Below are 238,606 nucleotides of genomic sequence, written 5' to 3'. Positions count from 1 at the left end.
CATCATTGGAAACTGTAAAGTGTGTACTTTTATTTGTGCACACTCACAAGAACAGCAGAAAGTTGTGCTTTTTTATTTAGAATAAAGAAAACAAACAGGGTGATTTCTGTTTTCTCTGTCTCCGCGAACTGCTTTTAGAAATGCGTCACTTAAATCATTCAAACTTGGTGAATACTCAGCACACAAACAGAAAAGTGGTATCTACTGAAAGCTTGAGATTTATGCTTTTAAATGAAGTAAGTTTGATCAAAAACAAATAATCTGTGATAAATTAATCTATATGAAACCAAGGAGATGTCTAGTCTATCCAGTTCCAACTAATTATCTCTAATGTGACCGCGCCCACTATTGCGAAATTCCTTTAGATATGCAAATTAGCCATGTGCCACAAGCGCGGCAAGGACCGGAGTATCTGTACGCGAGGAAACTCCCACATCACCGAAACAAAGCAACATGACTTCAAGTTCATCTTGGTTACAGTTTGTTTCTGAATGAAGATATGCTGTGAGGAATAAGACTTATATTTACCACGATCACAAGAAGGACGCGATGCAATGCAAACCCAGCAGGAGGAGACATTTACATGAGTAAGTCTTACTTTCATTTTCCTACTAGCTTTCGCTGTTATTTACTTTGACAAAACGTGTACACATTTTACTAGTTAGACTTATTCCAAACTAAAATTCCTGACTTTATCAAATGAAACATTATGAAGTACGTTTGATTGCATTGCATCTCTCAGATGCCAGGATATTTATAATGTTCTAGAAAAACGATGTGATTATGACTGTGAGATGCATTTATGACGATATGTTTATGACCGTAGAATCATACTTATTTATTTATTTATTTTATTGTATAACAGTAGGGTGTAAAAGTAATATGTGTGCTTACACTGAATGTATGTTTACATCACGTTTATTAGTAATATAGTGCTAAACGATAATTATTAGTTTCTCAGATATTACATGTCCTTTTTTACATTAGTACAAATGCTAGAATCTATGACTATATACTATATACCAGTTATTCCCCTGTAAAGGGAAGTGTGTCCAAACCTTTGCCTGGTAGTGTATGTGTGTGTATTTATTTATTATAGATGCTCCTAATATGAATAGGCTCACAGATGTTTTGCTTTTGTTGTTTTTAGTGCTCAGAAACCTGCTCAACAGATGAATCTTGCTGTCCTTTCCTTGAGTCTCTTCAAACTGTTTTCCTCTGAGAGCGCTGTACAAACTTCAGATGATACAGATAAAAATACAGTACAAATACAGATCTGTCTGTCTGTGCACATCTGTGTGGTTAGATGAGGGAGCTCAATATTGTGTCTTTGACCTTCATTATGTATGTTTTGATTATACTGTGTTGTAAATAAAATACAAATAATCTAAAAAACGATTTTTTTGAATCTTCTCACATTGTTTCTTCTTCTGCTAGTCAAGTCAGTCGTTGATGGGGCCATTAGGGAGGGCTCTTTTGTCTTTCAGGTGTGAATTGCTAAATATTCATGGGCCATTGCCACACCTATGAATAATCCCTTTCGATCACAAAACATGTTTTAGAAAATTTACATCAATATATTGTTTTTTCTGAACGAGTGAACGAGATGATTTTCACATCATTTGGTTGATAAAATTCTAGCCTACTCCATACAATTCTCAAAAGTCTTGTAAACAAATGGCCTGTATGTGTTTCATGACCTTATTTCAGTGACTTCAAAACTTTAGTTTTTCACTAACCACGCATAAACGTAGTTTTCTCAAAAACACAACCATGTACATTAATGTTGCTTACATATTATTGTAGCCCAATATGTGCTGATTACAATGTAATCAGACTTTAGCCATTAAAATGTTTTTAAGATACTGAAAAAACAACAAATGTCAGGGCATGTCAAACTTCTTCAGGGCCTTAAAACACCCTCAGGCCCCAGAGGGATATATATATATATATATATACTCAAAATAATTCATTTAAAAAAAGTATATACTTCAAATGCTCTTTCTAAAAATTGTCAGCAAATAAATAATTACAAACGTTTATTTTAGATTTTTTTTATTTTAATTATAATTATATTTTATCTGGTTTATCTCTTATTCTATATATTTTATCAGACACATTTGCAATTATTTCAAAGTCCTTCTCTTTTGTGTTACCTATATGTAATGCATTTAATGCATCTTTATAATGTATTAATGTATGTAATTTATTTTTATTTATTTAAAAAACATATTTCAAATATATATATATATATACTCAAAATAATTCATTTTAAAAAGTATATACTTCAAATGCTCTTTCTAAAAATTTTCAGCAAATATATAATTACAAAAAATTATTTTAGATTTTTTTTATTTTAATTATAATTATATTTTATCTTGTTTATCTCTTATTCTATATATATCAGCCACATTTAAAATATTTTTAAAGCCCTTCTCTTTTGTGTTACCTATATGCAATGCATTTTATATATATTTTTAAAAATGTATTAATGTATGTAATTTATTTTTTATTTATTAAAAAACAATATATTTCAAATATTTATATACTTAAAATATTTAATTTAAAGTATAAAGCATATTTCTATACTTTATACTTTATATTTAAAAATGTATTAATGTATGTAATTAATTTTTTATTTATTAAAAAACAATATATTTCAAATATTTATATACTTAAAATATTTAATTTAAAGTATAAAGCATATTTCTATACTTTTTTCCTAAACTCTCATATACTCTAAATATTGTCAGCAAATAAATTAATAAATAAATACATTTCAGATTTTATTTTAATTATAAGTATATTTCATATTTATCTTAATATTGTCAGCAAATAAAATAAATAAATCAACTAATTTTAGACTTTATTTTAAACATTTATTTATTTATTTATTTACTTATCTATCTAACCTAGATACAAATTTATTGTCTAATGTCCTGGTTTAGCACAAGGATTTTTAGCACAGCTACTAAAAGATAGGATGCAAGCAGTGGTGAATGAGGTTGGTGCATGAAGCTTTTTTTTATTATGTAATGTGTTTTACATTCAGTGTTTTCCTTTCATTCGGGACAAGCTAATTGTCCCAAACTCTGCTGCACAAACAAATGAATATCCTTTGAAATGAAACCCTCTCACAATTTAGTCTGGTGCTATATTCATGTTTTTATGAAAGAGAGAGAAAGATGGAATAGGAAAGAGCGAGTATATTCCCACCGACAGCTAAATCAATGTCCTGATGGCAGCAAAAAATTAATGCACTGTACTTTAATTGTATCTCCCGACATACTAGTTATGAAAAGAAGTTGGCAGAGCCTGTCTGCCAATTCACTAAAGACCTGCATGAAAATGTCAGCGAGGGACAGAACCAGAAGTACGGGTCGGGTCTGGTCACCACAGGGCGGAGGCGCCTCTGGCTAGCACATCATGGCGAAACTGCATTTTACAGTTCTCATTGTTCTCTGTCTGTTTTTCTTTCCCTATTTTTACAACCGAAGCCCACCTCCCAGCCACTAACCAGACCAGGACTCAAAGCCTGGATAGTTCGGGCCAACAACGCCCTACGGTCACATCACTTCAGCTGGGAAGATTCGAAAAAAAACAGGGTGGGAGTGAGTGGAAAGCTGATCATGCTATGATCTGGAGGGTCTGGTTCATTAGCGATCCGGTTTTGAGAGTCCTCCAGTCAGCCAAGCATTGATAAAGATGAAGGAACGCATATGGGCCTCGTGTGCGAGCGAGACCCAACCCGGCTGCTGTTCGGCAGAGAGGAAAACATGTCATTCCATAGGAGGGAAAATAAACATGGTGAGCGTTTGACGACAGACAGGCACACTGAACTGTCGCCAGACATGTGAAGGGAGAGCAGGCTACAGGAAGCCATCTTTACCCAGACACCCGGCAGCATAATCTACTAGCCACATATGCAGAGAGCCGTCATGTGACTCGGGCTATGTAAACACACACGTTCTGCTGTCTGCCTGTCCTTCACAGATCTGATTATTAGACCGCTTTTCACTAGCCACACAAGCGTCTTGTCATCCATGTGACTCACTTCAGTGGAGAGCGGAGATAATTGTAAAGATAAACACAAAATGTTTAGTCTAATGCTTTGAAATTCGCTCGCAAACATCTTTGACATTGTAGCAGTCATTAGCATTGTAAATTAAATGGGCTGGATACAATTAAAAGTTTGATAGAAGTACACAAAGCCTGATGAAACATTGATAACGCCCATGTAATTATAATGGAGGTATGTTATAATTATGGCAGTCAATAAAAAAGCTTTAGAATGTGAATAGTGATTTTATCTATTAAAGGGATAGTTCACCCGAAAATGAAAATTTTGTCATTAATTACTCACCCTCATGTTGTTCCAAACCCGTAAACCTTTGTTTGTCTTCGGAACACAAATTAAGATATTTTTGATGAAATCCAAGAGCTTTCTGAGCCTGCATAGACAGTAATGCAACTGACATGTTCAAGGCCCAGAAAGGACATTGTTAAAATAGTCCATGTGACATCAGTGGTTCAACATTAATTTTATGAAGCTACGAGAATACTTTTTGTGTGCAAAGAAAACAAAAATGCTGACTTTATGCAACAATTTCTTCTCTTTTGTTTCAGTCTTCAATATGAATTCATGACAGAACTGACACAGAAGAGAGGAATTTATTGAATTAAATCATTAGGGATTTAAGCGTGTAGTTGTAGGGGTTTAAGTTGTAGAGACTTGAAACTTGGAGGGAAGGCTCACACGCCCTACAACATGACCAAGACTAGCGCCAATCAACCTGAGGGGGAGCTACAGTGATTAAAAGTAAGAAATCGCTTAAACTCCTAAACTGTCATTCACAGGCTTAATGTTGTTGTAATCCTTGGCTCACGCTGGACAAAATGCACGCCTCAGATTAGAAATTTTCGGGTATTTTTTTGGCTAAACTTACTTTTGCGTTTTGGTTTTTCGCCCAATCAGAACCAAACCAGTGCAGAAAGATTCTCTGGAGAGTGAATATCAATAATTAAAAAAAAAATATTACTTTCGACTTGTCGTCGCAAAAGGGCAGCAAAATGTTTGAAAGGGGCAGGGCCAATTTTAGTAAAATGCCTATAACTCCTGAATGGAATGAGATATCTTCGCCAAGCTCAGAATACTTATGTAAGAGCTCAATCTGTGGTCACAGGTGGAAAATTATGGCGCTTGGCCACTTAGTTGCGCTGTAAGAGGGGAAAAAACATTAAAATATGGTTATAACTGCTCAACCATTTGTCCTATCAGCACGAAAATCGGTGTGCATGGTCTTGGTCCAAAGTGCCACAAGAGTCTATTGCGTATCTCAAAAAACATTGCAGCCATTGGCCAATGAATTTTGAGCACCTGTTAAACAAGGTTAACAGAGGCCGATCGGAATTAAACTTGGTGGGCCTGTTCGACTAACGGCCCCAAAGGTCTGAGAGAAATTTGAAAGCAATCAGACACTGGGAGGCAATATCGCACTTTTCAAGTTCGTAAACAATTGTGTGTCACGCAGATTTTTTGTTCTAGTTCTAGTTCTAGGTTTTTCGCTCAATCTGGAAGAAATTTCCTTTGGGAAGCTATAATGGGATCGTTTAGAAAAGGGGCCTATCCAAATTTACCCAAAATCCTATAAAGCTAAAGGAAAACTCAAAACTTCATGAAACCTGCTAAACACATGTGACAGGTGATTCTAGACAAGCATGCAAAGTTTTAAGGGGATTGGACCACAGCTGGCATTATAAAAACATATTTATATAGCGAATTACCTGTATTTGCCAAAAAATGTATAAATAAAATTCAATCATTGATTGATTGGTGGTATTTAGGCTTGCTAAACAATATGTTTTTTCCATATTTGCTTAAATGCCTTAAAGCGCTTGAACCCCAGTAATCACTGCTTGCAGCTATATATATTTTTAATTTGTTTGCGCACAAAAAGTATTCTCGTAGCTTCATGAAATTAAGGTTGAATCACTGATGTCACATGGACTATTTTAGCAATAGCCTTACCTTTCTGGGCCTTGAATGTGTCAGCTGTGTTGCTATTTATGCAGGGTCAGAAAGCACTTAGATTTCATCCAAAATATCTTAATTTGTGTTTCGAAAATAAATTAAAGTCTTACAGGTTTGGAACAACATGAGGGTGAATAATTAACAACAGAATTTTCATTTTTGTGTCAGCTATCCCTTTACACATCTAAGAAAAATGGGATTTATCGCGATATCAGACTACATGTAAATAGCAAAACACAAAGCAGAAATGAAGAATATACTGTATGGTAAAATAGTCTAAACACCATCTTTTTAAACAGAACACTAAAACCGATTTACACTTTGAAGTGTAAATTAGGCCCTAAAACACATGCATCATTTAAAGGAGAGATAACGATTTTAAATGCTGTGCAATCTCATTAATTTTCTTATCTCACTCTGAAATGTTTTTTTTTTTTTTATATATATCCGTCATCACTAAAACTTGGATATCTCATAGGGTCATTTTTTCACATTTTATGTAATTCGAATTCGGTTTAATGTTTGATATAGTGTTGCAGTTTTCGTTTTAGTTTGTGTAGCACTAAAATGAGAAAAGAGGGCGTTCAGCATGTTTTATTGTCGTTCATAAAATATATGTTCTTAAAAACAGATTTTTCTGCACCATGCAGCTAAAATCAGCTGACAGCCTTGCGGATTGGTTTTCTCCACACACATGAATCTTAGAGAAAGAGAAAGGGCCGTTGTCTGTCTGACAGCCAAGCGCCTGCAGTGGTGCTTTATCCTGAGAATAAGCAGGCCTGACCTTAACCATTGGCACAGAATTCCTATATCCTTCCGATTGCTCTGGCAAAAAAAAAAAAAAAAAAAATCTTGTATTATTTTCACCAGCCATCCCTCCTTCTTATTCTTTTTCAACCTGGCTTTCTTTTTCCAAGTCTCGCAATGGAAACAAATCCCTAAGGGTTCTTACAACAGCTTTAGAATAGTATGACGTATAATTTGCTGGCTTAAAAAAAAAAAATCCTTGTCACTTGTGCTTTTCTCTAATGTATGTAAACCATACACAGAGCTCATAGATCTTTCTCTTCCGCACCGTAATCTCGAGAACACAATTGTCTGATTGTTTCCCACCCAAATTTCCGCTGGATAAGCGCACTCCTTTTTACGAACACAGAGCCTCATGCCAGAAAAATGGATAAAGAAAAACAAAAAGTTAAGTATGAAACAACCAGAAGAAAAAAAAGAATACCTTCAGGGAAAGAAACCTGGAAAGAAAGAACAAGGCGCCCTCTATAGGACATATTTATGTGTGCCGTTACAATGCTCTCTACACTAAGAACACTTCTAGATTCTGATTGGCCAGCTGTGAGCAAAATTTAAACAAAAAGAAGAACAAGGAACCAGTAAAAGAACTTAAAATGGAGGAAGGCATATTACATAAGCCAGCTATTCTATAGAAAAACTAACTTTGACTGCAGATTAATAATATAAAATGAATTGTGTTGTTGTTGCAGTATTCATCTACGACAGCTGCTTTCTACATGGAATATTAATATTTTCTATGTGGAATATGAATATGAATATGAATATAATACATTAACCTACAGGTATAAGAAAAAATACAGCAGGCTTGTGCACAATTCAGAATTTCAGAATTGGCCGCCATTCAATTCATGAGTTGGAATTTGAATTGAATTGACTCCGACCCACAGGAAGTTGAATTTGAATTGGAGTTGGAATGACAGGAAGTGGAATTAAATTCATGGCAATTCAAAGACATTCCACACAGTCATACAACAGAAAGAATGTGTTGAATCTCACATACAATTACATTAATTTTGTAATTCAATAGCATAATTTCATTACACATAACTAGTCGCTCCTCAACCCTGCATACATTTTGTTCCAACATATAGATAATGATCAAATTCTTGAAATAAATTACTCCCTCAATGTTTCATTTCAAAGTAATCAAATAACACAATGTAATCTGTACAAGTAGTTCAAACTAATATCATTTATAGAATATGTAATGAAATCATATCTGACATATATTGTAAAGCTTCATTGTTAAACACTTCACTTATGTATATGAATTTCATTGAATTTGTATTGAATTGCAATTCTGCTTCCTTTAATTCAAATTCTAATTGTAATTCTAGATCCTGTTTTTGACATCAATTCAAATTCAATTCAAATTTAAGAATTGAATTGGAATTTAGGAGTCATTCTCAATTCAATTCTGAACTGCGCACAAGCCTGAAATACAGTCATACGACGAATGTTCTGGGCTTAGTACAAGTTAAGCTCAATCAATTAATTAACTAAATAAATATATAAATTCCACTAATTTCTAAGAATTCTAGGTCACAGTGAGGTTCTTACAATGGAAGTAAATGTTAAAGGGATAGTTCACCTAAAAATGTTAAATTCTGTTATTAATTACTCACCCTCATGTCATTCCAAACCTGTAAGGTCTTTGTTCATCTTCGGAACACAAATTAAGATATTTTTGATGAAATCCAAGAGCTTTCTGATCATGCAAATTGTGTTGCTGTCTATTCAGGGTCAGAAGGCTTTCAGATTTTATCAAAAATATCTTCATTTGTGTTCCAAAGATAAACGAAGGCCTTACAGGTTTGGTACGTTAGGGTGAGTAATTTTTTGTATGAAAGTAATTAATATTATGCTGGTGATTTAACTTCTTTTGAACTTGGAATATTATTTTACAAAATCATTATTTTACAAATCAATATATGTCTATATTTAAAACAACAGTGAAGCCCACACAATGTGCAGGTGAGATCAGACTTGTGCCTATAAGTGTAAATAAGTCTTGTCAGCCTGACAGCTGAGTTTGATCTTTAGACATGTCTTGCTCCAGTGCTGAAGTGCAGATGAGGAATATCTTTATCGGTGACTCCTGAATTCTCATCTAACCTATCCAACCTTAATGCATTCTCTCTCTCTCTCCCTCCCTCTCTCTCTCTAAATGCTTTGATGCTTGCAGAGTCCTTGAAAACATCCCTGCAGACTGTTCATTTGCAGAATTCTAATAGAGTTCTCAAACCTCTGAAACATTCCTCCAGTCCACCACTTCAGAGACTCCCAAATCTCCAAATTAGATATGTGCTGTAAAGGTCTGTGACCTGTCTTCAGTAGAGACACAGAGGGAGAAGGATTACCAAGCTGCCAGACAACTTTTCCTTTCATTTTCTTAGCTTTCTCTTGTAAAGCTGAATTCAAATGGCACATCAGTCTGAGAGTGACAGGTGGTGTCCTTGAGATGGCGTACTTCTCTTCTCTATAAAAAGTGCATTTCAGAATTACATTTAGATGAATGTCCTCATAAACCAGAACAGGTTCGCCAACATGGTAATGGATAGCTGATGTAATGAGATGAATATTCTGAACATGCAAACAGAAGGAAAGTCGAGACGAGCTGGAGTGTTTTACTAGAGAATGAAGAGAAAAGAGACATGGAGAGTTAAGACGACATGAGAACAGACAAAAAGAGAAACAAAATTAGAGATGTGGAGAAATGAGACAACGGGGGAAAAGGAGAGTCAGAGAAGAGAAAGGAAATTAAATGAGTAGAGAATGAAGTGAAATAGAATGTGGCAAGAAGAAAGGAGACAAACACATGACAAGATGAGATGAAAAGAAAACATGAGGAAAAACACTACCTGATCTCATGATGAAAACATACCTCTGGAAACTTTTTCACAAGACGCAAATATGTACCAATAAGTAGTAGTACATATCACTGCAATATCTTCCGTGTCAGCGAGCACTTGTAATAGTTTCCGTAAACAGTTATGATTACAGCTCCATATGTTTCACTTTCTGGGTGCAACAAGCTTGCTCAGTAATTCAGCTGGCACAGAATAGGATGTTGAATCCTTAGGTACGAATACTGTAAAAAACATGACTCATAATGAAAGAGCTGAAAGATGAGAGACTGAAGAGATCATGTGACACTGAAGACTAAAGTAATGGCTGCTGAAAATTCAGCTTTGCCATCAGAGAAATAAATTACATTTACATTTAGGAAGAGAAGAGACAAGACATGAGGATAGAGGAGTTCCATATAAAGAGAAGGAAGGAGAACTATAGTGAGGTAACAGTATATCAGCTGTAGCTGAAGGAACATTCACACATTGAGTCTGTGTTTACAGCTCACTGGCAGGTGTGAGGAGGAGTTTCTCTCTGTTTCACACTGGCTCTTCACCACCACTGATCCCACCATGAGATGGATGACAGTGTCAGCTGTGGCCCAACATCAAACCCTTCTACTACCAACTGACTGAATATTTCTCAGTTCATGTGTGGCGTGTGTATAATTAGGAGTAAACACCTTAGCTTGAAATGACACAACTGTGGTAACTTGGGGACTAACCGATGGAAATATACTAATGTACTCGTGCACTGTTGTGTACCAGCATCCCAGCAAACACACAAGCGACTCATTCAGTCCAAAGTGAAGCTAAAAAAAAACCTGAATATGTGAGCCTGGTTCCGCCTTCTCTCTGTTCGTCACAGAGGTAAATAAATACTGGAGTGTATTCCACTGGGGACCAGATAGGAACAGAGAGAGAGATCGAGAAAGAAAACGAAATGGAGAGAGAATAAGTGCTCATGTGGAATGGGATCCAATTGGAGCAGGAGAGGGAAACCTCTGTCGGATCTCCCCAAATCCCTGGCTTTGTTTACTGCCTCTCTGTAGCTCGACTTGAAAAAATATACATCTCTTCCGTCACAGACTCCCCGGTGGGCTTCTATTGCTCCCCAAGAGAAGGTCTTGTTACAGGCATATGCCCAAAGCTGTGATCTTCACAGAGCCCCAGCACCTGCTCTGAGAATCCATAACCAGCCATGTTCCTGTGCACATGTTTAAGTAGAAATCTCCCTCGCTTGCACTGAACCAATGCTCAGTTTCTAGGTGTCAGCCATAAAGCACTTAGCACCGAGATTTTATGCCTCAGAGCACAAATATTGCGGTCTGATGGCGGACGGAGAATAGTGAACACATCACTGTAGCGAACTCTAACCCATGTCTGGAAGCTTCTAGTGAAAAAAGGAAAGTTTGCATCTCACTTAAAGAAACAGTTCACCCTAAAAAGCTGACTAATATGGAAAATTGAGAAATGTGTTTGAGGCTTTCAAAATTCAAAAAGCAGCAAAAAGCATCATTAAATGAAAATGAGTCAAAATGAATTGTCTGATACAATATGATTATTTTGTGTGGCAAGTTGAAATTTGGCACAAATAATAAATAAATACAGATTCATTTGGCAAAGGCTACTGACACTAAATCTGCCCACAAATGTGTGGTTGAAATAAACAACATTACACAACATGCTAAACAGCAGCTCAAGCAGCGTAGATATATCTTTTTGACGTGCGAACGACCCGACTTTTGCATAACTCATTCTTTTCCTTTTTTACATTCGAAATCACATCAGAAAGGCATTTGTTTTCAATAAAAGTGAAGAAAATAATTGAAAAGTTAAAAAAGTGCTTATCAGGTAGGGTAGGTATAGGAAGGGCTTTAAGGTGACATTCATTTAATAATTTTTATAAAAATTGTAATTTACACTCAATAGTTATTATTGCATACTGTTTTATAATTTCCTACAATACAGAGGTGCAGATATCTGCCACTACTTGCAATAAGTACTATAAATAGCAGAAAATAATATTTTTACATAGCGTAAATAGCATATCGCTAAGAAAATAATGCTATTTTTACTTACTGTAAATAGAATCCAATGCTATTTGCACTTAGTGTAAATAGCATCTATCACTAAGAAAATATGCTATTTTCATTTAGTGTAGTGTCAACATCTTCATTGAATAATGACTTAAACTAATAAGAGAAATATTAGAATTGAGTGCATGAATAATATTGACTAATTATTTTATACTTTTTGAAGCTTGACAGTCACAAGTATCTCTTGCAAAAAATATAATGCCAGAATATTCTTTTTTAAAATTAACATTTTATATTCCATCGAAGTCAAATGGGTTTGGAATGAAAAAAGAGAGAGAGAGTAAAAAATGACAATGAATTTAAATTTCTGGGGGAACTATTCATTTAAGCACCAGAAAGTTAATAAATGGCATTTTTTTTACTAAGTCTGAACTAATGAGCGAGGTAATTAAGACGAAAAATATCCCTTCAGAACAGCTTGGTGGAAGTTCTCAGGTCATTTACCAACCGAGCGCTGAGGAATGAGAGTGAAATTTTTGCTCAGAAACAAATTAATTGAGCATACCTCTGCTTTTCATTCCAGTGTGCACAGAGCCTACGATGGCAATAAGGAACAATGGCAATGAAACCCAATCTCCAGGATGCCTGCAGGTCCTAGTGTTGAAACGTGTAGCTGGCCCACTACTTTACCCCAATGATCAAGCAGATGAACAAGTGCTGGCTTTGTTTGGGGAAGAAAAAGGGGGGGGGGGGGGGTTCATAGAAAGCCACTGGCACACAGAGGCATGTGGGGTAAGTTAGCCAGAGAGGTTTGGGTTTCACTCCTAAGTGCAGTTGTTTTGCCTCAGTTTCACTATGTCTGTCTATAACGCCACTATTGTTTTGACAGATTAACACATAGTTTTTTGTCTATTATGAGTGGCAAAAACGTTTTTTAATAACTACTAAATTGTTTTGTTGATTGTAATAAAGGATAACGTCACTGGTAAAGGATTTATTAAACCAAAAATGAAAATTTGTTAAAAATTCACTCACCCCCAGATCGTTTAAGATGTAGATCAGTTTGTTTCTTCATCAGAACAGATTTGTAGAAATTTTGCATTATATCACTTGCTCATCAGTGGATCCTCTGCAGTGCCGTCAGAATGAGATCTAAAATAGTGCATAAAATCGACATGACTCTAGATGATTTTAGATGATATTTAAATGTTTAGGTTTTTTTTCTTTTCTTTTTTTGGGATTAAATCTCGGTATACAGTCCATCAGTTAAAAAATTGACTGAAAACAGTCAGTAATCTGTGGATGTTGATGTGAGAGGACAACGGGGTATGGACTTTTTAGAGGAAGCGTTATTATGGATTAGTAACTCGAATTTTGACCACCTTAATGATGGATTTGTTTCTTACAAACACAAAGCTAATCAGAAAGATTCTTAAGATGCTCTTCACACGGACACATTCTTGTGCAGTTTTTAATTACTGATCCAAGCAAACATGCTACATGAACATCTTTGACTTTTGCAGTGTGTCTTTTTCCAAATGCCACTTCCACACATGAAACCTGTTAAATTGCAGTAAAATTGATGGATAACTTTTCCACTAAATGCACCACATCTGCTCTTCACACATGCAGTTGCTTTTCGTCCTCTATCCATATTGCTACCATTCACACATCAGCACTGAAACGCCATTAAAACTGTGTGATGTCAATTGCCGGAAATGACCTTTAAACAGCTGCGTTGAAAATATAGTAAGATAGTGAAAGGATCCTTTGCTGTTCCAGTAATCTGTTGACTAATTTCTTCATCTGCTCAAATGGAAAGAAGCTCTTACATTTCAGCATCTGAATTGATAATATCTTTCCAAAATGTCATTACCATGAGTTTCATCATGAGCATCACAGGCTTACAATTAAATGAACCTCATATGTATTTAAACTTAATCACACATAGGTTTTGTTCACACAAAGCATCAGTGCAGGACTTGTTTTGGCAATGTTACAACTTCTTTAAGTCTGCAGGTTTGCTGGCATGTTAATAATGGGTCCTGTTGACACAAAATGGAAAAGTGCTGTTTAAGTTTACAAAAAAATGTGTAAAAACACCTCTTGCTAAATGACTAAATGTAAATGTAATGTCTCAGGATATGTGTTCCATATTTTAAGCCTAAGCACACTGTAAGAAATAAATGGGTAAAATAACAGAAAAAGTAGGCTACTGGCAACTCATTACTGAGACATTATTCATTATTTTACTGACATTTCCATACTCTACAACAGTGTTTCTCAACTCAAAAGTGCAGTCGAAGAAACAGAGAAACAACATAAAGAACAAAAAACGTTATCAGCAGCATTGATTGCACGGTTAATGTTCTACTGAATACTTTGTTCTGCTAATTTATGCTGTCCAAGCCACACAAAAAAGTGTGGAAGCTGCTAAATCATACAGAGAAGGACTTAGTAAGCAGGAAATATTTTGACAAACTAAAGTCAATAGGTGGCATTATACTAAACTGAAGTATTATTAGGTGGTTAAAAACATACAAGATAGAATATATTAGCCTAATATATCACCTACCTGACCGGAAATGATTAGAACAAACACAAATGTTGTCAAGATTCTTGCCCTGGGACATCCTGGTTCAGTTTGGCCAACCACAAATGCTTTTTGTTCCTCAGACAGTTTTTTCACTCTTCTCCTTTATTTGTTATAGCTTTTGGCAGTCTGTAGTACTCCAAATGTTTTTCCCGATTCATACAGCCCAAAACATGAAAAATGTACCATTTTAAGCCGCAATAATGAGCAAAATGTGCAAATTTTGTTCAGTTCAGTTCATATCACTTCACTGAAAGACAAAAGAAACTATGACTATGCAACATGTAAAATAAAAGTAAAGTAACCATCGCCATAATCTAATATGCAATATAGATATTAAAAAAAGCAAAAACAAAAATGTCCCTCATGAGTTATTACACTTTATCATGACCCAGTAGAAATTATAACTGTACAAATTATTACTTTTTGGGAGTATGGGCACCACAGTAAAGGGCTGATAGTTATTAGTCTTCACAAGGAAAAGAAAAGGTTAGCGGATACTCAGGAGACCGTAGGAATGATAATTCTAGATGATAATGAGAAAAGTTAAATCCGACAGACACACGGCTGCGGCTGGCGGGTGAAGGAGGGGGTCATTGGGGTTCAAGTCAAGTAGACTCCGCAAAAAAAACGCAATGAGCTTCAGCAAGCTTTCATTTTGGTTGCTAGGAGAGTGAAGGGTAATTGTGTAGAACAAACACACACATAGGTGAAAGTTTTACATATATATAAGCGCCAATAAGAGCCATTTAATGAGGACTGTTTAACAAAAGACTGATTGAGAAATTATTAAATCTGTGTAAATGAGTATTGAAGAGCTTGAAATATTTCTGCTAATGCATCCCAGCTTTATAAAATGACTGTGCCCGGCGGTTAATGTGCTTACAGCACAGTTTGAAGAGCGTAATTCACACTGGCAGAGAAAAATGCGCAACGCAATGCCATGACAAATGGAAGTGACAAGTAGCAATGGAGGTGAGCATGGGCTGTGATACAGAGATACAGCACGAGGAGACAAGAGCAGATTTACCTTCACTCAAACTCTATCTTTCCCCTTCATCTACTGCTCCATGAAATCTCTCTTTTTCATCCAGCTCTCTCTCTCAGATCAATACCAGCCCTTTCCAGTTTGCCACAGTCCATTGTATTCTATCACAGCGAGCTAAAAATGATCTGATCTCTGCCATCGCACAAAGATCACTGGGCATTTTTCAGAAACCTGTCATCCAGCCACATCTGTTTGGTGTTTACACGTTTAGCTTTGCGAAAATTGAGCTACAGGGTCTTCCTGAGAGACTCTGAGGTCAAGGTCACGGGCAGACATACAAGCATTTCATATTTGGCTCTGTGTTACAAGACGTCTTTTGTGAAATGCTAAAACTGCCTCTCATTCATTGACTTACTGCAACATATTATTTTCAATTATATAAGTTTAAAATTACCTCTGTCGTAGTCATCCATCATTTCGCTTTTTTGTAACTCCATCATTGGCCGTGCTGCCAAAGTTAAGTTTGGATCAATATGAGACTCCGGAGGAATTTCTCAGTTATTTTTGGAGAGTACCTTCAAGGTGCATTACAAATTATTGCATAATCTGATTGTGTTTTCTGTGTTATAGAAATGCACCAAAAAGAGAGCATTTGCTGTTGTGGTGCAGTTTTATTCTCCCTCATTATATCTGGCATAAAACGCAATATTCCTTTGGTCGTTTTCAATAAATCAGCCTCCCTCATAACCAGGGTTTTATGTAAAATGTCTACCATTTCACTACTCCCAGGCGCCAATATATCTTAGCGCATACACCTCTGGTGATCACAGTATCAATCCAAGCAGGAAAAAAAAAATGTTGGGCTGCGTTTTAACGTTATTGAGGAGAAATGCTCTTAAAACTTTCATAGTTCTGCTTATGTTTTTCCTCTTTAACAATGCTTTAACGAGGTGTAGAGAGTCAGGCAATATTAGTCAAAATGAAAGATCTCTTAGAAAATACGGCAGTAAAGTCTGGACATGGCAACTTAACCACTGAGCTAGTCCAGACCGCAGTCGTGCATGAAAGACGTCCACCCTGTAAGGTGGTATGTGTAGTTTTTAACACGGAGAGCCTTGGACTTACATGATTCACAGTTTTTATGTTAGTCATGAATGTGTTTTATGTCTGTAATTGGAAAACAGACCTTATTCATATGGCACTTTATAGAATACAGATTGTTTTAAAACAGCTTCACTGCAATAAACAGGAAAAAGAATTAGTAATGGAAGCTTTAAAAAATGTAAAACAAATTTCTATTCTGCTGTGAAGCAGCTCTACAAAGATGATAGTATCATTATTCAGTTCAGTGTTGGTTCAGTTCAGTTCAATAACTTTATAAAGTTCATCAGTTATGTCCAGTTTAGCTATAAGCAGCTCTACAGAAGACAACAGTGTTGTTATTCAGCTCGAAGTTCAGTGTTCAACGTGTCTTTCGCCTCTCCTAAGTTCATTGAGTTTTAATACACCCCCTAAAGCGTACGGTGGGTTTGGTGGGGGTAACTTAGAATGAATGGGGGAAAGTCACGTCAGAAGAGGCAATGCCTCCATCACCGATTGGATATGACTGTCTATGATTGTCTGTTATTGGTTCTTGCAAGAAATCCTGCCTCATGTGTTTGTGCATGTTCCGCATTCGCAAATCAGTCATTTTGTTAGGTCAAAATAAGACTTGAAATGGCCAAAAAAACGTGATCTGTGGGACTTTTTATTGAGTAATAATCAGCTTGGAGAAATTTAAAGAAAGTCTCTGTGTGTCTGTGATCAATATTTACAAAGCTTTGAAGACTGATGATCTGAGAAAATTCAAAAATAGTTCAAATTTAACTATTAAAAAAGAATAGCTGAAAATGAGTCCACAAATAAAATATATTGTTAAATTGTTACTGCCTTGAGTTATTGGTTTGGAATAAATTTAAAATGCTTAAAAACGAGATTCATACTTGGCTTTAATAAACATTGATTATATTGTTAATGCAAAAATTTTTGTTTTCTAATGTTTATTTAACTAAGATTATGTGACTGGGAAGTGAATTTACATTTGATTTAAAAAGAAAATTGCAAAATTCACCAATTATAAGTGAATTTTGTTTTCATCCAGTCAGTGAGTTTTGTTCTCATCCAGTGTTGTCAGTGCTTTCAAATTGGCAATATTACTGAATATTAAGTGTCTTTTAAATGCTATATAAAGATTATTTATTTCATCGAACACTAAAAGGCTAATAGTAACATTTCACTGAGCTACTGTAAAAAACAGAAGAAAAAAATTCCATGTGGTCATTAATTTTGCAGACGTTTTCTGGTACACTTCCAGGAGCAGCTCCTCGACTTTTTTACATCTGGAGGAGGATGTAAAACCATGCGGAGGAGTTGGATATGTCTGAGAAATGTTTATTTACACTTATTCAGCTAAACGAGTTAGGAGGAGGTACAGCTTGGTGCTTGTATATCACGCGAGTCGAGAAAGTGGAGAGTTAAACTGAGATATGGCGTGAACATTCGCAGAACATTCCTTAAGGCTCTGCGCCATGTTACGATAACAATCAAAGAGTAGTAACAACTCACTCCCACAATCCTTCTTCACGTCTGCCGCAAGCAAGCTATTCATTACCTCCTGCCCAACGGATGGAGAGAGCGAGTGAGGGAGAGAGACAAAGACAAACAGATAGAAAAATACATTAGCGGACCACACCGGGCTCTCGTAAGAGTCGGCGGGCATGTTTCTCACATAGATTTTAGCAGGCAGAGAGGGAGAAAAAGGTGAATCTTGTTTTCATTACAGGAGAAAATTGAACTGGCAGCTATTGAGCCCCATCAATCATGAATTCCATCATGGGCTGTCAGGGTTGAGTTATCACCCTGAATGGCATTCCCACACACACAGAGGGCACCGGCTCTCACCGGCACCGAAACCTTCATCTGTCTCTTCCTCTCCTTCCCCTGCACCCTCACACCCCCAAACGCTGCTTCTTGCTTCTTTGTCTTTTCATTCTATCATGATAATACATAGTTTCTAAAAGTACACAGGTTCTTACAAAAAAGTACTGTGGTTTTAAAATTAAAATCTGCTACTGAAAAATAGTAATGCCCTGGTTTTTAGACATTGCCATTCAATTCAATTCACATTTATTTTTAAAATCTAAAATGTTACAATCCAATTTTACAGAAACTAGTGCTCATAATCCATTATGTCATGGTATTCTTTGAGTAAGGAATAATTGACTTCGGTCCGTAGAATTCCACGAAAATAATGCACACCCGAGGTGGCACCCGGTCACCACGCCAAGCGGAGTGGCCGTTCCACCTCGGGTGTGCATTATTTTCGTGGAATTCTACGGACCGAAGTCAATTATTCCACTTATACTACAGTTACCACACCTCAAGACATCGATCAGATGATATATTTGAAGACATTCGTCAGGTTTTTATCCTTAAAACGCTATTTTGAGTAGGATTAATTTCTTACGCAGCTCATATAACAGCTTCGTTGCTAGTTCCAAAACGTCATTTTAGACCTAGCAACGACGCTTGAGCCGTTGATAGCAAACTAATGCAGTTAATAATGAAGTTTAGACCGACCGACAGACAAGCAGACGGACAGAAAGAGAGAGGGAGAGAGATATTAAGTGCATGAACTACCTCTGTCAAGTCTGTGTGTCTCTCAAAGGTGACTGGCAGCATCGTCTCTACTAACAGTTAAACTTTAAGTCCATTTTCTTCAAGACCACGCCGTTGTTACCTCGCTTGTGAGAACTGCCATGTCGTTTTTAAGTTGTTTATCGTCAGGGCAGTGCTAACAACATTAGCGCAAATGCTAACGCGAGTGCTAACTGTATGTGTGTGCGTCTGTGACTGAGAGCGAGAGAAATAGAGTATGTGCTTTCCGTACATAATAAAACGTAATATTGTGGGAAAAACATGGACATAATTTGTCGTTTTTATCCTGTTGTTTACTGTATTTATTCGTTTGGCCAGTGTCATTGTGGGTTTTGCTTATTTTGCTGTTTTGGGCTGTAAGGACCTTTGAAATAACTGAAATCATGTGGCGAAGTGATATAGACAGGTACTGCGGTCAAAAGCTGCCTGGAACTACGTATACGTAGTATATCATATTCACAACTCTTTATTGTTTTATATGTTTTTTTTTCACACTTTTGCTGGTTCATGAGTCATTTTATGTTTTATTATTAGGGATAAAAAAAAAATTAATTGATTCTCATTTTTATGAAACAATATTGATTCTTAAATCTTAAGATTTATTTTCATAAATGGAACATTGAATCACACCTCCCTTTCAATAAATGGCAATAAGCTTTGTGCTTTGTTACTTTTGATATGAGACAAAGTGTCAGATTTCAAATTCTGTCCATTTTATTACAGTATTCAAACAATACACACCATTTTGGCGATGTTTAATGTGGAGCACCTCAGTTCAAGAGAAGTGGCACAAACTGATCATCTCCTATGCTTTAATGCCAGTTTCAGCATGAAATAAACATGAATAAGCATCCGAAGATATGTCAACTTACCAAAATCCATTTCTGTCTCATGTAATTGCTCAATCAGTGTTTTAACCGTGAAAAGACGTCAATATAACAGCTTGTAAACAATGCACGTAACGTCATTTACCTCAGAACATTATTATTTTTTTCCTTAGTCAGATAGAAAAATTAACTTTAGAGAGAACCATTTTGCTAAATATGCAACATACTGTATGTAACATTATCTTTATACTTTTTTTAAAGGGGTCATCGGATGCTCATTTTCCACAAGTTGATACGATTCTTTAGGGTCTTAATGAGAAGTCTATAACATACTTTGGTTAAAATTTCTCAATGATAGTGTAAAAACCCTCTTTTTACCATGTCAAAATCAGCCCTTTTTAGAGCGAGTTATTCTGTTGCATGTTCCTTTAAATGCTAATGAGCTCTGCTCGCCCTGCCCCTCTCTGCATTGGAATGATGAGCAGTATGGTTACTTTAGCTGCATTTAGGCCTCAATCAGACAGAATGCGTTTTTTGCAGTGAGAGGCGCCTTTTTTAATTGTTTTCTGTTGGCAGTGAGCGTTTTGCACACTGCTTATGCGCCCCGGGCGCCTCGCGTTTTAGCTGCACCTCGCGTTTTTGCAGGAGTGCCTGAATTTAAAAAAAAAGCAACTCTGAGCGGAAAAACGACCAACGTCATTCGCGTTTTTTCCATTGTCCAATCAAATGAAGGGAGAGGCAGGCCTTCTGTTGTGGTGACGAAAGTTTACCGTTGCTTAGAAAGTCCGGAGACTGCAATAATGGAGGATAAACTTTTGGTGTCTGTCGCGGGTAACCCGGAGCTGTATTTTTTAAGGTTTCTGCTAATATGACAGTTTACTTCATTTTAGATTTCATTTCATTTTTAGACCTCTCGCGCTATAATCCTTTGATTAGACTGACAGGACAGCTGTTTTAGTCATTGCCTAGCAACGCAGCACACTGCTCTTTTTTAAAAGTCACAAAAAAGAATGCAGTGCGCCTCATGTTTTCAGACCTAAAAAATGTGTTTGTGTGATCAGGGCCTTAGCTGTGTTTAGCCGTGTTTAGCAGCAAACCTTGCTAACCAACATATAATTAAGAAAGGCCATTTGCAAAGATGCATAAAAACTCTTAAACTCACTTCTGCTATGGGTGAAGCTGCATCACGAATGATTCGCACGAACATAGACGCATATGTAGATTGGGATCGGCGATGTCCTTTCAAAAACGAAAGTAACATTAATCCTCTGCGTCTTCAGCGGCTCAGATGTCGGGAGTAATTGACTACTGCTATGTTCATTATTACATCCAACAGCAGAACACCTCTGTAAGATACTTGAATGACAAGAGGCTGAGGTGTTCGGAAACTCTTTACTGAGTAGATGCAGCACAGAACAGAACATACAACTTGGCCAGCACCTCAAGTAATCTGACTAAAACTTCCCCTTTTCCTAGTGGGTCTCACTTAACATGCCCCTCCCCATCTTTGCTGTCTTAAAGGGGCTTCACTTATTGCAACTTATATATAGTCAATACACTACAACCTCAATCGCTCAATCTGAGACATTCTTGTCTTTTGTGAGTTTTGCATCCGATGACCCCTTTAACTGTTTTTCACTGTTTAATTTATATTTGTATAAATCCATCAAGTTTTTCTGACAGCCATCATTTAAATGTTTATATATCAAAAAACGAATTGGCGTAAATCTAATTATGTAATCATAACTTTATTATTAATTTAGGTATTTATATACAAATCAGTTAATTTTAACCTTCAGTGTTGTGTTGTAGTACCAACTAACTCTGATGTATTTTGAAGTATTAGTTGAGAGATTTTTTTTCTTGAGAAAATTTGACATGTACTGTACCTGATATATATCCAAAATAACCAATATCAAATCAAGTCAAACTTAATCAAATCACAAGCTTGTTTTAGCTTGTTTTTTTTTCTGTTTGAAGGTACTTATTTTTATAATAGGCTGTTAAGTTTGATTAATTAGCTGTATCTTTTTGGTTTTCAAAAATGAGCCCACTCTGAGAAATATTTTGTGCGTGTTATATTGCAATTCCACTGCATTAACATCTCATACCATCACTGACCCATGGCATTTCAATCAAATGTAGTATCAAGACAGAGATCAACTTGGACAAATCATTTGAACAAAAGTTCAGGGAAAGTTGAATCAAAAACAGTGTGTCAGGGTGTAATGTATAACGCGTACTTAATGTGTATATTTTATACTTTTGCATTCCAACAAACAGCACAAAAATCATCATACCGGTCCAAAAGGGAAAAAAGCCCCTTAAGGAATATGTAACGGAGACGTTGGACAGTGGCATTGATTGACAGCTAATTCAGATCCAGTCAAACAGTGGGGGATGAAGTTTTCATTGGAGACAGAACAATAGCTGGCAGGCAGTTCGCAACCCTCGTACCGCTGCGTAGAGGTAGAATTTGGCATAAAACACACGGTTCAGTCCGATGAGGAGCACATACCTCCACACCCAGATAAATAAACAGCAGCAGTCTATAGACTACAATCTGCTCCATCTTTCTCTCTTATTACCAGCTAACATCGATTTGATTTTTCATTACTCTTGTCTTCCCCACCCGCCCGGCAGAGGCAGGTGGGTGAAAAAAGGACACAGTCAAAAATATGAAACGGAAATATGGATTTCTCCCTCTCTCTCTCTCTTATATTCTTTCTGCTTTTATCTCTCCCATTTATTCTTATTTTTCCCTCCCCTCTGCCTTTCTCTCTAATCCTCGCTTGGTCACCATCCGTTTGTGCATCTGTGTGCGTACGTGAGAGGCCCGACAGCCCTCTGAATTGAGTCGTATTGATTCGAGAGCAGACATTTTATTTTGGTGATGCATCAGCCAAGATGCACGGCATCAAAAGAGCTGAGGGGATGCTTTCATGTCGATGGAGAGGGTGTGTGTATGTGCTACCGCCTGAGATCAAGGTTCCCGTTCGTGTGTGTTTGTGTTTGGGCAGAGGACAAAAAAAAAGACACACAGTGTGATTGAGAGAAGCAGTGGATGGTAAAAAAGAGGGCATGCACTACGGTTTCACGAGACGCAGTCTTCATTGCAAAAATATGAATGTGCACCATTATGTGCAATCATTTTAGCTTAGCAGTTAATGTCTGCGGGTGCATCCCAATTTGCAGTATGCAAGATGAGGATTAGAGCAGCCCAGATCATAGTACACTGAAATTATAGTGCTTCAAAAGCCACCGGATGGTACACTGGTTTGTAGTGTACATGCATACCATGCTCTTTGAGATAATATTCCCACATTTCACACTTGTGCTGCATGGGAAAGCAGCTTGTGATGTTTCATGTTCAGTTGTACAAAAATATCACATTTGTTTTAAAACGTATGACGATAAACTTTAATAAATTATCAAAGGCAGTATAAAAAGGTAGAGCAGGCATGATTTTATCTGTAAAATCACAACACAAATTGCTTCTTGTAGCACAAGGTCTAAATGTGGATAATAAAATTGGCCCAAAAACATGCATATATATATGCTTGTTTTTGGGCCAATTTTATTATCCACATTTAGACCTTGTTTATATATATATAAAATCCTGGACTCTGAGTACTTAAGCTTTAATTGCGAACTATCCATTCCTCTACCATCCATGTCTGATGACTCTGTCTGCCCTGAATGGCATTCTGAACTAGGTTTGATTGATTTCACTGAGGACATATATGCAGACTTGCCCCCTCTTCTTCCACCATCATTTGAACCCTGCCCCAAACTGCCATGCCACCTAGATTCCCCACCCACCCTCCTATTATCCCTACAGCCTCAGCTCTGCCACCACTGTCTCCTGGTCCCTCTGCTCACCCGTAGCCCACCATATGTGGCTGGAGGATCCCTCATCTCTGCCTCCATCCTCTGAGTCCTGGACTCCGCCTTAGCTCTCCAACCAGCGGCTCCACCCCGGTTCATAGCTTCCTCTTCTCCACCGTCACCTGTTGGCCCACCAGCTCCACCAGACTCCCTCGTCCCTCCGGCTCTGCCTTGGTTGGTCATCGACCCGCCATCGACTCAGGACTCCACTCCTCTGGCTGTGCCCTTCCCTCCAGCTCCACCTCAGTACTCTGTCGCTCCGGCTCCGCCGCTGACCTCCGAATCTCTGCCTCGGTCACCTGAGCCTTGGGCTCCACCTTGGTTCTCCAGATCCTCTGTGTCGCCCGGACATCTCCGCCTCGGACGCCACCTCCACTTGCTCCGCCGTTGTCGGTCGGCCACTTGAGTCGTCAGCCCTTCCTCCACCGTGGCTCCTACCTCCGTCAGCTCCACTGTGGGATGCCATCATGGCTGCGGCCTGGGTCTCGCCTGGCTCCTCCTGCTCCTCCCTCCGTCTGATCCGCCCTGGACCCTTCTCCTCCTGGCTCCTCCTGCTCCGGTTCCCTTCTGTCTCCTCCTTGGCTCCTTGGCACAATAAAACCAGGAACATGGGTGAGTGCTGATTTCTTGTGGCCTTAGCTATATCCTAATGCTAACATGCAAACAGTCCATGACTAAACAGTTTGTTGAAACAAGACACACATTTTAGGATGTAGTACAAGCGTACAAGTTATTTGACTTGCTATTTTCATTGTACTATGATTTTAAGTGTAAAATCAAGTATTGATTGGATCATGAAATTTCTTTTGTCAGGCATCTGTTGATGAAAATCTCTTTTGACAGGCATCTGGTGACAAGGGAGTGAAAAATAAGAGGATATGGTGATGTCAGTAAATTTGTTTCAGAGTCAGAGCAATGACATATGACATTTTGATGAGTATTTTTACTTCTGAATAATGTGGCAAATCTTTCACAGTAAGAGCAGGAACATGAGTGAGCTCCGATTTCTTGTGACTTTTCAAGGAATGAGCTGGATTCTAACGCTACAGTCTGTGACAAACAGTTTGATGTAACCAGGCACAAATTTGTATGTAGTACAAGCAGCAGTAGTAATAGTCTGTTAGTGATGTACCATTTTCTACATATTTAAAAGTACACACTTTCTTATCACCAGCTAGCTAAGTGCATACTTTAAGCGTGCAAGTGTATGTGAACTGAAATATAAGCACTTATGAAAGTCGTGGTGTATTTTGAAAGTCGTGACGTATTGTCAAGTATGGTCACCCATACTCGAAATTGGTCCTCTGCATTTAACCCATCCAAGTGCACACACACAACACACACACACACACACACACACACACACACACACATGTTGGGTTTACATGTTTTATGGGGACATTCCATAGGCGTAATGGTTTTTATACTGTACAAACCGTACTTTCTATCGCCCTACACCTACCCTATACCTAAACCTAGCCCTCACAAGAGATTGTGCATACTTTTACTTCATCAAAAAAACTCATTGTGCATGATTTATAAGCCTGTTTCCTCATGGGGACCTGAGAAATGTCCCCACAAGGTCAAAATCTACTGGTATTCCTATCCTTGTGGGGACATTTGGTCCCCACAATGTGATGAATACCAGGTACACAGGTACACACATACACACACACACACACACACACACACACACACACACACACACACACACACACACACACACCGGAGCAGTGGGCAGCCATTGCTCCAGCGCCCGGGGAGCAACTGCTTCAGTTCATGCCTTGCTCAAGGGCACTTCAGTCATGGTATTGAAGGTGGAAAGAGCGCTGTTCATTCACAATCCCCACCTTCCATTCCTGCCGGTGTGGGAAACGAACCGGCAACCTTTGTGTTACAAGCCCAACTCCATCACCATTAGGCCACGGCTCAAAGATGTTTCAGCCACAACGGATCAAAGTTCGGCAGTATGTATCAAGAGTGTATCAGCATGTTATCAATTATACACGAAGAAATTGGGAGGGGAAAAGTGTAATATAAACATTAAAGGAGTTTGGGCTTTAGAAGGGCTGCTGTGATCTTCGAGCATGCTCATGTAAAATTCTGATTTTAATTTCCAAAAGATCCCTTTCTCACCAACGTGTCTGCATTCACAGCACTTACACAAGACTTGCGCATGCACACTCACGCACACGTGCAAACACACATTCTGCATGGCGCCAACGAGGAAGAAACGTCATCATCCTATTAGAAAAAGGCAACTAAAGCAGTGCGCCGTTTACCGTGGTCAGGAACTATTTGACAAAGAGGGGAAGTTTAGCTATTTTACCTCACACAGGTCAACATTACACAGCAAATATCACACCCCGTGGACTAAAATACAATCAAGCACATTTCAAAAGAGATTCTGACAGACTTTGATTCTTGAATAGGCATATGCTTCAAATGCATTTTAGAGAAATGTGTTTTGGATTCTTTGGGGGGTTATGTTTTGAAATCTTACAAGTGGTGTTTATTTATTTTTTTTATTTAGGCAGGGGATATTGATTGGTTTATGCCATTTTCCTTAAATAGTCAAAATTCACATTGACAACAGTCGTTAAAGGAATAGTTCACCCAAAAATGAAAATTACCCCATGATTTACTCACCCTCAAGCCATCCTAGGTGTATATGACTTTATTCTTTCAGACAAATACAATTGGAGTTATATTAAAAAATGTCCAGGCTCCAGTGGAACACCACTCTCTCGTGAACGCGCATACAACAGTTAGTAGAAGCTAGAGATTATGGTTTATAAAGTTTTAAATATCAATATTTTTCTTACAAAAACCCATCAACATGCGTCAGAAGGCCTTTATTAACCCCCTTGGAGCCATGTGGAGTACTTGTTAGGGTGAATAAATGCACTTTTATTTGACTTTATCCATCCAACTTGATCTTAAACCCTATTCAGAAAGTTTGGAAAAAACCGGGACATTTTTAATATAACTTTGATTGTATTTGTCTGAAAGAAGAAAGTCATATACACCTAGGATGGCTTGATGGTGAGTAAATCATAGGGTGATTTTCATTTTTGGGTGAACTGTCCCTTTAAGTCATAATTTATTATCCAGTTTCAGGGGGAGGGACTCTTATTCTACAAAGCATTTGATTGGACAAAAATCCGTGAAGTACAGGATGAGTCATCAAATATTTTAGCCTGTTTTAACAGAAAAAAATCTGTAAATTTTAAATGTGTATATCTGCTAAAAGTGAGTTTTGTTACCATTTAGGAACTCACTAGCATACAGATCAGCCTCAAAGCTAACACACATGGACTAAGAGCCACAAAACTCTAATCTCATTTAATTTTATTGGATCTTTAAATGTTTAAAAACTATTTGTTTAAAAAAAATATGTAATTTTAATGTGTAGATCTGCTAAAAGTGAGTTATGTTAACATTCACAAATACATTAGCATATAGATTAGCCTTAAAGCTAACAGACTAAAAGCCACCAAACTCATTGCATCTGTTTTCATTGGATCTTTAAGTGTAAACTTGATAACTGTCTACACCGAACTACTATAGAACCCATATCAGTGATGCTGTCTACACTGGACGTGACACAAAAAATCCCTGACAGTAAACTGGGACCTCTTTCTGTTTAAGTACTGACAAAAAGTTAAAATTTTTGCAAAGGTTGCTTTGTCGCATCCAGTGAAGACAGCCTAGCTGTTGCGTCTGGCACAGACACGGTTTTACATCGCGTAATTTACGTATTTTAAAATAAATATCATATAATATTATCAGAGCATATATCTAAACAACTACAGATAAGCACTAAAACATAAAACACATTAACCACTTAACATAGGGGCCATCTTCCACTTATAAAGACACAAGGCAGCTAGCAGGCAGTACATCAACCCGAATGCTTGTCTCGATAAAGATGTGTTACAGAATGGTGGGAATACTAGAGAGGTGGGAGTGGAAAACTTGAGTGAGTGCGGACTCTCCTCTCCTCTTCTGCTCCTTCAGAAAGCCCTCTCTTCTGCGGTTATGACACTCTCTGCAGCAGAGGGGGAAGGTGGGAGTAGGGTGCTTCCTACTAAGACACTTAGATCTGAGAGAACCCAGTCTGACCCAATTTACAGAGGACGGAGAAAGAGAGAATGAGGAGGGGGGATGAAAGAGAGATGAGGGATACAGGCAAAAAAGGAGGAAAAGAATCCTAAGAAGCAGAATAGCTCTCATATCTTCACACACACACACACACACACACACACACACACACACACACACACACACACACACACACACACACACACACACACACAACAACAACAACCTTTTAAATGATTAAACTGCTAAAATACACAGCCTGTTAAAATATTACTGGTGAACATACAAAACAAAAATTATAATGTGCAGACCTGATTATGATTACTTAGTAAGATTCTGCTTCTAAAAACCTACTGTTATCCCAAATGACCTTCACCACCATTCTTTGGTCACATTTTTCCCACCAAGAGTAAAGCCGAAGTCACCAGTACCTTAAGAAATAGTTGGCCAACAGAAGCAAATTACTTTAAATTGGCGATCAAATGGCGGCATCTCGTGGTCAGAGAGGATATTACAAAAAATGCTCGTCCTCAAAGCCATGCCCAGAGGTAAAATGCTTTATTTTGAGGTCAAATCAGGTTTTTCTACCATTTAAAATACAATAATATATTCATAACTATGATGTAAATGGCATTAAAAAATAAATAAAATGCTGAATAAATATTATAAAATATATAAAGCGGTGGTGCCATGGAGCTATGTCACTGGGGTTAGCGTTTAAAAAAAATAATTTATTTTGAAATAAAAATCACACTGATGACATCACTTGACTTCCTTCATCCTATTTACTGAATATCTATGAAGAAAGACCAATGATCAGACTATTGTCTCTTTTCAGTTATCATAAATTTTCGCAATTATCTTTATCTTTCAGTTATGTATGTTCAGTCGGTATGACCTGCTTTACTGTTAAGGAATTTTAAAAAACTAGAATGTAACGTAAACTACTTAATTAAGTGAGTATACCATGATTGATGTTGTTTAATACCTTGCAGCAGCCATTTTGTAAAATGCATTTTTCACTAAAATTATCACTGGTGTTACTGTCACTAGTGTCGGCTTCCTTATGGGTAAATAAATGCACAAAAAAGATTGTAAAAAATCTAATAATGTGGTCTAAGTTTAAATCTTAGAAAAAGGAATACATTTTAAGACATCTTGCCATCCCAAAAGTGGACATTTCTGTAGAATGGCCCATTAATCAATAACAATCTAATCTATAAAACAGTGCTTATCACATAACAACAAAGTTAAAGAAGTTAAAGATTCATCAAAATCACTTACAATAACTTTTTTTAAATAGCCAGTTGGCTTTTGTTATTTCACAGCCATAAATCATGATTTGCTACTTGCTAGTCAATTGCAGTTAACAAATTTGCATTCTAGAGAGCACTAGATTGGACAGAAATCTGCATAGTGCAAGTACGTTTTAAATAGGCCTAGATTATCGGCAAAAAAGTCAGTTCTGTCATCAAGGCGCAAATAGCATATAGAATGCAAAGATAGTGGAAATGGACAAAGCCACAAAACTTCCAATTTAATTTCATGAGTTCTTTAAGACTAACCCAGCTAAACCATCTCTATCCCAGTGAGGAAAGGGAAGTTCTGAATGTGCAGTGTTTGCAAAAAAAATCCTGTGGAAAACTTTGAGCTGTAATGAGCTTATTGCAAAGCAAATAAGATGTTATGCACAGCTTCAGGCCCACTGCAAACATGAAACATGAAGAAATGGTACAGAATAATAAGAGGTGAAAACATTGTGGAATATTATTATTAGCCTACATTTTAGAGGAAAAACACAACTGATGAGGACCATACAAAGCACAATAGCCTATTGTATGATAAATAGGCTATCTTTTGGTTCCTTTCCACTGTCACGTTTGGCTTAGGCCTACTTATTTTCACTTAATTTCTTTCAATATCATTGACTTGATTGCATAGACACTATTGGAAGTGAACAACATCAACAATGAACTGACTTTAACTGAACTGTTGACTGTTTATTGTCCTCTTTTTTAGAGCTGATTTACAGCAAAATTGAATTTTGTTTGCATTATTGACACGTGTTTTTTAACACAAAAACCAGAGTTAAACCATTGGTTCGTGTAGTAAATTTTGTAGTTCTCATGGTTTTACTCCAAATCCTATAGTGAAACCATGGTTAATTCTGTGTGGTTACTATTGTTTTAATACAAAAACCAAAGTTAAACCATGTTTTTTTAGTAAAACCATGGTTATTTTGTAGTTACCCTGGTGGAAAAAAAACAGCTAAAACCAGCCTAGGTCAACCAGTCTGGTTTTAGGAAAGGAAAGGAAAGGAAAGGAAAGGAAAGGAAAGGAAAGGAAAGGAAAGGAGGTGAAGTGAAGTCTTTGCTGGTTTATGCTGGCCCTTTGCTGGTTTATGCTGGTTCTTTGCTGGTTTATGCTGGCCCTTTGCTGGTTTATGCTGGTCCTTAGCTGGTTTATGCTGGTCCTTGACCAGCAACATGACCAGCATAAACCAGCAAAGGACCAGCATTAACCAGCTAAGGACCAGCAAAAACCAGCAAAGGACCAGCATAAACCAGCAAAGGACCAGCAAAAACCAGCTAAAACCAGCATCCCAGCACCAAAACATACCTAACCAGCATATGCTGGTTTTTTCAGCAGGGTTTGGTTTTAGCCACTTTTTCAGCCTGGTCAGGCTGGTCTTAGCTGGTCAGACTGGGAAACCAACAGCTAAAACCAGCCTGGAGACCAGCTAAAACCAGCTTAAACCAGCCAACCAGCCTAGGCTGGTTTTAGCTGGGGGTTTTTCAGCAGGGATAACCATGGTTTTTATAGTAAAACCATAGTAACTACAAAATAAACATTTTAATGTTTAATTCTATAGTAACTGTAGTAGAACTATGGTTTATTTTGTAGTTATTATACTTCAAATCTATAGTTAAACCATGGTTACTACAAAAAAAATGTCGTAATTACTTTAATTTCGAGATGACAACACGACGTTCTACTTGTTATTATTAATATTATGTCTAAATACAGTGGACACTTATATATTAATGTAGTTAATTATATAATAAAAGGCCAAATAATGTCTGTGAGGGGTTAGCGTGTATTATTAGCTCTCACAACAAACATATGTGTGTGTGTTTGTGTGTATGACCACTAGAGACCACTAAAAATCCCCGTATGATTTCCGTCTCATGCTTCAGTTTGTTAGCAGGTTTTGTTTAGCCTGCACATGTCAAGTTTCGCTATCTCCAGCAGATGTCGCCACATCTCATCCAAGACAACAGGTAGATTATCGGACAATAACAATGTAATAAGAAAAATATTTGAGTCTTTCTCACAAAAGAATTACTTCTAACTTAAATTATTAAAGTTTTCATACACTTCAGATTAGTGTTATTCTATAAATGGCAAGTATGTACCATCTTGGCATTATTACTGATTAGCTTACATTGTTCATGATAATTATGGCCCTATAAGTATTTACATTCATTATGGTAAAATGTGTAGATAAGCCGTAATCAAATGATAGTAGCTCTCAGGGTTCATCTCCACAACATTTCAAGTTGACTAAAATTTAACCAGAGGAAGACCTGGAAACTAACCTACATGCTAACCCACATATTTGAACTTGATTTGACACTGACCTGTGCTTCACTCTTTGTTCTGTCCTGAAATTTTGGCCATCATCATCATCATGTCAAAGTCTAAAACAGACAAACAAACACACACACCAAAAACGTGACATCCCATAGTCATTAAACAACCTTGAACTCTAATTTTTCCAGTAATGCCTTACAGCCGCAGCAAAACTGGCTTTACTTATTTGAACTGTATACAAGCATTAGCAAAATATTTTTCAGCAAGAAAAAAAAATACAAATTTCAATTATTGAAAGAGACTATATTGAAAAATTAAAAAGTATTTATTTTATAAAAGAGTTGACATAACTTATTTTACTAGCACATACAATCATTAGTATGTACAAGCTTTTGACCTTCTCTGCTTTGGCCCAGCTTTAATGTCTGTTGCTGTCTGTCATGTGAGCCACAGACTGACTAATGATTAGTGTAGTTGATCAGATCCTGAAGAGCAAAAGGCTTCACTTAGAACTCATTTGAGTCATATGAGGTATAAAACGTGCGCTCTATTAGAAGACAACTCGCACCAGACCCACCCTAAACGTCATGAGATCTGGATTATCTGTCTCTCATTATCTATGTGGGAAACACGGGATGTGTATTATGGTAATGTTACAGCCATCTCGTGTCTTTATTTGGGTCTGGCCAAGTAACAAGAGCCTGGTTTGAGAAACTACTCAATGTAACATTGTTGAAGCATTGTAGTATGATGTGTGCGATGCAATCATGTTTACATTCCAATCAGTTTTTACATTCTTTGCCATCTTATTTTATTTTGTTTTATTAATAAATGATTAAATGCTGAATTAATAATGTTTTCAATATATTTGAGATTTTAAAGGACGAGTATCAAAATTATTTTAAAAAAATAATTAGAATGGTTGGAAAATCACTAGAATTAAAATTTACCGTATGTAATATTTGACTTCTGAGGTTTAAAGATATGGAGGTTAAAAGGTTAAATGAGGTTAATGTGCAAACCGATTGCTTGGAATGTGCACACATGAACTAGCCATTCCCATATTTTTCCATACCTCCCTCTATTAATTATGCAGCAGTTTCTAATCATTTTATGATTAGAATAAAATGAAACTACAGTGCCTTGCAAATGTATTCATACCCCTTCATTTTTTTCACATTTTGTTTTGTTGCAGCATTATGTTAAACTGCTTTAAATTACTTTTTTTTCCACATCAATCTACATCTCATACACCATAATGACAAAGCACAAAACAGGTTTGTAACAACTTTGCAAATTTATTAGAAATAAAAAACTGAAAAGTCCCCGTTGCATAAGTATTCATACCCTTTTCTGGAACACTCGAAATTCAGTTCAGGAGCATTCATATTGCTTCTAGATGTTACTACACTTCGAGTGGAGTTAAACTGTGGCAAATTCATTTGAATGAGTATGATTTAACTGAAGATAACTGCCTGTAGAGCTCAGTGACAGACTTGCGTTAAGGCAACGATCTAGGGAAGAGTTCAGAAAAAACTCTGCTGCATTGAAGGTTCACAGAAGCTTGTAGCCTCCATTATCCATAATGGAAGACGATTGGAACAACTAGGAGTCTAGAAAATGTCTGCCAGCCCCCATCCAAGCTGACAGAGCTTGAGAGGTGAAAAGGTGAGGCGAAGAATGGCAGATAATTGCCAAATGCAGATGTGCAAAGCTTGTCACATCATACCCAAAAGACTTGAGGCTGTAAAGGTGCTTCAAATATGTACTGAGTTAAGGTATGAATACTTATGCTGTCACAGATCAGGCAGGAACACACGAACAACGACGTAAATAAAAGACGTACATTTAATAAATCCAAAGGGAAACAGGCAGACACAGGAACACGGAGTGGTAACATTAAAGACCAACAAGAATACAGGGGAAAACACACACCTTAAATAGACAGACTGATTACAACATCCAGGTGACAACAATGAGGGAGAAACCAAAACACTCAGAACTGCGGGGGAAAATGGGAGAAGCCAACATGAAAGTCCGGGGGTGTGACATTACCTCCCCCTCCCGGAAGGCGTGTCCTCGCGCCGACAAATGGGAAACAGCAAACAGTCTCAGGAGGGGGTTTCGGCGGAGGACGGACTCCCGGGAGGAGGGCAAAAGATGGAGTCCAGGGTGGTGACTGAATAGTCCATGGAGGTGATGACGGAGGGAGGAGCCAAGGAGGTGACAGGAAGGGGCTGGAGCAGGAGGAGCCAGGTGGGACCCAGGCTGCAGCCAAGATGTAATCCCACGGTGGAGCCGATGGAGGGAGGAGCCATGGTGGAGGAGAGGCTGACGACTCCATGGGTCCGACCGACTGAGGCGGAGCAGGTGGTGGGAGAGCCCGAGGCGGAGACGGAAAGCCGAAGATCTTGGGTGACACCGCGGATCCGGAGGGCCAAGGCGGAACCCAAGGCTTTGGCGACCAAGGCGGAGATGGAGATCCGGAGGTCCACGGCAGAGCCGGAGCGACAGAGGGCCGAGGCTGTGCCCGCGGGAGGGAGGAGGTCCACCGAGCCGGTGGGACGGAGCGACGAGGCACAGCCGGAGGAGTATAGTCCAGAGGCGAAGGTGGGGCGACGACTGACCAGGGCGGAGCCGGAGGGACGATGGAGCCCGGTGGAGCTGGTGGACCGACGGGCGACGGCGGAGACGAGGGAGCAGAGAGCCAGGGTGGAGCCGCAGGGTCGGAGGGCCGAGGCGGAGTCCAAGACTCTGAGGCTGGAGGCGATGGTGAGGGCTCCTCCTGCCATAACACCGATGGAGACTGGCAGACCCGCGGCGAACCCACCGCACAGATGGTGGGCTGAGGGTGAGCAAGGGGACTGACAGATGACAGCGGGGATTCATGAAGGCTGGGCGGAACCAGCGGTGACTCTGGATGGCTGGGCGGAACCAGCGGAGATTCAGGCTTAGGCAGAAGAGGGAGGGTGGGTGGGAAATCCAGGCAGATGGGTATTTCCGTGAAACAGTCAATTAAGTCCCCAGAGTTGTGCTCTTGCTCACCCCCAGTGGCGGTGCAGTGGACGGGGCTCTCTACAGCCCTCTCTTGCTCCATGAAGCACTCCACCGTCGCTGATGTAGTAGCCGGCTCTCGCACCTGGTCGGAAGTTTTGACCCCATCGGCGCTCCATAACTCTGTCGCTCCGGGCTCGGGCTTCCCGTCTACGATGGGCTCATAATCCGCAGGTCGGGGTGGCTGGTTGGGCTCTGGGTCTGGAGCAGAGTATGTGAGCGGAGTGGAGCGGCAACAATTTCCCCTCCGCGCTCAGTGCATTTAATAATCGCTCCGCTCCAGCTCCGCTCCGGGTTCACAATTTCCCGCTCACGCTCCACTCCTCGCTCACTGATATCAGAAACACTGCTCCGCCTTCGCTCCGCGTCAAAAAATTCTGAAATAGTCTAATGTTTGAAATATAATGGTCCTGTTCATAACACATATTAAAAATAAAAAAAATACTTCAATAAAACAACAGGAGAGTTTGGAACACTAGTGTGCAAACTTTGTTCCTACTACCACATACCAAGCTATATAACATTGTCAGCATTAAAAGAGTATAACTACTGCTTTATGCAGTGCAAAGTTTGTAATGAAAGTAACAATACATTTTCGTCAGTTATTTTACCTATGGATCGCTGCATTTCTAACAGATTTCTGCTCATTCGAAATCGGATACCATTACATTTGTTGTAATGCATTGTCACAGCGATTGCGTGTGAATAAGTGCTGCACATGTTTAAATGAGGCTTTCAGCTGAATATATTTAGTATCTAGAAGGAACAATCTAATTCCTTGTGAACTATAATTTACCGCTCATGTCCATTCACATTATTTCTGATTTGAGTGATCCATCTCTATCAAGCTAAATATGTTTAACATGTGAATTCCTGCTTATTATGCAGTTATATTACGGACCGTTGGCATGAATTGTACTTATGATGGAGCGGTGGCGGAGCGCACTTGGAGCGAGTGAAAGCCACGACGCTCCGACTTTTCAAAAATCCACTCCTCCCTCCATTCAAAATCACACCGCTCCACTCCGCGCTCCGCTCGCACTCCGCTCCGCTCACATACTCTGGTCTGGAGTGGCACTGACGAGGTTCTCCTGGAAACGGGTGGGAAACGAGGGTTTGTTTCTCGCCAGTGTCCACTCCACAAATGCGGCGAAGTCCGCTCGAGGGCCGTCCTCGGACGACGGCGCTCTGCATGATGCGTTGAGGCTTGCATCATAGAACATACAGAGCGCGTCGTCCGGGTAGCTGGTGGTATGAGCTACGAGCTGGAACATCAAAGTGTAACCCTCGAGCGGTAAATCCCCCTGCTTCAGCCGGAGGAGGATGAATTCTGGACGGAGGAAGGACTCCATGGGGAAAACACTACGGAAACAAAAAGACTGGGAAAAACGAACGGGAAACAAAACGGAGGTGAACACGCCAAGAAAATAAACTGTATTGGTCGGTCTTTCTGTCACAGATCAGGCAGGAACACACGAACAACGACGTAAATAAAAGACGTACATTTAATAAATCCAAAGGGAAACAGGCAGACACAGGAACACGGAGTGGTAACATTAAAGACCGACAAGAATACAGGGGAAAACACACACCTTAAATAGACAGACTGATTACAACATCCAGGTGACAACAATGAGGGAGAAACCAAAACACTCAGAACTGCGGGGGAAAATGGGAGAAACCAACATGAAAGTCCGGGGGTGTGACATATGCAATGTACTTATTTCAGTGTTTTATTTTTAATAAATTTGTAAAATTTGCAAATCTGGTTTTGCTTTGTCATTATTATGGTGTATGGAGTGTAAATTGATGTGGGGAAAAACTAATTTAAAACAGTTTAACATAAAGCTGCAACAAAACAAAATGAAGGGGTGTGAATACTTTTGCAAGGCACTGTATTAACATTTCTCTGCAGATCCAGAGATTTTGACTTCAGATTCATAATAGATTATATATTCGAATAATATTTGCCAGTTGTTGGTATGAATAATAAATAAGAAAAAAGGCATTCTTATTAAAATAAGACGATAAAGCATGCATGAAAAAAATAACATTTGAAATGATATATTGCTTATTTGATGCATTATTGTTGTACTATAAAATTAAAAGTTAAATAAATTTATAACAAGAATTAATATTTATAATACATTTAGAAAACACAAGTCAAGCAGGTTTTCTTTTTATGGTGTTTGGAGTGACTGACCCTACAGATCAATCTAATTTTAGAATTCTTATCTCTTAAGCAAAGTTCTTCTACTGACCATTGCTCTCCAGATGTTTCTATCATGGTTTAATATTAAGCTGATTTAGGATATGATGACTTGAATTTAGTTAAATGCAATACATTAAAGACTTCATCACTGTATCTCAAAACAATTTCACAGTATGACAATAGCTAGAAATAGAATGGGAATGAACTGCACATGCTGTTATGTTTGATGGCCTTTGGCAATAGATGGGTTGGAATAATTTGTTGTACAGTTAATCACAGACGTATTTTTTCCAGCACCAGTTTAGGCACATTGCTAAATGAGAGTAGTTATATAAGTTCTAATGGATTCCAAGGTGCTGCACATCAAACTGTAATTTTATTGTAGCTTTCTTGTGACACTACTCATGGCATGTGAATGACATAAAGGAGATAACATATTTAGTTATTTCACTAATTTAGGATTTAGGGCAATTATATTTGCCAATTAGCTTGAAAGACAGTAGCTACTGGTTCCATTCTCTTTATGTTTTATCATCACTTTTTTGCTGTCATTTTAGTAATGCAGAAAGCTGCATTAAATCTAAATAAGAAGGAAAAATATCAGTTCCGTTTTCTAGTTTAACCCTGGCTTTCCTTTGGTCTATCGCATTGTGTTTGCGGCTTTAGCTTTGTGATTGTGATAACCTTATCTATTAAAGAAAGAAGTGGTCATCAGTCAACCATCTAAACTATTTTAACTCTATATAGGATGGAAGACCCTGTCTGAAGAACTTTTTCATTGTATTTCATTAGGTTGGCATGCTAAGGGAAATTAGATTTTCCATGCACATGACTGAACTCGTTCAATTGTAGCTCTAATCTTGAAACCAAGAGGCGTGTGCATTCTATTCAGCTATTTAGTAATCAGATTTGTGGTGCTGTAACTCTTGTCAGCTGACAGACACGGGTCCTGTGAGGTTTCGTTAATTTACATTTTACAGTATTCCCATTCCTTTTGGCCTTTGCAGTGTTATATAATGTTTTCATGCGCTCTTCTGATTCTGCTTTTTTATTTAATTTTTTATTTGACTAATAATGTCTCACAAACAAATACATACAGTTGAGGTCAAACGCTTACATACACCATGCAAATGTTAATTATTTTACCAAAATAAAAGGGATCATACAAAATGCATGGTATTTTTTATTTAGTACTGACCTGAGATATTAAGATATTTCACATAAAATATATTTACATATAGTCCACAGGAGAAAATAATAGTTGAATTTATAAAAATTACTCTATTCAAAAGTTTACATATGCTTGATTCTTAATTTTGCGTTGTTACCTAAATGATCCACAGCTGTGCGTTTTTTTTGTTTTTTTTTTTTTGTTTTTTTTTTTGAGTCCCTTGTTTGTTCTAAATAATTAAACTGCTCATTGTTCTTCCAAAAAATCATTCCAGTCCCACAAATTCTTTGGTTTTTCAGCATTTTTGTTTATTTGAACCCTTTCCAACAATGACTGTATGATTATGAGATTCTCCATCTTTTCACAGTGAGGACAACTGAGGGACTCATATGCAACTATTACAGAAGGTTCAAACGCTCACTGATGCTCCAGAAGGATAAACAATGCATCAGGAGCCAGAGGTGTAAACTTTTGACCAGAATGTTATAAATTTTTCTAATTTTGCCAAAATACAAATATAGTTTAATTTAGTACTGCCCTTCAGAAGCTACAGAAGATGTTTCCCAGAGGACAAAATAAATGCTTTACCCTGATCTTTAATTGCAAATTAAAAGTTTTCAAAAACATTGCAAAAATTCAACTATTATTTTCTCTTGCGGACTATATGTGACCCTGGACCACAAAACCAGTCTTCAGTAGCATGGGTATATTTGTAGCAATAGCCAAAAATACATTGTATGGGTCAAAATTGGGACCAATTTTTCTTTTGTGCCAAAAATCATTCGGATATTAAGTGAAGATCATGTTCCATGAAGATGTTTTGTAAATTTCCTACTGTAAATATATAAAAACCTAATTTTTGATTAATATGCATTGCCAAGAACTACATTTGGACAGCTTTAAAGGTGATTTTCTCAATATTTCGATTTTTTTTGCACCCTCAGATTCCAGGTTTTCTAATAGTTATATCTCGGTCAAATATTGTCTTATCCTAGCAAACCATACATCAATGGAAAGATTTTGTATGAATCTCAATTTCTAAAAATTGACCCTTATTACTGGTTTTGTGGTCCAGAGTCACATATGTGCATGTCTTTTATGTGTAATATCATATTCAGGTCAGTACTAAATAAAAAATAGCATGCATTTTGTATATTCCCTCATATTTTGATAACATTTTGCAGATTCTGGAAGGTGTATGTAAACTTTTGACCTCAACTGTATAAAACAAATATTGCAGAACTGAGCATAATCAGGAAAACAAATGATTCACTGTAGCAATTGTGCAATTTAAAGTTTAAAATGCTTTTGAAGATTTCTTTGATGTTAATCACACTTTGATCATTTCCTGATAATTCCAGGTTCTTCGTGATCATGTCAATCCTAATATTAACACACAAGCATAAGTAGCTTTTGTGTCAAACAGATAAAAAGGGTGCAATCTCCTGCTCAAAAAGTGTCAAAATCAATTTATGGCCCATTATCTTGAAGGGGAGAACATGCCCCTACTTGTCTTCCTTCCTAAATCTAATCAACAACCATTATTTTTCTGTGTAAAGGTAACCAAGTGCACATACAACTAAGTGACCCGCAGTGCATAAACTGACAGTGGTGTCGGATCACAATACAACAAAATATTCCAGTACAGCCCACTATGAATGCCCTCATTCATTCTCAGAAATATGACGCTGTACTGTTAAACTAATCCCAGGTATCGTTTCTGGCTCACTATAATAGCTGGCAGAATTAAATTCGCCCTATAAATAAAACTGTAAATATCTGTCTTAACCTCTGAAAAACGGGACAATCAATATTTACGATTTATCAATTGCGCGATCATGTGAAAGGAGCATGATGGGGCGGGGCAAATATACGTCACGTAGAGAACGGACCAATCGCGGCCTCTGTTTTGCGGTTGCTGATTGGCTCGTAAATAGCGAGTCTGCTGTCCATCTCAGTCAGCTCTTCAGCCTCTGAATCACAGACACCACCGACTCTACGCGGATTTAGCTGCACAAAAACGCGCCCCCTACATCCACAACCTAGACATCCGATAGCCGTCTGTGTTATTTAAAAGAAAAGGTCGTGATAAATTAAAAACGGACGGGTTAGATTCCAAAAAAGCCGTCTGCGCACATCTGCAGCCGTTAGCGCGCTGAGCTAGCAGCATCGCGCGACGCATCTCGCCCGCTAGACGTCGGGCTAAATAATTGCGTGCTTCATAATCCTCATCCACATCAATTAAACTGAACGGTACAGCAGAATCGCAGCGGGTTCGGCGGAGCTGTCCGGCTCTTGCTTGCACTGCAGGCCTGGGTGTGGGTGCGGAGAATGCTAAAGGATGAGTCAGAGGGACACCCTGGTTCATCTGTTTGCTGGAGGGTGAGTAGCGAGCCTGAGATGAGACTGATCTATCAGTGCTGTCAACCTGACGCCTCTGTTTTTTAATATATATTCGTTACATTTGGACTTGCTTGCTTTTAAAATGTAATATAAGACATTCATTGCAGAAAACAGGTTGACCGTTATAGAAGGTCAGGTAGATGCTCATTCAACGTTGTTGTAAATAATCTTACGTTACATCAACTAGCTTCTGTCAGCATGTTTTCATGCTACAAATGATCGATGCTGTATTTGTGAATGCAAGGTCATGCAACAGATTCATAATCTCCTCTGTTAGAAGTCTCTAGACGTTGCTGCTTTCAGGAAGTCTTGTTGCTTTGATGCTTTTCTTACTCAGACTGTTTGCCATGCAGATTTCAGATAAGACACAGGAAAAACTCTAGGCTTCAAGCTGAATGTAAACCTGAAGCAATACCATTTCCTGTAGCTTTGTTGTAGGCCCTAGTTTCAACTGTCAGCTTTAAACTGGATGTTTGACAGCAATCTCTAGTATAGTACAGCTATTTTTGACTCCATTCTCATTCCTGCATGTCCCTGGCTGCTCTTTTGCACTCGCATACAAACATCGTTTTCTGTTCAATCTTCGAATCAAAGGTTACTTCCTTAGTAATTTTCACAATCAGGAATGCAACAGATATGAGAAGAGTATCGCCCTGTAACAAGCTTATATCTCTGAAGGTCATTTGATGAGTCTGACCCTGGAGGGTGATATAAGGTCTAAATAGAAGCTTATAATAACTGCTAAATATGTGGGTAAATGCCCTAATGGGTCATCTATATCCTGACAATGTGTTTTAAAAGGTTTGGGTGCATATAGTTGTTGGTTGGTTGGTGTATTTTAAGATTAGTTCATTCATACATATCACATGTCAGAATAACTGGTGATGAGTTACAGATTCAAGGCTAACTGTGAGGAGTGAACAGATGATCTGCCACTGGAAAGAACTGTGATAAACAAATCGATTGTTCTGTGATAGAGAAAATCACTCAGCAGTGGAAATGAGATTCCCTTGTCAGTTCATAGAAATAATCCTGTAATTGGACACCCTGTTTTTTTTGTTATAAGTCGATTTTGGCTGCTTATTATCCAATATTGGATGATAAATAGTGAAAGAATATGACAAATGTAGCACTATTTCTATTTCAAACACCGATTTAAAAATTTTCATATTAGATTTCAGCCTAATTTTAATTTACTTGTCGCATACAAACAGTTATTTTAGTTTTGGACAAAGTAGTTTAGGTTCATAGTAGTATTTCTCATACTAGTATCGCCTCTTGGCCGTCATGTTTAAAGAGTTATGGGGCTGTAAGAATTGGAAAGTCAATGCATTCCTAAAGTCAACATGACAAATCATGTTTTTTAACTGATCAAAGATGATCAGAGCCTTTTTCATGCTGACTTTAAATGTACACAAATGCATTGTAAGTAGTTAGATAACAAATATTGCACACAAAAATACTAAAAACATATGTGTACAATACAAACATTGTGTTTATGAACAGCACCACAAGAGATTCTTGTATGGGAACCACTAAGCCAGTTTAGTCAGATGACTTTTGACTGGACTTGAGTTTCAATTTGGTTCATGTCCTGTTCAAAAGGGACAGGTTACATTATCCAACACTTTTGTTACTTTACTCCTGAGAATTACAACACTTTGAACACTGCTGTGTAAACTTCAAATGCAAACTTTTTTTTTTTGGTGCTTCAAAACTACTAATCATTGACCAGGGGACTTCACTTTGGTGAAACATTTGCCTGTTTGGTCTTGCATTTCTGAAGAAATATAATGCAGTCCCTTTCCTCTTTTCCTGCACTACTTCCCCTTTTTATTCACAAACAAAACTCCTTATATATTTTTTTCTAAAAGAGTAGAATTCTGTAAGTACCTGTGAATAATAAAAAAACAAGTGGAATTTCTTTAAAAGTCCTCTGCAGAGCAATTTAATAGGAGAGGCAAATGGGTTTTGCTCGTGAAGTCTGCATGATCATACTGTTCATTGGCCAACCACAGAGAGAGAGAATGAGTGAGAGAGTCAGTGTGTAAACCTTAGCAGCAACAAACTAGAGGGCTCCATATCTGGGACAAAGTTCACAGCTGCTCCCTGCATGTGGGTCGGTCTTTCGAAAGGCGGCACAATAAATAGACCTTTAGAGATGCAGGGTTTAAAACACAGAAATTCAATTCTGAGGTCAGCAGGTTTAATGTTGTCAACATTAAGTTCTGCTTTTGTTAACTTTACACACTCACATAATAAAAGCAGGGAATCTGTTTATGCAGCTTTCTATTAGTTTGATTAAGAGGTGTGTTGTCAGACCTTTGACATTTAGTGACATAGTTGTATCTTGATTGTAGTCCATTTTGATGCTTGGTGAAAACCTATCAAGATAAGAAGTATCTGGTTTATACACTATTTCAGGGAAGTTGTTTTAGGTCTTTTTAGGTCTAACCGTTGACCTGTTGCATGCTGGGCCCACTTTTTCTGCCCCCTCTCTCCCTGCTGTGTACATGAACACAAGCAAATACATGTTAAACTTGACCCACATACAGATGTTAGTCATTGCTGCTTTCACAAGTCTAAGCACTGTGGATGTCAGCAGAAAGAAAAATGCTTTGACACCTAAATTCAATACAATTTATGTCAGCAGCTTATTTTTTTATTAATGCCAAAATAAATTGATCATTGACAAAAGCAACATGCATTAAATGTCAGAAAATAGTGGTATGTAAAAGTAGTTGTGTAAAATGCTCCGTACATTATGATATTTAATGATGAATCCGTATTGCGTATTAAATGAATCCGTATTGCGTATCCGTATTAAAAATGTATTGCGGTTTCTGCAAAAACATTAAGCAGCACAACTGCTTTCAACATTAATATACTAAAATTATTTCTGACACTTTAGACTGCAGTAATGGCTGCTAAAAATGTTAGTTTTGCAATCACAGAAATAAAATGTTAAAATGCACTACCAGTCAAAAGTTTTTGAACAGTAAGAAGTATCTTCTGCTCACCAAACCTGCATTTATTTGATCCAAACTACAGCAAAAGCAGTAAACCTGAAAAATTTTACTCAGCTGTTTTCAATATAATAATAATAATAATAATAATAATAATAAAAAGTAATGATAATAAAATGTTTCTTGAGCAGAAAATCAGAATATTAGAATAATTTCTGAAGGATCATGTGACTGGAATAATGATTCAAAAAATTCAGCTTTGAAATTACAGGAGTAAGTTATTTTTAAAATGTCTTCAAATAGAAAAGTTATTTTACATAGTAAAAATAGTTCAAATTTTACTGCTTTTGCTGTACTTTAGATTAAATTATTGCAGACTTGGTGAGCAGAAGAGACTTTTTTTTAAATATTACAAATTTTGCTGTTCAAAAACTTTGACTGTTAGTTAAGCGGTCTAAATTGTATTAATATATCAACAAATTACCGGTTTTTACTGTATAGTTTATCAAATAAATGCAGCATTGGTGAGCACAATAGACTTATTTCTCTAAACGTTAAAAACATTAAAAGACTCCAACAGTAGAGTGAGTGTGTGTATATTTATATTACTGTTGTATTGCTGTGTATCGGTATAGAAAAAGCTGCGTGTTTTTAACTTTTTTTGCATGAATCATTTTGAAATTGTTTAAAAAGCAGATATTTTTTTCAAATTGATTTTAAATGAACTAGTTTTTTTTATTACAATTTATGTTGTTTAAATAGAAGTGTATAATAATATTTCCTCTCTGTCTTTAGCTGTGGTGGCACTGTGGGTGCGATTCTGACATGTCCGTTGGAGGTGGTGAAGACGAGGCTGCAGTCATCTTCGGTGACTCTCTACATCTCTGAGGTTCAGCTCAGCACTGTGAATGGAACCAGTGTGGCCCGCATGTCCCCGCCGGGGCCTCTGCACTGTCTCAAGTGAGCACTTCAAAACCCAACCTCGCAAAACATGGTTCATCATGCTCCAGAGCATTTAAACCAGTGTTTTCATGTTTCAAAAACAACAAGTGAAAACTGGCCAAAACATTGCAGCATATTTCTATAGGACATAATCTTTGTTGGTACCATAAAAACAAGAATCTTTAAAGAATCTTTACAATCAACAGTATTGTAGACTTTGAGTATGCAATCAAAGCTGTTCTCTGTTTAGTCTCTCCGTGGGTCTCTCTTGCTGACTGTATATTACAACCAGCTGTAGTTGACCATAGAGGCAAGAGTGTCAGAAAATTGAGAGAAAGATCAGTAATGTTCTGAATGTCAGCAGCATACCTGCATCTGCCCATGTTCTACTAACATGGTTGCTGGCCAACCATGAAGGGCAGAAGGGCAGTCAAAATGCTTTTATAGCTGTTTTGGCTATTAGGTCAACAATAACAATGTTTTGAGCCAATTGACGATACTTTTGCATGCCAAGTTATAACTAGGCCATTGACCGTGAATAAAGATAATAATAAATGAATGCATTTTCTGGGCCCAGTCAGGTCTGCTTCTATTTTCTGGCCCTTTGTAAGTAGTCTTGCAGAGAGAGTATAGTTCTCTGCAAGCCAGATTTGGCAGTATTTTGCTAGTCTGGCAAATTGTTGCAATGCTATGGTTTCTGGGTGTAGCCTTGCTGTCTTCTCCAGGATTGGAATCACTTTTCTTTTTTGGCCTCCGGCGAGCAGTGTTATTCATGCCTATTGTATTTCTCCAGAATCAGAGGGGGAAAAAAATGAAAAGTAGGTCAGGAGCAAATGAGTTACAGATGCAGTTTTTTAACAAACTTCTGAAAGAGGAATTCTAGAATAGTCTGAACATGTCTATTTCTATAGGAAAAATATGCAAAACATTAACTTGCACCTAGTTTGTATGAAGATAGTCAGCGCAAGTTCCTCTGACAAATTTGCTGAATGTGTATAACCTTTGTAGGTTGGACTAAATTACATTTTCATAGGTCAATTTTTAAGAACGACTGCTGCTATGAACAGCAGATAGCTTTGATTAAGGTACAGCTTAGGCATTGGTTCTTCAAATTACCTGCTTTGTCTCAAACCCCTCGGTTGGTCTGAATAACTTATTGGAAGATAGTGAAGCAAATGTTGAATGTCATGGCAACAACATTCATTCGGGTAAATTTTGCAGCTATCATATTATAATGACAGGGGTGCTAGTGTCCACTAAGCTTTCACATAGACATTTACATATTCTGTTTTAACTTTCCCTTTCTATCTCAGGTTAATACTAGAGAAAGAAGGTCCTCGCTCACTCTTTAGGGGGCTTGGGCCCAACTTGGTGGGAGTGGCTCCATCCAGGTAAGACCTGTATGCAAAAACACAAGTGCTAATTATAACATTACAAACTGGTGTAAGATTGTGTACTTAACGGAATTAATGAAGGGACGAGCTACAATCCCATGAAACATCACAAATGTGTACCTGCACCATAAAACCAGTCATAATAGTACATTTTTTGAATAAATACACTTTCCATTGATGTATGGTTTGTTAGGATTGGACAATATTTGGCCGAGATACAAGTATTTGCAAAAAAAAAAAATTTTAAAAATCACTTTTAAAGTTGTCAAAAATGAAGTTTTGATATATTTACAGTAGGAAATTTACAAAATATCTTAATGAAACATGATCTTTACTTAATATCCTAATGATTTTTCGTATAAAGAAAAAAATCTATAATTTTGACCCATACAGTGTATTTTTGGGTATTGCTACAAATATACCTGTGCTACTTAAGACCAGGGTCACAAATGACAATTGAAATATAAATAAATGTTACATTTTCAGCCAAATTTGCTAAGTAGTTTGAGGGCGTAGGGAGATTTTCTTTTTAGACTTTTTTCTGGTTTAGATTCTCTCATTTGTGGAGACTTCTTATTCAACAATGGTCTTCCATTGTTAAATATGATTAATTAAAAACTGTTGAAATAATGCAAATAGACGACAACAAAAGCAAATGCCATCAGTTAACAACCTCATATCTCACAGTAGAGTAGGTCTGTCTTTAGTTTAAAGAGATTGTGCACCCAAAAATGAAAATTCTGCCATTAATTACTCACCCTTATGTTGTTCTAAACCCGTTTATCTTCGGAACACAAATTATTATATTATTATTATAAATGTTCATAATGAAATCTGAGATCTTTCTGACCCTGCATAGACAGCAATACAACTACCATGGTCTAAAAGTGTATAACGTGAAAGAGAAAAATGATTAAATAAAGTTATTTTTGTTTTCTTTTCTTACAAAAAGTATTCTTGTAGCTTCATAACATTACAGTTGAACCACTGATGTCAAATGGACTATTTTAACAATGTTCTTACTACGTTTCTGTGCCTTGACCGTTGTAGTTCCCTTGCTGTCTTTTGAGGGTCAGAAAGCTCTATATTTAATCAAAAATCGTAATTTGTGTTCTGAAGATGAACAAAGGTTGTGCAGGTTTGAAACAACAGGAGGGTAAGGAATTAATAACACAATTTTCATCTTTCTGTGAACTATCCCTTAAAAGGTTTAAGTTATCCTTCAAAATCTGTTTCCCTGTGAGGAAAATAAATAGAATTTTTACTTATAGAACCTGACTGTAGCGCACCATTACCTACATATGCGCTTGACTCATGAGATGTTTTCACTTCGCCGTGGAATAATAAATGGTTGTTTTTGGATTTGTGCTCCTCACTATTTTCTTTTGGGATTTGCTGTATTTCCTCACTGCAGTTGATATGGAAAAGGAAAAAATATAGTTTTTTCCCCCCCCCCTCAAACTGTTACATAAGGGCCCGTTGGTCATGTCTCATTGCTCTAATCTCAGCATATCATCACCAGGGAATCATGTCACAGTCTTATTACAGACTAAACTAGCTATGAGCCCTCTGTTCTCTTGGTTAACTCTTGACAGAAGAGCTTGTAATTCAACTAGAGTGGATACTTAAATCTATAGTGCTCACTTAATCAGTTCCAAAACCTAGTAAGCTATGGATGCAGCTTTTTACATTAGTAAAACTCTAGGTCTACTGCGTTAGTAGTGTTTTAACGTGTGAGACTGTGATCGCATTCTCTGCTCTGTATTCACGCTGGTGAATATTTCCTCTCTCCTTTATGAATCACTCGTGCTTTTTTTCATTGACTGCAGTGTGTCATCATTATACTACAGACTAGCTGCTCTCATGCGCTCATTCACTTGAGCTTTACGTGCATCTCTGCACAGTTTAATCGCATTCAAATTGGTATGTGGGAGATGGTGTTGCAACTAAGCCACTTAAAATGTCTGTATTTCAGTGTTTGCACCCTTTTCATGCTGCAGGAGGTGTGTGTGCCTCCATCTGTGCATGTATTAGCGCTCCCGTCCTGTTTGTCCTCTGCCATCACAGCTGGAATGGCTGCCTCGTGACTGTTTGCGTTACGTAAAGAATAAATGCACACGTATGTGAAAATAAATAAATAAGGCTAGGTATGTGCTTACGCACACATACTGACGTTAACTATAGACTTTAGATTGTAAGCCATAATTAATTCCAGTTTTTAGTTTAATCCGGTTTGAGATTATTTATGTAACATCCTCCCGTGAAGGTCACGTTATTTCATTCAGATGGCCAAATTAAGCCGTGCACCAAAATACCGCATTATATTCACACAGGATTGGCAGATATTTAAGCCGGGATCTGATTGGCTGTTGGTCAGATGTGGAAGGATGCTGATCGGTTGTTGTTTTGAAGAGGCAGGAGGAAGCATGTGTTTATAAGCATCTCATCAGGAAACAAATGGCTGCTTAGCTTGTTGGCAGGTTGCTCTGTTAGACCTTAAAATTTACCCTTGTGGTGTGCGTGCGAGAATTATGTAACCTAGATTAAAGGAAAAAAAGGGGAAAAAAAAACTCCCAGTGAGGAAGGCTTAAATCCTACATCGGAAATTTTCATTTGAATAATCCTTTTGATTTTTTTTTTTTCTCGAGTGTGTTTTAGCATTTGCCCTGTCTAAGAAAAGAAATCTGGTAGCTAATACAGAACATGTGATATGATGATATGAGCATTTTGCTGCATTACCCCAGTTAGCTTTATGTCATGTTTGTTTGATTGTTTGTTTTGTATTGTTAGAAACTGTAATACGTGAGATAATGTACAGTGCTGGCCAAAATTATTAAAACACTAGTATTTTCACCAGCTAAAAATGGTTTTTAGTCAGTTATTTCAATCTTTTGCTGTAGTGTGTAATAATCCAGTCAGATTTTTGTTTGCACAAGGAGTCTGACAACAGCCAGTGCTCCACACAGTGATCTGATCTCATCATCATCCAGTCTGTCTGGAATGACATGAAGAAACAGAACAAACTGAGACAGAATAAATTCAGAAGAACTTTGGCAACGTCTCCAAAATGTTTCAAGAGACTTACCTACAAAGCTACCTGAAAAACTGTGCCCAAGTGAACCTAGGGCAAAAGCTGCTTTAAACGCAAAGGATAGTAACACCAAATGTTGATTTAATTTAGTTAATAGAAGTTAATTAATAAATCCATTTATGACCTAATTTTTGACAGCATCCTCATTTTACAGCATTTTTTACACATTTAACAAGTGCCTAAAACCTTTAACAGTACTTTTTTTCAGCTTTTCAGGTAGGTTTCTTGAAGCATCTTGGATGTTTGTTCTGTTTCTTCAGGTCATTCCAGGCAAACTGGATGATGATGGGATCAGACCTGACCATTTCTAGAAACCATTTTTTAGCTGGTGAAAATACTACTGTTCTAATAATTTTGGCCACCACTGTACATTTAGCCCTAACCCATCCATAAAAATATTTATGTAATAACATAACCGTAGAAATAATGTTTTTTTTATTTATTTAATGGAACTAATGTAGGGTAGTCATGTACACGTTTTCAAAAAGCAAAAAAAACAAGAGAATACAATGCGTTTTCCAACATAAACGTATTGGTGTGTAGACAAGGCCGTAATGTTTGTTTTTTGTTTAGTTTTGTTAGAAACTGTAGTGAGAGATAATGTACATTCAGAATCAGGGTATCTTCCGATCATTAATTTTTTAAAATTTAATATTAAAAACCGAAAAATAAGAAAATTGTAAAAAAATTGTAAGAAAAAAACGAAAAAAAAAAAAAAAAAAAACGAGAATCATGCTTGATTTTCCGTTTTTACATTTAGGGCTAGAAAATAAATAAACGACTTGGATTTTTTATCTCTGCATGTGCTTTCTGCTGATTGGTCAACTAAACATTAAACCGTGCCATCATTAGTTCTTCCGTAGTTCCACGTAGCAGAATCGTGACATTTATCTAAAATAATTTAATTCAAAAATGTAACATTAAAGATGACATACATATTTAATAAGATTAGAAAAAAAAACTCTAAAATGTAAAAAATCAACTGCCTCTTATAGCAATACTACTACTAATAATAATTGGCTCGTAATTACTAATAAAACTAAACATTTTATTGCAAAATAAATAAACACCCTGGCTTTTTGTTCAAAGTGTTATTTCAGGGGTTCGAGATGTGCTATTTTGTAGTGGCTATTTAACATAACCCCTAAAATTTAACAATGAAAAAAATAAAAATGGAATAATAGACCATATACTACATTGATATGAAATAATGTCATATCTTTACATATCTATATCGTTTCAACTTCATCTCTTGTCCAAAACTCAGCTCAATAAAACAGACGATGTGCCAAAAATGTAGACTGTGGGTGCAGATGTTAATAGGAGGACTGTTTTCTGCTACGCGGAACTGCAGAAGAACAGATGACGGCACGGTTTAATGTTTGGTTGACCAATTAGTGGAATTTCAAGTCATTTATTTATTTTCTAGTCCTGAACGTAAAATTGGAAAATCAAGCATGATTCTTGTTTTTTTTTTTTCAACAAAAAAACAACAACAAATAATCGGAAGATACCTTGATTATTCAGCCGTAACTCTACCCAAAGATTTTAATGTGAAAAACATAACTAAAAATATTTGTTCTTGCTGCAAATAAAAAGCAAAACTGTACATCACAACCAATTAATGTTGTCAATTCCTGTTTTGTCCACAGAGCAATTTATTTTGCTGCCTACTCCACAGCCAAAGAGAAGCTGAACAATGTTTTTGACCCTGACTCCACACAGGTGCACATGCTGTCCGCTGGTTTAGCAGGTAAGAGTCCCAGCTACATCTTTCATGTAAATGCATTTTTGACTTAAGTTTGCATTGGCTCTTTTTTGTTGTATTTCACACACTGAACTAAAATGATACTCATCTCTTAGTGTGCACAAACCAGAGATTGCATCATTGGGGTGTTTATAACCAATGTTTGTCAGTCGCTTTTGTTTAGCAATGACAGTCTTGTTACGATTAAAATGCTTTATCCTAGTGACCATCTAGTACAAGTGGGAGAGTTTAGCCATGGTATTTTGGGTTACCTTTTTCAAGGTATGACAGCATTTAGACCGAAAGCACAATTGAAGACTTTCAGGATCACAGTTATCTCTTTGAAGCAGACATATTTAAAGCTAATCATACTAACAGCAAATGTTCGTGTTCTCTTTTAGTCTGTCAAGACAGTTTGAATGAATAAATGATTCATTTATAGAAAGTAGTCTCCACAGAAAGACAATGTTAAATACATACATTTAAAATGTAATTAAAATTGAATTCTAAAATAAATAGGCCAACTTTCAAGCATGTTATTTCAGCTTGAAAGCTTAATAGCAGTATTGCAACAACAGGTCCTTAAAGTTTGGGTTGTGCTTTCCTTTCCCAGTTTCTTTTTTCCTTTTTTGTTTTCTTCTACCTTTTGAGGGCTGGAGGACATAAGTCATTACATGCCAGTGTGCTACTAAACAGTCTGGCTTCACACGCTGTCTGTGCTGTGTGTAGTAGCGGCCGTTAGCAGGGCGCTACGCTAACATGTAGAGTGCCATGCGCGGTGGGCAGCGGTCCTCGCGACTGACACGGGCGGGATCGGGACGCCTCAGGTAGTCACGTCTCTACTCACCGGTATGATCATGATTCTCCTAATGATGATTATTAATAATGATAATTATGGTTATTTAAATTCATGTGGCCACTGTAGCTGGCTTGCAGTTCTTTTTTTTTTTTTTTAACCTCCTTGTGATTACGCAGTTTTGACACATGGCCCCCTTGCCAGCCTGTAACCCCCTGTAAAGGTAAATTCAGTGAAAAACTACTTCTTTTTTGTTATTTAATTTCAGTCCTGAATGCTAACCTTGTCATTTGATTGCAGTATGTTATTTTGCAAGATATTCGTCATATTAAAAACATATTCGTCGCAAAGTAAACATTCCTAGCATGTTGTGTCTGTGTGTTGAAGATAAGAGAAAGAGGGGCCACATGGCCTGACAAACTACATCTTACAACACACATAGCCCTTACATTACAAAAGTGGTTAAATATAGGTCCCTGAAGGCCTGCAATGGAAAATTGGCATACGATAAGGGACAGGCTTATGAAATATTCATTACACGAGTCGCTCTCTCCTCTCAAAAGCACAGGTGATTTTTTTTTTCTTCCCTTTCTTAATGGCTCTTTGTACCAGCATCAGTTTACAGTTGCGCTAGCTCAGTTCCTGCCACCTGATGCATGTCACGTATGGCCCACACATTGTTCATCATTGTGGTTAGGTTATGACTGAATCATAGAAATAATATAAAGTCACCGCAAGGCCTCTATTAACCACGTCAGGCCGCTGAACAATCAAATGATGCAATCATACAGAGCAGTCCAAACTCTGCATTGAAAATCAATTTATTTTTGTTCTGTTATTTATTTATTAATACTTTTATTCAGCAAGGATGTATTAAATTGATTAAAATTACATTTTCACAGATTTCTGTTTAAACTAAATGCTGTTCTTTTGAACTTTCTATTAATCAAATAATACTGAAAAATGTTTTATATATTCCACAAATAATTTTAACTGTTTTCAACATTTCTAATAATAAGAGATGTTTCTTAAGCACACAATCAGCATATTAGAATGATTTCTGAAGGATGTGACACTGAAGACTTGAGTAATGGTTGCTGAGAATTCATCCTAATAATAACATTTGTGTGATTTAATTGTTAATTTATTTTGACCCTACTAGGGCTGCCCTCGACTAAAGATTTTTCTGATCGACTAGTAGTCATTCATTTTAAGCATTAGTCGACTATTAGTAGCATGTTTATTAATAAACCAATATCGAACCTTTAATTGCCCACATAGCTTAACAAGCGCTCAAGCACAAGTAAAAAAAACTTGCGAGAGCACACTGGCAGATATAATTATTTAAAACAGCAAGGAAGCCTTAACGTTTTAATAATTTGACAATCTAGTGCTTTCTTTGTTTTCATCTTAAGAGATGAATTCCATCAATACCGAATATTTGTATTCCATTTGAATTGGTTTATTTGAAAGTAGACATTTTGCTGCTCTCTCTATATATCTCTATATATATTTCATGTCTGTATGGCAAGTATACAGTGTTTCAGTTAATATTTTGTTTTGAACGCACTCAAGTTCAGAGACCGAGACGGCAGAAAGCGAATTTGCTTTCATTATTTTACAAAAGCGCAACATTTCGTTATTGTAAGTGCACACAAATAAACGTAGAGTCTTTACAGATTTGAAAGATGTATTACTTTAATCTGTATTTTAAGAGCAAGACCACACAGATGCCTCCATCTGTCATGCAGTAAGCACGGTACTATTCAGCTACCACACTCCGCACAGACACTTGAATAGCGCACATTTTTCTAGGTTATCGTTAGATTGAGCGGCCATGTAAAGTTGCTAGTACATAAATCTTTCAGATAAAAAGTCATTTATATTACCACAAAGACCAGCCGTTAATGATCTGTGTGTCATGGACTGAGTGACTTCATTTTTTTTTTTTTCTCTGCGACTAATAAAATTTTGGTTAGCCAAGCCTCTAACCTAACGGTTTACCCTAACAGTTAGTCGACTATTTGGGGGCAGCCCTAGACCCTACCCTATTTAAACATATTAGTATTTTATTATGTAGAAAAACATCCCTCTCTACTATTCGCACCAGCATATTCAACAATCTTATCAAACTCACGCTTCAAAATTGTGCTCAAAAAATGATTTTGCCAACAGGAATGACAAGGTTAGCATTGGACTCTTACATGCACTGCCTCTGACCCTTCTTAAAGTTATTATTGATATAAAGTTTGATTTTGTAGCTGTTTTTGTATCATCTGATTTTGTATCATCTGATTTTGTATGACCCAGCATTGCTAAAGCTCAGATATGATCAAGAGAAATAGTGTTACTACAGCAAGATCAGCTCTGTTCTGTACCTTAACATTTAAAATGAAAAACACTGGTCTAATGATGTCCTTTAAAACTCAAAAATTCATTTTCATCTCGCTCTATCTTTCTCTGTCTCTCTCTATCTGTCTTACAGTCTTTCTCCCTCTATCCTTTAAAAAAGAAAGGAAAATGAAAGCACTCTTCAATGTTTTAAATGGGATGGAATGGTCATTGTTTGATGTAATTGGTGGGCGGGGTTTGGTTGGGGAGGTGGGCGGGATTTAATGGGAGGTGGGCAGGGTTTATTGTCGTGTTCCACTCCCTCATGGGTTTGACTTGACTCTGAGGGGCATGTGGACTGCTGCTTGTGACTGTGGTACAGAAAAGCCTGTGTCTATTTTAGGCCTTTACTGTAGCTTTCACCCTGCGTGAGGGTCTGTGAGCCAGCCTGCTCTGCCCCCCATATCTGCAGGCTTCGTCCTGCAGCTGTGAGGAGAGGAGCTTTGCCCCTCCCCTGTGAGTACTCGTCAGAGACACACTCTCTCTCTCTTACTCTCTTGTACCGATCTGTCATCCCCCCTCCCCTCCCTTCAACAGTCAGTTGCCTTAGGCCTCTTACCCTCTCTAGAGCTTCTACTCTAGCTCAGTAGACTTTTGGTTTGTTTAGCCTAAGAAAACACTGACGTTTTACACTGTACTGTTAGAAGCGCACACAAATATTTTCATCCCCAATTGCCATTGTCTTGCTCTCTTTAGTTTATTTTGTTCTGGGATATTTTGTGCACCCACAACACAGAGCACAGGCTTTGTGCTTCATTTTGTTGCAGTTGAATAGATAAGCTAATTGTTCCCACCAACATCATGCAGAATATTTTGCTGTTGCGTTTAATGCTGTTAATACAATGCAAGCACACTTAATAGAAGTAGTTCACCCAAAATTTTAAATTTTCTGAAAATGTACTCACCCCTAGGCCATCCCAGATGTAGGACCACAAAACCAGTCTCTAGTAGCATGGGTAACTGTGTATCAATAGCCAAACAATTCATTTAGTAAATTCATACCGTAAATATATGAAAACTTCATTTTTGATTAGTAATGATCTGTCCAGGCTGGACTATTTCAATGCTCTTTTGGCAGGTCTTCCAGCCAGTTCTATCACACCTTTACAATTAATCCAGAATTTGGCTGCAAGATTAATTTTTAATGAGCGGAAAAAAACACACATCACACCTCTCTTCATCAATTTGCACTTGCTACCAATAGCTGCTCGCATAAAACTCAAGGCATTAATGTTTGCCTTCAAAACCACCACTGGCTCTGCAGCCCTTTACCTAAATTCATTACTTCAGACTTATGTGCCCACTAGAAGCTTGCATTCTGCAAGTGAACGGTGCATTATTGTGCCATCCCAAAGAGGCACAAATTCACTTTTACATTAAATGTACCCTTCTGGTGGAATGACCTACCCAACTCAATCCGAACAGCTGAGTCCTTACGCATCTTCAAGAATCAGCTAAAAACACATTTCTTCCATCTTTATTTGACCCTATAACTCTAGCACCCTCTATTCTAATTCTATTCTTAAAAGAACTTGCCCTTTGAGACTTATACTCTATTGATTTACTTACTGCTTGTTTTCTTAAAAAACTAAACTAACAATAGCTTCTCTGTTCTTTTTATATTCTATCTATCTATTTTAGGCATCTTACACTAGCTTGCATTTTCTTTTTTATTCTATTTTAATTTGATTTATTATATAATTATTAAAAAATAAAAACCTTGCTACATGTACTGCGTTAGGCTAAATGAGACTTGTTATTGCACTTTATAACAAAAAAAAGTGCTGTTATTGCTCTTTTGTTGATTTTGATAGCTTCCAATGTCCTCTTTTGTAAGTTGCTTTGGATAAAAGCGTCTGCTATGTCTAAATGTAATGTAAATGTAAGTAATATGCATTGCTAAGAACTTAATTTGGATAAATTTAAAGGCAATTTTCTCAATATTTTGATTTTTTTTACACCCTCAGATTTCAGATTTTCAAATAGTTGCATCTTTGCCAATTATTGTCCTATTCTAGCAGACCATACATCAATGCTTATTTATTCAGATTTCAGATTATATCAATCTTAATTTAATAAAAAAATTACCCCCTTTTGTGGTCCAGGGTCACATTTAGCACTGCATCACCTGCAGTGAATGGGTGCCATCAGAATGAGTGTCCAAACAGCTGATAAAAACATCACAATAATACGCAAGTAACCACAAGACTCCAGTCCATGATTTAACATCTTGTGAAGCAACTTCAAACCAGTCCTCTATCCATGATATTGCTTTCTCTAGTGAAAGATCAAGTACTATTAACAAGTGAACATAGACATATTTGTTTACACAAGACGTTAATTGAAGGACTGGAGTTGTGTGGATTACTTGTGGATTGTGATGTTTTTATCAGCTGTTTGAACTCTAATTCTGATGGCACCCATTCACTTCAGAGGACGCAGGGGAGGTGAGCAAGTGATGTAATGCAAAATTTCTCCAAATCTGTTTCGATAGAGCATCTTGTATAGCCTGAGGGTGAGAAAATTATGTTTACTTTTGGGTGAACTATTCCTTTAAATCTCTTTAAGACGCACATAACCTTAATTTGCATACACATACCTAAACAGCAAACATAAAATAATTTCAGCCATTGTTGTGCTAATGTCATTTACTAATATTTTGTCGCATCACACAGCCTGCCAGCATAATACTAGCATGGCATGGATTTCAACAATCACAGCGGTGGTATAATTTAGTGCCCATGCTGTGAAAAACAATCTTTTGCCTAACATAAAACATAAACATAACAGTTTTTTGTGATTTAGCTGCAGTTATGTAACTGAATAGTGGTTCTTTTTAACTTAAGGCTCTTTTCTAAAGATGATTTAGTTTTCACTCAGTCCATTTAATTCAGTGAAGATAGGGCTAAATATTTCAGAAGTAAAGCTACATTGGTTTCAGAGTCCTGTTATAGATGAAAAGCTGCTTAATGCTTTAGCTAAAAGGCCTTATTTACTGCTGTGGCCACTGTAAGATGTGCTTATGGTTCTCACCTGAAAATATTAAATAAGTGCCTAGTGGACCTGTAATGGTTTTCTTGACACAAGATAGCAATCGCTGTTAACGATGCTGGGCATTCCTGAAGAGAACGTGTAGTTCTGTACACACTGTTGGTGTTTAAGACTGGTATGATATGCTGAAATGAGGTCAACGAGATTCAGATTCACATTTTAAACTGAAACAAACAGGCCATAAGCATATTTTACAGATGTCCACAGCATTTCTCTGAAGTGTGGAGTTTCTTTAGGGAAAGTTTGTTTGTTTTAGAGTCATTAGAACTATTGAATGTCCTGTGCTCTGAGTTACTCTGACAATATCACTTCCAAGCCTGATCTGGAATACCTCTTTTTCCCAGGGTTTACTGCCATTACAGCAACCAACCCGATCTGGCTTATAAAGACTCGGTTGCAGCTCGATGCCAGGTAAGTTGTACTATTTGCTGTCCACATCATTCAAATAGAAATATTGTGAAATATTATTGTAATTTAAAGGGTTAGTTTACCCAAAAATGAAAATTAGCCCATGATTTACTCATCCTCAATGTAGCCTGGGGTTCATATGACTTTCTTGTTTCAGGCGAATCCAATTGGAGTTGCATTAAAAATGATCCTGGCTCTTTCTAGCTTTATAATGGGAGTGGGTGGGTTCAACAGTCCAAAAGAAGTCCAATATAGTCCATCCATCCATCATAAAAAGTGCTCCAAACAGCTCCAAAGGGTGAATAAAGGTCTCCTGTAGCGAATCGATGTGTTTTTGTAAGAAAAATATCCATATTTAAATAGTAATAATCACTTCTGTCTAGCTTGTGCTAACCATCATACGTTTAAGCCGTTCCGGGTGGATGACGTAAGATGTATGCATAGGGCATTTATGTACTGATCAGGCTCAGGTCTGCTTACCTTCAGTGAGGAACCATAAGCTGGCTAATGCATGCAACAGTTGAACTTCCGTGTACGACAGTTGGTGCAAGCTTGAGAAAAGTGATTACTACGTTATAAATATGGATATTATTCTTACATAAATGCATAGATTTGCTACAGGAGGCCTTTATTCACCCCCGTGTGGAGCACTTTTTATTATGGATGGATGCACTTTATTGAACTGCTTTTGGACTGTTGAACAGAAACACCTTCCTGCTGTCATTATAAGGCAAGGCAAGTTTATTTATATAGCACATTTCATACACAATGGTAATTCAAAGTGCTGTACATAAGAGGAATTAAAATCATAATATCATAAAAATTAATAATTATAATCACAACAATAAAAACAGAATTTAAGAACATTTAAAATGATTTAAAATTAATTTACACAGTAAAAATGATTATACATAAAATAATGCAATCTGTTCGGACGTAGCACAGTGCTCATTCAATAAATGCACAACTAAACAGATGAGTTTTGAGTCTGCATTTAAATGTGGCTAATGTATTAGCACATCTGATCTCTTCTGGAAGCTGCTTCCAACTGCGTGGCGGCATAATAGCTAAAAGAGGATTCCCCTTGTTTTGTGTGAACCCTTGATATATAAAGCTTAGAAGAGCCAGGATAATTTTTAATGTAACTCCGAATGGATTCGTCTGAAAGTAGAAAGACATAAACACCTAGGATGCCCTGAGAATGAGTAAATCATGGGCTAATTTTCGTTTTTGGGTGAACCCTTTAATATGACTTTTCTAATTGAATGTATTTTAAAATGTAATTTATTCCTGTGATGGCAAAGCTGAATTTTTAGCAGCCATTACTCCAGTGTTCAGTGTCACATGATCATTCAGAAATGTTATGTATTTTAGGGGACATTGAATGAGGGAATATTATAAAGCAGATTTCTGACGTTTACCATGTTTATCTTTCTCCAGGAACCGTGGAGAACGGCGCATGAGTGCATTTGAGTGTGTCCGGCGGGTCTATCAGTCAGATGGGTTACGGGGATTCTACAGGGGCATGTCTGCATCTTATGCTGGCATATCAGAGACTGTCATCCACTTTGTCATCTATGAAAGCATTAAACGCAAACTTATTGAGTCCAAGGCCAACGCTAACATGGATGACGAAGATGAATCTGTAAAAGATGCTTCAGACTTTGTTGGAATGATGCTGGCTGCTGCCACATCTAAGACATGTGCCACTTCAATTGCTTATCCTCACGGTAAGTGCTATATTTTTATTTCTTTGTAATAGTTCATGTTTGTTTCATTGTTACTTTGTAGTTGGCATTGGGTTATTTTGTACTACATGGTTGTAAAGGGTTAGTTTACTCAAAAATGAAAACTCTGTCATTAATTACTCACTCCCATGTCATTCCAAACCCGTAAGACTTCGTTGAGCTTCAGAAAAAAAAAAAAAGATATTTTTGATGAAATCTGAGAGCTTTCTAACCCCCATAGACAGCAATGCAACTGACACGTTCAAGGCCCAGAAAGGTAGTAAGGACATAGTTAAAATAGTCAATGTGTCATCAGCAGTTTAACCATAATTCGAGAATACAAGCCTGCTGCTTTACATTTAAATGGCTGGTTAGCATTCATTAGAGCATTTTGCAACATGCTTCAGAGTTACTCTGAAATCCTCCACCTCCCCAGCTCCACCTGTATAGATCTGCTACGGTTTATTATTTCTGCTATTGGTGCAGCAATAATATTTCTTAAGTCACTATTTTTGTTTTCTTTGCTAACAAAAAGTATTCTCGTAGCTTCATAACATTAGGGTTGAACCTCTAATGTCACAGACTGTTTTATCAATGTCCTTACTACCTTTCCGGGCTTTAAACACCATGATGTGTTGCTGTCTATGCAGGGTCAGAAAGCTCTCGATTTCATCAATTATATCTTAATTTATGATCCGAAGCTCAACAAAGGTCTTACGGGTTTGGAATTTGTATGCAATTTTTAAAAAATAAATGTTTATTTAGTTGAATTTTCCACTAATTTTGTTTCTAATATAATTTAGAAGGAAAGTTCTCTCTTCACTCTATGTCAGCTCTTTGTTAATTTTCTCTCTTTCTTTCTTCTTTCTTTCTCTCATAACAGAGGTTATTCGTACAAGACTACGTGAGGAGGGCAGCAAGTATCGTTCGTTCTTCCAAACTCTAAATATGGTGGTCCGGGAGGAGGGTTACAGAGCGCTATACCGAGGCCTCACCACTCACCTGGTCCGACAGATCCCTAACACTGCTATAATGATGTGCACCTATGAGCTGGTGGTCTACCTGCTCAATGGTTAACAGATGGAGAGAGAGCGGGAAAGAGAGGGGGAGAGAAAGACAGAGCTAGAGAGACAAACAAGGTGAGAAAGCAAAAGCTAGATGGAGACCCAGAGAGATTGTCCCAGGCTTAGACCAAAGGAAGTAGAACAAATCCTAGAAACGCATTGTCAACCCAAACCCCCAACAGGGGGCCGTAGTCTCCGAGAACAAGGGGGATTCGAGCCTGTCAGACTGGAGAGGCGAACGGCGAACAGATATGCTAAAGCTGTCTGTCCATTTGTCTCGAAAGGTTTAAGAAAGTCCGTTTTGAAAAGGACAATCAAAGAGGAGAATGCTTGAAGAAAAGCCTGAATTTAAACAAGCATGTCAAAAATAATTTTATCTGAGCCATTGTTTTAATGAAAGAAAGATTGTCAAGATTGGAAAATGACTGAAGGTCTTTGAAGGAAAGAAAAAAGAAAGCACAAGAATGTGTTTTTTTTTTTTTTTTAAGATGTGGCACAGTAGGACTACTGTAATGGATGTTTTTCTTCGCCATTTGACAAAGATGACATTTCTCCAGAATTTGTTCATTCAAGCATTCTCCTCTCGAGGTCACCTTCCACTCTTTCCAAACTGGCAGATGGTTGTCCGCACACAAATGTCCATTTGCTGTTGTTATATAGACGGTCACGTGGTCTGTGGCCCCTCATGTGCTTCAAACTGAAGTGTTTCTTCGTTAGGTTCATGTTAAGTTTAACCATACTTATTTTGTGTGTGTGTGTGTGTTTTTGATGATCATACCGTTGTCCTAATATCAGTATAGTATATACTTTGGGGTGGTATTTTTTCGAAATGGGAGATGTTGTCCTGCTTGCGTCACTGGGCCTTTTTTTAACTGAGATGGAGCTGAGTTTATCGCCACCGTTCACTGCTGCAAAGCCTCTACTTGAATCCCAAGTGTCGGCAAGAGCCAGACATGAATTTACAGATGGCTAAATGGTAGTGGCTAATGCTAACCCTGAGCATGTTGCCTACAAACAACATGCCACGATGTGACGACATTATTCGTCGTAAGGCAATAGTCATTTTTCCACTTCCGAGTGGGGAAAGCTGCAGAATTGTTTCCCACCCTATGGATTCCTCGAACAGTGGCTTCTGACTGACCGTTTATGCACTTTGTGGCCTGCCTAGGCTTGCGCAAAACTTCGTTTTGTTTTTCAGTTTGGAACAATTTTGATCTTGTATTGTAAAACATAGTATTACTATGTAAGCAAGACAGTGTTTTGCTGAACAGTTCCCTTTGGAAGTTATTGTACAGTTCAGTGTACTAAACTTTTAGTGAAGGATATTCTTGTATGTGTATATACTGTATGTATGCATATCAAATATCCAGTGTTCATAACTTAAGTCCTCTGATTATGCAGTAGTATTATTTGAATGACTGCATTTGTTTGATAGATTTATCACAGAGGGATGTCGTGAAACTCATTTTGTTGAATGTTCTCTTTTTTATGCATTTTATATCATTTTGTTTATCACTCCTCATTCTGGCCCTCGACTCGTTGCTTGAAATGGAGTCAAAAAAATTTCCAAGTGTTTTCATCTCGCTTGTTTGTTTACATTACTGTTGTCTGTACTTTCACACCCTCATGATATGAAGGATCTCAAACCGTTCATGTTAGCGATTTAGACGTTATAGTTCATAACCAACACACAGGCTTAAAATTATAATTTAAAGTAATTATATTAATCCTCTGATGTTGTTGGTAGATCCCAATAAAGAGCCTTTTTTTTCCAAGCAGCAAAAACTCTTGGTAGCATCCATTATTCATTTCACACATTTCAATGTCTTTTCTGTCCAGTTCAAGTCATTGATATCTGTAATGCTGCTAATGAAGCTCTGGAATACTGTAATGCTCATCATCACACATTGGATTTCGTTACTCATTATACACACAACATCATCCGATATTATGCAATTAATGCTGGACTCGTCACAGCTAAAGTGATCTCAGTCTGCGATTTGCTAAATATTGTTCTAACTGATGAACAAAAAGCATTTGTTTTTAGAAAACAGGCGTGATGTTTCAGTGTAATTAGAATAGACTATCGTTGATGGATTAGTAAAATTAGTGCATAAATAGTTGTGTTGTATCTAAAGTCGTAATGCCCTTGTGTTAGAAAGTGATCTCTTGCAAACATGCATGCAAGTTTGCATTCAACAAATGCACTTGTAACTTCACAGTCTCGCAGAGACTTTAATGGCATTACGAAGAAATTCAAGTGATGTTGGAATATTCAGGTGTCAATATTAGACTGAATGGACAGACCTGGACATTCTATTAACTGAGCCTAACCGACTGACAGAAATATTGAACACATTGGTCTAGATTAATCATTTCATCTTCATTTTACATTTAATGGCATATTCAGCAATTTTCATGTGTGGTGTCTTTATAGCGCAGTCTAACATGACCAACACTAACAAATTGTGTGTCACACCTGTTGTTTCATTTCATTTCCTATTTTGTTTTCTTTTGTCTTTTTTTTTTTTAAGTCTAGTTGTTTTTATGGTAAATGTGGCCTATTCTTTGCTGGTTATGTGATTTATCATACCTCTTTTTGTACAAACTGTCAATAAAAAACTATGGAAAACCTCATGTTGTCTCGAATCTCTTTTAATGGCTGAGTTTTGTTTATTGAATACATCAAAGGAAATAAAAATCGCCATTTAATTTACTGCGAATGGCTGAATGTCCAGCGCTATCTGATGGCCAATTCGTACATATTTCTAAGAATTCACTTGTACGATTGAATTTGCCACCTTGTAAAATAGAGGCTTTGCACTTACATCATGGTTTGGTCAGTTACCTGGATGCACGGCCATACTGGAGATATTAACTGGGATGTAAACAACAGCATTGATTGTTCTGCAAAATTATGCTTAAAAAAAAAAAAAACATCGAGAAGGACAGGAAGCCGGAAAGGGCATGATATTTTGACAAAGTTAATAGTTCGTAAAGATACTTATGAGAAGTATCAATTAAGATATTAGCCTAATATTTGTCCTACCTGACCGGAAATGATGAGAAAAAACACGAATGTTGTCAAGATTCTTGTTTTGGAAATCATGGTTCATTTTGGCCAACCACAAACACCTTTTGTTCTTCAAACAGTTTTTTGCACTTCTCCTTGATTTATAACTTTTGGCAGTCTATAGTACTTCAGATGTTTTTTTTTTTCAGGTCCAACCAATTAGTACAGCCCAAAACATGACAATTGATCATTTTAAGCAGCAATAATAAGCAAAATATGCAAGTTTTGCAGTAATGCCAAGTCCGCAGTTTTCCCACAGAATTGGGCTACTTTAAAACTGTTGCTGTGGGTTGTTTTTCATGTCTGCGGGTTAAAGCGACCCCAATAACATTATATTTAGTCCCTGAAATGCAAACTGTATCAGGGGATCAACACCAAAATGTGTATTTTACCCCCGGAATGCAATTTTTATTGGGGGACCCCCTCAAACTCAATTGGGGTAGTTTTGAGTAGCAATTGGGTGGGTTTTGTTGTGAAAACCTGGAAACCCTGGAGTTCTGTTCTGGGAAGTACGAGGAAGTAGTCCTATGGGTCGGTGAGACTTCTGGTTTGTTATAACGAGAAGAATAACAACATGCAGTAAACGGTAAAACTGTTTGCACTACAAACCATTGTGTTCATAATTAAAATAAAACATTTAGGTAATATGGTAAGACTCACCAACTTTCAATATCAAACAGACATACCCTTTGCATAACCAGTTTTACTACAAATACCACGGTTAAACTATGGTAAATGAGGCAAAACCACGGCTAATTTGTGGTTACCATGGTAACCATGTTTTTGTGGTTTTATTTGTAGTACTTTTTGTAAGGGTAAGAATTAGCCACCTTGTCAAATATGTACGAACTGCCATGAGATCGGGTTGATATGTCAGTTCAAAAGTCTCCTAGCTCACCAAAACTGCATTTATTTTAATGTAAATACAAAAAAAAAAGCCATGGGCATCGGAACCATTGTATGTGAAGACTTTTGAAGACCAATGATTTTGGACCCACTTTTACCATATCTAATTCGGCTAGTCTGCAGATTTCAGAGCGCCATCAGTCAAATCTATTCCACATGACGAAATCCTAGGGTTGCCAACCATTCTGGAATCATCCTGTATTTAAGGCATCATAGAAGCTTTTCTTATTAAAGCTATTCAGAATGCAATTTGTACCGTATTTAAGGCATATGCCGTATGACCAAGAATAACGGAGATTTAATGGAGATTTACAGTTTTTCACATTTGCTAAACCCATTCTCTGAACCAAATTCTGAATAGACTAAACCAATTTGTCAAATAAATCACTCTTTCTGCAAAAACCATAAACCAGTTCAGGCAGTTTAGACACTGTTTGCAGATCTCATGCACTCTTTTTGCAAAATTGTAAACATTCTCACTCACTAAGACACAATTTGCTCTGTGATGAACTTGTGATGCAAAACCCTGAACACAAGAAAGCAAAAGTTAAACACATCTTGTTTCTAAATATTTATAAGAGTTCACCACATTTAAGCAGATTCTGTGGCCACCATAATTAGTTGGAAAGTTCAAAAGAAAAATGGAAGAGACCTTTTTTTTTTTTTTTTACACTGTATTTTTTATACACTGTATTGTGGTAATTTCAGAACTGCAAGATTACCACACCACAAGATTTTTTTTTACTGATGAAGTTGAAGTCCTCTGGCTCTGACCAAGCTCTAAGACTTCTAGATAGTTAGATGATATACTGCATATAGTAAATATTTAGCAATAAAATAAATACATAAACATACACACACCATACCAAAAAAAGGGAAAATACAGACACACACACACACACACACACACACACACACACACACACACACACACACACACACACACACACACACACACACACACACACACACACACACACACACACACACACACACACACACACACACGTGTGTGTGTGTGTGTGTGTGTGTGTGTGTGTGTGTGTGTGTGTGTGTGTGTGTGTGTGTGTGTGTGTGTGTGTGTGTGTGTGCACCTGGTATTCATCACGTTGTGGGGACCAAATGTCCCCACAACGTGATGAATACCAAATGTATACCAAATGTCCCCACAAGGGTGAATGAATACCAAATGAATACCAAATGTCCCCACAAGGATAGGAATACCAGTAGATTTTGACCTTGTGGGGACATTTCTCAGGTCCCCATGAGGAAACAGGCTTATAAATCATGCACAATGAGTTTTTTTGATGAAGTAAAAGTGTCCACAATCTCCTGTGAGGGTTAGGTTTAGGTGTAGGGTAGGTGTAGGGCGATAGAAAATACGGTTTGTACAGTATAAAAACCATTACGCCTATGGAATGTCCCCATAAAACATGTAAACCCAACATGTGTGTGTGTGTGTGTGTGTGTGTGTGTGTGTGTGTGTGTGTGTGTGTGGCTTTAATCCATGTAGGAGTGACTCATGACCTGAGTTAATATTGTTGTCTTTTGTGTTCACATCAGGCAAAGCATACAAAGTCATGTTGCTCCAGGGGGAATGTTTCTAATGAGTGTACTGTAAATCACCTTACGTGACAAGCACCTGCCAAATGACTGCTCACCGTTAAGATACACTGTAAAGTCATTGTAAATTATGGTCACAGTTATGCTCACAATCCACTTTTGAGAAAATCCAATATAACAGTTTTCATTCATTTTGTAGATCAATACACTGAAAAAGAGAATAGGGCAATGACCTTGGGGTAAATTGTGAGGTCTTTTACATATTAATGTCACGGGAGATATCAAATTTAAAATTGATATCTCCTATAAAAGTGAGAGCAATGAAAGTGAAAAGAAATAGTTTCAATGCAATTCGTGTTGTGTTAGGAAATAGCATTACACTTTCTGAGGTGGTTGTTCCTACCCAATTAAGGATACAATAAACTTTGAGTAGAAAAACTTAAATATTGTTTTGACCTTGTGAAAAATATGACTGTCTGGCAGGCTACTTGGGAACAATAATAAACGTCTAAGAATGTTTTTAATACTTAATAGCCCAATTTATTCCTATTCATTTCAAAGAATTATCTTTATATATTATTTGTTAAATTGTGTATAATAGTTATTTTTATTATATATTAATAATAGCAAACAAGTCAAGGCCTGTGTGTCACTTCAGCGTTTTCCAGTGGTTTCTTCATCTCTTGAGGCTGCGTTCATGCGTCCAAGCGGTTTGTTTACTGTTCGAGGACGTTTATTCACGATTTCTAACGAACAAAATACAATTAGATACAAATTATTTTCTTCCTCGCGTTGTGTTAGCGTCAAGCGTCGATTGTGAACGCACTTATTATTTTGACCCACTGTTGTTATTTTACGTTGAAATGGCTGAAATATCTACTCCAGTTTCCCCACGTATTCCCTTATCACAATTTTGTCACGCATACAGCCCCTCTGTGTAAGTTTAAATAGACCCATTCCTCCCGTCATGTTATCTGTTTCGCTTCTCCATTCGCAGATAAACGCTTCATCATTGTGTCGGATGGATGACTTTCGAGTCCTTATGAAAATGCAAATGTATTTCCCTTCAGGAGAATGTGCCGCCGGTGGGATTTCACTGAGATGGAGGGGGATTCCTCGTGTTCATTTTTTACTTTGTTAAACGTCTTTTGTCATTCAAGACGCCATCATGTTGAGAGCCAGCTGTTTCAGTAAGGTAAGAGCCCTTGTACTTCAAATGTACACTTTTTTTCCGAGAAAAGTTTTGTCTATATCTTCTTTGATAAGAGATCTTGACAGTGGATGTTCTTTAAAAGAAATACAGCCTTTAAAAAAAAAAAAAACATTGTTATCATGGTTGCCTGAGGGTGAAAACTTTTGAACAGAATGAAGATGTGTACATTTTTCTTATTTTGCCTAAAAATGTCTTTTTTTTTTCATTTAGTACTGCCCTTCCAGAAGCTACAAAAGATGCTTACATGTTTCTCAGAAGACAAAATAAGCTAAATTTACCCTTAATATTCATTTACCTTAAAATTCAAAAAGTTTTCACCCCCCGGCTCTAAATGCATTGTGTTCCCTTCTGAAGCATCAGTGAGCATTTGAACCTTCTGTAATAGTTGCATATGAGTCCCTCAGTTGTCCTCAGTGTGAAAAGATGGATCTCAAAATCATACAGTCATTGTTGGAAAGGGTTAAAATGACTGAAGGATCCGGAAGGACAAGGAACTCATGAACAACTATCAGTAAACAAACAAACAAAAAAAGAATCAAGCATATGTACATTTTTGAACGGGGTCATTTTTATAAATTCAACTTTTATTTTCTCTTGTGGACTGTATGTAAATGTCTTTTATGTGAAATATCTTATTCAAGTAAGTACTAAATAAAAAATAACATGCATTTTGTATGATACCTCCTATTTTGCTAAAATAGTTAACATTTTGCAGATTTTGCAAGGTGTATGTAAACTTTTGATCTCAACTGGACCTTGCAAAGCCCTGTTATATACCAGCATAAAAGGTACAAACTAATCCGAATGAGCCAAATGAACCTATTTGACCTGTAACCCTGATTAATGTAGGCTGGCATCGTACCATGTGATGTGGTCTTAGTTTTACGAGGGGGACATGAAGGTCTGCTTTGAGCTCAGCTGTTTTGGGGTCCTTAGGGATGGGGCCAGATGCCACTCTAAGCCTGTTTTAATTTGGATAATTTGGTGTTGGTCTCTGTGAGACTGACTGATGCGCTGTCATAAGGGGTGGAGGAAGGCTGCACCATTGTGACAGTGCCCATTTATCTGTCTGCCTGAACAGACAGACTTTAGTCACTACCGGAGTCCGGTTATCTTAGGACAGCTGGTGACACTGTTTCTCTGAGCTTTCATTTGGTTTTTTTTTTTTTTTTTTTTTTTACAAATTTCATCAATTTGGCACATTTCAGATAGAGCAGAGAGGGCAGGAAATGATGTGGAGGATTGGAAATGTAATGAACCAAGCTCGAACTTGAATCACTGTACATGCACGAGGGCTTAACAAATTTAATTATATTTAATTAAAAAATAAATAGAAACAATTTAATACTTATTTAAAATTTAATTAATTGCTATTTTTTGTGTACTTTATTTTATTTATTTATTTATTTTTGTTCATTTTAACAGTTTAACATCTTGTATGCTATCAGTCAAAAGTTTGTGAACAGTAAGATTTTTTTTTAAATAGTCTCTTCTGCTTACCAAGCCTGCATTTATTTAATCCAAAGTACAGCAAAAACAGTAAATTGTAAAAATATTTTTAGTATTTATTTTTAGTATTATCTATTTTAATATATTTTAAAATGTAATTTATTCCTGTGATCAAAACCAAATTTTCAGCATCATAACTCCAGTCTTCAGTGTCACATGATTCTTCAGAAATCATTCTAATATGCTGATTTGCTGATTTATCTAAAATAAAAAGCTTTTGTAACATACCATTCAAAAGCTTGTAGTCATTATACCTTTTTTTGTTTCGTTTTGTTTTTTGGGAAAGAAATTAATACTTTTATTTACCAAGGATGCTTTAAATCGATCAAAAGTGATGATAAAGACATTTAAAATGTTTCTATTTCAGATAAATGCTGTTATTTTGAACTTTCTATTCATCAAAGAAACCTGAAAAAATTCTACTCAGCTGTTTCAACATAATAATAATAATAATAATAAATTTGAGCAGCATATCAGAATATTAGAATGATTTCTGAAGGATCATGTGACTGGAGTAATAATGCTAAAAATTCAGCTTTGAGATCACAGGAATAAATGACATTTTAAAATATATTCACATAGAAAAGAGTTATTTTAAATAGTAAAAATATAAAGTATTTTAATTTGGGATTAATGTATTTTTAATATATTTTACTTTCGGTTTTAAGTAGTTGTGTTGTATTTTACTTTTATTTCTATTTTTTGGCCTAGTTTTATAGTGATATGCGCTTACGGCTGTTCTGTGACTTCAAGGATCGCTTTCAATTCTGCTAGACAATGTGCATGTTCTTTTTAATCTATGTCTTTACAATTGTTCCTTTCATTCTTTTTCTTTTTAGGTTGTCGGTTATCCAAGTACTTATTAGCGAACATTCCTCTCTTTATCTTGTTCTTTAATTTCATACTGTGGTTTCACACTTGCACTGGTTTCTTTTCAATCCATTTTCCGTTCTCTTTTTCTCTTTCATCTTATTTTTCCTTTGGGAGTAATAAAATGGAATTATACGGACATATTCAGAAAAGAGACTGACAGATGGGCACTCAGTATAAAGTCTCTGCCTTTCTGTCTGTTTCTCTCTCTCTCTCTCTCTCTCTCTCTCTCTCTCTCTTTTTTTCTCTCTGGTAGAGTAAAGCAAAGCATAACGCATAAAAGGGTCTCTGAATTACACACTGGTTGGAAAATGATACTGCTGGCTCTTCTTTCCTTCCGGCAGCGCTAAATATGTCTGAGGCGTAACGGCAGAACAGGATGGGTGAGAGGATGGCTGGTCTTTGTGATGAAAACAAAGCGCTCACCCGCCTGTTCTGCGCTTCTCAGGTCGTATGTTACGCCATTGTCATACATGTGTTTTACATAGGTGCCTAACAATGCAGTACACTCTCTTTATGGAACATTTAACCTTGCCAGCCAAAAGGGCTGGATATTTTTAATTCGCTTCACTTGTTCCCTCTCTGGTTTTAGCTTTCTGTGCTTTTTCAGCCCTCTGTTTTCCCTCATCAGGCAGGCATGCTTTGAGCTACCGCTGTCAGGCACAGTGGGGGACGCGAGCTCAGCAAGAGTCCACGCCATCACACAGCCCTAAGCACACACGCATTTGCACTCCAATCCCACCCATCCAGCCTCACAAACAGCACCATTCAGCACTCTGCAGCCTCAACCCCTGGGAACCCAATGCTGACATACATTGTGGTTCTGACACTCAGAAAGTGCCAGGCACAGAACAGAGCATGCCTGACAGAACCTGTCCACATCCGCCGCGACATGGCACAGTCTTACCTAAACTATATTTAAATCGCTGTGTCACACATGTTAAAGAGAGCAAGTCGCCTCAGGAACAGATCTGATTTGTTCTTTTGTTTGTTTTGTCTTCATTAGAGCATTGTAAATAGCAATATTTCAGCAAAATGTCTTTGTCAATAGTACACCGATTTGTTAAAAGGATAGTTCACCCTAAAATAAAATGAATCAATTGTCATTAATTACTCACCCTCATGTCTCACCAAACCCGTAAGACCTTCGTCCATCTTTGGAACACAAATTAAGATATTTTTGATGAAATCCGAGAACTTACCCTACGTAGACAGCAGTGCAACTGACACATTCAAGAACCAGAAAAGTTGTAAGGACGTTGTTATAAAAGTCAATGTGACATTAGTGGTTCAATCATAAAGTTATAATGCTACAAGAATACTTTTTGTATGCAAATAAAACAAAAATAACAACTTAATTAAGACATAATATTGCATATACAAAATTGGTGCAAACTGCTGTCCCACAACCAAAAAAACACACTTAAAAAGCATTTAAAGGTGCCATAGAATGCATTGAGAGAATATTTTAAATTGTTCTCTGATATCTACATAGAAGGTATATGGCATAGGAAAGGGCACAAAATCTCCAGAAATGGTTTTACAGGTCCAACAGTCTGTTTTTGCCTTATTCGGAAGCTTCATGAATATTAATGAGCTCTGCTCTGATTGGCTGTTTCACAGAGCTGCTCGTCTCAATCATAGATATATATATATCTATGGTCTCAATAGCTCACTTATGAATTCTTAAGTTTGAAATCAGTGAGATCAAGATTTTGCCTTTTACATAGAAAAATTGGATTCAAAATACAACAAATCTAATAAATTACACTTGAAATATTGTTACAATTTAAATTGTTATTGATTTGCCCCTAAAATTTTGTTAAAATAGCAAAATAATATATTTGCAATGTAGATATAAGCAAAATTGTAATAGTTCAATGTAACCCTTCTGATTAAATTATATAATACTGTGTTTCGGTAGTGACAAATTTGAGGAGAGGACAAATATTCCAGAACTCTCTGAAAATACAATATGTGACCCTGGACCACAAAACCAGTCATAAGGTTAAATTTTACAAAACTGAGATGTATACTTCATATGAAAGCTCAATAACTAAGCTTTCTATTGATGTATGGTTTGTTAGGATAGGACAATATTTGTCTGAAATACATCTATTTGAAAATCTGGAATCTGAGGGTGCAAAAAAAATCAAAATACTGAGAAAATCACCTTTAAAGTTGTCCAAATTAAGTTCTTAACAATGCATATTACTAATCAAAAATTACATTTTGATATGTTTACAGTAGGAATTTTACAAAAAAATCTTCATGGAACATGATCTTTACTTAATTTCCTAATGATTTTTGGCATAAAAGAAAAATCAATAATTTTGACCCATACAATGTATTTTTGGCTATTGCTACAAACATACCCCAGCGACTTAAGACTGGTTTTGTGGTCCAGGGTCACATATGAGAATTAACGGCACAATTACTAGAAATGTATACCCAGGATATTATACAATTTGCATACATAACTTTTTTTTTTTGGAAAAAGACACTTTTTTTTTTAAGACGTTTTCAACTCTTTTTCTGTAGAATGGCCCATATAATAACCCATAGCTGATCTATGCATGTGGAGCTGGGGAGGTGGAGGGTGTAAGAGTACGAAGTAACTCTGAAAATGCGCTGCAAAATGCTCTAGTGAATGCTAAGCAGCCATTTTAATGTAAAGCAGCAAGCTTATTGGCTATGTATGCAACATAAACCAATCAGCATGTGCCAAGTAGTTTAACACTGTGAATATCATCTGTTTGCATTAACGACTCATCAGCCTGCGTCATCTAGAGTTTTATGACAAAACTTGGCATTTATCATGATAAAAAAAATTGATTTTCCATTATTTGACCCCTTTAGTGTTCATTTGTTACTTCTATGAAGGCGTACTATTTCCAGTGCTGCCAGATGTGTTCCTATTTACATTTAGATGACACAGGGATTACGTTTTATTGTTTGTGTCCAGATAAGTATTGTTTATCGTGATATATAAGCCAGAGTATTAGATAAAGAAAGACTAATTTGAGATGTTTTTATGTGATAGCTGTTAAATGAGGTTTGCCTGTGTCTGTAGACCTATATCATTCATCTATTTTGGGTAAGTGATGCGCGTATGATGCCTGAGCCTGTATTGTGTCAAATAAAGACAGCAAAGCTTTCATTTGTTGCAGGGTCACGAGTGATTGCTTGCCTTATTGATGGCTCACTGTTTAGATGTCTTTGAGCATCTTTATATGTGCGTTCTTGTCTGTTTGTGTTATTGACTGCTCCAATTCATTTATTTGCAGACAGGTCTCGATTTTATATCAGCAGATGGGTGTCGTGTGTGCGTTTGAGAGTTTGTTGTGCTGTGTAATTGAGTTGCACTGACGTCACTTGTATACAGCACTAGAGTGATATCACACACAGGAAGTAGCTGCCCTTAAGAGGAGACGCATTAATCATTAACAATGCCGTGAGCAGAGTTCACCAAACGCGGCACAGCCCCTTTGCTCTCATTTATTTATTCATTCATTTTTCTTCACGTTTGGGGGAGCAAAACTGGGTCAAAACCCCTTGTGCCTACATGCCAGGACTGTCTGATGTGTTATGCAGATCTTTTTGCAGCTACTCAAAGTAGATATCGGAAGGTGTTGTCTTGTTTGTGTTTGTAAATTAGGTCTATGTTTGAAAGTGATGCTTATTAGGCCCTTGTTATGAACTTAATGTCTGACTGGGGTGAACTTGACTCCTAAATGTTTACATTTTTGTGTGAGGGTTGGAGGATTTTGAAGTAAGAAGGATTGAAACCTTTCCCCCAATTTAGAGCACAGAAATAGATGAGAAAGGGGTTTATAAAAGAAGGAAGGCAGTGGCCTTTAATGTAATCTGAAATGAACCAGGAACAATGTACAAATGTTTGCCTCTCATCTCTGCTGCCTGTTTATGTGTGTGTTCATTCAGATGCACCTGCAGCTGATAATTTGTGGTAAATAAGCTGTTGGGATTTATAATCAAGCTATTTTCATAATAAATCATATGTTAAATTACACTTGGAACAGGTTCAATAGAAGCCATGACACAGATACAAAGATTATACACACACACACTAATACAAGTCAACACACACACACACACACACACACACACACACACACACACACACACACATGTTGGGTTTACATGTTTTATGGGGACATTCCATAGGCGTAATGGTTTTTATACTGTACAAACCGTACTTTCTATCGCCCTACACCTACCCTACTCCTAAACCTAGCCCTCACAGGAGATTGTGCAAACTTTTACTTCCTCAAAAAAACTCATTGTGCATGATTTATAAGCCTGTTTCCTCATGGGGACCTGAGAAATGTCCCCACAAGGTCAAAATCTACTGGTATTCCTATCCTTGTGGGGACATTTGGTCCCCACAACGTGATGAATACCAGGCACACACACACACACACACACACACACACACACACACACACACACACACACACACACACATGTTGGGTTTACATGTTTTATGGGGACATTCCATAGGCGTAATGGTTTTTACACTGTACAAACCGTACTTTCTATCGCCCTATACCTACCCTACACCTAAACCTAGCCCCAGACATGGGGACTTGTGACTTGGTGACTTGGACTCGAGTCGACTCGAGTCGCTATTTTTATGACTTGTGACTTGACTTGACAAAAAATAAAATACTTGAGACTTGACTCGGACTTGGACGTTAAAGACTCGGGACTTGACTTGACTTGAGACACGATGACTTGAATGACTTGAGTGTTAATCACTTGTTTTCAGTTTGAATACAAAATAAATAAATTATTGTAAAAAAATAAAGTTGATTTACCCAGCTGGAGCGCAGGCTGAGAATAGCGTTGTCATGACTGGATCACGACACTATAATCAGTCATGCCCTCTCTTACCTTACGCACACCACACCCACTAGATCATATATCACATCAACATGTCAGCCGGAGGGGTACCGAGGGTCATCGCTTTCGGATTCAATAATTTTTCGCAAGATGGCAAAAGTAGAACAGCGCTTTGCAAGACATGCCATATAAAAATTGCAGACAGCCAGACGACAACCTCCAATTTCGTCCGTCATCTGAAGAGCCATTCTGCCCAGTAAGTGCTTGTCTATTTGTTAATGTTATCTGGTTAGTTGGTAGTTAGCTAATGTAATAATAGCTAAAGTAGCCATTAAAGGTTGTATCAGTGATTTCAGGCCCAAAAATGGCCCAAATATAAATTATCAAATTCATCTAGTTTTATATATATTTCCCCCTTTGAATTAAAGGTACTTGCGCCGTGCTTTTGAAGCGTTAAGCATTGTAGCCAATCACAGACATGTCTGTTGAACGCATTGGCCAATCAGAGGAGACAGCACAGCGACTCATTGGCCAATGAGTCGCTGTGCTGAAGATGTGTTTAGCGCGAGCTCACCAAGTTCTACACTTTCACAAATAAGAGGTTCACTGCAAAATATTTGATATTCTTGATGCTGCTCTGATGCACTCCATTACGCACCGCTCTGTTTGTTGTTAGGAAGACTAAGGGGCCGTTCACATGTAGCGTCTTTTGCGCGCTCAAATTCGATATTTTAAATGTAGACGAGCGGCTTGCGCGCGCATAATGGAAGTGACGCGTTCGCGATGCGCACTCGGTGCGATGCGCTCGTTTTTTCCAGGCGCGTCCGCGCCGCATCGAGATAAAAACATCTCAACTTTTCAGAATGCAGCAAGCGCACCGCAGTTTGGAGCCAGAGCGCAGCTGATGGTTGCTTAGAAACGGCAGACGCTTCCGGAGCGCAAGCGCCCGAGTGCTTTGTTGAAAAGGAAGAAAGTGGCGCGCCTAGCGTTTTCCACGCGTTTTTAGGCGCGACATGTGAATGGCCCCTAAAAGTTCAGCGGTCTATCATCATTGACAAAATTAGTAAAGAGGTGAACGAATGCCTGGTAAAATTAAGTTAGATAAACATTTAACATTTTTTATTATTTATTACATTTTGCCTTTTTGAAATTTGAATGTCCTTTATTCATTAAGAGACAATGCATGCATAATTAAAAATAAAATATAATTTGCAAATAGTTAAAATTATTTCACTGATACAATAAGCCTTTCTTTCTTTTTCTTAATTCATTCATTAATTTAAATAAAAATAAACAATTTTAGTTTGGGCCCCGAAAAGCCCCGAATATCCACTGACCTTAGAACCGCCCCTGCTCTGTGTGTGTGTGTGTGTGTGTGTGTGTGTGTGTGTGTGTGAGAGAGAGAGAGAGAGAGAGAGAGAGAGAGAGATGAGAGAGAGTGTGTGAGTGAGTGTGTGAGGAGAAATGTAACAAAGTTTAATATTGTACGTAAACTCTGTGTTTGAGAGAGAGAGTGAGGGGTGTTCAGAGGAGTCTGTTGGATTTTAAGCTGTAATTTGTTTTAATGGACTCAATGTTGGAAATTTAAAACATTTCAAACACTGTTGGCAGAAGTGAAAAATAAATGATTTTATTAAGTTACAATTTTGTTTGATTCCATGATGTATTTTACTGAACATGAGTATTTACAATGCAAATCCAAATTATTGTAATTTACTCAGTAATTTTATTTATATCTTGTCTTTTCACTTTATTAGGATCAGATTCTGCAGGTAAAATTACAATAATAAGGTGACTTGACTTGGACTTGACTTGACATGGCCTGCGACTTGACTTGACTTGACTTGCCCAAGAAAAAAATACTTGGGACTTACTTGAGACTTGAAGGTTAAGACTTGAGACTTACTTGAGACTTGCACATGTGTGACTTGGTCCCATCTCTGCCTAGCCCTCACAGGAGATTGTGCACACTTTTACTTCATCAAAAAAACTCATTTTGCATGATTTATAAGCCTGTTTCCTCATGGGGACCTGAGAAATGTCCCCACAAGGTCAAAATCTACTGGTTTTCCTATCCTTGTGGGGACATTTGGTCCCCACAACGTGATGAATACCAGGTACACACACACACACACACACACACACACACACACACACCTCTTCCCTCTGATGTTTGTATGTATAATTCTATCTATAGTTTTGTTGTTTTATTTGTCATTCCATCTGTCCATCCATCTATTTTGTCTATCCATTCATCCATTGTTCTATCATTCTGTTGTGCTGTCTTTCTGTTGTTCCATTGTTCTGTTGTTCTTTTTATTATGCTTTCTGTCATTCTGTCTTAATTTATCCACCCATCCATCCATCCATCCATCCTTCTGTCTGTCTCGTTCTATCTTTCAAATTGTCCATCCATCCATTGCTCTGTTTGTTTTTCCATCAGTCCACCAATCCTCCTGTCTGTCTGTCTGTATGTCAGTCATTCTATCTCTCATTTGTCTATCCATCCATCCATTGTTTTGACACACTTTTTTCTTGTGCTTCTATCATTTTGTCTCTATTTATCTATCCATCCATCCATTCTGTTTCGTTCTCTTTCCATGTGTCTATCCATCCATTTCTCTGTCTATTTTTCCATCCATCCATCTATCCATCCATCCTTCTGTCTGTCATTCAGTCTCTCAATTTGTCCATCCATCCATCCATCCATCCATCCATCGTTTTGTCATTCTGTTTATTGTGCTTCTATCATTCTGTGTCTTTATTTATCTATCCATCCATCCATCGTTCTGTCTGTCTCGTTCTATCTTTCATTTTGTCAATCCATCCAATGCCGTGTCTGTTTTTCCATCCATCCATCCATTGTGCTGTCTGTTGTTCTGTCTTTCAATGTGTCCAACATCCATTGTTCTATCATTCATCCAATTATCCATCTATTATGCTGTCTGTTTTTCCATCCATACGTTGTGATGTCTGTCTGTTGTTCTATCTCTCAATTTGTCAAACCATATATTGTTCAATCATTCTGTCTTTCATGCTGTTTGTTTATCCATCCATCCATCCATCCATGCATCCATCCATCTGTCCGTCCATCCGTACAACCAGCTATTGTTCTATCATTCTGTCTTTTATGCTGTTTTTCCATCCGTCCATCCATCCATCCGTCCAACCATCTATTCTGTCATTCTGTCTTTCGTGCTTTCTGTTTTTCCATCCGTTCGTCTTTGCGTCCATCGGCCGTAATGCATGTTTGTTGTTCTATCTCTATTTGTCCAATCATGTATTGTTCTATCATTTTGTCTTTTGTGCTGTTTTTCCATCCATCCATCGTGCTATCTGTCTGTTGTTCTATCTTTCAGTTTGTCCAACATCTATTGTTCTATCATTTATCCATCCATCCATCATCTATTGTTCTGTCTGTCTGTATTTCCATTCATCCATTGTGATGTCTGTCTGTTGTTCTATCTCCCAATTTGTCTAACCACCTATTGGACAATCATTCTGTCTTTCGTGCTGTCTGTTTTTTCCATCCGTCCGTCCATCCATCCATCCAACCATCTATTCTGTCATTCTGTCTTTCGTGCTGTCTGTTTTTTCCATCCGTCCGTCCGTCCATCCATCCATCCATCCAACCATCTATTCTGTCATTCTGTCTTTCGTGCTGTCTGTTTTTGGATCCATCCGTCCGTGTGTCCACCCGTCGTGATGTCTGTCTGTTGTTCTATCACTATTTGTTCAACCATCAGACTGTCTTTCGTGCTGTCTGTTTTTACATTCATCTGTCCATCCATCATCCAGATATTTTTTGTTGTTGTTTTTTTGTCCAGTGAATGTCAATGGGCTCCAGTGTTGGTTGGTTCCCAGCATTTTCTTCAAAATACTTTCTTTTGGAAAAATAAGATGAGTCATACAGGTTTGGAACGGCATGAGGGGGAGTAAATCATGGCAGAATTTTTATTTTTATTTCTGGATGGAATATACCTTTAAGCTTAACTTTTAGATGGCGTCATTGAGTGGTTTCCCGCACACAGGAAAAAAAGGAGAGGATGAGAGAACGATCACGGCATTTGTTTGCACCGATAGCTTTGCTGAATCTCGGCTTACACTCCACCTCATATGTCTCTGACTAATTCAGGCAGCACCTATTGATTTCAGGCTGGGTCACCTTTAGCAACACACTACTGTGCTTCAGGGAAGAGAGAGAGAGAGAGGATAGCTGTCAGTTTGTCTCAAGATCAAGCAAGTAAAAGAGATTGAGAAGAGCTTGAGATAGGGAGAGAGAATGTAAACACTATCGAAAGAAAGGTAAAAGCAGGATTTCACGGTCTGTTCTCCTCACATAAACATTTCCTGTTACTTTCAGTCACTGAATTAATTTAAATTAAGTATTCATGTCCCTATGAGTAAAACAATTCACATAGTGCTCATTAAAAAAACACAAGTCAAGTCAGTAGAGTTCAAGTCAAGGCTAAACTAATATGCTCCGCTAGTAGAGGTGAGAACAAACAGAAGCAGTATTATCCCTCTCACAGAAAAATTGTCAGGCTGTATCATTTCATTGCTGAATAACCCTCATTAAGTCCATTTCACCTGCAGAGGATGTGGAAATGAGTTATAATGGTTCTCTGCTGGCCCACCTGCTAGCTCATGCGTAATATGTTATCTTAGCTTTATGGTCATGCATTTACAGTTCTCAGGAAGGTGTTATTTGATACCTGCAACAATGTGATAAACCCCGACTTAGGAAGTAACAGAATACTTGGAATGACGTAATGTAATTTAAAAAGGTTACTGTATTCCGTTACAGATTAAAAAAAGATTCAATCAGGTTACCTGTACTTTTCATAAAAATGAGAATTACTAGGAAAGAAATGAAGCACTCTCACTATAGGATCTTGCCAAATGCGACATGGGCAACTGCATAGGCAGCACTTTTGTCTGTTATTCTCCTTGTCCACTTTTCCGTCGACAAACAAGTATTTACACACTCTCCTTTATGCCTGCAACACTCTTTGAAATGAATTGTGACTTGGCAGGTATTGCTTCCTCCTATCTGAGTTTATGTATAACTTCAGGTAAGCCGTTCAAATGTTATTTTTCACAAAAAGTATACATGCTGGCTCTGGCGCTCTGTTTGTTTGAGCGCCAACACAGAGTGTTTACATGCACGATTATACTCTGATTATGCTTAATAGCCCAATAATGCTTCACGTACACCTCTTATTGATGCCAAAACCAAGAAAACCCCAGGCAATTTCAAAAGCTTATGTAAACTGTTGTCTGGGTTATAATGAGCTGATTCTAGTTGCGAACACATTTATTGACTTGTGCTTGTGATAAAGAGGTAATCCATAATTTAATTGAAAGTTGGTGAATTACGTTAACTTCATATTTAAAATTTGGGCGCCTAATTACAGAGTGATTAATAATTTGAAAGTGATTAATACACTAAAAAATGGCTTTGAAACTATTTTCATTTATAAATTGCTAGTAAATTTCACAAATAATTACAAAAAAATGGCAAGCAACACATTGAAGTAGTGAAATAGTGAAATAGTGTTTTCTTGCTATACTGCAATACTGTTTTTTTATTTAAAAAGCAGGTTTTAGATTGTAGAATTAATTATTTTGTAATAAGCTGCTATTGAAAAAATTGTAAAAAATCAGTAAGATTTTTCAAATGTTTTAAAGTAAACCAAATTTGCATATCTTTGCTAAAAATACAGTAAAACTGTAATATAGTTCAATATTAACAGTTTGAATATATTTTCAAATGTAATTTATACTGTGATAAAAAGGCTGAATTTACAGAAGTCATTACTTCTGTCTTCAGTGTCACATGATCCTTCAGAAATCATTCTAATATGCTGATTTGGTGCTCAATAAACATTTATTATCTAGGGCCCTATGAAATCTGTTTTATTTTTTCCCAAATTCCATTTTATTTTAGTTTTTCCAAACTTCAGGTTTAAAGCATCTGGATTCTGTTTTTTGATTGTTTTAATTTTTCTAGGCTCTGTTTTAATGGTTAAATTAAATTTGATTAATTACAAAGCATGTCTAATTAACCGAAATCACTAAACCTACAAAATCTAAAAGCAATTTATTAAAAGTTTAACAAAAATTACCCCCTCAAATATAGTTTTATTTTTACCAAATTCTGTGTTTTCCATTCATTTTCTGGATTCTATTTTAATGGTGTCATTAAATTTGAATGATCAAAAGCATCTCTGAATAATTGATTTTATAAAAATAAAAAAAACTAATTTCTTTTTTTTTCTAAAATACGGTCTCTAAAATCTGTTTTAATGGTTAAATTACATTTTATTAATCAAAAAGCATGTCTAATTAATTGAAATCACAAAACTTACACAATTTAACTGTAATTTTTTTTTAAATTTTAACAAAAAATAAATTTTTAAGGCCCTTTGAAATATGTTTGTTTCATTACATTTTAATAATCAAAAGCATCTCTAAACTGTCCGTTGGACTGTCTGCCTTGAGATGTTGCCACCAGCAGAGCCCAGATTCATCAGGATGGCCTTGGTGGTGATCCTTCTGACAAGCACAGGTGTGAGATTTTTCACAGTGCGGAACGTCTTGTATTTTTTAATAATAATTTGCACTGTAGCCACTGGAACTTCAAAACTTTTAAATATGGTCTTATAGCCCTTTCCTGACTTGTGAGCAGCCACAATGCACAGCTGCAGGTCCTCAGTGAGCTCCTTTGTCTTAGCCATGACTGTCTACAAACCAACAGCAGAGAGCTTCTGTTTTTCACCTGTTGAGTTGATTAAAACAGCTGTTCCCAATTAATCAGGGTGCTTTGGAACAGCTTGGACTATTTGGAATGGTATAGAACTTTGGATTTTCTCATAGACTGTGACAGTTTGCAAAGGGTATGATTACTTTTGGACATGCCACTTTTTGTTCAAATGTAAATAAAAGCTGAGAAATATTTTTTTCCACAATGATGCCTCTTGTACATCGTCTTATTATCTTTTGGGAGAAGCCTGTGCATTTCCGGTCAAAAAAAAAAAACTTGCTGGTTGAATAAAAGTAACTTTAAGTCAGAATTTGCCAGGGGTATGAATAATTTCGGGCTTGATTGTATATTGCAATTGAAATCTATTGGCACAAATAAAGAAACACTTAACGGTGTCTTTTGGATGTTTTCTTTCCGCTAGTCTGAAAAAACACTATGAAAAACCAAAAAACTCAAAATCTGACAGATGCATGAAAAAACTGTTTTTGCCTGCAGTGTCTCCCCTTAAGTATTCACAAAAAAATGACCAACCACCCTGACCAATGACCCTAAACTTTTGAACAGTAGTGTACATTTTTAAAGTAACCCTTCCTCATGTGTAAACTTAAAAATCTGAACCAAATGTCCTTTTGTGCTAAATTCCTGTTGCTGTCTACAAGCCTGTGACACTTTGACAGAGCTTGCCTATATTTCAGCATTATGCTGCTTTTGACACCTCTTGAGTATACGGTGCACAGCAAAATAGGAAACTGTTACAATGAGGCGACAGGAGGTTAGAAACACAGCTATCAAGCTGCCACAAAACCTGCATTTTTATTGCAGCTGTACTATCAGGGGAGTCATCAGCCCTCCTGTGCCGCTGACCGTACCCCGTGACCTAGTTTACACACTGCTCGTCATTGGTAAATTCAGGTAGAGCAGACGACGCACAAACCCCCAGCGCTCCACACACCAGAGGCCTGGAAGTGCCTAGCGCTGTTGCAAAGCCCCTTGGGAAATTTAGCGGTGAATTGACAGACCTGTTCGGCTGGGAGTGCTGCCATTGTAAGGCGACATGAGATGTCTGTAGCACACTTATTATACCTAGCTCTTTATTTGCCCTACTTTTTTGCCTCTGGTCTTCATACTTTTCTCTGCTGTCTCGCTGTCTCCGCCACACTTATCTTACCATATCATGGAAGCCATTCTCGCCATGCATGGTGCTACTATCTTTCCATGCCATCATTTCACAGTTGTCATGGAAACGTAAAAAATTCTTGGCGCAAAGGTTTCAGGGTCATGATGGAAACGAGATCCTTCATTTCCTTTCCTTTCTCTTCAGTGTGCGATTTTGAATGATTTCCGAACGCATTGATTAGCCCTAACTTATGAGCCTAATGATTTTGTTTTGTTACCTGCTCACATATTTCCTGGCTAATGCTCATCTGGCTTACAAAATAAAAATTATAGATGAATAGCTCGATAATGTATCAAGGTCAATTACATTAAAAGTAAGCCATAAAATTCTGTGGAGCCATTTCATATTGATGCTTTTACCTTCAAATATATTTACTATACACTCCCTTTTTATGAATGAACAAAGCAGCAGTTGTTGTACTTTAAATTCTGTCCTTACCACTGCTAAGAAAAAGCTTCATAACATTTAAATATTATCTTTGCATCTAGTCTGTGGCAAATTTCAGCTTCATTACTAATACATTTAAATAAATTTTTCTATTTAAAAAGACAGGTTTTTTTTAGTGTTATTTAGATAACATTATATAAATATATCAATATTTGGAATTAGATTTTAAATGTTTAGTTTTCATTTTAATTTTAGTGTTTTGGTCATTTGTAATGTGCTTTGTCGTTTGTATGATTCTTTAAAAATGCTGTCACAAGGAGGGTCAGAGACGTGCGGATCCATTTGCAGCATTTTATTGATACAAAACAAACACAAAGGGGCAGGCAGAAATCGTGGTCAAACACAGGCAGAAGGTCGGGGCTGGCAGCGAGAATCAAAACACGGGGAGGAGTCCAGGAATCAAAACACAGAGAAAACAAACACGGAAAGAAACGCTCGGAAATAATGACCAGATGGAACAATAAGACTTCGCCGAGTGGTTGTGTGTGTGAGAAGCTTAAATGCAGTCAGTGTGATGAGGTGCAGCTGTGAGCGGTAATCAGTAAAGTGAGAGCAGGTGAATGCAGTGATTAGTGCAGTGGCTTGTGGGGAATGAAGTCCATGAAGTGTGGTGCAAGAGTTCATGATGACAGGATAGACCAGATACGTGACAAATGCCTTAACTTTAACTTTTCTTATTTTATTTTTAGTCCCCATTTCTTATGTTCTTAACGTTTTATTTTTATTTTAAATGTATGTTTTATTTTTTATTTTTAAGTTTTCGACGTAATGTTTGTGTTTTATTTTATTGTAATATTTATTAAATTTTAAATATTTTTTATAGTAATATTTGTTTATTTTATATACAATTTTAATAGTTTTAATTAAAGGGTTAGTTCACCCAAAAATAAAAATTCTGTCAATAATTACCCTCATGTCGTTTCAAACCCCTAAGACCCATAAGAAAACAAAAATAACAACTTTATTCAACAATTTCTTGTCAAAGATCTTATAGATCCTCTGAGAAAGAGATGCAAAAATTTTTTTATTAAATAAGACAGTGTTATTTTAGTATTATTTAGATAACATTATATAAATATAGTAATATTTGGAATCTTTTTTTTATGTTTAGTTTTAATTTGAGTGTTTTAGTAATTTTATTTATATATAATATTAATATTTTAATATTTATTTTATTTACAATTTTAATTGTTTTAGTTAAAGGGTTAGTTCACCCAAAAATGAAAATTCTGTCAATAATTACTTACCCTCATGTCATTCCAAACCTGTAAGACCCATAAGATATGAAAGAAAACAAAAATAACAGCTTTATTCAACAATTTCTTGTCGAAGACTGACATCTTATAGATCTTCTGAGAAAGAGATGCAATTTTATTTATTTTTATTAAAAAATATATTAAATAATATAGTAAATATAGTAATATTTGGAATCATTTTTTAATGTTTAGTTTTAATTTAATTTGAGTGTTTTAGTCATTTTATAATGTGCTTTTGTCATTTGTATCATTCTTTAAAAATATGTCTATTTAGCTTTATTTAATGTATTTCGGTTTTGGTTTTATTAGATTAACTTTAACTTTTCTTGTTTTATTGTTAGTTCCCAAGGCAACATTTCTTAAGTTCTTAACTTTTTTTATTATTTTTATTTTTTTGAAGTTTTCCACGTAATGTTTGTGTTTTATTTTATTTGAATATTTATTTACATTTATATATTTTTTAATATTAATATTTGTTTATTTGTTTATTTTATTTACAATTTTAATAGTCTTATTTGGGTTAGTTCACCCAAAAATGAAAATTATGTCAATAATTACCCTCATGTCGTTCCAAACCTGTAAGACCCATAAGATATGAAAGAAAACAAAAATAACGACTTTATTCAACTATTTCTTGTCAAAGACTGATATCTTACAGATCTTCTGAAAAAAGAGATGGAATTTTATTCATTTTTATTTTAAAAGACAGTGTTATTTTTGTATTATTTAAATAACATCATATATATTCATATTTGGAATTAGATTTTTTTTATATATTTAGTTTTCTTTTTAATTTTAGTGTTTTAGTAATTTTGCCATTTGTATCATTTTTTTTTTTTTAAATATCTCTACTTAGCTTTATTTAATTTATTTCGGTTTTGGTTTTATTAGAAATTATTTTAACTTTTCTTATTTTATTTTTAGTTCCCAAGGCAACATTTCTTATGTTCTTAACTTTTTGTTTATTATTTTTAATTTTTTTTTTTTTTTTTAAGTTTCGTGTTTTATTTTATTGTAATATTTATTTAAATGTTTTATTTATTTTAAATAATAATATATCATTTATTTTATTTACAATTTTAATAGTTTTAATTAAAGGTTTAGTTCACCCAAAAATGAATATTCTGTCAATAATTACTTGCCCTCATGTTATCTGTAAGACCCATAAGATACAAGAAAACAAAAATTACGACTTTGTTCAACAATTTTTTGTTGAATAGTTGCATTGCTGTCTATGCAGGATCAGAGAGCTATCGGATTTCATATCTTAATTTGTGTCCTGAATATATATGAAGGTCTTACGGGTTTGACAGAATTTTCATTTTTGGGTGAACTATCCCTAACATGAACAACACTCATTTAGCAACATCAAACTCACTTCCTCCCATAAAGCAATTAATATTTCTAAAACGCATGTGTTTATACTTGTATACCACTGGAATCTTACTATCACCCCTGGTGCAAAATGCTAACATTTCTGCATAAATGTTTTCTCTTCATTTTTAGACCTGACCTGCATGACGAAGACATGTGACCTTTGGTGATCTCTGATCCGTGTTTGTTTGTTTACATGTGCATTCCTTTGACCATGATGGAGTATGTGCCTTTCTCAGACAACACAGATGCTCCAGCCATGCTGTTTAGAGCGACAGTCACCTTTCATCCATTCCCAAATGAGCATTCATTCACACTGTCAATGAAAGCGACATTGATTATTGAAAGGGAACGTTAACATTGACAAACTCAATCTATATCAAGCCGTTTGTGCTTCATCGTGTCCAATAAGCTAGTGTGTATTCAATGTTCAGCCTTGTTATGGTTTTGCACATCATTAATATTTTTGCCTTTTCATTAGAATATTTTTGAATAGCATTTGATCTCCATGATGGCTGTCTATGTTTCCAGTGTTTTCTGAAGGAAGAAAAGAATTCAGCTGTTCTGAAAGAGTTAGAAAGATCATTTCACTATTGAGGTATGCTTTTGTGTATTTAGTGCCATGAGGTCAACAGATTTCTGGAGGGAGTGCAGATTTTTATTTCCTTATTTTTTAATTAGAAAGAGGTGAAGACTTGAAAGAAACTCGTTTTTAGATGTGGCCTCTTAAAGGATTAGTTCACTTCAGAATTAAAATGTTCTGATGATTTACTCACCCCCATGTGATCCTAGATGTTCATGTCTTTCTTTCTTCAGTCAAAAAGAAATTAAGGCTTTTGAAGGAGGACATAACAGGATTTTTCTCCAAATTGTCAACTTCAGTGGGTTGAAGGTCCAAATTGCAGTTTCAATGATGCTTCAAAGGGCTTCACACAATCCCAGCCGAGGAATAAGTGTCTCATCTAGCTAAATGATTAGCCATTTTCTAAAAAAAAATTTTAAACACTTTTTAACCACAAATGCTCGTCTTTCACTAATTATGCAATTCTGCAACTTCACGCAATATGTAATCACATTGGGAAGGTCACATGTGAAGTAGGCAAAGGCACAGTGTTTACAAAGTGAACATGGAAAGAAAGTCGTTCGGCCTTTACAAAAAAGTTCCTTTTTCCCAGTGTTAATTTTGACAGCAAATTTTAATTTAGTTTTAGTCATAGTCTTTTGACTAAAATGCCATTCAGTTTTAGTCATGTTTTAGTCATCTGAATTGTTTTTAGTCTAGTTTTAGTCGACTAAATATCATAAGATTTTAGTTTAGATACAGTGTATAATGCATTTAGTGAACATGTAGGTTTCATATTAAGGTTTTGTCATGATAGACACAGATTTAACTGCTGTGATATGCTTTTAAATTAAAATAAAATAAAACCACTTCTCATAAAGAAACAAGAACAAATAGGCTAATTATGCATTCTTTATAACAACTTGTTTACCACATTCTTCATTCTTTCAAGCAGACATTTATTTATATAAATAAATTTAGATTAATCTTTATTAGGGCTACTAAAGTGACTCAGTCAAGAGCAATGAGTGATTTTTCTGTCTTTCTTTTGTTGTTTGATTAACATCAATGCCACAGACAGCAACTAAATTACGCTGTGGTCCTTTTAAAAAACCGAACGTACGAATTCAATGTACTGAGATAGTCTCCCAATTGTTTACGTTCACCTAAGATGTAACCGACTGAGTTTACGTGAATTAACATCAACACGGGTAATTCAACATAATTTTTTGTGTATTTCTCCTTTCATGAAACGTGAAACTTACTTGTGTGCTGTTTGAGAGGCCCTCAGAAAACCGGACCGAATTTAGTTCTCTTTTGCGTCGTCAAATTTATCCATACAGTTTGTCTGCTCTTCTCTTACTCTCAGATATTGACATTGTTTAATGTTTTGAGAGACGTGCAACAGAGGTATGCCAGCTTATGTTTACGATCTATCCCACAGGATAGATCAATAGGCTATCATATACAGTTCATATGTATGCATCAAACCTCCTTACCGCGCAGCAGATTCGTTCTGAATGAAACTCTTCCGAAATCGTCCCTCCCTAACCTTTTTGTCCCGTTTTTATTCATTGACGAAAATGTCAATACATTTTTGTCATAGTTTTTGTCATTCAAAATGAGTTTTCGTTTCGTCATCGTCTCGTTTTCGTCGGTGAAAAAATGTAGTTGACAAATTATTCGTCAACGAAATTAACACTGCTTATTCCTCAGCTGGGATCATGTAGAGCCCTTTGAAGCTGCATTGAAACTGCAATTTGGACCTTCAGCCCATTGTTCCCCATTGAAGTCCACTATATGGAGAAAAATCCTGGAATGTTTTCCTCAAAAACCTTACTTTCCTTTTAACTGAAGACATGGAGGTGAGTAAATAAGGAAGACATTTTAATTCAGAAGTAACCCAATCCTTTAAGAAGTTGAGACTCTGTATTAAATTCTGGTGTAACTTCGTTTTATTAGTTTTTAATTAAGTGGGTGGAGCTATATTGGTAACCAATCAGAATTGAATACTAATTTCTCACCCTCTAACTCAGTCTAGGGAGAGTTTATTTATCTTGTCAGAGTTTATTTATCTTGTGTCTAGAGTAATATTTGAAGGCAGTTTTCCCCAACTGTGTGTGTGTGGAGACCCTTAAGTATGTCCCTTTGTGCCCTTTGAGGAGCATTACTTTATAAAAGCCAGATGAGACCAAATGAGGTCATGTGTCCCTCAAAATGGTCGCTTGTAGTGCAAGCTGAACATATCGGGCGCCTTTTGATTATACGGACCTGGGGCAGCTCAATAAATAATGCAAAGGGCTCAGAGAACGTCTGACAGTGTCCACACACACTTATAAGCGAGCGAGAGGAGAGGAAACTACACCTTCTGCATATGCATATGCCATTGCAAACAAATGTGAGCTCTCTCTTACATGCGGACACACACTTCGTACTTGTTGCCCTTGGAGATGCTGTGGTCGGAAAGTGGATCTGCAGGCCCTCGTCTGCTGGCCAGGCAAGTAACAGGAGCCTGTGTGTCTCTGAATATTTCAGAGAAAGAGAGCGAGAGAGAAGTAGCAGCAGATAGAATTAGCGAATCAGCCATCCCATCCGCTACTCTCTGTATGTCAGGGCCCAGGGTTGAATTACAAGGGCCCGACATGACACCCACAACACGTGGCGGCTATTTGGCTTAAGCAGAACAGAGCCTATGTGGTGGTAATACTAAAAGAAAGGAGAGTGGAATAACACAAACACACATTCAGCCAATTAGCCAGGTTCTGTTTAGTGGTCTGATAAGCTCCTAACAATGCCTGACTGGAACAGAAGGTTTGATTCTGTTCTTAAGTTATATTAATGTTATTGTAAGGTTACGAAGAGGGCATACAGTCGTGGCCAAAAGTTTTGAGAATTACGTAAATATTGGAAATTGGAAAAGTTGCTGCTTAAGTTTTTATAATAGCAATTTGCATATACTCCAGAATGTTATGATGAGTGATCAGATGAATTGCATAGTCCTTCTTTGCCATGAAAATGAACTTAATCCCGAAAAAAACTTTCCACTGCATTGTTAAGAAGGCTTCAGGGCATCCAAGAAAGTCCAGTAAGCGCCAGGATTGTCTCCTAAAGAGGATTCAGCTGCGGGATCGGAGTGCCACCAGTGCAGAGCTTGCTCAGGAATGGCAGCAGGCAGGTGTGAGCGCATCTGCACGCACAGTGAGGCCAAGACTTTTGGAAGATGGCCTGGTGTCAAGAAGGGCAGCAAAGAAGCCACTTCTCTCCAAAAAAAAAACATCAGGGACAGACTGATCTTCTGCAAAAAGTATGGCGAATGGACTGCTGAGGACTGCAAAGTCATATTCTCCGATGAAGCCTCTTTCCGATTGTTTGGGGCATCTGGAAAAAGGCTTGTCCGGAGAAGAAAATGTGAGCGCTACCATCAGTCCTGTGTCATGCCAACAGTAAAGCATCCTTAGACCATTCATGTGTGGGGTTGCTTCTCATCCAAGGGAGTGGGCTCACTCACAATTTTGCCCAAAAACACAGCCATGAATAAAGAATGGTACCAAAACACCCTCCAACAGCAACTTCTTCCAACAATCCAACAACAGTTTGGTGAAGAACAATGCATTTTCCAGCACGATGGAGCACCGTGCCATAAGGCAAAAGTGATAACTAAGTGGCTCGGGGACCAAAACGTTGAAATTTTGGGACCATGGCCTGGAAACTCCCCAGATCTTAATCCCATTGAGAACTTGTGGTCAATCCTCAAAAGGTGGGTGGACAAACAAAAACCCAGTAATTCTGACAAACTCCAAGAAGTGATTATGAAAGAATGGGTTGCTATCAGTCAGGATTTGGCCCAGAAGTTGATTGAGAGCATGCCCAGTCCAATTGCAGAGGTCCTGAACAAGAAGGGCCAACACTGCAAATACTGACTCTTTGCATAAATGTCATGTAATTGTCGATAAAAGCCTTTTAAACGTATGAAGCGCTTGTAATTATATTTCAGTACATCACAGAAACAACTGAAACAAAGATTTAAAAGCAGTTTAGCAGCAAACTTTGTGAAAACTAATATTTGTGTCATTCTCAAAACTTTTGGCCACGACTGTAGAGCTGCACCATTTCAAAACATAGAGAGCTGCCTACGGAGGTTCTGACATGAAACATATTCCAAAAGGTAGTCAACTTAAGATGCCTTTTAAGAAAATACATTTAAAAGTGACATATCATTAAAATCCAATATTTTGTTTAAGTGCTGTAATCGGGTCCCCAGTGCATTACCAACCCAGAAAATGTGAAAAAGGACAAACCAGTAACTTTGTTTTGGTAAGCCTTTTTCTGCAATTTTTTTCTACCTTGTGACATGGTAAGGGGATATTATTATAATTTTACTGCCCCATAATCTGCAAGTTTTTGATTTTGTATTTGCAAGTGACAACGGTGTACCAGTTCTAACGCCATGGCAAAAGTTTGAGCAAAGAATGCTAGCTATTCTGTCATTGGCTGCACAGATGAGTCCCACCCACAGACAGTTTAAGCATAATAAGACATGAAAGAGAACTTAGTTTAGTACTCACATATTGTGTGCGTGCTTTGAATGTGTGCGCTCAGAAAATACTTTACCAGAAGTTTAAACTAATATTGCTTTAAAACGTATGATTTCATTGCGATAGACATAATCAAAACCAAACAGATGTTGTTTAAGCAGAGTAATTAAGTTATGAGCTATAAAGGCACAGCCCTATTCTGGAAAAGAGGGCGGGGAACAGCAGCTCATTTGCATTTAAAGAGTCATTCATGAAAACAGCATGCTTTCGCTTCCATTCAAAATGCCTATTTTCAAAATAATAAATGATTTGAGCTGAAACTTCACAGACACATTCTGGGAACTCCTGAGACTTATATTACATATCGTAAAAAGCATAATAGGTCTCCTTTAAAGCATAGTAAAAAAATAACCAGCAGCCTTTACTCCAATCTTCAGTGTCACATTATCTTTTACAAATCATTCTAATATGCTGATTTATTCTTATTATCAATGTTGAAAACACTTTTGCTGCTTAATATTTTGTGGAAACCATTTTCAGTATTCTTTGGTTGCAAGTTCAAAAGAGAAGCATTTATTCAGAATTTAAAAAGCAACAAAAAGCAAAAAAAAAAATAAAAAAAAATGGAGTGTGTACTTATAAGTACCATTTCCATTCAACAAATCAAAGAGAGTCACTTCCTGATAAAATGGCACTATATATCACTAAAAAAAGTCACTGAGTATAATAATTTTCATATATATATATATATATATATAAATTACTTGCACCTCAGAGCTAGCAGACGAAACACATTTATTGTGGTCATTAAATTCAGAGGTAGATGTCCACTGTTCGGGAGCTAAGTCATGTAAGACAGTTCTGAGAGGAAATTATACAGAAAAACTTTGATGACAGACTTTGCTCAGGAATTTAGGAAGGACCATAACAACATGTGTTTCCATCTCCAATTATTCGCGTTGAAAGCATGAAAACTTTTTTTTAAAAATTTGGCAGGTCCATCACTCATTCTAATGTGATACTTCAAAATACGCATATAAAAAGCTAATGCAAACACATTTACTAAATTCTTCATCTAAAAAGTCTTGTGACTTTGCATCAAGTCATGTAACTCAATTCACTCAAAAAAAAAGCTAGGAAAACACATTGTTCTGGTCATGTTTGTCTACTGTTGATTGGCCAAAATCATTGGCTAACAACACCTACTATAATTGTCTGGGCACATTCTGACTCCAGACATCTGCCACCATTCTCAAGAAAACATGAATTTGTGACAAAATGTTTGCATGTTCTGCAGGCTTTAATGTGTCTAAAGTATTTTATAATGTTTTTAAATACAAGACCCACGGTGAATTCCCTAATGGCTACTGCTTTAATTTTTATTTCTAATTTACAGCAATTTCCCTGAAAGTGATGTTTTTGCTCTCTTGAATACATTAGATGGAAGTGCTGATTTATTTGCAAATTGTTTTTGTGATCCTTTATTCATACAAATTAAATGTGCAACCTGGATGGAAACAGCTACTGTTACTGTATCCCAATCCCATCCATTCTGCTTGAGTGCATGTAGGGCTTTAGAAGTTTTATCCTCATAATTAACCCAAATGTCTGTCTGTTGAGGTATTAGGGCCAGTGAAGGTGGCAATAGTACAGAGTGGATCATCTTATTGTGGGTGGTTTTAGGGTCACACACAGATCAACAGCTGCCATGGGGGTCACAGTGGTCAGGGCTTGAGGTCTTCGGGGGAAAAGAGATGAACGAGAGGCCATTAGGCTGATTAAACCCTGACCTCTTAGCCCTCCCCTGACCTCACAAACAGTCACAGAGACAGAGACCCCCACTGTCACTGTTGTGGACCTCAATAAAAGGACAAGGACATTATGACACACAAAGACACTTAGATTAGACAGGACATGACCTCAAATGAAATGCCATGGAAGAAATGCTGTAAACTCTAAGATCCACAGAGGTTGTGACTTTTGATTCATCACAGTGAATTGAATCTGAGCACAGGGTTCACTCAGCTAATTTCTTGGTGGCTGAAACAAGTCTTTTTATTTTTACAAATGTGCGTTTTCAAGTCTACTAATGGACTTCTGAAAGAGCATTTAGCGTCATTAGCATTCTCACAACAAAGCAGATCTGTAATTTCCTCCCTCCATTAACTGCTGGCATGACATTTATCACACAATATGAAACAAGAGACTAATATTAGCTTAAATATTAGCTGTTTCAATTATGTCCTTTCGTCATTTTAATTGCGCAGGTCATCAGTCAGTTTTACATATTCATAATTCTTCTGCCTCCTTTCTCTCCTCATAGTGAACAAGATTGACTCACACAGCGAACTAAACGAACAACACACCCCCTCCCGTTCAGTCAGCAGTGAGTCTTTATTCATGAAAAGGATGATTGATTCATTCAGTTTGTTCACAAATGAGATGTCATAGTTATTGTGTTCACAAAAAATCTATACAGTCTTCAGTGTCACATGGTCCTTTAAAAATCATTCTAATATGCTGATTTGATGCTCAAGAAATATATCTTTATCAATCAAGACTTTTGCTGCTTAATATTTTGTGGAAACAAAAAGTATTTTGTCACTTTTGTGTGATAATTTTATTCAAATAGGAATTTATAGTATAGTACATATGCTATTGAGACGTTTATTTGTCCTCGTTTTATAAATATGATCATTTTGGCATCATTTGAGGGTTGTATAAGACCTCAGATGGTAGCTCTAAAATTGAAATTGAACACACTCATGAGGGAAGGAAGCTGTACCTGAAATGGAAGATTAAAGTGAGGCTGAAATATAAGGAACAGAGGAAGGAGATTGAAAGATTTTGGCAGGGAGGTGGGTTGTTGTGCCAAATGTATCATTTATTTTATCCGCCGTCCTTCCGTCTAAGCTCTGCGCCATTTCTCCACCACTTAAGGCATTGAGTCTGTTCCCTTCCCAAATTTATAGCCTGACGCTGTACTCTGCACATTCAGACGTCATATTGATGAGAAGCTGCAGAATCATCACACCCAGATCGAAGCTAAGAGAGACATCAAATGGAGCATTGACGCTTGTTGCCAGATCTCTTAGACCAGTGTTTATACGAGCAGTGTAAAAATGAGCTCGCTTCTCGCAAGTGGGGGGTGATGTCATGTGTTTGAGTGGTGTCTGAGGTTTGAGTGTGTCTGTCATATTGGTTTCTGTGATTGTGTCCTGAGAGGTTTTATTTGGAATGTCCTGTGTTTGTTGTCTGGAGTGTGTGTTTTGAAGTCTGTTTTTAGGTGCATGTTTTGTATGGTGGTTTGTCTTATTGGCTGTCTATGGTGGGTATGTTTATCCTGTCTGATTTTTTGCTTTGGCCACAAACCTTTTTGTGGACAAATGTGCAATCTTTATGTCTGTATCCGTGGGATTTCTGGGAAATTGGGAAATGCACAGCCTCTACACAGACACCTAGTACGAGATCCAGTTCGATTTAAAATATTTTAGTGAGGGCTTTCACATTAGAACATTTTTGTGTAAAGTGGTTCTAGGATAAAAAAAAACTTTGAAAGAAAAGTTAGCTTTAATAGAAAATAGCTGGTGTTCCTTCTTTCTTTTAAGTGATTGATTCATGAATTCATTTTTTCATGTTTTGTTATGTTGCAGCCATATGTTAAACTGCTTTAAATAACTGTTTTTCCACATCAATCCACACTCCATACACCATAATGACAATGCAAAAAAACAGGTTTGTAACAACTTTGCAAATGTATTTGAAATTATTTCATTGCATAAGTATTCATACTCTGGGACAGTTGAAATTTGGCTCAGAAGCATTCATATCACTTGTAGATGTTACTACACTTCGAGTAGAGTTAAACTGTGGCAAATTCAATTGAATGGGTATGATTTGGAAAGGCACATACACTCAATAAAAAGTCTAACAGCTGAAAATGCATATTAAAGCAAAAAGCCCTGAGGTCAAAAGAACTGACTGTAGAGCTCAGAGACAGGATTACAACAAGCCACACTTCTGGGGAAGAGTTCTGAAAAAAATCTGCTGCATTGAAGGTTCACAGAAGCATGTAGCCTCCTTTATCCATAATGGAAGAAGTTTAGAACAAGCAGAACTCTTTCTAGAGCTGGCCTCCTAACAAACAGCAATTGATGGAGAAGGGCCATGGTTAGACTGGTGACCGAGAACCTGATGGTCACTCTAGTTGAGCTCCATGATCATATATGAAGATGGGAAAAACTTACAGAATGACGAACATGTTTTTGTCTTTATGGCTGTGTGGCCAAACTTAACCCTGCTGAAAAAAACAGCTAAAACCAGCCTAGGCTGGTTGGCTGGTCTTAGCTGGTTCAAGCTGGAAGTAGCTGGTTTTAGCTGGTCTCCCAGCCTGGCCAGACTGGTTTTAGCTGGTGGTCTCCCAGCCTGACCAGCTAAGACCAGCCTGACCAGGCCGGGAAGTGGCCAAAATCCCTCTAAAACCAGCCTGCTGACCAGCCATGACCAGCTAAAACCAGGCTGGTTGACCAGCTAAAACCAGCCAAGCAGCCTAGGCTGGTTTTAGCTGTTCTTTTCAGCAGGGCAGTGAAGACACATGAAACACACACTTAGATTTTTCAAAAGAAAAGCAACTAAAGAACTCTCAGATGGTGAGAAACAAGATTCTCTGGTCTGATGAAACTCAACACCAAGCATCATGTTTGAAGGAAACCAGGCACTGCTCATCACCTGCATTGTACCATCTCAAGAGTACAGTGTGGTGGTAGCAGCCTCATGGCAGATAACTGTCAAATGCAGATGTGCAAAGCTTGTCGCATCATACCAGAAAAGCTTGAGGCTGTAATGGTGCTTCAGCTAAGTACTGCGTTAAGTGTATGAATACTTGTGCTGTGTACTTATTTCAGTTTTTTAAATTTTAATAAATTTGCAATGTTTTCACAAATCTGTTTTCTGCATTGTCATTATGGTGTATGGAGTGTGGATTGATAAAAAAATATTAAACATTAAGGTTGCAACATAGCAATACATGAAAAAAATGAAGGGGTATGAATACTTTTGCAAGGCACTGTATATAGTGTTACTTTGCTGGAGAAAGTGATTTTTGATTCAAATTTATTTTTGTTTTTAAAATATTCTAAAAAATGTTTTGTTCATGAATGGCTCATTTTTAACTAACTGGTTTAGTGAATGATTCAGTGACTCACTAATAACGATTCAAAAGATTTGAGCCACTGGGATAATTTAAAATCCCCACTACTATGGAAGCTCTAAAGTGCTCATAAAGAAAAAGCACTCAAGTCTGCATAAAAAGCGAGGTATATCCCTCATTAAAACAGTGGAACATTTGATGTCTAATAAGCCTTCCGATTTGGAGGTGAACCAATATTGATTATATATATTTTGTAGGACCAGCAGACATTCATCATTTCTAAATGAGTGGCAAGGGACTGCTGATGTCAACAGAGAATACACCATGTTCAATAGAAATACTGCTGATGGAAACAAAAAGGTACAGAACATACATTTTTAATTGTTCCGTTAACAGCTTAAATTTAAAGGAATTTAAGCAGTAAGAGTTTATGATTAAACTACATTTTTCAGGCATCATCTACGTATGTGTGCAGTGTTGGGAAAAGCTACTTTTGAAAGTAATGCATTACAATATTGTTACTCCCTAAAAAAAGTAACTTATTGTGTTAGTTACTTTTTATAGAATGTAATGTTACGTTGCTTTTGTGTAACTTTTTCTCACCTGGGCCAGAAAATTAGATAATTTTGACCCATACAATGTATTTTTTGTTATTGCTACACATATAGTTATAAAGAGTACTATTAAAAATATTCTCCTTGTAACTATTTATATGTAGTGCTACATACTCTGACTGTACATGTAACATTGTAACCTGGAAAAAAACATTTGTGTGTGTGTCTCTGTGTGCAGATGATTTGGTGTGTGTTTGGTGCAGTGAATGATATCAGTGTGGATCCAGCTGGTCTCTTTACACCATGCGCCCGAATAGAGGGGGGTGGCAGAGTTTTCCATGTGCCGCCACACACTGATGTAAGCGGCTATTGTGTCATACACAAAGAGAAGGGCGATACAGTTGCTTCCTCTGGATCCATCCGTCTATGTGCGTGTGTGCTGTACGTGTGATCTGTAATTGTAATCTGAAGCTTGCACGCTTGTTAATGTCTGCTTTATGAATATGTGTCATCATATCTGTCACCACACGACCCTCACTCTTTCTTTCATTCCCATTCTCTTGTTTCACTCCGCTTGCGTGTTTGCCATCTGTCCGGGGGCAGTTTTGTAACTGCCAGATGAGCATCCTTTTTGACTCCCCTCTCGTCCCCTCCTTTCCACCCCTCACCTCTTCTGTCCTCCAGCACTGGTGCTCGGACAATCGCGGGGCTTTGTTTGTGACACGTGTGTCGCTGGGAGGTGTGCCTGGCCCCCCTCCCACTCCAAAGCCCTTCTATTATACAAAGCCCACTCTGATGGAGCCCCCCTCCCGGTCCGTTGGGCCATTATCTTTTTTGTGGAAGGGGGTCCCCTATTGTCCGATAGATTAACACAAATCCCTCCCATCTCTCCTGTTCCCCCACCACATGCTGGCCCGAAAGTGTTAAAACGCCCTGAAGCAGAAAACGAGGAGGCAATTTACACAGCCAGCCACTGCACTGGGTCAAAGAAGAGAGAGGAGAAAGACAATGAAAGATAAAGCTGGAGTAATGGGTAGGAGTTTGGATGGAAACTGCAATTTGAAGCGACACTTCACAAATAAATCCCCCATTGCACCAGAGGCTCGAGGCAAGATTCTTGATGAGTGCAGTTTTCGTTGCTGTGTTTACTTTTAAAATAGAAAGTTTGGGCTATATTGATTGGCCCTTATTTGAGACTAGCCTTTAGTTTAGAAATAGAAAGAACTACAATATCATTCCAGAAAGCATTGCGAATTACGTGATCAAATTTAAAACAATGGATAAATATAAACATATGAGTGTAAATGCATGTAAATATCAATATTTAAGTAGTTTAGGAGTTGATTCTCTGATTGGTGGAGATTTCTGCAGAATTATGGGTAATGTAGTTTTTCACCAGGAATTCTGCTTTTGAACATGATTATTTAAAAAATTAAGTTGAAGTAATGTGGGCTGGTGTCTTCAACAAAACAAATAGGTCCAAATTGCAGTTTCAATGCAGTTTCAAAGGGCTCTGCATGATCCCAGGCATGGAATAAGGGTCTTATCTAGTGAAACGATTGGTCATTTTCTTAAAAAAAAAAACACAAATGCTTGTCTTGCACTAGCTTGACTTGTGTTTACAAAGCGAACGTGCAAAGAAAGTCAAATGCCCTTTACACAAAAAACCTTTGACCTTTGACAGAGCTAGTGCAAGACAAGCATTTGTGGTTAAAAAGTATATATATATAATTTTTTTTTTTTTAATGACTGATCGTTTCACTATATAAGACACTTATTCCTCTGCTGTGATTGTGTGGAGCCCTTTGAAGCTGCATTAAAGCTGCAGTTTGTACCTTAAAACCGTTGGATTTTTGTTTTTGTTGGAGGAGAAGTTCACTAGCAGAACGAAAATGTAAAAATAATTTACTCACCCCCTATGTCATCCAAAATGGTCATGTTTTTCTTTCTTTAGTCGTAAAGAAATTATGTTTTTTGAGGAAAACATTTCAGGATTTCTCTCCATAGTGGACTTCTATGGTGCCCACGAGTTTGAACTTCAAAAGTGCAGTTTAAATGCAGCTTCAAAGGGCTCTAAATAATCCCAGCCAAGGAAGAAGGGTATTATCTAGTGAAACGATTGACAATTTATATACTTTTTAACCTCAAATGCTCATCTTGTCTAGCTCTGCGTGTACTCTGTGTATTCCGGTTCAAGACAGTTCAACAGTTTTTGACAGTAGGTCAAAAAACTCCCATCTCATTTTCTCTTCCAACTTCAAAATGGTACTACATGGCTGCAGAAGTACCGACCAAGTGTTTACAAAGTGAACGTACAAAGAAGATCAAACACCCTTTACAAACCCCCCCCCCCCCCCAAAAAAAAACAATGTAGGTCGATATCAAAGTTGGAGAAGAAAATTAGATGGGAGTTTTTCGACCTATCCTAACTGTCTTGAACCGGAATAACAAGAAGAACATTTGAGGTTAAATTAAATTATAATTAAATAACCAATCATTTCGCTAGATAACACCCTTCTTCCTCGACTGGGATCATTTAGAGCCCTTTGAAGCTGCATTTTGGAAATTCAAACTCACGGGCACCATAGAAGTCGACTATATGGAGAGAAATCCTGAAATGTTTTCCTCAAAAAACATTAACGACTGAAGAAAGAAAGACATAAACTTCTTGGATGACAAGGGGCTGAGTAAATTATCTGTACATTTTTGTTCTGGAAGTTAACTTCTCCTTTAAACACGTTGGCTTGTATATTTAGAGGAAAGGTAAATGACCCCAAGTATGTCTGCTGCAGTTGATCCTACACGACTGTGTATGTTTTCATGGCAACTTGCACTTCTTTCAGACTGAGCTTTCTTAGAGAGGGGTCAGCATGTTTGAAAAGGCTGATTGAGTTTTCAGCTAGAAGGTGAGAGGGGGTAGTGCATGAGCGACTTGCTCTCTCTTTACTGCCGCAGACCTTTCGTTTTGTGTGTGGCCTTGGAGGAAATGGTCAGGAAGCTCACGTCACCCTGAAAGACTGAGTACATTCAGGGTGTCTCAAAGGGATTTGAGTTTGTTTCGGGTTTGACAGGGCTTGCAGGACAGAGGAAGATGGTGTTTATTCAAGATCTGGAGCTTGACTGAGAAGTGTGCCTGTTAAATGTTTGACCTAAAGATGGGGGGTTAGCGTTGCACAGTGGGTAAAGATCAAGTTTAGTTTGCGAAATGTCTAGAAGAGTTATTCAGACCAGCATAGGCTTGTCCAGCAGTGCACATCCAGTTGATTAGAATTGCTATTAGGTTTAAGTTGCTTTGTTGGGAAAAAAGCATCTGATAAATTATTAATTGTAAATAAGTGTATGGTAAATGACTACTTATGTTACATATTGTGTGGTTATCATTTTGATATTTTTGAGGAAAGCAAGTATCCCAAAAAGAAAGCCGAAGTTTGTTTAATTAGTATTTAATTTTTATTGAATTTTTATTTTACTTTTGATTTCAATATTTGTGAGTTTATATTTGTTTATTGATTTAGTATTTTTTTACATTGATTTTCAATTTTAATTGAAATATATTTATTTAGTATTTTTGCTGTGTTTATTTACAGTCAGTAAGATTATCTGTTGTCTAAATGTGCGCATACTCATCAAAATCCCATTTGATATATACCATGGTTCTTTGCTATTTAAATAAAATACCAGTACACTACCAGTCAAAAGTTTTTGATGAAGATGAAGATTTTTAATGTTTTTAAAGAAGTCTCTTCTGCTCACCAAGCCTGCATTTATTTGATCCAAAGTACAGCAAAAACAGTAGAATTTTGAAATATTTTTACTAACTGTTTTCTGTTTGAATATATTTTAAAATGTAATTTATTCCTGAGATTTCGAAGCTGAATTTTTAGTATCATTACTCCAGTCACATGATCCTTCAGAAATCATTCTAATATTATGATTTGCTGCTCAGAAAAACGTTTTATGTTGAAAACAGCTGAGTAGAATTTTTTCAGGTTTGTCTGATGAATGGAAAGTTCAGAAGAACAGCATTTATCTGAAATAGAAATGTAACATTATAAATGTCTTTCTTTCTATTGATCAAAGAATCCTGAAAAATGTACTCAACTGTATTAAATATTGATAATAATCAGAATATTAGAATCATTTCTGAAGGATTGTGTGACTGAAGACTAGAGTAATGATGCTGAAAATGTAGCTTTGGTCACAGAAATAAATTACATTTTAAAATGTATTCAAATAGAAAGCAGTCATTTTAAATAGTCAAAATATTTCACAATATTACTGATTTTGCTGTATTTTAGATCAAATAAATGCAGGCTTGATGAGCAAAAGAGAATACTTCAAAAAACATCAAAAATCTTACTGTTCAAAAACTTTTGACTGGTAGTGTATGTGATTAAATTCATTACCGATTCTCACTCATTTATTTTAATTGAACTCATTTAATTTTCTTTTATGCTATTTAGAACACGTTTACCCAGAAAAAGACATAAATCACATTCCTATTCCCATGAGCTACCAAAAAAAATAGATTTAATATAATTTGTGCCATAATTTCTACAGTGTTTTCAAGCAAATCTGTAAAAGCTCTCCTAACCTTCTCAGGGAAGACTAGTCCAGTTTTTTCCTAAGCAATGTTAATATTAAATATTTAATGTCAGGCATTAGCATAGCAATGCTAAATCCTCATAAAGTCGTTGCCACTCAAGCTGGAGTCAGATTATCTTTCAAAACAGATACCCGAGCACTGGAAGTAACAGGCTGGAGACTCGAAGCATGCGTGTTTATGAGTAGCTCTCGGCCGATTGGCTGAGCTGAAAGTGTGAAAGACCGTAGGGAGGAGGATGCATGAGTCGGGGGTGGGGTAAGGGGTGTGTCTTCCCTCTCTCTCTGTTTGCCTGGTGTCCCTGCTTGATGAGATCAGCGGATCGCCTTTCATCATGAGGCAGCTCTCACGCTGCTGCTCGCACTGCCGTCTGTCCTATCTCTCTCTCATCGTCCTCTCTCTTTCTCTCTCTCCTTTCCTTTCTCTCTCTTTCGGGCCACCGAGCTGGAGTTCGGAGCCGGAGCCGTGACCCAGGACGGAGTAAGGAGTGCGGAGTGGGACGGAGGCTGCCACGGCTGGGATTAACCTCAGGGAGGGGGTGGGGGGGTTACATCTCTGGGGAGAAGCTTCTTTTCTCCTTCCTCAGCAGGGAGACACAGAGAAAAGAGAAAGAACTAGTGTGCGCTCCTTCTCACAAAGAGAGGAGCTCCTTTCGTCCTTTACTCCAGCGGGTTTCCTCGTTTTTTCCCTGAGCGGGCGACAACAGGGGAGTTCTGCCGGGGAGACCATCGCAACCGGGTCGGTGTAAGCGGCGTGCGTTTGTGTTTGTTTTTGTGTGTAATGAAGAACTTGATGTGTGTTTACTTGTGTAGAAGAAACTACCCTGTGATCTTTCATTCCTTCCCTTCTTGCTTTAGGCTGTTTGGGTTACCTCAAGTGCACTCTTTCTTTCTAGCTCACGCTTTCTGGCATTCCCCGTTGTCTTTTATTCCTCTAATAGAGGTTTGATCCTCTAATTGAGGTTTGATCCACCCTGGCAAGGATACTCAGCAAGGATACAGTCTTTTCTTTGTGTTGGATGTTACAGCTGCCCGTGATGTTTCTAAACCTGGGATTTCCACACATTTAATACTTTCTGAGCTCCAGGGAGCGAGTTCGAGACCCCGAATGCTGCATTGGGCGCCCGGGTCCTGCTCTTGAGGGTAGTGTGCCTGTGTGGGTCGGAAAGAGAAGTATTTTCACCTGAACCCACGGCTCATGTTTTCTCAGCTGCCGTGCGCGATCAGATAAGGTGATTAGAGGACGGCTGGATCTTCTCCTCCCCGCGTTGCGCGTCACGGCTATCATTTGTCTTTCTCTTTCCTCTGGTTTGGTGTCCAGAGGAAGCGTTCCCACAGCGCTGGCTGACTCTTAGCCCAGGGAGCAGATTTGAATGCTTTTCATTGTGTCCCTCGTGTTTGTGTGCACACGCGGCTTGTGGATTTGCATGTGTCTGTTTGCACGCGTGTGGCTGTGTGTTTCCAGTGGTGGAATGTTTATGGAACTGGCTGTGTGTGTTTTTGTGTTGAGGGCAGTGGGGCATCTTTTACAAAGAAGTACTGTGGTGGTGTCATGGTACATTGCTGATACCAGATGTCATATCGTTGTACTTTTTTAGATTACTTGTAAAACAAAAGTCATGATGCTAAAACGCCATGGTAATACTGTGGAGCTTTGATAGTACTGAAAGAGTTTACCATGGTGTTATCATGGTATGTGTCAAAAACGTCATGGTAATACTATTTTGATAAATCACTTATAAAAAAGTGCCAAAACATACTTGGAAAACCATGGTACATGAATGTCGTGGTACCAACACAGTACTTTTTTGTAGGGGATACTAGTGCAGTACAAAAAGATAAAAGTACCATGATATTACAGTGGTAATACCATGGTTTAATGCCCTAAAATACAATAGGAATACCTTTCTTTTTGTGTTTTGAAATGCATACTATATAATTTTATTTTTATATTCTCAGTTTCATTTTTGTTATGTGCTTTTAAAATAATTTTTAAATATTACTATTTAGCTTTATTTCAGTTTTTTTCAGTTTTTTTGTTTATAATTTTTTAACTTATATATAAGCGTAAGTTAACAAAAACAACTGAAATACTAATATATTTTATAGTATGTGCCCTAATACATGGTTATAAGTCATTAATAACATGATAATGCCATGTTAATAGTTATATTCCATAGTGCTTAAATATTACCATATTCATAGACAGTGGTACCATGTCCAAAGAACATAACAATACCATGCCATTTGATATATGTGACCCTGGACCACAAAACCAGTCTTAGGTAGCACAGGTATATTTGTAGCAATAGTCAAAAATACATTGTATGGGTCAGAATTATAGATTTTTCTTTTGTGCCAAAAATCATTAGGATATTAAGTAAAGATCATGTTCCATGAAGATATTTTGTAAGTTTCTTGAAACGTTTTTGATTAGTAATATGCATTCCTAAGAACTTCATTTGGACAACTTTAAAGGCAATTTTCTTAATATTTGGATTTTTTGGCACCATCAGATTCCATTTTTTTCAAATACTGTCCCATCCTAACAAACCATACATCAATGGAAAGTGTATTTATTCAGCTTTCAGATGATGTATAAATCTCAATTTCAAAAAATTGACCCTTTTGACTGGTTTTGTGGTCTAGGGTCACGTTTCATAGTGCTGAAAGATTACCATATTCACATACAGTGATATTTATATGGTATTATCAAGGTACATGTCCTAAAATACTATGGTATTACCACACTGCTAAAAGCTTATCATATTGGTTCATGTCCGAAAACCTTGATGATTTCATGCGTCTTTTTGTGAGTGCTGCACATGTGTCCCTGTGTATTTGTGAGTGTGTGTTGCGAGCGGTGTGGGACGGGGGCACAGGGTGTGTGTGTGTGTGGGACGAGGAGGGCAGTGGGACTGCTTTAATCACTGAGTGTGTTGTCTGAGAGCAGTGGGCTGGAAAGAGCTGACTGGAGCTGCTCTGTGGGGAGAGGCTCTTCTGGGAGAGCTTAGAGCTCAGCTGTTAGCCGTGTGAAGAGCTACACAACCATTTGCCTAACCATTCAATGTCCCTCCTTTGGAGAGGGCCACTGGATTAGTGCCAGAAGCATTTGTGTGTGTGTGTGTGTGTCCATGCTGCTTAAGGGTTTGAAAGGACAGGAGGTGGGCTCGCACATCTGCCACAAGGTGTGTGTGTGTGTGTGTGTGTGTGTGTGTGTGTGTGTGTGTGTGTGTGTGTGTGTGTGTGTGTGTGTGTGTGTGTGTGTGTGTGTGTGCGTGTGTATGTGTGTGCGTGTATGTGTGAGTGTTTGTGTGTGAGTGTGTGATTACCGGTTTTGGGTTGGGGGTGGACACTTTAGTCACAGTGATAAATGGCTTTTGGGCTGTCAGAAAGCCTGGACTTCAATGGCTGTGTCTTATATTTACACTCTTCCTGCACATAGCTGCATCTGATGTTCTCGCTGCAACGCCTCAAGACTTCTGAGCTCCTAGGCAGAGGGAAATTGAATGGGAAATTATATTGTGAGATATTTGGAACAGATTAACAGGAAGTATAGAAAAAAGTCACATTTAATGAAAATCAGATTCAGCGTGGTTCTTTCATAAAGAGATTTGGGATGTTTCATTGGCTTTCTGGTGACAAATAGATGGTTAAAGTCGACAGTGTTTTATTAAATGGAGTTATACTGCGGTATTTATCATTTAGTTCCTTTGCGGCAGTTTGTAATATGGATTTGTTTTGCTAGACAGAAATAAATATGTGACCCTGTACCGCAAAACCAGTCTTATTTAGCACTGGTATATTTGTAGTAATAGCCAAAAATACATTGTATGGGTCAAAATTATCAATACAATTTTTATTTTGTAAATAAATATATCAAAAATCAATTTTTGATTAGTAATATACACTGCTAAGAACTTCTTTTGTACAACTTTAAAATAGATTTTCTCAATATTTAGATTTTTTGCACCCTCAGATTCCAGATTTTCAAATAGTTTTATCTCAGCCAAATATTGTCCTATCCTAACAAACCATACATCAATGGAAACCTTATTTAAATTTAGCTTTCAAATGATGTACAAAAAAATTGACCCTTATGACTGGTTTTGTGATCCAGGGTCACATGTGACTGGATCTTGTATAGGAAGAGCTTTTTTTGGTATTTGGAAGTGCTTTGAGGACTGTAACACTTTTTTCAGTGTTGATTATTATAAGAAATGTTTCTTGAGAACCAAATCAGCATTTTAGAACAATTTATGAAGAATCATGTGACATTGAAAACTGGCGTAATAGCTAAAAATTCAGTCAAACCAAAAATTCTGACACCAGATATAATTTTGGATTATATAGGACACTATAGTTCATTTAAGTAAGTGAAAATAGCAAAAGAAAGTAAACTGTGACATATAATACCCCAAAATTCTTCATACAGTGGACTATTAGTAAAACTGATAAAAAATATTTGGGACCAAAAATTTGATTTGACACTTTGACCTGACCATGTTATGTTACATAACTTTCTATCAAAATAATCTGACATTATCAAGATAAATTTGTATTGATACAGTTTAATGCTAGAACTCATATTTTACCATTTTTCTAAACTATAGCAAAAAAACTGTGACAATGTGAGAAATTTTGAAAGTGTCTGAATAAATTTTGATTTGACTGAAATTAATTTGTGATTATCAAGATAAATTTGTTCGGACACAGTTTAACTCTAAGTTCTTGTCATATTGTATTACCATTTTCTAAACGACAGCGAATAAACTGTGATAATGTGAGAAATGTTGAAGGTGTCTGAATAAATTTTGGTTTGACTGTACTTGGGTAAACTTAAAGTAAAATACATGAATAAATAATCTTAAAAAATCTTACTGACCCCTAAAGTTTTTTTTCAAACCGGTTTTGAGGTTTGAATGTTTAATAGCTTTTCTGGCGACAAATTCTCACAGTCTGCCAAAGTTTATTTAGTGGAGTTGTTTTGTGTTAGTTTATAACACAAACTTGCTACTCACCTAAAAGTTTTTTATTGGCATCAGTGGTTCTACAAAGAACCTTGAACATCCATGCAAACTTTCAAATGCAGAAAAGGTTCTTCAAAATGGTTCTTTTGGGAACGGTTCAGTGAATGGTTCTTTTGGGAACCAAAAAAGATTCTTGAATGGCATCACTGCAAAAACACCCTTTTGGAACTTTTATTTTTAAAAGTGTAGACAGAGAATTGAATAGGGATTTATAGTGGGATAATTAGAATACATTAACAGGGTTTGGATGTTTCATAGCTTAAAGTCTGTGGAAGGTTTCACATTTTGTTTTGGTAAAGTATGAATGAGATATTTTTGTCTCTCACACTATGTCCTAGCCAGGCTCAATGACATCAAGCTAAAAACGATTAAAGCAATCTCTTACATGCTAATCTAAGTTTGTGACCTATCCAGAGGCAACTGCAACCGAAGACAGGACATTTTGTCGGGGTTTCTATTCCTAAACTCTGGGTGTCATTGTGAACTCATTGGTCCAAAATCTTGCTCTGCATATGTGACCCTGGACCACAAAACCAGTCTTAAGTCGCTGGGGTATTTTTGTAGTAATAGCCAAAAATACATTGTATGGGTCAAAATTATTGATTTTTCTTTTATGTCAAAAATCATTAGAAAATTAAGTAAAGATCATGTTCCATGAAGATTTTTTGTACAATTCCTACTGTAAACATATCGAAATGTAATTTTTGATTAGTAATATGCATTGCTAAGAACTTAATTTGGACAACTTTAAAGGTGATTTTCTCATTATTTTGATTTATTTGCACCCTCAGATTCCAGATGTATCTCAGCCAAATATTGCCCTATCCTAACAAACCATACACCAATAAAAAGCTTATTTATTGAGCTTTCAAATGATGTATACATCTCAGTTTTGTAAAATTTAACCTTATGACTGGTTTTGTGGTCCAGGGTCACATATGTTCTGATTGGCTGTGATTGTCACAAGAAGTTCAGTAAGTTTATGTGTTGTTTACATATTATCGTCTAGGTCTGTTATTCTGACTTTAAAGCATTTGCATGACATTTTAAAAGAATGAATTGCTTTGGTCTGACTGAAATCGTCCTTTTAAAGTCCGTGTAAACGCACTTAGCGTTGACAGAAAAATTACTTATCTCATTGTCACGTCTGATGTTACTGTGTGACCAGATTTCACATGCTGTTCATATGCTGTCATTTCCTTTCTGTTCTCGTTTGAGAATATTTTATATTTATGCTCTGTGACTGGTATTTTAGGCTGCGTGAGTTAAATTAAAATTAGTAAAGTGTCGTGCGAGGGGGTTTTGCAGCTACGAGTAGCCGTGCGTACGTTGTAAACAGATATCTGACTTCTAATTGAAAGCAGCGATGTCGTAAGGTTCGCATTAATCCTGTCTCGGCTGTATTCGTAGTCTCTAGTTTCACTTTGATGTGACAGCCTCCAAGGGCTATCGCTGGATTCATCTGCTTGTGTGTCGCTTCTGAACACATCTCGCCCATCAGGACATGTCGTACGGAGAACTTTCTCTTTCACACACACACACACGGTCATAATTTTATTACTAAACCCGGCCGTTGGCTTCTTTTTATTCCAAAATGTTCGGAACAGAAAAACAGTGCAGCCTGCTTCAACAGATGCCTGTTGTGAGAGCATTTCTCTCGCACCATGTGCATGTGTGCTTGCGGTGTGTCTCCATGGGCTAAGGTCTGTTTAATTAGGACTGTGTAGGTGGACAGAGGCAGGGGGGACATGTGGCCATACGGCTGTCTGTCCTGTGCCCTCTGAACCACCTAGATGATAGAGCACAGGACACCGGCTTTACTGACCTGCTGTCTGTGTAAGTGACAAAGAGAGAGGGACAGAGAGATTGATAAGGGTGGGGGGTGGGGACAAAAACAAGACAGAGAGAAAAGATGGACAAAAATGCAGTGTTAACGCTGATGGAAAGTATGAGGCTTTCAAGCTTCAAATATGTTGCAAATGCACCATAAAAGTGAACCATATGATTTGTTTGAAAGATTTTCTTTTAATGTACTCTTAATTTGATCATGCACATATTTGCTCAAAAGTACTGTAAAAACAGTAATCTTGTGGAATATTATTGCAGTTTAGAACAACCGTTTTCTGTTTTAAAGTTAAATTTATTTCTGTGGTGGCAAGAATTTTGAACAGCCATTACTTGAGTTTTCATGTCACGCTGTCAATCAAAAATTGTCATTTTAATATGCTGATTTGGTGCTCAAGAAACATATATATCTGTGTTGAAAGAAAAAAATAGAAATCTTTTGCAACATTTTGAATGTCTTTACTGTCACTTTTAATTAATTGAATGCTTCCTTGTTAAATATAAATACTAATACTAAGAAAGAAAGAAAGAAAATTGTGCTGCCCCCAAACTTTTGAATGTTAGAGTAAAAAAACCTTCAAAACTCATATAATAACTTCACAAAATGTAGGTTGTTATTCAGTGAAAATCCCCTGAAAAATTCCCTGCAATGAGCTGCAACGAGATTGTTCAGTTCAGTTTGTTCAGTCTCTATTTCATGCTCAAGCATTTATTTACTCAAAAATACTGTAAAACAGTAATATAGTGAAATATTATTGATAGTTTAAAGTTGAATTTATTTCTGTGGTAGCAAAGCTAAAAAAAGGATCTTTAGATTTTTAAAGTTTTCTTCAAAATGGTTAATTTAAGAACTGTTCGCTGAAACTGGTTCGTCTATGGCATCACTGCATAAATCATTTTAAAGATTGTTGTTTAAAAAAATAATTGTATTGTCCCCAAACTTCCAAACAGTAACTTTACAAAATTTTGGTTGGTTTTCACTGAAAATTCCCTGAAAAATTCCCCCCAATGAGCTGCAAGCAGATTGTTCAGTCAGTAAAGATTCCATCAGTCAATCATTAAAAGAAATCATTCAAGCAAATCATTAAAAAAAAAGACCAGACTGAACAGAACAATTCTTTCACAGATCTAATAATGAACTCTCAAGACACTGCCAAGAAGAACTAGAGCAGCTGTTCAGAATATCAGTAACAACTTAAATATCAGGTCTGTTCGTCAACAGAGCTGTTTAATTCAGAAGATTTGTAATATAAATTTATACAATCCATGTGAACTACTTGTAAGAGACATTTATGGTGCTTTTGCTTTCTTTTTAAAGCTTGGAAGTTCCAGCCCTCATTCATTGCAATGGTATGAAAAAAGACCCATACAACAAAATCAAAATATCTTCTTGTGTGTTCCACAACAGAAACAATGTCACAAAGGTTTGGAATGACATGAGTAAAACTGTTCATTTTTGGTTTACCTAATCCTTTAAGGTGGTCTACCAGCTCAACCAAGGTTGACCAAGATGATTTAGGTCTGACAGTCTTAGCTTATTAACAGTCTAGACCAGCTACCTGGTTTTAACTTGATTATCCAGCTGGGAGTGAGTTAAGAAACAAGAGACAGAAAGTGTGAGCAAATGAATGACACTAGCCGCAGAGGAAAGAGAGATGTTCCCGATGAATTAGAGAGAGAGAGGATGCAAAGATAAACAACAGATGGCGAATATGTGTTCCTACTCATCAAAGCCACCGGTGGCTAGAGGTGTGCGTGTCCATCACGTCTCTGGTGACCAGGGTAACGCAGGCGAGGGGCCAGGCACCAGGCGCTCACTTCATCACAGACCCCCCACCCTCCTGAAGGGAAACGCAACCCCCGTGTGCCACAGAGCGTGCGAGAAAGAGGCCCTGCTGTGGGCCTGACGGGTGCTGAAGCATAAACAAATTCAGATGAGGATGTACACAGCAATGGCCAGTAGACTAAACAGTGTGAACACACAGACACACGTCACACAGGGTGGCTCCACAGATTCAGAAGTGTCTTATTTAAAGAGATAGTCCTCTAAAAAATTGAAACCCTTTTATTATTTACTGCCTGTTATGTCATTCCAAACCATGACTTTGTTTCTTTTTTGGAGCACAAAAAGATTTTTTTTAAAGAATGTTGGTAGTCAAACAGTTTTGGGTCCCATAGACTTCCATAGTATTTTTTGTCCATCCATCCACACATTTCTGTTGTTTCTGTCAGTTTTGCTAAGTCACTTGACCACAAAACCAGTCTTAAAGGAGAAGTTCACTTCCAGAACAAAAATGTACAGATAATTTACTAACCCCCTTGTCATTCAAGGTGTTCTTTCTTCAGTCGCAAAGAAATTGTTTTTTGTGGAAAACATTTTAGGATTTTTCTCCATATAGACCATTTCAAGGACGTAAACAATAACAAGCGCGTTGGAGCCCTACTGCGCATCTCTGGTCCTGAAGCATTTCCGGTAGCGCTATTTCTCCGATCTGTCAATACGAGCACATTCTTTTAAAATCTAGCGAAAACGCTAGTTAAGGTAAAAAAAAAAGCTGCTCATTATCTAAACAATGCTGCGTGCGTGTACACGGGAGATTGCTAAAAGCATATCACATGGATGAGAACGGAAATGTTGTGAACATTTATTCGTACAATGGATGCCATCAGTCTGAAGAAAGACAGTGCAACTTACTTCATGTTTTGTTCCTAAGATATCCGGAGATCTATTCGGGATTAATTCACTTGCATTGCGTGGTCAGTCTGTAAATATTTGTTTTCATCAGTACATTACTTTTCACAATACATATCGTTTCAATACAACGCTTAATATATGCTATTATACTAAGCGCTCGATGCTATTATTACGTATTGAATTAATTTCAAAATGTGTTTAGTTTGGTCAAGTTTGTTGCTGTGGACCAGTGCAAGAAGACGGTATGAATGCTCCGAGTCATCATGTGATCACAAATAAACAAGATCAACGCAATTTAATGCTGTCTACCGTGTTTTGCATAAACCTGTTTATCTGCAGATTAATAAATGCCAGCACAAACACACTACATACAGCATTCATATGTTTTTATGCACATATTTACTGGACACACCCACACATTATATATAAATATATATATATATATATATATATCATGTGAAACTGAATACTGGTGTAATGTAAAGGCTGATGTTAATCCAGCTTTTCATAACACATTTTTTTATAATAAAAATCATTTAAATAATTAATCATGTTAATGAACATAAAATACTTCTTTCAAAAACATAAAAAAAATACTTTGTCCAAACTTTTGACCAGTACTATATATAAACAAAGAACATTCTCTCACTTTCAACTGTTTTTATTTCCAACACATGTATTGATATGTACATATTTGTATGAACATAAAATGCTTCAACAAATGAAACAACAACAACTGAAACAACATTTGAACTGAAATGGAGTACAAAGGGGAAACAAATGTCAAAAGCAGCAGTCTGTATCCGGCCTGGTCATCAGTAGCTTTAAGTACTACACTGAATTAGTGAATACTACACTCAAGTTCTCAAACACATCTGGGTGTTCATATGGTCAGATTTGGTTAGTCACTGCAGGATGATCAGCTGTCCTTGGGTGTCTACAGATGATGGCTCTCCTAAGGATAAAAGTAGAAAAACAATTATTTAATATAATGCACAATATAAAAAAGATAATGCTATTATTGCTTAATACGTCAGTATATGTTGGAATTAACATTACCAAAGCTTATGTGATGGAAAAAATATTCACCATTAACATTTTGTAAACTACTGCTGATAACTGTTACTCAATACCACGTTCAAGTTTACTTTCATGATACTCACTGCATTTGTCAACTGACAAGATAACTAGACGACTAATATGAACTTAGTTATAGCCCACATAACACTTAGCAATAAAACAGAAATAAAAAAACTTGCCTTTTTTCATTAACGTTACACACGAATCAAAATGCAAGCTGCATGTGTAAACAATGACAAAATGCTACTTTAAATTATACGACATCATACTTGAAGAGTTAACGTAAAGATATACATATAATCAGATTAATTAAAAACGACATTTACTTGCCTGAATCGAAATGTGCGCTGTATATCCTAGAGTTGCTTGTTGTTTTCCAGCCTTCTCCTTCATTGCAGCAACTCGGGTACGTTTCTCGGAAATATACCGTAAAACGCATCTCATAATGTTAGTTCCGGCCCAGGGGAAGCATCCAACCACCGAACGACAAGAATCTAATTTTAAGTTACACATTTAAACAGGAGGATTGTATATATATGACCGCAATCCCACTGTTCATAAAGCGCTTCTCGCCATTGTTTTCAATGCGCTGGATCATTAACCGGAAACTTCCTGAGACCAAAGACGTCACTTCCTTAAGCTGCCGAATAGCGCTTGAAATGGTCTATAGTGGACTTCTATGGTGCCCTCGAGTTTGAACATCTGAAATGCAGTTTAAATGCAGCTTCAAATGGTTCTAAATGATCCCAGCAGAGGAAGAAGAGTCTTATACCTCTACAGCGAAATAAAGATTTCAAAAATAAGATGGGAGTTTTTCAATATACTCTAACTGTCATGAACCGGAATGCACAGAGTTCACGCAGAGCTAGACAAGAACAGCATTTGAGGTTAAAAAGTATAGAAATTGTCAATTTTTTTTAGAAAATAACTGATCGTTTAGCTAGATAAGACCGTCTTCCTCAGCTGGGATTGTTTAAAGTTCTTTGAAGCTGCTTTTAAACTGCGTTTTGGAAGTTCAAACTTGTGGGCACCATTGAAGTCCACTATATGGAGAAAAATCCTGAAATTGATTTTTCTTTTATGCCAAAAGTCATTGGGATATTAAGTAAAAATCATGTTCCATGAAAATATTGTGTCAATTTTCTACCACAAATATATCAAAACTTAATTTTCAATTAGTAATATGTATTGCTGAGAACTTCATTTGGACAACTTCAAAGGCCATTTTCTCAATATTTTGAATTTTTGCACCCTCAGATTCCAGATTTTGCCTTATCCTAACAAACCATACATCAAAAAGCTTATTTATTCAGCTTTCAAATTATGTATAAATCTAAATTTTGACAAAAAATAACTGTAATGACTGGTTTTGTGGTCCAGCGTTACAAATGGGTATATTTACACTTTTCATGCGGTTTTATTCCAACTGTAAATGTCCTCCAAGTCTCAACGCATGCCTTTCAGCCAATCAGATTGCATGGATAGGCCTAACTGTTGTAGCATTCAGGCCTTTAGGCGGGCAGCCTGGGGTCTGCGATATTATCATTCCTCCAGTCATGCAGAACAGCTACAAGCTCTTGAGTCCTGGGGCGTTCGCCAAACACGCAACACAGCGGCGGAAAATTCAATTACGCAGGCCTGAAAACAAAGAACGCTATCTTTATGATGGCACAAGCTAAACAAATAGAGCCTTGAGTGTGGAATGGCAAATTGAGGAAGATGTTTATTACCCAAAAATGTTGCAGATTAAAGACCGTGTCAAAAAAGAAATCCGACAAAATGTGGCAGTTTAGTCTTCAACTGCTTTATTTCAATAACCCAAGCACAGAAAAAAGACACATTTGGCTTGATTGAAGACATCACGCTGCAGAGGAGCCACAGGGCACAATTACACCAGGGTTGTTTTGACTTCTACTTCGCTTTTCTTTGACTTATAGCCATAGCAGCCCCATCCCAGCGACACGCTCGCCAGCTGAGTGCTTTTGTTTTTCTAATAGATAAGTCAGCACAAATGGGCATTTTCCCATGCGGAGACGTACGGCCCTGGCAGACCGCTTTTATATGTAGTCTTGTCTCGCATGGCTTAGCAGATGGAGACAGCACATCAGTGGTCCATTAGAATGAGGTTGTTATAGTTACATTAGTCGTGTCTCATATGGTTCGGGATCATTACCCCTGAGGAGAGCGAGTGTAATTGATGTAGTGGACATTTTTTTCACTTCTCAGCTTGACGCTGGCGTTTTATATCAGCAGTGTAACCCCCAAAGGCACGGTACAGTCATGCCATGCGGTCACTGTCTTACAGCGTGACTCAGTCACTCTGCTGTCACACATTGAAACACACCAGCTGCCTGACTGTCGGTCTGTCTATCTATCTACTTTATCTGTTCTATATTGTTCTCAGTGGTCTATCTATCTATCCCTCTATCTATCTTCAGTGCCTTGCGAAAGTATTCATAACACTTAATTTTTTTTCATGTTGCTGCCTTATGTTTAACTGCTTTAAATTACTTTTTTGCCACATCAGTCTACACTCTATACACCTTAATAGCAAAGCAAAAAAGGGTTTTAACATCTTAACAATCTCAAATTTATTAAAAAGAAAAAACTGAAATTATTTCATTGCATAAGTATTCATACTCTTATCTAGGACAGTTGAAATTTAGCTCAGGAGCATTCATATTGCTTGTAGATGTTACTACACTTTGAGTGGCAAATTCAACTGAATGGGTGTAATTTGGAAAGGCACACAGATGGTAATAAAAGGTCTAACAGCTGAAAATGCATATCAGAGCAAAAACCAAGCCCTGAGGTCAAAAGAACTGTCTGTAGAGCTTAGAGACAGGATTTCATCAAGGTACAGATCTGGGTTAAGAGTTAGGAAATAATTCTGCTGCATTGAAGGTTCACAGAAGAATGTAGCCTCCATTATTCTTATTAGAAGAAGTTTGGAACAACTAGAACTTTTCCTAGAACTGGCTTCCTGGCCAAACTGAGCAATTAATGGAGAAGAGCCATGGTTAGACTGGTGACCAAGAAACTGATGGTCAATCTAGTTGAGCTTCATATATGAAGATGGGAAAAACTTGCAAAAGGACAAACTTCACTGCAACACTCCACCAATCCAGTCTTTATGGCGGTGGCCAAACTCAATCCTCTCCTCAATGAAGACACATGCAAACCCACTTTTTGCAACAAAGAACTTAACAAACTCTCAGACTGAGAGAAACAAGATTCTCTGGTCTGATGAACGTCAATTCCAAGCATTATGTTTGAAGGAAACCAGGCACTGCTCATCACCTGCACAGTACTATCCCAAAAATAAAGTGTGATGGTAGCACCATCATGCTGTGGGGCTGTTTTTCAGCAGCAGGGACTGAGGGACTCAGAGTAGGAGGAAAGCTCAACATAGCAAAATATATAGATAGCCTTAATGAAAACCCAGTCCAGAGCATTCAGAACCTCAGACTGGGCAAAAGGTTCACCTTCCAACAGGACCCTAAGCACACAGCAAGAGTGGTTTATAGACAACTCTGTGAATGTCCTTGAGTGGCCCAGCCAGAGCCTGGGCTTGAACCCAATCAAACATTTCTGGGGAAACCTGAAATGTCTGCCAGACCCCATCCAAGCTAACAGAGCTTGAGAGGTGAAGAGGTGAGGCAAAGAATGGCAGATAATTGCCAAATTTTGATGTGCAAATCTTGTTACATCACACCCAAAAAGACTTGAGACTTTAAAGGTGTTTCAGCTAAATACTAAGTTAAAGGATAACTATTGCCAAAATGCAACCTGGGCTGTTTTTTTTTTACTGTAAACGAGACAAACATATATCTAAAAGCACAATTACGACAACCGAGCCGTTTTTGAGATTGACCGTGATTTCTTTTTGTGGTCAATGGTCGGTGAATGGGAATACTAGGGGCATAAATTTGAGCGCATCAAACTCGATATTTTTACAACACTAAGAAGGCTCGACACACCATGAAACTTTGCTCGAAGTATCGCCTGGGTCTCTACACATGAACTCGAGCATTGAGAACATTGTTTGTGTACACAGAGTTTACTAAAAAGAAAGGTTTTGAACAACTCATTTACACTGTTTGGGTTTCCGCTCGCGGCCGTCTTGCCAGTCAAGAAGTGTCGATCTCCGAATGCGAATGAATGGACTCCATAGGACGAAATATTAGGCTTATATGAGGCTCTTTTTACAACTATAAGGTTAATATTGTTTTCACTTGCGACAAAACAACGAATTAGCCATGCATTTATATGGAAATATGCTTTAGGAGCTATCCATCCTCGCATTCGGAGATCGACACCTCTTGACTGGCAAGACGGCCGCGAGCGGAAACTCAAACAGTGAAAGTGAGTTGTTCAAAAACTTTCTTTTTAGTAAACTCTGTGTACACAAACAATGTTCTCAATGCTCGAGTTCATGTGTAGAGACCCAGGCGATACTTCGAGCAAAGTTTCATGGTGTGTCGAGCCTTCTTAGTGTTGTAAAAATGTTGATTTTGATGCGCTCAAAGTTATGCCCCTAGAACTCCCATTCACCGGCCATTGACCACAAAACGAAATCACGGTCAATCTCAAAAACGGCTCGTTTGTCGTAATTATGCTTTTAGATATAAGTTTGTCTCATTTACAGTAAAAAAAAAAAAAACAGCCCAAGTTGCATTTTGGCAATAGTTATCCTTTAAAGGTATGAATAATTATGCAATGTACTTATTTCATCTATCTGTCTGTCTGTCTGTCTGTCTGTCCATCTGTTTATTCCTTCATTCATCTTTACTGTAAGCTGTCAACACAGTTGAAGTTAAAAGTCAGGCTATTTTGGGTGATAGTTGATACAGGAGGTATATGAAATATGTGATAATAGTGGGCGTAAAGTGGACATTTTCGAAAGATCCTAATGCATTTTCAGTTTTATACATTTTCAGGCTCAATGCAGTGCTTAATGGAATGAATTGATCCACAAAAAGCTTTTTGTCGTCTCATCAGTGTATTTAGTTTTTTCCTCAGACGTTTCTTTTTTTTCTCAGGCCTTGTTTTACAAGCCTTCATGTAATTACCTAATGTGAGAACAGTGTTTAAAAGTCTGTCTACAACTCCCAGACTAACAGCGTAATTATGTTTGCGTCGGTGTTTATTACAGTTATTAGTGACTACAGCGGTTTGAGTGAGGGAATGTTAGTTAAACTGACGTGCACGCTCTGAACCAAGCACAACCTGAGTGAAACGCATTACTGTGCCTCAGCACGGCAGCAAGACTGTGAAACCCTTTGTGCCCTGCCGCGGGAGCCTCTCCAGCTCTGAAATACGATACGGAAAACCTAACACCTCGACTCCTAGCACACGTTATGATAGCTGTGAGTGGCATGTTAGGGCAGCAACCTCTCTCTCTTTCTCATTCATTCTCTCTCTCACACACGCACACATTCACATTCTATCCTACTTCTTTCATGACCTCATTTATTTTTCCTTTAATATTGGTAACACTTACCCAGGATTCCGGGCTCTGACTGTCTAGCCGTCTGGCTACCCTCCTTCCTGTCTGAATTCAGCTCTCTCTTTTCCTGTCTCTCCTTCTCTGTGCCCTTAATGTGTTGAGACTGTCTGAGGTGTGCTTGTGTGCATGTACAGTATGTGTGACCTTTTTCTTTTGTGTTGGTGACCTACGTTCTCATCTGACAGAGAGCAAATGTGTTATCCAGCACTGCTGTGAAGAAACTAGAAAAAGCGACACTTCCAACTTAACTACATAAATTAGTAGCGTAGCTGAGCTGCTTTTAAATGATCAAATCTTGTCAAATAATGAGCTGTACTCTGTACTCAAACATGAAACAACACTGTTTTGTGTCACAATGTATCATGCCTAACAAGCTACAGTAGTAAGCTAATAATTAAACACAGTCATCCATCTCTTATTCAGTTTATGAAGTCTGATTGTTTAAAAGGCTCATATTTTAAAGGAATAGTTCACCCAAAAATGAAAATTCTGTCATCAATTACTCCAAGTAATTAGTTCTAAACACAAATTGAGATGTTTTTGATGAAGACCTTCTGGAGGATTTTATAAAAAATCTCTTAATTTGTGTTCTGAATATGAACGAAGGTCTTACGGGTTTGGAACGACATGAGGGTGAGTAATTAATGACAGAATTATCATTTTTGAGTGAACTGGATAAACTATTCACTGATTTATTTACATTTTATGTCTTTTTTTGTAGGGAAGTAAATGTTGATATTAAAATAAAACAGCTAAATACCACAGCTCATTTGCTGTTTATGTTTTTTTAAATGTTAAACCTCTTGACATCTTAGAAACACTGCACTTATGGTGCTGAAGAAACTGTTTGATGCTTTGCAACGGTCAGCTATTTCACATATAGAACATGTATATCTGCAAGATGTTTGTTAAAGTTCACTTGATCTGGAGTGGTCTGTAAGATGTCAGTTTTACATACATTCTAAATCATCTTAAAGACATCTAATAGATGTCTATTTGTCATCTGATAGGAAAAGTCCAGTAGATCTAAAAAATACTTCAGATGTAAATGCAGACATCAAATAGACATCTCTGAGATGTACGTGTGCTATTGGGGGAATAACACAGTTTATGTAAACGTTCCCTAACTGTCTTTTTTGTAGTCTCATCCCACGAAGGAGCTCTTTCTTATTCCAGGAAAAGACTAGGCATCACTTACGGTAGCAGGAAGTTCCTGCTAGCGTTTCATACATCGGTATCGCATCTCCAGCACACTCTGAAATGGGCTTTTAATGTGGAGGTATTTTTGTAACACTGAGGCTGATGCAAACTGAATCTCTCTCCTTTGTTCTCTCTTTATCCTTCTCTCACACTTTCCCACAGGATCCTAGAAAAAAATAATGCTGTATTTTGGCTTCCATTTTTTCTCATACTTAGGGTTATTGAGGTATATTAAGCAATCTGGTCTCATGACAATAACGTACCTCTGGGAGTGGGAACTTTTTTGCAAGACATGAAATACGTACCGCCATGTACATTTCGTGACATATTCAATGTGAAATGTCCATTGGGTGTCTCTAAAAAGTGTTAGTTTTTCCCCCAGAACAGATGAACGTACATATGGTGTGTTTTATGTGACATTGGTTGTCACCGCAGTTCTGACTTGAAATGTCTGTTGAGTGGTGCTATAATGCTAATGCTCAAAGACGTTTTAAAATAACAAAGGTAAACCTAACCGATAGTATGAACAAAAGCAAATGTGATGTAAAAACGCAATCGCAAGCATGCTGTTTTAGCTTGTTTTGATGTTATTTGTACCCAAGGATTCCGCATCCTAAATCTAATCCCATGGCGGTTAATCTACTGTGCATTCTTGTTACATTCAGAAATTGAAACATAACCATAACTAGTGGTGCAACGGATCACAAAACTCACGGTTCGGATCATATCACGGATTTTGAGTCACGGATCGGATCATTTTTCGGATCAGCAAAAAACAAACAAAACAAAAAAGTTTGTTGTTTATTAATTACTGAATGCTTACTTTAAGTACTTCTAATCCACAGCAAAAACTAGCTGAACTAATAAAGTCAGTAACAAAGAACTATCACACAAATGACAAGTGTAGATGAATACAACATAAAGTTACTAATAAAATCAATAATACTAGTATTCAGGTGCAGAAATTTAATAATTCATTGTAAAATAACTTGTGCTTCTCACTGCAGGTATTTATAGGATGCTGTCTCTTTAAGGCCTAATGCGCGTACCTAATACTGGCACGCATCTCTTTCTCAGCTGTTTCGGTTCACTCAAGACATAACCAACTGTGTTTACCAGAATAAAACAACTTGTATTTAAACATAACTTTGTATGTATGTTTCCGTTCAAGAGAAGTTAAAGAGGAATGTGAATCGCCTCTCTCTCTCTCTCTCGCTCTCTCTCTCTCTCTCTCTCTCTCTCTCTCTCTCTCTTTGTGCGCGTGCTCGCTTCTGGTGTGTGCGGCAGCAGTAAAAACAAACAAAACAAAACAAAAAAACAGCGCGCGTGTTCTTTTTTGCTGCAATGGTTTAAAATTATTTGAATGGGTAAATTGGCAAGACAAAACTTGCCAATTCTAAACTTTTACTCTATGATGGATAAATTTAACAGTTAATCCGCGAATCACATGCGTGCCGAACCGTAGGGGCTGGTCCATACAGATCACGGATCATCTACGATCCGTTGCACCCCTAACCATAACTGTGTATGAAATCGATTAAAATTGCTTGCTGTTTTACCACCTCTAGTGTTCATCTCTGTTGTAAACTGCAGAGATATGTACATATTGGTACGTATGTTTTCGTCATAAGACCACATAGGTTTTAAGGCATATATTCGGCACCTAACTTATCCCCTGCCATTTCTATTACGAACACCAATGATGCCTGAAAATTTGCATTTTAATCAGCAGAGACTGATAATTACATTTTTAGGCAATCAGACTAATGATCAAAACAATCTTACACTGGTGGAGACACTGAACTCCAAAGCAATATTTAGAGATTCTGGGCTCTTTTGACTTAAGCCTGCTTGAAATCATGCAGAACACCTTAGCAACCACCAAGCAACACCTTAGAAACCGTGCAGAAGACCCTAGCAACTGCAAAATCCTCCTGTAAAAATTACTTAGGATATCCTAGCAATTCTGTGGTAGTCACCCACACCTTGTGGCAGCAGGATTTGCATAAACAAGAACAGCTCCAATTTTCTTCAACATTCTTGTCTATTAATTTATTTATTGCATTTTTTTTTTCAAAACGTACCTTATTAAAATACATCTGTTAATTGATTGAGTCTCTTGAAATGTCAGAGTTTCAAACAGTTTGTTTGAAGTGGCTATAGCTCTTTTGAATGATACCATTTATAAGATTTTTTAAATGCAATATGTGTGGGTCTGTATCGCTCCGTGTTGACATAAGCTAGGCTGTTTTTGAGCTAGAGATGACATGTCTTGTCATGTGTGAATATGTGCATGTTCAGTGTTTCTGTATGTCATACAGAAGGTGTCTCGTTCTCACCTGCGGCACTCATTATTACATCCTTCCCCATGGCAGTCTCTCACAGTCTGTCAGGCTGCGGTTAGCCATCATCCTCTCCTTCTGCTTATCTTCTTGTCTTCTTATTTCTGTTCTTCCTTTTTTCTGTTCCCATTTTTATCCTCAGCACCTTTGAGATTAGTTCTAGATGCACTCATAAAACCAGCCCGCGACTCTTTGATCTGTGTGGTATTGCTGTTTTAATGACGTTGTATGTTGGTGTGTTTTCTCCTAGGGCTTCAGTAAGGTTGGCTCTTTCGCCACTGCTGACACGAGTTTGGGGGCCTCAAGCTGACGTCTTGGTGCTTTGATGAGGTAACGGCGGATTCCGGAAACCCAGCCCCTGTGTTGCACCACCCCTTCCCTCTCCCCTCCTCCCTTCCCCTTTCCAACCAGCCAAGCCATGGGCCAGAAGATCTCGGGGAGCATCAAGTCCGTAGACGTGCGCGGGGAGCCGTCCTACAGGCCCCTGAGGAGGGAACTGAGAGGGCCAGATTTCTTCAAGCCAGCCCGGTTGGATCTACTTCTGGACATGCCCCCAGCTCCAAACGAGCAGCAGCTCCGACATGCCTGGAACCCAGACGACCGCTCACTTAATATCTTCATCAAGGACGATGACAAACTCACCTTCCATCGGCACCCTGTTGCCCAGAGTACCGATGGCATTCGTGGACGGGTGGGATACACACGAGGACTCCACGTTTGGAGAATCCATTGGCCTGCTAGGCAACGGGGCACACATGCGGTGGTGGGCGTGTCCACGGCAGATGCCCCGTTGCACTCAGTGGGCTACACTTCTTTAGTTGGCAGTGATGGCGAGTCCTGGGGCTGGGACCTGGGACGTAACAAGCTCTACCATAACAGTAAGAACCGGCCGGCCTCTTCCGCACCAACATACCCAAGCTTCCTGGAGCCAGAGGAGGCCTTTGTGCTCCCAGATGCCTTGATGGTGGTGCTGGACATGGATGAGGGCACATTGAGCTTCATGGTGGATGGACAGTACCTCGGAGTGGCATTCAGAGGCCTTAAGGGCAAAAAGCTGTACCCCATTGTCAGTGCGGTGTGGGGCCACTGTGAGATCACCATGCGCTACATCAATGGCCTAGATCGTAAGTACACTCATATACTTTCTCCAGAGGTACATCTGAATAATTGTTTGATACTTGCTTGAATTGGAGGTTTTAGCTTGGTGGTTTTGTAAACTTGCTCGAATTGGGTTGGTGTAGTGGTTAAGGCTAAGAAACCTGATGATTGCTTATTCGATTCCATAACTAGTTTATACATGAGTAAGACATGAACCCTCTGGGGTCTGAGGGGGTTTTAGGGCCCTGGAGAAGTTTTGACATCTCCAAATAGTTTCAGGGTATAAGCTCATGGTGTCGTTCTGCATACAATTTGCATTACATTTACCCTGCTGAAAAAAATCTTTAACCATCCTGGTTTGCTGGTCTCCCAGCATAGTCAAGCTAGTTTTTAACTAGTCTTCCAACCTGGTCAGGCTTAGGGACATCCAGTCTGGCTCCTGGAGCTTCAAACTGGCCAGCACACTTTCCTGGACATCTCTAGTAATCCTGAAGACCTTGATCAGCTGCTTCATGTGTGTTCAGTTTGGATTGGAGCTAAACTTTGCAGTACAGTGGCCCTCCAGGAGCAGGATTAGACACCTCTGGTCTAGCCAGTTTACTCAAGCTGGTGTTTAGCCGGATGGACAGCTTCCAGTTTACCAGCTGGAAAGTGGCCAAAGTCCTTTTAAAATCAGCCAAAAGACCAGGCTAGAAGACCAGCAAACCAGCTCAGGCTAGTTTAGGATGTTTTTTTTTTCAGTTTAGTCCATTCAAGTTATGCATTTTATCACTATAGTTGTGTGGCAACCAAAATCTTGACCTTGCTAGTGTCATGCATTACTAGTCCAGCTACAACAACACTGTGTTCTAGGTCAACATTGCATGAGATGTAGAATTGTTGGTATTTTAACATACAGGTGTACTTAGCAAATATATGGGAGCCTAAATACTGCGTCTTGTCTTCTGTCCTGTTGGTTCAAGACCTCAATGTAAAGAGCTGGAGTCTGGTTCTTCACTCACAATGTCCCTCAGGGTGCTTGGGCATTGCTGCAGGCATGTATTAATTATTAATGTGAGGAACAATGAAACACGCAATGGGAGTGGAGGCAGGAAGGCTCAAAACGTTGCTGGTTACCTTAGCTGTTTTCTACAAATGGCATAGCTTCACGGTTACTGAAGAGAGGCTCTCGGTTTGATATTCAGAGGAAACACGTTTGGTGCATATATGGTTGCATATTGTGTTCATCGTGCAAGTGATTATGTATTAGTTTCAAGCACTCAGAGCTATCACGCGATTCACAAGGCTAAACACTGAGCCTCTGTGTTTGTAAAGGCTTGAAACTCTCCTTCACCCATCATCAGCATGTGTTTTGGAAACACTTTTTTTCTAATCCGCTCCTGCCAGGCAGACGCTGTGCGTGTATAAGCCAGAGAGTTTGTGTGAAACAGCATTTTAAAGCCAGAGGCATGTTTTTGTAACCATCTGAGCTTTGATAGCACAACCTCAAGGTGTTTTTTTCTCCTTACAACTTACAGAAGAGAGTTTCAGAGAGTCATCTGGTAGATTTAGTTCGATTTCTCGTTTCTCTTTAAAAAGTCACTCCATGTTCAAACATCCATACCTGTAGATGATTGTTGTATTTTTAGCTTACTCTGCTTCATGATGTTCCAAACCCGTATGAATTCATTTTTTTCCATGCAATGCATAAGAAGATATTTTGAAAGACTTATTGGTCCAAATGAAATTGAAGCTTATTGACTCCCACCATACAGCGTGTATGAAAAAACGTTTTTAAAAATAGCATCTTTTATGTTTCACAGAAGAAAGTAGGTCTGTATGGTTGGAATGGCATGAGGGTTAATAAATGATAATAAAATAATGAATGTTTCCTTTATTAAAGGAGAATAATAATTTAAGCATTAAGCCACATCAAAAGGCTTTGCATTACCATGGTAAAAACACATCAATGCACACCACTGAATAGCTTGCTTTTATAAAAAGCAGCAACAGCTGTATGATAAAAGCCACTAATGCTTAATAAACAATTAAAATGAATGATGATCATGATTACTAAATTCCCAGTTATTCATTTTTTAATCACTTTCACTTTCAGAACAAATGAAACACCTCTTTCCCTCTAGGCATTTCACTCCTATGATTGAATTGTCAATGTGGAAGGAATAAAAGCATGATATCCCTTTATAAAACTTGTCATTGTACATGACTTCAAAGTATTAATTTAATAAGCAACGCAGTAAGCCTATAAGCAGAATCCTATCAGTGTCATTTCAGCCCTGTTTGTATGGATTAGGTCGCTTTGGCCTCGGTGTCTCTCTACAGACTCTTCTCCTCCCTGGTGTGTTTCCGTATCAGGGGACAGAGAGCAGAGTGGGACACTCTCAAAGCTCCATCGTCTGAAGTTGAAAGAGCCCTCTTTCTCCCTTTCAGATAGAAAGAGCAACTCAGTAAGTGGTCCTAAGACCGTTTGAAATCTTTTCAAAGCTTCTAGTAAGCATGTCTTTATTTGCTGGAAAATTGTATGAAATGAGCGAAGCAATGCTTGAAAAAGAGAGAGAGAGAATTCTGTGAATCTTGAGAGGTGTTTGGCAAAGCCATCTTTGGACCGGATCACTGAGCTGCACTTGGAAGCTCACGGTTTCCAAAGTAGTGGTAAGATTTGCTCTGAGGATTGTGGGTTTATATACACGTTTTAGGTGTTTTGCACGTTTTAAGTCACGTGCAGGAGGCTGTTAAGCACCTTTCCTCGTGGAGCGCAAGAGACTGCAATAGCGAGAGAAGGGGGAAACATGGGTAATGAATGCAGTAAGAAAGATGAGGTCGGGAAAAATGTAAGCTGTGACATTTTTAGATATGTGCTGCACAGTCTAAACCTCAGGCTTAATTTTAATATATATGCAAGCATGCTTCCAACACTGACTTATTACGTATCTCAGTGCACAATAGCAAACTAGTTTCATTATACACGCACTCAGAGCTGTCTGACTGAATCAGAATCCTCTGTGGTAAATAGGTCTTGGAATAGATACTTATGAGTTTAAGGCGTCCGGGGTAAGAGATTCTGAGAGATAGAAACAGATAATGTAAACACTAGAGAGAGAAAGAGACTGTGTTAATATCGAGTGAGCTGCCTCCTTGGATATCATTTCTTAACATAAAAGAATAATAAACAGTTTCAAAATCTTTTAAGCTGCCTACTTGGACAGCATGTTTGAGGTTAACATTTATGCGTTTAGCATAAGACCTTGTAGTCCACACACCTTTTCACAGCGTTTCTGAGCTTCATAGACATGGTTTCTCAAAAAACAAAAACAAAAGGTAAACTGCCAACCAAGCAGTTTCCAGGCAGACTAAGCACAGTGTCTCATGACCTAGTGAGCTGCCTGCTGTATTTTCTGGAAAATAAGTCACACCGGGTCAAAATTGCATTGTTGTGGAAAAAACAGCTAAGTTGCATCGGGGTATAAATCACATTTTATTACTTTCAGAAATAATGTAAAATACCATTAAATTAAAATAAACACATACACACATTATAAACACTATAAACATGTATTTTATTTCCCCTCACTTTATAGCAAATCATTTCTAAGGACCAGAAGAGAAATAGAAAAAATAAGGGGTCATGGCATGGATTTTTTATAATTTTAAGAAGTTCCTTGAGGTTTACCCTCATTCTGACCCTCTGTCTAAAATGACCTGATTTAAGGGGCGGTTCCTTTAAGGCTTCTCAGTAATCGGCCACTGATATAATTGGCAAACGTCATTGCATAGACAACAGTGTCAGTGCTCCCTCACTACTGCATGTGAGTGTTTTGACAACATGATAAAAAAATGGTCTTTTCCAGACAAAGCATTAAGAAATCATTTACTTACAGTTTGTGATGCAGCTGCAGTCAGACCTAGTACCACTTCATCTTTAAACAAATTTGTGAACTCTCCATGACACTGTGGCTCATTTACAAAACAACATGCTCTGAAGGTCAAAAAATCCTCAGACATGATCTGGGATGCCATTAAAAATAAGATATCCACTTGTTTCTTATGCTGGGATCCTTTTGATATCTGTACATAGATGTGAACTAGCTATTTAGACTAAATGTCATAAAATATCATTCCATTTGTCTTGTTGACGACAGACTCAAGCATGTGGATTATGTCAATAAGCAAATGTATACATCTATATTTGTATTGTATCCAGTGTAGACAAGATAGCGGCAGTGGTTGTAATTTCTATTTGCTTTTGATGCAACGTGACATGACACTCGCATTCAGCATAATCAAGTTCAGTTATTAAGCTACTGAACGCCAGTGGGCGGGGGCTATGGTGAGAAGATGACTATTCATCGATGCCTTGCTCTGTTTATGCAAACTTCTTTTCTCAGCCTAGACGATATCTAACACTGCAAGTTGTCATAGAAGATTTAGTCAGATTTTCAAGCTCTTTCAGTTGCGTGAATTGTGCGTTTACATTCCATCGTTATCACGAAACCCATGACACATTCCTGGAACTACATAGTACGAAAGCCCCTATTGGCAGTCTAAATAGCTTCCTAATTGGGACTGCTTGATGTTTCAAAAATTGTGTGACTGCATTTTTGGGGATCATATGCATGGTGTTTAAAAACTTAGTGAGCTTAATCAAAGTACCTTTGGGCTTCATAGACTTCATTGATATCTCTGCTGTGTATTGTCTAAAAATTCTTTCTAGGTATACAGCTCTCTAGGTCAGTGGTTCTCAATCCTTGTCCTGGGGGACCCCTGGTCTGCACATTTTGCATGTCTCCCTTATTTAACAAACCTGATTGAAATCATCAGCTTGTTAGTTCAGTGTTTGTATCTCTCTCCTAATGAGCTGATGATCTCAACAGGTGTGTTAAAAAAGGGAGAAATGCAAAATGTGCAGAGCAGGGGTCCCCCAGGACCAGGATTGAGAACCACTGCTCTAGGTTATAAGACGACATGACCGTCATGGTCAGAAAAACAGTAGGCAGCTCACTAAGATTCGAAAGGCCACATTTATAACACCCATATGGGTGAGAATAAGCTATATGTGAGTGAGAGGAACTCTTCGAGAATACTTGAGTATCTGTGAGGGAAGCCTGAAAACTCAATATGTGTGAGAACAGGAACTCAGACGAGTGTGAGTGTGGGAAAAAGATGTTATTTGTGTCTGATTATGGGTGTGTGCATACAAATTCTGAGCAGGCGAGTGCAGGTTATGTGTGTGTGAGAGAGAGAGAGAGAGAGCGCGAGGAGACTGTGAGAAGTAAGATGCGTCTCTGCCTCTGTGGAGCCCACGTCTGTCTGTTCTGCTGCGTACCGCATGTGTGTGAGTGACAGCACCCTGAGAAGTTATCTGCACGGCAGTGGAATAGTGTTTATCACCGCCGCTATGATTCATCGCACTGCAAATGAAAAGCAGCAGGCAGGCCCTGAACAAGCCTCACCACTGCGCACAGTGGGTACACATGCTCGGGATGGGTCAGGATGGCTGACTAGTCCATCTGTGTGACTGGATGATTAGTTTATGTAGTTTTTTCCCTTCAATTTCTGCTTTAGCATTAATATTTTAGTGGTGGTGAATTACTGTAAGAGACACGTTTTTGTTATTAAGATATCCACTGTTGTTGATTTATAGACGTAGATTGACTTTATTGACAGCTGTGTCATGTCTTGTTGTTATAGGCTGTAGGTTTGTGCACCATTCTGAATTCAAGTTCTATTGAAAGTAGAACTTACTCTCCTACTTCCTGTCAAGACTTACTGTCCTACAGTGCCTTGCGAAAGTATTCATACCCCTTCATTTTTTTTACTTTTATATTGCTGCCTTATGTTAAACTGCTTTAAATGACTTTGTCCACATCAGTCTACACTTCATACACCATATTGATAAAGTAAAAACAGAATTGTCACAACTTCGTAAATCTATTAAAAATAAAAAAACTGAAATAAGTACATTGCAAAAGTAATCATATCCTTAACTCAGTACTTAGCTGAAGCACCTTTACAGCCTCAAGTCTTTTTGGTATGATGCGACAAGCTTTGCACATCAACATTTGCCAATAATCTGCCCTTTTTCTCCTCACCTTTTCACCTCTGAAGCTCTGTCAGGTTGGATGGGGCAGATGCACATTTTCAGGTTTCTCCAGAAATATTTGATTGGGTTCAAGCCAGGTCTCTGGCTGGGCCAATTAAGGACATTCACAGAGTTGTCTAAGCCTTTGTCCTGTTGGAAGGTAAACCTTCTACCCAGTCTAAGGTTCTAAATGCTCTGGACTGGGTTTTCATTAAGGCTATCTCAATATTTTGGTGCATTGAGCTTTCCTTCAGTCTCTGCCACTGAAAAACAGCCCCACAACATGAGGCTACTACAACCACACTTTACTGTTGGGATGGTACTATGCAGGTAATAAGCAGTGCCTGGTTTCCTTCAAACATGATGCTTGAAAATCAGGTTTATCAAAAATCTTGTTTCTCACAGTCTGAGGGTACTTCATGCGCTGTCTTTACTGAGGAGAGAATTGAGTCTTGCCACACCACCACAAAGACCAGATTGGTGGAGTGTTGCAGTAATGTTTGTCCTTCTATACGTTTTTCCCATCTACATATATGATCATGGAGCTCAACTAGAGTGACTTACAGCTTCTTGGTCACTACTAACTAATGGCGCTTTTCCACTACACAGTACCAGCTCGCCTCAGCTCGCCTTGGCTCGACTCGACTCGGCTCTGTTTGGTTTTCCACTGTGTAAAAGTTGTACCTGTACCGGCTTCCAGGTACTTTTTTTCGTACCACCTCCGGCGAGGTTCCAAGCGAGCTGAGGCGATACTAAATGTGACGTGAAAACACAGCAGACTGCTGATTGGTCAGAGAGAATCGTCACTATTCACTGCGTCGTCATTGCACGCGCCAGCAATAGTATCCAGAATAACCCCACCATTTTTAAAAAGTTTGGCCAGAGATTGCGTGACATATCCAATCCATTACATATTATGGCAACTCGGAAGAATACTCCGTGGTCAAACGAGGAGGTGCAGACAGCGGGTGTGTGTCGCGTAGAAGATTACGTCACGGCAGTTTCCTGCAGCGTCGCTATGACAAACCAGGTACTATTGTAGAGGTACAGGTACAACTTTTACACAGTGGAAAACCAAACAGAGCTGAGTCGAGTCGAGCCGAGCCGAGTCGAGTCGAGGCGAGGCGAGCTGGTACTGTGTAGTGGAAAAGCGCCATAAAGTCCTTCTCCATCAATTGCTTAGTTAGGCCAGGAGACCAGCTCTAGAAAGTGTCCTGGTTGTTTCTAACTTCTTCCATTAGGATAATGGACACTACATGCTTCTGTGAACCTTCAACGCAGCAGATTTTTTTGAACGCTTCCCCAGATGTGTAGCTGATGCAGTCCTGTTTCTGAGCTCTAAAGGCAGTATTTTGACATCAGGGCTTAGTTTTTACTCTGAAATGCATTTTCATCTGTTAGACTTTCATTAAGACGCATGTCCCTTTCCAAATCAGACCCATTCAATTGAATTTGCCACAGGTTAACTTCTTTCGAAGTAAGAAATATGAATGCTCCTGAGCTAAATTTCAACTGTCCCAATAAGGGTATGAATACTTATGCAGTGGAATAATTTACATTATTTTATTTTATTTTGTTGCTGTTTTTTGTTATTATGGTGAATGGAATGTTGATTGATGTAAAAAAAAAATGTGTAAAAATGTGTAAAATTTAATGGGTATGAATGAATACTTTTACAAGGCACTGCAATCAAAATAAAGGCAAAAATGAAACAAAGTTTGAAAAAAGTATTGCACGTCGTCAAAAGACACAACCCAGCACTCCCACCACAGTGGTGTGAGGGTGCCTAGTGTTGTGACCAGACAGTGACACTGTTCGCCATATTACATGCTCCATCGTTCACTGCTATGTCTGCGACCCATAAGTCTTTGTGATTATGAGGTCAGCCAGCCGGTCTGTTCGCATCCAGTGCTTTCATGCCATCAGTAATGAGGAATATGAACTGATTGACTGTATATAAACTTGCACTAATTGCCAGCGTCCAAGCAAGAAATGAGCAGGAAATTGACATGCGCCGCCCTGTTGTGAATGTGTAACACAGAGTAGATATAATTGAGAGATGGCGGAGAGCTTCTATCTCTCTCTGTGCTCTCTCTCTCTTTCTCTGTCGTTTGCTCTCTGACTGGCAGAAGACTGCTGTCACTGTGCCCTGTATTGTCAGGGATTAAAACACCAATTAGCTCTAGCTATGATTCATCACACAATAGTGTCTGATCCACATTCCCACTCCAATAGTATGCTCTCTCAGTCTTAGCATCAGAGAGAGAGAGAGAGGACAAGACGAGGGCAGGTATACAGAGAATGTCGAACGAGTGCTACATAGATAATTACACTGAGTCTGAGATCGAAACGAACAAGAAAAGACACAAAGGCCAACTGTCATGTAAACACAATGTGTCCAAGTGTCTCTTTCAATATGCTTGCCCATGTAGTAACACGCTGTGAAGATCGACACTGAAAAGCAGAAATTGTTGAATAAAGTCGTTATTTTTGTTTGCTTTGTGTGCAAAAATTATTCTGGTAGCTAAGATTAAGGTTAAACCACTGATGTCACATCTTTATGGGCCTTTATTAAGTTGATTGTTGTAGTTGCGTAGCTGTTTATGCAGGGTCAGAAAGCTTTTGGATATCATCAAAAATACCTTAATTTGTGTTCTGAAGACAAACAAAGGTCTTACATGTTTGAAATGAGGGTGACAGGGTTTTAATTTTTGGGTGAACTATCCCTTTAAATCGTCAGTATGACAGAATGATGTCTTTCTGTCTGTGTAAGATGTGTTAGCTAACTGGAGATGGCTGCTATATGGGTCAGTAGGTTAGCGCTGCATGGTGTTGCTGGCCTGAGGCACTTGCCTAATAAGTTGGCAGGGTCGTCTGCATCTTATCGGAGAGATTACCGTTCTCTCAGGCTCTCCTGGGAGTGTGTGTGTGTGGGGGTGTGTGACTCAGTAGTGCTGTTTGGGCCACATCTGTTCCTTAAGACCTAAGCTATGTTTGCTAAGCTGTATTATATTCTTCCCTTTGATGTCTGAGTCTCTTAAAACACCTACACTGAACGCTTCTACAGAGGAAGGCTGTCAAACCCTGCTAAAAAACAGCTTAAATCTGTATTTCCATGCTGGTACAGACAGGTTTAGTGCTGGACCACCATAGTCAAGATATTTACCAGAAAATAATAATAGATTGTGATCAATATTTGTCCAGAAATTCGTCAAACATTTGGATTCAATGTACTATGAGTCAGGACATTAAGTCTAATCTTGCTTATTGTTTAAGATGGATAGCATGCAAATTTGAATGCAGCCCAGAAATACACAAGTGTGTTTGAATTTGTGTTTATTCTCCTCTTCTGTCTCTAATCAGTGGATGACAGCAGCTGGCTCAGATTTCGTGTGTTAATCCAGAGGCTTGTGGGAAATTAGCATTTGGATAAGGGAGTCAGAGCAATGCTGTCATGCCTTTTAATTGGCCCATCAGCATCTGTCAGTCAGCAGCGGGATGGGGACACCTGCTGTGTCACACATGAACTGAACTTAAGGATGCACTGTGAATCTGACATTATAAACAGCTGTAAACCAGGCAATAAATAAATAAAAGATTTTGAAGTACCAAAAATGCCCCGGATGTTTCAGATGTGTGGGCATCCTGTCATAAATTCAACTCTATTATCCAGTCTATTGCTATGATAGCAGATGATACTGCTATTGTACTTTGATATAGACCTTGGCACTGAATGGTTATTATGTTCATTGTTTTCTCATTCCGTACATGGCGATTACATTGTACTCCGGTGTATTTCAACGAATACCGTCACGCCTAGTACAGCTTGTTTAATGTTTAAACAAAAACTTCTGTTTGCATGAAACTGTTGTGATTACATTTATTTAATATGACAAATGTTGAAATGGAAAATTCATTACAATTGGCTTATTAGTGGAGTTAGGTATTTAACATAAATGGATGACACTCTGTGTTTGTACATGATGAAAAAAAGGTAAAAGGAAAAAAGAAAAAGTTAGTATAATGGTGTTCCAAGTGTCTTAAAATGTAAATATGTAAATGGATGTCAGTATCTCTTAGCTAATTAGATAGTTATTTTGGCTTGTTTGTTAGTTCCAAGGCTCTTAGATTGAAGAAAATTGGATAAATTGTCAAGAATGCAAAGGACTCAGTATCTGTTTTAGTTACAGGACTTTTGGAATTAAATTAATGTTAGTTAGTTAGTTATTTAGTTAGTTAGTTAGTTATTTAGTTAGTTAGTTAGTTAGTTAGTTAGTTAGTTAGTTAGTTAGTTAGTTAGTTAGTTAGTTAGTTAGTTAGTTAGTTAGTTAGTTGGTTGGTTAGTTAGTTAGTGCAGAGTGTCTAAGAATATAAATTAATGTCAGTATCAGTTTAGATTGTAAATTAATGCTAGTAAGTTAATTAGTTAGTTTACTAGTGCCAAGTGTCTTAAAATGTAAATGATCTTTGTTATGTAAATAATGTTAGTATGTTGTTAGTTAGTGGTTGGTTAGTTAGTTAGTGTTAGTCAGTTAGTTAGTTAGTTAGTTAGTTAGTTAGTTAGTTAGTTAGTTAGTTAGTTAGTTAGTTAGTTAGTTAGTTAGTTAGTTAGTTAGTTAGTTAATACAGAGTGTCTACGGAAATAAAGTACGCTCAGTATCAGTTTAGATTGTAAATGAATGTCAGTATATTTTAGTAGTTAGTAAGTAAGTAGTTAGTATGTTTGTTAGTTAGCTAGTTAGTTAGTTAGTTAGTTAGTTAGTTAGTTAGTTAATACAGAGTGTCTACGGAAATAAAGTACGCTCAGTATCAGTTTAGATTGTAAATGAATGTCAGTATATTTTAGTAGTTAGTAAGTAAGTAGTTAGTATGTTTGTTAGTTAGCTAGTTTATTAGTGCCAGTTGTCATCAAATGTTAATGACTTTGGGGCAGCCGTGGCCTAATGGTTAGAGAGTCAGACTTGTAACCCAAAGGTTGCAGGTTCGAGTCTCAGGTCCGGCAGGGATTGTAGGTGGGGTGAATGTACAGCACTCTCTCCACCCTCAATACCATGACTGAGCTGAGTCCCTTGAGCAAGGCACCGATCCCCCAACTGCTCCCCGGGTGCCGCAACAATGGCTGCCCACTGCTCCGGGTGTGTGAGTGTGTTCACTACTGTGTGTGTGCACTTGGATGGGTTAAATGCAGAGCACAAATTCCTAGTATGGGTCACCATACTTGGCCTCACTTCACTTCCTTTCCTTAGTATCAGTTAGTTAATTATAGGACTTTTGGTATGAAAATTAATGTTAGTATGTTGTTAGTTAGTAGTTAGTTAGTTAGTTAGTTAGTTAGTTAGTGTTAGTTAATACAGAGTGTCTACGAATGTAAATTAAGCTCAGTATCAGTTTGGATTGTAAATGAATGTCAGTATGGTAGTTAGTTAGCTGTTATTAAGTTGGTAGTTAGTATGTTTGTTTGTTTGTTTGTTAGTTAGCTAGTTTATTAGTGCCAATTATCTTCAAATGTTAATGACTTAGTATCTGTTAGTTTTAGTTAGTTAATTATAGGACTTTTGGTATGAAAATTAATGTTAGTATGTTGTTAGTTAGTCGTTTGTTAATTAGTTAGTTAGTCAGTGTTAGTTAATACAGAGTGTCTACGAATGTAAATTACGCTCAGTATCAGTTTAGATTGTAAATGAATGTCAGTATATATTAGTTAGTTGTTAGTAAGTCAGTAGTTTGTATGTTTGTTAGTTAGCTAGTTTATTAGTGCCAGTTGTCTTCAAATGTTAATGACTTAGTATCTGTTAGTTTTAGTTAGTTAATTACAGGACTTTTGGTATGTAAATTAATGCTAGTATGTAGTTAGTTATTTGTAAGTTATTTGTTAGTAAAGGCAGAGTGTCTAAGAATGTTGTCAGTATCAGTTTAGATTGTAAATTAATGTCACTATGTTAGCTAGTTTATTAGTGTCAGTTATCTTTGAATGTTAATGACTCAGTATCTGTTAGTTTTAGTTATTTACAGGACTTTTTAATATATATTTATGTCAGTCAGTTAGTTAATGCAATGTCTAACAATGTAAATTACTGTCAGTATCCGTTAGTTTAGGTTGTAAATGAATGTCGGTATATGTTTGTTAGTTAGCTAGTTTATCAGTGCCAATTGTCTTAGAATATAAATGACTCAAAATCTCTTAATTTTAGTTAGTTAATTACAGGGCTTTTGGGATGTAAATTAATGTTAGTTAGTTGGTTAATTAGTTTTAGTTAATACAGAGTGTCTAAGAATGTAAATTACTGTCAGTATCAGTAACAGTAGTAACTGTATCAGTTAGTTTAGGTTGTAGTTGAATGTCAGTATATGTTAGTTAGTTAGAAAGTACATTAATATTAGTGTGTTTTTTTTAGTTAAATATTTAGTGGCAAGTGTCTTAGACTGTAAATGACTGTTCCAAGAAAAAAAATATGATGTCCTTCTTAGACAGTTCTGTAATCATCTATCAACAATTCCATCTGGTCCTGAGCATGAATGGAGTGCACCTGGCATAAGTAGGGAGGGAACAAACAGATGGATAAAGAGGTAAAGAGAGGACAGAGAAGTGGTCTTTACTCTTTTCAGGACAAACAGCTTGGCTCCGTGTTAATTGAGAGCCAGTCATTAGAGGATTAGTTTGCTGGATCAAGTTTCAGCTAACGCCATAAGGCCGCAGCCTCACCCACAGCTGTTACATTCATCCTTACAGTACAACAATCACACACACACACACACACACACACACACACACACACACACACACACATACATAGTGAAGTCAAGGGGAGGTTAAGCACATGCACAGAATGCCTCTGTAATGCAATGAGAGAAGCACAGGAGATGTTAGGAAACTGTTGAGTGCTTTTTTCACAGACCAAGCTGGCAAGCTGCCTGTCGTGGTGACTTGATATCTTTTTTTTTTCCTGCCCTGGAAATGTGACAGATATAAGAAGTGTGTTATTAAAGCATATCATTACTGAATGATAGAGCACCTAAGGTTGGCTCAATACTTCAGGCTCATAATATGTCGAAATGAGACTTACCTTCACAATTGCTGACCGTGCATTTTGTGACTTATCCGCCTGTGCGCACACACAAAAACTCCACCGTTGGCTTACTAAGCATCTTGGGTAATCTCCTTGAAGGCTTATTTTGTGAAAACACAAATGATAGACAGAAGCTGTTTGTTTAGTATATAGTTGGCATATGCAGCTGCACTGTTGCAACTGTTTCTGGATCAAACCCAAAAAATGACAGCCTGTTTTTATTACACCACCAAACGCTAGCAATAACCTTATCAATCACGTGCTGTTGTTAATATAGCCTGTGACCGCTAACATCCATTGCAACCATGCAACACAAAAAGCAGCGCTGCCCGCTAGTGGAACGGATTGACGTTTTACTCTTTGATTTTTGTTTTGTTCCTTCTTCTCCCCATTTTTCAACACGTTCTGTCCTTTCTGCACCGCTCTGCGATATTTGCACAGCTAATTGCCTGAAGGAGTTTCCGTGGAAACAGACATCATTCAGTCACTGACAGAGACAAAGGCAGAGCAGAGATTGAGGGAAGACAAAGTAAAGAGAGACAGTATGTTCAGTGATTGAGCTGTGGAGGCAGTGGGCTCTGTTAATAAGCCCACCTGCTGGTTCCTGACTGACTCCAGCTCATCAGATCTGGCTGTTTCTCATCCTTACACTTATCCAACAGTAAGCCTGACCACACAAATGAGAGAATGGGGTGACCGCAGACATGTAGATGTTTGGATTATATTAAGCAGTATTATCCACAGAGCTTTAAGCACAGGCCTTGACTTCCATTGCGCTTACCGTGCGTCTCCCTGTATGTGTGTGGCAGTCTTTAAGAACGAAAGAAGAAGAAATTTTGGACGCTGTTTAGTGGTTTACTTAATGAGCAGTTTATCTTTCCAAGGTGGAAGAACAGTGTCTTTGCTAAAAAAATAGCTTTGAAGAGAATGGCAATCAATCTACATTGACATGTAGATGTGTTCAATTATTAGCAGGACTTGTCTTTAAGGACAAATCTTTATTTTCAAAGTCTTACACCTACACTATAGCTGGTTGCTATTCTGTGGCTGGTTTTGGATGCTGACTCTGGTCAAAGGCTGTGTATAGAAGCTCAAGGTGACCTAGCTGGCAACATGTTGCATGGATAAATCCTACAGATGAATCGATGCAATTCAGCTCAGCTCTGCCTTTGATCCTTTTTTGCATCTTCCTCATTTATTAAGAAACTGTGTATGTTTAAGCACCCAATGACATTAAACCTTTTTAATGTTTTTTTTTTCATCTTATTTTCTAGTTAAAATATCTTTAAATCCTGTAAACAAGAATGTAATTTAAAGGTAGAAGTTCTGTCATTAATTACTCATCCTTATGTTGTTCCAAACCCGTAAGACCTTGTTCATCTTCAGAACACAAATTAAGATATTTTGGATGAAATCTGAGAGCTTTCTGAAACTGCATAGACAGAAATGCAACAGACACATTCAAGGCCCAGAAAGGTAGTAAGCACATTGTTAAAATAGTCCATGTGACATTTGATGACTCGCACTTAGGGGTGTCTGCAAATTATGAAAAAGATGTTATTTTACATAAAAAAAATGCAATATTAGCTTTGAAGTAGTAAAGATGTATTGATAACGTATTCACCCCATTGTCATCCAAGATGTTCATGCCTTTCTTTGGTTCAGTCGTAAAGAAATTGTGTTTTTTGTTCTCCATATAGTGGACTTCGAATGTTGCCCTCGAGTTTGAAAGTCCAAAATGTAGTTTCAATGCAGCTTCAAAGGGTTCTAAATGATCCCAGCCGAAGAATAAGGGTCTTATCTAGTGAAAAGTTTGGTCATTTTCTAAAAAAAACAAAAAAACAAAACTAATTAATACTTTTTAACCTCAAATGTTTGTCTTGTCTAGTTCTGCCATGCACATGCATACTCTGTGTAATCCAGGTTAAAAAGTACATAAATGTTATTTATTTTTTAGAAAATGACAGATAGTTTCGCTAGATAAGACCCTTATTCCTTGGCTAAGATCTTTTAGAAGCTGCATTAAAACTGCATTTTGGATGGTCAAACTTGCGGGCTCCATTAAAGTCCACTATATGGAGATAATTCCTGAAATGTTTCCTCAAATAACATAATTTCTTTACGATTGAAGTAAGAAAGGCATGAACATCTTGGATGACAATGGGGTGAGTACATATCTGTACATTTTTGTTCTGGAAGTGAACTACTCCTTTAAACTAGACAAAGACTACTTTAAACATTGAGCGTCCATATTCTTTCTCACTGCTTTACTTTTTGCTCTCTGATCTATCGATTCTCTCTCTGCCTCCTCACTTCTCTCGTGCTATATGATCTAAAATCCATTGGAACTTCTCTGTACATCCATTACCCGTTCCTCCAACCCTTTTTGTACATTGTGTACGCATTCTGTTTGCTTTGCATAGGTACAAGCTGTAGTAACAGCAATTTATCTGCATTGTCAAGTGCACAGAAGCCCTTATAATCATCCCAGAACTGAACCTGTTGATTAGCTGGACCACAGTGTGAGAAAAGCTGCCAACTGGAAAGTGCTCTTGAGCGGGGCTGGTGCCGTGGAGGGGTATGGCAAAGGTTCAAATGCTAAGAGAGAGGGCTTTTTGTAATGATGGCTTCATTATCTTCCTTCACCTACCTATGCAGTGTCATCATTTATCCTTGCTCCCAGTCAAGTTTGACTATACCCTGCTGAAGAAAGACCAGCGTAAGCTGGTTTGTTAGTCATAGCTGGTCTCCCACCTTGGCTGGGCTTTTGACTGGTTTCAGAGTGGTTTAAGAGACTTTCTGGGACTAGCTATAATAACTTTAGACCAGCTTGGTGAGCCAGGCTAAGAGAATCAGCTAAGACTGATTTTAAAAGAGAAGTTCACTTCTAGTATAACAATTTCCTGATAATTTACTCACCTCCATGTCATCCAAGATGTTAATTTTTTTTTTCTTCAGTCGCAAAGAAATTAAGGTTTTGAGGAAAACATTCCAGGATTTTTTTCCATATAGTGGACTTCAATGGTGGCCAACAGTTTGAAGGTCCACATTGCAGTTTCAATGCAGCTTCAAAGGGCTCTACACAATCCCAGCCAAGTAATAAGGTTCTTGTCTAGGGAATCGATCAATCATTTTTTTTAAAACAATAAAAAGTATAGACATTTTATTTTAAATGAATGCAGAGCTCTTTGAAGCTGCATTGAAACTGCAATTTGAACCTTCAAACCACTGACCACCATAGAAGTCCACTATATGGAGAAAAATTTGGAGCCATTAATTTTAGGCTTTTTTGGGCCGTTTTCACGGCAGTTCACTCTGGCTGTGTGGTACATGTGGTAACTAGGTCTGGCGGTTCTGTTGTTCAAGGTCAGTGACGTGCAGGTGGAAAAGATGTCAGTAGATCACCTGGTTTAACGGGCAGAGTGTCTGTAAGAGAGCCTTGAAATCAAGACAGTCCATCCACAGAGACTCTTCCTCCCTGCTAGCACGTCTCTCCACTGTCCCCATACAGTACAACATGCTCGCCAGCGGGAGCATTACATTCGCACACATAAATTAGCAACTATCAGCATATGCAAATGAGACTGACTGGTAGATTCTGTGGCGGCGGGACGCTTGTGCGCTCGAGACAAGAGGTGACTGCAGCTCGATGCTTTCGATGTTTCTCTCATCATTCCACTCAGGCTTGTTTACCCAAGCGTAACGAGATGATGTTTGACACCGTGTGACGACGAGAGAGAATTTCACTTTGAAAGCAGGGCCTCTAATGTTTCGCTCACTCTCCAGCTTTGATCTGTTAAATGAAATGCCTCATCCTGAGTAGCACATTAAAGAAACTCACCTCCTCAGATTAAGATGACGTGCAAATTGCATATCAATTAAAGCGACTGCTCGGGGCTCAGTGCTGTGATGGCATGGCCATCAGTCACTTTAAAGAGTATTAATACGCAAGGGGTGGGGAGACTTCTGATATGATGATATGAAGAAGTGTAGTCGAAGAGGGGTAAAGGTGAGAGATAGGAGTGCTTGCACGCAGAGAGTAACAGGGACTAGATAAGAGACATTGAGTGGCAAATTGAATTAATCGAATGAATCATGACTTTCACATCCTAACAAAGGTGTGAGCAATTGTGCTCATTAGGACACCATATCTTTGGCTATGTTCACACTACGGAAAAAATGTAGCCCAAATCTGATTTTGTTTGCTCAGATTTTACTCAGATCTGTTTTTCTCATGACAGTGTGAACAGCACAAGCCACATGGAATCTGATCTTTTCAATTCCAGTTTGTACCACTTCCATATGTGACCCTGGACCAAAAAAACAGTCTTAAGTCGCTGGGGTATGTTTGTAGCAATAGCCAAAAATACATTGTATGGGTCAAAATTATTGATTTTTCTTTTATGCCAAAAATCATTAGGAAATTAAGTAAAGATCATGTTCCATGAAGATTTTTTTGTAAAATTCCTACTATAAATATATCAAAATGTAATTTTTGATTAGTAATTTGCATTGTTAAGAACTTAATTTGGACAACTTTAAAGGTGATTTTCTCAATATTTTGATTTTTTTGCACCCTCAGATTGCAGATTTTCAAATAGATGTATCTCAGACAAATATTGTCCTATCTTAAAAAACCATATATCAATAGATGTGATATATACATCTCAGTTTTGTAAAATTTAACCTTATGACTGGTTTTGTGGTCCAGGGTCACACATGTGGTACTAAATCCGATACAGGTGAGATGTTTTGAAATGCGACCACAGTGTGAACAGAATTGGGCTACTTTTTAACTTTGTGGGACTTCACTAACGCGATATTTACCCCCCGGATCTTGTTTGAGCTAGTTTTGGAGTAGTTATGAGTAGCAATTAAGGGGGATTTTGTTGTAAAAACCTGTGAACCCTTTTTGTATCGTTCTATTGCGCATACGGGTCAAATTATGATCTGTTCACACTGGAAATCTGATATTAGGCACATTTAAATTTAAGTTTATGTGAACAGCTATACAAAAAATTGGATCTGAATTGAGCACTAAAGCTCGCAGTGTGAATTTAGCCTTTCTGGCCTGCATTTTGTTCCAGTCTAGTTCTAGTCTAGTCCCTGTCTCTTCTCTGGCTACGTTCACACTGCAAGCAAATGTGCCCCAAATTCAATTTGTCTGTTCACATGTGACTCAAATCTGTTTTTCTTATGACAGTGTGAACAGCACAAACCACAAGGAAACTGGTCTTTTCAATTCCGATTTGTGGCACTTCATATGTGGTACTAAATCCAATACAAGTCAGAGGTTTTGTAATGTGACCATAGTCTGAATGCTCATATCAGAAATTATGTGACTTTTACGTCACTCTAGATCAACATTCATCATGATTCTGCGGTCATGGTAGTCACTTCAAAGATTTTACATACCCAAGGTTATCAAGACAGTTGTAAAAGGTAGTCAGTGGAAGTACAGTGATGTGTCAGAATTCATAAGTATTAGTGACAACTCAGTTTTCCTGTGGAATTGGGCCACTTTTTTACTGTTGCCATAGGTTGTTTTTCAACTCCGTGGGTTGAAGTGACCCCACTAATGCTATATTAACCCCCAGGAACGCGATTGGGCTAGTTTTGAGCTCATTTTGAGAAGCAATTGGGTGGATTTTGTTGTGAAAACCTGGCAACCCTGTTCGTATTGTTCTTTTGCATATGCGGGTCAGTCCAGAACCATAATCTGTTCACACTGGAAATCTGATATTGTCCACATTTAAAACAAAAATGGGAACAGCTGTACAAAAAAATCGGATCTGAGAAAAAATTGGAATTGAGCATTAAGGCTCACAGTGTGAACATCAGATCAGTTTTTCTCATGACAGTGTCAAAAACAAAGACCATATGGAATCTGGTCTTTTCAATTCCGATTTGTGCCACTTCATATGTGGTACTAAATCCAATACAGGTCAGATGATTTGCAATGCAACCTCAGTCTAAACAGTCATGTCAGAATTCATGTGACTTTTACGTCACTCTAGATCATTAGTCAACATTAGTCACGATTCTGCATTAGTATCAACCCTGTTCAAATTGTTCTTTTGCACATACAAATCAGTCCAGAACCATAATCCATTCACACTGGAAATCTAATTTTGGCCACATTTAAAACAAAAATGTTAAAAATCAGATCACAAAAAAAAAAAATCAGATTTGAGCAAAAAATTGAGATTTCAGCACTAAGGCTTGTGGTGTAGCTTCTGTTTCTTAATGCTGTCCTGTGGAATGCAAGCAAAAAAGCTTAAATTCAAGTAAAATGTCAATGGATAAGTAAATTGAATTGGAAGTGTTCTAACAAGCAAATAATACATAACGTCTTGTTTAAGACATTCACAGTTTATTTTAGATTGTCATAAAAAAAAAATCATTGGAAGAAATGAGTCACTTGTATTCTACTTTTGCCCCACATTCCGTTGTTTTGTAATCTGCATCATTATGTAAGATGTTGTAAAGTATCATCTTCGAATTTGCTTTTTACAATAAGTGTCCATGATTATATTGTGTAACAATTACCATAAATTGTGTGCAAAGGAGCAAAATATTTACAATATATTTTTTATTTAAACACAATGAGTTGATATATAAATACAGGTTCAGGTACAGTTTTTTTTTTTAAGTGAAAATGTAGATAAGTTGGTATGAAATAATTGGTAACACTTTACAGTAGGTAATCAGAAGTTCTATCTCTTAATATTATTTAGTGGTTCCATGTTAATATGAACTAACAATTAACAACTGTATTTTTTTTTTTTTTAATTAACATGTAACAAATATCAATGGACCCAACTAATGGACCTCAATGTAAAGTGTTACCACCCTGGTCATAAGGGTCAATTTTGATTTATACATCATCTGAAAGCAGAATAAATAATCTGTCCATTGATGGGTTTGTTAGGATAGACAATAATATTTAGAAATCTGAAATCTGAGGGTGCCAAAAAATCTAAATATTGATAAAATCGCCTTGAAAATGTCCAAATGAAGTTCTTAGCAATGCATATTGCTAATCAAAAATTACATTTAATATATTTACAGTAGGAAATTTAATAAATATCTGCATGGAACGTGATCTTTATTTAATATCCTAATGATTTTTGGTATTTACAAATTAATGTACAATGTATTTTTGGCTATTGTAGGTCCACTGGTTTTGTGGTCCAGGGTCACAAATAATTTTGATAAATAATAGTAAAAATAAAAACAACAATAGATTTATAAACATTCATTGATAAATCACATTGATTAAATATTTGTGCTTTTAATCTTTTATCACACTGCTGGACCACTTAAAAAAAAACTTTCAATCAAAAAGCTGATTTTTGTGAAATGAGAAGTAAATGAAGAGAAATGGTGAGCAGTTGCAGAAAGCAAGACAGACATATATTTCAAGCAAAAATCTTTGTTGATTAAACATATTTACAGTTCAGAAGTTCACTTTGAGTTCATTCTGCAGCAATGCCGTGCAACTTTCTTTGGCAGCGGTTAGCTGTGGTAAACTAATTTCACCACAGTATCGTTCACATGCAGACAGCCAGTCCTCGACTGTTTTCCCCCCCTCCATCTTGTCTCTCTAGTTTCCTCTCTTGCATTTCCCTCTCTCTTCGGCTCCATTCCTCCTCCAGCCTGCTGTACATGTGCAGCGAGAAGTGCCATCCCCCGTTCTCCTTCAGCATGTCTTCCGCACGGTCTAGCAAACCAGAAACCTGCTGTCTGTCCTGAGGCGTCTTATTGTTAAGAACATGGTACCTGTACCTGCACTTCTCCATTAGCCACTGGAGACCCCTCCCGGCTGTCTGGATATGATCCTGTATGCTGGAGTCACGCAGATGGTCCCCGAGGGTGAACACAACCATGGTGTGGCGCCACACACCCTCTGTGAGGATCTCCATGCGCTTCTGTAGGGCCGCTTTCTCGGAGGGGCTAAAGTACAGTAAGGGAACGACCAGGAGGAGAATGTGGGGTCCGGGTTCACACAGTGAGAGGGCGTTAAATAGCTCCAGTTTCTCCTGTTTGGGGACCAGGTTCTCGTCCGTGCCCCATCCACAGGCATCCACGAGCATCAGCTGTCGCCTCTCAGATTCTCCATGTGCTACTGCACTGTTTGTTCCACCCCATGTATTAAATACATCCTTACCCAGGATCGTGTTGCCCACTGAACTCTTTCCTGTCCGCTTTTGGCCCACGATTAGCAGCCGCAGAGGAGGGGCAACTTGGTCATTGCCTGTGTTGGTGTCGGTAGGTAAATTAGATTTTGAGTAGACAAAAAACATTTTTCTCAATGTTGAACAGCAAACAGAGCACTAAAAGCGTGAGACACTTGCAAAAAATGTGCATGTTTACAAAGAAAAGCTATTTTAAAAACATGACAGATTAATGTTAAAGTCTTACCATTATTTTTTGCATTCACGTTGTCCATTAATAGAAGTGTTTCTCCTTACACCTGTGATTCAGTCTGAGTCCATCTGACTGATTGTCAGTGGTGTACAGTGTGTGCAGGTTTGTCAATGATCTGGTTATTTACATGAGAAGGGAGTGACCAGAAGTCTCCTCCTACTTCTGGTTTCACAGTTACAGATAAGCTTTTAGTTCCTCTCAGCTTTGAGTTATTTATAGCTATGTATACAGTATATGTAAGGAAGTTATAAACTAAAGAAAGTTTTTATAGTATTTACATTTAGTATTATATTGTGACACAAAGCAGGACACACTGTAAAAAGTTTTCACCAGATTCAACTTAAAAACCTAAGTTCGGCAGCTGCCTTAAAATTTTAAGTTAAATCAGCTTAAAACTACAAGTCATTTTAACTTATTACAATAAAAATGAGTTGTTTTAACTTGTAAGTTGAAATGACTTAAGTAGATTTAACTTAAAATTGTAAGGCAGCTGCTAAACTTAAGTTTTTAAGTTGAAACTGGTGAAACTTTTTACAGTGCAGGCTGAGTATTGTGTTGTCATTGGAATGTTGTGTTTTTAAGAAAGTGACTGGAGCTGGTTGTTTTGGTTGTAAAGTCACGTGACTGATATCAAGGCCACGAGTACGAAATGTGGCAAAACGTGACTGAGATGACTTCACTCTCTTCAGTCAAACTAAATAAACACTGGGCCTTATTCATGATGACACACCAAGACAGCAAATATGATAGTTTTTGGGTAAACTGTTATATTCAATTGAGTGGGACAGTTTATGTAAAAATGGATTTGTAAGGAATTTACACAGGAATGTATTCTGCTCATGTTTTTGTTAGCAAGGTCCTGTGTGTGTAATCTCACAGTGAGAATATTTTACCTTCACAGCAAGGACATTCAACAACAGTAATATTAAATGCAATTTACTGCATTACATCAGGGTTGTGAATTTTAACGTTTGTGCAAAACATGACCCGTTGCTGTTGTCCTTTGCCCTGTAATTGTAATTGAGTGTTTATTTACTTACTCTGTGTGGCTTTTATTATCAATTAATTATTAATAGAATTACTAACCTTAACAAAAGTAAACAATTTGTAAGCTTTTACAAGTTTCTTTTTAACTTGAGTGACACTTTTCAAACTTTCTAAATCTATCTACAGCTGAAGTCAAAAATTTAGATACACCTTGCAGAATTTGTAAAATGTTAATTATTTTACCAAAATAAGAGGGATTATACAAAATTCAGTTTTTATTTAGTACTGACCTGAATACGATATTTCACATAAAAGATGTTTACATAGTCCACAAGAGAAAATAATAGTTGAATTTATAAAAATTACCCTGTTTAAAAGTTTACATACACTTGATTCTTAATACTGAGTTGTTACCTAAATGATCCACAGCTGTTTTTGTTGTTGTTTTTTTAGTAATAGTTGTTCATCTTGTTTGTCCTGAACAGTTTAACTGCCTGCTGTTCTTCAGAAAAGTCCTTCAGGTCCCACAGATTCTGTTTTTTTTTTTTAGCATTTTTGTGTATTTGAACCCTTTCCAACAATGACTGTATGATTTTGAGATCCATCTTTTCACACTGAGGACAACTTAGAGAGTCATACTGTATGCAACTTTTATAGAAGGGTCAGATGTTCATTGATGCTTCAGAAGGAAAAACGATGCATTAAGAGCCAGGGGTGAAAACTTTTGAATGGAATGAGGATGTGTACATTTTTCTTATTTTACCTAAATATCATATTTTATTTCATTTGGTACTGCCCTTCAGAAGCTACAGAAGATACTTATATTTTCCCCAGAAGACAAAATAAGTTTAAAATGATCTGATCTTCAAATTCCAAAAGTTTTCACCCCCAGCTCTTAATGCATCGTTTTTCCTTCTGAAGCATCTGTGAGCATTTGAAACTCCTGTAAAAGTATATTATGAAATATTCACAAGAAATGTGCTGAAAAAAATCTAAAAACTATTGAAATATTAATTTTAATCCAAATCACACTGTACCAATGTCTTAGCTTTCTAACAACACTTTTTACTCTGTTTGTCTGGATGTAATTGTGCTTTATTGCTGAAGTCATTGGTGTTAAGGAACGTAAGTTCCTGATTTCCTGCTTGGAACGACAATATTTGTTTGCAAAAACTACTACCAAGAACTATAAATGTTGTGTTTTACTGCAGTGTTGTGTTTTTATGACCAATTTAACGCGTACGTCTGTTCTATGAGTTGTCTAATCGTAGCTGGTAAATGATTTCCAGTCATGCTGCAATGGTCTCGTGGCATTGTTGTGATATTAAAAATGCATTTTAGCGTTGTTTTTTGTTCCTCTCCTCACTTCCTTGTTTCTTTATAGTCACTTGCCTCTCAGTACTGCGGTAACTTATTTAAACACACCCCAGAGGAGGATCTGCACACCACGTGAAAGACAAAGAGTGAAATGATCTGTAAACAGAGGCCTGGCGGAGGACCGATGGCAACTGAGTTTGAATGACTCACATCTTTAGGAGGGAAAAAATCTTGTTGGTTTGAGCTGAGGAGAGAACAGATGAAAAGAGGATATGAGAGGAATAAGGAAGGAATATCTGTGGGCTGTAGCTCTGAGCCAAGACACATGGCAGTTACTTCCCAGCATGCACTGCTCTCACTTCTAGTTTTTTTTCTACTGTATGATGAACTTTAAAGGAGTGCTGCTTTTTTGCAGTGCTGAGATGTTGCTTTACCCTCCAGCTGTGTGTGTGTGTGCGCGTGTGTGTGTGAAAGCGAGACATTTAACCTTTATGTATAATTCGAAAGTCAGTGTCTTCAGCTCAGAGGGAGGAATTCAGTTTCACAATTCACTAGGGTTTATTTGGACATATGGTCTGCATTGTTTTAGCACAGAGGAATTATGCAAATTGGTTAAAAGGTACAAACATTCCCTGAAATTTGGTACTGAATGCAATTTGCATATAGCAGTTCTCGCAAAAACGGATTTCGTGTGCTTTGTGAATAAGACGCATACATTTGCGCTTAAATAGACTACAGCTCTAGACTGTTTTGTGTTTTCTTACACACTCAGAAATAAAGGTACAAAAGCTGTCACTGGGGTGGTACCTTTTCAAATGGTACACTTTTGTACCTATTAGGTTCTAATATGTACACTTTAAGTACTAAAATGTTCCTACAACTTACTAAAAAATCTTACTGTTCAAAAACTTTTGACTGGTAGTGTACATTGTATATTTTCTTAATTTCAGTTTTATTTCAGTTAATAAAAACTCTTTGTAATAGTTATTTTGGTTGTTCCTTTCCTATATTGTTCACATCAGGACTTGACTTGATTTTAGAGTTTTCTGTTTCTCAGTGTATACTGACAAATGTATTATTTTTGGGGTATATGTTGGTGCAGAGTGTCTTGAGTTTCACGTCTTTGTGTTGTTCCAACAGGAAACTCAAATATGAAGCAAAATATAATCCTCTTACGGTCACACACTCCTTGTGTTCCTCACCTCCCACAGAAATACACTTTATAGTTGCATATTAACACACACACTGTCCTGTTTTGTGTCATGACTCTGTGTTTCAGCGCAGTTTCCTAGATATTTCCCCAGACTGTTAACATCTGGTATTAACATCTGTCTCGGATGATCAGATCATGAGTGGTCAGCACTGAATACAGGTATAAACAGGGTCCAAAATGGTCATAGGTGGTGTAGGGTGAACTAATGGATTCTGATACATGCAGTAAAGGACCACCTACCAATGTCATATTTTGCACTGTATTTCTAAAGGGGTAGTCCACCCAAAAATGAATGTTGGTAATGAAAAAGCTGAGTATTTTTTCTATACTATGGAAGTTAGTAGCTACGGTCAACTGTTTACCATTTGAGGGTGAGAAAATGGCAGCATTTTTTGAATGAAGGTGTAAACAGGGCCTTAATGAAGCTTCCCTTTACTGGATACTCCCTCACTTTATACCCTTGTAAAGTATACATTTCTCGTAAATCATCAAAATAGGTGCATTACTTTAGCAAGGTCACAGATAACAGCTGCATCTACAGAGCCCCACTAGTGTGGTAACACCTCTTTCAAAGATTTAAAGTCTAAGCCATTTGTCACGGTGAATGCCGCTAAATGTCAGGGTGGTAAATGCTTGACAGCTTGTCTGAGTTTTGTATAGGTATGCTGCTTCATTTATTATGTCTAATATTGCACAGACCTTCTCTGCCAGTGCCCAGCGGGCTTTTGCTGATTGCTGCGTTATTTGGTCTAATGCATCCGTGTACTTTATGCACCAGACATAAGGTCTGTTTCAAAACTTGAAAGCTGCCTAGATAGACAGTTGACTTTTAAGGGAACAACCTAAGCATCATGGAAACTGTGAGCGATTTAGAGCTCTCTACATAGGCAGCAACTGTACACCAGTGTTATTTTAGTATTATTTATATACTATTGTAGTATTGATTAATATTTCAATTAACCTTTATTGTTACATTTTTAGTGTTCATTTGAATTTTTGATTAATTTTTAGTAATCCTATTTGAAGTTTTTTATTTTGTTTAACTTTATTTTAGTTTTAGCTTCAATTTTACTCTCCAATTTGCATTTAAATTTACATTTTAAGTTATAATCTGTTTTTTAAGCTTTATTTCAGTTGATGAAAACTATTTGTAAAAGTTTCAGTTACTGTGATACTTTCTTAAGCATAAAAATGCATATCAGATTTTGGGCAATCATTTACAGCAAAACTATTTTCATTAAAACTTTATGGAATTAAATTAAAGTTTATCAATCTGATATTTTTCCACAGTAGATCATATGCGAATTTCCTTCTCATAGGATATATACAGTTCTGTCTTAATTCCATTAAATCTAAGATTCTTAATTATCTTAAAAAGCAGCATAATTATGTTTTAGAACATCATTTGAGTCAAGAGTATGCATATGATTGTATGATGTGATGTTATGGTTGTTTTTCTGTTTATGCAAAGCATAAAACAATAAAACTTTGGTCTTCGTTGTAATTTTAAAAGGCTTTATTTCTAAATAGCACTTCAGATTATGATACTTATAAATGTTCCATAGGCAATTTTGAAATACCAATAATCTTAGTGCACAACTCACACTTCTAAAGGTGCGTCATTTCCTTCATTTTTCAAGTGTTTACCAATTTTTTCAAAGCATGCTTGCTATTTGAGTTTTAAACTTTTATTGATCCTTATAAAAAACAGTATTTGAACAGTACAGATGTCAGATGTAATTGCTTGTATGTACAGTATGCCTCAGGAAATGAGGCGTATGAAGGCTAGGGTGACCGTATCGCTCTCCTTGCTGTCCATCTCAGCTGGAGCCATTACTGCACTGAGGCTCACATGGGCCTTCATGTGTACCGGCCACATAAAACTTGCATTAGTGCTGCATAATGCATGATTCTACGAAGCGCTGCCCATTCTCTCATGATCCAAAGTCATTGGTATTGTGCGATTATTGCTTGCGGTGTTTAGGAAAGCGAGCAAGTCAAGCGTTCAGTACAAAGTGGAAGAATCCACCCAGAACTTTAGTTATTTCGGTATTGATCTGAATTTAATGCTTTAAAGATTTTCTCCCTTGGTATTTGATGTACATTGTTTACCAAGGTTAATCGAGCAGAAAGAAACACTCAAACGTGGCATAAAAAAGAACAGGAAACAGTAATGGTCCATTGTGGTCTGTTATTAATAGCGGTGATGGTTCAAAGCACAACAATAAGGATGGCCTGATGATTATTATGCAGTCATCATTTTCCAACAAATTGAACTTTTATATTGTAACTGGAAAATTTCTGGCTTTTAAATGCCCACCATATATTTTTGTCCCACAGGGAAATCACACACTCAAAATCCGCTGAAGGTGACTCGTTTTGATCCGTATAGTCAAACACAATCCCAAAGCAAGGAAACACGAATCTCTCTATTATCCTATCTAAACTCTCACAGTAGGTGTTCAATACTCACCTTTGTTGCTCAGAGGGAAAGGCTATTTTAAGTTAGCCCACCCCTCTCTGGAAGGAAGCAATAAAATTGTAATGCTAATGAGTAAGGTGCAGAATTAATATCTGAATCATTCAGAGTTTCCTGATTTAGAATAATGAAAGTGGGAAGCTTTGAATTTGCTTCTGGTTCTGTTCATTTATAGCCACAGGTCCACAGAGAGAAGGACGCCCGCTATTCCCGCTGCGCCCCGTGATTCATTACCTGTGGCAGATATTAGCACGTAGTGACTCATTTATGTCTTAAATTGACTATTATCTGAGTGTCTAAAAGTCAATTCTCCTGCTGGGGCATATTAACGGTTTGCTGATCTGGTATATCTGAAGTTAACGGCTGTCATGGGCCTTGGTGCTAATTTGTCCTTCATTAGGCAGTGTGACCAGGTCTGTTTGATGCATTACTGTTTAATTGTACCCTTTATTATTGCTTTTTTGAAGTTATGCTAGGAACAAAGTAGAATACACAAACCAATAATGAAAATTCTGCTATTATTTACTTATCCTCGCTTCTTTTGAAGCCTGAATTAGTCATTTCTTCTGAGGAATACAAAAAAAGAAATTTGATAGATTGTCCAAGATGCTCTTTTACATAAAATGGACATTAACTGTGACCAAAGCTGTTAAGCTATATTTAAAGAGATCCCTGGGTTCCCTTTTAGTAAGTTCCCTCCTTTAGGGAACAAGGGTTACATGGCTTAATATAATATAAATGATGTCTCTTACTGAAATATGTAGTCAAAAACCCATGAAAGATTTACATTATTTAAAAAAATCCACATCGTATTAAACATATTTTGGACTATGTGGCCGCCATTATTTCAACAATGTGAAATGGTTGCGCTCTGTGAGCTGTTGCTGCAACCTGTTGCTATTTTTACAGCAACACAACTCAGAATACACAACTCAGAAAATAAAATACTGATATGATGCCACATTGTGTGGCTTTTGGTTGTCATTTTCAGTCGAAGGGCAGCAAGAGAAGCAATGTAAGTCTTCACTGCTTTCTTAGCGATAATAAGAGGAGAACAGAATGGAAAAATGCCTGTGGACAAATAAAGCTTTCTAAAGATTCACGTCTTTGTTCACTCCACTTTAGTTCTGATGCCTTTGAGGCTTTTAGTAGACCACACTTATATCCATCGCCACCTGTAAGCTCTTTCAATAGCTGTGGGCATCACTTCAGTCTATTATTTTGAGTTGTGTTGCAGTAAAAATAGCAACAGGTAGCGCCAATAGCTCACATAGTGCAACCAATTCACTGAGTGACACATTTTTTTAAACTAACGTAAATCTGTTTTTTTTTTCTGCATATTTCAGTAAGAGACATAATTTACATTATATTAAGCCATACAAGTCTTAATACCCAGGGTTTCTTTTAAAGACAAGATTTAGATTAGATGAGTAACAACATCTATGTCTGTTCCTCACAGAAAGCCATCATAGTGCTTTAGAAGACTTTGAATATATTGCACAAACAATATTATGATGCCTTTATGTTGCCTTTTTGTCCTTTGAGTTTGACAGCTTCTGGTCTCCATCCACTATCCACCATAAACATCTCCTTTGGTGTTCCTCAGAAGAAAGTCAGTCATAATGGTTTGAGACAATGTGAAGACGAGTAAATGATGACAGGATTTTAAACTCTGAACTGAACTGTCTTTTTTTAAATTAGCTCCAAATAATTTTCAATGTCTTACTTTTCATTATGTGCATACAAAGCATTGAGGATTAGTCACTGAAACATTCAGAACGCATTTGGATCTCTATATCTGAGTCTCTGCTGCTCAAAGGCTGCTGGGAAATATAAACTTGTGCTTCCAACTTTGCCTGAGTGCTGTTGGGAATCTGTGGGCGGATGGTGTGTATCTGGCTCCTACACATATGCCTCTGTGTGTTTATGTATATCTCAGTTGCTTTGTATTGTTTACACTGTGTGTTTTTGATTAAAGTTGCAGTTTTAAACTAAACAGGCATTCAATACTGACTGAAACACATATTACACATTTCATAAAAATGCCCTGTCAGTTTTCTAAGTCTGGCTCTATTACATCCTGTCTGGATATTGTATCGGGCTTTCAAAAAGGAGGCTCTGTCATCCGTCTGAGCCTGTTTCTGGACACAAGTCTAGTCTATGATAAATCTTTCTATTACAAAACTGCTGAGTTTCCCTTCCCATGCGCCATGCCCTCTGCAAACCCCTGTCATCATGACAAAGCTGTTTACCTGGCCTCCCCAAACCCTGCTGCGTCCACTCTCCGGCCGTTCACTGGCTTTAATCTCATTCAAAGTCCAGCTGTGTTGAGCGGTGAATTCCGCCGGACGGATCCAGGGAATGAGGCTAGGGATGGGCGTCTGGCATCTGCCACGATCAATATTCGGCTGCAGTCCATTTTGCTGACTGTGTGAAAACTCAGCGGCCATTCTGCATGTAGATGGGGATCCGCAATGGCTGAAATGGATCAGAGTAGACTTGATGGCCTCTAATGGCTTTATGAAACATTGTGAATAGTAAAAAAATACCTAATGCAATAACAGATTCACAAGGACATTTTAACACTTGGCAGGGGATAGTAAAAGGGATAGTTCACCCAAAAGTGAATATTCCAATTAACTGGAATGTATTTTTAAAAATGTTGCAACTGTTTCAGCCCATACAGTGAAAGTCAGTGGGGTCCAAACCAACATTGAAGCAAGTCATATAGGTTTAAAACAGCATTAGGGTCAACAAAATGCTGGCAACATTTTCATTTTTCATTTCAAAATTACATTTCTGTAGAAAAAGTGCAAAAAAAAATGGCCAAACCCGGTCTCCGAGCGGCTGTTATTTTTGAGTATTTCTTGCTGTGTAAAATGTTGACATTCTTATCTTCCGGAAGATTCTGGTCTGCAGCTCTCTGAGGGAATGTCTGAAACATTTTCATTTCTGTGTGCTGATAGAAATTCCCTACAGCACCATCACTGCATGCAGTGAACTGGTCGATTGATTCAACTAATTGAAACATAATAGCTCAGTCGTCAGGTGGCTTCTGCGCAAATGTTGGCTTCTTTGCTTTGTGTGCGTCCATCAACGCGTTTGAGATATTTGTTCTTTTGGCTGTCTACCATGCCCATAGAGATTTCAGATCTTTTGAAGCTGCAGGGGTCAGGCGTGCTGACCTCACTGTGTGTATCTGTGCACAGATCACCGCCTCAGGGGAGAAACTGTGGACATAGGCAGTCAGAGAGAATGAGACAGCGCTTTAAAAGACTGGCCCACAGCATCTCATAAACACTGCATCACCACTGACCTTTCTAAGAGTACTTCCAGTGGAAAATTACAGCTTCTGGGACCATAGACTAATGAACTTATGACCTCATCCTGCGTGTAGTTATTATCGCAAAAATGTTTTATTTTTAATTCAGTTTTCTTTCAAAATGTCTTTTCTGACAGAACATAGGATAGAGATATTTAAAATCATGGCTGATATCATTTTCAATTCATCTGACAATACAAAGTGTGTATTGATAGAAATTTTGCTATATTGGGTGTATCGTGGTATATAAATATAATTGTGAAGCTCTGGTATGCTGAACGTTATTGACTCATCATAGCAATGAAGAAACATCCATGAATATGAAAGTGAAACGTGCTTCGAAGTCAAAAAATCATAATGCAGTACTTGCATTTTCTGATAAACACCTGAAATTATTGCACTTCAGCTGTCAAAATAATGTCAAAATACACTTTTTTTAAGTATTCATGCGACAACAGTAGGGGTCAACCAATATGTGTTTTCTGAACCAATGCCGATACCGATTATTACAGATCAAGTAGACCGGTAACCAATATTTTAAACTGATATACTGTATATGTTTGGTGCAAAAATGACAAATAATGTTAAAATGCACTTTTTTTTCATGTATTCAAGCATTCGTGTAACAGTAGGGGTCGATCGATATGTGTTTTTTATTACAGATCAATTAGACCGATAACCGATATTTTGAACCAATTTATATCGTTTTTTTTTTTTTTGTAAAACAAGTATTCATGTAACAAAAGTAGGGGTTGACCGATATGTTTTTTTTTTTTTTTTTTTTTTTTTACAGATCAACTAGACCGATAACCTGTATTTTAAAACGATATATGTCTAGTGATTTTAAAAATACATATTTTTTTTACAAGTATTCATGTAACAACAGTAGGAATCAACCTATGTTATGTTTTTCAGGGCCGATTATTACAGATCAAGTAGACCAATAACCAATATTTTTAACTGACATTTTGGACTGATATATATGTCTGGTGTAAAAATGAAAAAAAAAAAAAAAACACACACAAATACACTTTATTTTAACAAGTAATTGTGTAAAAACAGTAGGGGTCAACTGAAAAGTGTTTTTTATTACATATCAAGTAAACCTATAACCGATATTTTGAACCGATATATATATATGTCTGGTGTAAAAAAAAAAAAATAATAATGTGAAAATTAACAATAACAAGGACTCTAACAAAAAAAGCCGCTTTTGTTTAAATGCTTTTGAATTATTGTATCAGCAAATCGTTTTGAAAATTACTGATACCGATAACCATAAAAATGCTTAATATCTGTGCCAATAATCAGCCAATTCATACATTGAAGACTATGCAGTGTTTTATTTTTATATTTGATTATTACATTCCTTTTTTAAACTCTTAACTATCTGAAAAAATAAGAACTGTTTATTTCTGTTTTATTTTTCTTACATTGTATTTGTCCTATTGTTTGTAATTGAAATATTTGCATTGCATTGGCCTTCAGTTGTTCATCCAGTTCATCGGTTGTTCAGTTATTCCATTAATACAGTAAATATATACAAGTACAGCACAAGTACTCTATAGTCTGTTCCAAGCATCACATTCTACATTGTTGTTGTTACAATTCTACATTGTGTGTTTTAATTTAGTAAGTGGTTTCCAGGTATCATCTTTCACAGTCACATCAAATAAAGAGTCAAGAAGGAGCTATACTGCATACTGCATTTCTAGTAGAAAAATGGTACTGCTTCACATTCATGACTCAGTGCCTGTGTTCAACACGTTTCAGCAGGTTTGTTTGTTCCACTCTCGGCTGTAAGACAGATTACATGCTGTACGGCACAAAACCACAAACAGGCACGTGCGCATTTCTTGGAAACATGCAGTTTCCTGTTGTTCGCTGTTAAACTTCATGTTCTGAAGTATCACTAGCATTAGGCTTAGTCAAGTAGCCTACTTGATCCGGCTAAGTATAGTAAAATCCTTTGTTACATAACTGAATTATTAATGAACGTGAGTTTTATGAGTCACCACGTTCAAGGGCAGTAAAGTCTCCATCATGACCGCAGCCACAACAGCGTGTTTTAATGCGAGGTTGGGAGTACACGATGAACTAAGCTCTGAGTACATCTACACCTAATTACCTGGGTGTTACGGCTGATTTAGCTAAGTGGATCATTTATGGTTGAGCATCATCATTGCGTTTTTTGATCGGTTTGCTTTCATAAAAAATCCCAGATCTCACGCTAATGAAGAATCGCTCAGGGTGGAATGATTATTGGAGTCGATGTTCGAGTGGCACCGCAAAACCCACATCAGAGAGAGTTCATCCAGGCGGAGCTGCTGTTGGTTTTGGGTGTTATGCTGTAATGATCGCTTGTGCACTCACTCGTTCTGTGGGAGGATCACAGGCCGCTCGACATGACCACCTCAAATCTTTCAATTAATCAGCCGTAGACATTAATCAGTTCACAATGATTTAATCGAATTACACCGCTGGGTTTGATCTCCACTAACATTTTCTCTCAGGCTGCTTTCCGTAGCCTGGCGCAGAGCTTTTCCAGAAGGTTCCACGTGCCACCGCCCCCTTCTTTTCCAGGTCGTAGAAAGTGTCAGACCCCCCTTTGTGAGGCTGCAGCACCCCCGCTGAGTACGAAGAGTGAATTAATTGGATTTTACAAAATGTGATGCTTTGATATTTACCGTACGAATCCCATTGCTTGTCTTGCAAGCACAAGAAATTGCTTTTTGGAACAGTAATAATGATCATAAAACTGTGTCGGACTGAAATAGATGCAGTTCTCTCTCTTCTTCTGCAGCAGAACTCATTTATTAAGAGCCTAATGGAGGAGTCAGAGACGTGCAAGAGCTTGGCAAGTGCTGGAGCTTGATGATTTGTTAAACATGGAAGTTGGAAAAAGGGCTCCCATGTGTCACATATTGTGTTTTATTAGTGCAAGTAGAGAAACGGAATGGTTTGCATGGATGCAGTCATCGGAGAGCCATAGCTCACAGTAGTTTTAGTGTAATGACTGAATAATGAATGCATGTTTCTCCAGCTGTGGGCATTTTTGTTCCTTTACTTTTAGAAGTTGAACTTTTTAAAACACTTTTCACACTCTGAACAGTTTATTAGTCTAATAACAATGTCAACGGTTAATAGGCATCTATCGTGTGTGTGTGTGTGTCTGTCTGTCTGTCTGTCTGTCTGTCTGTCTGTCTGTCTGTCTGTCTGTCTGTCTATCTATCTATCTATCTATCTATCTATCTATCATCTGTCTGTCTGTCTGTCTGTCTGTCTGTCTATCTATCTGTCAATCTTGTCTGTCTATCTATCGTCTGCCTATCTGTCTGCCTATCTGTCTGCCTGTCTGCCTGTCTGTCTGTCTGTCTGTCTGTCTGTCTGTCTGTCTGTCTGTCTGTCTGTCTATCTATCTATCTATCTATCTATCTATCTATCTATCTATCTATCTATCTATCTATCTATCTATCTATCTATCTATCTATCTATCTATCTATCTATCTATCTATCTATCTGTCTGTCTGTCTATCTGTCTGTCTGTCTGTCTGTCTGTCTGTCTGTCTATCTATCTTGTCTGTCTATCTGTATGTCTGTCTGTCTATCTGTCTATCTGTCTAACTATCAAATAACTATTGTCTGTCTGTCTGTCTGTCTGTCTGTCTGTCTGTCTGTCTGTCTGTCTGTCTGTCTGTCTGTCTATCTATCTATCTATCTATCTATCTATCTATCTATCTATCTATCTATCTATCTATCTATCTATCTATCTATCTATCTATCTATCTATCTATCTATCTATCTATCTGTCTGTCTGTCTGTCTGTCTGTCTGTCTGTCTGTCTATTTAACTATCAACTATCGTCTGGCTATCTGTCTGTCTGTCTGTCTGTCTGTCTGTCTGTCTATTTAACTATCAACTATCGTCTGGCTATCTGTCTGTCTGTCTGTCTGTCTATTTAACTATCAACTATCGTCTGGCTGTCTGTCTGTCTGTCTGTCATGTCCTTGTCTGTGTTTGTCTCTCTATCTATCGATTGAACTATCGAACTGTCGTCTGTCTGTTTAACTATCGTCTATCTAACTATCGTCTGACTATCTGTCTATCGTGTCTTTGTCTGCGTCTGTCTATCAACTAACTATCGTGTGTCTGTCTAACCATCTATCGTCTGTCTATCGTCTGTCTGTCTAACTGTCTGTCTGTCAATCATTTTTATGATTGAAATGTATATATTTAAAGATTGAAACCGTAAAATCTATAACAATTATAAAGGCCAAACTTTTCCATACATCTTTCATGTGACCTTTATGTAAAAAATAGGGGGAACGAAACCAATTCTGTTAGTGACAATCTGACTTCCTGACTGTATAGATGACTTTAAATCACTTTTTATTATATTTTTCCTTAGTGCTTTCTATCAAGTGTCATTTGTTTGCATCTTACGTGCACTCTGTAATTATATCAGGTTGTCCATTTCAACGTTTTACTTAAATTATGCAAAATGATTTGTAAATAACAATTATCTACATTAGAAATATGTAAATTCACTGGTGCTTTCAGACCTTCTAGATTTTTCCCTAACCCATTTATAATTTTCCTATTTTTTTGTACTACAGTTTATCCATATACTGTAGTTATATAGATTTATGTGTTTGAGCCGTGCGTGTGTCATGTAGAGATCAATACGACTGCTTCTGTGTGGGAAGAAAACCGAAATCTCCCGGCATGTAGTTCTGTAGTTTTATTAGCCATTTTATTAGGTTGTTCTGAGAGTATGATAACACGCACAATGCAATCACATTGACATATCCGAGCCATGTAATCACATTTATTGTGTATAACTGGCATCAACATGATTTGTTGTCATATATGCGGCATGTAGGCAGTGCTTTAATGTGATTGAGTAGCGACGGGGAGCAGCCTGAGGATCACAGCGAGTGACAGGTCACCGTGTGTGTTGTGTATTTCACTGGCATAATTACAGTCTTCAGACTAACCTTGAGCTCGCAGGCCTTTGCGTGTTCGTATGTGGGCTGGAAATGAAAAATTATTCCGTTTTACTGCAGCAGAGCACTATGTCCGTGCTTTGATCCATCTGTCACTTATGACCCTGACTGTCAGTCACCTCTCTCTCATCCCCATCCCGCACCCGCCCACTGGGTACAGCTGGATCTCGTCTACACTTGCCATCTGCCTCTTTATGAGACATGCTGGACTCTTACTAAATATATTTAGAAGGAAGTGAGTGTTTTACCGCTATCAGAAAATAAAATTTGGTCTGCTTTGATTTAATTAGATCATTCATTAGCTACTGAATACCACATCATTATTGTGGTGGCAACACTGTTGAAGATGGAATATTAATATTGTACTGTTCTCTCAAATACTTGATTTTTAATTTCATTCAGACACATGAAATATTTGTGTATAATGACACAAATCATTTTAGAAAAGTATTTATTATATTTTATAATAATTATAATAATCAAAATTATTATTATTATTATTATTATTATTATTATTATTATTATTATTATTATAGATTATCAGTCATTACACATAATTATTATTGTTATAAAATATTTAAAAAATGAAACATTTAATAATGTTTTTTATACTAAAATTGATTGTAGGCCTTAGAAAATTATACTTTGGTTTAATGACAGTTTTTTTTATTTTATTTAATAACAATAATAATAATAATAATAATATTAATAATAATAATGATTATTATTATTGCAGTTTATCAGTCAATATATAACAACATTAAAAAATACACAGAATTATCATAAAATATAAAAATAATAATAATAATTGTAGTCCTTAGAAAATGATATTTTGGTATAAAGACAGTTCATTTTATTTAATAGTAATAATTATAATAATAATCATCATCATTATTGTTTTTGTTATTATAGTTTATCAGTCATTATACAACAACATTAATAAATTACACAGAATTATTAATATAAACCATTTTTTTAATTAAAACATTTAGTCATTGTATGATAATAATAACAATTATTATTATTATTATTATTATTATTATTATTATTACAGTTTATCAGTCATTATACAACATTAATGAATTACACAGAATTATTATTCTTATATATATATATATATATATATATATATATATAAATAAAACATTTGTTCATTGTACAATAAAAATGAATAATTGTATAATATTATTAATAACAATAGTAATTATTATTATTATTATTATTATTATAGTTTATTAGCCATTATACAACAACATTAAGAAATTACACATATAATTATTATAAAATATTTAAAAACATTTATTCATATTAATTAAATCATTGATTTTTATTAATAATAATTGTAGTCCTTAGAAATGACATTAAATAATTGTATTTAATAGTAAATTATGTATAATTGCATAATAATGATAATGATAATAATAATAATAATAATAATTATTATTATTATTATTATTATTATTATTATTATCATTACAGTTTATCAGTCATTACACAACATTAATTAATTTAATTAATGAAAAATTAAAACATTTATTTATTGTAAAATAATATGTATAATAATAATTATTATTAGAGAAGTGAATTTAAACATAAAATTATAATGCACAGTATAAAAAAAATTATATTTATTTAGAGATTTGCTAAAGATGTAACAGTGCAGTCTTTAAATATTAACTTTAAGTACTTTTTAGATGTTGTCAGTGTTGATGGGTATTTTTGGGAAAAACATTTTTGCAATTCTGTTTGGAGACGCTGGAGGCACAGGAAATGCACATTAAAAGTATTCACGCTCACTGAGTGCAACATGAAATTTCGCTTTGACGAACAACAACTTAAGCTTGAAAAACCATTGCGTTGTGCCATTAAATCATTTCACTCTGCGAAGGGCTCCATAGAGATCCATTGTTTAATTTGAACTCCTTGTTGTGGTGAAATTGTGCATTATGTGAGGGCACTACCATGCTTATGCCTTCAGTTCAGCTGCCAGGATGGAGGAAGACATAACTCACGACATGTTCTGTGTGGGACTCCATCACAGCTATAAATATTCAATGTGGGTGCTTGCATTGTGCCAGTGCAGCTGTATAACTATTCCTCTTTTGATTGTTATCCCCACATACTTACTACTAAGCATTAGTCTGTCACAGTCTCTTACTCTGATTGGCCGGCAGGAGTGAACGTCCTTTTGATCTGATTAGTCATATCAGCCCAGGTCCTGATAAAGACCTGATGGTCAGCAGAGGAGATGTGGCATCTTGTCCAGATGGAGCCAGGGCTGTTTTTGTGTTTGTCGGTATGAAATCTTGGCTGGGGCAGCGGCTGACTCAAAGCAGATGGGTGGCGGCAGACTCCTCTGTGAGCCAGCAGCTCTGTTGATGGATACTGAGCTCCAGTGGCAAGATCCATCTATTATTGAACTGCCCTGTCAGCTTATGTACAGGAGCAAGATGCCCAAACACATACACACATAAACACTGGATCACACACTGGGGCTTTTAAAGGAACAGCTTACCGTAAAATGAAAATCCAGTCACCATTTACTCACCTTCATGTTGTTCCAAACCTGTCATTTTTCTGTGAAATACGAATGGACAAATGTTAAAGAATTGCACCAGTCTTTTTTCTGTTTTCCGTGCTTTAAACTTTCAAAAAGCAGTTCATATGACTATAACTTTTAAAGGCACTTTTGTGTGAGACATTTTACATCTAAGAAGTAGTTTTGAAGTTGTTATTATTGAAAAATTGTATCTGGTATGGGAAAAGTTAGGGAGTCCAGTTTGTAAATCATTTCTTGTTCATTGTTTTAAGGTTTTTTTTTCTTGATTGAAAAAAATAAGTTGGTTCATGTAATTGGTATGAATGATTTGTTCAGGAATTGGTCCAATTGGTCGAATCAAATTGTTGAGTTAGATCTATGTGATTTTGCATTATTTTTGAAGGAATCTGTTGATGAATCAGTTGATCTGGTTCATTGAATCACTCTAAATGATTTGTTTACAAATTAGTCCAATTCATGATAAGAAATTAAATTTGGTTCATGGAATTGGTATGAATGATTTGTTCAGATGTAGATCCAGTTTGTTTAACAAATCAACTTTTTGCGTTAGACCTAAGTTTATGGTGATTTCACATCCTTTTTGAAGGAAATTTAAAATGAATCTTTTTATGAATCAGCTGATCTGGCTCATGAAACCACTCTGAATGAATTGTTCAAAAGTTAGTCCAATTCAAACAAATCATTCTTTTCTTTTAAGTCTTATTTTTATTTTTGTTTTATCCAGTGAATCAATTTATCTGGTTCATGGAACGATTTGTTGACAAATTGGTCCAATTCATGAACAAACCATTGTTTTAAGTTTTTTTTTTTGTTTGTTTGTTTTGTTTTCTTGATTAAAAAAAATTATTTGGTTCATGGAATTGGTATGAATGATTTGTTCAGGAATTGGTTCAATTGAATCAAATTGTTGAGTTAGATCTATGTTTATAGTGATTTTGCATCATTTTTGAAGCAATCTTTTAAATTAATCAGTTGATCTGGTTCATGAAATCACTCTAAATGATTTGTTCACAAATTGGTCCAATTCATGATAAGAAATTCAATTTGGTTCATGGAATTGGTATGAATGATTTGTTCAGACGTAGATCATTAACATGTTCGAGTTAGATCTATGTTCATGGTGATTTTGCATCCTTTTTGAAGTAAACTTTTAAATGATTCTTTTTATTGAATCAGCTAATCTTGTTCATAAAATAGCTCTGAATAACTTTTTTCATGAACAAAATATTTTTTTTTTCTTAATTAATTTTTTTATTTGGTTTATGGAATTGGTATGATTTGTTCAGGAATTGGTCCAATTTGTTAACAAATCACATTTTTGTTTTAGATGGTGATTTTGCATCATTTTTTTAAGTGAATCAATTGATCTGGTTCATTGAATCACTCTGAACGATTTGTTCACAAATTGGTCCAATTCATAAATTCATTTCAATTCATTTCATTTGTCTCAATAAAAAAAATTAAGTTTGGTTCATGGAATTGGAATGAACGATTTGTTCACATATTAATCCAATTCATGAAAGAAATTACATTTGGCTCATGGAATTGGCATGAATGATTTGTTCAGGAATTGGTCCAATTTGTTAACAAAACAATTTTTTGAGTTGAGTTATGGTGGTTTTGCATCCTTTTTGAAGGAACTTATTAAATGAATCTTTTCAGTGAATCTGAATCTGAATAATAAGTGAAGTTGGTCCAACTTGTGGAAGAATCATTCAGACCAATTCTGTGGACCAGATCAATTGATTCATTGAAAATTCAGAAGAATGATTTGTTCACAATATATCCTTATACATACAGTACTACAGTATGTACTTTTCTTTAGTGATCTTGTCAATGAATCAACTGAGCTTATTCGCAGAATCTGTCTACATAATTTGTTCAAAAATTAGACTGATTCCTGATTCACACTATTGTTTGACTTTTATAGACCACTGTTATGATACTTTTATGGTGCATTTGTGTCATTTTTGAATCTTGGAACACCAATGATGGGACAATTTGACATCTTTTAGCCAAAACATTGAGGGTCTCAACAGACGATTATGTTGCCTTCAGGCTGTGTGCATTTAAATTTTCCCTTTTTGAATCCAGTTCTAACAAATGCTTTTCTTTGTCTCTCTCCAGCGGAGCCTCTCCCTCTGATGGACCTGTGTCGACGTGCAGCACGGCTGGCTCTTGGACGAGAACGTCTACAGGAGATTGAGACATTGCCTTTGCCCCAGTCTCTGAAGAATTACCTCCAGTACCAGTGAGAGCGAGCACGGGCCCTCACATAGAGACGCACACACGGACACAGAGAGGAAGCCTGAGGCGCTACTATAGCGCCACCATCAGGCCGCAGAGGGAAAATGTTTACATTGTGGCTCACTGGTGGAATCTTAAGTTAGGTTTTTTTCGTTTGTTTGTTTTTCAGTTTTTATTTCCCTCTTTATGAGTTGTTTAAATTATTGATGGCTTTGGAAGAAGCTCGAGGGACAGTGTGACGCAGGGCTAGAGCGGCGGCAGCTCGACAGACCTGCAGCGCCTCCAGGTGTACGTCTCGCCCTGGAGAATACGACGGGAAGTGGCGTTTCAGAAAGCACATTAACCTTGGGATGCCTTTGAAAGCCCACAGTAATAATCGTTCCTCTTTCCCTGGGTGTAAAGCCTGCAGAGCACAGTCATCGGACACAGGAGACCGACCTGCAGCCGCCTTCCGAGTCAAAATACGCCACAGCGGAAGAAACAAACCCTGGAAGGTGCCAGTACCTTTGCACAGGACCACCAGGAGACGGTTACATGACTGACAGCAACCATTTTCCCTTTTTTTCCCGGGACGGATGTGTATTCCCCGAGGACGCACGAATACGACCAACAATCATATACGGATTTCACTCCTTTTTGTTCTCTGTGGGCTTGAGTCACTTTTCTATCTGATTTTATTGTCAGTGTGAGATTTCAGTTGATGATGATGATTTTATCAAGATGTTTGGCTATCTTTTAATTTTATTTATCAGGTTCTAGTTCCTTTTTAATGAACTGAAGATGTGCGAGCGAGCACATAGATATCGAACACTATCATACACTCGTCACATATGGCTTTCTATTTTAAACTGGGATGCTGCTTTTATTATTATTATTAATATTATTATGATTATTATTCTGTCTGAACGCTCAGATGGACGTCTGGTTTTTCCGAGGCACACGGTGGAATGTAAAGATCTTGCTAGCGTTAGCATATTTGAAATGTGAATAAAAGCCAAGTGAATGAGAAGGATGTCGTTGATAGTTTTTTTTTTCTCTCTGAGACAGAATATGCCCGGATGTGTTTCAGCGCTTTCATTGAATAAAAATAAGTGCGTTCTTGAGCACAGAAGGGCCTATTTACATAACACCACTTCTTTTCCTCGGCTAACGTTCCGCTGAGAGTTCCCTCGTTTCTCGCTCTCTCCTGTCTGACTCCCACTCTATCACAGTCTGAGGCTGAAAAGTATTATCTAACCTAAATCTGTGAAGAATTGGATCACTCTTCTCACGCTCTGCTCAGGTTCGTGGGAGGTTTTTAAACAGTGACTAACCGCAGGTGCTTTCGGTAATCCAGACCTCCCTTGTGTTCTTAATCACTCAGTCATTCACCTAAAAAAAACTTTACATTTTCAACTGTCTAATGCAAAATAGTAAGAATTTATATGAAATAAGAGAATAGTCAGAATTTGTAATACATACAGTTGAGGTCAAAAGTTTACATACACCTTGCAGAGTCTGCAAAATGTTAATTATTTTACCAAAATAAGAGGGGTCATACAACTGCATGTTATTTTTCATTTAGTACAGTACTGACCTGAATAAGATAGTTCACATCAAATACATTTACATATAGTCCACAAGAGAAAAAAATAGTCTTTTTGTTTAGTGATAGTAGTTCATGAGTTCCTTGTTTGTTCTGAACTGCCCACTGTTCTTCAGAAAAGTCCTTCAGGTTTCACAAATTATTTGTTTTTTCAGCATTTTTGTGTATTTGAACCCTTTCCAATAATGGAAAGGTATGATTTTGAGATCCATCTTTTTACACTGAGGACAACTAAGGGGCTCATATGCAACTATTACAGAAGATTCAAACACTCCCTGATGCTCCAGAAGGAAAAGTATGCATTAAGAGCTGGGGGTGTAAACTTTTGAACAGAATGAAGATTTTTGAGACATTTTTGTTATTCTGCCTAAATAACTTGTCCTCAGTGTGAAAAGATGGATCTCAAAATCATATAGTCATTGTTGGAAGGAATTCAAATACCAAATACTAAAAATTTTTGGGACCTGAAAGATTTTTCTGAAGAACAGCGGGGAGTTTACCTGTTCAGGACAAACAAGGGACTCCTGAACAACTGTAACTCAAAAAACTCAGCTGTGGATCATTCAGGTAACAACACAGTATTAAGAATCAAGTGTATGTAAACTTTTGAACAGGGTCGGTTTTTATAAATTCAACTATTATTTTCTTTTGTGGACTAAACGTCGTTTGTGTGAATTATCTTATTCAGGTCTATAAGAAAAAGTAATGAGGACGTTGAAGATCTTGATGAAGAATAACGTTTATTACAGCTTGGTACTAACAAAGTACAGGCAGCACTACAGATTTAGCGAAGTCAGAATGAACCCCGAGCATCCTAAGCTCAAACATTTTATACTGTGTTACGTTCATCTTCCCGCTCAACATGTAAATGAAGTTTTGTCTTAAATGTAAATTGCGGATAACAATGAAAGCGATAGCCTTCCGTTCCCACATCTTTGGTAGTCTTTCAGGTAGGAACAACTAAGCGTTGAGGTGATAAGATTATCTAGAATCCATAGCAATTCTATTCATATACCCTTTTGGTCAGCAGATGGTTCTTGATGGCCTACTGCCGCTCCCACGCTATAAGTGACAAAGTAACACTCAGAAAATAATATTTACATATTATTGAGATTGGAAAGAATTATCTCTATGATAATTAAGCTCTTTGTAGAGAAAGAATAGTCTACTTGAAGTGGAAGTTTGGTCTAGGCAGAATATAATTCTTACAGGTCAGTACTAAATAAAAAATAACATGTATTTTGTATGATCCCTTTTATTTTGGTAAAATTATTAACATTTTGCAGATTCTGCAAGGTGTATGTAAACTTTTGACCTCAACTGTATACTATACTTTGTCTACGGTATTTGCTAATGCAATTTTTAAAATTTTGTTACGTATGCAACTCAATGTAAAAGTTTAAGGTTGGTATTTCTTAATATTTTTCAAAGGAATAATTCACCTAGAAATGAAAATTCTGTCTTTAAGTAATCACCGTCATGTTGTTACAAACCTGTAAGACTTTTGTTCATCTTCATCTTTTTTTATGAAATCTGAGAGCTTTCTGACCCTGCATAGACAGCAACACAACTACTATGTTCATTGCCCAGAAAGGTAGTAAGGACATTGTTAAAACTGTCCATGTGATATTAGTGGTTCAACCTTAATTTTTATGAAGCTACAAGAATACCTTTCGTGTGCAAAGAAAACATAACCTGTGATGCCATTCACAAGAGTCCCGCAATGCATACCACACTACTGCCTTCAAGAAATTATTCTCCCCACAAGAACTCTGTTATGTTATCTTGAACAAGCCTACTTATTTTATGTATTAGCATAATCTAATACATTGGCGAGCCACTCAAACAACTGCTCGGCCAAATACAGCAAAATCCAACACCTACAAAATACTTTAGTAATCCACCTCAGATCTAATCTTAAGTGCATACAAATGTTAAGAAACTCCATACTGCTATTTCATTCTTCCATTAAGGTCAACAAACTTTAAGTGGCTCCTTTTTTATAGATAATGGAGAATGCTTTTACTGATCCCTTGCTTCAAATAGTGTGATAGGGTGATTTGGACTAATCTTGCCCCGTTTTAGTGTATCTAGACATGTTAGGACTGTCGTATTGGAAATCAATGTTAGACGGCAAGGCACTGTCCTTACGCTCCGGCATAAAAATTGACTTTTTTTCTTGGCTTCTCTCTTTCACATTTGGAATGAGCTCAAATGTAATTGAATAACGCAGATCGGAGAGCATAGGTACAGAGATAGCGCCCCGATCAAAGCATGGAGACGGCGAACGAGGGGCTGCGGTTTAAGCCAGGACATTGATCCTCCCTATCCTCCGTTTCCCCCCCAATCTGGTCTTAAATCACTAACAAACATGTTTAACTAATAGGAACAGACTGTTCTGTGTGTTCCAGCCTTGAGAGAATGGCCCGAAGTGTCTGCGTTTGTGTACAAAAACTTACGAAACGGCTTGGGAATCACTGGTTGTTTATGTTTTATGTCCTTCATCATTAGCAGGCGATTGTTGGAATACTTGGAAATGGGTATTGTACTGACTTCCTCCCAGTGTGATTCTCAATATGCTATGTAGACATGGGCCACTGGCTATTTCCTTAACTTACCAGGGTGTAAATTGGAGGGCGAGAGCTCATCCACCACTGAGAGGCCTTGGGAGACGGGTGTTAAAAAAAAAAAAAGAAAAAGAAAGAAAAGCGAGACTTCCTTGATGTGCTTCCTTCCCTGTGGGTGTGCGACTGTTGTGTGTGTGAAAGAGAATGAGGGTATAAATAGGGAGCCGATGGCAGTGATGGTCTGGGGAAAAGATCTTCGTGTCCTAAACGACCTCAGCTTCCACACGCAGGTGCATCCTGGCCTGTGCTGGTCACAACATCACTACAAGAAAACAGTGCGGGTGGATGTGTTCTGCTGAGAAAACACTAGAGACAGCACCTTTTGTTCTGGCGTTCTCGCTGCAGGTTTCCCGTTCATGTGTCATTAGATTTCTATTAAAAAAGGAAGACCAGGAGAACAGATTATTTCTTTGAGAGACAGCCTGGGTGAAAAATTAATGTGTAAAACCTCAACCTAATCTCATGACGAAGGCATATCTGTGGGAACATTTTTTGCAAGACACAAAAAACGTACCACCATGTATGTTTTGTGACATATTCGAAGTGAAATGTCCATTGAGTGGAGCTAAAAGAGTGTTAATTCCCCCGGAACAGATAAAAGTACATATGGTACGTTTTATGTGACGTTGCTTTTGTAGGTGTCACCGCAATTCTGACTTGAAATGTCCGTCAAGTGGCGCTATAACTCTAATGCTCCGTGACGCTTTAAAATAACATACCATCTGCACTACACTTAAACCTACCTGATAGTATGAACAAAAGTGAATGTGACGTAAAAACGCAATCGCAAGCATGCTGTTTTAGCTTGTTTTCCGATCTGTCGTCTTTTAGCTCTTTCATCGTGAGTCATGTTTTTCACGAGATTCGTACCCAACGATTTCCACATCCTAAGTCCAATGCTACCAAGCAAGACCTGAGCTACCAAGCAAACTTGTTACGTCCAGAGAGTGAAAACATATGAAGCTGTAATCATAACTGTGTATGAAAATGATTACAAGCACTTGCTGTTTTACCACCTTTAGTGTTCATTTCTGTTGGAAACGGCTGTGATATGTACTTATTGGTATACATTTTGCGTCTTGCAAAAGAGTTCCCACAGGTACGTTTTCGCCATGAGATTAGATAAAACTCAGTTATTTAGTTAGTTAATGTGTAATCTGTCACTAAGCATGTAGGAATGCACAAAAACGACGTATAAGTAAATGCAAAGTCTTTAATAAATCCTCAGGCAGGGTAACAAACAGTCAGGGATGACTAGAACACACACACGCACACAGTAGGTAACCTTCTAGCCGGACAAAGAGACATCAACTGAACCAAATTGATAAAGGGGTGCTAATTACACAGACAGGTGATGGGAATGATGCTAATTGACAGGAAAACCAAATATGGGCATAGGGAAAAACCAAATACAGACAGTCCAACGGGGGGAAACAATGGGAAAAACCAAACATACAGTCCATGGGGCGTGACATTACATCCCCCTTTCAGTAGGTGCGACCTCGCGCCGACAAAAAGAAAAAACTAAACACAAAGTCTATGGAGGAGGCTTCGGCGGAGGACAGACTTCCGGAAGGGAGGACGATCAGCGGATTACAGGGTGGATCAGATGGAGGGAGGAGCCAAGGAGGAAACAGAACAGTCCAGGGTGGTGATGACGAAGGAAGGAGCCAAGGAGGAAACAGAACAGTCCAGAAAGGTGATGACGGAGGGAGGAGCCAAGAAGGAGACAGGTGGGATCCGGAGCAGGAGGAACCAGGTGAGACCCAGGCTGCAGCCATGATGGTGACCCGCGGTGGAGCCATAGTGGAGGAAGGGCTGACGACTCCAGGGAGCTGACCGATGGATGCGGAGCAGGTGGCGGTAGAGACAGAGGCGGAGAGCCGAAGATCTGGGCCAAAGTGGAGCCCAAAGCTCTGGCGACTAAGGCGGAGATCCAGAGATCCACGGTGGAGCCGGAGTGACAGAGGACTGAGGCAGAGCCCAACCGAGCCGGTGGGACGGAGCGACGAGGCACAGCCGGTGGAGTCATGAGGCGAAGGGATGACCGACCAAGGCGGAGCCGGAGGGACGATGGAGCCCGGCGGCGCTTGAGGACCGTCAGGCGACGGTGGAGACGAGGGAACTGAGAGTCGGGGTGGAGCCGCAGGGTCGGAGGGCCGAGGCGGAGTCCAGGACTCTGAGGCTGGAGGCTAAGACTTTTTCGCTGAGTGAGCATGTTGATTTGGCATCCGACAGTTGGTGAGAGAGATGCTGATTGGATGTTCATCTTAACAAGAAAAAACAAACAAGCAAAAATAACTACTTACTTTCGTGAGTACTCCTGAATGTGCATTGAAGACCTGTACAGAAGAGAAGAAATTGATGAATGAAGTAATTTTTTTTTTTCTTTGAGCACAAACAGTATTGTCGTAGCTTCATAAAATTATGGTTGAACCACATGGACTATTTTAACGACGTACACACTAACTTGAACATGTCAGTTGCATTGCTGTCTATGCAGGGTCAGGAAGCTACCAGATTTCATCCAAAATATCTTAATTTGTGTTATGAAGATGAACGGTTTACGGCTTTGGAACGAGTAATTAGTGACAGATTAATGACAGAATTTTCATTCCTGGGTGAACTATCCTTTTAAGATCTTATTTGGTTGTGAAAACACAAACTAAACAGTAACATCTGAAATTCATTGTACTAAACGTTCACATAATCAAAGTAGAGAAAGTGCCACAGACCTTGTTTTACTCATAAATCCAAAACCATTCGAAATTCCCAAAGTGAATTAGCCTTCCCAGGTTGGCCTACAAACTAACATCGTGACTAAACAGCTCTTTTCTGTTATGCTAACACTGCAAAATTTGTCAGTCAGGGTATTTACAGCGCAAGCTTCCAATTGGCCGAAGGGATATTGGGGATTTGGACTCAGCATGGCCCAATATTGAACAGGTGATTGTAAGGATTTGATCTTCATATTGAAAATTAGTCTGTGTGGTTTTCTTCTCAGCTTAAGAGAAGAACACACAGGGAGTGTACAGAGAGATGAAACAGATTAGCGCGAGTCAACATGTTCTCTTCCTCCTTCACTCCCCTTCATTTTCTCTCCTCTCACGCTCAGTTTTCCGAGCCAGCCTGTATAAATAGCATGTGATCCATCTATTATGTCTGTGCTTCTCCACTCTCCCCGGATTCTGTTTAGCTTCTCAGCTCTCCTTGAGAGCCCTGTTGCAAAAGCAGCATTAAAACGTTTTCTGGAAGCACTTGTTACGTAGTCTGACTTAAAGGGAAAGTTCACCTAAAAATGAAGATTCTGTCACCTTTGTTCATCTTCGGAACACAAATGAAGATATTTCTGATGAAATCCAAGAGCTTTCTGACCCTGCATAGACAGCAATGCAACTAACATGTTCAAGGCCCAGAAAGGTAGTGAGGGCATTGTTAAAAAAAAATCCATGAGACATCAGTGGTTCAACCGTTACCACACGCATGCATCCTGGTACTCTTGAACGTGCATTTAAGATGGAATTGCCGTTATTTTTGTTTACTTTGTGCACAAAAACTACTCTAATAGTATTTATACATAAAACAATTAAAAGGAAATAGAGGATGCCATAGAAACAACGAGGCACAACATAAAAAAAAGATTGATGGCGGGTGTCTGGTGGCTTTGTGACATCTGCAGTATGGCACAGTGGACAACTGGGGAGGGGTGGAGAATCTCCTCCATCTACACCTCCTTTTTTTTCGTGAAATCCGATGCATTAAAACATTCTAGCCACGATGTAAAAATAAATTTTGCATAATCTTCCATGTCACCTCACCAAATGATTCCCTATTAAGCATAACAGGTTATCATGGCTTTGCTTTAATGATTTTTGCCATTTGCTAATGAGTGTTAATGTTAAACTAGCCTGTGTGTCACCATTTATTATTCAGCAGCAGATTGGACCTCAGAGTTAAAGAATTGAAAAATTATTCATATTAAGCGTGTGCAGCAGATTCAATTTGTCGTGTTCGCCGAGATTCGAGTGAATTAGGGATGTGCTTTGATATGACTGACTTGCTGTTCGGTTTCTTTTTTCCACAAACCCTTCCCCTAATGACTCCATGCAGACACAGGGAAAAGTGAAGCCCTCTTAATTTGAAAAACGCAAAGCAGGCCCTTGGGTTCATCTGTGTATGTGCTGGTGCTGCTCAAATTAGGTTAATTAGCTCTTACAGCCAGGAGAAATTCTTAATGAGGTCTAACCTACCGAACACGCTGGGTGAGCGCATATGCGCATGTGTAAACGCATCTACTTTGTGAACCAGAATACAGCCTATACCAGGGGTTCTCAACTCTGGCCTGCGAGATACATTTTCCTGCAGCGTTCAGCTCCAACCCTAAGAAAACACCTGAACAAGTTTATTAAGGACTTTAGGATCACTAAAAAGTTACAGGCAGGTGAGTTTGATCAAGGTTAGAGCTAAACTCTAGGCCAGAAATAAGAACCACTGGCCTATACCAAAAAAGTAGCGATAGGTGATAGTAGTGATTAGTTCACTTCCAGAATAAAAATTTCCAGATACTTAGCCCTGTGTTATCCAAGATGTTCATGTCTTTCTTTCTTCAGTTGAAAAGAAATTAAGGTTTTTGAGGAAAACAATCAGGACTTTTCTCCATAGTGGACTGCAATGATGGCCAACAGGTTGAAGATTCGAACTGCAGTTTCATTGCAGCTTCAAAAGGGCTATATATGATCACAGCCGAGGAGTAAGGGTCATAAAGCAAAAGTTAACATTTATATACTTTTTAACCACAAAATGTTTGTCTTGAACTAGCTCAAGCTTACGTATTACACATGACATAGGCGGAAATACCAACCCAGTGTTTACAAAGCGAACATGCCAAGAAAGTCAAACACCCTTTACAAAAAGGGGTAAAACAACAATGTCTGACAATTTTGAAGCTGGAGTAGAAAATTGACCACCCTAGAAGTCCACTGTATATTTCACAACGCACAATAAATCAGCCATATTGGTGACACTGAACGGAACGGAACTCGCGAATGTTGCTGATTATTGCTGCTGAAGATTATCAATTATTGTCATGTTTTAGGCTTTACTAATTGGTTGGACCATGAAAACATTATAGATTGCCGAAGGTTATAACAAATCAAGGAGAAGAGTGCAAAAAACTGTCAAAAAAAGGTGTTATGGTTAGCCGAACTGAACCTGGATTTCCTTGGCAAGAATCTTGACAACATTCGTGTTTGTTATCATTTCTGGTCAGGTAGGTAAAATATTAGGGTAATATATTAATTAATACTGCTCATGTATCTTTACTGCCTATTAGTTTATCAAAGTCCTATAGCCTATAAATATATGCCTAAATGATTTAGCAGGTTCCGCATGTTTTTTCATTTGTTTTGACAACATTAGCAGAACACATTTTTATATTTAGTTATATATAAAGTTTCAGTAATTTATAGTATAAATTGTTACTCCGTTGTAACATGGATTTCTATAAACCTTTTCCTTAGTAAACGATGAGCGTCGCCATTACGAATTCTAACGTCAGATTGAATGCTTTTCTGTTCCGGTTTCCATAGGAACCCATTCAAATAGGGTCCGTCTGTTTTTAATGTATCTAACGTCCGCTGCTTCGTGACACCTACACACTCATTAAAGTGAGGCACTGACAAATGACGGTCATTGCCAAGTGATGGCGCTATAGAGCCATGTGCTTTTTAAAAACATTTTAATAGGTTTAACATCAGTTATTAGCTCGGAATATACCCTAATTTGACTAGAAACAATGCAGAACGGAAATGCAAAGCATTCTTTCAGTTAAGAGTCGGACTTACTTCCGTGTTCAGGAAAAACGTCTATGGAGATCACCCAAACGGAAGTTAGAATCCATCATGGCGGCGCTCATCAGTTACTCAGAAAAAAGATGTCGAGAAAAATCCTGAAATGTTTTCCTCAATAACCTTAATTTCTTTTCGACCAAAGAAAGAATGACATGAATTTCTTGGATGCCATGGGGGTGAGTAAATTATGAGGATTTTTTTTTATTCCTGGAAGTGAACTGTAACTGGCGTTCAGTCGGATTCGGTGGCGCTTAATTGGTTTTGAACGCAACAGTGACATTTGACAAAGCGATCGGTTCAATTGATTCGAAGCTTCAAAATGTCTTGCTTCTTTTTAGCTTTTAAGTGTAGTTTTCACATCGTATATCACCAGTGATGAGACTTGATGCATACAGTGTGTGTTAAGCGCGAACTCCGAAACACACATGCACATGCTGTATACACGCGCACTGTAAAAGATGACAGATAGTTTTTATGATTCAGACTCTGTTGGCCTTGCTTCGTTGTATGAAGAAGTGGACGCTGGTGCTGGAATGGCAATAAAGGTTAATAGTGTAATAAATTGTGAGCTGTAAACGACTGGCAGTAGCCTCCCCTGGAGACTGAGACAATGTGACAGATTGAACTTTGGTCAGCAGAGTAGAAGAAGGACTGGCATGCTGCAAAAAACGTGACATTGCAAGCCCTATGGTAGGCTATGCCACTCTCTTTCTTCCTCATCATGGATTGAGACGCAAGAGCTACGCTTTAACAATACTTGCCATCATTAGCATGCATTACAAACTGTCATTAGCACAAAGTGCCTTTCTTCCAGTATGATGCTGGCTTATTATCCAGTTCTGACTCATGTGGATTGCTGCTGAACTTGGACGTGCTGAGTTGTTTGCTTTGTCACTCATTTTTCTATCTGTCTGAATTTATACTGTGCGGTACTTTAATGCACATGTGTTTATGATGTGGTATATCCATGGCACACTTTCAAAATAAATAAATATAAAATAACAAGGCGAAAATCTTTTGGTGGCATCCATGCAATTTTTTCAAATATGCATAAAAGAAAAAATAACCTTTTATTTTTTTAAAGCACTTAATTCGATGCATTGAATTAATTAATGCACACTGCAATTTACAGCCTCAATATTTATATCATGATATAATATCGCCATGATTTAATGTTGTTTCGGCGCTATTAGACTTTTTTTTTTTTCTCTAAACAGTTTCTTAGTAGGCTCTTTAGAGACCTCTAGAGGTATTCAAGAGTCAACACACCATCTCCAAACCAACTGCCTATGTTTACAGCAAAGTTAAAGGCTGCCCTCTTCCAGCTAAAGTTAGTCATTGCAAGCAGTGTGATATACAGTGTCAGTCACTAATACGCCTTTAAAGCTTTAGTAAAAGTATAAAGAATTAGAATACCATAGGTGCCATTTTCCAGTAAAAAAAAAAAGAGGGGAAATGCTTACATTGTAATTATAACGATTCATTTTATACTAGTGTTATATTTAGTATGAGTAAATTCACTTCTTAATTAAATTAAATAATTAAAATAAAAGATTGCAGTATGTAAATGCATTTAGTCAATTAAGCATTTAGAACACAGTATCATAGAAATCATAGAAAGTTTGAGCTTTAAGTAAATCTTCCACTATACTTACTCGTAGCCTATTGTATTGTTGTGACTGTGTTTAGTATTATATTACCTTTTTGCAAGTAACAACAGAATTAAAAAAAAAAACATAGCAGTAAAACACAATATAAGCAAAGGCGTATACGCTATAGTTATATAGCTATAGTATATATGCTATATATAATTTAGGCTTTATTTAATGTATATTCAGTATTAACATAATGTTCAGTGTGCTTTCCAGAAGGAAACAAAAATACAATAATAGTATTAGTCTGTAGTAAAAAAAAATCCCTTAAAACTAATCCTTCATCATCGAAATTACATTAAATGTTTTTCTTGTGAAAATAATTTTCTTACGCCTTATGACAGCTTGAATGTAACTCTATTGCCTCATTTACTATACGTGGATCTATGAATATGCAAATTGGCCCCGCCTCCACTCGCACACACCAGCCAGACTCTCCTTATTGATATAATAGCAATACACGGATAATTACTGATAAAACTATTTTTTCTACTAGCGGACAACTACAGTGGATACTGTAACATTCGTTAAATATACTTAATTGATGATGTGTCCTCAAAATGCTTCGAGTGCAGCCTAGATAATGATTCCAGTTCGCGCCCGCGAGCATATGCGTCTGAAGTGCATTTTGATAGCAACTTGTACTTTACAAATTCTATTTTAATGAATTATGTGCAGTAATAAACATGCAAACTAAACTTCTGAAGAAAAAAATATTAGAAATAACATAATTTACTAGTGGTTCTGACAAAATGTTTATTGCTTAAGTCTTTTAGTTTTAAAAATATATATTCGGACAATGTTTAAAAATGAAGGAGTCAGTGTCTCAATTAATAAAGACTTCTTTCAATATTGAAAACTTGTATAATTTCCACCAAGGATAAGTGGTACAATATACGTACAAGTGTTAAAGATGCTTTCGTTTTGATCGCTACTGAAAACAATAAGTGTTTATACCCAAACTATAAACTTTTATCCCAGGACTTCTGTTATTTAAATGTCTATAACACAGAAATAATGATCATTATGTGGTTAAAAAGACTGTTTGTGTTGAGCAGCATGAATGCAGATTCCTTAGCATGTGAAACAGTGGTAATAGCCACAGCTGAATCGATGTTATTCAGGAATACAATCACGTGGGTGTTTGAATAGAGATCTTTGAAGGATTAATCCTGCAGCTCTATTTAAATATTGCAAAATATTTTGAGAGGATATTGTCACGTTCTCGCATGCCATGAGATCTTGTCACATCCCTAATACAGGTACAGAAGCAGCACTGGATACAGAATGATACATGGTGCCATTATCTTAAGGTTTTGCAATCAAACTACCAAAACAAAACAAGTAAATTCCTGCAGCTCCTCATATACCTGGTGAATTGATATTTAACTGATTTTGAGTGTACAAAGAACTCCAAAGGTAATAAATATACATGATTAAACAAACCCAAAATAAAAAAATAATTCATAGTTAAAAAAAAACAACAACACAAAAATAAACACAATACTATTTATATATATTAATTGGTGACAAGATAGTCTATTATATATTGATGACTGGAAAGTTTACCAGCCACAACCTATAGAAAAGCACATAGAAATATTTGCTTTTCTTTTGTCTGTCTCCTTTGACATAACCCTATAATGGAAACATATCATTTGGAACACAGAAGAACATTAGAACACAAAAGAGCCAAGACCAATACTATGCTGAAGATTTTAATTTTAATCACCACAAACCAAGATACAAATTATGAGATGCAATTAATATCACTTTATTTCAAAGAACTGAAGAAACATAGAACTGAAACACATTTATTCATTTGAATTGTATCATATTTTCTTCTTAAGTCTTAACGTTTACAAATTTGCATTAATGACAGCACAGATCACTCAACATTGAATGCTGTTGAGGTAGGGGCTTTTTCAGTCCTGCCTAGCATAAATGAATAATGACATGGCTAACATCTTTTCTAAAGAGCCCTCTTAATATCCAGTCTTGTCAGCGTGTTCTTATATAGAATCTTAGGAATCTTATTCAATAAGCAAGCTTCATGAATAAAAACAATTTAGGATTTGTCATCACAAGTACAGTGATATATTGATAAATTGCTGTAGTGTGTTTATTTTACTCCTATAAGCAGTGTTGGGCACATACCTTTAAAAAAGTAATTAGTTATAGTTACTAGTTACTTCTCACAAATAGTAACTGAGTTAGTAACTGAGTTACATCATTATAAAAGTAACTAATTACCAGTCAAAGTAATTATTGCGTTACTTAAAAAATCTAATTAGTATAACTGTAAAATAAATATAAAACATTGTACACTAATCTACACTAGTTTAATGTTGTTGTGGGACAACGTGAAAGACAACTATCAGATTCAACATATTATTATAAATATTATCATTACTATAGTGGAACAATAAAGCACAAATAAAGATGGTTTAGAACTTTAAATATCGTTATCACCTGCGTTCTAAGCCACTAATTTTGTGGAGGCATGTGACGATGTGAGGTGCTTCATTTTAGAATTACTTGTCACAGACACAGAGAGACTCTTTTTTTCCTGCATAAGTTGCACGTTACATAAATATTTTTGCCTTTCACCTCAGCGAGGGAAAAGTATGCTTATACTTCCAGTTTTCAAAAGCTACCTTTGAACTTGTTGGACTTGCCATCGTTGTGACTCCTGGATGTCGGCGTGTGCGACTAAACGTGCGCATGCTTGTGTGTGAACACCCGCACTACTCTGCCTCTGATTGGCAAACAATGGAAATTTACTCAATGTAAGCCAATCATCGCGTTCTCAGTTACACCACGTTTACAGCCACACCAATCATCATCACTGGTTATGTGTCCCGCCTCAGCCCCGAACATACACAAACACCTCAGAGAAAGAGAGGTCCTATGGCTGAGAAAGACGCTGCTCGCATGAAAACCGCTTCAGTGTTCTCAGTTATAGTAACGCGCATTTTATTGTCAGTAACGGTAACGGCGTTGTAACGGGAGAAAGAGTAATTCGTTTGATTACTCGTTACTGAAAAAAGTATCGCCGTTAGTAACGCCGTTTATTTATAGCGCCGTTATTCCCATCACTGCCTATAAGTGACCTAAGGTCATATTTAGAAACTTGCAACCTTTGTGAATTTAATAAGATTACCAAAAAGGGAAAATTAAATAGCCAACAAATGCATTGTGGTTGTTTTCATTATCATACACTCTAAAAACACTGGGTTAAAAACAACCCAAATTGGGTAGTTTTTAACCCAGGGGCTGGGTAAATATAGGACAGAACCCATATGGGGTTAAATTAACCCAAGAAGTTGGGTTATTAATTTTAACCCACCAAATGGGTTGTTTTTCTACCCAAACTTGGTTATTTTTTACTAAAATGATGGGTTAATTTTATTTAATAAATGGGTTATATTTTCAAATAATTTATTTTTATGCCTTTTAAAATAATCTTTTAAAATGAAATATACCACATAATGAATAAAATGGTCAACATTGTATTAGCTTTATTTTTACATTAATATTTTTAATATATACAATAAAATTCGATTTATATACAGCATTCAAAACTATTTCTTTGTAGTTGTAAGATGAAAAACTGCAAATGTTTTAACATTTAAAAAATTCATGAACTCCACAAAACCCAAGGTTTAGTAAAACAGTTTGCAAATTAATCCATATGCACATGAAATTAAAACTATAATATATCTCAAGAACAACTGTATGTTACAAAGCAGTATTGTTTTTAGACTAAATTATGAAGATGTTGTTTTTAGTCTACAGTATATGAACACAAAAATAAAACTTACAGCATTTTGCCAGTAAAACATTTTCACAAAAATGTAATTGATAGTCACCAGTATGTTGGTTATAAAAAAAGTGTACAATTTCACTGTTGAGGATTCACTTCGCTCCAACTCATTAACATTTTTTATAAACTCCCAACAATAGAAACACTGTTTTGTTTATGTCAAAAACATAAAATGATTTGAAGTATACATCTACTGCCCCAATGAGAGTGCTTTGCTCCAAAGCTTTTCCTGTGAGGATGACAAATGCCTGGGAGACAATGTGTCCATTTTCAAGTGACAGTACGTAAGGGTAAGGTCTTGATGCTTCAGCTTGCTGGAGGTACTCCACCATATTTGTTCCAACCTAAAGGACAGATAATGCAAATTAATAAATGTGAAACAGAATATTGGGGTGTGGGTATGTTAGATTGGGGAGTTAATCCAAAATGTTTATTAAATCAAGGGCCAGAGCTTTGGATGAGGCAAAATATCTGAAAATTATTATGGCCCACTTTGACAGAGCCACTGACAGGCATACGAAGCAAGTCAAAAGAGGTTTGGTAACACTTTACAATAATTGTATTTATTTATTTTTTTATATATAAATTAACATTAATAAAAATGTATAAATACTGTAACAAATGTTTTGCTAATTGCTTATTGTTATACACATTAATATTAACAAAGGAGACCTTACTGTAAAGTAAGTAAGTTAATAATTGTTAATTATTACCATTAATAATGATTTAGTATAAAAATAAGTAACAAAAAACTTGGATTACAAGTTTGCTTTCCAATATTAATGCAAAAAATTGCATTCATACTTAGTATTGAACAAATTCAAAATGCTAAAACCTGAGCAAATATAGTATACAAATTTCTTTAGAAAGAAGTTTTTTTTCTCCATATTTAAATTAACTATATTGTATTAATAAATATTTGTAATACATATCACCATTCTTCCACAATGATTCTGAAAAACAACAGACAACTAATAAAAATAACATGTAATTTACTAGAGTTTCTAGTAAAACGGCTGCAGTCTATTTATAAAATACAATATTTAACGAACTGATGAAAAAATAAGTTAAACAAATGGTTCAATAACTTTCACTGATTTGCCAAATTTAACTTTTTTTGTCATTCCTGAACGAATCAACGTTTTTGAATAAATCCCATTTTAAGTCTCTTGTCTCCACCTGCTGGCATATGTTGTAATTGATACAATCTTTATTAAGGTGATTTGATCGCTTCTGTAGACAGCAGTGTTTATCCGAAATATTATCTTGTATTCCAGTACTTCTGTGAAAGATTGTAATCCAGAAATAACCATACAAACGACTTTGTAAAGATGTTTCATATAAAATTATGTAACTGCTCTCTCTAGATCAGCGCCAGTGCAGTTTTGAATATAAATCAGAGATTAGGGCTCTAATAGACGTTTAATCTTGTCATTTATGAATAAGATTGCGTGTGTGATTGAATCTAATCTCAAAGACAGTAACGTTAGGCTAGGACAGAAAACTTACGACGCGGCAATATATGGTTTATTTGTGTTCTTCAAACCATCTGCTTTTCATAGTAATAAAGTATAATTATAATAAATTGACTAGTCATTATTACCGTATAAAATATATTATCTGCCTCTTTCTGTGATAAAAATCGCACATCAGCTCACCGATTGAAGTTGCTTCATCATAACGCGGGCAACAAGAAATGCACACAGGCCGCCTGTTGCGATCGCTCGGCTGTTATGATCCATCATTATAGTGATATTTTAGATTCAGAAAGGCACATTTTCCAGTCGGTAACGATTAAATGAAATGAAGACAAATATAAACCTTTATTTCACCACAAAAACGCTGAAGACAGTCTGCTTGAAAAGTGCAGTCTAGAATTCCTCCCGCTGAGCGCTGACGATTCAAAAATCCCCGCAACAGATGATGACCCACCAACTGGGTTGTTTTGACTCAGCAGCACTGCAGGGCGGTGGGGGATGTGCAGCTTTGACTGTACGTGTAAAAAAATGTATTAAAGATATGGTTAAGATATGTAATGGACCAAAGGGAACGTTTAAAACATTTTTTTTTAAGTAGAAAACTGAAGAAAACCTATTTACTGTCCAGACCAGCTGACATTAGAAACCAGTAAACCAAAACGAACGAAACTCTCTCAGCGCACGTAAACTAGACTCTTATCGCACATTTGTCTTTTAGCCCTCAATATTATTGTTATGTGTATAAACAGGTTAAAAAACACATGTTATTCGTATGAATATACTGATACGAACCTTATTTATCCAAATTCCAGAGGGTGTGTGGCCTCCACCTCCACCTCGAATTCAGTCAGCCCGCGCTACGCTCGCTACCTGAGCTGACCCTGCGCCCGAGTTGATTTGACCCAAGGAGCTGGGTTGATGCGTCCGGGTCGGGGAGGGGTGCATTGATTCAACTCTCAGTGAAAATGACCCAGAAAATAACCCAGCGGTTGGGTTACGTAGAACTACTCAAAAACTACCCAAGACTGAGAAAATAACCCCCAAAAATGACCCAAATGGCTTAACCCAACATTTGGGTAGAAAAAATAACCCAGGATTTTTTAGAGTGTAGAACCATGTATTTTGCCAGAGGCGCACATAGACATGGTCTCCTGCCACTAGAGTCAAACAGAATGAATAATATGCTGATTCATGGCGGTTACCTAGAAGATCATTGTAAAGAGTTACCATCTGTTGTTCATTTTTAAAGAGTCTTAGACCCATTACTTTAAATGAAAATCTAACTCCAGAGACAGCAAAGAAATAGACCCCCTTAACAGGTGCCATGAAGATACCCGTAATGGCATAGACAACAATTAGGAGTGGTTTTTATATGCTCATATAATTACACTATTTATTTTGACAAAATGTAGATGTATAAGAACACATACCAGTGCCGGGGTTGTAAGCTCCTCCCACATTCACATAGACATTACCATAAGCCAATGTGATTGGAGTGTCGTAAGGTCCAATAGTACCTACAGGTCCAAGTGTTGCAGCAAATGCCACTTTATATGCTGTGTGAATCAGATCATGTTTTGTTAAAAAAGAAAAAGGCACACAAACTTCTGTATGACATCAGTTACCATTTCTCCGGAGCTGATCCAGCTGTTCTTCAGTGACCTGCAGTCTGTCCGTCAGAAAACTCACAGTGGATCTCAGCTCTTCCAGTGGATTCCTATGAGACAGTGTTGCTGAAACTCACCCTTAGTCCACACAGCACCTATTTCCTCCACACTCAAATGCTCAGTACTATTAGTCAGTTTTACTTGCTCTTCTGGCTGTACATCAGCCATACAGGTACAGTACAGCTGAACAAGAGAAGCAACACTGGATACAGTATGCTACATGGCGCCGTTATCTTAAGGCTTTGTAATCAAACTACCAAAACAAACAAGTAAATTCCTGCCAATCTGCTAAATCAACACCTTGTGTACTGTGGAGCAACCAGTGTACACTTTTAGAGCACTTCTTAAATACACAGGTGTTTTAGTTGCAGAAATTCCTGCAGCTTGTGATATACCTGATGATTTTATATTTAACTGATTTTATGTATTGAGGAAATAATATATTTTCTACCTGTAAAGCAGGTAATCAGTTAAAGATCAAACATGGCACATAAGGGTTTATCTGTAAGAACATTTTGATTTATATTGTTTGTGTGAACTTTGTAAAAGATGTTTACATTTTTCTTAAAGTGTCTGGTTGCACTTTAGTTGCTGAAAGAATATTTAAAAATAAATAATGACATTATAAACTTTAAATAGTTAATATGTAAAAATAAGAATATGTAAGATAAGATAAGGATGAGTTTTTGATTTCCAGTAAAAACAAAAACATAGAATAAGGCTTATAACTCTTAGAGCAATGCATTTTTACCTTTAAACACAAAAGGTTGTGTTATGTTTCTTGGAATTTTTACAGTGCGTTTAACTTTGAGTTATTACACCCTAAACTATATCCATTGATTATAATAGTTTATACAATCTGTCAGTTAAAAGATCTTTATTATTCCTTCTGCTGCCTAGTCATTAAGCTAAAGTATGCTTCTTGAATACACTTGGCACTTGGGTCAATTGCCTTTAGATGTTTCACTTATCTCTTGCAGAACTGGTTGCATATCATAATAGGAATTCAGATTTCTAGGTTTTACATTGAACATTTACACAACCTGTTTAAATAACAAACTTCCTGTCTGCATCTAATTTGTCATATAAAAGCAATATATTCCTCACTCCAATTAACATGTTTTCTGCCAGTGTTTAACATTTAGATTTTGCCCCCAAACTAAAAAGAAATCATGCATGCATAAGTTTCTTTGACTGTACAAAGCATGTGAATTTTTATTGAAGCAGGAGCCATTCCTTTTATTATTGATTGATTGATTGTATTTTGCTAAACATTTGGTTGTTGCTGTCACTAAAGCAATGCTAGTCTGTGAAAATGGTGGTGGATCATTCATAATCCAGAAAACAACACTTTTTTTAATGGAACCCCTTTTTAAAAAATTAGTTTTGTCTCATGGACCGTATTTGTTGTGTAAAATTGTTATTCATCCCTCTATCAGTCAAACAATCACATTTATTTATACAGCACTTTTAAAATACGGGTTGTGTCAAAGCAACTTTACAGTATTAAATTAGACAATAGTGTCAATAGTACAAATGTTCCATGCTGCAGCAAAGTCAGATTTGCAAAGGACTCATCTGGTTCCCGTGGTCTTGTCGCAACAGCCATCTACATGAGGAGTTCTTACTGATGATCCATCTCTGGGGCTCATCTAGTTGATGTGGTCTCCGCTGACATTAAGGGCTGTAGAGGTCATCTCTAGGTGTTGTTCACCGTCTGACCTGGGTTTGGACTGGATTCAGGGGACTGCAGTGACCATCTGATCTGGATACAGACTGGATCTGGTGGCTAGGTGACCTCGGAATAAGAACAAAACAGACTAATATTAGTGTAGATGCCATTCTTCTTATGATGCAACAAGTACATCAGGTGTTATGGAAAGTGTTCCTGGTTCTGGTTGACCTAATTAATGCATTGCAGCCTAACAATCCTTTAATGAATTTTGATTATGGAATGGTTAAAGAGATGTGTCTTTAATCTAGATTTAAACTGACAGAGTGTGTCTGCCTCCCGAACAGTGTTCTGTAGATTGTTTCAGAGTTTAGGCGCTATAAGTAAATGATCTGCCGCCTGCAGTTGATTTTGAGATGCTAGGTACTATCAAATTGCTTGAGTTTTGAGAACGCAGCGGACGTGAGAGACTATAATATGATAAGAACTCGCTCAAGTAGCTACTGAGGAGCTGAACCTTTGAGGGCTTTATATAATTAGCACGATTTTAAAATTTATACGATGTTTAATGCCAGTGCAGTGTTGGGTTGACAGAACCGGGCTAATATGGTCATACTTTCTGGTTCTAGTAAGAACCCTAGCTGCAGCATTTTGGACCAGCTGGCGAGACACTGCAGGTGAATAGGGTAAAAAAATTTACTTATCATTTTTAAAATGTTAGGTTTAATATGCAAATGGGGCATTATTTAATGAAATATTCTCTAATTTGCATACATTTCTAGTACAAAAATCTAAACACTGGATGAAGTCAGTTTCACAATTCTTGTTTAATTTTTTGACATATTAGAGTCAAATGTTTTTACAAAGGTCATTTTGGGTATCTGAACAATTATTATTATTTTTTTTTTACCAATTTGGGGGGAATAAAATGTTGTATAAAATTAAGCAAATTATATATGAACAAATCCTTCTGTAAAAAACTTCAGAATAAAAATGTCAAGTTTGGTGTGTGTAAATGCTACTGAAGTGGAGATTTATGGCTTAGTGTAGGAGAAAAAAACTCATTTTGAGAAAACAGCCTTTAAAAATATGGATTGTAATTGACATCTATTGACACAAATAGATCAAGTGCTACAAAAGAAACACTTAACAGTTTTCTTTCCACTAGTCTGAAAAAAACACTTTATGAAACACCAAAAAGCCCAAAATCTCAAACTCTACAGGTGCATGAAAAAACTGTGTTTTTGCCTGCAGTGTCTCCCCTTAAGCGTGCAGAACAACCACCCAATAAAGCATTACAATAATCTATCCTTGAGATCATGAATGCATGAATTAACGTTCAGCATTTGACATCGAGAGCATAGGTTGTAATTTCGATATATTTTTGAGATGAAAAAATGCAGTTCTGCAAATGCTAGAAATGTGGCTTTTAAACAAAAGATTGCTGTTGAATAGCATACCTAGGTTCCTAACTGTTGACGAAGAACTGACAGAGCAGCCATCGAGTATAAGACAGTGTTGTGTTTTAGGTTATTACATGCAGAGGTTTTAGGTCCAATAACTACTACTAATCTTTATGAAATTTCACTTTGTGAAGAATTAAAATTAAGAATTAAAATCTACAAAGTTCTCAAACAATATAACTAAAATTGACTTACAGTTGCAGATAAACCCTTACATACCATGTTTGTTCTTTTACTGATTATCTGCAATACAGGTAAAAAATATTTTATTTCCTTTTTACATAAAATCAGTTAAACATCAATTGTAATGGCCAGCACTCATTTAGACTGAACTTTGTCTTTCTTGGGAATCAAACCTATGGTTGTTTGTTTAAAGCAGTTGGGTACTGTTGATGAAAGAGATTTAAAAATTGTCTGTAAAAACAGCAGATTCTCTGAGAATGTCTGTTAGTGTGGTTTCACACACCCTTGAAAAAGGATGGCAACACTTCATTTGTAAAAGAGCTCTTGCAAAAGTGGTCAGCATTGTTCGTGCAATATCTTGTATGCATTTTTAAACATTTTGCAGGTTTAAATAGAAATGTTTGACCTCTGCTGTACCTGCAAATGAACCCTTGCAAAAGAGTGAGCATTATTGTGAAATACTCTTTTGTAAGCGCACAAGGATATTTCAAAAACAATGTTCTCTCTTTTGCAGTGGGGTCAATTGCAAGTACAGTTGAGGTCAGAACAAAATCATACTTTCCCAGCTTAAATTTTTTATTTTTATTATAATTTATAATTTTTAAATATATGTTGGGAAAATGACTTTTTTCTAAAGGTGTCAGCATAATTAGTTGTATTTGTACACAGAGATTGCTATATGGCTATTGGTAATCTGTTGACTTTAGCAGTCTTGGAAAGGCACAGGTGCAACTTATGTTAAGTTTTTGTGCCAGTAACTTGACCATTTAGTGTACTTTTACTAATAGACATTTACCATCCTTCTATAATGGAATTAGAGCTAAATCTCACTGCAGTCATGGGTGAACAGTGTATACAGTAATGGTCTAATACTGTCCTGTGGACTGCCAGAGAAGCATTTTATAAAAGTTAAAATGAATTTTAATGATGAAATAAAATAGTATATATATATATATATTAAAAAATACAATTACCAAATGTATTGCCTTTCTAGCAATAAAATTCCGTTACTATACTATGAAAGCAACTAATAGCTGTGGTTGCAAGAATTTATCAATAAAAAATACAGTAGCAACATTTTAGGTTTTACAAGTAAAAATGAAAATTGCAGAATTTATGGATTTAACTTAAATTCATATTTAAAACATTTCATTAACTGATATAATGTTAATATACCAACCTATTAAAGTACAGAAATCTTTGTAATACACTGATAAACACCAAAAGCAGGTGACAGTCACATCTTTGCAGCTTTTTCATAAGCTGAAAAAGAAAATACTAATATATAGCCTATAGGTGCACAATGTCATTCACATATACTAAACACCATCATGGTAACACACATAATACTGAAATAATGCAATAAACATTCATTTAACAACAGCAAAAAAAAAAAAAAAAACATCAAATGTTAAATGTAACCCAGGGAAATCAGGGAATGTGAATGGGAATTTGTTTGTTTTTCACTGTAAATTATACATTCTTTTTCACTTCTAAATACATTACATAAAAAAGGAGATTTACATTTTTTACTATAGCATTTTTACAGTCTTTAACTGTTGAAATCATGATATTTTGTTTAGTCTTTTAGGACAGTCTGTTTCACAAAGTCACATCTTGATTGGCACATTTGACACATTAACCTATACGTTGAACTTTCCGTGTCACAAAGAACATGGCTCTACTGTGCTAAAGGTATGATGAAATAATTTTTCATGTTCAGAGGCTAGATGATTGTTTGTAGTTAGCTGGTTATTTTACAGCTGTTCTGATTTACCATGCAGTTTTTAAATGGGTCAATATGATATGATTGAGTTTTATAGTAAAGCAGATACAGTTCTATTTAAAGATGCTTGTCTGATATTGATTATTCAGTCTCACACACCCTTGCAAAAAATAACAACACTTGATTAGTGAAAGAACCCTTGAATAAATAGAATAATGTTTTGACTTACGAAAATCAAGTACAGTTTGTGCAATACTCTTACAAAAAATGTGGGGTGAAAAGAATAATGCTTGTAGTATGAATTTAATATGGTTGCGAATAAACTTGCACAATAGTTACAGTGCTGTCACAACAATCGCCACCACAGATGCATGATAAATAACAAGAAAACACGTATCAGGCGGATACAGGGGCGTGTTTAGAGCATTTTAAATAGGGGCCAGCTGCACTGTATCATCTTAGAGTTTAATTTAGATCAGCATAAGAAGTGTTCAAGACCAAAGATGTCCTGCACCATTCTGTATCCACTACTGCTGCTTCTGTTCAGCTGTGACTGTATTGCTGAGGTCCAGCAGGAAGAGAATGAAGTGCAGGCTGAGAATGAAGGGACTGAGCATTTGAATGTGAAAAAAAGAAGTGCCGGTTTTACTCCTCAAATCACAGGGATCCAATCTGAGCTGGCACAGCTGAAATCTACTGTGAGTTCTCTGAAGAACAGACTGCAGATCACTGAGGAACAGCTGAAACAACTCAGGAGAAATGGTAACACTTCTATCAGCCTATACTTGTAATATTCTAAACAGAGTTTAAGAGTTTTAAATAGAAATAAAAATCAGAGAAATTATTTTTTAGTCCACTAGTATAGTAGTGCTATCACATTAATAAGCATTCTGTCCTGCAATAGAGATGAAACATTTATTATGGAAACCAGTATAACATTCACTAGCCAGCAGAAGAAATAATAAGCATTTAATATATTATATAAAGGTTTGAGTGATTACTGTGTATGGTTCTGCACTTATTTACATAGAATACAAAGTGGCATTTGGCGCCACACTTGGATCAACAGATAACTTTGGACCCTTCAACACTCCAGTCACACTGGTTTACAATAATGTCTATGTGAATGAGGGAAGAGCTTACAACCCAAACACCGGTATGTGTTCTTATACTGAACCAATGTTTCACACTGAAAACTACATTTTGTCAAAATAAACAGTGCAATTATTTAAAACATAACTGTTAATTGTTGATGTGCTATTACAGGTATCTTCACAGCACCTGTAAAAGGGGCTTATTTCTTCAGTTTCTCTGGACATAATCGCTCATCTAAAGTTCTGAATTTAGGACTCTTTAAAAATGGAGAACAGATGGTTATTCTTTTCAATCATCCTCTAGGTAACCGCTATGAATCAACAGCTAATTCAATCTCTTTGACTCTTGAGAAAGGAGATAATGTCTATGTGCGTCTCCGTGAGACTTCATGGGTCTTTGATAATTACAGCCACCACAATTCATTTGTTGGCCATTTACTTTTTCCTCTTTGAATCTACTAAATTCATGAAGCTCAAAGTCATAACTAACATGTCTTTTCGTTTGCATGACTATTATTTCAGTGAACATTTTATATTTAACCCTTTTAAGCAACAAGTTAAGCTAATCAAATTTCAAAATTCACTTCTGCCTAGTAACAGAGACGGGGAATTAGCGTATAGAAAATACATATATTAGGAGTTCTATTAGAGAAAATGATATAGGCCTAAACATATCATGTTATCTTTGCTAATGTACCTATCATATATAAACTGCTGTAATCTTTTTTGCTGCTGGGTTTTCTTTGTGACTTTGTTTGAGATACTCCCAGCCATGAATAAAGCATATCAAAGGCATTGTCTGAAGTCTTGTCTTGTTACTGCAGTGAAGCAAATTAATGAAACAATTAGAGATCTGTTGCATCCCAATCACATACTTCCCAACTATATAGCAGGAGAAAAACTGTATATGAAAAGAGTATGTTTGAATTCACTGTATTCACATAACAATGCCTGACTTACTACTTCTGACAAGATTTTGAAATGTGTATCTGATGAACACTTTACTGTCCTATGAGGCTTTACGTGCTGAAGTTAGTCATTATTAGTGATGTATCTAATAATTTATAATTGCTTTGAAGATATGGGAACATATAGGCTAACATAAATGGTAGTCTTTGCTCTATCTCAGTTCTTTGCAATATGCATGGGAAGCCCAGTAAAGAACTGAGATAGAGCAAAGACTATCATTTATGTTATCCTATATGTTCCCATATCTTCAAAGCAATTATAAATGATTAGATCACTTATAATGACTATGCCTCATATGATAGTAAAGTGTTCATCAGATGCACACTTCAAAATCTTGTCAGAAGTAGAAAGTCAGGCATTATTAATACAGTGAATTCAAACATACTCTTTTCATAATAGTTTTTCTCTCCATCCATGTACTGTAAAAGGTTGAAACCCCAGTCTATATATTTCTTACTTTAACTTCACAATATAGGCTTTTAAACCTTTCAACTTTGTTTCGTTTGTGTGTAACATTTTTCATATAGTTGAACTGGTGGACAATTGAAATATATTCTTTTCTCGTTATTAGTTAAACATTAATCCACCTGGTATAAAGTTAGTATCTAATACAGATAGTTAATACAAGAAACATTGGACCATTCACTAATATTGCACTTTATTTTTCAAAGTTGTTCCCGCAAAGAACATCCAACCACTGGTTTTGCTTCTGTGTCGATTTTAGTTTATATGACACTCTAAAGCATTTTGGCTAAAACAACTGCAATTATGTGAGCATGTTAGCAAACACCGGTCAAATGTTTGGAATAATTAAGATGTTTAAAATGTTTTTGATAGGTGCTCATTAAGGCTGTACTAATTGGATTGTATCAAAAACAGCAATATTTTGAAATGATATTACCATTTAAAATAATGTTTTCTACTATTTTAAAATGCAATTTATTCCTGTGTCAAAACTGACATCATTTTCACAGTCCTTAAAAAAATACATTCCAATCTGTAACTTCAAAACGTCCTTTAGTGTTTCAGTGGAATCAAAGTCCCATATCTGAACTGCACTTTCTCAGTTTTTAGTTTTTGCCTAGGAATATACTGAATCAAGAGAAGATGATTTTGTTCTTTTTACCCGCCAATAGTTTTTACCCTCCCAGAACAAAAACATATTGCTTACTTAACAATGCTAATCAAGGAAGGTTAGGTTTAAATAGATTTTCAACACCAGGAACAATACTACTGTTTGAAAATGACTTAAAGACCTCAATTTAAATGATTATTTTAGGAAAATATTCTCACTGTTGTCTGTATATGAGTGGACATCTTCTTCTTGTAATGTTTAATGGTGGTTGACAAGCCAATTTATTGATTGTGTCTATATCAACTATTCTCTTTCCTTGCAAAATGTAGAAGTAGGCCACATGCTCAGTAGTCTATGTTTCACTACAGTATACACATTGTCCAGTTTGAATTTTCCCTATTGTAAACAATGAATGATTTTAACCAGAATGTCCTATTTGGAGTTGTGTAATAATAATATCTCTTACTGTTGAGGCATACTTTCCCTTTACCAAATTGTTTTGGGATACTGAATAGGTGTCTGCCCTTTATTTCCCTGTCCCACATTTTTTTTCAATTCTGCAATTCTTTGTACTTTGAATTTGTACTTTAACGGTCTTGCGTTGCATTGCCTGTTTGGCCAGTTTATCACCTATTTCTCCGCCCCATCGTGTTATCCCCTTCTCTTGCAGTCCTCAGACAAACGCTATCTGGCTGCTGAAACTGATTTGTGTTTTGCAGTCTGCATTTTGATCATATAGCCTAATAATGTCCTGTAGCATTCTGTATCTGTTGTTGTTTGTGTTGTTCAGCTGTATTTGCAGCAGTATGTCTGAGGCACAGAAGGAGGTGAAGAAAGCAGTGACTGACAGGAGCGCATCTTTACCTGTGGAGTTTGGTGCCGCGGGGAATCAGCAGTCCTGCCTCATCACAGGCCTTTGCCCACTGTTGGCAGAGATGAGCTCCACTCTTCAGTCTCTAAAGGCCAGCATGGACCAGGAACAGTTTAGGAGAAAAGGTACTGTAAGGGTTCACACAGAACATGTTATTGCTTTGAGACAGGTTTTAAATAAAATGAAGCGTTCCATTCATTGGAAGCCATATAAACATTCACAGCGCTAGTTATTCAGCCGACAGACAATCCTAAATTTTGGTCAAATAAATGCTATTTTCAGTGTGTTCAATACATACTATATGCATTAGATTTGTATATGCATGAATATACAAATGCAATGTAATGAAACTTTACAGTGCTACTGCTATGTTTCTCTCCTCTGCCCTATTTAAAGTTTCCCTGTTGTAAATATGACTAGGGATGTCATTTACGTCCAATTTGTAACTAGGAAACTTGTATTTATGATCATTCCAACAGCACATGAAGGCATCATTAGTTACAGTATTATGTTGAATCAGTGTGATTTCTGATTTATTACACAGAAGAACATAAGATAGCATTTACTGCTGCACTTGGAAACAGAGGAGATGTCGGCCCCTTCAACACAGATGTCCCACTGGTTTACCAAAAAGTATTTTTGAATGCTGGGTCATGTTACAATGCAGGCACTGGTATGTTGTATTTACCTTGTATCATTTTACATATTTAAATGACACTTTGATGCCTACATTTAAGTAATTAATTTAAGTGCAGTTATAACAGGATGTTTGCAAATATGACAGTTAATTGTTGGCTATACTATTACAGGCATTTTCACAGCACCTGTTAAAGGAGTCTATTTCTTCAGTTTTTCTGGACAAAACAAGACATCCAAACCCATGGCTCTAAGACTTGTTAAAAATGGACAGTCAATGACAGTTGTATACAACCATCCTCTAACTGATGCAGGTTTCTGACATGAATCATTGTCTAATTCAATCACTTTGTTGCAGGAGAAAGGAGATCATGTCTCTGTGCATCTCTGGGCAAATACATGGGTGTATGATAATACTGATTGTTTAACTTTATTTACTGGCCATTTGGTCTTTGCTCCTTGATCATCTTTTTACAACTTTGCCTTATCGCTTTGGGTCAATTTGTGAATTTTTTTTTTTCCTAAAACAGTAAGTTCAAGTTTCTCCCAGATTTGAATAATTGCATGTGTTTTAGTACATGTCTGGAAAAGAGAAACAATCAACAATCAATTTGGAAGCATTTTTATGGAACTTGTCTGACTGAATGTCGTTTGGTGTCAAATGTCTGTTTAATACAGTATATGCTGTATAATTTTACATGTAAGAACGTTGTAAAAATGGACATGCAAATATGAATTTCCTGTTTACATGTAATTTTGTCACAACAATAAGGGTATAGTATGCATATAAGCAAATTCTTTTTCTGTGTACTACAGTATTGACTTACCCCAGTAAACTATTCTCCAATGTTGAAATCTGAACATTTTAATTTAGTGGCATTCACCAATTTACTGACACTCTTAAAAATAAACGTGCTTCACGATACCATAGAAGAGCCCTTTTTGTCTAAATGGTTCCATAAAGAACCATTAACATCTGAAGAACCTTTCTGTTTCACAAATGTTCTTTCTTAGCATCTAATTTAACCATTTTGACTCTAGAAGAGGAAGATCACATGTGTGTCTCCAGGAAAAAAAAAAAATATGTCTGTCATTATTCAAATAACCACTGTACATTTGCTGGCCTTTTACTTTTTCCTATTTCACAGCTTTGGTAATACACTTTTAACATTTTTAATTTTATTTTATTTTTTTCAATTGATCCTGAATTGAATACATAACATTGAACACTGAATATATTTTAAGAACTTTGTAAGCTTGGCTAAATATTTAAACTGGATCTTTGTATTAAATCATTTAGACTTTTTAAATCATTAGAAATATCTTTTTCATCATCAGATAGAGCTTCCTTATTAATTCAGTATGAGAAACTTGCATCTTGTGTCTATGTGAAATTAACAAATGTCACTCACAGCTTATTCTAAGTCTATTATTGCCCTTAAATACTAAACCTCCACTTGTTTTAACTACTGTAAATAATTTTGATCTTTTGTTATTTTCCTGCACCTACATTATGCAAAACCTTCAGGTAAAGATGTCCTGCACCATTCTGTATCTGCTGCTGCAGTTCGTCTGAGGTCCCACCTGAAGAAAACGAAGTGCAGCCTGAGAGGACTGAGCATTTGAATGTAGAGGAAAGCTGTGCTGCTTTGACTTCTCGTGAGTTTCAGCAACACTTTCTGACAGGGCTCTATACTAAGCTGAGATCCACTGTGAAGTCTTTGAAGAACAAACTGGAGGTCACTGAGGAACAGCTCAGGAGAAACGGTAACCCCACTGTCTGTTCTCATTTCACTTGTGTTAAACTTACAAATAATGAAAAATGAAAACAAATGTAATGCATTAAATTCCTTTGGATGAATATGCATAGGTATGTCTGTTTCTCTGTTATAATTCAGTTTATCATTAACTAGTCATCCGTTGAAATATACATAATTAAACAGACAGACTGTATAAATTATAACCAATGGAAATGTGTGAAATATGGTTACTGACCTGAGATGTGTAATTATTATATTAAACAGGTTTGTATGATTTTTAACAAAATGTAATTCCTGATTCAAACAGAATATAAAGTGGCGTTTGCTGCCACACTTGGACCCCACCACTGGTATGTGTTCTTCGCTGAATCTGTTTGAAGAGTTTCATATCCCACTCTCAAAACATTTTTGGCAGAGTGGTGCGATTCCCAATATTGACCAGCAGGTGGCGAAACAGGATGCTTTTTGTGGGTGTTGGTACAGTATGTGCATCAGTGTTTCCAGATGTACAATAATTATCGTATTTGTACCATGAATAATACCAATTAATACAATAATACCATAATGTACGATAATTTTAGAATTTTGTAACACCATAGTCGTTGTAATCATAGGACTTTTGTTGTCATCTAGCTCTCTGGATCCTACTTCTACCATCACGATTGTAAGGAGACGTGAAAGTTACGCATGTCTTTCATCTCATCTCTGGTCTTCTCGCCCAATTATCTTGGGGAATGGCTCTGTCTCTCTCACGAGCACAAGTTAACATTCTTAGGTCAATTGTTTCAAAACTGAGGTTGATAGTTTAGCAATTAAAGTAGGGGAGAGCGGGGCACAACCTAACACTTTTTGAATTTCGCGGTTTATGTAAATCCACGTGGGGTTCAGAGTACAATTTTTTATCCACGTTATTTTCACACTTGTCTAGTACAAATATATCGCTTTGTTTCATATTTACAGTGTATACGTTTTTCGTTATTTGCCTCAAAAGAAAGGAAGTGAAACGTGACAACATGCCCCGTAGGTGGGGTACATTGTAACATCTGAGGGGCACGTTGTAACACGACCATATGACGGCTTAAAATGTTATCTGATCGAATGAAATAAATATACACAACAAACTAAAATATTTTGTCAGTAAAATACATGTGTTAACTTTTTCAAATGAAGTAATGACGTTTTTAAAAAAAATAAAAATAATCGAATTTTGGAGTTTGAAAATGAACACATCACAACAACGCTTTGAACGGCTTTGATCGCAACACACAGCTGTACAGTAGTCCAAAACAATGTGGACAGATAGATGAAACACATTTAGACATTCAGAAGAACACTCCACTCCTCCACACACAGCTCTCATTGAACACGACACACATAAATCAGCCAAAATGCTTTACATTACTTGAAATAATAACTTCTGAACATTAAACATTGATTGTCAGCCTTTATTCACCTGTTTCTTGAGGTCTCTTATCAAAATCCTTAGAAGTAAATCGTGTAAACTGCACCGCTAATGTCACAGGTAAGCATAGTTTAATAACAGCGGGGAATATTGTGTGTTACATCTTTCCCCAGCTGCGCGACTGGAGTTTAAAACAGGTTAGTGTCTTCTGCTGGTTTGCGAAGCATTAATAAACCATCTAAACTGATAAATAACAAATTGGAGATTAAAATAATAGCAGATTTGTCTAATTTTAAATGAACGTTAAAAACTGAAATGAAAAGTTTACTTAAGCCAGAAATGTACTTTTACTATGGTAAAATAAATATTCAGCGATATCTTCAAAAGGCTTTTGAATTCTGGCGCTCTTTTTTTCTCTGCATAGTGTTGCTATGGCAACTAGTAAACACCGTAAATTTGGTTATGCTAGCATGTGTGGAAATATTTAAACCACGCGTGTTACAATTAACCCCGCGTTAGGTTGTGCCCCGCTCACCCCTATAGAAAATAAGTGCTGAAAATATGGCTGTATTGTGGACGCTTGACTCGTGTTCGATATTTAGATTAGCATTGTAATAAAGTATGAACAAGAGATCTGAAAAGCATAAATATATATTATATAGATCAGTGGTCTTGCAGCATTTTCTAAAATGAATTTTGTTTAAAACAAAAACACTAGTGTAAACGTAGCCTAATATACTAAACAGTTAAGAGGTTTAAATGTAAATAAAAATCAGAGGATTTTTTGGTCAATCACTATAGTGGGACCATAGAAAGTGTCAAACTAAACAAGTGTAAATATTTAAAACATCACTGTTAATTGTTGCTGTACGATTGCTCGTCTAAAGTTCTGAATTTAGGACTCTTCAAAAATGGAATGTTTTCAGTCATTCTCTATCTGTCAACAGCTAATTCAATCTCTTTGACTCTAGAGAAAGGAGATTGTGCATCTCCAAAAGACTTAAGGTCTTTGATTACAGTCATCACAATTCATTTGTTAGCTATTTACTTTTCCCTCCTTGACAATCTTACTAAATTCATAAAGCTCAAAGTCACAACTAACATGTCTTTCTGCTTGCAGGTGAAAGTGTGGTAAAACAACAGATGTAGGTAGAGGGAACAAATACTAGACTGCTGTCTAAATATTAAATCGTCAAGCCATTTCACTTGAGCAACAAGCTGAGCTAATAAAATGTCAAAATTCACTTCAAAAATGTTCCTGGATCAACATCCTTGTTGATCCTGGAACAACATCTCAAGCAACTAATCAGAACTGAGGCATTATTTTAAAGGAAATGTCAGTTTTAGCCTTACAACCAGAATTAGGTGCTTCTATACTCTTGTTATTCAACTATCATTTCCTTCTGATTTTAGGGACTTTTGGCACTTCTTACTTTAACATTATAATACAGACTTTTAAACCTTTTGATGGTGTTATTTTCTTTATGTGTGTAACATTTTAATGAACTGCTGGCCAAGTAAAATATAGATAAATACATTTTTATTTTGTTTTATGACAGTTGACATGGCAATTTATGGTGTATTACTACCATTAACTGGATTGGTGTGAAGCATCAATGAATTAAAATAACAATAATAATAATAATAATTAAATTTTACTATTCGGAGTGCTGTCTGAAGGTGAACGTGATTTCACCAAATGCAAAATGTTCCCGGATCAACATCCTTGTTGATCCTGGAATAACATTCCAAGTAGCCAATCAAAATTGAGGCATACTTTTACAGGAAATGTCAGTTTTAGCATTGCAACCAGAACTAGGATCTTCTTACCCTTTTTGGCAATCACAGTGGTCAGACATTTCTTGTAGTTGGCCACAAGGTTTGCACACATCTTTGCAGATCCTCTCCAAGTCATTAACAATTTGATGCTGACGTTTGTCAACTCAACCTTCAGCTCCCTCCACAGATTTTCTATAGGATTAAGGTCTGGAGACTGGCTAGGCCACTCCAGGAACTTAATGTGCTTCTTCTTGAGCCACCCCTTTGTTGCCTTAGCTATGTGTTTTGGGTCATTGTCATGCTGGAATACCCATCCACAACCCATTTTCAATGCCCTGGCTGTTCTCACCCAAGATTTGATGTTCCTTTTGATGCGGTGCAGTTTTCCTGTCCCCTTTGCAGAAAAACACTCCCAAAGCATAATATTTCCAACTCCATGTTTGATGGTGGGAATGGTGTTCTTGGGATCATTGGCAGCATTCCTACTCCTCTAAACACAGCGAGTTGAGTTGATGCCAAAGAGCTCGATTTTTGGTCTCATCTGACCACAACACTTTCATCTAGCTCTCCTCTGAATCATTCAGATGTTCACTAACAAACTTCAGATGGGCCTGTACATGTGCTTTCTTGAGCAGGGGGACCTTGCGGGCACTTCAGTCCTTCATGGCGTAGTGTGTTACCAATTTTTATTTATTTTTTTTGTGACTATGGTCCCAGCTGCCTTGAGATCATTGACAAGATCCTCCCATGTAGTTCTGGGCTGATTCCTCAACGTTCTCATGATCATTAAAACCCAAAGTCAGATTTTGCATGGAGCCCCAGACTGCGGGACACTGACAGTTACTTTGTGTTTCTTCCACTTGCGAATAATCGCACCAATTGTTGTCACTATCTCACCAAGCTGCTTGGCGATGGTCTTTGTAGCCCATTCCAGCCTTGTGTAGGTGTACAATCTTGTTCCTGACATCCTTGGGCAGCTCTTTGGTCTTGGCCATGGTTAATTACTCATTAAAATGCAAATCAATTTATAACTTTTTTGAAATGCGTGTTTCTGGATGTTTTTTTTGTTGTTGTTGTTAGTCTGTCTCTCACTGTTAAAATAAAAATGTAAAAAAAAATTGAAACAATAAAAATTATAGACTGATAATTTCTTTGTCAGGGGGCAAACGTACAAAATCAGCAGGGAATCAACTAATTTTTTCCCTCACTGTATGTAAATGTATTTGTAGTATACTTAGCATGAAATAAATGTATTTTAATACATTTTAGTTTATTTTTTACTAGGGAAGTTTCCAGGAATTGCCAGTTTTAGCCTGAGTTAGGTGCTTCTACACCCTTGTTATTCAACTATCATAAAACTGACATTTCCTATAAAAACAAAAGTTATCCCTCAATTCTGATTGTTTGATTGGAATGTTGTTCCAGGATCAAGGAACAGGATCATGGAACAAGGATGTTGACCCAGGAACATGTTGTATTTGGAGAAATCATGTTCCACAACAGTAAATGTGATTTTATCAAGTGCAAAATGTTCCTGGATCAACATCCTTGTTGATCCTGGAACAACATTCCAAGCAAGCAATCAGAATTAAGGCATATGATTACAGGAACTATCCATTTTAGCCTCACAACCAGAGTTGTGTAGGCTTCTACATCATTTTTTTCCCCCAACTATCATTTCCTTCTTATTTTAAGGATAAATTATAGATAGGTTTAGGTTTAGGCCTACTGATGTAAAGGTGTTCTTATAGGCCAGACCTAGAATGCAAATCTCAGTCTTTTACAATGTGTACGGGGAGTCTTAGCTCCATTTCTCCATCCATCTACTGTAGAAAGGTTGACGCACCCCAGTCTAAAAATGTACTTTAACATTATAACACAGGCTTTTAAACCTTTTGACAATGTTATTTTTCTTTATGTGTGTAACCTTTTTTATGTGATTTAACTGCCTTACAAGTAAAATATAGATTAACATATTCTTTTCTCATTATGAGAATATTCAATCCATCTGTAATAAAATATCAAATCAGTATCAGATTGTTTTCCATTTTCCACTGTTATCTCTATACAAGCAGCCATCTTCAGCTTTTTCGTCTTGTAATGTTTAATGATGGTTGACAAGCCAACTGGACTGGTGAGAAGCATCAATAGGAAAAAAATACTTTCCACTACTTTTATTAATGTTTTTCAAATCTTCCTTTGATTTTTGCTTTGATCAGTGGAACTTGTACTTCAAATTCAAGTTTATTTGTTTAGCACTTTATTCTGTCTAATGTCGCATTACCTGTTTGACCAGGTTGTCAGCTGTTTCCGCATCCCGTATCCTTTTAAGAGCTCTTGCATCTGTATCTCTTGCAATCCGCAGACAGACGCAATCTGGCTACTGAAACTGATTTGTGTTTTGCAATCTGCATCTTGATATAGCCTAATAATGTCCTGTAGCATTCTGTATCTGCTGCTGTTTGTGCTGTTCAGCTGTAACTGCAGCAGTATGTCTGAGGCACAGAAGGAGAAGGAGTCTTTACCTGTGGAGTGTGGTGCTGCTGGGAATCAGCAGTCCTGCCTCGTCACAGGCCTTTACCCACTGTTGGCAGAGATGAGCTCCATTCTTCAGTCTCTGAAGACCAGCATGGACCAGGAGCAACTTAGGAGAAAAGGTACTGTAAGGGTGTGTAGTCTGTTTCTTGGTGATATTTTAGATATATTTGAAGATATTTATTCAATCTTAATATTCAGATTAGCTATCTAGATATTCAGCTGGCTGATGATTCCTAAATTTTGAGGCTGAACACGTATTTATGATCATTCCGATAACGTGAAAGCAGCATTAGTTACAATAATATGTTGAATAGATGTGTTTTCTTAATTATTACACAGAAGATCATAACATAGCTTTTGCTGCTGCACTTGGAAACAGAGGAGATGTTGGGCCCTTCAGCACAAATGTCCCACTGGTTTACCAAAGAGTCTTTTTAAATGCTGGGTCATGTTACAACACAGGCACAGGTATGTGGTATTCTTGTCTATTTAACTGAAACTTTTATCCTTAAATTTAAGTAATTCAATGCAAATTTCATAGCATCTTTACAAACATGTTATATGGCAGTTAATTGTTGTCAATACTATTACAGGGATTTTCACAGCACCTGTTAAAGGAGTCTATTTCTTCAGTCTTTCTGGGCATAACAAGTCAAGTAAACCCATGGGTCTAACCCTCCTTAAAAATGGAGAGTTAATGACAGTTGTATACAACCATCCTCTAACTGATGCAGGTGTCCGGTATGAAACATTGTCTAATTCAATCACTTTGATGCTGGAGAAAGGAGATCAGGTCTCTGTGCATCTACGGGCAAATACATGGGTGTTTGATAATAATGATATTCTAACTTTGTTTACTGGCCATTTGGTCTTTCCTCTTTAACCATCTTACTACAGTTTTCCCTAATTGCTTTGGTTCAGTTTGCAAATGATCTTTTATTTTTTCTTAAAACAAGTCTTAAAAATAAGTTCTCCCAGATTTGAATAATTGCATGTGTTTTGGCAGATGATCATTATTTTCAATCATCCTCTATGTAACCACTATGAATCAACAGCTAATTTAGTCTCTTTGACTCTTGAGAAAGGAGATCACGTCTATGTGCATCTTAGTGAAACTTCTTTGATAATTACAGTCACCACAATTTATTTGTTGGCCATTTACTTTTCCCTCTTTGAATCTTACTAAATTCATAAAGCTCAAAGTCATAACATGTCTTTTTGCTTGCAAGACTAATATTTTATTCTGGTATGTTTTCATATGCATAAGAAATACATTTTTTAATGACAAGATGTAGTCCTGGTGAAATTTAGTGTGGTAAAACAATAGATGTAAAAGGAACAAGTACTAGACTGCTGTCAGAACATTTCATATTTAAACATTTTAATTTAAGCAACAAGCTGAGATAATCACATTCAAAAATTTAATTCAGCCTTGTATCAGAGAAGGGGGATTTCTAAACTTGCATATATTAGGAGCCATGTACCTATCCTATATATCCTATCCTGCTGTAATCTTTTTGCCGGTGAGTTTTCTCTATGATTTGTGTGAGATACCACTGGCCATGAATAAAGCATTTCAAAGGCATTGTCTGGAGTCCTGTCTGGTTAATGCAGCGCAGCAGATTCATGAAACAATAGAGATCCACCGAATCATCCGAATCACATACTTACCTACTATATAGCAGGAGAAAAACTGAAAGAGAATGTAAATTTAAAAAAAAGTATGTAAATACATTAATATAGGCCTAATACTGATGTAAAGATGTTCTTATAGCCCCGACATTGAATGCAAATCTATTTTAATAATATGCACAAAGAGCCCATGCTCCATCTCTCCATCCATCTACTGTAAAAAGGTTGAAGATCCCAGTCTAAACATTTCTTACTTTAACATCATAATACAGGCTTTTAAACCTTTTGACAGTGTTATTTTGTTGATGTGTGTATCATGTAGTTGAACAGGTGGACAAGTAAAATATATTCTTTCCTCATTATGAGTTAAACATTAATCCACCTGGAACAGATAATACGAGACACATTGGACCTTTTACTAATATTGCACTGGTTTTCAAAGATGTTTCCACAAAGAAAATCTAACCACTGGAATGTTTTCTTATGCGGTATTGCTTCTGTGTCGATTTTTGTTTATATGAAACTTTAAAGCAGGGGTTGGCAATCTTTAAAGCATAAAAGCGTCTACTAAACGATTAAATGTAAATTTATTATATTTAATTATTGCAGGTTTGTGTTTTATTCTGAGTTTTCATTTCACTGTTTTTATTCATTTTGAGAAATACTGAATCTGATTTTTTTTGCGAGTAAGATGAATTAATGCATGGTCACATTTATTCTAAAAATACAGTAACACCATGTTTACACAGTGCACACAATACCTCTGCACTAACTTCCAATTTTTCTTAACATGAAGAAAGGAGAGCTGCCAGTCAATACAAGTAACTGGCATTTCTTATTTAAAAAAAATAATTTTCTTCTAAAATAAAAAGTAATTTGTTACTTTATTAGTTACTAGTAATGTACTTAAAAGTATTCTGATTACGTAACTCGCTAATTAACACTAATTAAAACAGCATCTTTGTATTAAATCATTTTGACTTTTTAAATAATTTGATAGTTTTGGAATGGTTATGTCATAGAGAACTCTGTTGTGTATGTTGCATGTGAATTACTTGTCTGTGTAACTTACCTGAATTATTCATCATTTAAACATTAAACTTTCCCTTGTTTGTACCACTGTAAATCATTCTGATCTTTGGTCTTTTGTTATTTTTCTGCACGTGCGTCACGTTTTGCCCAATAACTAGATTCATTTTAATCTCTGTTTGTGTAATAAAAGGCATATTGTATATTGCATATATCTTTTCTGTAAGTAATATGAGCTGATCAGTTGATCCATTAGCAAAACATAGTTTATATACATATTCCCTATGAATTTAACTGTTTTTCTAATCGATGGGTCACGTTTTACACGTGATTACCTGCAATAAATGTTTTGTTTATTTCCTCCTAAAATGTATGGCATGAGTTCAACATAAATCCACCAGGGATATATCAGGAGCTTCAGAAATTTCTGGAAGTGAAACACATGCAAGCGTCTTGTGCAGGGCTGTAGGGGACCTTCATTTCTTCACTAACAGTTGGTAATTGCTAGAGGAAATAGCCAGCTCAGGAAAAGCGTAGAAAAGTTTTCAAGTGGTGTAACTGCAAACCCTTAAGCAAAAGATGTCCTGCACCATTTTGTATCCGCTACTGTTTCTTCTGTTCAGCTTTGCCTGTATGTCTGAGGTCCCGCAGCAAGAAAACGAAGTGCAGGATGTAGAGGAAAGAGGTGTTCTTTTGACCTCTGCTGAGTTTCAGCAACACTTTCTCACAGGGATCCACTCTGAGCTGGCAGAACTGAGATCCACTGTGAGTTCTCTGAAGAACAGACTGCAGGTCACTGAGGAAGAGCTGAAGCAGCTCAGAAGAAAAGGTAACATTCTGTCTGTTCTTATTTTACAAAATGAAAACCAATAGTGAATTAAAATAATTAAAAAGAAGAAAAATTTTTTAATTACATCTCTGTTTGTGTTTTTGTATTCACCATCATTACACTGCCCCACTGTTGATCATAAGTGTGGCAGATGAGTGTCAAGTAATTTCTGAACACATGCTTATAATTCAGTTACTTGTCATTTACTACCTAGTATTATTAGCTGAAATAAACATCTAAACAGACAGACTGTATAACTAATGGAAAGATATTAAATATAATGACATGTGTAACGAATTATATTATTCAGTAGTGTGCATGATTATTTTTTAACAAAATATGACTTCTGATTTACACAGAATATAAAGTGGCATTTGCTGCCACTCTTGGACCCATAGGTAACCTGGGACCTTTCAACACTGAGATAACTCTGGTTTACAAAGATGTCTTTGTAAATGAAGGAAGAGCTTACAACCCAGCCACTGGTATGTGTTCTTATACTGAACCTGTATCAGTGTTTTATATCACACTCTAAAAACTAACAAAATTTTTGAGCATAAAAATACCATTGTGAACTGTTGTGTACTGTATGTTACAGGTATCTTCACAGCACCTGTTAATGGCGTATATTTCTTCACTTTCTCTGGACATAACCACTCATCTAAAGCTATGGGTCTAAGACTCTTTAAAAATGGACAACAGATGATAACTGTTTACAACCATATTCAAGGTAACCGCTATGAAACTGGATCTAATTCAATCTCTTTGACTCTAGCAGAAGGAGATCATGTCTACATGCGTCTGCGGGCAAATACATGGGTCTTTGATAATGAAAATGACCACACTTCATTTAGTGGCCATTTACTTTTTTCTCTTTGAAGGTCTTATTAAAATTCATGAAGTTCAATATACCTCTCAACAAATCTCATGTAAGGGTAAAATAAAATCTTAATGTTTGTTCCCTCATATTTTATGTTATTTTATCTATCTCTTTGATTGTTCTATTAAAATGCATTGCTTGGAAATACAGATTTTACATTTGTTATTCTCCATGTTTACTTAATAAACTGACATATGAGATTCTCAGTTGTCAATTATTTCTAATTGAGTAATCTGTATGGAACGGGATGTCTCACGAGGCTGAAATCACAAGCACATTAGGCTGATAGCATGAGAAATCCTAACCACTGCAAAATACATTACATGAAATTCAATGCACATATTCATAAATGCACGTCAAGGGGAAAAATAAAACGTTAAGTATCATCTACAGTTGCTATGGCTTTACTTAAACCTCTATTCTGTAGGAAAACAAAACAGTGTCAAAAGCCTCAGTTTTCACAAGATTTTGCTTTTGTTTGTAGTTTTCATACATTTCTATTTCATTTATTTTCCTGACTTAATTAAACTGTAGCATTCTGTCCTGCAATAGAGATAAGTGAAACATTTATAAGCTGGTGACAAAAATGCCAAGTGTATTCAGAAGTCATACTCTAGCATAACATCGTCTAGGTTACGTAGGTAACCCTCGTTCCCTGAAGGAGGGAACGGAGACGTTACATGGGAATTCGCTTAGAATCCAATCATCTCTGAGCCTTATACAAAAGGCCAATGAAAATTGGCGAGTGGCATTTGCATGACGCGCCACGCCCCGTACATACGGGTATAAATAGCGACGTCATGCGCCAGTCAGACAGGTTCTTCGCTGAGGAGCCGGGTTGAGCCGGCGTCAGCGCGACGACAGGGACGTGGCAGGGGATGTAACGTCTCCGTTCCCTCCTTCAGGGAACGAGGGTTACCTACGTAACCTAGACGTTCCCCTTCAGTCGAATCACTTCGACGTTACATGGGAACTGACCCTATGGAACGAGCCACGTCCCTGCGCCGCGTTACGCAACGACCACGTGCCGGCAGGCGGACGTGTCAACAGGCGGACGTTAACGTAACCTTCCCAACGCCCTGGGGCCCGAGAAGGGGGGTCCCCAGGGATGCCAGAAACTGAAGCAGGGTTGGGGGGGCGGAGACATGAATTCTGTCCATGTGAAAATAAGAAATTCAATATATCCATAAGGGGTTTTAGGGATATACAAGGAAAACACAGAGGCCTTCTGGTTGACCCCTGGAAAAATATAGAGAAAAATAGCCACAACCTGCGGGGCGAAGGAGACCCGGCAGGAGCACAGTCAAGAACTACTCCGCGTCTAGCCCGGACTGTGGGGCATGGAGGACCCAGGTTCGCCGGAGGGAACAAACTGGGAGATAGCGCACGGATCCACGTGGGAATGGCACAGCAAGCCGACACTAGCCGTCCTTCCGGTCACCTGTCAGAACTCGGGAGGAGACGGCCTCTAAGCGAAGGTTGTAAAACCTGGCAAAGGTATTCGGTGTCGCCCAGCCGGCAGCTCTGCAGATGTCCGCTAATGAGGCGCCATGTGCCAATGCGTAGGAAGATGCAACACTCCGTGTGGAGTGGGCATGCAAGCCTAAGGGGCAAGGCTCTCCCTGATATAAGTAAGACAGTGAGATGGCTTCTACCACCCAATGTGCCAACCTCTGTTTGGAGACAGCATTCCCTTTCTGCTGACCTCCGAAGCAGACAAAGAGCTGCTCAGTGCGTCTGAAGTGCCGAGTGCGGTCTACGTAAGTGCGCAGAGCACGGACTGGACACAACGATGCTATAGCTGGGTCTGCCTCCTCCAAGGGCAGAGCTTGCAGGCTCACCACCTGATCGCGGAAAGGCGTGGTGGGAACCTTGGGCACATAGCCGGGCCGGGGTCTCAGGATGACATGAGAATCGCCGGGCCCGAACTCCAGGCACGCTTCGTCGACAGAGAAAGCTTGCAGATCCCCCACCCTCTTGATGGAGGCCAACGCAGTCAGGAGCGCTGTCTTCAATGACAGAAACTTAAGCTCAACTGAGGCGAGGGGCTCGAAGGGAGGTCCCCGCAGGCCCTGGAGGGCGACGGAGAGGTCCCAAGAGGGTACGAGGCGCGGTCTGGGAGGATTGATCCTCCTAGCGCCTCTGAGGAATCTCACGACCAGAGGGTGCTTACCTAGGGATGATCCATCCACTGCATCGTGATGTGCGGCAATAGCGGCAACATACACTTTGAGAGTCGAAGGGGACAGCCTGCGCTCCAACTTCTCTTGCAGGAAGGAAAGCACTACTGTAATCGTGCATCTCTGTGGGTCCTGTTCTCGTGAGGAACACCAGTCGACGAATAGACCCCACCTCAGTGCGTATGCCTGCCTTGTAGAGGGGGCTCGGGACTGAGTGATGGTTTCTACCACGGCCTGTGGAAGGCCGGCGAGGTCTGAAGCGTCCCGTCCAGGAGCCAGACGTGCAAGTTCCATAGATCGGGACGTGGGTGCCAGATAGTGCCCATCCCCTGAGAAAGAAGGTCCTTCCTCAAGGGGATTTTCCAGGGAGGGGCTGCCGCGAGGGAAATGAGTTCTGGGAACCAGGTCCTGGCAGGCCAGTATGGGGCGACCAGGAGAACCTGCTCCTCGTCCTCCCTGATCTTGCACAGGGTCTGTGCAAGGAGGCTCACTGGGGGAAAGGCGTACTTGGGCCCCGGAGGCCAGCTGTGGGCCAGAGCGTCCCTGCCGAGGGATACCTCGTTGAGGGAGACGAACTGCTGGCAGTGGGAGGATTCGGGGGAGGCAAACAGATCTATCTGGGCCTCCCCGAAATGCCTCCAAATCAGCTGGACTGTCTCGGGGTGGAGTCGCCATTCTCCAGGGAGGGTGGACTGCCGTGAGAGCTGATCGGCTGCACGGTTGAGTTCCCCCGGAATGTGAATGGCTCGTAGCGATTTCAGCCACGTTTGACTCCAGAGGAGCAGACGGCGGGCGAGTTGTGACATGCGACGGGAGCGGAGGCCGCCCTGGTGGTTGATATAAGCCACAGTCGCAGTGCTGTCGGTACGCACAAGTACGTGCTTCTGACGCAACGTCGGTCGGAAGCGACGAAGGGCCAGAAGCACAGCCAGCAACTCGAGGCAATTGATGTGCCACTGCAGTCGAGGTCCTGTCCAGGAGCCCGAAGCTGCTTGCCCGTTGCACACAGCACCCCAACCCGTGGTGGAGGCATCCGTGTAAACCACGATGTGCCTGGACACCTGCCCCAGGGGTACTCCGGCCTGGAGAAAGGCAGGGTCTGACCACGGGCTGAATAGGCGGCGACACTGCGGGGAAACGCCAATCCGGAGTGTGCCACGGTGCCATGCCCGTCTCGGGACTCGGTCGTGTAGCCAGTGCTGAAGCGGTCTCATATGAAGCAAGCCCAGCGGCGTGACCGCGGCCGCAGCTGCCATATGCCCCAGGAGCCTCTGAAAAGTTTTTAGAGGAACCGCTGTCTTGTGCCTGAATAAATCTAGACATCTCAGCACCGACTGAGCGCGCTCGTTGGTGAGACGGGCTGTCATGGAGACCGAGTCCAGCTCCACACCGAGAAAAGAGATCCTCTGCACTGGGGAGAGTTTGCTCTTTTCTCGGTTGACCTGAAGGCCCAGGCGGCTGAGGTGCTGAAGCACCAGGTCCCTCTGGTCGCATAGCACCTCTCGAGAGTAGGCTAGCAGAAGCCAGTCGTCGAGATAGTTGAGGATGCGGAAACCTGACAGCCAAAGAGGGGCCAGGGCCGCTTCCGCAACCTTGGTGAAAACGCGAGGAGAGAGGGACAGGCCAAATGGGAGAACTTTGTACTGGTATGCTCGACCCTCGAACACAAACCGAAGAAAGGGCCTGTGGCGAGGAAGAATCGAGACATGGAAGTACGCGTCCTTCAGGTCGATGGCTGCAAACCAATCCTGGGGACGAATGCATGAGAGCATGCGCTTCGTCGTAAGCATCTTGAACGGCAGCCTGAGAAGGGACCGATTCAGGACTCTGAGATCCAGGATGGGTCTTAACCCACCACTCTTTTTGGGCACGATGAAGTAGGGACTGTAAAACCCTGACCTCATCTCGGCTGGAGGGACAAGCTCGATCGCATCCTTCGCCAGTAGGACTGCGACCTCTGCACGCAGGACAGCGGCGTGGGTGTCTGAGTGGACACGGGTGTGAAGGACATCTCTGAACCTGGGCGGAGCTTTGGCGAACTGAATTGCATAGCCGAGACGTACCGTCCGTATCAACCACCGCGAGGGGCTGGGAAGCTGAAGCCAGGCTCCCAAGCGCCTCGACAGGGGTGTCAAGGGAACGTTGACCGACGTGACCGTGGTGGGGCAGCCTGGGGGGGGAACAGGGAGGGGAGACAAGCTGCTCTGAGCAGGGCCTACCTTCTTCCCAGGTTCCCGCGCTGGCGACAGACAGCTCCGTATCCGGCTCCGTATCCGTAGCCGAGGCCCCGGAGGTGAAGGAAATTGCTCTTTTATTGAAGTTGTGGGTACCGCCGACCCGTGGGCCGGCGGCGACGTTAAAGTACACAACCACCCCCGGCCCTCCACCGGGAGCGGGGACGCAGATGTTTTCGCCCCCTGAAGAACAAACTTCTCCACCTCCGGGTTGCCCGCGTCAGGGACGTTTCACGGCTCTTTTGCGGGTGTTCTTTGCAGGTCCCTGAGAGGCGGGCGGCGCCCCGCCCCCACGGCCGGCTCGACGTCGGGCCGTCTCGCTCTTGGGTTCGGCAGGCGACGGAGCAGGTTTGGTGGGGGCCGCGGGGGGGCACCCTCGGCGACGAGCGGAGGGAGGCTGAGCCACCGGCGGCGGGATGGGTTTGGACTCGCGGCGGGGCAGGATGTGTTGGATGGCCTCCCTCTGCTTCTGGACTGCCGAGAACTGCTGGGCAAAGTCCTCGACAGTGTCGCCGAACAGGCCACTCTGGGAGATGGGAGCGTCAAGAAAGCGAGCCTTGTCGACGTCTGCCATCTGGGCCAGAGTGAGCCATAGGTGTCGCTCCTGGACCACGGCTGTGGACATCACCTGACCAAGGGAACGCGCCGTGACCTTCGTGGCCCGTAGGGCGAAGTCGGTGGCGGCGCGGAGTTCTTCCATAACCCCCTGGTCGGGACCACCCTCGTGCAGCTGTTTCAGGGCCTGGGCCTGATAAACTTGTAAAATCGCCATAGCATGCATGCAGAACGCTCACACGCCCTGGACGGGAGATGCGGACGATCCCGCCAGGTGGCAGCGCCGCGCGGGCACAAGTGCACCGCTACAGCGCGCTTGACCCGGGGAATCGCTGCATACCCCCTGGCCGCCCCGCCATCGAGGGTGGCGAGGGGAGAGGAGCTGGGGCGGGGCCGTGATGAAAAAGGGGCCGGCCAAGATCTTGTCAGCTCCTCGTGCACCTCTGGGAAGAATGGGACCGAGGGAGGGCGAGGTGGAGCCGCGGGGGCCCTCCCCAGGAACCAATCATCCAGCCTAGAAGGATCGGCCGGGGGCGTCTGGGGCACCTCCAAACCGATCCCCCTGGCGGCCCGGAGAAGCATAGTCGACAGCTCGACGTCCACCTCAGACGGAGCGGCCACCTCAGCAGGGAGTCGCGCCGCCGAAGCGTCCGCCTCACCGACCGACTCTCCCTCTGATGCTGCGATAGACATCTCATCCTCCGCAGGAGCACCGAAGGAGACGCTCAGCCCGCTGGGCGGGGAAGCGTACTGCTCCGGGAACTCGACGGGACCACGCTGTGTGACAGAAGACCGCAGGGCTTTCTGGGCCGGCGGTGCGTTCTGCACGGTGACTGTTAAGTCCCCCCCGCGCCTGGCCGCGGTGGCCGAAAAGCATTGACGGCTTAACGACGGACCGCGGGAGGAAGACGGGGGGAGCCGCCTCGCGAACGAGCGGCGGGACTTCAGCGTGGTCATGGTCATGCATTCGCAATGAATGCATTCACCATCCATGAACGCTGCCTCAGCGTGCTCACTCCCCAAACACGTGAGGCAGTGATCATGTCCGTCCGCAGGAGGGAGGAAACTACCGCATCCTGAAGCGCACGGCCGAAAAGCCATTCTGAAAAGAACGTCTTTTTCGGCCGAGAGAAATTGCTCTTTTAGCTCCCGGTCTGCCCAGGGAAAAAGCCGCGGGGCGGCTGTGCACTTAACGGGACTCTCTCGCTGGAAAGCAGAGCGGCTGTAGTGGCCGTGAAAACGGCAGCCCGCAGGAGATCGCTGACGGCTGCAGAACGATAAGCTCTTTTAGTTTGCAGCACGTCAGAAGAGAGAGCAGGAACTCTGGAAGAACTCTTGAGATTCGTAGAATTTGTAGACTCTTTAGCAGAGAGAAACAGCAGGCTCAACATTCAGACGGATCTGAAGCGAAGAAGCTGTCTGACTGGCGCATGACGTCGCTATTTATACCCGTATGTACGGGGCGTGGCGCGTCATGCAAATGCCACTCGCCAATTTTCATTGGCCTTTTGTATAAGGCTCAGAGATGATTGGATTCTAAGCGAATTCCCATGTAACATCGAAGTGATTCGACTGAAGGGGAACAACTAGCCAGCAGAAGAAATAATAAACATTTAATATACTATTCAAAGCAAAGGTTTATGTAATGATTGTGTATGGTTATGATGTAATTCACCCCTAACATGAAGTGGCATTTGGCACCAGACTTGCAACAGATAACTTCGGACCGTTCAACACTCCAGTCACACTGGTTTACAATAATGTCTATGTGAATGAAGGAACCCAACAACTGGTATGTGTTCTTATACTGAACCAATGTTTCACACTGAAAATAAACAGTATAATTACTTAAAACATCACTGTTAATTGTTGCTGTACTATTACAGGTATCTTCACAGCACCTGTAAAAGGGGCATACTGCAGTTTCCCTTGACATAATCGCTCAACTAAAGTTCTGAATTTAGGACTCTTTAAAAATGGAGAACAGATGGTATTTGTTTTAGGTGACCGCTATGAATCAACAGCTAATTCAATCTCATTGAGAAAGGAGATTGTGTCTATGTGCGTCTCCATGAGACTTTGTGGGTCTTTGATAATTACAGTCACCACAATTCATTTGTTGGCCATTTACTTTTCCTTCTTTGATAGTCATTCATGAAGTTTAAAGTCATAATGAACATGTCTTTTTGCTTGCAAGACTAATATTTTATTTTGATATGTTTTCATATGCATGGAAATACACCTTTAAAGTAAAGCTGTAGGCCTGGTGAAAGTGTGGTAAAACAACTGATAGAGGGAACAAATACTATGCTGTCTAAATATTAAATCTTCAAACCTTTTAACCTGAGCAACAAGCTGAGCTGATCAAATTCCACTTTTTACCTAGTGACAGTGAACGTGAAGTGCAAAATGTTCATGGATCAACATCCTTATTGATGTTTTCTCATTATGAGTTAAACATTAATCCACCTGGTATATAATATCAAGTCACTATCAGCAAGCTTTTCATTTTTTTGTAACACTTGCACTACTCAGACATCTAATAAAGATTTTAACACAAGAAACATTGGGACCTTTACTGATATTTCACTGGTTTGCAAAGATGTTTCCACAAAGAAAATCCAACCACTGGTATGTTCTCTTATGCGGTATTACTTCTGTGCTGATTTTTGGCTAAAGAAACTACAATTATCTGAGCATGTTAGCAAAAATGATACAGTACAATACCAGTCAAATGTTTGGAACAATGTTTTTAAAAGATGTTCATTAAGTCTGCATTTATTGGATTGTATCAAACATATATTAAAAAAATGATTTAAAAAAAATATTACAATTTAAAATTATTTTTTTCTACTTTAATATTTAAAACTGTAATTGATTCATATGATAACAAAACTGAACTTTGAGGACACATTTCTCCAGTGTTAAGTGTCAGATGATTCAGGTAGGTATCTTAGGTTAATGCCTAACTATGACAAACTGACAAATTCATAGTGCACAGTCTACTCTTCAGTTTGCATTCTCATTCAGTCCACAACTGGTCAGGTTATGTGATGGTGACAGATTTCAAAGCCCTGTAATATTCTATATCTGCTGATGCTTCTTTTGTACAGCTGTGCCTGTATGCCTGAGGTCCAGAAGGAAGAGAAGGAAGTGCAGACTGATAGCACTGAACATTTGAATATGGAGGGAAGAGGTGCTGTCTTGACTTCTGGTGTGTTTATGCAAACCTTCCTTACAAGTCTTCACTCTGAGCTGGCAGAGCTGAGATCTACTGTGAGTTCTCTGAAGGACAGATTGAAGATCACTGAGGAACAGCTGGAGCAACTCAAGAGAAGTGGTATCTCTGTCTGTCTCTGTCTGTTCTCATTTTAATTATGTACAATTTACAGATGAGGAAATGAGTGCACAAAAAATACCTACTAATGGGTAAAAAAAGAAGAAAAAATGTACACAATGGTTAGTGTGTGAATCTTTTGTGAATTTCTATGCAGAAAAATATAAAGTGGCATTTGGTGCCACACTTGGAGTAACAGGAAATACCGGTCCATTCAACACTGATGTTACACTGGTATTCAAAAATGTCTTTGTGAATACTGATAAAGTGTACAACCCAACAACTGGTATGTAGAACCAGTAATATTATGCATACATGTTTGACAAAAACTACATGATGAGGATGTTGGCAAGCATGTCAAGACTATGTTCATGATTACCTATGCAATTACAGGCATCTTCACAGCCCCTGTTAAAGGCGTCTATTTCTTCAGTTTCCATGGGATACACCCTTTCATCTAAGAATATGTGTCTGTATCTCTACAAAAATGAACAGCAAATGGTTGCTACAATCAATTATGCTTTAGGTGAACGCTATGAAGCAGCGTCTAATTCAACCATTTTGACTCTGGAAAAAGAAGATCATGTCTATGTGCGTCTCAGGGAAAATACATGGGTATTTGATAATCCACATAACTATCCTACATTTTCTGGCCATTTACTTTTTCCTCTTTGACAAACTTGGTGGTACACTTTTATTTGGTGGTAACCTTTCATTTTTTGTATTTATTGACTTCTAACTGCCTTTTGAAGTGACTTGTAACAATGCATTGTAACACTGAATATCTTGTCTATTAAAACATTTTAAAAACAATGTAATAATTGCTTCAAATATTAAACCTGCATCTTTGTGTTGTCTCTCTTTCCATTACTATTAAGGTTAGTTAAATAAATTTAATATCAAAGTGTAATTGGCTTTTATATTCAGCAGGTTTGTTTTTTTGAGTATTCACTTTGTTGATAATTTTGGGGTTGTTATGTTATGTTATAGGGAGGTCTGTCGTTATCACTTACAGTCATTTGCATGAATTACTTTTTTGAGTAGCTTACCTGAATTATTCACCTGAGTTACATATCCAAGTTCTACAGTCAGTTGTGTAAAATCATTGAAGAAACTACAACATATTGTCAGGCTTTATTTAATAACTTAAAGGAGAACTCCGGTGTGATTTTGACCTAAAGTGTATTGAATCATGATACCGAGTGTGAACGTACCTTGCATATCTCATCTCGGTTTGTGTCCAGCTGTCCAAAATCTGGGGTCAGTTAGCCGATGCTCACAACAGGTTGTCATTGAAAGTCAACAGGGCATCGGAATAGCCATGTAAATAAATCACTGTTTTACGCCATTTACGAGGCACAAAGTAGCTCCACGCTTCATTGGTAGACTTCCAAGGGCCCTGACATTTAAAACGAGACATTGAGAACTCAGAAAAAGCACCGGTAGTTTATTTACAAGAAGATTTATACAGACAGTACCTGGAAAATAAAATCCGGTCGCCGCCATCCTGAACTTAGTCACGATAAGTCGAGTGTCGAGCACCAAGGAATTTATCAGGTTATCAACGTATCAGGTTGTAGTTTCCTTCGTGCTCGACACTCGACTTATCGTGACTACATTTAAGATGTTCCTGGTGGAAGATGTCTGTATAAATCTACTTGTAAATAAACTACCGGTGCTTTTTCTGAGTTCTCAATGTCTCGTTTTAAATGTCAGGGCCCTTGGAAGTCTACCAATGAAGTGTGGAGCTACTTTGTGCCTCGTAAATGGCGTAAAACACTGATTTATTTACATGGCTTCTTCGATGCCCTATTGGCTCTCATTGACACCTTGTTGGGAGCATCGGCTAACTGACCCCAGATTTCGGACAGCAGGACACAAACCGAGATGAGATATGCAAGGTACGTTCACACTCGGTATCATGATTTAATACACTTTAGGTCAATATCACACCGGAGTTCTCCTTTAATAAATAACTTTATTTAATAACTTGTTGTTTGATTTAAGTAAGCCACTGGTCCGAGTCATTACGTTGCAAAGCTCGCTGCTGTCACTAGCCAAGTTTTTATCAAATTTTTGTGCTGTTTTGTTATCAACAAAGTGAATATGCATTTAAAAAATTGTGAAATTTGCTGTCTACAGCCTGTTCCCATCCAACTGGCCTTTTATCGATAAAATGGTGAATTGTCCCATAAGTTTTGGTGTAGACTATCACAAAAAGCATGTTATTTATCCATTTAAAACAAACTTAATTATAGCCTATTATTAAATTGTACAGACCTATACATTTTCTGTAGGCCTATACAAATTAATAATAGGCTAGGAATAAAATAACCTAAATGAACATTCCTAAAAATGATGACATGCCACTTGTTAAAACAAAAGAATATCATCCGCAAAAATTGAACTGGTTTGAATGGCTTTACTGCAGAGCAATTCCTGTATGCAATATAATGCAATATAATATAATGCAATGTAATATAATTATAAATGCGAAATATAAATGTCACTGTTATTTGATGGTTGGTGTGGTGAATAAGCTGTCAGCAATCAAAATATTCAAAACGATAGTTTTGAGAACATGGCTGAGATCGTGAATTTGATGTTAAGATCATGTCATTCGTAACTCTGATGAGAGCAGTCTCAGTACTATGATACGATCTAAATCCTGATTGAAAATCCATTTTTCTCTAAGAAGGAACATAGTTGTGAAGATACTACCTTTTCTAGTATCTTGGACAGAAAAGGAAGATTCAAAATCAGTCTGTAATGAACTTTTGAAAGTAAAGTAGTTCATAAAGTCATTACTGATGTGTGGTGTTATTGGTCAGCACCTGTTGATGCTTTATTTTTGTTATTTTACACACTCTGTTGAACAAATACCTGGGGTTGTATTTGTTTTCTTCTAAAAGAGATGAAAAGTAATTAGATATAACATTTCTTGAGGCTTTTCTGTAGGAGAAAGTACTTTCCCTCCATGCAATATGAAATACCTCTAGTTTTGTTTTCTTCCAGCTGCGCTCCATTTTCTGGGCTGCTTTCTTTGGTGTCGGACTGTTTTCCTTAATCTTAAGCATAAAGGAGTAACCGTATCTGCAGTGCTAAAAAAGAGAGAGTCCAGTTTATGTTGCATTATTTTTTCTGAGCTATTGGATATGCTAAGGAATTGAGACAAGTCAGGAAGATTATTTACAAAGCAGTCTTTTGTGGTAGAAGTACTGGTTCTACCATATGTTTAACATGTAGTTGAATTTACAATTTTAGCTATATGGAGTATACACAAGACTAGATAATGAGATATCATTGCTCTGCTGCAGAATTTCAATGTCGTTAACATCAATTCCATGTGACAGTATTAAATCTGAAAATTAGACAATGACATTTAGACAATGAGTAGGAATAGAGTACAGAATGTCTATAAATTTATATATAAAACTACGTTGACATGCACACAGACATAGTAGGTGGACTTTTACGTGCTTTTCCCAAACCAGGGAAGTGACGTTGATGTGTCGCCATTTGTAGTTTTTGAGACTAGTAGGGATCGGGTAACAGTTGTTCCACTTCAGTCGTTTCACTACGACGTTACATACAGTTGCAATCGAAATTATTCAACCCCCTTGACCTGCAAGACATTTTGCTGCAGAGAACACAATTTTGTAAAAGCAACTCAACAAAGGCATCAGTACACTATTAGAGAAATGTATAAATACACATTTAAGTAATTCTGAAAACGGAAGCTGATGAATAATAAAAAAACTAATTGGCTCTAAATGTTCATGTTCAACATTATTCAACCCCTAAAAGTCAAATTTATTGCAGAATCAATAAAAGCTGCCTGTAAGTGCTTTGCAGCTTCTGTCACCTTTCTACTGCAATCTTGGCCCATTCCTCGCCTGAAAAAGCTTTGAGATCACTGATAATCTTTGGTTTTCACTTTGCCACTGCTTTCTTCAAATTCAACCGAATGTTTTCAATGAAAATTAAACCTGGAGACTCAACCGGCCACTCAGGTACATTCCATAACTGATCCCTTAACCAAGCATAAGTAAATTTTGGATGTATACTTTGGGATGACTGTCCTGCAGAAAAGTCGATGGATCATCAGCTTCAGTTTTGCACTAAAGGCATCACAATTCTTGCCCAAATGGCCAAGGTTCACATTCACTGTGAACGCATGACCATGGTCACGCTGAAGAACCGCCGCTCCTTTGCTAGGCGGCTCTCCTCATTGCCCTGCGGCAGCCGTGGCGAGGCACAAGGGGGACTTATGAGTCACCATGCAGAACGTGCCACCGGCTCCCAAAGCCCCGCGACCTTCTCCACCCCAGCATGGCCCCGTCGAGTGGCCAAAGCAGTACGCTTCCCCACAGCCTGGTCTGAGCGTCTCCTTTGGTGCTCCACAAGAGGAAGAGATGTCAGTCGCAGCATCAGAGGGAGAGTCTGACGGTGAAGCAGACATCTCAGCGGGCCAGCGCCCTACTGTGGTCGCTGCCCCATCTGACATGGACGCTGAACTCTCAGCTATGCTCCTCTGAGCCGCCAGGGGGATTGGCCTGGAGGTGCCTCACGCGCCGCCGGCCGATCCCTCTAGGCTGGACGATTGGTTCCTGGGGAGGGCGTTCCATTCTTTCCGGATGTGCATGAGGAGCTGATTAAAACATCGCACTCCAGCTCCTCCTCGCTCGCCCCCCTCAATGGCGGGGCTGCCCGGGGATACAAGTCGGTTCCCCAGGTTGAGCGTGCTGTCCTGGTGCATTTATGCCCGCGTGGCGCTGCCACCTGGCGGGACCGGCCGAATCTACCCTCCAGAGTGTGTGAGCGCTCGTCCGCTCTCACGGGCTGCGTGTATCGCGCTGCTGGAAGGCTGCTTCCGCCCTGCACGCCATGGCCGCTTTGCAGGTCTACCAGGCGCAGGCATTAAAACATCTGCACGAGGGTGGTCCTGATCAAGAAGTGATGCAGGAACTCCGTGCCACCACCGACTTCACCCTCCGGGCGACGAAGGTCACGGCACGGTCTCTTGGTCAGGTGATGTCCAAGGCCGCGGTCTAGGAGCAACATCTATGGCTCAATCTGGCACAGATGGCAGACACCGACAAAGCTCGCTTTCTCGACGCTCCCATCTCCCAGAGCGGCCTTTTCAGTGACACTGTCAAGGACTTTGCCCAGCAGTTCTCGGCAGTCCAGAAGCAGATGGAGGCCATCAAACACATCCTGCCCCGCCGCGAAGCCACCATCCCGCCGCCGGTGGCCCAGCCTCCGCCTGCCCGTCGCCAAGGGCGCCCCCCCGCGGCCCCCAAGAAACCAGCTCTTACACCTGCTGAGGCCCACAATGCCAGGCTGGCGGCCCAGCACAGATCTTTGCAGCCATCGACCTGAAGGATGCGTACTTTCACGTCTCAATCCTTTCTAGTCACTGACCCTTTTTACGGTTTGCCTTCGAAGGTCGAGCATATGAGTACAAAGTGCTTCCATTTGGCCTGTCCTCTGAAATCGATACGTGCCATTCACATACCAAGAGAACTCAACTGTGCAGCGGATCAGCTCTCACGGCAGTCCACCCTCCCTGGAGAATGGCGACTCCACCCTGAGACAGTCCAGCTGATTTGGAGTCCTTTCGTCCAGGCTCAGATAGATCTGTTCGCCTCCCCCAAATCCTTCCACTTCCAGCTCTTTTACTTCCTGAACGAGGCTTCCCTCGGCAGAGACGCGCTGGCACACAGCTGGCCTCCGGGGCTCAAGTACGCCTTTCCCCCATTGAGCCTCCTTGCACAGACCCTGTGCAAGATCAGGGAGGACGAGGAGAAGGTCTTGCTGGTTCGCCACACTGGCCCACCCGGACTTGGTTTCAAGAACTAATTTCCCTCGCGGCAGCCCCTCCCAGGAAGATCCCCTTGAGGAAGGACCTTCTTTCTCAGGGGATGGATACAAATTTGGCACCCGCGCCCCGACCTGTGGAACCTGCACATCTGGCTCCTGGACGGGACGCATCAGACCTCACCGGCCTTCCCCAGGCCGTGAAAAATACCATCACTCAATCCCGAGCTCCCCGAGCTGGGGTCTGTTATGTTGACTGGTGTTCCTCTCAAGGAGAGGACCCACAGAGATGCACGATTGCAGTAGTGCTTTCCTTCCTGCAAGAGAAGTTGGAGCGTAGGCTGTCCCCTTCGACCCTCAAAGTGTACGTTGCTGCCATTGCAGCGTATCACGATGCAGTAGATGGAACATCCCTGGGTAAGCACCAACTCATTGTGAGGTTCCTGCAAGGTGCAAGGAGGATTAACCCTCCCAGACCACACCTCGTACCCTCTTGGGATCTCTCCGTCCCCCCTCCGCGGCCTACAGGAGGCCCCATTTGAGCTACTTACGTCAGTTGAGCTGAAATTCCTGTCACTTAAGACAGTGCTCCTGACTGCACTGGCCTCCATCAAGAGGGTAGGGGACCTACAAGCCTTCTCTGCCAGTGAAACGTGCCTTGAGTTCGGGCCCGGAGATTCTCACGTCATCCTGAGACCCCGGCCCGGTTACGCCCATCCGCGATCAGGTGGTGAACATGCAAGCTCTGTCCCCGAAGGAGGCAGACCCAGCTTCTGCACTGCTGTGCCCTGTTCGTGCTTTGCGCATATACGTAGACCATACTCGGCACTTCAGACGCACCAAGCAGCTCTTTGTCTGCTTCGGAGGTCAGCAGAAAAGGAATGCTGTCTCCAAACAGACGTTGGCCCATTGGGTAGTGGAAGCCATCTCCCTGTCTTAGTTATATCAGGGAGAGCCATGGCCCTTAGGTATTTGTGCCCACTCCAATAGGAATGTTGCCTCATCCTATGCGTTGACTCATGGCGCCTTACTAGCAGATATCTGTAGAGCTGCGGGCTGGGCGACACCTAATACCTTCGCTAGGTTCTACAACCTCCGCGTAGAGGCCGTATCCTCCTGTGTCTTAACAAAGACTTCAGGTGAGCGGGAGGACAGCTGGTGTCGGCTTGCTGCGCCATTCCCACGTGGATCTGAGCGCCATTTCCCAGAATGTTCCCTCCGGCGAACCCTGGGTCCTCCATGCCCCGCAGTCAGGCCTAGATGCGGAGTAGTCCCTGACCGTGATCCTGCCTGGGTCTCCTTCACCCCGCAGGTTGTGGCTATATTTTTATATTTCCAGTGGAGAAGACCGCTGTTTCCCTCGTGTATCCCTAAGAAGATTTATGAATATATTGAATTATTCTCATTTCCACATGTGAAGATCTCATGTGCTCTGCCCCCCCAACCCATGCTTCATTACATCTGGCATCCCTGTGGAGTCCCTCTACTGGCCCCCAGGGCGTTGTGCAGGTTACGTTACAATTTCCATCTGCTTACACGTCCGCCTGTCAGCACGTGGGGTTCTGCATAATGCGGCGTCTGGGTCGTGGCCTGTTCCATAGGGTCTGTTCCCATATGTAACGTCGTAGTGAAACGACTGAAGGGGAACGTCTAGGTTACGAAGGTAACCCTCATTCCCTGAAGGAGGGAACGGAGAAGTTACATCCCCTGCCACGACCCTGGCGTTGCGCTGACGCCGGCTCGATCCGGCTCCTCAGCAAAAACCTGAATGATTGGCTGCATGCCGCCATCTTATAAACCCGAATGTACGGGGGAGTGGCTTGACATGCAAATGCCACTTGCCAATTTTCATTGGCCTTTTGAATAAGGATCAGAGATGATTGGACTCTCAAGCAAGTTCCCATATGTAACGTCTCCATTCCCTCTTTCAGGGAACAAGGGTTACCTTCGTAACCTAGACGTTTTTAATACACTCATGGTGGACTTACAAATTTTCCAATGCAGCGTTTTGTGAGAACATACCATATTTACACTACTATAGAAGTTTGGTAAGATTACTTGCACGTTTAGTGGTGCAATTTACAAGATACATCACATGTACCATGTACGGCTGTAGCAAGCTTGAATATCTCCGTCAATGTTTGACTAATGTAAAAAAAACTTCGGATGGGGCATTTAGATGGGCTTCGGAGTGCATAGCAATGTAGTCAAATCTACTCCGAACCATGACTTTAAGAGTAAAATAAAACCATTACAAAACATGTTCTTTTGAGGATAAAACCTTAATGTTTTGTTAATTTATGTCATGTTACTTTATCTCTGCCATGACATATATTATTATTCATGGTTTCATAATTAAAAAAAGAAACTGATACATTGGACTCTGATTAAATCAACAAAATTTAAGGATGCATGCCACTGTATATATGCCACCTGCTCTTTCAAGGCTGGCTTTCTTCACCAGTGAACAAATAACATACAAACACTTAAACCTTAAGCTAAAAGGACACTATACACATATGTATACATATATATGTATGTATGTAAAGTATTAAATCTAGGGTATGATTTTGACAATGAGTAGGTCCGGATATGTTGAGGTGATGGTACTTTGATGTCATCAATCAGCGCAGTGCAAAAAACAAACAATTGGTTATTTTTGGCATTTAGAAATCCGGATGCAAAAGTGTCTCCAGAAAGTGGCACTTCTGATCACCTTACGATACGTATTATCCAACTCCAGTAGAGTTTAGAATGTCTATAAATGCTGAGCCAAATGCATATTTTTCATTATCAACATGGATATTGTAATCACTAACAATTAAGGCTGATGACACACTGGTCTTTTTGAAAAAAAAAAAAAGGCTTTTTGAAATTATTTAAAGAAAAAAATTGCCACCTGTAGACAAAATTCAGTAAATTCTTTGATAAAGTCTGTATGGTGCCCTACATACATACAAATATTGTGCGAGCGACTGTGTGTGTGTGTGTGTGTGTGTGTGTGTGTGTGTGTGTGTGTGTGTGTGTGTGTGTGTGTGTGTGTGTGTGGATTGTGTGGATATCTTCTCAGCACCTGTAAAAGGGGCATATTTGTTCAGTTTCTCTGGACAATTGCTCATCTAAAGTTCTGAATTTAAGACTCTTTAAAAAAATCAAGAACAGATGGTAATTGTATATTTGTCTCCGTGAGACTTCATTGGTCTTTCATAATAACAGTCACCAAAGTGCATTTGGTGGCCATTTACGGTCGCCATGATTATCCCAAGTAAGACATGATCCTGGATCAACAATATATCAACAATGGATCCTGGTCCAAAAATATAGACCCAAACACTACCCCTAAACCTAACTATAATTTATTTCTAAAATAAGAGGGAAATTATATGAATGAATAAGATGGAGGCGAATTAACAAGGGTGTAAAAGCATCTAACTCTGATCAAAAACTTAAAACTTACATTTGCTGAAATGTTATCTCTCAATTCTGATTGGTTGATTGAAATGTTGTTCCAGGGTCAACAAGGATGTTGATCCAGGAACATGTACTTGGTGAAATCCCGTTCCCCATCGGGGTCCGGGATTTCACCAAGTGCAAAATGTTCCTGGATCAACATCCTTGTTGATTCTGGAACAACATTTCAACATTCAGAATTGAGGAATAAGTTTACAAGAAAGTTTAGCCTTACAACCAGAGTTAGGTGCTTTTACACCCTTGTTATTCAACTGTCATTTCCTTCTCATTTTAGGGATAAATTATGGGTAGGTTTAGGCCTGCTGATGAAAAGATGTTCTTATAGGCCAGACCTAGAATGCAAATCTCATTTTTTTACAACATGTATGGGAAGTCTTTGCTCCATCTCTACACTAATCTCCTTTAAATAGAACGAAGACCCCGGTCTAAACATTTCTTTCTTTAACATCATAATACAGGCCAAATAAAGTACGGATACATGTATTATTTTCTCATAATGAGTTAAACATTAATTCACCTGGTATAAAATATCAAGTCACCTTCCAGGCATCCTAGGTGTGTATGACTTCCTTCTATCAGACAAATGCAATCTGAGTTACATAAAAAATTATCCTGGCACTTACAAACTTTAGAATTGCAGGGGTGGGTGTTTCTCTTCATCAGTCTAAAACAAGTCCAATAAAGTGCATCCATCCATAATAAAAAGTTCCTCACACGACTCAAGGGGGGTGAATAAAGTCCTTCTGTAGCGAATTGATGAATTTTTGCCAGACAATTATCCATATTAAAAACGTTATAATCACTTTAATCTAGCTTGTGCCAACTGGTTGTACACGGAAGCCCTTCCGGGGGGATGATGTAGGATGTCTCTGTGTTGCGTGTGCACCAATGATAAAGTGATTATTACGTTTCAAATATGGATATTTATTTTTTTTTTTTGAAAGGATTGATTCTATTCTAAAGCTTTGAAGTGCCAGGATAATTGTTAATATAACTCTGATTGCATTTGTATGAAAAAAAGGAAGTTATTTACACCTAGGATGCCTGGAGGGTGAGTAAATAATGGTCTAGTTCTCATTTTTGGGTGAACTAACCCTTTAAAATAAAAAAGATAAAAAAAATTAAAAGATGGTACTCAAAACCAACACACATTTTTGATAATTTTAAGTAGTTTTTCATCATTTTCCATGGTGCTCCTGACAGCCGGCACAGTGGTTGGGTAACACTGCCCTATCATTACCACACCACCTGTGTTATTTAGCCTAATCAACAATCAAAATCTGTGTGGCAAAGCTGTCAACGTACTGGACAGTACTAGTCATATATACAGAGTGTGTTTATGGTCACAGACAGCACACCTGTTATTCTTTTGTTTTTTTGTTTTTCTATTCAGGCAGTTGTGGTCTAATGGTTAGAGAGTCAGACTGGTAGCCTGAAAGTTGCAGGTTTGAGTCTCAGGTCCAGCAGGGATTGTCGGTGAATAACCAGCGCTCTCCTCCACCCTCAAAACCACAATCCTTAAGCAAGGCACCAAACTCCCAACTGCTTCATTATATGAAGTTAAATTAAACAATCAGACTAAACATATTGTAAGTATTGCAATACAGGCAGGATTTGGAAAGGGAAATGTGTGTAATCACAAATATGTTTTGCATAGTTTTATCTAGTAAGAATACAACTGCAAATCTCCGTAACTGGAAGTAATACGAATTTAATCTGAGACCTCAAACATTTCCAGCTGGTTAAACTTAGAAATGAAAGTTCATCTGCTGTCTTAAAAATGTGAGTTAACTCAACTGGAAGATAACCTTTGTTTCAACTCACAAATAGTTAAGACAATGGAATATTTAAGTTTCATTTTTAAAAACATGAGTTCAAAACCCAAAACTTGTCATGACAATTGGAGTTAAAGAGAATAAATAAGTTCAAATAATTGAATGGTGCTATAATGTTTTAGCTGTATTTTTTACTAGTAAGCACTAAATTTGAGAGCTCTCTAACTGGCATTGTTAGTCATAAGAATTGAATTGTGGAGCTCTCTGATTCAATGCTTTCTTGCAAGAATGCAATTGCAGAGCTCTCCAATTGGCATTGCTAGTATTTACAGAATTTATAGGTCTTTTACTAGTAAAAATGCTATTCTGACAAATCATTTTGGCTTATTCTATTAATTGATACATGCTTGCCTTTACTTCGAGTTGACAAGGAAAATTTGCAGTGTCATGCATACAATACGTGGCATGGGTACGTGACGTGTACATCCTGCTACAATATCAGGTGCAGAAGGGATTTCTGGAACTGTTGACTCGTGCAATATAAATAAACTGGCAATGATTGCTGCTTGATAATCTGTGTTTTTTATTGACCACACATCACACGACTGTGTTACATAATTAACAAAAGACTACCACACCAAGACAAGAGGGGGCGGAGCAAGATAGAGAGACTGCATAATCACATAGAGTTAGTGATGTCACACATATCAATGTTCTACAAGACTCAAAACTTTAAATAGCTTTCGTAGAGCTTGTGTTGTGCTTGTATCTTTGGAAATAGCGCAATTCAGCATAGGAACGTGTTCAAGTGGTGTGACTGCAAAACCTTAAGGTAAAGATGTCCTGCATCATTCTGTATCCACTGCTGCTTCTCCTCTTCAGCTCTGCCACTTTGTCTGAGGTCCAGCAGAAAGAGAGTGGAGTGCAGGCTAATGAGACTGAGTGTTTAAATGTAACTGGTTTGAAGGAAACCAGCGCTCGTTTGGCTTCTGAGTTTCAGCACATTTTCACATGGATCGACACTGAGCTGACAGAGCTAAGATCCACTGTGAGTTCTCTGAAGAACAGATTGCAGGTCACAGAGGAACAGCTGGAGCAGCTCAAGAGTAAAGGTAACCTTCTGTCCGTTCTCAATTCACAAAAAAAGCACGTAAAAATGACTTTACATGGGGATGGGGGGGGGGGTTAGTTACATAACTGTGTTTTTATATTCACTACTATTACATTCCTCACTGTTGATAAGAAGTATGGCAGAGTAATTGAAGTTTTACTAGCCAGCAGTCGACATAAAGATATTTAAACATACTATAAACTACTGTATGGAAAGATTTTAAATATAGTGAGATGATATCTGTAAATGTCACATTATGCAGTAGTGAGCATGACTATTTTTTAACAAAATATGATCTCGGATTTTCACAGAACATAAAGTGGCATTTGGTGCCTCACTTGGACCCGTAGGTAACGTCGGACCTTTCAGCACTGATATAACTCTGGTTTACAAAGATGTCTTTGTGAACGAAGGAAGTGCTTACAACCCAACCACTGGTATGTGTTCTTATAAGGAACCTGTATTAATGTCGAAATAATCAGTAAAATTATATCAGCATAAAAACTTTATTTGCTGTGTATGTTACAGGTATCTTTACAGCCTTTGTTAAAGGAGTCTATTTTTTCACTTTCTCTGGACATAACCGCTCATCTAAACCCATGGGTCTAAGACTCTTTAAAAATGGACAACAGATGATAACTGTTTACAATCATCCTCTAGGTGACCGCTATGAAACAGCATCTAATTCAATCGCTTTGACTCTAGAGAAAGGAGATCAAGTCTACATGCGTCTGCGGGAAAATACATGGGTCTTAGATAATGTAAATGACCACACTACATTTACTGGCTATTTACTTTTTTCTCTTTGAAAGTCTTATTAAATTCATGAAGTTCACTATACTTCTCAACAAGTCTCAACAGCAGACTCTTCAAATCCTGATTCACTTAAAAGTAAAATAAAAGAATTACAGAACATGTTTATGTTATTTTGAGTTCAATGCTTGCTTGTTGTATTTTATCACTTGGAAATACATTACAGATTTGATATTTGTTATTCTCCATGTTTCCTTTATAAAGAAATTTAGAAACTGACAGATGAGATTCTCAGTTGTGATGCTTTGTGGTTGACTCATTTGAATGTAGAAAAAAAACTGTGCAGAGAGATTTAGAGAATGTAAATCAACACATTTTACAAGTCGAGATTTGCCACCTGTTCTTTCTCTCTTCACATGTGAACAAATAACACAAACACTTATCCTAGTAAAAAGATAGATAGATAGATAGATAGATAGATAGATAGATAGATAGATAGATAGATAGATAGATAGATAGATAGATAGATAGATAGATAGATAGATAGATAGATAGAGACAGATAGATAGACAGATAGAGTTTTGACTAGAAAATTAGAACAGTCAGCATTTGAATAGGAGAGAGACGCTTTAAGTACAATGTAAAAACATGTACACGATAAGTGCACTGTACCAAATGATTAATTTAAATGTAAGTAGGCTACATAGTAGTTAAGGCCACATAATGTAAAATTGGACTGAATAGTCCTACATGATTTTACAGGGTTGATCTTTTTAAAAGTTTCTTTTTTTGTTCCTGTTCTATAACACACATGGTAAAAAGGACTAGCGAAATATAGGAATGAAAGGTGTGGAAGGTGAAGGAGGGGGAACGGGATGTCTCACAAGGCTGACACCACAAGCACATTTGGCTGATGGCATGAGAAATCCTAACCACTGCAACAGACATTACATGAAACCCAACGCACATATTCATAAATGCACGTCAAGAGAGAAAATAAAATGTTAAGTTTCGTATCACGTTGCTCTGGCTTTACTTTAAAACAAAACAGTGTCAAAAGCCTCAGTTTTCATAAGATTTTGCTTTTGTTTGTGAGCGGGGCACAACCTAACGCGGGGTTAATTGTAACACACGTGGTTCATATATTTCCACACACATGCTAGCATAAAAATTTACGGTATTTTCCAGTTGCCGTAGCAACACTACGCAGAGAAAAAAGTGCCCCATAGATTTACCATAGTAAAAGTAAATTTCTGGCTGAAGTAAACTTTTCATTTCAGTTTTTAGTATTCATTTAAAATCAGACAAAACTGCTACTATTTTAATCTCCAATTTGTTATTTATCAGTTTAGATAGTTTATTAATGGTTCGCAAACCAGCAGAAAACACTAACCTGTTTTAAACTCCAGTCGCGCAGATGGGGAACATTTTAACACTGTGTGACAATATGCCCCAGCCCCGCTGTTATTAAACTATGCTATTCTATAACATTAGCGGTGCAATTTACACTATTGACTTATAAGGATTTTAATAAGAAACCACAAGAAACAGGTGAATAAAGGCAGACAATCAATTAATGTTCAGATGTTATTATTTCAAGAAATGTAAAGCATTTTGACTCGTTTATGTGTGTGGTGTTCTATGAGAGCTGTGTGGAGGGAGGGGAGTGGTTTTTTTTTTTGAATGTCTAAATGTGTTTCATTTATTTGTCCACATTGTTTTGTACTGTACAGCTGTGTGTTGCGATCAGGGCCGTTCAAAGCATTGTTGCGATGTTGTCAAACTCCAAAATTAGATTATTATTATTATTATTTTTTAAACGTCATTACTTCATTTGAAAACGTTAACACATATTTTACAGACAAAATATTTTAGTTTGTTGTATATATTTTTTTCATTCGATCAGATAGCATTTGAAGCTGTCATATGGTCGTGTTACAACGTACCCCTTAGATGTTACAATGTGGGGTACATTGTAACATCTAAGGGGCACGTTGTAACACGACCTACCTTTTTTTTTGAGGTAAATATAACGAAAAACGTATACACTGTAAATATGAAACAAAGCGATATATTTGTACTAGACAAGTGTCAAAATAATGTGGATAAAAGTTGTACTCTGAACCCCAAGTGGATTTACATAAACAGCGAAATTCAAAAAGTGTTAGGTTGTGCCCCGCTCTCACCTATAATCTGATTAACCAACATGTAAAACATTAAACAGTAAACGTAAAAAAACATCCCAGAGATGTTGAATCACAATTTATTCCATTGTGTCAATTTATCTTTCCTTTTCGTGGATCTACTGAGACATTGCAGTGCAGTTTATACTACTAAAGTATATACAGGTTTTGCAGCGTTTGGACCTATGGTTTGGACTGAGGGGTGCGACTCCCAATATTGACCAGAAGATGGCGGTACATGATGCTTTTTGTGGGTGTTGGAAAGAGTCAAATTCAGGCTGATGCGTGACAGCTTTTCAGGCAATATTCTTTTTTCACAGGGATTCAGTCTGAGCTGGCAGAGCTGAAATCTAATGCGAGTTATCTGAAGAACAGACTGCAGGAGGCCACTGAGGAACAACTAAACCCTACACTAACATCTTCCTGCTTGTTCTCATAATTTCTGGCAGCCTATCCTTGTAATATTATAAACAGTTAAGAATGTTCAATTTGAATAAAAATTGGAGTAAAACTTTTCAGTACATTAGTAGTAGTGCTATCTCATAAGTGAAATATGTATAGGCTGTTGTGTTGACAAAAAAGGCAAGTGGCCTATGGGTAGCCTTTGCTCTATCTCTCCACTAATCAACTGTATAAACATAATACAGACCAAAAATAAAAAAAATTGATAAATATTTTCTTTTCTCGTTATGAGTTAAACATGAATCCACCTTTATTAAAAAAAAAAATCAAGTCAGTATCAGAATGCTCTCCATTTTTCTTGTAACATTTGCACTACTATCTAATACAGATTTTAACACAATAAAAATTGGACCCTTTACTGATATTGCACTTGCAAAGATATTTCCGCAAAGAAAATCCAACAACTGGTGTGTTCTCTTATGTGGTATTGCTTCTGTGATGATTTTTGTTTATATAACACTCCAAAACATTTTGGCTAAACTACAATTTTCCTTTGCATGTTGTCAAACATGATACAACACCGGTCAAATGTTTGGACTAATTAAAGAAATAGTTCACCTAAAAATGAAAATCAGCCAATTATTTACTCAATATCCAGGCATCCTAGGTGTGTAAGACTTCCTTCTTAAAATGTGAGTTAACTCAGCTTGAAGACAACCTTTGTTTCATCTCACAAATAGTTAAGACAGTGGATTATTTAAGTTTCATTTTTAAAAAGTTGAGTTCAAAACCCAGAACTTGTCATGAGAATTGGAGTTAAAGAGAAGAAATAAGTTCAGATAATTTAATGGTGCTATGATGTTTTAAAGGGGTCATCGGATGCAAAACAAACTTTTACATGTTGTTCGAACATTAACGTGTGTTGGTAGTTTGTGTACACAACCACCCTACAATGATAAAAATCCATCCAGTGGTATTTTTTAATCTTTAAAAGTAATATCCCCTTAAAATCAGATCATTCTCAGCTTCTTGTCGTTGTGACTAAACACAGTTGATTGACATAAGCGTCTTACCTTAGACCCACCCTCACCAAGCTGAACCAGTCCAAATACAATTGTCATTGTGTGACTCAAGTGCAGAGGAAGACTCTAATTGAGCGATTGAGGTGTTCTGTTGTTGGATGTAATGATGAACACAGCGGTCGTCATTTACTGAAGATGCAGAGGAAAAAGTTACTTTCACTTTTCAAAGGAAAGCGTGTTCCCGGTCTGCATACACCTCTGTGTGTGAATCATTCCTGATGCAGCTTTACCCACAGCAGAAGTGAGTATAAAGATTTTTTATGCATCTTTGTGAATGGCCTTTCTTAATAATGTGATTGTTGGCGAGTTTCACCACTAAACACGGCTAAATTAAACATTATGTGTCTGGTAATCCCAGAGAGGGGCGGGGCAAGCAGAGCTTGGTGGCATTTAACGGAGCCATATCTTAAAATGAGTTTTTGCAGAGCCTTAAGTGTTTTTTTACACTACTATTGAGAATTAGTAACCAAAGTATATTATAGATTTCTCATTAAATCCCTAAAGAATCATCTGAACTTGTGGAAAATGGGCATCCGATGACCCCTTTAACTGCATTTTTTACTAGTAAGAACTAAATTAGAGAGCTCTCTAATTGACATTTTTAGTCATAAGAATTGAATTGCAGAGCTCTCTAACTCTAATTGTTAGTAGTAAGAATTGCATTAAAGAGCTCTCTAACAATTGGCATTGTTAGTATTTATAGAATTTATAGCTCTCTTACCAGTAAAAATGCTATTATGACAAATCATTTTGGCTTCTTCCATTAAAGGAGAGGTCCGGTGTGATATTGACCTAAAGTGTATTGAATCATGATACCGAGTGTGAACGTACCTTGCATATCTCATCTCGGTTTGTGTCCTGCAGTCCGAAATCTGGCATTAGTTAGCCGACGCTAACAACAGGTTGTCAATGAGAGTGAATAGGGCATCGGAGTAGCCATCTAAATAAATCACTGTTTTATGCCATTTACGAGATACAAAGTAGCTCCACACTTCATTTGTAGACTTCCAAGGGCCCTGACATTTAAAACGAGACATTGAGAACTCAGAAAAAGCACTGGTAGTTTATTTACAGAAAGATTTATACAGACAGTACCTGGAAGAAATTTACCTGCCGCCGCCATCTTGAATTTAGTCACGATAAGTTGAGTGACGAGCAGGAAGGAAACTACAACCTGATAAATTGATAACCTGATAAGTTCCTTCCTGCTCGTCACTCGACTTATCGTGACTAAATTCAAGATGGCGGCGACCGGTGATTTTACTTAGGGGAATGTCTGTATAAATCTAATTGTAAATAAACTAACAGTGCTTTTTCAAAGTTCTCAATGTCTCGTTTTAAATGTCAGGGCCCTTGGAAGTAACTAACTAATGCCCGATTTCGGACTGCAGGACACAAACCGAGATGAGATATGCAAGGTACGTTCACACTCGGTATCATGATTCAATACACTTTAGGTCAATATCACACTGGACTCCTCCTTTAACTGATACAAGCCTGCCTTTACATTAAGTTGACAAGGAAAATGCAGGCCACTGAGGAACAACTGAAACAACTCAGGAGAAACAGTAACATCTTCCTGCTTGCTCTCATTATTTCTATCAGCCTGTAGCAGTCAAGGAAGGTCTATCGCGTCTTTGCATTGACTTAACATTTAAATCACTCACGCTTAACGCGCCATTCGCGTCTGGTGTGAATGCACATTATGATAGGCCTTTACATTTGCGCATTATAGTAGACTTCAACATATGCACAATAAAGTAGGTCCCAACTCATGGGCATTATAGCAGACTTCAACATGCACATTATAGTAGACTTCAACATATGCACAATAAAGTAGGCCCCAACTCATGGGCATTATAGCAGACTTCAACATATACACGTATAGTAGACCTAAACATATTGCACAATAAAGTAGGCATCAACTCGTGGACATTAGCTATAGTAGACAGCACATTATAGTATACTTCAACACATGCACAATAAAGTAGGCCTCACCTTACTTCATCCCTTAAACTACCGAGCCTGGAAAAATAAACAACTATCAGACCCCAATATTTACAAAATAACGCAAAAACAAAATCATTACTTGGAGCCCCCCCTCCAAAAAAAATAAACAATTACCTGCCTGCATCACACTAAATTGGTGTAATAAACACGCACACACTTCAAGCTCAAAGAAAAGATCGCTCACATTCTCCTATTTATAGACAACACTCTCTCTCCAAACACACTTTAGATTTTCTCCTAAAGAGAAAGCTAGATGTATCAAAACTAGGAATCGGCAGCATCATTTCCTCAACTCCCGTATTAAACAACATAAAGCATTCGTACGGTGTCATAATTCTATATTAAGTGGTTTCATTGCAAACAAGCAAGTGAATTATGCTCCCAACATCCACATGGCACCACAACATACTGCACGCTCCAACCACAGTGAAAGACAATGGCTGCGTCCGAAATCGCCTACTCAATGAGTAGGTACTTAATTTCAATAAGTACTTACTTAACGAGCGCTAAAAGAGTACCTACTCAACAGCCAAATCTCGTTGAGTATGGATGCGTTCCGCCATGTTGACGTTATCATGTGACCTATGACGTTATAACAAGCGCAACATGAAATGATATGAGCGACGGATTTAATTCATCTATCTGTAAACATTTTGATGTTGATGAAATTTGCTTATTTTGGATTGATTGAAGTTTTTATATTTTTAACAATACTAAAATGACTAAAACCCCCAAATTTGTTGTCTTGAATATGTTAATGGGCAAAATTGTGCAAAAATAGCTTAGATCTGATTTGTTTTCCTTTTTCCTGCTGAATTTCTCTGTCCTTTCATCCCTGAAACTTAAAATAATAATAAATAAATAACAAAAACAAAGGCAATTTTTAATTCATTGCGATTTTATGAATATTCAAATATATTTAATTTTTTTTTTCTGTATCTAATCTTGTACTATGTACGCAAACCTTTTATAGTTATGTTTTCTGTCATGATTGTTAAAGATACTTAAGTCTTTCCCTGAGTTTGTATGGAATTATAAATTCTGCAGTAATAATAATACAAAAATTTGAGCGACAGCGACACCTCATGGCATCAGTAACATGACAACCCTACCCAGTACGCTCTCCTCCATGTTTACAACATCTGCACAAAAGAGACGTCGATCAGTTGCTCAAAGATCTTACCTTTGGAGAAGACTGTTGATTTTACACTCGGAAAATTTAAGTATTACTATTTAGAAATTAAAATAACTTTAGAATGCATTGCTAGCCCACTCCAACACGTACCAACAATAATAATGATAAATGCTGACTAATAATTAATGATATTTTTAGTTAAACAAGCATAATGTTGTTATTTTTTTCAATGAAGTAATGAATAAATGCATAGGCTTATGAAAATGTTATATTTTATTTACTGACAACATCAGGAAACATGAATAAATTAGTAAAATAATAAAAGTAACCATGAACATAAATAAATACACATGGAACAAAGCTTTATTAAACATATTGGTCTTCTAGTCTTTTTGATGAAGAGACCGCAGCAACATCTGGTCCAGATGAAACAAAGGGCAGGTGGAGTGATGGAGGGTCTCATTTCCAGGATGCTGCTGTGGATTTCTCCTTTGTCACTGCACACACCAGTCTGCAGACATTTCAGATCATACAAAGATGCACAAATATAATACAAAAACTGTCATTTTAACAGCACAGTGTCATTAGATCTCTGTATTGGAAGTTACAAAATGATCAATCTTTATATTAAGTTTCGCATTTTACTTTTCCCCAAAAATGCTGCAGTCACCTTTCCTTTCAGGTCCTGCTCCACCACAAAACATCTGCAACAAAGGCACATAAATCAAGAATCAGAAAAGTTCTGTTATAGCTCTATTTGAAATGAATTTGAAGTTCAGTTATGCCTACTATATGTATATGTGTTTATTTACATTACTTACATTAATGTAAAGCAGTGACAACGAATTCTCACATAACGTCCATCACTCACTCAGATGTTTTGTGTTTTGTGTTGCTCTAGTCTAGAACATTTTCCTGTCATTTGTTAAATAGACATTTATTAAACGTCTTTAAAATGTATATGTTTTATGTAAATCCGCTTTTAAAGACGTGCGCGTGCGCTACCTGAAGCTTAATGTTCGCTATACGTCATAAAACATGTTTTAACAGCGAAATCACAAATATACTAACTATAGCATACTGTATAACATCTTGGCACCTTATGCAAATCAACAGTTTACGATAAAGTAGCTCAACAAATATGATTTTTAAGACAGGGAACCGTGTTTTGGTTGAAATTCTCACATTTGTAAACACCCTCGCCGTGGTTCTCAATCACGTTCGATGATGACGTTTTGGCCTCCTGTGGACTCCTGGGATTGAAAAGTATCCATCGATGAAGACTTCAGGATCTGGGCTGAAGCAGTAGGACATCCGGGGATTTCTCGCCTACTCTTTTGTGAATACTGAGGTTTCGGACGTACTTCTTTCTTCACGTACTCTTTTTTTCCTACTATATAGTAGTTAAGTAGGCATATTCGGACGCACTTTAAGTAGACGTACACCCGAATCTCGCGAGAAGTAGTGCATTCGCCTACTAATTCTCGCCTACTCTTTTATAAATACTTAGGATTCGGACATACTTATTTGCTCGCCTACTGCTTTTCCCTACTAAATAGTAGAGAAGTAGGCGATTTCGGACGCAGCCACTGTCTGAGACAGAATGAGAAAGAGAGAGCGAGCGTCAACAACGAACTTCCTTAACTTCCGTTTTATTATCCCGCATTATATACTCTCAACAGCGCCTCCCAGAGGAAATTATCACTGACGACTGTCACAAGCCTATATTTGTAATATTCTAAACAGTTAAGAGTTTTAAATTTTAATAAAAATCGGAGGAAAATTTTCATTCCATTAGTAGTAGTGCTATCTCATTATAAGTGAAACATTTATAGGCTGTTGTGTTGACAAAATGGCAAGTGTATTCAGAAGTCATGCTTTTGTTTAACATGAACTAGCCAGCAGAAGCAAAAATAAAACATTTAATAAACAAAGGTTTATGTGGTGATTGTGTATGGTTTTGATTTACCCTGAACGAGCTTACAACCACTGGTATGTGTTCTTATACAGAACCAATGTTTCACACTGAAATATACATTTTGTCAAAATAATCAGTGTAATTATTTAAAACATCATTTTATTGCTGCTGTACTATTAAAAGTATCTTCACAACACCTGTAAAAGGGGCCTATTTCTTTAGTTTCTCTGGACAATTGCTCATCTAAAGTTCTATGGACACTTTTAAAAATGGACAGATGGTAATTGTTTTCAATCATCCTCTAGGTGACCGCTATGAATCAACAGCTATAGTTCAATCTCTTTGCCTATGTGTGTCTCCGTGAGACTTCATGGGTCTTTCTTACAGAAAAAAAATTGTATTTTTGCTTGCAACACTAATATTTTATTCTGTTATGTTTTCAAATGCATGGAAAATGCACCTTTAAAGACAAGCTGTAGGTCTGGTGAAAGTGTGGTAAAACAACTGATGTAGAGGGAACAAATACTAAACTGCTGTCTGAATATTAAAACTTCAACCCTTTTAACTTAAGCAACAAGCTGAGCTAATCAAATTTAAAAATTCACTTCTGCCTAGTAACGGTGAATGTTATTTCCCAAAGTGCAAAATCAACATCTTTGTTGATCCTGGAACAACATTCCAACATTCATAACTGAGGTATACGTTTACAGGAAATGTCAGTTTTAGCCTTACAACCAGAGTTAGGTGCTTTTACACCCTTGTTATTCAACAATAACAATACTGTCATTTGTTATACTGTCATTTCCTTCTCATTTTAGCGATAAATTATGAGCAGGTTTCGGCAAATCTCAGTTCTTTACAACATGTACGAGGAGCCTTTGCTCTCCACTAATCTACTGTAAAAAGGATGAAGACCCCAGTCTAAACTTTTCTTACTTTAACATCATAATACAGGCCAAATAAAATATAGATATATTCTTTTGTCATTAGGAGATGAACATGAATCCACCTGGTGTAAAATATTAAGTCAGTATCAGAATGCTTTGCATTTTTCTTGTAACATTTGCACTACTCAGATATCAAATACAGATTTTAACAAAATAAACATTGGACCCTTTTACTGATATTTCACTTGTTTGCAAAGATGTTTCCGCAAAGAAAATCCAACAACTGGTGTGTTCCCTTATGTGGGGTTGCTTCTTGATTTTTGTTTATATGACACTCCAAAATATTTTGGCTAAACAAACTACAATTACCTGAGCATGTTGTCAAACATGATACAATGCCAGTCAAATGTTTGGACTAATTAAAGGAATAGTTCACCCAAAAATGAAAATTAGCCCATTATTAGGACTTCATTCTTTCAGACAAATCCAATCAGAGATATTAAAAATTATCTTGCACTTCCAAGCTTTAGAATTAGATATGCAGGTGTTTTTTCTTCACCTCTTTTCACTAGTAAGAACTGAATTAGAGAGCTCTCTAATTGGCATTGTTAGTATTTATAGCTTACACTAGTAAAAATGCTATTATGACAAATCATCTTGGCTTATTCCATTAATTAATACACTCCTGTCTTTACATTAAGTTGACAAAGAAAATGTGCTGTGTCATATGTACAATACATGGCACTGATAAATGGCATGGGCACATGGCATGCGGACATCAGGTGCAACAGGAATTTCCGGAACCAAAACCTTTATATAGCTTGTGTTGTGTTGGAAATAGAGTAATTCAGCGTAGGAACGTGTTCAAGTGGTGTGACTGCAAAACCTTAAGGTAAAGATGTCCTGCATCATTCTGTATCCACTGCTGCTTCTCCTCTTCAGCTCTGCCACTTTGTCTGAGGTCCAGCAGAAAGAGAGAGGAGTGCAGGCTAATGGGACTCAGCGTTTGAATGAGCTGGGTTCTCTGAAGAACAGACTGCAGGTCAAAGAGGAACAGCTGGGGCAGCTCAAGAGACAAGGTAACCTTCTGTCTGTTCTCAATTCACAAAAAAAATAAATAAATAAAAAATAAAAAACACTTTACATGGGGGGAAAGCTAAGGGGAAAAAGTTAGTTACATATCTGTTTGTGTTTTATTTACCACTGTTACACTTCCTCACTGTTGACAGAGTAATTTCAGTAATTACGCAGTTTCAATCCTTTACTAGCCAGTAGTCGACGTAAACATATTTAAACAGACTCTATAAACTACTGTATGACCAATGAAATATGAGAGATATGAAATAAATGATTTCTGTAATTGTAACATTATGCATGATTATTTTTTAACAAAATAATTTCTCTGATTCTCACAGAAGATAAAGTGGCATTTGGTGCCTCACTTGGACCCGTAGGTAACGTCGGACCTTTCAGCACTGATATAATTCTGGTTTACAAAGATGTCTTTGTGAATGAAGGAAGTGCTTACAACCCAACCACTGGTATGTGTTCTTATAAGGAACCTGTATTAAAATAAACATTTTGTCAAAATAAACAGTATAATTATATCAGCATAAAAACTTTATTTGCTGTGTATGTTACAGGTATCTTTACAGCCTTTGTTAAAGGAGTCTATTTCTTCACTTTCACTGGACATAACCGCTCATCTAAACCCATGGGTCTAAGACTCTTTAAAAATGGACAACAGATGATAACTGTTTACAATCATCCTCTAGGTGACCGCTATGAAACAGCATCTAATTCAATCGCTTTGACTCTAGAGAAAGGAGATCAAGTCTATATGCTTCTGTGGGCAAATACATGGGTCTTCGACAATGTAAATGACCACACTACATTTACTGGCTATTTAATTTTTTCTCTTTGAAAGTTTTAAATCCAGGAAGTTCACTATACTGTACTTCTCAACAAGTCTCAACAGCAGACTCTTCAAATCCTGATTCACTTAAAAGTAAAATAAAAGCATTACAGCACATGTTCAAGTTCTTTTGAGTTTAATGCTTGTTTGTTGTATTACAGATTTGATATTTGTAATTCTCCATGTTTCCTTAATAAAGAAATTTAGAAACTGACACACGAGATTCTCAGTTGTCATGCTTTGTGGTTGACTCATTTGTATGTAGAAAAAGGTCTGTGCAGAGAGATTTAGAGAATGTTAATCAACACACTTTACAAGTCAAGACTGGATATGTCACCTGTTCTTTCTCTCTTCAATTGTGAACAAATAAAACTTAACCTATAGTTAAAAGGATATACATAGTTTGTCCTCAAACTGTAGGCTACACAAAACTAGAATAATCAGCATTTGAATGGGAAAGAGACACTTCACTCATTCTAAGGAAAGTCTTTATTGGTCAATGTACAGAAAGTGCTGCAGTGACCATCAAAGAAGTTAAACAAAAACCCTTTACAAAACAAAAGGAGAGAAACATATACAAAAGAATAGTCTTACATGATTTTACAGGGTTGATCTTTTTAAAAGTTTCTTTTTTGTTCCTGTTCTATAACACACACGGTAAAAAGGACTAGCGAAATATAGGAATGAAAGTTGTGGAAGGTGAAGGAGGGGGAACGGGATGTCTCACAAGGCTGACATCACAAGCACATTTGGCTGATGGCATGAGAAATCCTAACCACTGCAACAGACATTACATGAAACCCAACGCACATATTCATAAATGTCAAGGGAGAAAATAAAACGTAAAACAAATGAAAATTTGATGTTTATCTGCTTACCCCCAGGGCATCCAAAATGTAGGTGACTTTGTTTCCTCAGAAAAACACAAATGAAGATTTTCAACGAAAACCGGTGCAGTCTGCCAGTCATATAATGGACGTAGATGGGCACCAAACCTTTAAAAGTAAACATGCACAGACAAATCCAAATTACACCCTGAAACTCGTGACAATACATTGATGTCCTAAGACATGAAACGATCGTTTTTTGCGAGAAACTGAACAGTATTTATATAATTTTTTACCTTTGATACACAGCCACGTCCATCTGTCATGAGCACGAGCTTAACATCCGGCTCGTTACATGTGAACACGCTCTGGCGTAGTATACGCAAACGCCGTAAGGGGAAATCAGTGAAAAGTCCCGGATGAGTTTGCGCAAGCAAACGTAATCTTTTAGCTTTAAATCGGTTTGAACAATCAGGATAAGCGCAAGTAATTACCATTTTGAATAGCCGCTATAGCCACAATCTCTGTGCTTTATGTAAACAATGAGTGTTGTATACATGCGTTTGCGTTATTCGGCGTTTGCGCATTCTATGCCAGAGCGCGTTCTCGTCACGAGCCGGATGCTAAACTCGTGCTCAGGACAGTTGGACGTGGCTGTGTATCAAAGGTAAAAAATGGTATAAATACTGTTCAGTTTCTCACAAAAACCGATCGTTTCATGTCTTAGGACATTAATGTATCGTCACGAGCCGCAGGGTGTAATTTGGACTTGTCTGTGCATGTTTTTGTTTACTTTTAAAGGTTTGGTGCCCATCCACTCATATTATTTGGCTGGGAGACTGCACCGGTTTTCGTTAAAAATCTTCGTTTGTGTTCTGCTGAGGAAACAAAGTCACCTACGTCTTGGATGCCCTGGGGGTAAGCAGATACACATCAAATTTTCATTTTTGGGTGAACTATCCCTTTAAGAATCATCTACAGTAGCTCTGGCTTTACTTAAACCTCTATTCTGTTGGAAAGCAAAACAGTGTCAAAAGCCTCAGTTTTCACAAGATTTTGCTTTTGTTTGTAGTTTTCATACAATTCTATTTCATTTCTTTGCCTGGAAGATTTAATTGAATTGTACACTGTGGGGAGGTTAGTAAAGACCTTCACAATAGGCCTATACCAAAATAGCTCCAGGCTAAAACCACTGAACAATTTTCTTCTATTTTCTTTCCTTTAATAGTTTAAAAGTGCCTTTGTCTACAGAGACTCTATTTGACAAATCTATTTGAAGTGAAGTGAGGGAGAACCCATCCGCAGTTGAGGTGAGGACACCATGAACGATAAAAGAGAGATCAACACGGACAGAGAGAGGAGGAGGAGGAGGAGGAGGAGGAGGAATCTTCCTCTTCAGCAAGCAAGTGTGGACACAAACAGGCTGTGTGAGAGATGCAGGAGGACGTGAGGAATCTGAGTCACCATTCAACTACTCTACAGTTCCCTATTTACAGAAGACAGGCATATAAAAATGTACAGACACGCTTCCTCCTATCTTACCACTGAGAACTGAAAAAAGGGAATAAGTTTGATTTTTTTTTTGTTTTGTTTTTAAATGTTATCTCTTTACTATAGAACTTTTGCTTAAAGAGAACCATCTCAATCAAAATCTCTCTGAGGATCTAAAATAAACCTATTTGCTAGATTTCAAATGAAGAAAATATCATTATTACAGTATATACTTTCATTGCAAAAAACAACTTTTGGGTATTTACTATTGCACATCAATGCAATATTCAGTGTTACTCTGAAGTCAACAAATGGTGAAAGCAAAGCCACACTGTCAAATATTACAGTTTAGTATTTCTGAAAGGGAGAAAGCATCATGACGTTAGACTAGAATCCGATTAATCAACATGAAAAACATTAAAAAACAGTAAACGTAAATAAAAAAACATCCCAGAGATGTTGAGTCACAATTTATTCCATTGTGTCAATTTATCTTTCCTTTTCGTGGATCTACTGAGACACTGCAGTGCAGCTTATACTACTAAAGTACATACAGGCTTTGCAGCGTTTGGACTGAGGGGTGCGACTCCCAATATTGACCAGCAGATGGCGGTACAGGATGCTTTTTGTGGGTGTTGGAAAGAGTCAAAATCAGGCTGATATGTGACAGCTTTTCAGGCAATAAATTCTGGCTTCTGTAAGTGTGAGAGGGCATTAAATGCGAGTGTTTTATGTATATAAATGTGTGCGTGTGTGTGCTCAAGTCTATGTCTGCATGTGAAGCGTACTTGTGTGAAGGTGTATGCATGTGTGTGAGCGACTGTGTTTGTGTATTTTAATAGGGTAACGTTGACGGGTCCCACTCCAGCTTTCCTTTCACTTTTCCCTTCTGAATGTTAGTCTCTTCCTCTTCATCACTGTCCTCGGATTCAGCACTAGAGAGATCTCCTGCCAGTTCATCATCCTCTTCGTCTTCATCCTCCTCTTCCTCTGGCTCCTCCTCCCTGATCTCCTCAGCAATCTGAGTCCCATCAATGCTCTACAATCAAACACAGAACGATGCCATTTAGACCACATTCATGATGAAACGGTAAAACTCAACACACTACAAAAAGCAGTGTTGTTATTGTTAAAGGATTAGTTCACTTTCAGAATAAAAACTTCCTGATAATTTTGAGAAAAACATTCCAGGATTTTTCTCTATATAGTGGACTTCAATGGGGATGAAGAGTTGATGGTCCAAATTGCAGTTTTAATGTAGCTTTAAAGGGCTCTACACGATTCCAGTCGAGGAATAAGGGTCTTATCTAGTGGAACAAATTGTCACTTTCTAAAAAAAACCCCCAAAAATGTATATCCTTTTTAACCACAAATGCTAGACCCCCAGAGCTAGTGCAAGATGAGCATTTGTGGTTAAAAATATATCAATTAATTTTTTTTTTTTTTAGAAAATAACTGATTGTTTTGATACATAGATTGATACATACATTCCTTGGCGAGGATTGTGTAGAGCCTTTTGAAGCTGCTTTGAAACTGCAAT

General features: G+C 37.8%; 8 protein-coding genes, 1 long non-coding RNA gene and 3 pseudogenes across 9 annotated transcripts; 9 read left to right on the top strand and 3 right to left on the bottom strand.

The window, feature by feature from the left end:
* Nucleotides 1-39,816: 39,816 nt before the first annotated feature.
* Nucleotides 39,817-62,470, top strand: slc25a36a (solute carrier family 25 member 36a). Its single transcript, XM_073848220.1, has 7 exons — nt 39,817-40,235; nt 44,018-44,182; nt 45,478-45,555; nt 50,302-50,402; nt 56,979-57,045; nt 58,483-58,772; nt 59,653-62,470. Exons 1-7 carry the CDS (start codon nt 40,195-40,197, stop codon nt 59,844-59,846), a joined length of 936 nt encoding a protein of 311 aa, XP_073704321.1. The 5' UTR covers nt 39,817-40,194; the 3' UTR covers nt 59,847-62,470.
* A 38,329-nt stretch (nt 62,471-100,799) lies between these two features.
* On the top strand, nt 100,800-162,754 carry spsb4a (splA/ryanodine receptor domain and SOCS box containing 4a). Its single transcript, XM_073849620.1, has 3 exons — nt 100,800-100,991; nt 120,204-121,077; nt 161,639-162,754. Exons 2-3 carry the CDS (start codon nt 120,372-120,374, stop codon nt 161,764-161,766), a joined length of 834 nt encoding a protein of 277 aa, XP_073705721.1. The 5' UTR covers nt 100,800-100,991; nt 120,204-120,371; the 3' UTR covers nt 161,767-162,754.
* On the bottom strand, nt 141,289-142,712 carry LOC141344878 (GTPase IMAP family member 4). Its single transcript, XM_073849771.1, is given in 3 exon segments — nt 141,289-141,783; nt 141,786-142,454; nt 142,622-142,712. Coding segments are annotated over 3 exon segments (765 nt in total). The 5' UTR covers nt 142,650-142,712; the 3' UTR covers nt 141,289-141,715.
* Nucleotides 162,755-176,630: 13,876 nt separating the features above from the next.
* On the bottom strand, nt 176,631-182,081 carry LOC141344500 (complement C1q tumor necrosis factor-related protein 4-like; annotated as a pseudogene).
* Nucleotides 182,082-185,989: 3,908 nt separating this feature from the next.
* Nucleotides 185,990-187,033, top strand: LOC141343672 (complement C1q subcomponent subunit B-like). Its single transcript, XM_073848264.1, has 3 exons — nt 185,990-186,248; nt 186,517-186,642; nt 186,753-187,033. Exons 1-3 carry the CDS (start codon nt 185,990-185,992, stop codon nt 187,031-187,033), a joined length of 666 nt encoding a protein of 221 aa, XP_073704365.1.
* A 2,337-nt stretch (nt 187,034-189,370) lies between these two features.
* LOC141343598 (complement C1q tumor necrosis factor-related protein 6-like) lies at nt 189,371-190,909 on the top strand (annotated as a pseudogene).
* Nucleotides 190,910-197,503: 6,594 nt separating this feature from the next.
* Nucleotides 197,504-198,493, top strand: LOC141343796 (complement C1q tumor necrosis factor-related protein 6-like). Its single transcript, XM_073848442.1, has 3 exons — nt 197,504-197,729; nt 197,953-198,078; nt 198,204-198,493. Exons 1-3 carry the CDS (start codon nt 197,504-197,506, stop codon nt 198,491-198,493), a joined length of 642 nt encoding a protein of 213 aa, XP_073704543.1.
* A 2,252-nt stretch (nt 198,494-200,745) lies between these two features.
* LOC141343512 (complement C1q tumor necrosis factor-related protein 3-like) lies at nt 200,746-202,212 on the top strand. The gene is made up of 3 exons (XM_073848075.1): nt 200,746-201,100; nt 201,460-201,585; nt 201,699-202,212. Exons 1-3 carry the CDS (start codon nt 200,851-200,853, stop codon nt 201,977-201,979), a joined length of 657 nt encoding a protein of 218 aa, XP_073704176.1. The 5' UTR covers nt 200,746-200,850; the 3' UTR covers nt 201,980-202,212.
* Nucleotides 202,213-209,477: 7,265 nt separating this feature from the next.
* LOC141343688 (complement C1q-like protein 2) lies at nt 209,478-210,961 on the top strand (annotated as a pseudogene).
* Nucleotides 210,962-222,190: 11,229 nt separating this feature from the next.
* LOC141343675 (complement C1q-like protein 2) lies at nt 222,191-223,272 on the top strand. The gene is made up of 3 exons (XM_073848269.1): nt 222,191-222,464; nt 222,775-222,900; nt 222,992-223,272. The coding sequence occupies exons 1-3, from the start codon at nt 222,191-222,193 to the stop codon at nt 223,270-223,272; spliced, it is 681 nt and encodes a 226-aa protein (XP_073704370.1).
* Nucleotides 223,273-230,292: 7,020 nt separating this feature from the next.
* LOC141343580 (uncharacterized) lies at nt 230,293-231,594 on the bottom strand. Its single transcript, XR_012356779.1, has 3 exons — nt 231,214-231,594; nt 230,699-230,732; nt 230,293-230,539 (listed from the first exon to the last, which is right to left on the bottom strand). It is a non-coding gene; the product is annotated as an uncharacterized lncRNA (long non-coding RNA).
* A 2,137-nt stretch (nt 231,595-233,731) lies between these two features.
* Nucleotides 233,732-234,757, top strand: LOC141343619 (complement C1q-like protein 2). Its single transcript, XM_073848198.1, has 3 exons — nt 233,732-233,912; nt 234,249-234,374; nt 234,477-234,757. Exons 1-3 carry the CDS (start codon nt 233,732-233,734, stop codon nt 234,755-234,757), a joined length of 588 nt encoding a protein of 195 aa, XP_073704299.1.
* The last annotated feature ends 3,849 nt before the right edge of the window (nt 234,758-238,606 follow it).

This window comes from Garra rufa, chromosome 10, assembly GCF_049309525.1.
Source record: "Garra rufa chromosome 10, GarRuf1.0, whole genome shotgun sequence".
In the NCBI taxonomy this organism is placed as follows: Eukaryota; Metazoa; Chordata; class Actinopteri; order Cypriniformes; family Cyprinidae; genus Garra; species Garra rufa.
The sequence above is the reverse complement of the archived record's forward strand: the minus strand, read 5'-3'. Positions and strand labels throughout refer to the sequence as shown.

Bases quoted from the DNA above. Each gene is read 5' to 3' on its own strand.
- slc25a36a (XM_073848220.1), top strand. From the start codon at position 40,195: ATGAGTCAGAGGGACACCCTGGTTCATCTGTTTGCTGGAGG. The intron at 50,403-56,978 runs GTAAGAGTCCCA...TCTTTTTCCCAG, and splicing joins GCTGTCCGCTGGTTTAGCAG to GGTTTACTGCCATTACAGCA. The intron at 57,046-58,482 runs GTAAGTTGTACT...ATCTTTCTCCAG, and splicing joins CGGTTGCAGCTCGATGCCAG to GAACCGTGGAGAACGGCGCA.
- spsb4a (XM_073849620.1), top strand. From the start codon at position 120,372: ATGGGCCAGAAGATCTCGGGGAGCATCAAGTCCGTAGACGTGCGCGGG. The intron at 121,078-161,638 runs GTAAGTACACTC...GTCTCTCTCCAG, and splicing joins CTACATCAATGGCCTAGATC to CGGAGCCTCTCCCTCTGATG.
- LOC141343672 (XM_073848264.1), top strand. From the start codon at position 185,990: ATGTCCTGCACCATTCTGTATCCACTACTGCTGCTTCTGTTCAGCTGT. The intron at 186,249-186,516 runs GTAACACTTCTA...TTATTTACATAG, and splicing joins GAAACAACTCAGGAGAAATG to AATACAAAGTGGCATTTGGC. The intron at 186,643-186,752 runs GTATGTGTTCTT...GTGCTATTACAG, and splicing joins AGCTTACAACCCAAACACCG to GTATCTTCACAGCACCTGTA.
- LOC141343796 (XM_073848442.1), top strand. From the start codon at position 197,504: ATGTCCTGTAGCATTCTGTATCTGCTGCTGTTTGTGCTGTTCAGCTGT. The intron at 197,730-197,952 runs GTACTGTAAGGG...ATTACACAGAAG, and splicing joins GGAGCAACTTAGGAGAAAAG to ATCATAACATAGCTTTTGCT. The intron at 198,079-198,203 runs GTATGTGGTATT...ATACTATTACAG, and splicing joins ATGTTACAACACAGGCACAG to GGATTTTCACAGCACCTGTT.
- LOC141343512 (XM_073848075.1), top strand. From the start codon at position 200,851: ATGTCCTGCACCATTTTGTATCCGCTACTGTTTCTTCTGTTCAGCTTT. The intron at 201,101-201,459 runs GTAACATTCTGT...TGATTTACACAG, and splicing joins GAAGCAGCTCAGAAGAAAAG to AATATAAAGTGGCATTTGCT. The intron at 201,586-201,698 runs GTATGTGTTCTT...TGTATGTTACAG, and splicing joins AGCTTACAACCCAGCCACTG to GTATCTTCACAGCACCTGTT.
- LOC141343675 (XM_073848269.1), top strand. From the start codon at position 222,191: ATGTCCTGCATCATTCTGTATCCACTGCTGCTTCTCCTCTTCAGCTCT. The intron at 222,465-222,774 runs GTAACCTTCTGT...GGATTTTCACAG, and splicing joins GGAGCAGCTCAAGAGTAAAG to AACATAAAGTGGCATTTGGT. The intron at 222,901-222,991 runs GTATGTGTTCTT...TGTATGTTACAG, and splicing joins TGCTTACAACCCAACCACTG to GTATCTTTACAGCCTTTGTT.
- LOC141343619 (XM_073848198.1), top strand. From the start codon at position 233,732: ATGTCCTGCATCATTCTGTATCCACTGCTGCTTCTCCTCTTCAGCTCT. The intron at 233,913-234,248 runs GTAACCTTCTGT...TGATTCTCACAG, and splicing joins GGGGCAGCTCAAGAGACAAG to AAGATAAAGTGGCATTTGGT. The intron at 234,375-234,476 runs GTATGTGTTCTT...TGTATGTTACAG, and splicing joins TGCTTACAACCCAACCACTG to GTATCTTTACAGCCTTTGTT.